The sequence below is a fragment of the Canis lupus genome, chromosome 17, assembly GCF_048164855.1.
Source record: "Canis lupus baileyi chromosome 17, mCanLup2.hap1, whole genome shotgun sequence".
NCBI classification, from domain to species: domain Eukaryota; kingdom Metazoa; phylum Chordata; class Mammalia; order Carnivora; family Canidae; genus Canis; species Canis lupus.
In genome coordinates this window covers 19,605,431-19,873,092 of record NC_132854.1, presented here as the reverse complement: position 1 = coordinate 19,873,092, position 267,662 = coordinate 19,605,431, and the positions used below count along the sequence as shown (strand labels likewise).

General features: G+C 34.5%; 1 long non-coding RNA gene across 3 annotated transcripts; it reads right to left on the bottom strand.

The window, feature by feature from the left end:
• Positions 1-84,555: 84,555 nt before the first annotated feature.
• LOC140607949 (uncharacterized) lies at positions 84,556-208,646 on the bottom strand. 3 transcript variants are annotated; one of them, XR_012009872.1, is made up of 5 exons: positions 208,529-208,646; positions 185,846-185,978; positions 178,736-178,814; positions 177,408-177,523; positions 84,556-85,270 (listed from the first exon to the last, which is right to left on the bottom strand). It is a non-coding gene; the product is annotated as an uncharacterized lncRNA (long non-coding RNA). The 3 variants fall into 3 exon arrangements; XR_012009873.1 differs by having other exon boundaries at positions 178,736-178,811; XR_012009871.1 differs by lacking the exons at positions 84,556-85,270; positions 177,408-177,523; positions 178,736-178,814 and adding an exon at positions 181,874-182,105.
• Positions 208,647-267,662: the final 59,016 nt, after the last annotated feature.

The window sequence follows — 267,662 nt, the reverse complement described above, 5'->3', positions numbered from 1 at the left end:
CGTCATGTGTCAACAAATGTTGGAACAGATACAGAGAAATGATTTCTCATCAACTGGTGGTGAAAATTTAAAAAGGTACAACCACTCTAGCAAATGGTGGGGTTTTTTTTAGGTTTCTTAGACAACAGCAACAATGATACCCTTCCCACATGACTCAGCAATCTCAATGGCAGCCATATATCCCAGAGGAAAGGAAACTTATGTTGATACAAAAACATACATGTGATATTTAATTTGTGATAGTCCCAAATTGAAAACAACCCAAATATCCTTCAAAAAGTTAGTGGTTAAACAAATGGTGATGTATTCATTTCATAGAACACTGCTCAAAAATGGACAGTAATGAACTATAAATGCAACAATTTGAATTAATCTCAATGGAATTACACTGAAAGAAAAAAGCCCATCTCAAAAGAAAACATACTGCATTATGGTGTTTACCTACATTCTTCAAATGACAGAACTACAGGGATGGTGTTGGGAGGAGGTGTGGGGAAAAGGTGTAACTATATATAGGGGTAGCAAGAAGGATCTTATGGTGATGGAATAGGTATCTATTTCTTGGAAGTGGTTGTATGGCTCTAGATGTGATTAAATTGCATAAAACCACACACACACACACACACACACACGAGTGCCAATAAAAAGTCTGGTAAAATCTGAATAAGGCCTGTGAATTACACCAATGTCATTATACTGGCTTTGATATTAACTATGTCAAAGATACAGTCAGACACTAGTGAAAAAGGTAAGGACAGATTTTTTAATTATTATGTACTATTGCAATGGGGAAAAGAGTCCAGCATTAACTCAACTGAACTTCAGTTTTTTCAGAGGTGATTGGGTGTTTTAAAGGAAAAATGAAAGATTAGTGAATGAGATGAGCAGGGACTCAGTAAGTCAGAAAAGTAAAAAAAAAAAAAAAAAAAAATCACAAAAAGGATGGTCTATCAGAAATCCACCTGGGTTTGCAAAGCAGGCATTTATCAAACTTAGGCTCCTATCCCCATCCCCACTACCATAAGACCAGGAAACAAAGGCCTTATCTTCAAGTGTTGACTGGAATAGTAAATTCTTTTAGCAACCCTGAGCTTTCCCAGGAGGCACTTTAAAGAGGCTAGCTTCTTCCTAGGGATGAGGCCTTTACCTGTTAGAAACTATGCTACTGTTTGTTCAAGTATTTAAAGGCCAAGGTTGGGGCCTAGTACAGAAGAGGGCTCAAAGGAGTCCCAAAGGTTTTGGTTAAGGATAGGTGTGCCTGGATGGCTCAGTTAGTTAAGTGTCTGCCTTCAGCTCAGCTCATAATCTCAGAGACCTTGAAATGGAACCTCCTGTCAGGCTCCCTGCTCAGAGGTGGTCTGCTTCTCCCTCTCCTGCCCCTCTGCTTATGTGTTATCTCTCCCTCTCTCTGTCTCTCTCTCAAATAAATAAATAGAATCTTTAAAAAAAGATTTTGGTTTAGGATAATCTCTGTCAGCTATAGTTAGTTATATAAGGGAAAACTGAATTAATGGTACACAGATCTTGTCTGTACTATCTTTGCAAATTTCTGTGAATCTACAATTATTTCAAAATAAAAATGTAAAAATATGCAATGTTTTATGTTATCATAATTTAAGGTTGTTAATTTTTGAGTGTTTAGAATTTACCATAATCATTAGCAGTATATGGGATAGAGAATTTCTTAATCAACTAATATTCATTTTAGGATCCATAAAAAGTCTTTTTCTTATCAATATAGCCTCAGTATAGTGTGTCTTCACATTTTGGATGCTTAGCTAATTTTGTATAATAAATGAGTATATGGATGCTCAGCTTGTATGTATTTATGAGGACTGTCCAATTCTCTTTATTTTTTTTTAATTTTTTTATTTATTTATGATAGTCACAGAGAGAGAGAGAGAGAGGCAGAGACACAGGCAGAGGGAGAAGCAGGCTCCCTGCACGGGAGCCTGATGTGGGATTCGATCCCAGGTCTCCAGGATCGCGCCCTGGGCCAAAGGCAGGCGCCAAACCGCTGCGCCACCCAGGGATCCCTGTCCAATTCTCTTTAATCTGACTCTACATTCACCAAATTTATTACATTTATTTGGTAAGAAGCAGAAATGTTGTCTTATACCTTAAGAGAGGATATTTTTTTTAAAGCATAGTCTAAGAAAATAATGTTTCCTACCCTGGATTTGCTATTTTTCAAACATATATATTGATTCATTTATTTTTTTTCGTTATAAATCAATAAATTAGTACTTGGTGTCATTCAGTGGTCAGCTTTGAATTATAATATAGCAAATTTGCTTTCTAGATTGGGTTTCTACATTAATGGAATCAGCATTCCAGCAAGAAAGTTAAAAGTCTTATTTTATGCTAATGGTAATCCTTTGAAGACATGAAAGAAGCTCCTTATCTTATTTTTGAAAAATAAATGTACATAATTTTTATTAACATTTTTTACATTGAATAACCTTATTTTAAGAAATTAATAGGAGAACTGAAGCAATGTTGCCTAAAAAAGTGCTCAATAATCAATATCTTGACATCTGATGACAATAAGTTTTAAAAAATGTGGTTCTTCTCAAAAATGCCCTATTTTTAACTCCCTTTAAGCTCTAGAAATGCAATTCAGTAAATGAAAGGAACTTAAGAATGATCCCTGGGTGGCGCAGCGGTTTGGCACCTGCCTTTGGCTCAGGGCGCGATCCTGGAGACCCGGGATCGAATCCCACGTCGGGCTCCCGGTGCATGGAGCCTGCTTCTCTCTCTGCCTGTGTCTCTGCCTCTCTCTCTCTCTCTCTCTCTGTGTGTGACTATCGTAAATAAATAAATAAATAAATTTAAAAAAAAAAAAAAAAGAATGAACATGGATGCAAAAATTCTCAACAAGATACTAGTCAATAGGATACAACAATACATTAAGAAGATTATTCACCATGACCAAGTAGGATTTATCCCTGGGATACAGGCTGGTTCAACACTCGTAAAACAATCAATGTGATTCATCACATCAGCAAGAGAAAAAACAAGAACCATATGATCCTCTCAATAGATGCAGACAAAGCATTTGACAAAATACAGCATCCATTCCTGATCAAAGCTCTTCAGAGTGTAGGGATAGAGGGAACATTCCTCAACATCTTAAAAGCCATCTACGAAAAGCCCACAGCAAATATCTTTCTCAATGGGGAAGCCCTGGGAGCCTTTCCCCTAAGATCAGGAACAAGACAGGGATGTCCACTCTCACCACTGCTGTTCAACATAGTACTAGAAGTCCTAGCCTCAGCAATTAGACAACAAAAAGAAATAAAAGGCATTCAAATTGGCAAAGAAGAAGTCAAACTCTCCCTCTTTGCCAATGACATGATACTCTACATAGAAAACTCAAAACACTCCACCCCAAGATTGCTAGAACTCATACAGCAATTTGGCAGTGTGGCAGGATACAAAATCAATGCCCAGAAGTCAGTGGCATTTCTATACACTAACAATGAGACTGAAGGAAGAGAAATTAAGGAGTCCATCCCATTTACAATTGCACCCAAAAACATAAGATACCTAGGAATAAAGCTAACCAAAGACATAAAGGATCTATACCTTAAAAACTCCAGAACACTTCTGAAAGAAATTGAGGAAGACACAAAGAGATGGAAAAATATTCCATCCCCATGGATTGGAAGAATTAATATTGTGAAAATGTCAATGTTACCCAGGGCAATTTACATTTTTAATGCAATCCTTATCAAAATACCATGACTTTCTTCAGAGAGTTGGAACAAATTATTTTAAGATTTGTGTGGAATCAGAAAGGACCCCGAATAGCCAGAGGAATATTAAAAAAGAAAATCATAGCTGGGGCATCACAATGCCAGATTTCAGGTTGTACTACAAAGCTGTGGTCATCAAGACAGTGTGGTACTGGCACAAAAACAGACACATAGATCAAAGGAACAGGATAGAGAATCCAGACGTGGACCCTCAACTTTATGGTCAACTAATATTTGACAAAGGATGAAAGACTATCCATTGGAAAAAAAAGTCTCTTCAATAAATGGTGCTGGGAAAATTGGACATCCACATGCAAAAGAATGAAACTAGACCATTCTCTTGCACCATTCACAAAGATAAACTCAACATGGATGAAAGATCTAAACGTGAGACAAGATTCCATCAAAATCTTAGAGAACACAGGCAACACCCTTTTTGAACTCGGCCACAGTAACTTCTTGCAAGATACATCATGAAGGCAAGAGAAACAAAAGCAAAAATGAACTATTGGGACTTCATCAAGATAAGAAGCTTTTGCACAGCAAAAGATACAGTCAACAAAATTCAAAGACAACCTACAGAATGAGAGAAGATATTTGCAAATGACATATCAGATAAAGGGCTAGTTTCCAAGATCTATAAAGAACTTATTAAACTCAACAGCAAAGAAACAAACAATCCAATCATGAAATGGGCAAAAGACATGAACAGAAATTTCATAGAGGAAGACATAGACATGGCCAACAGGCACATGAGAAAATGTTCTGCATCACTGGCCCTCAGGGAAATACAAATCAAAACCACAATGAGATACCACCTCACACCAGTGAGAATGGGGAAAATTAACAAAGCAGGAAACCACAAATGTTGGAGAGGATGTTGGGAAAGGGGAACCCTCCTGCACTGTTGGTGGGAATGTGAACTGGTGCAGCCACTCTGGAAAACTGTGTGGAGGTTCCTCAAAGAGTTAAAAATAGACCTGCCCCACAACCCAGCAATTGCACTGCTGGGGATTTACCCCAAAGATACAGATGCAGTGAAACGCCGGGACACCCGCACCCCGAAGTTTCTAGCAGCAATGTCCACAATAGCCAAACTGTGGAAGGAGCCTCAGTGTCCATCGAAAGATGAATGGATAAAGAAATGTGGTCTATGTATACAATAGAATATTACTCAGCTATTAGAAATGACAAATACCCACCATTTACTTCAGCGAGGATGGAACTGGAGGGTATTATGCTGAGTGAAATAAGTCAATCGGAGGACAAACATTATATGGTCTCATTCATTTGGGGAATATAAATAATAGTGAAAGGGAATAAAGGGGAAAGGAGGAAAAATAAGTGGGAAATATCAGAAAGGGAGACAGAACATGAGAGACTCCTAACTCTGGGAAATGAACTAGGGGTGGTGGAAGGGGAGGTGGGCGGAGGGTCGGGGTGACTGGGTGATGGGCACTGAGGGGGGCACCTGATAGGATGAGCACTAGGTGTTATTCTATATGTTGGCAAATTGAACACTAATAAAAAATAAGTTTATAAAAAAAAAAAGACAGGAACTCAAGAAATGTTGAAACTTAAGAAAAATGTTAAAGGAATTTTTTCTATTTGAATCTTATGATTACTACTGGCCTAGTTTTTATCATATCCTAAGCTGTTTCATAAAAGTTTTTATATCTTTCTTCTTCTCAAACATTATCTTCTCAGACATTAAATAATAATCAATAGAAGCATTTAAGCAAAATATTTTGAAGCTGATAACCAGTGCACACACATCTTAATAATTAGTAAATACACATTTCCTTCCGAATGTCAGAGAATCACTTGATTTATTTCTTCTGAAGTAAAATAATGATTAGTGGAAATCAAACCTCTTTTCCATTGTCAAGTAACATGGCATTGGAGTATCAGAGATTGAACAAATATATAGAGGAGGAAAAGGTGACATTAGGTGGGCCTGGGTGGTTCAGTCAGTGTAAGCGCCTGACTTTGGCTCAGGTCATGATCCCCAGGGCCTGGAATATAGCCCTGCGTCTGGCTCCTTATTCAGTGGGAGTCAGCTTGTTACTCTGCCTCTGCCCCTCTCCTTGCTCATGCTTGCACACTCTGTCTCTCTCAAATAAATAAATAAATAAATAAATAAATAAATAAATAAATCTTTAAAGAAAAAAAGGCAACATTACTGCATTTAAGCTATTTAAATATGATAACACTTCCTTTCCTTCTATAGCAATGGTCTCAACCAAGATGGATTTTGTCTTCAGGGAGCATTTGACAATATCTGGGTACATTTTTGATCAATACATTTTGGTTTTCACTGCTACTGAAATTTGGTACAAGAGGCCAGGGATTCTGTTAAACATCCTATCATGTCCAGGACAGTCCCTAAAACAAAGAATTGTTTGACTCTAAATATCAATAGTATCAAGGTTGGAGAACCCTATTCCACAGCCAACTGCATGTATTTAATACTTTTAATCAAGATCGTCAAATATGTAAAGTTGACGTAGACAGAATAGATATGAAAAAGAAGGTCACTTGTCACAATTCATTTAATCCAAGTTCCATACTGGGAATTTAGATTATGTCTAGTTATGATAACTTGCCCAAGGTCATTAAGCCCATTCTGATTATCTGTAAACTAATCACTAGACAAAAACTCAGATCTGATCTGATTTTTAGGCTACCACACACTTTTTTAAAAATATTTCAGAATTCAGGTCATTGCACCCAGAGCTAATATCCCTCTATAAAAAGATAATAATCAAATTGTATTCTGAAATTCTTGATTTTGATGATGGTAGTCACTTCAGTAATTTTTTAAAAATCCCATTTTGAAATGGAATTCAATTTGTAGGGATGAACATATCACTTTAATAAGGTTAAACATTGTCAAAAGAAGTAGTTTTAAAAGTAGTTAAATGAAGCCACTTTGCATGATGCTTTTCAAAAGAGATATTTATTGTATGTTTTCATAGTGCAAATGCTAGCATATTTTAAAATAATTTGACATTAATTACAGCTAAGTATGTACAGTTAGTATGACTTCTATCCTTTAGTTTTTGCCAACCTAATCTTTATTGCCAATAAGGATCCCAGTAATCCTTAGTGTTAGGCTGGCAATTTTGTCCTTTTTAAAAATTTCATCTTTAAAGCTCATTACAATTTTGAATAGTGAAAATGTGTTTGTTATAGACCATACTGCATAAAATACTTTATAAATGACTTATTTTTTCCTTGTTTTTGGTCCATGTTACTCTCTAGGAACCTGTGATTACCACAGTAAAAAGTGAGATGTTTCTTAAGAGTTTTAAATCAATCTTTCTCTGGCTTAATAACTGCATTTAAGGTGAACTGTGGTGGGAAATCACATCCAGTCTGCATGCTGCTGAAGTGGGGCAGGCAGTCAAAGTAAGCCAACAGAGGAGGAGGAGAGGGAGATGAAGGAAAAACATATCACCAAGAATTGTACTGAAATCAGACTTGACCTCATGTCATTCAAATAGGAGACTAACATACAATCAAATCTCTAGTCTGCTACGAAAAATTCCTGAATAAAGGTTACAATATAACTGATTTTCTCTATCACATTTTTTTTTCTTTTGCAATGTACACACACACAATAGCATAGTGTCCCAGCCCCTCGCAGGCAGACCTATATGTATAGCCCAATATTTGTACCTTGGCTCAACTCCATGTCAGCACACTGTCAAAATAAGTAACGATGTAGAAATCTATACACTGTGCCAACAATGGCATATAAACTACCTGGATTTCATCCAGTTCTGCATAGAGGGCACCTTCATGGAGCAAGCCCAGAATATTCTTATGATGTCATGTTAGTGAAGGACACTATCAAGGATAGGGATTTGTGGATTTTTTTTTCAGTGATAGATGGCAAATTCTTCCAATTTTCTATATTCTGTATGTCTTTGGTGTTATAAAAATAAATATTTGGGGTATGTTCCATAGTTTATTCATATGACTGAATTGAATACAATTTAAACTCATAATGCATAGAGATACATTATGGAATATGTCAGAGATATTAAAAAACACTTGATATAGGTGAAAGCCAGGCTTATGTAAATGGAAATTGATGATCACAAATCGATGATCATAAAATTAAGAAAATAAAGAATGACTTGAGAGGGAACAAAAGATAGAATCAGTCAGACTCAGGTGCATCCTGGTTTTACTACACTCAGAATGTATCTACAATCTTGAGTTACTAGAAACTATCATTTCAGAAATTTCTACTCCTTACTTGAAAGTATTTCATTAAAAACATAAATTGATGTAACCATGAGAAGATGAGTTCTCTATCAAGGATTGGGTCTGGTAGCACCTGAGAATTGATAGCAACTCAAATATTGCAGAAAGCTGGATAGAGAAGTTAATGATACAGCTGATCAGAGTTGACCTCTGTAACTACAGTTGTGACATGAGGCTTTCCATACTGTAATAAAACCTGATAGCACTTCTGCATATGACAGATAGCTACTTGCCTCAGCAGTGGTCTCTGGAGGGCGGTGGGGGGGAGAGTGGAGGAGAAAGGTGAATGGAAGTGATAGAACCGCATATAATAAGGAGCAAAAGTGAAAGTTTATGCTCAAAAAGATAGAAAAAACTTTAATAGTGAGTTGCTACTGGTGGTAAGAAAATCAAGAGAGAGCTTCCTGTATGAAATGTCCCTTGTCTTTTCCTCATAATCACTTCCTTTGTAACTGAGTCTGAGACAAATTCAAAATACTAGAGCTGCTGATTCCTTAAAACCATTTTTAAAAAATGAACAACAATGTTGGGTTATTTTAACCCTATTCATAATGTCTAGAAGAATTTTCCTTTTTGATATTTTAAGAACAGAGCTTGAAGGAAGGCAGGTTTGCATATATTTTGAATATGAAAAGGGAGATGTTATATATCTAAAAATGCACACTTTATAACATATAGTAAAATGTCACACCTCATGATATATTCCATTTCCAATTATACAATCACTAATAGAAACAAATAGAACAATCATACCATTTCAGTCATTGCCATTAGAATGTAAATTGTTTAGATCCATTCTCTGTCTAATATAAAAAGTGTTCTACACTTTGCCCTAACTTAAGAAAACTCCATTCACTGCTTTACTGTATATATAGAACCATATCAGGTAAAGTGTCTTTTTTGGATTTAACTTTAAAAACTTCCTGTGTAGGAATCCCTGGGTGGCGCAGCGGTTTGGCGCTTGCCTTTGGCTCAGGGCGCGATCCTGGAGACCCGGGATCGAATCCCACATCGGGCTCCCGGTTCATGGAGCCTGCTTTTCTCTCTGCCTGTGTCTCTGCCTCTCTCTCTCTCTCTGTGTGTGTGACTATCATAAATAAATTAAAAAAAAAAAATTAAAAAAAAAAAAAAAACTTCCTGTGTAGATTTTTAAAGTTAAAATTCATTTTATAGCACTGTGATTCATGTCAGAAAGGGATGTTTACTCTATGCCCCTATTGTCTCACAGAAAAAGAGAGTTCTATAATAAAAACTGAGCTTATTTATTTATTTACTAGTAGGACCCTACTGTTACAGTATTAACTGCAATGAGATGATTTTATAGCTGATGGAATTTGATGCCAAGCTTTTAGCTTGATGCCTCTGGCTAGATTTATATACACCATACAATTTTATTCAGTAAGCGTAGTGATTCATTTCTAAAACTACCTTTCAAAAGTTCTCTTACTAAGGAAAATTAGGCATGTTCCTTTGCATCAGCTACTAACATGTCTCTATTACTGACAATAGTTTTATCTAATTTGCCATATCATAATAAAGACACACTAGCTTTCCTATGCTTAGTTTTACATAAGTCTGTTTCCATCAGTTAATTTTCAAACGGTCTGTGTCTTTATATTTATTTCACTGTTTCATCTTTTATATTTTTATCTTGAAACAATCTCAAACTTATAAGAAAATTGCAAGCACATTATAAAGAAATTGTTTTCATTAACCATGTTTTCAGGCCTGAACCAGTTCTTTTGTACTATTGCTATCAAATCACTCCTACAATGACCTTGCAGTATGATCACATAAGCAACTCGTTATCCAAGAGCTGAATGCCCTTCATTTCTTTCCTTCCTGGGTATGGTCCCTCTGCAGACCCTCCAAAAGGTAATTTCTGCATCATGTTTGGAGTTTACTAACTACAAGAGGGCCATTCCAGTAAAAACTAATGTGTTTTTTACTATAACCAGATAAATTTCATTTTAAAACCAGCAATCTTACAAGCAAAAGAATAATTCTAATATAGAAGTCAAGTTCTACACATTTATCACACTTAATGAGAAAGTTAGAAAAAAAATTTTTAAGATTTTATTTATTTATTAATGAGAGACACAGAGAGAGAGAGAGAGCATGACAGAGACACAGGCAGAGGGAGAAGCAGGCTCCATGCAGGGAGCCCGACATGGGACTCGATCCCGGGTCTCCAGGATAAGGTCTTGGGCTGAAAGCGGTGCTAAACCACTGAGCCACCCGGGGTTGCCCAGAAAGTTAGAAATTGATAGCTTAACTTTCGACATGAAAATAATTTGATTCAATGAGTATAATCATGAGAATTTTGGCAAAAATGACAATTTCAAATACTAGAGTTGATTACATATGTAAGAGTCAGTAAAAATAAGCAGAGAAGGAAAAAAGCCAGGTAGGGAGAAATGAGTATCACTACCTTTTAAATTTTCATTAAACAAAGTGGAAAAAAAGCAATGTCTTCCAAAAATATTTATCCCACAGTAGCACTTTTTATACATTATTTTCATTAATCCTCAAAAGAGCTAAGGCATCTTTAAAATAACTACTACCATTATAGATTTTATAGAAAAAATAATCTGAGTTTCAGAGAGTTGAAATGACTGATTTGAGATCTCAAACTTACTTATTCAGGAAAACAGGATTTGAATCCTTAATTTTCTAAATCCAGTGGCCACAAAGCCTTAACACTTAATTTGGTAAGACTTAAAAAATTAAGATAGACAAAAAAGATAAGTTCCCTTTTGATTGGAGCAGTGAAAGGTTTACTAATTTTCAATGGAAAATATGTTCCTATGTATCCTTCAAAAGGTATGAAATTATTTTCTTCCCCAATTTACTTTTCTTCATTTGTTTCCTTAAAACTTTCTTCCTAAAATGATGGTTAGCTAAAGGCATATAGCTATATTGAAACATGATTTCTGTAGTGTAAAATTACTAATATTCAGCATTTCTGAGTGAAGGTTGGTACCTTAAAACTAAAAATAAATTATTTTTCACATAATCAGATTCGTCACAGTCACTATAGAAATATTAGAAAACAGTGACAAAGAGAAATAAAATGAAAACATCCGTCATCACACCATGAAGAGGCAGTAATTGTTCACAATTTTTCTATAGCTTTCTTTCAACTAATGTCTTTAAATTTTTTTACCCTTTCAGAAACACACTTCTGTTAGGTACATTATGCTTTTATGTCAACAATAATTAAGGTCTATTATTTTTTGAAGTTGTTTATGATTGCATTTTTAATCTTTTAAGGCATATGATTCTAATGAATGAAATTATGTTAACAAAATGAATAATGCATGCTTTACTGTAATTTGAGAGTTTCTGCTTTATTTAAAAAGATTTATTTATTTATTTGAGCCAGTGAGCAAGCAAGTGAGCAAGAGAGACGAAGAAGGGGCAGAAGAAGAGAGGGATCCTGAAACAGACTCCCTGCTGAGCTTGGAGAAGCACACAGGGCTCAGTCCCAGGACACTGAAGTCATGACCTGAGCTGAAATCAAGAATCAGCCACTTAACCAACTGAGCCATCCAGGTGCTCTGGGAATTTCTGCTTTGCAAGCAGCTTTTTGGTGCCTCTTGGTGAAAAAGGTATAGAAACTAGAGTATAAAGAAGAGGTTTAATGGTGTTTTTTCCTTGTATTCATTTTATTTTTATTCTTTAAAAAATGTTTATTTCTTTGTTTTAGAGAGACAGAGCACATACACATGTGGGAAGGGCAGAGGGAGAAAAGAGAATCTCTATCAGACTCCACGCTGAGAGCCAAGCTTGATGCAGGTCTTGATCTTACTACACTGAGAACATGATCTGAGCCTAAATCAACTGTTGGATGTTTAGCCAACTGCACCACCAAGGTACCCCTATTTTATTTGAATTTTTTAGACAATCTTTTTTTTTATTATGCCTTGCTGTTTATTAGTTTATTAATTATTGATCCAAGATGATAATGAGGTACTGCAATTTGAGAGGTTAAGCAGATAATTTTCTTTTGGTTGGGTCTAGTTTTCATAAATTTGTTATAGATAGATATAATACTATGGAAATGGAGACAGATGTTTCTATCATCACCAAAGGTAAGTAAATATTCATTAATGTATTTCATTGTTTTTACTTTTCATAAATTTTGGTTTTGTACTCATTTATTTCAAATTATTCAAGTTGTACCTATTTCAAATTCTTTGCAATAACTGATATTTTTGACAAATTTACATGAATCACAAAACTAGAATGTGCTTGGGGGGCGAGGCAAGATGGCGGGGGAGTAGAGTCCCCAAGTCATCTGTCCCCACCAACTTACCTAGATAACTTTCAAATCATCCTGAAAACCTACAAAATCAGAGTTTTAAAGAGAGAACAGCTGGAACGTTACAGAGAGCTGAGTTTCTGCTTCTAACAAGGTAGGAAGGCAGGAAAAATAAAAAATAAAAAGAATCAAGTGGAGGAGGGGCCCCAAGAGGAGCTGGTCTAAGGCCGGGCAGCAAAAGCCTCCCAGGACAAGAAAGCCCAGCCCCGGAGAAACAGGAAATTTAAAAATCCACACCAGATTCTTCCTATATGGAAAGGCGCTTAGCAGGGAAATTGGGCAGAATCACAGGAGGGACAATGGAGCTTCCAGGCCGGAGTCACTAACAGAGGAGGTGCGCCCGGGCAAGAGCATGCCAGACTGGGCCAATCTTGGCAAAAGGCTGGAGCCCGCCCAACGGGGCCTCAGGGAGAAGCTGGTAGGTCAGGCGGGGGCTCCGGGCAGAGGGGGCTGCACCCAGCTGCCTTCGGGAGCCGCAGCCCTGGGAGCAAGATTCCAGCGGCACAGGCCCGGAGCCCAGGGCGCGGGGGACACAGCACAGGATCCTGCTCTCCCACTCGGTCAAGCCGAGGTGGGGAGGGCACAGGACAGCGAGGACTCTCCTGCCACAGGGCACCCTCAAGCTGCGCAGATCAATGCCCCCTGACCCCAGAGCATCTAGGCCAGTGCAGACAGGGAGCCTGCAGTAATTACTGCAGGAGCTGACTCCAGAGCTGGAGAGCTGGCCGCCGCCAGTATTGTTGTTCCTCCTGGTGTCACCCTGTGCCTGGGATGCAGTGGGCCACCAAGGAACAGGGGCCTCACAGGATATACATTTCCCACTGAGCCGTGCACCTGGCAGAGTATAGGGCAGTGCCACCAGGTGCACACACCTGAGAATCAAAACAGCAGGCCCCTCCCGCAGAAGACCAGCTGAAAGGACAGAGGAAGAGCAAGTTCTTGACCAAGCAGTGCTGGAAAACTCCAGGAGAAGTTCAGGAATTTACAGTATATAGAACCAGAAGATACCCCTCCTTTTTTTTTTCCCTTTTATTTTCATTTTTTCTTTTCCTTTTTCCAGTACATTTCATTTTTAGCCACTCTGCACTGAGCAAAATGACTAGAGAGAAGAACTCCCCACAAAAGAAAGAATCAGAAACAGTACTCTCTCCCACAGAGTTACAGAATTTGGATTACAATTCAATGTCAGAAAGCCAATTCAGAAGCACAATTATAAAGCTACTGGTGGCTCTGGAAAAAAGCATAAAGGATTCAAGAGACTTCATGACTGCAGAATTTAGATCTAATCAGGCCGAAATTAAAAATCAATTAAATGAGATGCCTTCCAAACTGGAAGTCCTAACGACAAGGGTTAATGAGGTAGAAGAAAGAGTCAGTGACATAGAAGACAAGTTGATGGCAAGTAAGGAAGCAGAGGAAAAAAAGAAAAAAACAAAAGACCATAAGGAAAGGTTAAGGGAAATAAATGACAGCCTCAGAAGGAAAAATCTACATTTAATTGGGGTTCCAGAGGGCACCGAGAGGGCCGGAGGGCCAGAAAGTATATTTGAACAAATCATAGCTGAGAACTTCCCTAATTTGGGGAGGGAAACAGGCATTCAGATCCAGGAGATAGAGAGTTCCCCCCTTGAAAATAATAAAAACTGTTCAACACCTAGACATTTAATAGTGAAACTTGCAAATTACAAAGAGAAAGAGAAAATCCTTAAAGCACGAGTCAAGAGATCCCTAATTTATAAGGGGAGAAATATTAGATTAACACAGAGACCTGGCAGGCCAGAAAGGGCTGGCAGGATATATTCAGGATCCTAAATGAGAAGAACATGCAGCCAAGAATACTCTGTCCAGCAAAGCTCTCATGCAGAATAGAAGGAGAGATAAAGAGCTTCCAAGATAGGCAGAAACTGAAAGAATATGTGACCACCAAACCAGCTGTGCAAGAAATTTTAAGGGGGACTCTGTAAAAGAAAGAGGAAGTCCAATGGAACAATCCACAAAAACAAGGACTGAATAGGTATTATGATGACACTAAATTCATATCTTTCAATAGTAACTCTGAATGTGAATGGGCTTAATGATGCCATCAAAAGACTCAGGTTTTCAGACTGGATTAAAAAGCAAGACTCATCTATTTGCTGTCTACAAGAGATTCATTTTAGATCTAAGGACACCTCCAGCCTGAAAATGAAAGGTTGGAGAACGATTTACCATTCAAATGGTCCTCAAAAGACAGCAAGGGGTAGCAATCCTCATATCAGATAAATTAATGTTTATCCAAAGACAGTAAGAGGTGAAGAGGGACACTATATCACACTTAAAGGATCTATCCAACAAGAGGACCCAACAATCATGAATATTTATGCCCCTAATGTGGAAGCTGCCAAGTATATCAATCAATGAATAATGAAAGTAAAGACATAATAGATAATAATACACTAATATTGGGAGACTTCAACACAGTGCTTTCTGCAAATGACAGATATTCTAAGCACAACATCTCCAAAGAAACAAGAGCTTTAAATGATACACTGTATCAGATGGATTTCACAGATATTTACAGAATTTTACATCCAAATGCAACTGAATACACATTCTTCTCAAGTGCACAGGGAACTTTCTCCAGAATACACCACATACTGGGTCACAAATCAGGTCTCAACCAATACTAAAAGATTGGGATTGTCCCCATCATGTTTGCAGATTATAATGTTGAAACTTGAACTCAATCACAAGAAGAAATTTGGAAGAAACTCAAACACATGGAGGTTAAAGAACATCCTGCTAAAAGATGAAAGGGTCAACCAGGATATTAGAGAAGAATTAAAAAGATTGATGGAACTAATGAAAATGAAGACACAATAGTTCAAAATCTTTGGGATACAGCAAAAGCACTCCTAAGAGGGAAATACATCACAGTACCAGCATCCCTCAAAAAATTGGGAAAAACTCAAATGCACAAGCTAACCTTGCACGTAAAGGAACTGGAGAAAGAACAACACATAAAACCTATACCAAGAGAAGAAGAGAGTTAATAAACATTCGAGCAGAACTCAATGAAATAGAGACCAGAACTGTAGAACAGATCAACAAAACCAGGAGTTGGTCTTTGAAATAATTAATAAGATAGATAAACCATTAGCCAGCCTTATTAAAAACAAAAGAGAAAAGACTCAAATTAATAAAATCACGAATGAAAAAGGAGAGATCACAACCAATACCAAGGAAATGCAAACAATTTTAAAAACATATTATGAGCAGATATATGCCAATAAATTAGGCAATTTAGAAGAAATGGACACATATCTGGAAAACCAAATAGTTTTGGTTTGGCAAACCAAACTACCAAAATTGGAACAGGAAGAAATAGAAAACCTGAACAGGCCAATAACCAGGAAGGAAATTGAAGCAATCAAAAACCTCCCAGGACACAAAATTCCAAGGTGAGATAGCTTCCCAGTGGAATTCTATCAAACATTTAAAGAAGAAACAATACCTATTCTACTAAAGCTGTTCCAAAAGATAGAAAGGCATGGAATACTTCCGAATTCATTTTATGAGGCCAGCATCATCTTAATTCCAAAATCAGACAAAGACCCCACCAAAAAGGAGAATTATAGACCAATATCCCTGAAGAACACAGATGCAAAAATTCTCAACAAGATACTAGCCAATAGGATCCAACAATACATTAAGAAGATTATTCACCATGACCAAGTGGGATTTATCCCCAGGATGCAAAGCTGGTTCAACACTCATAAAACAATCAATGTGATAAGTCATATCAACAGGAGAAAAAACAAGAAAACATTGAATAGCCTATTGATAAATTTTCAAAAAGCAAAACTTTAAAACTAGTATTATTTTCAGAGAACTAATCAGATATAGGATTTTCTAAAATATCCTTAAACGTTTTGCCCTAGGCCAAAATAAACTAAATCATTTTAATCTAGCACAGAACAGAATATAAAAACAAAGTCAGCTTATAAAATAGTTTCTCTAAGGAACAAACAGCCTGTTTTCATAAGATTCAATTGGGTGCCAAGTTCTGATGCAATTACCTATTCCTTCACACAAAGGCTTGCATTTCCACACAACCAATTGAAATTCTTGGCATATCAAATGTAAAACCATATGATCCTCTAAATAGATGCAGAGAAAGCATTTGACAAAATACAGCCCATTCCTGATCAAAACTCTTCAGAGTGTAGGGATACAGGGAACATTCTCCAGCATCTTAAAAGCCATCTACAAGAAGCCCAGAGCAAATATCATTCTCAATGGGGAAACACTGGGAGCCTTTCCCCTAAGATCAGGAACATGACAGGGATGTTCACTCTCACCACTGCTATTCAACATAGTACTAGAAGTCCTAGCCTTAGCAATCAGACAACAAAAAGAAATAAAAGGCATTCAAATTGGCAAAGATGTCAAACTCTCCCTCTTTGCAGATGACATGACACTGTACATAGGAACCTCATATAGCAATTTGGCAGTGTGGCAGGATACAAAAATCAATGCCCAGAAATCAGTGGCATTTCTATACACTAACAATGAGTCTGAGGAAAGAGAAATTAAAGAGTCCATCCCATTTACAATTGCACCCAAAAACATAAGATACCTAGGAATAAAGCTAACCAAAGACATAAAGGATCTATACCTTAAAAACTCCAGAACACTTCTGAAAGAAATTGAGGAAGACACAAAGAGATGGAAAAATATTCCATACTCATGGATTGGAAGAATTAATATTGTGAAAATATCAATGCTACCCAAGGCAATTTACACATTCAATGCAATCCCTATCAAAATACCATGGACTTTCTTCAGAGAGTTGGAACAAATCATCTTAAGATTTGTGTGGAATCAGAAAAGACCCCGAATAGCCAGGGGAATACTGAAAAAGAAAAACAGAGTCGGGGGCATCACAATGGCAGATTTCAAGTTGTGCTACAAAGCTGTGATCATCAAAACAGTATGGTACTGGCACAAAAACAGACATATAGATCAATGGAACAGAACAGAGAACCAGAAATGGGCCCTCAACTCTATGGTCAACTAATATTTGACAAAGCAGGAAAGATTATCTACTAGAAAAAGGACAGTCTCTTCCATAAATGGTGCTGGGGTAATTGGACAGCTACGTGCACAAGAATGAAACTAAACCATTCTGTTACACCATACACAAAGATAAACTCAAAATGGACAAAAGATCTAAATGTGAGACAAGAATCCATCAAAATCCTAGAGGAGAACACAGGCAACACCCTTTGTGAACTTGGCCACAGCAGCTTCTTGCAAGATACATCCATGAAGGCAAGGGAAACAAAAGCAAAAATAAACTATTGGGACTTCATCAAGTAAAAAGCTTCTGTACAGCAAAAGAAACAGTCAATAAAACTAAAAGACAACCTATAGAATGGGAGAAGATATTTGCAAATGACATATCAGAAAAAGGGCTAGTATCCAAGATTTATAAAGAACTTATTAAACTCAACAGCAAAGAAACAAACAATCCAATCACGAAATGGGCAAAAGACATGAACAGAAATTTCACAGAGGAAGATATAGACATAGCCAACAAGCACATGGGAAAATGCTCTGCATCACTTGCTGTCAGGGAAATACAAATTAAAACCACAATGAGATACCCCCTTATGCCAGTAAGAATGGCAAAAATTAACAAGACAGGAAACAACAAATGTTGGAGAGGATGTTGGGAAAGGGGAACCCTCTTGCACTGTTAGTGGGAATGTGAACTGGTGCAGCCACTCTGGAAAACTGTGTGGAGGTTCCTCAAAGAGTTAAAAATAGATCTGCCCCACAACCCAGCAATTGCACTGCTGGGGATTTACCCCAAAGATACAGATGCAGTGAAACAGCAGGATACCTGCACCCCAATGTCTATAGCAGCAATGTCCACAATAGTCAAACTGTGGAAGAAGCCTCAGTGTCCATCGAAAGATGAATGGATAAAGAAGATGTGGTCTATGTATACAATGGAATATTCCTCAGCCATTAGAAACAACAAATACCCACCATTTGCTTCAACGTGGATAGAACTGGAGGGTATTATGCTGAGTGAAGTAAGTCAACTAGAGAAGGACAAACATTGTATGGTCTCATTCATTTGGGAATATAAAAAATATTGAAAGGGAATAAAGGAGAAAGGAGAGGAAATTAGTGGGAAACATCAGTGAGGGTGACAGAACATGAGAGTCACCTAACTCTGGGAAACGAACAAGGGATAATAGAAAGGGAGATGGTCAGGGGGTGGGGTGATGGGCACTGAGGGGGGCCCTTGATGGGATGAGCACTGGGTGTTATGCTATATGCTGCCAAATCGAACTCCAATAAAAAATGCACACACAAAAAAACTAGAATGTGCTTAAAAGTATTGGAATACTTGCATATTATATAGGGATTTTTGATAACACATCTTCCAAATTTGAGATGTAACTAGAGTTACAGAAAAGTATATACAAGAATACTAATATGTACCACTTCTATAAAGTTTTGCAAAATGTTACTACTGTTGTTATATTTAAAAATGAGTATTGGGGTGCCTGGGTGAGTCAGTTGGTTAAGGGTTTTACTCTTGATTTTGTCTCAAGTCATAATCTCAGGGTCATGAAATCAAGCATTGAGTCAAGGCCCACATCAAACCCCATCTTGGGCTCTGTTCTCTGCACAGAGCCTGCTTGAGATGATCTCTCCCTCTGCCCCTCCCCCAGCTCCCACATACTAAATAAATAAATAAATAAATAAATAAATAAATACAATCTTTTTAAAAATTTAAAAATGCTTTTTATTGAGATGCCTGGGTGGCTCAGGGGTTCAGTGTCTCCCTTTAGCTCAGGGAGTGATCCTGTAGTCCCAGGATTGAGTCCCACATTGGACTCCTAGCAAGGAGCCTGCTTCTGCCTCTGCCTATGTCTCTGCTGCTCCCTCTGTGTCTCTCATGAATAAATAAATAAAATCTTTTAAAAAAATGCATATTATTAAAGGGCTCTGTATGCATATGAATAATTTAAAAACCATCTAGAAAATTAATAATGAGATTTAATTTATCAAAATCTTTTCATGTAATTTTAACAGATTACAACTACTATGTGAAGGAAAATATATAAAGCCATGACCATACTCCCTTTACTTAGCTATTTGCTTTATAGTTGTAGAAGTGTAAACCTCAGTAATAAATTAAGAAGTCTATGATTTTAGACTCATAGCATCTCAGTTGTCTAATGAAAGTAATTTAATCTCATCACTTTACAAGTGAAAAGAAAAATAAAGATTAAAAACAATTTCAATAGGATAAAGTAACTTGCTTATCCAGCAACTTAGTGAGGTCAAAGGCTATAGAAAGATATATGATTCATAGATTTTCTAAAATGTATTTATTTTTTATTCTTTATATGTGTAATATTGGGATAAAGTATTTAAACAACTTAAATTGTTAAATGGCAAAAACTTAACTTCATGAATTCAATTGCATCATCTAGAAAATATTCTTTTAATGAAACGTTTATAAGAAAGAAATAAAACTAAACCATGGTTCATTTTGATGTGTCCCTGGTAATTTTTTAGATAAGGAAATAAAGAACCATTTAGTGCCATTATATATTTTATCTATCCATTTTTGTTATTCTATTTTCTACATATTCATGAATTATAGTATATTTAAAGATTTAAAATAAATACTATAAGTATCACAGTGCATACTATTTATACAATTACAGTTTAAAATCTGATGACAATATTATTCTTTAAAGAACTGTCATGTTTAAAATTGTTATATTCTCTCAATTTGAAGACAAAAAGCTATAATATATACTTGTTCACATTGTCATGTGAAATTACTGAGGGTTTTTCAGCATATCCAGAAGTCTTACAAATATTTCTTATTAAACTTTTCCATAGCTAAAGCTTCTTGGTGTAAAGCACCAGTTTCACTTCAAAAAAGTTATTTTTCTATTCTTTCTAAAATTGAAAAGAATAATTTGCCTTATAAATTGAAAATTATTTTTCTCTGAGTTTAAATGAGGCTTCTTCCACAATCAAGATTTTGCATTCTGTGAAACATTTAGATGTGTTACATGAAAAGCATTTTTAACTTAAAAAGAGCTACTGAACTGTTTAGTTCATAAACAAGCAATTTGTACATTTACTTTAAATATTTAAAAACCAACTTATGTATTAATCATAAAATGAAGAGAGAGGTGCAATCTCATTACATGCTTGAAGAAATACTGATCATCTATCTCAAGAAAATTTATGTTTAAATTGTATTTTTATCTATGCAATTCAAATAAATGGTCTTCTTAAATTTCACAAAAGTATTTATATATATTCTTAAAATCTACATTAAGCAAACAAAATATTCTTCTTTTGATTCCATGGCTATTGAACTGTAAGGTACAAATAACAGACTCATTATTGCACTTCAATTTGTTTTTAAGAACTATTATAACGTAATGGAGTGAAGAGTCAGTAAAGGAATAACGTGTCACCACAAAATGTAGCATAGAATATTTAGGTTGTAAACAGAAGAATATAAATGATAGGTTACCACTGTTCTTTTTAGTTTATTCTTATCTCAAGAAAACTTTCATGTGTAATTTCAAACTCTATAAGTTCCCACAATTTATTACTTATGGATTCAGCCCAGAAAACGTTCCACATTCTGTTAAATAATTGGAATTTCCTTCTAACAACTATTAAGTACACAACACCATGCTTTACAGTTAAATGAACTAAATAAAGATTTATTGTTATGTTGACTTTGCCTGAGGCTAAAAACTGGGAATAGATGAAACAAAATTATTTTCCTAGTGTAAAATTTTATCCTTCTGATTAAAATTGTTTCTTTTCTTCATTACAGTAGCATAAAGTAAGAGAAGAGAGCATTTATTAAGCACCAATTCCTTTCCAGATCCTCTACTTGGCATTTTTATTTATGACTTTTCAATTTCTATTAATAAAAACAATCATTTATTATAATGTACGTTCATTTCTATTTCCTTTGCTCAATATAATATAGCTAATAGGCAGCATAGGTTTCACATTTTTACTTCAGAAAGGAGATTCTGTCCAATATAACAGAGTATGTTTTGGGACACAGTTACACAATCTAGAAAAATTTAAGCATTGCAGGAAGCTAATCTTCGTGTGGTAAATTAGTAGAGATTATAACTCTTTAAATGCACTTTTAATTTTTAACTAGAATTAAGGAATTTTAAATGTAATAGGAAATACACAATAAAGTCCCTAATCAAGCATCATTACCCATAAACTTTGTTATAAACTTCAAATGTCATTTTGCACCCATTAAGTACATCTTAATAGACAGAATTTTTTGACAGTTCTTTTAAAATAATAGGCACTAGCATTAGGTATAGTTTTACTTTTAATTTAAGTAGAAATATAAAAGCAAAAAATTCTCTTTTGTAGAAAATACTGTACTACTTTATCTAGTTGTACATTATCATTAGAAGGATAAGCCACAATTGGCCTTACAAAGTCTTCATGACAAAGAATCTCATCTACAACTATTCACTTCACGCCAGAGAATAGTAATCCCCACGAAATTTGAAGATATGCATCATATTTGATATAAATCAAAAACAGTTTTAAAAATGGGGACATAGGGGATCCCTGGGTAGCTCAGCGGTTTAGCGCCTGCCTTAGGCCCAGGGTGTGATCCTGGAGACCCAGGATCGGGTCCCACATCGGGCTCCCTGCATGGAGCCTGCTTCTCTCACTGCCCCCCACCCCTCTGTCTCTCATGAGTAAATAAAATATTTTTTTAAAAATGGGGACATAGTGTGTAGTTAGCAGCTCTTAACAAGTTTTGGGCAAATAACCACATCTATGACAACTCAGAGAAAAGCTGTATTTCATAAAACACATTAAAGAGTTACTAACAATAAATTAAAAGAATGTCAGAACCTGAGAGTTTACTGAGCAATACTCAGAAATGACTATAGCTATTTTCAAAATCTTAAATATTAGCTCCTAAAATATTGGGCCTTAGTAGAGTTGCAGTTTTCTTTTTCAGAAAGAAATAAAGAGATCTTAACACCTCTAAGGGACTCAATTTCTATACCAATCAGGACACTGGGCAGGCAGATCTTTCCTACAGACACAGTCTATTCGGATACTCTGTTCCCTTTCTCCCTCAATGGCTCTCCTTGGATAACTAGGATTTTTGTTTGAGGACTAACTCTAGAACACACGCAGTGTCAATCATTTAGCCTATCTTCTGTTCCTTCATGATCTCATGCCTAATTCTCCAGGGGAAAAAAAAAGACCACACATCAACAAAACAATTTTAAAAATAAGTAAGCATACACCACACAAACCTATAGAGAGATCTCTTTCACAATTTATATTGAAGAAACAATGAGCCTCTCCAATAAGTGTCTTCACAACAAATCACTAGATGGCATTTTGCAAAAGATCTGCAGTGCAATCAATCTAAAATCCCTTTTTAATAAATGGCAGAATAAGGGGTCTCAGAGATGTGACAAAAAAGGCTTATACTCTTCCAACAACAAGAGAAATGAAAAGTTTTATGGAAAAAAATTGCCTATGTAATGTATGGTCCCATTGTGAAGGAAACTAAAAGGTGACATGACTTTATGCAGTTAATAAAGTATTAGAGATTGATTCCAATCTGTCTTGTCTGTTGGATTTATGTTCTGAGAAAAAAGTAAGTTTTAGAGTAAGCTGATTTTGCATCCTCTACAGGTCCAATAATATCGTTGTTCTGGAGGTAATATTTGCATTACTATACTGTAATAGAAAGTGTTTATGACCTTTTGGTTTTTAGACTCAGTCAAAGAGCATGAAAAGTAGAGCTCTATAATGCAATGCAAATGTGATAAATATCAAACTTGTGCACAGAATGATGAGGCTGATGAGCAGAGAAGAAATGAGAAGGAGAAGTAGAGATAAGGCAGTATTAGTTTTATCATTTTGTATAGAGAAGTCAAAGTATACTGTCCAAATATGATGGATAAAAATTACATTTTAACATAGTCTTAAGATTTATAAGAGTGATTAAAAAGAAAAATGAAACCAAAAATAAATCTCACAATGATTGGGAGGAATGGGAAAGTGGAAGAAAAAAAAAAACAACAAATGTGTAAGTCAGCCATCTGTTTCAGCAGTTATAATACAGAATAAAAAGATAGGATTTATCCCAATAAATGGGAAATAATGTACAAACTACTGCTTACAATTATAGAAGTAACCACCAGAAGAAATAAGAACATAGATCATCAAATATCATTTACAAGAAATAGATTTAAGGAATAGAAGTCTTTCATCACTCTTTAAAAAAAATTAAATGCTTATATCAATTTTAGAATTTGCAAAAGATAGGGGGAAATGAATAAGTACTGAGTTAATAATGAACCCATAAGAAACTGAGATGAATAAATGTTAAATAAGTGCCTTTTTGAATTTATGTACTCTATCTCTTAAGTGATAGAGTATATAATTAGTGAATAGTCAGTTTTCAAAACTGTAACATTTGGCTTGTGTTGTTTATTTATACCTCTAATCATTAGCTATTGAAGTTGCTAAATAGGGTTAAATATGACATAGTATGCCTCTCTAGGCCAACATTATATTTGTAAAAACACAGAGCCCTGATGCACACAGTACATAGAAATGTGCATGAGATAGTGAGACAGCAATACCCAGATGGGTGCAGTCATCAGGCGTGTCAGATTCTGGGACAAAATAATTATGCATATATAGAATAAATGTTTTCTGCACTTTGGGAAACACTTACCAGGTATGACTCAGCCTAGATGTTTTTCTTTCCCCTAAAACTGGGTCAGTCTTTATATCTCCCCTGAGCCTTGCAGTACAAAGATGAAATTACTCCTTTGAGGTCAAAGGCACTTGTGATGGGCATAGTTTTACCAAAACCGGAAGGGAGAAATAGTCCCCTGTAAGTTTCCAGATGGGATAAATTTGTGTGGCATAGGAGGGGAAAAGGATGTAATCAGAGCTCTAGAAAATCACATGATGAAGAACCAATACTTAGCACTTTAATTTCTTGTAGTTAGAGCAATAAATTGAGAAAACTTGGTAAAAAAAATTTTTTTGTTATAAAAAGAAAATGATTCCAGATAAAGATCAAATTGAAATAAATAAATGTCTCAAAATTTAGAACCAGGAAACAAAAGAGAACAAGAAACATCAGATGCAGATAAAACCCATGAAGTTTCCCTTGATCATGACCCTCAAGAAGAAAAATGTCAATTGAAATAAAAATCACATTGTACTTCGATCTACAAATTAATTTTAGGCATGGATGGATGGATGTGAATAGATGTGTAATCTGTATGTCTTTATGTGTGTGTGTTTGTGTATTCTTATACTAAATTATATATTGTTCATTGCTTAGTGGTAATGCAGCCAATTTCCATTAATACTTCTGTGTGTTTTATTCTATAAAAATAAGAAGATTACATACTATTAGAGACATGGAAACTTAGAAAATATTCTAAATTGATGTTTTGTCAGATTCTTTTTTTTTTTTTTTAAGATTTTATTTATTCATGAGAGACACTGAGAAAGAGAAGCAGAGACACAGGTAGACGGAGAAGCAGGCTCCATGCAGGGACTCGATCCTGGGACTCCGGGATCATGCCCTGAGCCAAAGTCAGATGCTCAGCCACTGAGCTACCCAGGCATCTCTATTTTGTCATATTCTTTATGAAAAAAGTGTATAGCATTCTTAATATTGTCTGTGACTGGCAGAGGATGTCTACAATCTCATTCCCAGAACCTGAGAATACATTAATATACACAACAAAAAGAGACCTTGCAAAAGGAATCATGGTTACAGACCATAAAACACATAGAATATTGAGGATTATCCAGACAGGGCCAACGTAATCATGTAGGTCTTTACAAGTGGGAGAGAAAGACAAGAGTGGGGCAAGAGATGTCACAGAAGGGATAGAAGAGATTCAAAGTTGAGAGGGACTGAACTCTTGCTGTGGGCTTTGAAGGTGGAGAAAAAGACCATGGACCAGGAACTGTGGGCAACTTCTGGAAGCAGAGAGCAGCCTTCAGATGACAAAGAAATGGGGACCACTGTCCTATTATAATAGGGAATTGAATTCTGCCAATAACTCAAATAAGCAAGGAAACATATCCTCCCTGGAGCTCCTAGAAAAAACTTTCCCAATATCTATATTTTAGCCCAGAGAAACCTATGTTGGGCTTCTGACATACAGAACTATAAGATAATAAATTTGTATTGTTTTAAGATGCTCAAGTGTGATAATTGGCTTGACATCAAAAGAAAGCCAATCACTTCCAAACTGTTGCTCTGCTATAATTATGTGCCTGATTATATGCTTACTACAAATTAACTATGTGACCAGTGCTAGTAAAGGACATCACTTAAGTCTGATATTCACAAATTTCCATATTTTAGATATTATTATTTCCATTTAACAGATGAGAAAAACTAAAGTTTAAAAAAAAGGAACTTTCTAGAAGGTACATAGCTGGCAAACTCTGTAACTAGTAGTCAAAAACAGGGCTTCAAATCAGATTATGTTTTAAACCAAACTATGGCCTATATTTATATATTTATGTACATACATCTCCACACATACCTACTGCATCTCCATAAATGCATTTTAAAAACCTTTAAGTTTTATGAAGTATGGATCAACTATTTTATTACTTCTCTACTGGAACAGAAATTTATCTTATGATCTATATTTAAAAAAATGTAAATTAATTTGATTAATTCCTTTGAATACATTGCTCTATTAAAAAGTTAGTAAACACGTTTACTGAATTTAAGGCTAAACATTTATTTGTATAAATTGTAAAACTACCTTAGATTAAAAGCAATAGTAGCAAGTAAATACACATATGTGAATTTAAATATATGTAACATAAAATTAAACCCAAAATTAAATGAAGTCTGACAACTGGTTATATAAGCTATTAATAAAAATAATTCTGGGTCACAAAATCATAGAAATTACAGGGAGAATTAGACAACTTTCATATAATCATTTGAGGCCTAGTTTACATCTTAAAATGTTCCATCGTAATTTATTTTCTACTTTTTCCTAAAGTCTATCTTAGTATTACCATAGCAACACTTCCGTCATTGCTCCTTTCCCCTCAAAGGGGATTGGATGGTTCAATGAATGCTAGGGGGATAGTCTAAATATGGATTGCGGTCTTGAGAACCAGAATAGAAGCAAACACTGAATCCTTAAGGTGAGATACCAGTGTACAGGAGTGAACTGAGCCCTTCTCTAGGAATAGAGATAACATCAAGAAGCTAAGACATATAGACAAGAATAATTTTTTTTTTTTTGAAGGAGACAAAATAAATGTTGGCTAGCTAGAGAATAAAGAGATTATGATACAGGTAAAATAGTTAGGGAATGCACTGGCGTGATGAAGAAATAGTCATACCAAAAAGGTGGTAAGTCTCAAATGTAAAGAAAAAGGGAGCATAATAATCTTAATGCAAAAATGAAAAATGTGGCTGGAAATCGGTTAATGAGTTGGTTAGGGAGAATAATAAGGGATGATACTGGATATAATGTAAGCAGGGACCAGATCACGTAGAAATTTATAGAATATGATAGTTTGAATTTTATTGTTTAATAGTCTGTCACAGGAAATTTTTAAAAATTTCTTTATTTAAGGATCTAACTATATTTTAAGGTATATCTAATATATTTTCAGAAAATACTGCTGGTAGATTATAAAGAGTCAAAGGTTGGAGAGGTAGATTTTCCTGCTACTGCTGTTGTCATGAGAGATGATGCTGATTGGATTAGGAGTTGAAGATAGGGCCTGTTAATTGATTACATATTGGATGTAAGGACAAGAGAGGGATTGGGAATGACATTTTTGGTACTGACCAATAAGCTGGATAGTGCTATTTGCTTGTTTGAAAATAATTTGAATGGAGAATAGATAATACATATTGATAACATTGACTTTATAGCAGGATTACCACTAAAGGGAACGGTAATGCCTTGTAAGGCAGGATATGAACAATTGCTTCTATATCTACCTGTGGCAGGAAAAATTCCCATTTTCAATGTACACATTCTATATAATTCCCTCTCCTTCAGTGTAGGGGTAATAGCAATGAATACGATAGCTTATCACATTCATGATCAGGTTGCCAAGCATTTGACTTTGAGGGTGGCCCTGATCTAACTAGGTGAGATCTTTGAAAGAAAAGGAAATAGTACTGAAATGTTTTCCTGAGAGCCTGAAAGAAAATAAACAATGATTATGTTGTAAATTACCTATGAAGGAGGACACAAGGTTCAGACCTGAAAGAAGCCTCTAGAAGTCTCTAGGAGCCAAAAGCCAGCAAGGAAATAGGGATCTCAGTCTGCAAACACAAGGAATGGTATTCTATAACCATCTGAATGAGATTAGATGAGGACCCCGAGCTCTAGATGAGAAAAGTGCCCAGCTGGCACTTTGTTTTTAGTTTAAGAAGGTCCTAAAGAGGACAACCCAAGTATGACATTTTTTAACTTCTAATGCACAGAAACGGAGATAAATTTGTGTTATTCAAAGTTGATAAATTTGTGGTAATTTGTCATAGAATTAAAAGAAAATTAGTATAAATGGTACTTGGAAGTGGGCTGCTGCTGATATAAACACCTAAAATTTGGAAGCAACTTTGGAATCAGGCAATGGATGGCGGCTGGAATAATTTTGAAGAGCATAAGAAAGAAATTCTAGATTATCTTGAATAGACCATCAGTACAAATTGGGGTTTTTAGGGTCTTACCTGAGAGGGCTCAAAATGAAGTCAAGAACATGTTGAATTTGGAGGAAAGAGGATCCTTATGTAGTAGCAGAAAGCCTAGCAAAACTGCACTTATGTTGAAAGCATAATTTTGAAATAATGAACTTAGAATGGAAGTGTTAAAGATACCACCTTATTTCTTCTTGCTACTCACAGTAAAACCCCACAAGGAGAGAGGTATATTGACAAGAAGCTCTGTTAAACAAAGAAGAAAAAGGAATGAATGATTTTTGAAAATATTTAATCCCTTTGGACGGCACAGATCTAAAATTCAGAAATGGCTGCTGGAAACTTGGCATAGAGAAAAAGCTGATGTGTTACTATATAACTTTTTTCTAAAATCTCAGAGAGATCAGAACTCAAAGTATTCAATAACGCAAAGGCCATTTCAAGATATTAAGGGTGTGCTTTACTGATCCTCTCGATCAAACTAGACGGCCTCTCGGAAGCTTAAGAGCATTGTCCCTCAGCCATCACACTAAAGGCCAAAGATAGAGAAGGGATTCTCTGAAAATTCTTTTAAGTATGCCTTTAACTAATGGAGTAAACCCTAGTAAAATTCAAACAAGATCCAGAAAGTTCTTGAGAAAATTATTTCAGCACAAACAATGTGTGTTTAGACTGGAAGAAACAGAGTAAGCTGTTTTTCTGAATAATATTGCACTGCATGTATACTTACCATATCTTTATCTAGTCATCTGTTGACAGACACTTATGTTCTTTTCATATCTTGGCTATTGTGCAGATATTTTAGACAGTATTTTTCACTTCCTTTGGATAAGTACCCAGAAGTGGGGTTGCTAGTTCATATGATACTTCTATTTTCAATTTTTTGAGAGCCCTTTATACTTTCTTTCTATAGTGGTTGAACTAACTTATATTCCTATCAACAGTGTACAAGTTTCCCTTTCCTTCGTATTCTTGGCAATACTTGTTATCTTTTATCTTCTTGAAGACAGACATTCTGACAGGTGTGAGATGATACCTCACTGTGATTTTCATTTGTATTTCTCTATTAGTGATGTTGAGTATCTTCTCTTGTATCTATTGGCCATTAACTGTCTTCTTTAGAAAAATGTCAATTCAAGGGCACTTGGGTGGCTCAGTTGGTTATGTGTCCAACTCTTAATTTTGGATCAGGTCATGATTTCAGGGTTCTGAGATGGCGTGCTACATGGGGCTTCAAGCTCAACATGGAATCTACTTGAGATTCTCCCTCTCTCTCTCTCTCTTTCTCCCTTTGCCCCTCCCCCTGCTCAGTCTCACTCTCATTTATGCTCTCTATCAAAATGAATGAATGAATGAATGAATGAACATGTCTGTTTAATTCCCCTGCCCATTTTTAAATTGGAAGTTTATTTTGCTATTATTTAGTTATATTGCTTTAAGTCATAGATTTGAAACTAATAGATGAAAAATTTCTGGAGATCGAATGTACAGTATAGTGATCATAGTTAACAATGTTGTCTTATAAATTTCAAAGTTTCTAAGAGATTCACTTTAATTTTTCTAGCCACAAAAAATAAATGATAACTCTGTGATATGATAGAGTGTTTAGCTAATGCTATAGTAGTAATCATATTGCAATATATAAATGTATCAAATTAACCAATGTATGTCTTCAACAATGTCATACATCAATTATATATCAATAACAAAAAAGTTAGCTGTTGGGCTCCCAAAATTCTAATGGCAGGAGGAAGGCTAATAACACTGCTCAGCTACAAACATGTGCTGCCTTCCATGGAAGGAAGGAAAGGTAGAGCCAAGAACCCAGAGGGTTAAGACAAGAGCTACGGATAATTTGTGCCAGGACTTCGAAGCTAATCATCAAAGTGCTGGGGTCTACCTGGCCAAATTTCTAAACTGACTTGGACAAACGCTCTTTCTTATTTTCCTTTTCCCCCATTTTTGAACCAGAATGTGTTTAACTATTAAACTATGCCTATCCCACTATTGTGCATTGGAGCATTGAAGATTCATGGGGAGCACTGAGGACATGTTTAGTTTCACATGTCCACAAATGGAGAGGAATTGTGCCCAGAGGCTGTGCTTAATGAATTACACATAGGACTAGGCCATTGCTCGAACTTATCACAAGGCTGAGTGATTGCTAAAGGTCATATACCTCAATCAGGTTGGATATCTGGCATCTTTCATGTGGATTTCTTGCAACAGAATAAATGTCTCTCTTCCACATAGTGGCCATTTTTCCTGCTAGATGAAGAAAGGCTATCACAAAGAAAGAGTAAATGGAGTCAATAGCTAGAAAGAAGCATAAATAAATGACACAGAGAATATAAAGATGGATGGTGTCTATATTTCTGTTCTACTCCTCGTTGGCCTGTGATTTTCCCAGATCATAAGTTGCCAAGACCTGATTACCCCCCCTTTAACTTTACAAATTACTCTGATACACACACATCAAATTCATTTTTTATCAGTTTTTTTAGCCAATTGGGCCTTTGTTAATTAAAACCTAAAGTGTCCTGGTTAGCATAATTTAAGCTATCATAATTGTGTCTATTGATGGCCATGGCCAGTGGTCCAAATTTACTACTCTTTCAAATCTCTTTTATTCATTTTGGCAGGTGTTCACCATCTTCTTCAATGAGAATTAAATTTCTCATTCTCTCGTTTACCTCTGTTTTTCTTTTCTCCCTTGAAAACCTCCCTATAACATTAAGATACTTTTTTTACCTGTTTCTTTTTTTTTTTCTGCTTGTAAGAAAGTTGTCACTTTCTTCCATTTTCAGACTAATAACGTCTCCTTTATCCATCAAACTAAATGATTTCTATTGCCTCTGGGATCTTCAGCCTCATTCATTCCCTCCATCTCATCAGTGCTCAAGCTTTCTCATTCCATTAGCAGTTCTCTGCTGTCTCCAAACATCCTGCGATCTTCCCTATGCCTTACATCAATTCTTTTAATCCATGCCTGTCTCTCTTCTCTTTATTGCCAAATTCACTTCTATTAAACTATATTCAGTCTCTACTTATTTCCTCAATCCATGCTCCTCTCCCTATCAGCTAGAGTCCAATCAGACAACAGAATCCATCTGAATATTGGAACAGAGAAAATTTGATATAATTTTTACTTAGATATGAAGGTGCTAGCATTAAAAAGATAAACAGAACACTCCAGTGTAGCATGGAGGTAGTAGCTGTGGAAGGTAACTATCACCCCTAGGGCTGGGGAAACCAAGAAAAGACGTTGGAATTATGAAAACTTAAAAACTTAGAAGAGGATTCCAGAGATGAAAGTAAGAACCCAAAGAAGGGAGTAGCTGTCCAGCTGCTGATAGACCTGAGCTTGGAGGAGGGCCCTTTGGGAGAGACTGCTGCTTAGCTGTTGGTTCCTGAGACACAGTGATCTTGAAGGGGTGTCACGCATTTTGGGCTAACACTGACATGTGGATTCACATAGTAGCTGCTACTACTAAAAGGTCTGCTTGCATCAAGTGTGAACAGGTTATATTAGGGTGATATGCACAGAAATAGAAAGCTTAGGAAAGCCCCTAATATGAAGATAGAAAGTAGCAAATCTCTTCTTCCTCTTCTAGCTATGCAGCCACCATTTAACATCCTTTTTTGGCAGATCCTAATATGGGGTGTTCAGGATCCCAGCTCCAGCATCACAAAGCCAATAGGGAAGGCTGAGTTTGGTGCTGAAAGGCAATACCTTAAACCCATTAAACCTTGGCTTCAGTGATGACACTTCATAGCAATACTTTTTAATTATAATTGCACTATTTTTAGAATTCATGTATAAACTCATAAGACATGTATCCAAAGATGTTTCATCTGAATTTTCTCTGCTGTGATTACTCTTCCTCTTGGAAGAGCCCATAATTGTCATCTCTGATATTTGACTCATAATTTACCTAATATATATCTGGGTATTAACTTTCCAAATTCTTAATTGATTCATCATTATCTCATCACTTTTATATATAATATATATTTATTCTTTCAACTAATATTCACATTAACAAATATCACTTCAAAGCCTGTCATAGGCCAGCAACTGTGCTTTTTGCCAGATGGAAATGATCAACATTAGCATAGTAGGGTTGCTCTGTGAGTTTTATCTGGAAAAACAATTACACCAATAATTATTCAACTACAATTTTCTTTGTTATTTTTTAAAATATTTTATTTATTCATGAGAGACAGAGAGAGAGAGAGAGAGAGGCAGAGACACAGGCAAAGGGAGAAGCAGGCTCCATGCAGGGAGCTTGATGTGGGACCCCATCCTGGGTCTCCAAGATCACGCCCTGGGCTGAAGGTAGCACTAAACCGCTGAGCCACCTGGGCTGCCCTCAACTACAATTTTTTTTTTTTTTAATTTTTTTTTTTTTTTTTTTTTTTTTTTTTTTTTTTTTGTGATAGTCACAGAGAGAGAGAGAGAATGAGGCAGAGACACAGGCAGAGGGAGAAGCAGGCTCCATGCACGGGGAGCCCGACGTGGGATTCGATCCGGGGTCTCCAGGATCGCGCCCTGGGCCAAAGGCAGGCGCCAAACCGCTGCGCCACCCAGGGATCCCTCAACTACAATTTTTAACAAGGACTAAAACACTAAAGTACTTTGTAAGTGAGAGATGACAGATACATACACATATCTCTATATAAATATCTATATGTGTATATGTATGTTTATATACATGCACACATATACTATGTGTACATGTACATATATATGTATGTGTACTATCTTCTCTCTATGTATATGTGTGTATATTTACATATAGATGCTCATTTACATATATTCCAGGACAATATGCATGTATGCATATGTTGTAATAAAATCATCTCACTTATATTTGAGGATCAGGCAGGGCTTTCATGTAGTAACTTTTTTTTTAATTTTAAGAAGGGTTAACTCTGTAAAATAGTGTATGGAATTGAGAAGGGTTTCCAAGAAGGGGGTAAAACAACAAGAAGCAGGGTGCTTAATGTTTCATTTTCTTTTTTCATTTTTTAAAAGATTTTATTTATTTACTAGAGATAGCAAGCCAGAGAGAGAGAGAGCATGAGTTGGGGGGAGAGGAAGTGGTAGAGTGAAAAGGAGAAGTAGACACCCTGCTGAGCAGGGAGCCCGATGGGAGACGCAAACTCACAACCCTGGGATCATGATCTGAGCTGAAGACAGGTGTTCAACTGACTGAGCCACCCAGGCACCTGGGTTCTTAATGTTTCAAATGTCCTAAGTATTTAGACTATGATTCTACTTTTTTGGTCAGTTGCCTAAATCCACTGTAATTCTTCAAGAGTTTAGTTCTAGATTACTGTCTTTTCTTCTTTTTCTTTTTTTTTTTTTCCCTTCTTGTGCCCACCTTTAATGTTGTCCAACACTTTCTTTCTCTGAGAATCCTAGAGGACAAAAAAAACTTGTGCACAGCCAGTTAATTAAAGCTAGAACATTCATTTTGTTAATCTATGTGTTTATCCCTAATATTATGTCTATTCTAGCATTTTCAGGTTTATAATTTCCCCTAATTTTGAAATAAGCTTGTGTTTTTTCATATAATATAAAATAATTTAAAAAACATATTTCTCAGTGTGTAGTGAAGAATTGAATCTTGTCCGAAAAGAGTTCTGCCCTTTGCCTGTGGCTCCTGGGAAGTGATCTCTACACCCTTGGAATGTCCTGTGTGATAAAAGTATCTTTATTGGGGTGTTTAGGCTATGCCAGCTAATCTAACAGTGTGGTTTATAGTAGGTTTTTTGAGGGATAAGATATGAATACCTCCAGAGGACTGGGGACAGAAATCAGTCATGTGAACAGTCTACCATAGCTACCTGACAGAACCCAGTAAAGACTCTGGACTTGAGAGAGCTTCCATGATTGGCAGTCCTCCAAGCACACCATCATGCGTTTTTCTAGGAGGAATTAATGCTGTCTCCGACTTGACAGGAAGAATAAAAGTAGAAAGTACATCTTTGATCTTCCTGTACTTTGTCCCATGCATCTCTTCCCTTGAATGATTTTGATCTGTATATTTTCACTGTAGTAAACTAACCATAAATATAACAGCTTTCAGTGAGTTCTGAGTCCTTCTAGAAAATTATCGAAACTGAGGGTGCTATTCAGGAACCCCAAACTTGCTATTAATAACAAGTGAGAGTGATCTTGGGGACCATTCCCTAACTCATGCTCAGCTGATGAAAAAAAAATATTTGAAATAGTTTCAAAACACAGGAAAAAATATAACATCTAACTGTTATTGTTAATGTGGCAATATTTTAGGGTAGCAATATTTATTTTATTTTTTTAAAGATTTTATTTATGAGAGAGAGAAAGGCAGAGACACAGGCAGAAGGAGAAGCAGGCTCCATACAGGGAGCCTGATGCGGGTCTCATCCCAGGACTCCAGGATCACACCCTGGGCTGAAGGCAGGCGCTAAACCACTGAGCCACCCAGGGATCCCCAGGGTAGCAATATTTTAGCATTTATTATGATAAAGGAAATAGAGAAGAAAATATTATTTGTCTTTATTGATGTCAAATATTATTGATTTCAAATATTATCTTTATGAAAATATCTTTATTAACATATAACTCTAAAAGAAACATTGCTATTTTTAGACACCCAGAAGTTTTCCAAATGGTTCAGAATTGTGCTATTTTTAATATAAAGTAGGAAATAAAAAATAGAACAATGAGAATACTAGGAACTGCATAATAAAAAGCAAGACATAAGCTTTTTAGACCTACCTCTTCTCCAAATGAACTCATAAAAGCCTTCAGTATATCACTTAAATTTTTTTCCCTTTTCTATTATAATTTTTTTTTTGAGAAGTGAGTAATGTACAACTAAAGGCATGAGAAAACTATTTTCTTCAGGGACATTTTTTTCTTTTTTTTTTTTTTTAATTTTGTTTTTATTTATTTATGATAGACACAGAGAGAGAGAGAGAGGCAGAGACACAGGCAGAGGGAGAAGCAGGCTCCATGCACGGGGAGCCCGACGTGGGATTCGATCCCGGGTCTCCAGGATCGCGCCCTGGGCCAAAGGCAGGCGCTAAACCGCTGCGCCACCCAGGGATCCCTCTTCAGGGACATTTTTATTGTAACACTCTCATTTCTAGGAATTTGTCTTTTTAAAACAAATTAAATTATGTAGAAAAACATTAAGTAGAAATAACTGACTATCATAAAACTCTAGAATGAAAGTGGTAGTTGCCTATGTAATACATGAAATAAATCTAAAGCATCTGAGAATGGATTGTTATTCACATAGAAATATCTGCTTATATGATGAATATCTTTTCTGAGCCTGGAAATCATTTGCATTATCTTCAAACATTACAAAATTTCAATCAGATTTATATATCCTGTTTAGAGATAATAAACTACCACAGCACTCTTCTAGTGTTTTGGCCATTGCTAATTGGAAATATTTTTAATATGTTTTCCTTGTAATAGAACAGATCTCAATTCCATTCCAACATTATAAACTGTTCCTCACTAAGGCTTTAGAAGTCAAAAGACCCATCTTCATCAGTATTGTCAGATGGAGAGAAATTGGGTAATCCAATTTACAGTGATTAATCAATTTTAAAATTTTAATGCTATGAATGAGGACTGTTCTTAAAATTCTTGTTCAGTTCATTAGCTAAACCATATCCTGAGGCTAATTATAGATTTTTGTAGTTGGGCCCAATATTATCATTGTCAAAACTCTGAACCAGCATGAAGAAGTCCAATTCTAACACTGATTTCCCTGTTAATTTACTACATGCGTTATAATGACCAAATACTTTTGCCTAAGTTACACTGAACAAATCTCCTCCACATGCGCTGATCCACAGTGGTGTCCTGATTCTGCATTCTGATTCTAGTTACTTGTCCAGGTTACAAGTCTTTTCCCAGAATTGGTTTTCTCCAGTTCATTCTCTAGAAATTGAAGTTTATTCCTAAATACCAACTTGTACCTATCTGGAGAAAACAAAATAAATGGTAAATGATTGCATTTCTGCACTTATAATTATATATCTCCTTATGTTCAACCTTCCTCATAGGGCACCATTAACGTGTCTCAGATTCTTTGATGTTGAACATTTTTCATGTCAGTTTCTCCATTATATTGTTATAATGCTATACAATGCTATATTCCCCCAAAAATGTATAACTTACCCTTATCACCTGAAATCTAGATGACTTCCCTAACATTTTTCCTGCTCTTTTAGGCAGTATGTCTCAACAATGTTCTTATGACATCTTTAACATACTCCCACATATCACATATATAAATTAACTGCCACATATAATTGATACATCCTGTATTATGGCTATTCTTCATCAAAGGTGTAAGTTGGTCTATCCATTATAATAATAAAATAAAATTTAATGTAATACTCTTTAAGTACATCTTTAAGTATGCATATGTTATAACATAATAATTCTCTAGGAAATTTTTTACTATGATTTCACTCTCAGCAGCACTGATCAGTGTGAAATCTCAATTCTTCCAGAAATAACTAAAAATTCAATTTAAGACATGGAATTTAGCTAGATCAAACCCAACAGAGATTATAACACTTATACTGAATTTGGGGGAGATCAATCAAAAAAGATGTAATGCTTATATAGAGAGATACAAATCTCTAGGAACATCAAAGGAAAGTGAGATGATGAATTAGTTTGATTAAAGTAACAGGAAAAAATTTGAGTAGGAAGATACCAATGAAAATGATAGATAAGCTGCTATCATGATCACTGGCAGATATATTTCAAGAACATTGATACTGAATAAAGTGAAAACAAAAAATAAAATGCTCTTAATCACAAGCAGACTCTCCCTCATTTGCAATGAAAGTGCCCCTGAATATATATTTGAAAGCCAAATGTTAAAAGTATAAAAGTAATATTACATAGTAACTGAGGTCCTCTTCCAAGGAACAATAAATAATTCTTTAAAAATAGTGTAATATTTGCCTTTCCTGTTGTATGCAAATAGGGGATAAAATTTACGAGAATTCAGATATCATGCAGGCAGATTTGATGTAAGGAGGATGGCATTTTAAATCTGTGATCTTCTTCCCCAAAACTCATAACCATAGTCTTAGTATGAGAAAAGCATCAGACCAATCCCAGCTGAAGATATTCTATAAGACACTGGACTAGTATTCTTGAAAATTGTCAAGGTCATCAAAAACCAGGAAAATTTGAGACATTGTCAAAACAAAGAGGAACCAACCTAAGGAGATACTATTATAATGTGGTAATGTAGATGGAGATCTAGATCACATGAAGACATCAAGGGAAAAACTTAGGAAAAATGAATAAAGTATTGACTTTATGTAATAAGAATGTATCAATATCAGTTCACCAATTGTGACAAATGTACCAAAGTAATGTTAACAATGGAAGAAATGAGGTGTGGCATATAAAGAATTTTCTCCAGAATTCTTGTAACATTTTTGTAAATGTAAAACTGTTTTTAAAAATGAAGTTTAGGGCAGCCCTGGTGGCGCAGCGGTTTAGTGCTCTTGCAGCCTGGAGTGTGATCCTGGAGACCCAGGATCGAGTCCCACATCGGGCTCCTTGCATGGAACCTGCTTCTCCCTCTGCCTGTGTCTCTGCCTCTCTCTCTCTCTCTCTCTGTGTGTCTCTCATGAATAAATAAATAAAATATAAAAAAATGAAGTTTATTAAATAATGTTCAAATAATACATGAAATAAAATGCAAGATAAAATGGTTAAAATCAATGAAATAAATTTATTTTGTATTTAATTAAATAAGGTGAAAGAACCATATTCTGTCAAATGTCTGCAAGTGTTAATGATATAATACACATAATGTCAGAGAGATGCTATGAAGGAAGTAATCAAGGAATAAGAATGACAACTACACTAGATAAGCCTTTTGGTTTGTAAGCAACCAAACATCAACTCAGGATGCCTTAAGGAAAATGTCGAATTAATTGGATAGTATAGCCAAACCACAGCAAAAACAGGGATGGATATAGCCTTAGGATTTACTACTATGTGTTTCTAATACATTTGCACTCAACCTCTCACCTCTGTTGTTTTCAAGATATCGATCTTACTATTTTAGTTAATCACTCTCTATGACCCTTGGCATCTTCATGCACATCTACAGAGCTCCAGCAAAAGAACAAAGAGGACTCTTTCCTGCCAAGCTTAATTGAAGATCTTAGGCAAGATCACTGGTTGGCAAGTCTTGAGTCACATGTCTAGTAGAACCACTCATTTTATCCAGAGTGGTGGACATATGTCTATACATCAGCCTGTCACTGAAGCCAGGGAATAGAGTCATTTACAAGAAGGCAATTGCCATTCAGACAACAAGTCTACTGTAAAGGGAGAAGGTTTGAAGGGACAGTTTCACAAAGGGAGGAAGTGGGTATGCAGACAAGTGGCTATAGCAGAAGCCACGCTTTTGAACCGGATAGTCAACATAAATTACATTTATGCTATAATTTGTGTAATTTATTTATAATTTTCCCCAGATGCCAGGAGGTTCAGAGTGAAATTTGAAAATTAGTTTGCTTTTTTATATTCTTTTTATATGTTTTCCATTTAAAGTATTTTACTTGGTTTGTAATTGCATATTAGCCAGAGTCTCCTTGGTCCATATATTTTCAGATCTGTTTCTCACATTTTCTTTTTTTTAAACCTGATTTTGTATGTGTTTATGTTTTTTCCCCTTTTTTAATGAGCCATATCAACTGCTTCTTAGGATTGGGAAATCCATCAGTTTGAATTCACCATGAAGCAGATGCTAAGACAGGATTAGAAATGCAAGCAATTTATCGGAGGAAATGACTGTGAAGTAGAGAGCAGAGGAGGAAGCAGGGATCAGCAGAGAGAGCCTGCAGAGCACAATACAGGACTGGCCTATGATATGACAGGGCAGAGAAAGAGGATTTTGTAGTTATGGGGTCTCACTATAGTTTTACAGAAGTTTCCGTTTTACAGAAGTTTCTGTTGACAGTGGGGACTCCTCAGCCTATGTTATCTGTTAGAACTGTCCCTGAACCTTGGACTACAGGAACAGGCCAGTACTAGAACTGGCAATATGTCCAGGCATTGGCTGGCACTAATCTGGGAAAGGAGGACCTCAGGAAAATGCAGTGTTGGATCTCCAGTGTTGACAGATGTTACTGTCAATCAGCCACACCTCTTCCCTCATGGGATCTGAGTAGTACATTTTTATGGCCACCCTGTGGTAAGGGAAAATTATAGACAAAATATGGAGTCCTCCAAATTCATAAAGAGTCATGCAACTCTTTATCTTAGGATGGTGAATTCAAGCCCCATGTTGGGTATGGAGATTACTTGAAAAGAAAGGGAAAAAAGGATCTATTTTGCTTGGTTTGGAAGAGATTATCTCTCTTCTTCTTAGCAACTGGACAGCCTATCAGAAAGAGTCCCTGGGATGTTCACCAGACATCCTCTTTCTCTTCTCCACTATGATTCCTTAAAACTTTAAATCACAGGATTAAGACAAATAAAAGGCAATATGTTACTCCCACAACAGCAAATGTCAATCCAGAACTTGGTAGAAAGAAAACTTAGAGTTTCTGAGTATTGTCTAGGAATAAAACATAGATAATTTAACACAGAAGCACTCATATTATTAGCTTGATAAAGTCTTATGCTCTCCTGGAGAATAGACTATCCATTTTTAACATCTCATTATCAAGAAGCTGGTTATGTTATTTTAAAATGTGAGCTTCTTAATAACCTGATTGCATTAAGCAATCTCCAGAGAAACAGGACCAATAGACTATCTACACACACACGCACGTATTTACACATATATATGTCAGATAGATATATATCTTATATAGATAGATAGATAGATAGATTGATAGATAGATACAGATATATATCTTATATATATTATATATATATATATATATATATATGAGAGAGAGAGATTTATTATAGGAATTGGCTTAGGCAGTTACAGATCCCAAGAAGTCCCATGACCTGCCATGTACAAGTTGGAACTAAGAAGCATGATGGTATAAACCAGTCCAAGTTCAAAGGCTTAACAACTAGGGGTTCCTGGTTTAAATCCAGGAGTCTGAGGGTCAGAGAACTAGGAGCTCTGACATTCAAGGGCAGGAGAAGATAGAAGTCCCAGCTCACAAAGAAAGAAATTTCATCCTTCCTTTTCCTTTTCATTTTAATCATCCCCCAGCAGATTGGGTGATACCCACATTAGTGAGGGAAGATCTCTTTGTTTAGTCTACTGGTTCAAATGTTGATCTTTTCCAGAAACATTTAACTACCTGGGCAACCCATAACTCACTCATGTGACATAAAATTAATCAACACTAATTATGATATACCCATGGTTTTCAGTAGTGGAAGAGTCAGTAATGAATGATTAAAGGAATCATCTCAAAAGCCAATCATAGGTTCTTGGGCTCTACACAACAAAGAATAAGAGTAGCAGGCAGTGCATGCCTTGCAAGCACATTATTAACGTCATAATAAAAATAACATTCTAATCTTTTATCCCAGTTTTGCAAATCATCTTTTTATGGCCCTGTATTTTTCAAAGAGGAAGGTAAATTCAGGAGAGTAGTGATGGGGGCTGGTTTATTTCCTTCTGTATCTGAAGACACAATGATAATATCAGAGCCATTTCAGAATAAGCAAAAAATATATACAGTACAGACAGCAGGTGGTATCACATGTACCAAATTAACTTGGTCCAAATAAATCTTTTCTGTATAATCCCCAGCTGTGTAGAAAAGTAGAAACCTAGGAGAATCTCCACATGACAACATTTAAAAGGAAGATGCTATTGGTGCTGTCTTGAGTAAAGCAATAAGTTTTATCTTTGAGTGTTAGGGAACTTTTCCTTTTTTTCTCTCTTTTATTTTTGCCACAGCATCTGTTGTGATTTTTTCCCTTTTTATTATTAAAATTCAATGCTGGTAGTTACAGTATAATCAGGATCCATGATGGATAATTTCCTCCCTTCTCTGCCTTCCTTGTTAATGTTTTTTAGGGTGCAACAGGAACAGAAATACATTTAGAAAATCAAACATTAAGAATTGCTGAATTAGGAAGGGTATTAAAGTTTATATGTGCAAATAAGTTTGTATATAAGCTTTATGGATTGCCCAAAGTGACAATTACTGGAAGCCAGGGCTGGATCTAGTATCTTCCTATTTTCTGCTCAGCGGCTCCATTCCTCTATCAGATACACTTGTCTTCACCATTTATGTTATGTCTTCATTATTTTTTTTTTCAGTAACTCCCTTTTCCCCTGAATATTCTGACCTCTTGTAGAGGTCTGATTGACTTCTCCAGGTGGGCCTGGCTTTATAGACAGATATTAGGGAAAAATTTTTCCACTAAGGGTTAGCTAGTTTCTGACTAATCACCTTTGGATCCTGACATCTAAATAGAATGAGTTCAAGGACTTAGAAGTCATAATTTATATGGAAACTGTTATCTTAAGTGTCTAGAAAAAAATAGGAAATTAAGACATATGTTTGGGTTTGAGAAAGAAATATTTAGAAATACATGTATATAGTATATACAAGTGAATTAAATGGTTTTTTTTCCAAGACACCTCTTTGATCAGACAAAATAGGTGGTTGCTAATTTGACCCAAGCCTAAAGCCATCCACAATTAGGAAGTAAATATCTAAAATATGAATGAGGTTTCCAAAAGCTGGTAAATTCAATTTATTCCAAATTCAAATTTGTGTTTTTTTTTTTCTCTCTAGGTAAACATCATTAAAATGTGTCAAGGGAGCCAATTTTGTACAATTGAGAAGTTGAAGAAAATGAAAATAAATTCTAGGAAACACTATAAAATTGTAATCCAGTATAAGACATGTCTTATATTCCAAAAAAAATCAAATAATCCAATACATTGCATTTAAATAATTACTTACAGAATATTAAAGTGGCAATTAGGGCAGCCGGGTGGCTCAGCGGTTTAGCGCTGCCTTCGGCCCAGGGCGAGATCCTGGAGACCCGGGATCAAGTCCCATATCGGGCTCCCTGCATGGAGCTTGCTTCTCCCTCTGCCTGTGTCTCTGCCTCTCTCTCTGTCTGCGTCTCTCATGAATAAATAAATAAAATCTTACAAAAAAATAAAGTGGCAATTAGATATATTTTTTAGAGTTCATTATTTAGATAGGTGAAAACAAATGTCTCTTTGGATACAGGAAGCACTCAAGGTTTGTTAAACTGAATTACACTGAATGAATAAATATTGTGAGTTAAAGGTAGAGTATATTGCTGGTAATAACTAATACATTTTGGAGATAGTTTCAGTGACTAACACAATGATCTAGTCCTGTGTTAAATACTATTTTTCCCTAAGAAATGAAAAACAAGATGAAGGCAACTATCTGCACAAATGCAAACTTCTAGCCATTACAAGAATATCATGACAACTATTAAGGAATCCAAATAATTTTATGTCTCACATGGAATGAAAAAGAGGAATATAGTTCAGCATAGCTATGTCTGCTATGTTTTCAGCAGACAAAAATATATATATATATATATATATATATATATATATATATATATACATGCATATCTACACACAGATACAGGAGTTAGCAAAATTTGGCCTATTGCCTATTCTAGTTGTCCATTCTTTGTTCCTAAAACGTCTACAGGAACTTAATGAGATTGCTTAGGATCATAAACTTAGGGTAACTAAAATTTTTCTCCCTTCTATCATAAATCTCAGTGCTGTTGAAATAATTGTAATATTTTGAGTATACGTATTTTTTTTAAAGATTTATTTATTTATTTGAGGGGAGAGGGGCAGAGGGAGATGGAGAGAGAGAATTTCAAGCAGACTCCCCACTGAGCACAGAACCCTACATGACCTGAGCCAAAATTAAGAGTCAGACACTTGGGTGCCTTTGTGGCTCAGCTGGTTAAGTGTCTGCCTTCAGCTCAGGTCATGATCCCGGGGTCCTGGGATGGGACCCCGCCTCTGGCTCCCTGCTCAGCAGGGAACCTGCTTCTCCCTCTCCCCCTTCTTGTGCTATCTCAGTTGTTATCTCTGTCTCACTCTCTTAAATAAATAAATAAAATCTTCAAAAATAAAAGTCAGATGCTTGACTGACCGAGTTACCAAGGTGCTCCATGAGTATATGTATTTTTAATTATGTTCTGTGAGGAAAAAATTACCCAAATATCCTTATCAAGAAATTAAATGGAGATACAGTTATTTCCTTTTCCTACTCCTCAAGCCACAGATCTTCCTTTTGTTCCACTTACACAGATAAAGAGAAAATAATAGTCAATAAAATTTAATTAAAGGATCTAAATCACACAAGTTTACTGCACTATAGCAGATTTTGAAATTTTAATTGAGGATAATATGATTTATATCACATAAAGAATGATGTTGATTCATGATTTTTTGTTATGAGTATATATAAACAGAAATGTTTGTATAGGTCAATATATTTGCTTTTTAAAATTAAATGACAGAGATAAGTCATCCAATAACACAGCAGAAAGAGCAGACATTTTCACTCTGACACTTCAAATGGCATTTGCAAGTGTGACTGATCATAATGTGATAAAATGGCATCCTTCTGTCATCTCTATGTGAGAAGCACAACTGGAAATAGTGTGAAAAATTTCTCCCGTGTTATTTATGTTTCCATTAAAAATCAGAGAACAATGGAACACATTTTCTATGCATGGAAATGTGTTGAAGGAAAAAGAGAAATGCAGTCCTGAGAATTGATATTATTAGTTAACTAATATTCAGTAGAACATGGGGAAGAACTTTTCATTTACAGGCATATGACCTTATCCCACTACAGCCTGACCACTTTCCAGCTATTCCACCTCCAGCAAGTTACCTGGCTTTTTAAGGTTCAGTTTGACAATGTAGAAAAGTGAGATAATAATTACTTCTTAGAAATTTGCTATGGACATGAATGGCATAATAGGTTTAGCATGGGATTTGGCATATATTAATGAATTAATACTAGTTTTAACTTGCTTTTGAGAAATTAGATAACAGAACATTTGTGTTTTTATATAGCAATGATCAATTACTAGCTATGGCTATTATTCATATGAGCTTTTTAAAATGCTTATATGGATACTGTTAGGAATATCTATAATCAATAGTTCTTACCAAAAAAATGATAATTATCAATTCATTAATTCTACTTTTCCCTCAAGAGAGAGTCAGACACTGCTACTACTGGAAAATCTAATACAATTTTTACAAATAAAATTACAAAATATAAAATTTGAGCAGTAAAATCACTCCCTTACATTAACAATATTGTTTATATGTAAAACTATTTCCTCACTTTAAAGTCAAGTATCAGTGTGTCATGCTATGCAACTGATGTCTAAGAAATACTAAATTATGTTTAAAAAAGATAAAAGGGTCTCGAGAGGCTTAGAAAAATTTCCTACTTTCTAGGAGCTTACCTCTTAAACTATGGACATGCCAAAGCATACAAACAGGTGATTTATAAGAGATAGGGAAAGAAAAATAGCTCACCTAATAAAGTGAGTACTTCGGGTATCATTAAAATTTTATATTTTTAAGATTCTTTAATATAAGTTAAGATTACTTGAAATGAATTTAAAATATGTTGATCATTTTTTGTTTTTTTACACAATTATTGCCCCACAGAGATCTTACCAAGTCGAATACACTATTCTGACCTCAATACCATTATACAATTATCAGGACTTTGTAAATCTGTCATGATTTCTATTATATTAAGATAAAATTTCCTTATATTAGGATTAAAATAGTTCACAAAACCACCATTATGTGTCTGGTTTTACTAGATGCTTGCTGCATGAAGGCAGATTTCATATGTATTTAAACATTCATAGCACAGATGTTCTGTGGCTTATACATCACACTCCTGGAAAATCCAGTGCTGTTTGTTTTGTCTAGCTGTTCAGACATTTATAATCATTTTTATAATTTTCACAAAGGTCATAAGGAACTTTTAGCATTTGCAAATATATACTTATGGGTGCTCGGCAATATTAAAATGCCTTAGGCTACATATTAACAGGATGTTCAGATGACTGACTAGATTATATAAAGATTTTTGAAAGTATAAAGCATAACATGATTGAAACCTTGGTTATACTGATATTTAGTCAATTGCAAAACACCAGTAAAAAGTGTTTAGATTTCCCTAAATTCAAAGATAAAAATAAATGTAAGAAAAATGCTATATTTTATGCAGAAATATTTACTAATGAAATTGCTTTTGGACTACCTCAAATATCAAAGCCACATTTAGATTGTTAAAAGGAATCAATTTCTTCAAGCCTTAAAATAATAAAAGCAAAACTTTATTAAAGTAACCTCATGGACTCTGGAAGTATATAGTGGAAAGATGAGCGATTACATAGAGTAATGGGAGTAATGCAAGTAATCAGTAATTTTGAATCTTCCCTGAAATTTCTTTAGTATTTAGAATAATATATTCTCCAAATAATCCATTATACCTCCATGTTATTTTTCTTCCACATATTCTTTTTTTAAAAAGATTTATTTATTTATTTTGGAAAGAGAGAAAGAGCACAAGAACAAGCACAGGGGGGTGAGGCAGAAGGAGGGTGAGGCAGAGGCAAAGGCAGAGGCAGAGGCAGACCGACTCCTTACAAGCGTGGAGCCCAATATGGGGCTCTATCTCATGACTCTGGTGGATCATGACCTGAGCCAAAATCAAGAGGAACTGAGCCATCCAGATGCCCCTCTTCCACATTTTCTTAAAGTCAATGATATATTCCAAGCTTTTAGAAAATTTGAGCATTTCAAATATATATATATATAGATAGATAGATATAGATAGATATATAGGTATTTCCAGATATATGTGTGTATAAATATATATCTCCAGAGTGCAATGCATAAAAGATTGCTTTGCCATTTGCTGAATAGACCTGAAAAAAATATTTAGAGTATCAATACTCAGAAGAGAGTTGTCAGTTTAATCCTAGGTGAAATCCCATTGAAAATATTTAGTCCATTAAATAATATATATTTTTATTTATCTTGTTCATTTTTATACATGTGTCATATATATTCTTTTTTTTAAGGTTTTACTTATTTAGAGAGGGAGAGAGAATGTGTGAGAAGGGGAGGGGCAGAGGTAGAGGAGAGAAATTCCTCAAGCAGACTCCACACTGAACATGGAGACCTTAGCAGGGTCTCAATCTCAAGACCCTGAAATCATGACCTGACCCGAAATCATGACCTGACCCAAAATCAAAAGTCGAATGTCTAGCTCACTAAGCCACCCAGGCACCCTACATATATTCTTAATTATAGGGCTTTTTTTGTATTTATTCTTCTGTGTTTAATGCATCATGAAAAGAAAGAGAAATACTTTAAATATAAACTAAGACTTTGCAGTATTTGTTTTGGCTGGAATTGTTAGAAAATAATACTCTGTTACTTCTTATACAGACCAAGGTTTTGGTGCCACAGACACAAAAGGCAATGGTCACTTCTTATCTATAGCAGAAAATGGATTAACATCATCTTGAAAGGTTCTTCTTTGACATAAGAATAAACCCACAGTGGGTTCTGATGACTGCATAGAAGTCTTATCAACTTTGACTTGAACAGAGGGACTCATGCTAAAAAAAAGCTGCATGAGCACCTGAAAGCAATTAATTCTACCACAAAGGCAAGATTTTGACAGCCCTCCCTCATTTTGTGGCAAAATGATAAATTCAAAATCATAAATTCCAGAAAAACAGAATAAATCAAGATACTAAGGTGGAATCTAAAAAAACAAAATAAATGAACAACAGAAAACAGAAAAGACCTATAAATAATAGAACAAACTGGCAGTTGTCAAAGAGGTAGGGGTATGGGAATGCGTGAAACAAGTGAAGAGGATTAAGAGGTGTAAGTATAAACTTCTAGTTATAAAATAAGTAAGTCACTGGGTCGAAAAAGACGGCATAGGGAATATAGTCAATAATATTGTTGTAAGGTATGGTGATGTGACAGATGGTATAACTACACTTATTGTGGTGATCATTGAGTAATGTATAGAATTAGAAAATCACAGTATTGTACACCTGAAACCAATATAACACTGTATGTCAACTATACTTAAAGTGATATCCTAATGTGGTTCTATTTCCAGACAGTTTGCAATATAGAAACAAACAATAAGCTTCAGTATTACACCAACTGCTTTAAAATTTATTTAGTGCTCTCTTTATATAATTCAATGTTACTTCTTTAATTTATTTTTTCTTCACAGTTGAATTAATAGGTAACTAGTTAAGTCCCTAAACTGTCCTTTTGAGGCTAATAATTTTAGAAATGCCAAATGAATTTCAATTTAGCTCTACTGCTACAAAGATAAATAAACCATCCTTTAAAAACTGACTTTAGAATTTTATATTTCTTATTTTACACTCTTTTTAAAAAGTTTTATGAAAAGGATAAAATAAGTCATTCAAAATCACACATATACTGATATGCAAAGTTGGTGACTTTGACAAAAACTGATTTGTCACAGCCAGCAGGCAGCAGCATCATATAATAGTTCAAAATATCCTCTCACTAGCTGAGGTATGAAAATCAGAATCTGGCACACAAAAGGAGATAAGGGGCTCCAACGTGCAATGCATGAGAGTTGTGTGAATGTTGGAAGGATGGAAATAAAGAGTATCTTACTAGACAAGTTCATCCCATCTCTTAGAGAAAATTGTATTCACACTTATAAAGAAAGAAATGCTAATCTAAATTACTAGATGTTAAAGTACAATATGCCATGAAAGAAATAAGTACAAATAGTTTAGAATGTATTTTCTTCTCCATGTTTTCTTGCCCTCTATATTCATTGTATATGTATACTATTTAGAAACTTCTATAAATTACTATTTAACTCTGATATATATTATATCTTTCATCCCCCTTGCTATTATTTCTTCAAATATAATAGAAGTGGGTATAAGATACAATAAAAGTGAACTATAATTTACATATAGATATTTGACTCTAATTAAAAAATGAAATTCCCCTATTATTATCTTTCTATATATTTCTGATTTTTCTCAGTTCCTTATACTGTATGAAAATCACTTTCATTTAAGAGATATCCCAGTACTCTGAATACAATATTTTTCTGGAATAGGAGACAAACTTCAAATTTCAACTTTAAAGCCATTTTTGTGTTCTTAGAATTTTTTGCACCATTGGACCATTCCTTTAATTCTTTCCTGGCATTAAATTTGAAGCTAAAAGCTAGGAAATTATAATGTATGTTTGAGGGACAAACACCAGTCGGATGACCAGGAATGTAGAAATTTATATGAATAAAGAGTGACAGATAGTGTTAAAAGGGAAAGCTGAAGGGCATATTATGACAAACCATTTTAAAGATTCTCTTTTTTTTAAGATTATTTATTCAGAAGAGACAAGCAGAGAGAGGTAGAGATATAGGCAGAGGGAGAAGCAGTCTCCCTGCAGGGAGCCCGATATGGGACTCGACCCCAGGACTCTGGCATCATGCCCTGAGCCAAAGGCAGATGCTCAACCACTAAGCCACCCAGGCTTCCCAAATCTTAACTATAAAACAAAGGAGATTGATTTAGTTCAGTAAGCAATAATCACTGAAAGTTTATTGGGCAAGAGTTGATATGATTATGGAAGCTGAGTATGACACAAATGATTGAGAGTCAAGAATAAGCAAGTTAGAAGCATAATTATGAAAAAATGCAATGCATATGAATTAAGTTGATACAATTATGGATGTATAAGATGGAAAGAAAGAAAACAGTGCTTTTTGCACTAGATTGATGATGAGTCCAGTGACATTCATTTAAGGCTTAAATGTTACATTTTCTATGGATGTAAAGAAGGTTCTATATTTTCCTAAGTTCCCAGAAGATGATAATGATAATGACTCAAGAACCATACTTTGATTAACATAGCTTTAAACTAAACCAAACATATAAATGACTTGGGAAAGAAAGGCAAAAAAAAAAATTTTTCCTTCAACTTTAAGCCCATTGACAAGTCCCCATAATAGGCAGAGTGACTTTCCTCCAGGAACTCAGCTGCCTCAATGTTGATTTGCTAAGGGCAAAAGGCAATCTTAGCCTAACATTATCCCAACCTCTATGATCCTGTAAGTCTCCTTTAATATATGAAAATTCCTTTGGAAACTTCCTTTGTATCTACCTCCCAATATACATGTTAGCAATCATCCCCAAGCACCTGGCCCACCGATATCCATCTGAAGGGTCTCTTGACTAAGGTTTTATTAAACAGAAATAAATGATCTTTTCCTAACAATAACTAGCCCACTCAAGGTCCTAGAAACTCTGCTTCCAAATTCCTTAGAGACTTATGCTATCCCTAATCTCCTCTCAACTTGAAAGTTTATAATTAGTCACCGTCATGGCCCTGGTACAGCTTTCTGCCCATAGGCCCCGTCCCCTTGCTTTCATAGAATTACCTTTTTTCTATTAAAGATGTCTCAAAGATTCTTTCCTGAACTTCACTCCAAAACCTAACGTTTCCACATCATAATCATGTGTCTCACTAACTCAGAAAAATAAAATAAAATTCAAAGCATTTTAACCAGGTTTCTTGATTTGTTTGCACATTAAAGAGGAATATTTTCAGTAAACACACACACACACAAACAATTCTCTCTTAAGAAAGGAAATTTATCCTTGTCCTTAAAAACATGATAATTGTTTGTTTTAAAAATTGAGAATTCATTTATCTATCATCTATCATCTATCATATCTATCATCTATCTATCTATCTATCATCTATCATCTACCTATTATTTATCATCATTTGTCTGTCTGTCTATCCCTGTTTTCTATTTCATTTCAAATTTGGAGCTTTTTAAACTTTTTTCTTTACTGATAATTGAGTAGAGGTTTAAAAAAAAGGTAATAAAACAATCAGTAAGTTAATCATCTGTTCTAAACTGGATGGAATGTAATCATGGAAATTAAAAAATAAACATCTCACTGAGAAAGGCTGAAAATTGAGTATAAGCTGTGAAATAAGGCAAACAAAATTGCTCATGAGAACAAAGACAACATTCAAGGGTAGCAGAGAAAAAAGTAATCCCATAGGTATTTATTTGAATGAAAAGAGAAGGCAATTTGGTTCAGAAGAAAATTTCAATGTTAAAACTTTAGAATTTTAAAGAGTTTAAACTGCTTGAAGGTGATTACAAACATGGAAGTCATTAGACTGAGAAACTGGTTCTAATAATCTGATCTGACACTTTAAAAACCACATTGTTTACTTAGCAGAACATTTTTTATCTGCATTTCTTATAAAATCAAGGTAGTACCTAACATGATTTATCTTTTTAAGGAACTGATCAATCTAATTGGGGAAAGAAAAGTCACAAATATGAAATATAGGTTCATTAAGAGTAATACACACAGTATATTCCAGAGGGTTAAAATGAGTTTAGTCCTTCAAATTCCTCATATTTGAGGACCCTAAATCCTGTCTGTCGAAGAAAGATACTTCTTCTGTTTCAGATATGTGTTCTTAAAAACAAAATGATTGGAGGTTAAAAAACAGAATGAATTTGAACTATTATTTTACTATTATATTTACATTTTTATTATGAATACACATATATTATGAGCATCAAATTAAACCTATTATTTTTGTTGTCAAGTCTAATTAAATACTTTGAAGTCCAAGATCCTAACATGATTATTTCAAAAAAGAAGACATTTTTAAATGATGTATTCTAGAGTCCTTGAACTCTTTTGAAGATAAATTAGTATGTATAAAGGATATACCAAAATCAATATAATATTAGTTTCAGAATGTCTCCATATAAAATAAGAATTTTCTATTTCTTAAATTTTGGAACAACATACTATAAAATTTGGTGGTATTATAAATATCTTTTCTAATTCATATCTTTAATTGTTTTAAAGTTTGGTGTTTTAGAGCAGGTAGCCAATTTACCTTGAATTAAGTTTCAAAGTTTGCATTTTTCCTAGAAAATTGTCTATTTAACTTAGGATTTTAAATTTGTTGGTGAAAATATTCTCTTTTGATTTTCCATTTATGTCATTAGCTTACAGTTATTGAATACACATATTAGTGTATTTACATGAGATAAGTATTAAGCATTGAAATGATATAATATTTGCTTAAGTTTTCAGAATTAGATAATGCTATAAATCCAGTTTACACATGAAGAAATTAACAGAGTGACTAAGTTACATATCATACAGGTGTTAAAAGAATGAGTTGAAAGTAAAATCCAGATGAAAAGTAGCAAAACAAATCTTTCAGCTCTTTTCATCTGCTTTCATTCAACTAGCCTTGCTGTTTTTATTCCAAATATTGTTGAACTGCACGCTAAATTTTAAAAAATATTTTGAACACACTTTTTAGTGTTTTATTTCTACTTCAACAGTATTTTAATCAGTTTTTTTTTTTTAGTGTGTTTACCTTGCTTATTCTTTATTACTCATTATTTTTAGTTTGGTTATAATCTGATCTCAATTTCATTAATATTCTACCTTCTATTTTCCTTATTCATCTTATTTTGAGTTAAACATGTGGCTTAACTTCCTCTTTTGTTGTGACAAAATTTAAGTTCTATTTCACAAATTTTAATTATACAATATTATCAATTATATTTATTATATTATATTATATATATTATATTATAACTGAAATTTTGTACTGTTTTATATTCCTCTCTTTCCACAAAACACCAGCCCCTGGCAGCTACTTTTCTACTGTCTTTTCACTAGTTCAGTTTTTCTAAGATTTCACATATAAGTGATTCCATACCATATTTGTCTTTCTCTGTCATCTTATTTTACTTAGCATAATATCCTCCTGGTTTACTTACGTTGTGGATTTCTATTTTTTTTAAAGCTGAGTATTATTCAACAGAATACGTATTTGAGATTTTTCTTACCGATACATATATTGTTAATGCATATATCAGATTTTCTTTATCCATTAATCTGTTAAACACATAAGGTATTTTCAGACCTTGCTATTGTGAATAATGCTGCAATGAACATAGAAATACAGATAATTCTTTGAGATAGTGATCTCATTACTTTTAGATATATGCCCAGAATTGGGATTGCTGGATCAATTTTAATTCCTTGAGGAACCACATACTGTTTTCCATAATAGATGTACCAGTTTACATTCTCATCAACAATAGAAGGGTGCCCTTTTCTCCACATCCTCACCAACACTTGTTCTTAATTTCTTTTTCTGAAAGTCCATTGTTGCTATTTAGAAACATAACTGATTTATATATGTTGGTTTTGTATCCTGAAACTTTATTGAATTTATATATTAATTTTAACAGTTTTTGGATGGTATGTTTAGGATTTTTTTAATATTATGTTTCCTACAACAGACAATTTTATTTATTCTTCTCTAATTTAAATGTATTTTATTTTTTGCTTGCCCAGTTGCTCTAGTTACTTCAGTATTACGTTAATTAGACCTGGTGAGAGTGAGTACCCTTATTTTGTTTCTGATCTGAGAAAAAAAAAAAAAAAAAGCTTTGAGCTTTTTGCCATTGTGGATAATGTTAGCTTTGGACTTTCCATATATGGACTTTATTATGTTGACATATGTTCCTCTATACCCATTTATTTTAGAGTTTTTATCACGACAAGATGTTGAATTTTGTCAAAAGCTTTTGCTACATCTATTGAGATGATCATATGATTTTAAAACCTAAGGCATAAAGTAGGCTTTGGGACATAATTTTTCTTTTGGAGATTTATTTTATCACAACACAACCCCACCCCAAAATATAAGCATAGACTAATAAGAATATTTATTAATCATTATCTTGGATTTTTAAAAAAGACATAAATATTAATGTCCATCAGTTGAAGAATAATTAAGTTGACCATCATTCATTTGTAATATAAAAGTCTACACATCTACTTTTTTAAAAAAGATTTTATTTATTTATTCATGAGAGAAACACAGAAAGAGAGAGGCAGAGACATAGGAGAGGGAGAAGCAGGCTCCCTGTAGGGAGCACAATGTGGGACTCAATCCTGGGACCCCAGGATCACGCCTTGGGCCAAAGGCAGACGCTTAACCACTGAACCACCCAGGCGTCCCTACACATCTACTTTAAAATGAGTAAGCTCTATATCAATTAACTTGAAAGAATAACCATATATTTTATCAAATAAGAAAACAAGCTGTAAAGTTGGTATTGAATTTCAGGTCCAGAAAATTTATTTAATATAAGCTACTTTACCTCTAATAAACCAACATACTATTACACACTTAATCAAATTTTTCTACTTTTCCAGATATTAAAATCCAAAACCTGAAAAATAGATTATCTACCTCTATCAATATTGCACAAACTGGCCCTAATAGGTGTTGCTGTAGAAATTAAAGCATTTTCTTCCAAAGCTTAATAGAGGAATGTGATGATACTAAGCGGTAAGTCTACCAGGCAGGTATTAGTTCTCTGTCTGATCAGCATTTATATGAAATACAAGTTGTACAAAATTCAGCCATTAATTATTGCATTATTTATGTATTACCCAGGCCATGCCCCCCATAGAGAGTATAAACGCTTTTATGCTTCACATAAGCATAAAAGCACCATCTCATAGAAAACCTGTTATTAAAATGTTCTGCACAGAAAATGTCTAAAATATATCTAAGGAAGACATGTTTCTTTCCCATGTATGTCCCTGCCCCCTCCTGAAATGGATTTCTTATTAGTTCTTCCTATTAACATTCTGAATATACTTTTTGCCCATCTTGCCAGTCAGCAGCTCTTAAGCCTCCCTCAGTCATAATGGCACTGAGTTTCCTCTGCTCTCTCTCTGAAGACAGGAAGCTTTTCCTTATGCCTCTTTAACTCATTTTACACTAAATATTTGTTTATATGTCATATGCTTTTAGCTGATAGAGATACAGGCCTTGGCTTTGTGGATGGCCATATAATATTGTACAAAGAACATATGTCTTTGAGACAGGCACATGTGGATTTCAATTCCGTTTCCATATTTTCACTCCAACGGGAAATTTAAGTAAGTCAAGTACTTTCTCTGAGATTAATTTTTCTCAGATATGATTGAAATGATAACAAATATCTCATGTGTTTAACATTAAATGAGAACATGAGGTATAGTAATTTGGGGGTCATTGTGTTCCTGCACTGCCCTAGTAGACTTAGTTCATTCAAGTTAAGGACATGTTTTATTCTTATTCACATCTACTATACTGTTTATAATACAACTATTTATAAAACTTTTCAATAAATACTTAAGAATAAGTTCGAAAGTTTATTTCATCTGAACAATAATAAAACATTACTTTCTTGATCTACAAAATGATACCATGCAAGGCAACAATATTGATATTATCCAGAGAAAATGGATTGAAAAGAATATATAAGCATTCTAAAGGCATTCTATAATATTTTTGTAATAGCTATTTGTAATCTGTATGTCATAATGAACTCTATTTGATATTAATTTTTTCAATCATAGGTACTTTCTGTTCAATGATTTTACTCAGTTTGATACTTAAATGCTGTCTTAAATATTAAATGACAAGAATTACAATCAAAGTTTTACAAAGGCTTAAGTATAACCTCTACAACAGTTTGAATTCTAATGTACAACTAACCACAGCACGTAACATATATTTAAAGATCATTATTAAGCCTTGATATCTAAAATGATTAAGCTCACGTCTATGACTCCATTTTAGCTGTTTATATTTGATCTCTTACAAAAATTATTTAAATTGTCATCTTTAATGTCAAAGACTTTTGACTTTTCCTATTAAAGTTTTATCTATTCTACTTTATTAAAGTGTTGTAAGATAGTGATTTAGTGAATACCTCTTGCATCATTTAAAAAAATCAAATACAGATACAAACTATTTCAGTTACAAATTGGTGTATATATGTGTGTGTGTGTGTATGTGTGTGTGTATGTGTGTGTGATTTCAATGAGCAAATCAACAATTGCACAAAAATATCCTAAGGTTACTTTCACTGTTTAAAATGAGATGGAGGTTCAAAATAATTTCATGGTCAATTATTATTTTTTTTTGTAAGAGAACAACAACCAGAGCCAATGTTCACTTTTCTTAGTAGAGTAGTTCAGTTGAAAGTAGCTTGGTATATCTGGTTCATTCAGTTCATCATCACTCTGGAGTGGTCTCCTCTCTACCAACTAGCTTAATCACCTGTAGTCTGAATCCACAGTACTCAGTCTCATTCCACATCTCTCTCTCTCTTTATTTACTAACTTCTTCACCATGTAATCAGAGGATTTTCAGTTTTTCCTAAGGCTTGGTTTTCTTAAACCGTTCTCAACCTATACATAAATCCATGTTTTTAAAAAATGATCTCATATGAAGATATATTTTATTCTTATATGGATATCTGAAAGAACGTATTTCAGAGAGAAAATGGTAAACTATAGTAAGGGAGGGAGCAATATTTTTTTTGAATTAGGGGAGATATTTAAGAATCACTTTAAATGATGGAAGAAGAGAAGCTTTAATTGCCCCTCTCACATATCCAATGCCATTCTGCTCTACTCCCTATACAAAGCAGGGTGAAAGTGAACATATTTACTACTTACTCTAGCCTTTACACAAGAAAAGTCACATATCTAACAATTCACGTGGATATTTTACTGGTATTTGATGTTAAGATGGCATAGGTTGCTAACTCTATAATTTTGATTTTATCATCTTTTTGACCTGACTGAGCTCAGGGTGATAGAACTCATTATTCTGTCTCTATGTAGTGAGCAGCCTCATTGGGAGCTATTCTGCAAGCTATTCTGCAAAGATTTCTATAATCTTCTGATTTTAGCTCTCTGCAAGTGGGTAGATATGTGAAGTTGACACTAAGTTGTAAATCAAGATATCATCAATTCAAGGTGGGAGAATGAGGATTTACACACCAATACTATCCATTTATTAGATATTCATATTTGGAAAGCTAAAGGGATATTTCTTGCATATCTATTGAATCAATGCATTGACACTCATTTGGCAATTAGTTTACTACACAAAGAGCTAAGAAAGATATCAAATATTGCATCCTGAATATGATTATCAACTTTATGTTCATTATGTGAACAGTTTGACTTTGAGATAGTCTTTAGCAATGTCTTCTTTAGGGAAGACATGGAGCCTCAAATCCAAAAATGGCAACAATTTATATATAAATTTATATATTACAAATATATAAATCAAAAATATATTTTGATTCAAAATGAGCTCACTATTAATAAATACTTATAAAGTATTATCTTAAGTGTTATCATACAAAAATAACTTGTAGAATGAATAAAAATATTTTTGACCCACTCTTTTGTGTTCTAGTCATAGTATGCTTGAAATCCTGGGTTTATAAATACTGTTATTCATGCTGGCATTGAACAAGTCAATGAATTTCTATTGTGATCTTTTATCCAAGAGACATCAAGGAATAGACATGAACAAGAGAGAAAAACAGATACTTAACAAGAAAATAGGGAAAAAATAATTGAACATACTGATAATGATTAAAAAGCAACCAAGTGAAACAATTGTAGAATCTGACAGATACAAACCTAGAGGTTTGGGGGACAATATACTGAGAAGATGACAATCAGCCAAACAAGGCTGAGAATAAGCCAGCTTGGGAAAACAAGTAAGAGCATTTCAGTCTCTAAGTGAAAATTTAGAGTTAGGAAAAAACTTTGCAGATTTGAGAAATTAAACAGAGGGTAGGCATTGAGTCTAGAATGCAGTGAGAGAGCATAAGTGAGAATAAGAAGTAGAGGAGGGTCACCTGGGTGTTCAGTCCATAAAAATGGCCAAATCCAGATTTCAATTCAGGTCATGACCTAGGGTTGTGAGATCAAGCCCTCCACTGGGCTCTCCACTCAGTGGGGCATCTGCTTGAGGATTCTCTCTCTACCTCTCCCTCTGCCCCTGTGCCCTCACCCCTGGATATCTCTCTCTTTCTCTCAAATAAATAAATAAATAAATCTTAAAAAAAAAAGAAGCTGAGGACATAAAGTCATAAAGTCCAAGTCATGCTGTGCCTTTTTCCTTCTGACAAGAATAATATTGAATATTTCCTGAGCAATTACAATATGCCAGTTACTATTCTAAGTGCTGCTTATAAATCAATTTATTTACCCCTCACAATAATCTTTTGAGAAAGGAGTTCTTCCTTTCAATACAATAAGGGGATGAAACAAAGAGCTAAGCAAATTGTTCAAAACCATATCACCAGTAGGTCTTTGAGTCAGGATTTTTGAGTCAGGATTCTAAACTGAGCAGGCTTATAGAGAATCTTCTTTCTTAACTACTATGATACTCTTCTTGCAATCAGTTAATTGCATATGTTTTATTAAAGGAATAATGTGATATGCTTCAAAGGTCATAAACAGTGGATTAAATAGGACACAAGGATGATGCAGGTTGTGACTCTTTTATCTTTAATGTTTACCATAGCTAACATCCAAAAAAAAAAATGTTAGGAAGACAAGAATAAAAACATCAAAAAAAGTAGCTGTCATATTCATTCAGACCTAGAGATGATAGTGGCTTGAACTAGATGGAAGGTCCACAACCATGTAGACAAGAGGAAGAATAGCCTTGTCATATTTATTTTGAGAACAGAAATGGCTGGAATTCTCAATGTGAATAAGAGTGGCTAATCAAGAATACTACTGATGATTAGGGGTAGAGTGATTGTATGAATGATGTTTCCACTGACTAAGACAACAAACGCTAGAAACATTCCAGACTTGTGGGGGGCAACTGCTTTTGAGGCACTCAAGTTTTCAGTGGTTCATGACAATTATAGTCACATGAGAAGTATAGTCACAAGTGAAGGGCTAATAGTTGAAGGGAAAATGCATAGCTGAAATAAATTCAGGAGGCTTAAGTGGAAAAAAAAAAAAGGTTGAAGGAGACCTACAATAACGGTATGAAAGTGTTTCCTATAAAAGAATTATTCCTCCATATCAGCACCATTCAATATGGTAGCACTAGCTTCAGGTGGCTATTGTACACTTGAAAGTTGCCTAGTATGGGGACACCTGCATGGCTCAGTCGTTAAACATCTGACTCTTGATTTCAGCTCAGGTCATGATCAAGCCCTTGTTTAGGTTCCCTGAGCAATGAGGGGTCTGCTTAAGATTCTCCCTCTTTGCCCCTCCCTGTGCTCATGCCTGCACACCCCCCAAAATAAATAAATAAATTTTTTAAAAGTAGCGTAGTATAACAAAGGAACTGAGTTTTAAATTGCATTTCATTTTGATTAACTTATATAATTTAAATAGCAACAGGTGGCTAAGGGATATTGTATGAACAATAGAGACGTATTTGATCAAAAAGTATAAATTTAGACATTGTCAGAGCCTGAGATAGACATTTCTAGGGAAAAGGGTTGAAAACTGAAAAGATAAATAATCTTCCTAGATGAATGTTAAGATTTCTTTATCTGATGAAATTTGTGTACCATGAGACATTCTCTAACTCTTGAAGATGATATAGCCTCTTGTTTGAACTGCTTCCACTTTTATAATCTGTTCATTTATCTTCCCACAGTCTTTAACCCAATCACAGTACAATTCTTAAGCAGAAGAATTTAATGGTTCATTTTAATTGTTACTCAGTTATATATCACTGTTACAGGGCAAAGATTAAAATGATTGTGATAAAGAGAGGGGAGGTAGCTATGGTATCTACTGTCCTATTCTCTGATACCTGGGTCCACTTTATGCACTAGAAAAGAGCATTGAAAAGTCCATCCGAATACATGACTGCTTTATGGATACTTATTCCAAACACCCCAAGCAAATTACAAGTATACAACCTTAAATTCTTCATTTTACTTAGCCAGAGTTTAAAACTTAATCTTCAAAGAAGGTCCATACATGAATATTTTAAATGTTTATTTACATTTATTGTTTGTTTAATTCATTATTTATTGTCCTTTTATTATACACCATTTGTGTACATTTATTTAAATGTATTTTTACTTTTTTAATTAAAAGGTTGTATATAAATGTAATTGCATTTTAGCATATTTGAGAGTGAGTTATTTTTTCCATTCAAGCTGATTCTTAACACCACACTGAATCTGTAGTGCATAAAAGTATTACCCACATAAAAGAAAATTTTTACCACAGGCTCATCTTCTTAGATGTTATCAACCTCTTGGTGGAAGAATTGATAAATAGTCCAGAGACAACACAGATGGGAACAAAGACACATTGATTTGTCACCATGTATTGCCCTTGTAGACTACAGCTAAAGTAACTATCACATAAAAACCCCTGCACTAGGGTCATTTCTAATCATATATATCCTGAATAACATTATCAATCTATCCTGAAAACCATTATTTCTCTTCACACATCCCCTGGTGTTGATAACATCTTTCATTAACTAGAATATATTGATACCATATAAATGTCTGGCCATAGATCTACAACCTTTTAAGCTCCCTTATCATGATGTGTTCATACCTCTCAGAACCTCAAGTACTCACATGAATTTTAGGTAAATAATCTATCAGTTTGCTCATAACAACATCTAGTCTTAATAGTGTATTCAACTAGGTCTCTTAGAGACTAATTTATAATTCACTCACTGGCTATGAAAAAATATAGAAATGACTATCATATTATGACATCAAATAAATACATTCCATTCTTGGAAATAATGGAGTTATAATATTGAAAGAGTCAATTGAATGATTGGGCTTAAAAGATGAAATATAAAAGATAATTCCCATCAAAGAGAAGCTCTCTAAAAACATAGAAAACAACAAGAACCCAGGTAAGGCTACTAGGCTTTGTGCAAGTGCAATGACTCCAATAAGATAATTTAAGCTGAGTCAAACAACAAGGTTATTTTGAGTTCAATGTCAGACTTTATTCTGTAATTAATTTTGTCCGTTATATGTTCTTATTACCTGAGTATTACAGAGTGATCTTAACATATGACTAATCATTTCGTCATAAGAGAAGCCAGTAAGCCTTTACTTTATTTCAAAAGAGAAAAAAAGGCAAAAACACAGAATTTGGTGTATTTCTAGTTTTATGATGAAAATACCATCTTGCTCAAAAGACCAACAGCAAAAAATAAATGTGAGCATTCTCTTCAATTTTCACTTAATCAATTCTATAAACTTCTGTAGTGTACATTTTTGGATCTACTATTCTTTTTAAAATTGAAAGACAATGATAGATTTTAATATTAAATAATATATATTTATAACACTACTAGATTAATAATAAACTCATCAAAAATGGCACAAACAAGGGTAAATTTGTAAGCATTAGTCATTTATTTCAGAAATTCAATATATTTAGCTTTGGTAGGGCTTTCAGGGCTTATATTGTCCTCCTAGGAAATAAAAAATAAATTAAATTATTTGTTTCTAAATTATAATGCAAGAGAGAGCCCTGCTGGTAGACTTTTATAGATGCACCAAACGACTCATAATTGAAGCAAACTATCTTAGGAAAAAAAACAGTGAAATGTATAGTATGTTTGATTTTTTTTTTTTTTGCCTCCATTATGTCTTCTATATTTTAGAATTGAAACTCATTAGATTTTAACTCAAGGTGCACCTAACTTTTGAAGCAATATAGCATATTTCCTGCAGCTTGCCTCACTTTCTATGGGGATTTTATACAGTTAGGAAAATGGAATACATGCTCTATTTTCAAGTATGACAAAGCAATTCTACTGAAATATTTAATTTATTAATATTGATGTTACTCACCAAATGCAATTAAAACATCTTGACCTCTTAATTTGCTCTGTTTACTTCCCTTACTTAAAAGCTCCTTATAACTACCTCTAGAGAACATTTTAAAGAGAAAAAACATTGCACTAGACTAAGAGAAAAGTAGCTTATTTCCTATGCAAAATCACATTCATGTAGGCCTTGAGTAAAGGAGAGAAACAGGACACTAGATGAAGTGCAGTTAATCTAATATCTGCCTTCAGCTCAGGTTGTGATCCTGGAGTCCCAGGATGGAGTCCCACATTCGACTACCTGCATGGAGCCTGCTTCTCCCTCTGCCTTTGTCTCTGCTTCTCTCTCTGTGTCTTTCATGAATAAATAAATAAGATCTTTTAAAAAATCATTTTTTAAAACTGTAAATGGAAAAAATGTTACAGTCAGGGTTTTAATATTACCTACCACATTGCATTGCATGCTTAGCTGATCTTGATATTTGAATGAATATTTGAGGGTTAACTATATATATTTAGGAAAATGGTGGTAGCAATACTTCATACTGGAATATATAAAGCTGAATAATGTATTAAAGCTTGAAATTGTCTTGAGAAATGGAAAATTGAAAGCTAGCAAAGATATTTATACAAAGTGAAAAAAAGGGAATCAGTTTTTTATCATTGCTCAAAATTTTAGAGTTGCTGGTATGGTAACATAGTAAGCAAAAATCTCACCATAAGGGAACTGGTGAACTACTGTATCGATTTTTTCTGTTGTTTTAAGATGTTGTCCAATGGAAGTTTTGAAAAAAGTTACTTGGGGCAAAATAATTTTTGTAAAATGGAGGGATTAGGAGATCACATGTGAAAATGGAGATTTTTATTTATATTTAATATTTATTAAAATAATTTTATTATGCAACATAATGTTATATCACTATATAATAGAATATATAAGTAATAAGAACTTATATATTTATAGCTATAAATGATGCAATATAATAATTACACTTTTTCAAGGTCTTTGATCCTGTGTGTGCAATAAGGAGTCTATAATGTATGCATAAGAATGGTTTGATATGAGTGTGGAGGCCTTTCTTTTTCCAGAAATTGCTTTAATTTAGTGTTATGTGCATAGACATAGCCTGGATGGAGGCACTAGAGCTTCAAAGTCTCTGACGGCCTAGAGGAAGAGTTGGAGAGAATTTAGTAATTCAATAGCACAGCTGGCTCCTGGATACTCTTTAGAGGAGATTATGTCACTTTATAGGGAGACTGTCATTTCAGCCTTCCATTTAATACTTATTATCCAAAACCAGCTTTTAATCACTCAGATTTCAGTCCTTTGTCTCTTCCAATGACAAGGTGAGAGTAAGGAGGGGGAGGAGAAGGCAAAAGAGAATAGAAAAAGAAGAAAGAGGATAAGAAGTGGAGGATGAGGAGGAGAAGGAAGAGGAGAAGGAGAAAGTGCAGGGAGGAGGAGGAGGAGGGGAATGAGAAGGGAAAGGGGAAGGAAAGAGAAAAGAAATAGCAATCATGTGGCACAGTTGGTTAAGCATCGCATTCTAGGTTTAGGCTCAGATCCTGATCTTAGGGTGGTGAGATAGATCCCGAAGTGGGGCTCCATGCTCAGTGCAGAGTCTGCTTAAGATTATCTCTCCTCGGGACAACTCCCACACCCCCACTCTGTCTCTCATTCTCTCTCTCTTTCTCAAATAAATAAATAAATACTTAAAAAAAAGAAAAAGCAGTCAAACTGTTAAGGGTAGCTATGAATGGTCAGTTTGTGTTGCGCCAATTTACCTATTACATAGTTTTTGTCTCTGTTGTTTGTGTCTCTGTGTGTGTGTATGTAGGTACACATGTGCATTGGTGGTGAACTCTGTGTTAGAAAGAAGGAGGTATGTTTATGGGAAATGAGTCAGATCATCCCTCCACACCATCTGTAGCCACACCTGACCTTAAACCAGCATCACATCAGATGCAAATATTTCAGGAATAAGATAAATCATAACATATTTGCAACAAAATGCCTGGTGGGATGTTGACTTTATATTTATAAAATTCTGAAACAACTTTTCAAAGTTTCCAGAAATATGCTTCTTTCATACATATATATTATATACTTTTTTATAATACATGTAAACTTTAAGAATGAGTTTTTAGTTCAAGTGTAATACATAGCAATGACAATACCAAACACATCAGTGAAAGTTTGCAAGAGAATCTGTTTTTATATTATAATCAGAATCATCTATTGTTAAAAATATGATTGCCATATTGAAAATTAGGAAATTATGTTAAAATTTTCATGCATTAGACATTTGCATTAAATTATGTATTATTACAGTAGTATTCTTTTGATTACATGAAAATGTATTATGACTCTCCCCACATAGAATTTATGTGAACTATATTTTCTTCTAGACAACTATCTTTGTCCATTTAGGCTATTATAATAAAATACCACAGACTGAATAGCTCATACACAACAGAAATTTATTGCTCACTGATCTAGAGGATAGAAGTCCAAGATCAAGGTATCAAATGGTTCTGTCTGGTGAGGACCTTATTCCTGGTTCATAGCTAGTATCTTCTTGTGTCCTCACATGGTGGAAAGGACTAGGGATTTCTATGGGGTCTCTTTCATAAGAATATTAATCCCATTCAAAAGGACTTTACTCTCATGACTTAAGCACATCCCAAAATGCCCCATCTTCTAATTTTTGGGTGGATAGAATTTCATCATACGAATTTTGGAGGAAGAAAAATATTCAAACCATAGCAACAATCAAAGAGCATAATAGCAGCACTGGGATTCATTGTAAGTATTGAAGATTATACTTTAATTTTTACCTTCTCCCTTGCTTTAACTAGCATTGACTGAAAGGGAAGATCAACAACTTCTAATTACATTTCAGAAATGGAATTGAGACAACTCAAAATACAGCTTCCTTGAAAACGTTAGTAATCTTTCCTTATTCTTATAAATGGATTTCTTTTTCTTTTATAAAATAGCTAAGATATAAAATTATCAAATCAAAACTTCCCAAACTGACATGTATTTTATCTAGTTCATCCTGATTTTATTGGGAACATTAAATGTCAAATCACATAACAGGGACTTGGTTTTCAGCAAGAGATCTAGACATTATTAAAGATAAAAAGATTATTTAAATGAGTTTTTCTAAACATTTATCCTTTTTCTAAAGGACAACAACTCTACCGTCTATTTTCATACTCTGTCCTTCTTATCACACATTATTTTGAATGTTTGAATGAAATAAGTTTAATTTTTGAAAAGTAGAATGTCAGAATTAGCCATTACTAATTGAACTAATTAATTAGCCATTGTCAAATTAGAATCTGTCCCTGCAAGTATTTCAGAAATATTGATTTTGCTATTGTGAAAGAAACTATAACTATTATTACTTCATATTATTATGATAAAGTATGAAAATGGAAGTTCCACTAATACACTGAAGTACAATAGAAATCATATTCCAATGTAAAGTGGTAGACTATAATAAAAATTTTGAAATTATCAAGTTGGCAACTTGCTACTAATTGTTAAGATGACACACAGGTCAAAACTATAAAAGGCTTCTGACTCCAAGCTGAGAAATTAAAAGATGAAGAGTGAGTTGGTTAGCTGCTGAAAAAAAAAAAAAAAAAGTGCCTTGCCAAGCAGAGGAGGTGTCCTGTGAGCAGAGGTTGCATCCCGTGGCCATCCATAAGAGAGGGAATGGTGTGTTATCTTGGATACTGATCTTAAGAAATGAAGTGACCTAACTTGAGAGAACATCAAGACCTCATAGGACTCTTAGTAGTTGAAGATCTTGAAGTGATCAATCAGAAGAGAGTTGCATTTGGCTTGCATGCCAGGGCTTACAAGGGTGAGTGAGGGATTCTTAGAAACAGGAGCCAATTCAGAAGAAGCTATGACAGAACTCAAAAGAAAAAAAGAAAACTGCATTAGAACCCTGTCAGTCCCCAGTGACACAGCTATGCAGCCCTCCTCAACTAATCCTCCTCATCTTTGTCCATCTCAACTCAACTTGCCCCATTCTTCCACACTGGTTAACCAGGAAGGGAGGAGAGGTAAGAGCACATATACATGATCTCTTAGAGCAGACTTCTAGTCAGTAATAGGCCAGGGCTGGGACGACAGGGAATAGCTTGAGTTTGGGAAGTAAAGCTTGATTATTAGATGAGTTGAATGTTCTTAATACTCACCTGAAATATCATATATTGCCTGAGTGTGACCAAAAATGTCATCCCATGGCAGGAAGAACATCTCTTCTCTTGAATAAACTTAAAAGGACAGTGGAAGATAAAATAAAGTTGTTTTATGAATAGGTCCCATTAGTACTCCAGGGTGGCTCAGTGGTTGAGTGTCTGCCTCCGGCTCAGGGCATGATCTTGGAGTCCCGAGATCAAGTCCCACATCAGGCTCCCCGTGGTGAGCCTGCTCCTCCCTCTGCCTGTGTCTCTGCCTCTCTCTGTGTGTCTCTCATGAATAAATAAATAAAATATTTTTAAAAACTAAATAAATAAATAAATAAATAGGTCCCACTGGTAGTACTTCTTTCAATTAGCAAGATACAATATAAATGAATTTATAAAATATTATTTCTGTAATCAGTATTATTTAGAATATCAATATCCATTCATATTTCATATGTAGTATTTATACAAAGAGAAAATTATTTTTTTTCTAATTTTCTAAACTTCATTTTATATGGGTGATTTGAAAACTTTTCTCTTCAGACCATCCTCTTTTCTACCCATTTACCACATTGACAGCAAAATTAATGAAATTCAGATAATAAAACTTCTGAGGTAGATTTGTTTACTCAGTGCATTTGATGAAATATCCACTATGAACAGAAGGTCTATTTGTGCTAAGACTATAAGAATATCCAAGGCATATTCTTTGTTTTAAAGTAGTTAATTTATTAGGTTTGGTAATGACAGAGAATAAAATTGATGTCAAAGTTGTGTGACAAATGTTAATCATTTCTATCAGGTTTTAATGTAATGAGAAGCCCATTAAATACCCATTGTATGCAGGCTTCCCTTGAGATAAAAAACTAATAAGGTATGAATCCTTCACTGAGTAATTGTGATCTAAGAATTGGGAAAAAGACTTGTAACCAAATGTATAAAAAATGGGCCACATATACTTGATATTTTTTTTACCATAATTTTCCATTTTAAATACTCTGATCCCTTAGTTATCATAACTTTTCTGTATACTAATTTTCTTCATAGTTTTCCAATTTCTCCTCCTTGATGATCATTATGGACTCTTTCATTTCTATTTGCCCCTTACTGCATGGAAGGTCTCTCTCATCAGTCTGCCCATCTAAGGCTGTGTGATCCATCACCCCTCCATGGAGTAATTAAAATTGCTTAAAATTTAAGTCATAAATATTTACAAAAACATGAAGTAGTTAAGATGATTTTAACTCTTGGTTTAAGAATGACAGAACAACAAATAAAACAGTAAAACATAGACATTAACACCTTAAATTGCACACACAGAAATTACAAATTTCACATTTGTAACATGTACCTGATCTGTCAGAATAGAGGTCATCTAGTATTTCTCACCAAAGTGACATGGTTCTGTACCAGTCCTGCTTTAAATGACATATCACCAGATGACTACAGTCTATATATTCAATTAAAAACATATGGCAAAATCTCAGATGTTCATAGCTAACTTCTTACCAAGTAACTACAAAGTAACTATACTTAAAAGCCAATGGACAGTCAAACCCGACTTTTCCAAAAGAGAATTAGACCTCTTCTCTCACCCCAGACTGGAACTCCTCTTGTGTTCCCTTCAAATTGCAAATAGTGAAAGGGAATAAAGAGGAAAGGAGAAAAAATGAGTGGGAAATATCAGAAAGGGAGACAGAACATGAGAAACTCCTAACTCTGGGAAACGAACTAGGGATGGTGGAAGGGGAGGTGGGCGGGGGGTGGGGGTGACTGGGTGACGGGCACTGAGGGGGACACTTGATGGGATGAGCACAGGGTGTTATTCTATATGTTGGCAAATTGAACACCAATAAAAAATAAATTTATAAAAAAAATTTGCAAATTGTATCATAGAGTGAGGCACAGCCATTCAACTTGTCATTTAAGCCTGATGCCTGTGCTCATTCTATACTTCTCATATTTACTTCAGTTCATTCATGCACAGAATCCTGTGATCTTTTTACCACAACCATCACTGCATAATGCTTTAATCACTTCTTACTAATATTCGTTTGATAGCCATACTGCTTCTAAAGTGGCCTGATTCCACTTAATCTCTTAAAATATTACTAGATTGATATCCTTAAAAAGAAAGATCACCATTTTGCTTATCTATTTAAAGCAACTAGATCAAACACATTATCTTAATTACAGAGCCCTTCATTTATAATCTGCTCCTACTTTCTGTGCTAGTCCCATATCTGAGTCTCTTCCATTTATAACATATCACCAAGCCCCCACTCAAAAGTGGGATTTCACCATTCTTAATGCTCTTCATTTCCATCAAATACCATATTTTCTCTGCTTGGAATACCTACTTCCTTTCCTGGTAGCTAACCCCTTGTGTCTTTTGAAATCAAAAGGGGTTACTTGGACAATAAGCAGTTTTCAATTGACCAGTTTTGTTTTAGAACATATGTTTAATTATCTGAGATTCAGTTATCTGCCATGCAAAATGGGGGTAATTACAATATTCTCAAAGAATAGCGGTCATGAAATTTTTCTCATAAAGGAATATATAGTAAATATGTTAGGCTTTGTAAACTTATAATCTCTGTCACAGCTACTCACCTCAACTATTGTAACAAGAAAACAGTCATTAAAAATATGCAGTGGGGATCCCTGGGTGGCACAGCGGTTTGGCGCCTGCCTTTGGCCCAGGGCACGATCCTGGAGACCCGGGATCGAATCCCACATCGGGCTCCCGGTGCATGGAGCCTGCTTCTCCCTCTGCCTGTGTCTCTGCCTCTCTCTCTCTCTCTGTGACTATCATAAATAAATGAAAATTTAAAAAAAAATCTATTTAAAAAATCTATTTAAAAATATGCAGTGAATAGGTCTGTGTTCCAATAAATATTTACAAAACTGAGGGCCAAATTTGGTCTGAGAGCCTTTGTTTGCTGACTTCTCCCATTAAGTCATAGCACTTAGTGTCATTTTCATGATATTCCTGCTCATATTAATTAAATGAAAATCTATGAGCCAAACATTTTATGTGAGTTGTGCACCAAAATGAATTCAGAAAAATATACTACTATTAATTTTCCAAAACATAAAATATTTTCAAATATTATGGTTAAAAAGTTTTTCCTTCATATTTCAAGATGTAGAATAAATTTGGAACTTACATATCACTTAATGAAATAAACAAAAATGAAACATGTCTGCCCTTTTCTTTGAAGGAAATCTTTTGCCCTATGTCTATCTAAGAATACTTGAACAGGGATCAAATATTCTGAATGTATTTTTTTTAAAGTAATTTGCTATGGAAGTTGCACAAAAGTTAAAAATAGAACTACCCTATATCTCAGCAATTGTACTACTGGGAATTAACCCCAAGGATACAAAATACTGATTTGCAGGGACACATGCACCCTGATGTTAGTAGTAGCATTATCAACAATAGTCAAATAATGGAAAGAACCCAAATGTCCATTGACTGATGAATGGTCAAAGAAAAGGTGATATATTTATATAACGGACTATTAGCCATCAAAAAAGATGAAATCTTGCCTTTGCAAGGACATGAATGGAGCTAGAGTGTACTATGCTAAGCAAAACTAGTCAGAGAAAGACAACTACCATATGATTTTAGTCATATGTGGAATTTAAGAAACAAAGCAGATGAACATAGGAGAAGGGGGAAGAAAAGAAAGTCAGGAAAACTATAAAAGGTTCTTAACTATAGAGAACAAACTGCAGGTTGCTGGAAGGGAGGTGGGCGGGGGATGGGCTTAATGGGTGATGGACCTTAAGGAGGGCACTTGTGTTGAGTACTGGATGCTATATGGAAGTAATGAATCACTAAATTTTACCCCTGAAACCAATATTACATTATATATTAACTAGTATTTAAACAAAAACTTGAAAAAAAGATTAAAAAAATAAAATAATAAAAGTGAAAATACACATAAGAAGTGAAGTTATTTGCTGGACAGAATAAAGTAAACCTGGATCATATTTACATTTTATATTGATATATTGAAGTATTTACTTGAGTACTGAAAAACTGGCTTTGTATTGCATACAACTTATAAGTTGCCTCTATTTTTTCTTAATTTTTAAAAAGATTTTATTTATTTATTTATTTATCTATTTATTTATTTATTTATTTATTTATTTGGGAGAAAGAGGAAGTGAGCATGAGACAGAACATGAGCAGGAGGGAGGGGTAGAAGGAGAAGACTCCCTGCTGATCAGGGAGCCCTATGTGGGACTAGATCCTAGTACCCTGGGAACTTGACCTAAGCCAAAGGCAGATGCTTAACCAATAGAGCCACTCAGGTGCCCTGGCTGCCTCTATTTTTATATAGAAGAAGCTTTAAATCAATTGTTCTTTTATTATGGAAAAAAATACATGCAGTTGACTTGGAACTCATGTAGGAGCTGTTTCCTTTGTTAAGTTTGAGAGTTCAACCCATATGTTGCTTTTAATCTACTTAAAATATATTAGATTTAACCTATACTTCACAATTGCATACCCTTTGGTAATTAATCTTTGTAAATGTAGATTAATTATTTTATTAATCTGCAAAATCCAAGGGAGTAATGAGCATTGAAAATAGCTACTTTGTACATTTGATAAAGGCAAAAATTTATTATAAAATACTCAAAAGCCAAGAAGAGAAGAATAAAAACACAGAAACAAACCAGATGGCATCAAGTACTAAAGAACTTTTATTTTCTTATTTTTCCAGAATTGATATCAAGGACCACAACGAAAAACAAAAGACATATATCCCACATTTTAAGTTCAGTGACTCACCATATGTTGAAGACAACAGCACCTTCTACTTGCTGAGAGGTATCATTTTAACAAAACATGAATAACAAAACATCTCCACCTTACCACTGTGAGAAGAGCTAAATCTTTTCTGGAGGGGATGGTGTGTTTTTGAATAGATAAAGGCAGCCTATTCACTCATCTTTCCTAGTAATGGAGAAAAGATATAGCAGGCTCCCTTCCTTAACCCAGAGGAAAAAAAAAAAAAAAAACCTTAAGAAAACAACTCAAAACTGTCAGGAGGTGGTAAAGAGAGAGGTTTGCTTACCTGGCCATGAATAAAGAAAACACTGGGGAGGGGTGACAGCTTGGAGGAGTGGGCAGGCAGAGAGGGACAGGGACCATCCTCTTGTTTAATCATCTGTGTTGGGTGGAAAAGAGATCCTACCCATACCTCCAGAATTTAGAGTGGAAACATTGGAAACTGGGCTTTCCAGGGATGCAATATGAGTCAAAGAAGTTTATCAATCAGAAGTAAATCAACATGAGGTCACCAGCCTGAGGATCATTCAGAAGGTATTTCCAAAATTCCTCAAGGGCCACTAATGTCCAGAGAAGATGCTTGAGAGTATACCTTCAATAGTAAAGCTTGTTAAGGCAACCACTTATTCACATTAAGCCTATAGAAACTGGGATAAATGTTAATAGAATGAATTCTTTACTGCAGTTCTTTTCAGAACTATTAATATGATAATATATACTATGAGAACTTGAATAGAGAAAATCACATGCAGTATTCCCTAATTTGGCTTTGGTAAACATGATTTAGACTTCATTGATACTGATATGGCAAAAATCCAAGATTCAAATAAATAAATAAAATTTTATTTTTTTAATTTTTATTTATTTATTTTTTAAAGATTTTATTTATTTATTCATGAGAGACACACACACACACACACAGAGAAAGGGAGAGAGAGAGAGAGGCAGAGACACAGGGAGAAGCAGGCTCCATGCAGGGAGCCTGAAGGGTGACTCGATCCCGGGTCTCCAGGATCACACCTTGGGCTGAAGGCAGCGCTAAACCACTGAGCCACCTGGGCTACCCATAAATAAAATTTTAAAACAAAAAATGATGCAGAATAGTTGAAAATTAAATTAAAAATTAGAAAACTTGAATAACTCAATACTATGAATAGCTATTCAAATGTATCCAGATAACTTTACATCTCAGTATTTTTCTTTCCATAGCCCCAAATAAGAAAGTGAATGGTAAATTCTATGAAGATTCTTCTACTGAAATAATAATATACTTTAAATATATACAAGCCACATTTTTAAGATTATCCCTATTATAGTTAAGTTATAGAAAATATCAAGTCATATTTTGAACTTAGACACTATAATGTTTACTAAGTTATACAGAAACAAAAATCAGTATGAACAATTCAAGAAATCATCAAGCAAATTTAGTAGGAAAAAAACAATCAACCATTTACTCCTCTGAACTAGTAAGTTTCAAAGGTAGAAAGTCAATCTAGAATCCCTAAGAATACACAGCCAATCACTGGGGATTAAAGAAATAACTTATGAAAAAAAGGGAAATACACCTGAGAATTGTATGTGGAAATGAAGTAACGTGTTTGTGTGAAAAGTATGCCAAATTAGTAGAAAATGATGTCTCACATGGACACAACATATGAGCTTGGGCAAGGGATTTCATCTTTTTGGACTTCCTTGATCAAGCATAATAAGAGAAAATGTAAAATTCAGTGGCTTATGATTTTCTTTAACTTTTTAAACACTGGCACCCTCTGCAATCTAACTATTATAGGAAGCCCAAGTGTTAGGCCTTAAGTGAGGATGCCCCGTGTAGATGCATAGGATAAAAACTGGACTTAGAATTTGTTCATTTCCCTCTTAATTTTCTTAAGGATTACTCTTATGAACTATAAGTAAGATCCATACAAGGTCAATGTAGAGGTAAATATTTTGATCATAAAGTTCTGTGTAAAATCATTTAATTATTTTAAAAATAGAATTATATATAACATTAATTTAGTACTCTTATTTTCATGTTTACAGTCTCATTGTGTGCAAATTAAATTTCAAATAATCAAGTGAACTATTAATGACTATTAATGACTATTACAGATAGCATCAGCATCTTCAGTGTCATGCTAAGATGTATCTAAGTCTTCTGGGAAATGAATTAGTAGAAAGTATAGACTTTCACTGAAATTCTGTGAATTGTATACATCAGATATCTTTGTACTTACAGTTAGAAAAATTATCATAAACTTTTGTGTATGTTCAAGGTTGGGTTCATATAATATGTGCCTTTGATCATTATTCAAAATATTGGTATTTGTCAAATTCCCACTGCTATCCATGTACTGTTTTGACCAAAGCATAATGAATGCTTTAAAAAAAGCCATCTCATTTCTAATTCTGAAGTCTCATAATATGAATTACTTAATTTTCTTTTAGCTGCTTGGCATCACTTATCTTTTTGTAAATTTTGCATTTACAGCAATTATTCCAACAAGGTATCTGCATGAAGGCATTTTAAATTTATTTCCCAATTAGAACTACCCTAACTGGCAGAAGAACAAGGGAAATGGCAGATTGGAGTTTAACATGATTTCATATTCATCTTGGCTGCCAAGGCTAAACTTGTAATTAAGGGATAATCCCACAGCAAGACCAGACACATAAGCAAGTAAACACAACACAAGCCTATGTTTATGGGGGCACCTTTATTTAGTTCTTGATTCAGAGAAAGAAGGTTATGAAAATAATTACCATAATGACACACTCCACTTTAAGTTGCCCCTTTTATGCTGAATCTGAACATATTACCTCATTCATCCTAAGAGGAATCTTTAAAAAAGAAATGAGAATAGTTTCCAAATCACAACTACTGTTTAAAAAAAAAAAAAAGGAAACTAAAATCAACCTCACAAAAAGCTGGGCTATTGTGAGTTTTGGAAACAGGCAGACTAACTCTCTCATGTAACTTTCTTTTTAATGTTTCTTAAGCTGCTGTATGAAGGAGATGCAATATAAAGATTAAATAAAAGATAACATACTGAGCTTTGGTCGTGGCAACATGTTTTTGATCTAGCCTCCTAACATATATAGATAGCAGCAAAATATATATGAACTAATGTTTTAAGATTGAACACATCGGGGATTTGATGTTTTATATAATATAAACAAATAAGGCAAAATTCATATTCATTGTAATATTTTGAGGGTAGATTCCAAACCACAACAAAAAAAGATTGAGCCCAAACAAAAAACAAGGTTCCCACTGGATAGAGAAAATACAGATCAGAGAGTTGTCTTTGGAGGTGGTTGGAGGGGAACGCTCTACAGATAAGGAATTCCAGAAAGCTGGAGAGGCATTTCCTTGAAATTATGATAAAATGATAAGCCCCATATGCATGTGATAAGATTCTGTGAGCTGGGGTCAAAGAACAAGTGGGCCTCCAGATTTCATCAGAAATGACATAGACATCTCAGTGCTGGAGGATACTGTAATTCCAGAAACCACACTGGAGAAAACTTGATGAACATTTAGAAAAGACTTCCAGAGAAAGTAAGCCTCAATCTACCCACAGAATCACAGCTATATAAGATGTGAACAAACAAATCCTAAACTCAAACCTCAAGATAAAGCTCATTAGTCAATAAATAGTGATCTAGAACAACAAAGTTCAACATTATTTTAAAATTGATATCAGCAAATAGATTCGATAACATTGTATTCACAATACCCAATATTTCCAAACTTATCAGGTGTGCAAAAATTATGAAAATATGAAACATAAGCCTGAGAAAAGTCAGTCAATAGCAATAAACCCAATGATAAACCAGACGTTATAATTATCAAATAATGGCTTTCTAATAGTAGTTATAAATGTGTTCAAAATTTAAAGAAATGCAGTGAATGAAAAGATAGATTTCAATAGGAAAAAAGAGAAAAATATTGAATTAAAAGACTAGAAATTAGAAGTAGAATATTGGGAAAAAAAGTTCACAAGACATCTTTATTGGAAGATTGGACATTGAAGAACAAAGATCAAAGAACATGAAAACAAATCAAATAGAAACTAAACTGAAACACAGATAAAAGAAAGAAAAATGCATGGAGTCTTTAGTGACATGTTTGTCTATATTAATCAGTATAATAGGTATTTAACTTAAACTTCAAAAGGAGATAAGTTTGAGAATGGAACAAAGAATTAATAATAGCGACCACAATTTTGATGAAAATGTCAAGCAGCAAAACCAAGAGGCTAAAACAACAACAAAAACAAACAAAATACCCAAGCAGTAAACACACACACACACACACACACACACACATACACACGGCAACTATATCTGGGAATAGCATAATTAAGTCAGTAAAAAAAGAGGTAAATAAAATCATAAAAATAGTCAGAGAAAAAAGATATATACTGTTCACCTAAGAGAAGAACTGCAGACTTATGAATGCAAGCTAGAGAAACAAAAAGAAGAAAGGAAGAATTTTTTAGTGAGGTGAAATAAAAATGAAAATGAAATTTTGTAACCTAGAAGTATAGAGAGAGTAGAATCATTACTTAAAAAATGGGCAGCAAATAAAAATGTACCCTATATTTTAATCCTATAAAAAATGCTAATGGGATAAGCATTTTCCCATTTTTAATCCTATAAATATGCTAATGGGATAAGCATTTTCCTTCTTCAAATCAAAAGGAAATAATGCTAGATAAAAACAAGGACATGCATGAAATAATGAAGAATAACAAAAATGGTAAATATAAAGCAAAATTATAATGGAAAATACAAAGCATATCATTAAAATCCAAGTAAAGAAATAAAATAGATTAATGAAAAAACAATTATTTTTATTATGAAGGCAGGAAATGTGTAAAACAAAACAAAAACAATCACTGAAATAGAAAGCAAAAACTAGATGATCAACAAAACCCATATATAACAAATACTAAATTATTTAAATGTCCCAGTTAAAAGTCAAGGACTGTCAGACTAGAAAAGAAAACAAATAACAAATACATGGTGTAAAGTAGTCATGCTCTTTAAAGAAACAGATATATTACATGTTAATAGTATGTGGGGGTGGGGAATCTCAGTAAAAATAACTAAGCAGAAACAGCTACATCAGTATATATATACAGAACAGAAAGAAGAAAGAGAAGAAGGGGAGGGAGAGAGAAAGGAGAGAAAGAAACATATCATATTGATAAAAAAGAGTCTACTAAGAAGGCAATGCTAAATATTTAATGACAGCTTGAAAACACATGAAGTTTGACAGAATCAAAGGAAGAAATAGACTAAACGATATCATAATTGAATATATTAACTATCTGTAAGTGGTAAAATAAGTAGACAATACAGTAAGAATATATAAATATCTAAAACATACAACAGTTGATATTTACAGTATGCTAAATTATACAGTTGTGAATTGAATTACAAACAAAACAAAACAAAATCTACAAAATCTGAAAATATGTGGAAACAATAGTCCCACTTCTAAATAAATCATAAGTCAAAAACTTTCAATGAAAAACAAAAGATTTTAAACTGGCTAATAAAAATATGAATTTTTAGAATGCAGTTAAGTTGGTGCTTACAGAAAAAATTATAAGTTAATTAATGAATATGTATATATTCATATTAGATTATAAGAAATATTTAAAATCAATGACCTAAGGTATCCTTTAAGTACACAGAAAAATAGTAGCAAATTAAATTTAGAGAGAAGAAACAAAATAATAAAGGATAGAAATCAAGAAAATTAAAAGGGGACAAACAAATGAGAAAATAAAAGTAAAAAAATTGCTTTAAAATTTCTTTAAGTTGGGGCACCTGGGTAGCTCAGTCAGTTAAGCATCTAACTTCTTAGTTTCAGCTCGGATCATGATCTCAGGGTCCTGAGATTGAGCCTCACATTGGGTTCTGTTCAGAGCCTCCTTGAGATTCTTTCCCCCTTCTGGTCCCTACCTCTCTGCTTCTCCCCTGCTCCTGCTGTCTACCTCTGTCTCTCTCTCAAATGAATAAATATATAAAATCTTTTTAAAAGTGTAAATTTAGTAAATTCTAAACTATTTTGGTCAAAAGAGAAAGCATAGATTACATTTTTTTGTGAATGAAACATGAAATATCACTTTAGGTCTCATAGTTTTTAAAATAATCAAAGGATCAATTTTATAGAAATTTATTGCACAATTTAATGAAATGGCCAGTTCCTTGGAAGAATTACTAACATTTTGTAGGGCCACTGTAAGTCTGTTTCTGAATTAGATGGCGACATCAGAAGTAAAAATTATAGATGAATATTTTTCATAGATATAGATGCCAGACAGTGCTCAGAAAAATGCTGGAAAATTGAATTCGGTAGATCATAATCATAATTAAAATAACACATCTTGAATAAGTAGTCTTTCTAGGAAAAGCAAGGTTAATGTAATCTTTAAAAACAAGGTAATTCATCATATTAATTGAGTAAAGCATAAAAATAATCTAATCATTACAATTGATGCGAATGTCATCCATGAAAAAATAAATAAAAAATTTGGCAAATGGGAATAGAAAAAATATTTTCCATTTAAATAAAGGAAATTCTACTTCTGAGAATATATTTAAAGGAGACAAAACACTAACTCAAAAAGATATCTTCACCCCACATTCACAGGATCATTATTTGTAATAACCAAGACATGGAAACAGCTTAAGTGTCCATCAGTGGATGAATAGATAAAGAAGTTGTGGCATAGATATACAATGCCATATTATTTAGCCACAAAACCATGAGCATATCATACCATCTACAACAGCATGGATGAACCTTGAAGGCATTATGCTAAGTGAAATCAGAGCAAGACAAATACTGTAGGGTCTCACATGTGTAATCAAAAGACAACAACAATAACACACACATACACACACACACAAAACAAACTCACAGGACTTGTGGCTACCACAGATGAAGGATGCAAAGAGGGAGAATTAGAAGAAAGTGGCCAAAAGGCACAAAACTCCAGTTTGAAGATAAATAAGCACTAGAAATGCAATGTATGATATGATGACTGAAGCTAACACTGCTGTATGATATATAGGAAAGTTGTTAAGACAGTAAATCCTAAGAATTCTTATCACAAGGAAAAAACTTTTTCTTCTTTTTATCTTTCTTTTCTTTGTATTGTATCCACACAAGAAAATGATCATTAGCAAAATCTATTGTGGTAATCATTTCATAATATATGTAAATAAAATCATCATCATCAAACTGATATAGTGGTGTATATCAAAGATTTTTCAATAACACTGGAAAATTTTTAAAAAATAAAGACTTACTTTTAACTCTCCTCACCCCAAAAAAGAAAAGAATGTATGGAAAAATGAAGCTACATTTAATGGTAAGAGAATAAACACATTTCCTTTAATGTTAAACATAAAACAAGCATATCTTTTACCATTATTTTTAGTCAATAGTCTATGGGGGGCCAGAGCAAATGCAGTAAATCAAGAGAATTATATAAAAGTCACAGTGAAAAAAATATAAAACTTTATATTTACAAATAACTTGATTATATACATGAGAAATTCTAAAAAATCCACTCAGAAAAAGTAAACTATGGTTAGGGAGATTCAATGCAGTAAAGAGATCAGTTCTCCCTAATTTGATCTTTAAATTCAACAAAATTCCAGTCAAAATCCTAAATGATTTTTTTAAAGGAATATGGCAACAGATTCAAAAATTTATACAGAAAATCCAAGGACCTAAATAGCTAATGCAATCTTGAAAATAGGATAATTTTGGCGGACTTACAAAATCTATTTTCAAGTTTAATGTCAAGGTATAGAAAAGTATGATATTGGCATAGGGATAAAAATAGTTCAGTATTACCAAATAAAAAGTCAAAAATACAACTTCACTTACAAATCAATTGATTTTTAAAAGTCAAATATTCGAGGCATAATTTATCTACAGTAAAATTCATCATTTTCAAGTGTACACTATATATGAATGAGTTTGTGTAAACACTACCACATCCAAGTTATAGAATATGTCCATTACCCCAGAAAGTTTCTTCATGCCACTTCTTGGTTAATCTCTTCTCCCATTATCTGGCCCTGGCAACAGATTATGTGGTTTATACCTCTATGCCTTTATCTTTCTTACAATGTTTTACAAATAAAATCATACCGTCTGCAGCATAGGTAAATGGCCTATTTTACTAAACATAATTCTTTGGGGATTCATCCTTGTTTTTGTATCGGGAGTTCATCCTTTTATATTGCTTTTTATTCCATTGTGTGAATATGCTGCAGTTTGCTTACTCATTCACTGGTAGATGGACATTTGGATTCTTCTCAATTTTTGTCAGCTACAAGTAAAACTATAAATAGTTGAATACGGTCTTTGTGTGGACATATTCTCTCATTTCTCTGGAGCAAATATCTAACAGTGGGATTTTCTGGGTATGGTAAATGTAGGTCTACCTCTAAGAAACTGCCAAAGTGGCTGTTCCTAATTAATAATATTAGGCATCTATTCATGTGGTTATTTGAATCTATATCTTACTTGGTTACTGTTTAAATGTCTTGCCCAATATTATTTAGTTTTTTGTCTTATCATTGAATTATAAGAGCTCTGTATATGTTCTGGATACAGGCAACTTTGTCAAATTTGTTTATTGCAATTACTTTCTCCCAGAGTGCAGCTTATCTTTTCATTTTGTTAACACTTTCTATTAAAAAGCAGAATTTTCAATTTTGATGAAGCTCAATTTATCAATTTTGTTTTTAATGCCTGTGCTTTTTGAAACCTTGTCTAAACTAAGATCACAGAGATTTTTGTTGTTGTTGTTTATTCCTTGAATTTTATACCAAATTGACATGTTGGTCTATGATCAAATTCAAATAGATTTTTGCACATGGTGCAAGATAATGTCTGAAGTACACTTATAATGAAATGTTCAATTGTTCTATTAACATTTCCTTTGAAATAATCTTATTTCCTCATTTTAGCACTTTGGTTGCTGAAAGTCATGGTTGGTCATCTGTGAGATTCTACTTCTGGATTCTATTCTATTTAATTGATCCCTGCTTTTCTTCTACATGTAAAGACCATACTGGTTTGAAATTAGAAAAATTGTCTTTTCTCAATCATATATGCTGTGAAAACTGTATATACATATAGGGAAAAATTTTTGAAACCTACCTAATAACATAATTAATATAAATAATAGTGCTAACCATTAAAAAATTGGGCATAATCAAAATTAAGAATTTTTGTTTGTCAAAAGATGCTTAGAATAATCAATGGGCCAGCCATAGTGGCAGGGCATAATTATAATACATGTTTCTGACAAGATTTTTACACAGAATATATAATGAGCATTCCTGAGTCATAACAAGGAGTAAAACAACCCAATGAAAATGGACAAAAAAAAAAAAAAGAAAATAGACAAAGAATTTGAACAATTCAAAAAGAATACATAAGTATGCGTGATGAACCTGTGAAAAAATCTCAGCATCATTAGTTATTAGGTAAATGTAAAATCAAAACCCAATATTGCTCAATATAATGACTAAACTTAAAAATATTAAATATATCCAATATTCGTAAGGATGTGGGACATCAGGAACTCACATATTGTTGGCAGATTTGTACAGCAGCATGGCCACTGCTAAAAACTTTGTGTGATTTATTATAAACATACACCTATTCTACAACTAAACCATTCTTTCCATAGATATAAACCCAAGAGAAGTGGACATCCCAGGTGGCTCAGCGGTTTAGTGTCGCCTTCTGCCCAGGGCGTGATCCTGGAGACCCGGGATCGAGTCCTACGTCAGGCTCTCTGCATGGAGCCTGCTTCTCCCTCTCCCTGTGTTTCTGCCTTTCTCTGTCTCTGTATCTCTCATGAATAAATAAATAAAATCTTAAAAATAAATAAATAAATAAACCCAAGAGAAGTAAAAGATCTATCTACAAATGCTCATGAAAATATTCATAGCAGTTTCATTTACAGTAGTTAAAAAACTAGAGACAACCCGTAAAAGGAGAATTATTGTAAACAGGAGAATATAAAGACAATTTAGGATAAAGCCCCATAAACTACTGATAAATTGAATGGCATTGTTAAAACTCAAAGACATTATGTTGAGGGTAAAAAGCCAGACCCATAAAAGCACAAACTGCTGGATTTTGTTTACATGAATATCTGAAGCAAGCAACACTAATCCATGGTGCTAGAAATCTGCATAGAGGTTGCCTCTTCAGGAGTGTAGTGATTGAGAAGGGGCTTAAAGAAACTTTCTGAGTGATTAGAATTTTTTTTTTTTTTTTATCTTGGAAGAAGTATAGGTTACAAGGTGTTGCTTTTGTCAGAACTCAAGGAATTTCCACTTTAGATGTGTTTGTTTTGATGTATACAAGTAAGAATTTGATAAAAAAAAAAGAAAAAGAAAAATGAATTATAGTACATTAAAACACAGGATATGGCACATATGAAGTATTCAGTATAAGTTCTCTGTACATGTATGTGCCTGTATGAGTGAGTGTGTGTTGTGTATATGTGTGTGTTGGGCAGGGGCATGGCTTGAGAGCAAAAAAGAAATACATATGATAAGGCCCCTGGGTGGCTCAGTGGTTGAGCGTCTGCCTTTGGCTCAGGTCATGATCCCAGGATCCTGGGATGGAGTTCCACATCAGGCTCCCTGTGAGGAGCCCGCTTTTCCCTCTGCCTATGTCTCTGCCTCTCTCTGCATCTCTCATGAATAAATAAATAAAATCTTTAAAAAATATGTGTGTAAAAAATTTTAAAAAAATAAAAAATATGTGTGATAGAGTGCTTCTCTTTTGGTTTGCTAAATTAATATTAAAACAAAGTCATATCAAAGTGAACTCAGTATCAAAACAAAATATATATGTGGTAATACTTAAGATGTAATATATCCTCAAATCTCTATAGCTCCTCACTCAGTCCAATATGCTCCCTGCTGTGGTATGAGAGATATGTCCTGTCCTAGTTACAGATTAATGGATCTTCCCATGTAGATAAAGATAGCACAAAATTGGTTTATTAAAGCAACATCTAAATAGCTGTTACTATGTATAGTTTAGGTATCAAGCTGTGTTCTAAGCTCCCACACCTCTGCAGGGTTTTCTTCCTAGCTCACTGGTGAGCTACAGGTTTTTATATCATATTAGTAAGAACAGAATCGTAGCTGGGTCAGAGTTAAGGGAATGTAAGTTGTACATCACTACTGACTGTCTTAGTCTCTTTGCACTACTAAAGCAAAACACCACATACTGGGTGGATTATAAACAACAGAAATTTATTTCTCACAGTTCTAGGGACTGGAAGTCTAAAATCACGGCTTTGACATAGTGAGGCAAGGGCCCTCTTCTGGGTCGTGGGCTTCTCGTTGTATCCTTACATGGTAGAAGGCGGTAGAGAGCTTTGTGGGTTTTCTTTTATAAGGGCATTAATCCCATTCATTTGGGCTCCACCTTCATGATCTAATCTTCCCTCGAGGGCCCCACTACTAATACCATCACTTTTGAGGATTAGGATTTAAACACATGAATTTCAGGACATAAACACTCAGACCATAGCACTGAGGTTATAAGAAAGTATAACAAATGTGTGGGAAGAAGTTCTAAGAGAAGCAAGGAAGATTTTGTACACAGGTAAAAAGAGTAACCTTTGATTCATATGGTGAAACTGTAAAGACAAATAAATTTATAATTTTGTGGAGAAATGACCCGTGTCACAACATCCCATTCTTTCCGTTTTTTTGGACAGTAGGAGCCTATCTTCAGTGGATACCTTGCTCCAAGTTGTAAAACTGCCTCTGGTCATAAAGATAAAACAATTTACTTTTCTTTTGGGTAAAGCCAATTTGCAAATAGAGGCCTATGACTGGCCTATGGTGGACCATGACTCCATCACTACCTCCATCTCAGCTCATCTAGCACTCTGATTCAAGGAGTCCATTCTCTACTCTTTCCCCTATTGCAATAGCTCTGACTAGTCTAATTTGCCTGTTTAACTTGACCCAGTGTAATTCTGACTTTCACAATCGCCCATCTTCCTTGAATTCTCCTGGAGAATTATACTTCCCCTGACTTGCTTTCATGCACAGGGAGGTCTAGCCTGTTTCATCAGGCATAGGGAGACTTCCTAATCAGTGCTGCCTGAAACACAATGTTAACATTCTTATAGAGAGGGATGATATGTTGGTTCATGGCAACCAGCTAGAGAAGAGGCACATTATCCTTTGGGAGTAAAAATCTTCTTAGAGCAATTCTTAAGTAACAACCTCTGTTTTATCAGTACTGTATGACATCGTTTCTCTCCAGATGCTGACAGGTTCTGTTTGAAGAACTGTGTAAATAGGTGTGACTGATATTTAATGAGGCTGCTTCTTCAAGCCACCCATATATGCAGTGCTTATTTGTTTATGAGCATACCTTCATAGTCATAGCATCCTAGGAACCCATATTGAAAGATGCAACAGAACTCTTTCCTTCCTAAATAAATACTACATTATCTAGGCAGTTAGAGATTGACGGCTTCATTAGCAAGTCACTGTACTTCAAGCTTCTTATTGATGCTATGATGTTTCTATCAATGCATACTGTTCTCTAACCAGAGCTGAAATGTGCTGTTTAAATGTTTTAAAGTGGAATATTACCAATTAAGGCAATAGATATCCTTAGAAAGTGTGCAAATTTGCAAATGTATGCATCTTTATCCATCTTTTCCTTTTTCAAAAATTCTGCATTCACAAATCAAGCATACCAGAGAACAAAAGTTCTAAGTGGTTTAATTATTCTGCTTTGAAGAAATGGGAAGAGACAATACTTCAGATAATCAACATTTAAGTTATTTAGAGATATACAGGATGAATTCAACTTTTTGAATTGCTCTTGACACTTAATAATTTTTAGTTTGAAATAATTTTATTTTCTTTGATTTTCATGCTTTTAGGCTTTTTCAAAAGTATAATGTATTCAATTACATGAGATAATCTCTATTAGGATGGTTTACAGCTTTTCAGATTCTTTTAAACTTCTATGCTTTTGGGGCTCCTGGGTGGTTCAGTCAGATAAGTGCTAAGTGTCTACCTTTCTTAGGTCAGGATCTCAGGTCCTGAGATCACATCTGGCTCCTTGGGAGGGAGGGAGTGGGGAGCCTATTTCTCCCTATCCCCTGCTTGTGCTCTGTCACTCTCTCTCTCAAGTAAATTAATTTTTTTTTAAATGTGAACTTCTATGTTTTTTCTACTATATTTTTTCTTACTTTGAGAATCTTTTTCTATTTTCTATTTCTAACTACTAGTCAGATTATTATGTTCACACATAAGGCATTCAGATATAATTTTAAAAGTAAGTGAAAAATCAATATTTTGATTCAATTTTTTCAAATGTTTAATTTATTTATAAGATATTTTGTTATAATTTTTGGTTAACTAGGTAAATTAAAATATATTTACTAAAATCCTGTCTAGGCACCCTTGAAGTCCAAATGAATTCACAAGTCTTCATTCTTGACACTCAAGTAAAGGATACCTGTATATTTAAGCATTATGAACAAAACTAAACCTATGTTTAGGGAGGAGCTAAGATATTAACCCTCTATTTTCCCTTCTCGAATTCTAAAAGAAAACAATATGGAGATTCAGATTTTTATCTTTTTTTCTTGTGATAGATTGCTAGTAATTAATGTGATGTTAATAGCCCCTTTAGGAATTCAATTTTTCAGGTCCCACACAAGGGGATTCCTAGGTTCCTTAGATTGTACTCATAAGGGAGGTTGTGAGTTACTTAATTCTGTTTCAGAGCATCACCCGAACAGATGAGGAATTCTTCTGTCTGGAATTTAATCATTTTGTATTGCTTTCTTGAGTATCCATCTATGTTACAAGTTTGTTATGTCAAAAGTTGGAACTTATCTTTCATTGGCTTATTTCACACAAGACCTGATCATAGAAATGAAGGAAATCATCTAACTGTTGGCCTTCCTATTAAGGGAGGCAAGTTTGCCATGTCATATATAGAATGCATAAGACAATTAAGAAGACGTTTTATTCAGTCTCACTTCAATAGGGAGAATGTTCATTAATGAAGAATATCTGTAAGCAAAAAGGATCACTAGGACTTTAGAGAGGTAGGTAAACAAAGGAGTCATCAAGAAGTCTTAGGATAGGCATGTGGCAAAATGGAAATGGATGTTATCTCAGAATGTGCAGGGAATGAGGGGAGCTATATGGCCCTTTGTGGTTAGCCATTCCTTGAAATGCAAATGAATGTGGGTGTTTCTTAACCATCTCAATTTCTCTGGGCTAGAGATCAGATAAAGCTCAACATTGTAAATAGGTATCAAGGCAATTGCCTGCAAGATCATGCAAAGTTATCTCCTGCTCATCATGTATGTGAAGCCAGAAATTATTTACTATCTGGATTGTTAACATAAGATGAATGCTTTCCAAAGAATGAAAGTGTAATTATCCCCCTTTCATTTGGGTTAATGATACTTAGGCTCTGTGTACTTTCCAATAGAAATATGAAGAAACAAGCATTATTTATTTCTCAAAGACATACACACAATTTGTAGAAGAATAGCTCATGCTTTTGTCAGTTCTTCTATTACAAGCAATATAAATTATTTTGGAGGACTGGAATGACTCAGAATCTGTAGTAACATATTTTGGGAAAACTAATACCAGGTTTGTAGGCTCTTCCTTTTCCAGTTGACAGAAAAACTCTCATATGGAAACCATCCAATAACTTTGTTGTAAGAAGCAGGATTTTCCAAGGGTCTCTACATATGGTTGTCTCCTGTACTCATACATGGCTCTCTCTCTCTCTCCAATTTACAATGACAACTAGTATATTCTTAATGATTAATATTTATTGAATCTTACTTAAGTATAAAATTGATATAACCATAAATAAATGCTCCTAAAATTGTTCTTTTTTCTTCTGGCACTGATATTTTTTCTTCCTGAAATTATTAAAAAACATTTTTTCTTCTGAGATTTCCTTTCTTTTCTCTTCTTTTAGTCATTCTAAATGTAATTTATCTTTCTTGCTCCTATTGTTCTTTGAATATCTGATGATCCCAGGATGACTATTCATTTTTAGGAATGAAGAACCAAGTCAATTCATTAACATTGCTGGAATGGAATTCCTGTTTTTATCAGTTTTTCCCATGAATGAAAAAAATTGGATATATGTTGGTATTGCATTGGGATTAGTAACGCAATTGATATGCTTACTTTTACAAGAGGGATACGAAGCTGGACGACAGGCTGTTACTTGCCCTATAAAAAAAAAAAAGAAGAGACAATTTAATCCTGAAAGCCAATCACTACCTTCTCTTTGACAGGCCACCAATTTCAAGAATTTCTCTCTTACTCTGGGAGAAAACTCTATTGCCACTCTGCTGACGAAGAGGGTTAAATGGTGAAATCAGCAAACATTAATTAATCACATTCTCTCTTTCGAGATCCATTTGTTTTAGCAACTACTTTGATGACTAATGTTCCATTAACTTTGATGCTTCACTAATTCAACGTATATTTATCAACCATCACTGTCCCACTTTCGGAAAACATCTCTTTGAAGAAACTGTACATCAGCCCAGTCCTCCAAGTACTCAAATCTGGTGGGATTCAGAAAATTGAATAGATCATAGCAATAGAAGGTAGTATGTTCTTCTAGAGATGAAGTATGGAAGAAACAATAAGGGCTTCTAGTACCAATTTGGGGGACAATGTTACAGAAAGCTGAGGCATAGGATAATCAGAAGTCACAGAGTCAAAGAGGATGGGCTGGGAGAGGGAGAATTGTATTGCACAGAAAAGGAACCACATCCACTCTTGGGGAACTTATCACAGTCTAGTGGAGTTACTGAGGGTAAAATCAGGCTACTGGGAGCAAAAGCCAGACTGAGTGATTGAGAACTAAAGATGTAAAGACAGTGAGAGCAAGCTACTATTGGATAAGTTTAGCTGTGATGAGGAGCAGAAGTACCAGATGGTGCTGGATAATAGATCATAGAAAATGATTTTCCTAGCCCTAAGTCCCTTCATTCTGGCTATTGATTTACATACAAATAAAAAGTTAAACAATTGTCAAAATATGACCATGAATTTCATTGTATATGCCCTGATAAGAAAAAGGAAAACAGTTCAGGGAGCTATTATGTAATGAAGTGAATTAGATTTAGTAAAAGCCAATTTCTACTGTATAAGCACATATAGTGGGGGAGAACACTGAGACAAGTATCAGTGTTGGATGGCAGACCCTTTGCCAAAGTGTTTTTCTTTGCAGATGGAGAGGGATATGGGCTGGAGAGATAAAATAAAAGCCCATTGAAAATGTGGTTCAAATGTCAAGACTGATAACACCAAACATGCCCAATGTTTGTTTGTTTACCATTATCTAATAATGAAGCTTATTTATCTAATAAGGCTTTCTGGAGGAGCCAGAAAAGGCTTTCAAGTAGGTCTAAAAATGGTTTGAGAGAGCAAGAAGAGGTGACTGGAGTTGGGTTTCATTCTTGGGTAGGATCAGAGAGAGGATTTCCTCATATGGGACCATGGCTTACATGGTTTAAACTTTTTGCTTGCACTAAAAAGGTATCCAGGATTTCTCACCAGTTTTCCCAGCTGTGGGACCTAAGGGGCTGGCACAGTGATGGAATTGAAAACTGTCAGCAGGCAGCATAAAAAATAAATACAACTCTTTTTTTTTTTTTAAATATAGCTCTTTATGCACAGAGAAATCCTTCTCAAACTATGAATGTGACAAAATGCTTTTACTGATTCCATGATGCTATAAGATACTAAAATAAGATTTAAATAACAGAAAATTTAACCATGAGAATTCTTCAATTACTTTCTGAGGTAGGGGGAATTCTTTATTTAGAAACCACATTTCAAGTAATCACTCCGATCCAAACATAAACAACTATTAATTTGTTAGACGAGTTAATTTTAGCTGAAAGAGCTGAGACTGCTTAGATGACCAGCCTGAGCTCTTCCCAATATATAACCTTTGCCAAAGTTGTTTGAATCAGGTGATACAACTGATAGTGCATCTTTGACATTAAATCCTCAAGATCAAGAGGTCAAATGTGGGGCTATGGTACTGAGTCAATGGGAAATGAAATTGATCTAGCTATGGAAGATCAAGAAGTTTTGTCTACATTATTCCAAAGGGACAAGTGAGTCTTTGGAGAAGACATTATAAAAATGATATAATTATCATGATCTAACATCTGACATTTGACGAAGTAATCTTTCAAAGATTCTCAACTCAGCAAAAATTATAACCCTTAACACCATTCTTCCTTATTGAGATGCACAAACAATTATAAAATAACCAAATAAACTGCTGTCCATATGATCACAGGATCTTTTTCACAGGGATACAAAGGCCTTTAAATCACCAGAAGGAAGGAACACCCAGTTTTGATTAGTCTTCATCAGGCCATATTGCTTTAGCACTCATTGAAATTGCCTGCCTTATCCTGATTAAAAACATGGGCAGAGACAGCATCAACACCATTTTGGAAAATATTGTTGAGTATAATCATTCATCTCCGTGGGGCTTCTTCTGGGGCACCTGGGTGACTTTTTTGGTTGAGCAACTGATTTTGGCTCAGGTCACGATCTCAGGATCCTGGGATGAAGCCCCATGTCAGGTTCCACATTCAGTAGGGTTCAGTAGGGAGTCTGCTTGAGAATTCTCTCTCACTCTCTACCTCTGCTCCTCCTCCTGCTCTTTCTCTCTCTCTCTCTCTCTCTCACACACACACACACACACACACACACACACAAAGTAAATAAATATTTAAAAATAAATAAATAAAATATGCTTCTTTTTAGAATCTTAAATGACTCTTAGGTAGAATAAATTTATGATACCTGAACTATTCCATAAAGAGATATGGAAGAGTGTTAATTCTGACTCTCACTATTATTGGGTATGCAGTAATATGATAGTAATAAGTTAGTGTGGTCACAGATGGTTAGTGATTTTTCTTTTTTTAAGATTTTATTTATTTACACACAGAGAGAGAGAGAGGCACAGACACAGGCAGAGGGAGAAAGGCTCCATGCAGGGAATCCAACATGGAACTCCATCCCGGGTTCCCAGGATCACACCCTAGGCTGAAGGTGGTGCTAAACCACTGAGCCACCCGGGCTGCCCATGGTTAGTGATTTAAATGCTCCTACATTCCTATAGAAGAGTAGATATTTGGGAAGCCAGAACTCAGCCACTCAAGAGGCAGTGAGATTCAAGAGACCTATTTTGGTTAATAGCATTAAAAAAGTAAATTGCCACAAAGGACAGACATTATTTTGAAAGCAGAAACATATGAATATATTTTATTATAGACTTAATGAAAAACGACCTTGAAAATCAACCAAACCTCTTAAAATTAAAAGCCAAAATCCATAACTTTCTCCAAAAATAGGCAGAAAAAATAATTTTCTGTATTAGGATTGGCTAATTTATTGACAACACTTGCAGGAATTTATTTTGACTTTTTTTTCTTAAATTGCATTATGTTATCTTAAATGAGAAGTATTAACTCCAGTGAATTTATTATGAGTGTATGCCACGGATCCTGAGCCTGGGTTTAAAGTCTACTGCTGCCCTTTGCTATCTATATGAAATTGACAATATTCTGATGTAAACTCTTTGTGTATCAGTTTCTTCATCTATAAAATAGAAATTTTATTTACATGCTTTAATGCTAAACTGGTTCAGAAAGAGTTATGACTGCCAATTTTTCAAGTTGAAATTTAACATATTAATAAAAAAGATTCCTACATGTTCACATAATGTTTTACTTATCTGCTTCTACTTATGTATGTTAATCTTTACTGCACTGTTTTTAATGCAGAAACTGTGATATACATTTCATCATCCTTTTAATTTCTCATCCCTGGGTTTTTACATATGCATATTTGCTTTTGTGATTCATATGTTACTCATTTTTTAAATTATTCATCTCTGTCCACTATGTAGAATTCACTATTTTACTCCTCATTATGTATTCTTCCCAATTTTTATTTTGTAATATAGTCTGGAAATTGAGACCTATAATTATATTATTGTTTTATATTACACCTTTTAAATTTCCATGTTGAAATTTATGTTTTATAATTAAATTTAAATAGCCATTTGTGAATGTGTATATATATATATCTATACACACACACACACACATATATAGCTTACATTGCTCATTACTACACAAATTCACTGTGTGAATAACTAGCACATGAAAAATAACTAAATCATATAGAATTATTAGATGAAAATCTTTACTGCTTGAAATTTTCTAATCCTAGCACCACTGCCTTTTGTCGTTTGTTGATGCAAAGAGAACTTGATTTTTGCCCAGTTATAGGTTATTTGATGTTTCTCTAATTTTCTTTGTTTGGCAAAATGTTGTGCACTAAGGCAGCATTTTGTTTCTTGCTTTGTGTTTGACCCCAGTCCCATTCCAGGAAGAAAATGTGGTTCTGTCTGGTATACTCCCCAGCACTCTGATTTTCAATGTCACTGAAGAGTATCTAGTAAAGTCTAATGAATCTGTTTTCCTATTGGTTTGCTCATCTTTGTCCTTAAGGTCTCCCAAGCACAAGGTCAAGTGGCTATAAAAATTAATCTGCAAGGTCAAAAGCAGTTTCAAGTGGCCTATTTTCTGTTTGAGCTTTGTCTACCTGGATTATTTGCAATTGTAGATGAGATTTAGTTTTGTACCAAATGCCTTTTATGTCCTATGTCACAATCCTTCAAATCACTAAAATTTGAGCATAACTGTAATAAAGAGCTTTGAAACTCTACCCCACATCCCAACTCAAGTACTCTACACAGTGTCTCTCAGTTCTTCTGCCTCGAATTTTTCTCTAAAATTTAAGGAAGAATAATGCCAAGCCCTTCAAAATGCAGTTAATTTTCCTGGGGGCGGGGCAATTCTTAACAAATAAGGAAAGGGAGTTGATCTATTAACGCTCCAACATCGGATCCCTTGAGGTATGATTTTGACAGTCATTCTATAAGGTTTCATTTTGGGTTTTCTTCCTTCTGTGTCTGACTCATGTCACTCGTTACCTCCAATCTATGGGACTGACTCTCAAATAAATTACTAGCTTTGAGGTTTACACTTCAGGGACTGCTTTTGAAAGAACCCAAATTAAAATCAGGTCCTTCACAGTTTTTTTCTCTTAATTACTAAGCCATCCTATTTTATCACAGAAGTGAATTTTGGGCTTTTATCATTTTCCTTCAGCATAGTATTGAATACTCTGGTAGAAATTCCTTGACGTTTATGGCATGTAACAAATATGAAGCTGCATTATTTTTATCCTTGCCATTTCCAACTTATTTGGTCATATTCAATATCAAGAATATAAGAGGAGGTAGGGAATTCTGCTTCTACCCAAGATGGAGTAACAAGTATCATATTTACCATCTATCCTTAAAGAACCAAAAATTGAAAAAATAAATTAAATAGGTAGAGTAACAGTGATCCCTAAGAGATGGGAAACATGAAACCCCCCAGCTTAATCACTAAAGAAGGGTGTCAATAGGCAGAAGCAAGGGTAGCCCCGGGTTGAGGGATAGATGAGGCTAAAACGACAACTATAATCCACAGGGCAGAACACCAGAGATGAACGATTTGTATAGGAGGAGATCTCCAGAGATCTTCAAGGGGTACTTTTCAGCAAAGTGATTATTAGCATATGAATGAATCTAACTGAGCTGAAGCAACAATGCAAGAAACAGAAATAAACAATTTAAGATTGGAAGGAAAAAAATAAAACTGACTCTATTTGGAAACCACATTATTGTCTACATAAAGAATTTCTAAGTACCTACAGAAAAGCTAATAGAACTAGTAAGTGAGTTTAGAAAAGCTGTAGGATACAAGGTCAGTATCAATACAATATAAATGTAAAAATGCAATTGTATTTCTAAATGCTAATAATGGACAATAGAAATTCAACTTTAAAAATAAACACCAGGGGTGCCTGGATGGCTCATTTAGTTGAATGTCTGCCGTCAGCTCAGGTCGTGATCCCAGGTCCTGGAACTGACCCCTGCAACAGGCTCCCTGCTCAGCAGGGAGTCCACTTCTCCCTCTCCTTCTGCTTGTACCCCTGCTTGTGCTCTCTCTATATATCAAACAAATAAATAATCTTTTAAAAACTAAAGACTATCTGCAATAGCACCAAAAAACATGAAATATTAAGTATCCATCAATAAAATATATGTAAGAACTATATGCAGAAAACTATTACACACTGATGAAAGAAACCAAAGACCTGAAAAGATGGAAAGATGTATCATGTTTAAAGACTGGGAGGTACAATGTATAAAGACAAAAATTTTAAAAAAAAGATGCAAATCCTTTTATAAAAGGTATAAGGTCAAAGCAACTCAAATCAAAATTGTTGCAAAATTTTGGCAGAAGTGAATGTTGATTTAATAATTTATAAGAAAAAGTAAAAGAACTAGCTAAGCCAAATAATTTTGAAAATAGAATGAAGTTGAAAGACACACTACAAATCCATAATAATCAAGACAACATGATATTGGTAACAAAGATAGACACATAAATCAATGGAACAGAATAGGAAACCCAAAATACACCGATTTTTATAAGGGAAATTAATTTGTGACAGAAGTTCACAGGCAATTCAATGCAGGGAAAGTTTGTTTGTTTGTTTAATTCCAGTATAGTTAACGTACAGTGTTATGTTAGTTTCAGGTGCACAGTATAGTGATTCAAGAATTCTAGGTATTATTCGGCACTCATCATGACAAGTAACTCTTAATCCCCTTCACTTATTTCACCCATCTTCCCCCTACCCCAAACCTCCCTCTGATAACCATCAGTTTGATTTCATAGAAGAGTCTATTTTTGATTTGTCTCTTTTTTTTCTTTGTTCATTTGTTTCTTAAATTCCACATATGAGTAAAATCATATGATATTTGTGTTTCTCTGATTGATTTCACTTAGCATTACACTCTCTAGAGTGTTGATGTTGTTGTAAATGGCAAGATATCAGGCTTTTAATGGTTGAATAATATTCCATTATCTACACCACTTCTTCTTTATCCATTTATCTATCAGTGGACACCTGGACTGCTTCCATAATCTGGCTATTTTAAATAATGCTGCAATAAGCATAGGGGTGCAGATATCTATTTGATTTAGTGTTTTCATATTCTTTGGGTAAATACCTGGTAGTGGAATTATTGAATCATATGGTAGTTCTATTTTTAGTTTTTTAAGGAGCTTCCATACTGTTTTCTAGAGTGGTTCCCACAGTTTGCATTCCCATCAATAGTACACAAAAGTTCCTTTTCGTCCACATCCTTGCCAACACTTGTTTCTCATGTTTTCTATTTTATCCGTTGTGACAGGTGTGATGTAATAACTCATTGTATCTCATCAGGGATGATGAGTGATGTTGAGCATCTTTTCATGTGCCAGTTGGCCATTTCTATGATGTCTTCTTTGGAGAAATGTTTGTTCATGTCTTTTGCTCATTTTTAATTGAATCATTTGTTTTTTGGTGTTAGGTTTTATAAGTTCCTTATATATTTTGCATACTAACTCTTTATCAGATATGTCAGATATTTAATTTGCAGATATCTTCTCCCATTCAGTAGGTTTTCTTTTAATTTTGTTGGTTGTTTCCTTTGCTGTGCAGAAGCTTTTTATTTTATTTTATTTTTTTTTAATTTTTATTTATTTATGATAGTCACAGAGAGAGAGAGAGAGAGGCAGAGACACAGGCAGAGGGAGAAGCAGGCTCCATGCACCGGGAGCCTGATGTGGGATTCGATCCTGGGTCTCCAGGATCGCGCCCTGGGCCAAAGGCAGGCGCCAAACCGCTGCGCCACCCAGGGATCCCAGAAGCTTTTTATTTTGATGTAGTCTCAATAGTATATTTTTGCTCTTGTTTCCCTTGCCTCAGGGGACCTATCTAGAAAAATATTGCTATGGCCAATATCAGAAAAATTACTGTCTGTGCTCTCTCTTAGGATTTTTATGGTTAGGTCTTTAACCCATTTTGAACTAAGTCTCTTATAAGCAGCAGATATGTGTCTTGGTTTTTTTGTGGGGTTGTGTGTGTGTGTGTGTGTTTATCCATTTCATCAACTTGTGTCTTTTGACTAGAGCATCTAGTCCATTTGCATTCAAAGTAATTGTTGATAGATATGCACTTATTGCCATTTTGTTACTTGTTTTATGTCTGTTTTTGTAGTTCTTGTCTGTTCCCTTCTTCTCCTGCTCTCTTCTCTCACGGTTTGTTGGTTATTTTTGGTGATATATTTACCTTACTTTTTCTTTGTTTTGTATATCCATTATTGGTTTTTGATTTGTGGTTATCATTGGGTTTGTATATAACATCTTCTGTATACAGCAGTCTATATTTAGCCAATGATCACTTAAGTTTGAACCCATCCTTTACACTTAGTCCACAACCCCCTCTCCCACATTTTAGGTATATGATATCATACTTTATATCCTTTTATTTTATGAATCTCTTGACTGATTTTTATAGATATATTTATTTTTACTGTTTTTGTGCTTCCTACTTGTCTTACTTCTATTTATGGTCTTTCCTTTTCACCCAAAGTGTCCCCTTTATGATTTCTTGCAGGGATGGTTTAGTGGTCATGAATTCCTTTAACTGTGGTTTGTCAGAAAGTTCTTTATCTCTCTTCCTATCCTGAATGATAGCCTTGCTGGATAGAGCATACTTGGCTATAGGTTTTTTGCCTTTCAGCACTTTGAATATATCATGCCACTCCCTTTTGGCCTGCAAAGTTTCAGCTGAAAAAAATCTGCTGACAGCTTTATGGGGTTTCCTTTGCATGAAACTATTTGTTCTCTTTTGCTGCTTTTAAAATTCTATTTATCACTATTTTTTTTTTTTTTTGCCATTTTAAATATCTTGTGTGTTGGTGTGGGACTCATTGCATTGATTTTGTTTGAGGCTCTCTTCCCACCTGAATCTGAATTTCTGTTTCATTGTCTAGATTCAGGAAGTTTTCAGCTATTATTTCTTCAAGTAGATTTTTGGCCTCCTTTTGTCTCTCTTCTCTTTCTGCGATCCCGATAATGCAAGTGTTATCAGGCTTAATGGTATTGCTGAGTTCCCCAAGTCTATTTTAATTTTTTATTGTTTTTTTTTTTCTCTCTCCTGTTCAGCTAGATTACTTTTCATTACTCTGTTCTCCAGGTTGCTGACCTGTTCTCCTTCTTCTAGTTTACTGTTTATTCCATTTTTGTATTATTAACTTTAGAGGTTTTAAAAAAGATTTTATTTATTTATTCATGAGAGACACACAAAGACAGGAAAAGACATAGGCAGAGGGAGAAGCAGGTTCCATGGAGGGACCCCAATGTGGGACTCTATCCCAGGATTCCAGGATCATGCCCTGAGCCAAAGGCACACACTCAACTGCTGAGCTACCCAGGCATCCCTGTTAATTTTAGTTATAGAGTTCTTAATCTCTGATCGATTTTTTTAAATGCTTTCTATTTCTTTGTTAGGGGTCTCACTGAGGTCCTCCACTACTTTTAAGTCCAATGTGTATCTTAAGTCTGTTAGTCTATTACCTTAAATTCTTTATCAGACATATTACTTATTTCTGTTCCATTTAGGTCTCTTGCTGTGATTTTGTCCTGTTCTTGCATTTGGGATATACTCCTCTATCTCCTCATTTCATCTCACTCTTGGTATCTGTTTCTATGTGTTAGGAAAGTCAGCTACGTGTCCTGCTCTTGAAAGTAGCAGCCTCATGAAGAAGAGCTCCTATAGTACAATGTCTCTGCATTGCGAGTCACACCAAATGTTTTCCAGAGATGCAGTAGCCCTGAGCTTCAGGGTGCTTTCCCTGTTTTATCCCCTGAGAAACTTTTTTTGGTAGGCCAAGACTACAGCCAGACCAGATGTCAGCCCCCAGCCTACTGATGTGGTGTGTGTGTGGTTATCTTTCCCTCTCCCAGGGCATGAATCACTTTGGAGTGATGTTGGCCCCTGTCAGCTTGGCTGCTTACATACTGCCAGACTTGTGACACCTCTTTGGCTAGGTTCTCACCAAAAGTGTACTGGAGGGATCAGGATCATAGGAAAATGCAGGGGCAGCATGGGCAACATTAACAAGGTTTCTGTAAGTCTGCTATGGAAGGAGACCAGAAGAGGCTTGGATGGAGGCGGCATGTCTGCAGAGGAACATGTGGTGGGGTGTACTGTTGTTAGCAAGTTAGGTAGTGAATTTCAGGGCCACATTGGTTCCCGCAGTAGTCCATGTGTTTAGGATGGAGTGTGGGGGAGGGAAATGGTGCTCCTTAGTTCCTGGAGAAGTTGCCCAAGGATCCTTGCCCCTCCAGCATAAGCTCTAAATTAGTAAACAAACTTACCTCCTATATATCCCAGGTGTTTTTCAACTGCTTCTTCTATGTTGTATCTTCAAAGGGCTGTTTGTTGTGTTGTTTCTTTAAGGATGGGGACTTAGTTTCCTCTCCCCCTCCTGGCTTTCCTAGAGTGAAACCTGCTGATGTTTAAAGTTCCAGTTTTAAGTCCCACTGATTGTAAAAACTCAAGAAATGTGGCACCCCACTTTCCAAAGCCAAATATTATGTGGCTTCATCTACCCTGTGTGAGCTCCCTGGTGTGATAGTCTGTTTCTCTCCCTTCTTCATGCCTGCAGGGTCTCTTCTTATTGCAGACAGTTCCATGTGTCCCATTAGCTCCTGACTGCCCCTCTGCCCTTCCTATCCTCTTTGATGTGGCCTATCTTCTACATTTAGTTGTGAAGAATATGTTCCCTCAGTCTTTGGATAATTTTCTGAGTTATTTACATTGATTTGAGTATTTTCTAGTTGTATCCATAGATGAGGTATCCATATATTTTATCTTTCAACAAACTGTTTTGGTATAATTAGATTTCACAGTAAAATAACAACAGCAACAGCAACAACATGACAACTTTCATCCATATCTTCCATCATATTAAAAATTAATTCAGAAATTAATCATAGGCCTAAATATAACATACCATAAAGTTTGAAGAATATAGAACAATATCTTTGTAACTTTAGGTTAAGCTAAGATCTTAGGTAACACTAAAAATAAGGTACATAAAAGAAAAAAATGATAAATTGGACTTCATCAAAATTAAGTCAACTGATTAGCAACATTACGTCCATTTGTAGGATTTCTTCTGCCATGTAAGATCACATAATCACAGATTCCAGGAATGAGAATGTAGATCATTGGAGGATCAGTATATAGTTCACTACAAATCTCAAACGAAATATTAAATTTAAAAAGTGAGAGTCAAAGTCTACATACCGTATAATTCTGATTATATGACATTCTCTATGAGGTCAAATAGAAGTACTGAAAGTAAATAGGTAATTTCTAGGTTTAAGAGTAGGCAGAAGAAATTGACAACAAAGGGACACAGGGAGATTTTTGGTTCTGATGGAAATGTTCTATATCTTGATTATGGCAGTGGTTCTACTCAACAATAAATCTTGTTAAATCTTGCAGAGCCATATACTAAAAATTATGAACTTTGGTGTATATTAATTATAACTTAAACACAAAATAAAAGCAAATATGAAAATAAGGGAGCTCAGAGAATGAATTTCCTATGTAGGTTATTATCATTTGTAGAAGTAAATTTAATATATTTTAAAAATAAATGCATTGTAAGAAAGAAGATAGAAGAAAAATAAAAATGGCTTTAAAAAGTAGGAGTGTGGGCAGCCCGGGTGGCTCAGTGGTTTAGCGCCTCCTTCAGCCCAGGCTGTGATCCTAGAGACCCGGATCGAGTCCCACCTCAGGCTCCCTGCATGGAGCCTGCTTCTCCCCCTCTGCGTAGGTCTCTCTCTCTCTATTATGGATAAATAAATAAAATCTTAAAAAAAATAGGAGTGAGATGCATTCAGGATCTTCTAAATTTTAATATCTGCATGAGGTCTTCATCAAGATGTCATGAATTGGTTCTTTAGAATAATACAGTCCTTAATCCTAAGCTACTGCCTTGTAGCTCAACGTTTTAAGACACAAGAAGAAGCTTGTGCAATTTTTGCACTGACATTCTTTTTAAACTCTTACGCAAAGTTGTCAGTTAATTAGAAATTATAGGATATTCATGCCAGCAAACCCCATCTTGCTCCTTAAAAAATTGCCCTGGACAATATTCCTTTGTATGCCACTTTCCAATTTAATATGGTAGGCTTTCATAATTTTCTAAGCTGAGTTATAATAATAGATGTAGCTTCATCATTTCAATTATTTTTTATTTTCAATATTTTCTTAATACCAATAAGTTTATTATAATACAAGGATCAGCACAGTTATATATTACCAGTGGAGACAGACAGAGCGTACAGTGTCAATTTGATTAAAATAATAGCACTAGCATCCAAAATGCCCTTGTGGCTTTTGTCAGTACACTCTTCCCTTTTAATTTGTTCTTTCCTGGAATTTAGCAAGTATAATTTGTTCTCATTGTTTAAATTGTGAAGAAATAAATCTCATAATTATTACAATTTTTCCCCTTCCATTTACTATGCCTTATATGCTCCACAGGAAGTAGTACACACAGAGGTCATTGCCAGTAGAAAAAATCATTTTGAACTTCACTTGTTTTTATTAGATTCTCCTAATTTACTCTAAAAAAAGGGCAAGCAATTTTCGTTATCTTTTCAAAAAAGTACTATAATTCCATATATCATTCATTTAATTTTAATTTTAATTTTAATTTTATTTTACATGTGACCACTTAAATGCATACCTTTCCAAATGATACTTAGATCCTATGATTAAGTGTTTGAACCATGTTACCATGAGTGAGAGAGAGTGAGGCCAGATGTAGATCAGGATGGAGAAAATGAAGATTTTAGAGTTTTATTATATTCACAGTTTCCTGGGGAGAGCACAGTATGCCATGCAGGGCCACTTGGAAAAGCATGTGATCAATCAGTCATGATGCAGAGAGGATGAAGCTGTTGGCAAACACTTTTTTGTGGTCTCTACAGGAAGGACTGGCTATTAGAGCTTGTCGTTTGGGACTATCTAAAGGCTCCAGATGTTTTCAGTGAGCCAGGATTTACCCAGGAAGAGCTATTTTATAGAGGTTAAAGCTTCAATGTACAGAAATTAAAAGTAAGTTTAATATATTAAACCTAAACCCATGAGAAAATTTCTAAAAAAAGATCATATTTGAGTGATTATTTATACATTGGACTTTAGTAAATTCAATAATAATAAATGGATTTCTACATTTCTTGATAATCACTTTGATAATCACTAATTGTTATAATGTTGATGTTCTAGTCACAACAACATACATGAATGAAAACTATGCATTTTGTGTTTGTGCTTTAAATTAATATTTGCAATCAAATAAAAATCTCTAAGTGAATAGGCAATATTAGAATATACAGTGTTTAAGACTATCGTGTCTGAAAAAAATGAAAACTTCATAATGGAGCTCATCAAAATAAATGCATGCTGACTGATGTCTTAAAAATCATTAATCTAAATGTGTCAGATCTTAAACAAAGTAAAAAAAAAATGAAGCCATACCAATATGGATATTTGCCTTATAGACTTTTAAATTAAAAATCACCATTTCCAACTGAATATTTATGATTGAATAGTTGAATCCTATCTAACACAACAATAAAAATAAAAGGCAATAAACACATAATGTGGAATTTCTCACTATCGAGAAATAACTTATCATGTATTGTATATTATTCAAAAATTTTCTGAATAGTTTTTAAGACTGAATTAGGAACAAACAGAATTACAATACCTGTTGACTATACTTATCCATGAACTTTACTAACTTTATTTTTATAGTGTTTATTTTTTTAGTATGCAATAGATAGTCAAAATTTTCAGAAAGGTTGAATAAAATATAATTGAAGGAGAATGCTAAAGACAAAGCTAATGTCTGTCCTGTCCCCTCTCCATTTACATACATGCAAGCTCTGATTACTTTACCAATCACAGAAACCAGCCTATCTCCTTCCCTCTGCCCTTCCTCCCTTTCCATAATTTCCATACTACTCCTTCATTGCTTCCCACTCTTCTCTACATGTACAGCACCTTTTTTATGGATAATAAATTGTGAGACTGTCCCCCCAAATATCTCATCTGCAGGTTTGATGTCACTCAACTCCTTTAACTCAAATGAAGTGTATTACCTGGAAGAGGCAACCTCTCTAAGTTTAGTGCAATCATTATAAGATTGATAGGGAATGAACTCGTGAATGGCACAAAGGACAGGCTATCTTTGCAACTAGGAATGAAGATGGATAAAAGAAGATCTGGAAGAAAGAGATGGAAGAGACTGGAAAAAAGGGTGATGTCATCTCAGGGATAATTTAAGAGGTAAGAATCAATAGGGTGAAACTTGATATATAGAAAGGAGAGAGGAGCTTTCACATTTTTCAGAATATTGTATCTATAGTTTCTCTGATCAGACCAGAAATTTCTCTAAGTCTACACTGACATTACATGGTAGTCAGTAAACTCTTGATACTAGGAAGTAACTGCTCTCATTTGTACAATCATAGGATCCAGAAATAGACAGTGCTGCCCTAGCAACCAGAACCAGGAAAGGAAGCTAAAATGCAATCCAATCTAGACACAGACCACAAAATCCTAGCCCCTTTCCACTCAAGAGTTGGCCAATATTTGGTAAGAGAAGCCTATAGCCACCACTAGAATTGTATAACAATTTTACTAAAAAATTCTTCTGATGTACTACTCTGTAAAGGCTAAGGTGAACTCTTAGTAAACTACTTTCAAAATGACTTTAAAGGTGGAAAGAATGACCAAACAACTGAGATCTGAGTAAATAACATGGTGAGGGGAATGGAAGGCAACACTCTGGCATCAAATGAAATGACTAACGATATGCAGTGGGCGAGTGGGGGAAGGATGGGATCAAATAAAGAATGTTTCATCAAAACTGGAAGAAGATTGTAAGCAATATCTTGGCTATGGAGTGGTGGTGCAGTCTGCAGGCTTCAGGAGGGCCAGCTGGATATGAAACATGTAGCAACATGAGCATTAGGGAGGTTTGCTACAGAAGTGCTCACAGAAAAAAAGCATTTTCTATATGCTCAGGTATGCCTTATATATTAAAAAATGCAGAAAAAATACCTCGAAAGCTTGATATTATAGTGAAAGGGAATTGAATTTGCAAGTTTATTCTCATAGAAATGCTCATACATTCTCCCAAGTTAGGCTGCTGCCTTGACAGATTCCCACTTCTGCACATTCACTGATAACAAAGTCCTTAGAGAAGCTTTACTTCTGCTACAATTCCTTACAGGAATGCCAATGTTTTAGACAACCATGCCATATCTGGAGGTTTATAGAATTGAGCATTCAGAGCATCAGAACAAGATTTCATGGAAAGCAGAGAGTTCCTCCCCACAGCTATGGCATGTGTTGCCATCAGATCCTCCTAAGGAGATGCATTTTGCCCAGAATGACTAGAAGTGCCTCACAAATACAATTTCATGTCTCTTATCCCTCACACTCCAAGGGCAATAGTAACCAGTCCAGGAAACAAATACATGCCATTCCCCTTTCTTCTAAAACTGACACATCTAAACTGAAATTTTTTGATACTGTAAGTCAGACTTTCAGGAGTTATGGATTTATTAAGGATTTTTAGATACTAATAGTTGTGGCTGCACAGCATGGAAATAAAAAGACAAAATCTAAACATAAAAAATTCATGGTTCAAGTTCCTATTAAATTAATATACTTCAATTTTGTATAGTGTGACTTGGGGTTCCTGCCAGTATTTGGTAATTGGACTGCTGTTCTCCCTTATGAAGTGAGCTCCAAAACTATTTCTCTCCCTTTGGCCCCCCTATTGATTTTACTAATGAATTTGCACTTTCTCATTTGGAATCTCATCCCCTCACTCATCAAATTGTTTTTCTTTGCAGAATCTTCTGCTTTTCCTCCCTAACGTTTTTGACATTTCTGACCTTAAGAATGGGCCACTGATTTTCTGTGGTCTAGGTACCAGGTGAGATGCTAGAAATTGAAAAGATTGGGAATAACTCCTAATTAACTGATAAAAGAAATGGTTACTAAGTGCTTAGTATATATCAGATACTGTGCTGGAGGTGTGAATCCCACAGACATACATTGTTGAAGAGAAGCTAGCATTCTAACAGAGGCTGGGGCTGTTGGTCTCAGCATGTGCATGCAGCCCAATCACGTTATAAATAACCATGGAGATTAAGAGTGTTTGGCATACTTTACCTGGTCTTTGACTATTGCAATCTCTGTTTTCTGACTGACTTGAAACTGTGATTCTTGTTTCCATTTTGGTACTTTCTTAGGTTTCTTTGACTACTAATTTCCCCCACTATATATAGACCATTAGCACAACTACTCCTTCCATTCTAATTTTACTAGCCATCATAGTTTCCTGGTACTGGTATAGAGATATTAATTCCACGGTATAAATGGAATTTTCTAAACAGTGCTGCTCTTGTTATCTTCCTTTTAGAACTGAGCAAGAGAAAACAGATGGAAAATGTATCTTTGAATGGCAAATATTAATACAACACAAATATTAACAATCAGGATAATGGATCAGTGAGATGTGAATATGCAGGAAATTTGTATTTTTAATTACTAAATGTATCATCTCAAGAAAGGAAAAGAAGTTGAGCAAAAATAACCAGCTTCCTCATTACTTATAAAGTGGATTGAGGAGCAAATAAGTCAAAGAGATTATCTCCTCTATCAACAAGATTGATCCTGATGAAGCAATGAGGAGACATTTATTTATTTATTTATTTATTTATTTATTTATTTAAGTTGTATTGACTTATGTAAGTAATCTCTACACCCAACGTGGCTTGAGGCTTGAACTCACAACCCTGAGATGAAAAGTTGCATGCTCTAAACAAACAAAACCAAACAAAGCAAAACAAAACAAAACAGTTGCACACTCTTGGTCTTCTGACTGAGCCAGCCAGGCACCCTGAGAAGGAGACACCTCTGATAAGAAAGGCAAGCTCGAGGAATAATTTCCACGTGTTGATACTGTATCCATGCACATCTTGCTTATTTGGATAAAATGTGAAGTATAAATTTCATCCATGAAATATTAAATATGTGATCAGAATAATTCATATTATGGCCCAAGATGGTTCATCCTCTTATATTTTAGAAATCACAAACTCAGAAAACTTATATTGTGACTGTTTTCTTATAGGGGACCAGGCATAGAATGGTAATAATAGTAAAAACTAACTAAAACTAAAACAGACCATTTTTCTTTTTTGGGGGGTTGGGAGGATGATATTTACTGCTTTTTTAATCTTGGTGAAATTAGGAACACTGAATCTGGTTAAGAAATATAAAATCATAAAAAGTTATTTTGAACCTCTACAGTTTGAAGACATTTGTTATAAAGTAGCAGATAACTGAATAAAGACCAAAATAATTTTCAGTCATATATAATAAAACTTAAAATAATTTTTGTTAAATAATTTACCTTTAATAATGACCATAAAAATATGCTTCATTTCCTTTTGCTCTTAGGGACCATGATTATTTCTGATAATTGTGACTAAATAAAATCAGTAAATTAATATAACCTTACAGGATTGTGTGTGTAATGTGTGGACACAGGTGTGTGTGTCTGTGTCTTCTCTCCTTGCTGATTTATAGACTTTATTATGGAATTAATGTATGTTTTATTAATGTGTCCACATATGAGTGTTGGAGATTATTAGAATAAACCACAAGTGATGCTCTGGGGATAATATTTCTCCCCTAATCTCCCATATCCTTTTCCTAACTATCTCTGCTAGGGGAAAAAAATACTATTTTCTGCTCCTTCTTTCTAATCTTGGTTCTCTTAACTTGTCCCAACAGAGTTTAGATAATATCTTTTCTCTCCTTTATCTTTACAAAAGTAATACATATTAATTTCCATGTATTTAAACTTTATAAGCCATATTTAATTACTTTGACAATTGCTTTTCTGCTCACTATTATATTTTTGAGATTCATCTATAAATATTGATAGCTGTTTCTTCACTTTCAAAGTGATGAAAATAATATGTCTTATTTATCAGTTCTCTACTTGAAAGAATGAAAACTGTTTCCAAATTGTTCTGTTATAAATAATGCTGCAAATATCCATACTATCCATCTCTCCTAGTATTCATATGGGAAAGTTATCCTAGTATCTATACATAAAATTAGAATCACAGGATTTGATTTATGTACATCTTCAACTAATTGATAATGGCAAATAATTCTCTCAAGTATTTCTACCCATTTATGGTTGCAGCAGAAGCACGTGAGCGTTCCTGTTTCTGCATATGTTTACCAACCATGGGTATTACAGATTTTGTCTTTTTCCCCATCTCGTGTCTGGGAAATATATTTTGTTATATATACTTCCTTTCCTTGATATAAGCATATATAATTGTTTTATTTTATATGTATAATATACATATACACATGTGTGTGTTTGCATGTGTAGTGAGTACAGTAAAAATATCAAATGAATTGGACTACTAAGCATCACATTTGAGTGTTTACTTGTGATAGGCATGAAGGAGTGTGACTTGAGATAAGTTGCTTGGGGGAATATATATATTATGTATATATGCACATATACATATATATATATATGTGCAATATTTTTTTAAATTAAGTATGGGGGCACCTGAGTGGCTCAGTAGTTGAGCATCTGCCTTTGGTTCAGAACATGATCCCAGAGTCCTGGAATCGAGTCCTGCATCAGGCTTTCCAGAGGGTGCCTGCTTCTCCCTCTGCCTATGTCTCTGCCTTTCTCTGTGTGTCTCTCATGAATAAATACATAAACTCTTTAAAATTAAAAAAAAAAGAAAATAAAAATAAATAAAATGTATGTATCTAAGCATATACATTAGCATTACATTATTAATACAATGTATTACATTAATTTTATACTTTTTAATAGTCTGAGATATTTAAAACTTTAATTTTATAAAAGCAACACATGCATGATCATTGTACCAGACACCCTTGTCCGCTGTTGTCTAGGTCTTATCACAGAAATTCTCAAGTCATATTATTTCTTTTCCAGCTTCTCTTGCTGTCACAGAGGGTCACATAGCCATGATATGACAGTGTTGGCATAAGAATTTTACTGGGAGATTCTGGAAGATAGTTTCTTTGTTAATGAAAGGAATGAGCCATGGAGACAGGGGTTTTGTCATCCTGGTAGGATTTCCCTACTTTCTGGCTGTGTATATGCTTATGACACTTAGAAATATAATAGCCATCTTGCTGTCAAAGGACAAAAAAGTCAATATTGTGAAAATTCTAGAGATGAAGTAGAGTTTGTCGTTATATTTTAAAACTATTGAACAGCCATTGGATCATCAGTCTCTGATTTTTTGTTGTATACATTGTATATTTGTTGGTGAATAGTCAGTTATTTTTATGCTTCTGTTTATGGTTGAATGTTTTTTAATTTATAAAGATTTAAAAATTTTGAAATAGAATATTTTAAAGATAATAAGTGTTAAATATAATCTCGCACCTACATAGTTCTATATACTGCTTGCCAATTTAGGTCATTCCTCTTAAATTTACTTTAGCTGCTCTAACCTCTCTTCCACATTTTCTTTTCTTAGAAAGTCATCTTATGTGGACTCCTTACTCTTCATGGAATTTAAATCAATCATATCAGGAGCAGCAATATACATTATGATGCTTATGTGAAAACTGGCTCAGACTTGCCTAGGAAATCTAAGAGATTTACTGACAACCGTCTACATGTGGGCGCTCACAGTTCCATGTAAATGTCACAGCCCATTAAGTGATATCGATTATTACTAAGATAACTTGAGTTAGATTTCATTTCTGATAAATTTCTTTCCATATATATTTGCAGTTGCTCTGATATTAATAGATTTCCTTACTACTTGGCATGCTTCCTCTCCTCCTAAAGCAACCCCCTTTACTATTCCAGCCATTTACACTTATGCCTATTAATCCTCCAACAGTTCCTATTTGAGGTCTACCCATGTATTAGCCTCAATTTTTAATCAATTTGGAGAACATCCTGAAAAATTTCTGTACATGCCCTATTGGTCATCAACCATATAACACAAAACCTAACAGCTAAAAAGAAGTTTCGACATACTGTCATCGCGAGCATATTGCAACCTAGCCGTTAGTATATTTTTGTTTAGTCCGCTCTACTGACCTTCTAGTTACCAGTCACGATCTGAATGAACTATAATTCATGCAGCAGCACTTCCATGACACCTTACCATAGAGATATATGCTGATGAGCAGCATTCTGATGGAACACATAGTGTAGATTTCTCCCTGCTGTAGTCAAAGGCTTGACTATAAAACATACCTTCCTTCAAAGCAATGCAGTTATCAACCCAATGGAATTCCATTCCTGTTACTCTCCTTTGCATTAAATTACATTTATTCTATGTGTGCCCATTGAGATTTTTAAAAGTAATACTGCCAAATTTAGGTTATGCATTGCAGGATTACTTATCATTTGGAAGTTCACCTTTAGTGTCTCTAAACATATACATTGTTCCTGTCTAACTCAGAGAAACATTTTTATCAGAGATATTTGAATATGGGTTGGTGTCTGTCCTGAGAGGTGAGCTGTGGGTGTTCCATAAAATGCATTTTCTCCTTGAGCCTTATTATTTCAGGAAAATTTATTCTAGATTCAAATTCCTAAACTCATTTATTTCATTATTTTCTTCCCACTGTATATACTTTATGTTCCAGATTTCATTTTTTTTTCTTATTTTAAAAGATTTTATTTATTTATTCATGAGAGACACACAAAGAGAGGTAGAGACTAAAGTGGACTGAAGTGACTCCCTTGGTCACTCAATTACATATGTTATGATGTTTTTAGCCATTCACAGTTTATCATTCTTACATTTTCATTATTTGATTAGTAGAATTCAGTAAAATAAACAAACTACTCTAGTTATTTTAATAGAGGACTTAGGTACTGAAAGAATTATTTGAAGGACTCTAATCTGGGTCTTTTTGAGTGATCACTTCACAACTAATCCTCTAGGTGAACAACTTGCTTTCATGCTGTCACTGGATCTAAGTTGTAGTGCAAAGACCTCTAATATTCATAAGGCTAGAGTATGGACTTCCAAAGTCAGTGGCCAGAGATTAGATCGTCACATTGAAATGCTGGAATGATTGCAGCTCTCTCTTGATACAAGGAACTGGGGAATGGACATGACATCAGAATGCTGCCACAGGAAACTTGCATCTCTTTAAGAATGAATGGATGCAACACAGGAGATACAAATACCTCACTTCTGCCTTCTAAATATCTCAATTATCCAAGTATTTCTAATTAGTAGGATTTAATTCACATCTGAAACTCTGGTTAGAGAAGGAAATGTAGTGCTCAGTAATTAAAAACTGCAAGACAGTTGAATCACATTGAGATATTGATCAAAAGTATCTACTATAGACAATTATATTCTTTTTTTAAGGCTTTTTTTTTTAATTCATAAGAGACACACACACACACACACACACACACACAGATATAGGTAGAGGGAGAAGCAGGCTTCCTATAGGGAGCCTGATTTGGGACTCAATTCCCAGACCCTGAGATCACACCCTGAGCTGAAGGCAGATGCTCAATGGCTGAGCCACCCAAGCTTCCCTAGATAATTATGTTCTTAGTGTTTTTAATATAATAAATAATATATACAGCCTTAAAAGTATCATTTCTCATGAAGTCATGGCCAGGCATTTTTTCTAAAAAGATTTGTTTATTTATTTTGAGAGAGAGAGTAGGAGGAGGTACGGAGGGAGAGAATCTCAAGTAGACCCCCTGCTAAGTGTGGAGCCTGACAAGGGGCTCAATCCCACCACCCTGAGATCATTACCTGAGCCAAAATCAAAAGTTGGTCTCTGAATTGACTGAGCCACCCAGGTGCCCCATTGCCAGACATTTTTAATTCTCATTTACATCAGACTTCCTTGAGCTTATACTTTTGGTTTCAGGAAAGAGTGCACTGTCTGCCAGAACCTCTCTCTCATGAGCTCAAATTGGGATGAAATAAGTGTAACTAATAGCTGTGCATAGAGGGTATTGAAGGAATGTACTAGATAATATAAAATTAAAGTGAATGGTGAAATTTGAAGATATTAGCCTATTTTTTTTAACATTATTATCTCATTTTTTTTTCAAATTGTCAGTGCAGTTTGTTACCTCAGAAGATATTTATGCAATGATAGAAAGACATGCAAAAATTTTTCATAGATGAAAGTTTCTAAATAGATTTTGAATTTCATGGAAAAGACCATTGACCTGAAATGCAGGGTATTATTGATTTGCAATATAGTATTCATTTTATTGTACAGTTTTATGTCTTATTTCCAGAAATATTTAAGTAGTTCTCTGAAGAGATTGGTAGAATAATTTATATATGATGGCCTTAGTCAATTTCAGACTTAACCTACTATCAGTAAGTTTTAAAGTCATTGAGAAAAATGATTACCATTTTGATTATTGCAAAGTCATAGCTAAAAGCAAATGACAAGATAATAAAAGTACTGTCAAGCATGTTTTGATTCTTGGTCAAAGTATTTTATGCTGAGAATACTAGGCCTGTGTGTTATTTGTAAAATAAATAAATGATCTAATTTGGATTCAATTACATATTGGTTTCATAGGCATTGCCTTATTTTTTGTCTTGCTATGGGCAGTAAATTTATATAACATCTCTACAATTGCAACCGGTATAAAAAATTAGAAAATGAAAAAAAAAATCAGAAAATTAAAGGAAAAAATGCTAGTGACTACAGATTCATACGAGTGATTGAAAATTTAATGACTCATAATGACTTGGCAAATTCGTGAGCAGTAATTTAAGCAAAAAGTTATTGCTGACATAATTGCATGTTTAGTTAATTTCCATAATATGCATAAAATCTATTTGCTTTGGACATTCTTGATATGTTGTCTCAACCAACACATGATTCTGACTCAAATTTTTTATAATAAAAGAAAAAGTATCCTCACTAATGACTAATTTAAATTAAGTTCAAAGCATCGGGGTTGCTCAGTCAGTTAAGCATCTGACTCTTGACTTTGGCTCTGGTCATGATCTCAGCATCCTAGGATTGAGCCCCTCCTGGGCATGGAGCCTGCTTAAGATTCTCTCTCTCTCTCTTTCTCTCTTCCCAAATTAATAATAATAATAAAATAAGTTCAATTACTTTTATATAATATTCAACTACATCAGTGGCATTTCCAAAACTTGAGTATAATTATGTTTGTCTTTCAGATTTTACAGTGTATTCATTTTGGATATTGCTTACCATTTTCAAAAATTAGAGACTTTAAATATTTTTAACAAATTCCTCAGCTCCATTATATACATTGTTTCATACATTACATGTATACATGTAATGAACATGTATACATTATATACATTGTTCATTATATACATTGTTTAAATAAAGGTTAAATAAATTTGATCCTCTTTTGTATACTCAGTAGTAGACCTGTGCTATTTGCTACCTATTCATACATGGGTTTGAGGGTTTTGGAAGTAGAAAAGTGCAATTATCTTCCTATTCCTTACTAGTTTAAAGAGTTCATCACAAATAACCCTAGATTCCCATTATTATATTTAAGAACCAATTCAATTCAATTTCTCAACTAATAACTATATAACAATTCTCAGTAGGCCAAGTTTTGGGCCTGTGCAACTGCATGGATAATGATGTCATTATATGCAGTGGGGAAGGTCTGAGGTTGAGTAAAGGGAAATTTTGTGGACATAAGTTTGAGATGCTTATTAGACATTCATGTGGTAAGGTCAGATCAATAGCTCAATGGAAGGGTCAAATTTGAATATATAAATCAGAGAATCAATCAACATACAGATAGTATTTGATAGTATGAGCATCCATGAGGTCAATCTGGAAGATCTGTGTCTATAGAAAAAAAAAAAGGGCTTAAAACTAAACCTCAAGTCAATGCCACATTAAGCACTTATGCAGAGGAGGAACTACCAGAGTGGATTTCACACAAGTACACAACCAGGAGGAACCTGGAAAGATTTTCAAGAATGAGAAGAGGTCAGCCATGTCAAATCCTGCCATGGGGTTGAGTTGGTTTTGGACAAATGATTTTCCACTGGGTTTGACAAAATGTGAGGTACTAGTGATTTTTAAAGGATCCTTTTAATTCAGGGCCAGATATATAGTTTGTAAAGCCCAGTACAAAATGAAAATGTGGTTCCTTTAGTTCAAATAGCAGGAAGAAATTGCTGTTAAGAGAACTAAAATGTAAAGCTTTTTTAAAGTTTTTTGTTTTTTCTTCCATTGACTCTCTCTTAAACTGTCATGGTGAGTTTTGGCTATTGAATGTTGCATTATGCAGCATGGAAATGCTCACCAGTAGAGTATAGATCCTTGCAGGCATCAGGGGACCCATTGTCTGGCTGGCATATCCACACCTGTGTGTACAGCCACTGAACTGGACTGGCATGCCATGAACAGGAAGGATAAAGCCTGATATGTGTCCCTCTGTGAGTTTTCTGTTCCAACTCTTGCTATATGGGTGATCTTTTAAAAGTTTGTAGTGTCTGACAAGGGCATGCTTGGTACCTAGATTAGAAATGGGAGAAAGATTTGATCCTTCCAAATGTCCCACTTAATATATCATGGTGCTGGACAGCTGCTGTCAACCCTGAGACAACGGGGGACATACTTTCCTGACCCCACCCTCTCTACACCCAGACTTCTGCTAGCGATGACAGTGGGCAGCTATAACTGGGAGGGGGAAGCTGGGTAGGACCAAGTTGCCAGGGACAGGGGCAGCAAATGTGTAATACATCTCAGAAAGGCAAGAAGGTGCTAAGGGGGATACCACGTTAGCCATGCTCCAAGGTAAGCTTATGAAAAATTTCAAGATGGCAACACCAGAGCATTCATCTCTAAGAGCACATTCCCTCTGAGTATGTAGTCTTATATGATTACCCTGGTCTTAAACCCATGAAGCTGGCTCTGTTTTCTGTGGAAAGTTAGAAACGAATACTTTAATAAAGTGGCCTGGGGGATGCCTGGGTGGCTTAGTGGTTTAGTGTCCGCCTTTGGCTCATGGCATGATCCTGGAGTTCTGGAATCAAGTCCCACATCCAGCTCCCTGCAAGGGGCCTGATTCTCCCTCTGCCTATGTCTTTGCCTCTCTCTCTGTGTCTCTCATGAATAAATAAATAGAGTCTTAAAAAAAAAAAAAAAAAAAAAAAACGTAGACTGGGACATGCTTTCTCTCCTGGTGATGTGATCATTTAGTTTTCATCAATGGGTTTTTGAATTTTAGTTCCTTTAATTTAGTCCCTTTAAGTCAGACTCCAAACTCTGTGTTCCCACTGTGGGCAGCAGCTGAAATATATGTTGCTTTCCACTGATTTCCATGCAGTCTTACCTATGCTGGTATAATTTAATGTCATATAGAAAATTGAGTATTTCTAGAAAAACTTGGAAGTTCTCTCCATTGTAACGTATCTGCTCCCAGTTTCCAGGGGGTCTTGGTTAGCTTGAACTCCACAAATCTTGCCTCCACAGGACTTTCTTCTTCATTTCAAGCTATATCCTGATTTGAGTACTCTAGTACGTGTGCCGTGTTACCTTTCTTTCAAGGGCCAGATCCATTTGCAGTAAGAAATTTTATTTGATCCAAATTTTCAGAGTTGGACTTTATTTATGATATTCTAGATCTGTGGGAAGATTAGTCCAATGTAAAGTAATCTACCTTTGTCAACACTGAGACTTCATTTGATACTTTGGTCAAAAAAATTCAAGAAGAAATCTTCTACAAAGTTTCTTGAATGTCTATGTTTATTTTTATGAAAATGGACAGATAATACTAGGTACTGGCCTTTCTATTGTTCTTGTTGCCTAGATTTTAGGTAGTGTTACTGGAGCTGTACTAGTCATTTTGTGACCAGAGAGCTATAGACAGGAGTTCAAAAAGTTCAATGTACTAAGAATGGTTGAAAAGAATGACAAAAATAGGTTATGGTTTTTAGAGCTCTTTTGACACTCTAAATTAACACTGAAGTTTAATGCTAGACTTGTTGTTAGATGACAGAAGTGTACTGATATGTTTTAAGCATAGTTTTTTGCTTTTGTGTCACTTGTAGCTGAGCGATTTCTAATGGATCCAACTATTCTCTGACATTGTCCCAAAATGTCTAATACTCAGAAGGATTAGATAAAATAATATGTGGGTAATTATACTTGAAATGGTAATTTTCTCATATTTCTTGATAAATGTTCCTCTTTTTCTCTGCCTCCATTCCACTACCCCTATAATCATATATTCTGGGTGACTATGACATTGTCTAGGTTCTGAAGTCATAGTCTAATTGCTTGCTAATATCTGTATCTTTATCTATATTTATATCAATATTCATATCTATATATCCTATTATTTCATTTCTCTGGAGAACTTAGACTAATATACGAAGGTAGATGATAAGTAGGCTGGTAGGTAAACAGGTAGATGTATTTTAAGAAGTTGGCTCATGTAATCATGGACTGGCAAGTCTGGAATCTTCAGAGCAGAATGGCAGGCAGGCTGGAAATTCTTATAAGATTTAATATTGCAGGGATCCCTGGGTGGCGCAGCGGTTTGGCGCCTGCCTTTGGCCCAGGTCCCGATCCAGGAGACCCTGGATCGAATCCCACGTCGGGCTCCCGGTGCTTGGAGCCTGCTTCTCCCTCTGTCTGTGTCTCTGCCCCTCTCTCTCTCTCTCTGTGTGACTATCATAAATAAATAAAAATTAAAAAAATTAAAAAAAAGATTTAATATTGCAGTTCTGAGTCTAAAGTTAGTCTGAAGGAAGAATTCCTTCCTCTTCAAGGGATCTTATGCTTTTTTCTTAAGGCCTATAACTGATTGGATGAGGCGTACTCATACTACAGAGAATCGCCTGCTTTACTCAAAATCTATTAATTTAAATTCTTTTTTTTTTTTTTAATTTTTATTTATTTGTGATAGTCACAGAGAGAGAGAGAGAATGAGGCAGAGACACAGGCAGAGGGAGAAGCAGGCTCCATGCACCGGGAGCCCGACGTGGGATTCGATCCCGGGTCTCCAGGATCGCGCCCTGGGCCAAAGGCAGGCGCCAAACTGCTGCGCCACCCAGGGATCCCTATTAATTTAAATTCTAATCACATCTAAAACAATACCAACATCTAGACTGTTGTTTGACCGAAAAATTGGACACCATAATCTAGCTTAGCTGCTAAGTTGGCACATAAAACATACATATGTGTATGTGTGTGCAGGGGTATCTTGGTGAATCTGTGGTGTTTGCTGACTTGACAATACAATATCACAAGTTACTATAAGCCATGTGTATTTCGATATTTTGTTATTTACATACATAGATGGTAATTGGATATGGGATGCAATATGTTTGTGAGCGTTAGTTTTAAGTAGTGATTTGGATAAGCAATGTTACCCAGACGCAGTCAAATATTACTCTGGATGCTTCCATAGAATGTTTTTAGATGAGATTAACATTGTAAAGCAATGGACTTTGAGGAGGGCAGATTGCCCTCTTTAATGTGAGTGGGCTTCATCCAAAAATTGAAACCCTCAGAAGAGCATAGACTGACTTCCTTGGAGCAAGCAGCAATTCTGCCAGCAGATGGCATTTGGACGTGAACTGTAGCATGACTCTTCCCTGGTCTCCCGACTGCTGGCCCACTTTGCAGATTTTGGACATGCCAGCTTCTATAATTGCATGAGCCAATTTCTTAAAATAAGTTATATATTTATTTATATATGTCCTATTGGCTCTGTTTCTCTGGGGAACCCTAAATAATAGAGCATTTATTCCAATTGTGAAGTTATTGATGCATTAATATCTGGTATGTGATGTAGAAAAGTTAGAAAACACAAAACATAGTAGTTCATGTAAATCAAAAGTTGTTGATGTTTCCATTATGGTATTCATTAGCTTATATCATTACACATAATTCATTAAGTCAGAAAAAAACTTGTTTTTTTATGGTTAAAACCTGTTTTTCTGGGATGCCTGGGTGGCTCAGTGGTTGAGTGTCTGCCTTTGGCTCAGGGTGTGATCCTGAGTCTGAGATCAAGTCCCACATCGGACTCCCTGCATGGAGCCCGTTTCTCCCTCTGCCTGTGTCTCTGCCTCTCTCTGTGTATCTCATGAATAAATAAATTAAATATTAAAAAAAAACAAGCTCTTTTTCTTTTTAAAAACATGCTGTTTCTCTGATTTGCCCACTGTTTTTTTTTTTCTTAAAGTTAATTCAATTAATTTCTCTTTTTTTTTCATTTTGTCTTTGTCTATTGCTTTAATTTGACTTATTTTTACATTAGAAACATTACTCCCTCTTGTCAAATTCAGTATGGCATTTGAATCCGGGAAATAAGAGCCTCTTTCCTAGGTCCCAATGCTTAGAAGGTCTTACATTACACACACACTGTTCAGGCTCAGAATTCTTTTGTAACATCCCTTATAGATGGAGGCGATATCTTGAAAGCTTCTGCGATGTGTTGCTGTTGATATTAGAATAAACACTATCTAGAAAAACGGCATATGTTTGAGCAGTGGAAGAACTTAGGTAAACACATGAAAATTTATTAAAATGATGAATTTTACCTCCAGATTACAGGAACACCGTTGATTGTTTCATAACATGGAATCATTTCTTTGCTTTTCTAATCATTCTTTTTATTGCTTCCTTTTGTATTCTAATACATGGTGTTGGAAATGTTATTTATTTTTAAAATTTTTTGTAAAGATTTTATTTATTTACTCATGAGACACACACACACACACACACACACACACACACACACACAGAGGCAGAGACACAGGCAGAGGGAGAAGCAGGCTGGACGCAGGAAGCCTGACGTGGAACTCCATCCCGGGTCTCCAGGATCATGCCCTGAGCCGAAGGAAGGCGCTAAACCGCGGAGCCACCTGGGCTGCCCCGGAAATGTTATTAATAGTAACAGTTTTCACACCAGTTTCAAATCTTATGCAAAACAATTGATGAATCTAGTGAAGGGTATGTGGGTGACAACTGTACTATCTTTCATATTTCTGTAGTTTTGGAATTTTCCATAAGAAAAAAAGGAAGGTGCTGAATATTATATATGGTATGCTTTTTGTGTAAGACAGGTAAAATAATATATGTTTCTATTTTTTTTGTATTTGCATAAACATTAGAAGAGAATTAAAGACTACTAAGGTAGGAAACAGGTAAGAAAGGGTGAAGCAAGAAGGAGACTTCTTTTTGGAAATATATTAATAAATCATTTTGTTTTGAAAACACATGAATGTCTTTCTTATTAGATTATTCAATTAAAAATAATAAGATTGTTGGGGCACCTAAATGGCTCAGTCAGTTGAGTGTCTGACTATTGATTCCTATTTGGGTCATGATCTTAGGGTCATGGGATTCAGCTCCACATTCGCTCTACACTCACCATACAGTCTGCTTGAGAGTCTCTCTCCTCTACCTTCCCCTACTCTCTCTCTCTCTCTTTCTCTAAAATAAATAAATAAATAAATCTAAAAAAAATAAGATTATCAAATGGTCAATTGCCTGAAAGTAGCCTGACAAATCACTATGGCTATAGGGGAGTGAGGAAAAGGGAACTGTTTGCATGATTTGGGGGCTAGCTAGTCATTGGTGTCTTCTATAATATTGTAGGTTAAATGTAGTTGTTTTAGATTTATATGTCCCTAATTTCAAATAATAACTATATAGTTACCTAGATGGATGACCTTTGGTTAATTGTTCCACTTTTCTGAACTTCAATGTCTTCATTCATAATATAGAAAATTAACTAATATAGTAAGGTATCTGAGAACAAAAATGAGATGATAAAAGTAAAACATTTAGACTGGTGCCTATTATTTATTCAGTGTTGCATCCAAACAAGAGTTAACTATTATGATCATCACTATAATTTTACTAGATTTACAGGCAATATACTGCAAATTAGCAAATTTATTTGAGAGAAGAGCTATTTTAAAGATCAAATCCTCACTTGAGGACCCTATATCTCCATTGAAAATATGAAGCACATTTTAGTGCAAAGAAGGAAAGAAGCCATGGAAATTTTTAGGAAGCCATTGCTTCTGTCCAGGTGCAGGAAAGTGGGAAACAGACTGTCAAGACTGCATGTGAAAATCAAAAAGCAGATAAAGTAAAAGGATTTTAAAAAGATACATAATTGAGGCATCTGGATGGATCAGTTAGTTAAGCATCCGACTCTTGATTTTGGCTGGGGTCGGTCATGACCTCAAGGTGGTGAGATTAAGCCCCACACATATCATGCTCCATGCTCAACGGGAAGTCACCTTGTGATTTTCTCCCCATCTCTCTCCCACTGCCCTTCCCCCTCCCTCAGACCTGCATGCTCACGTACTCTTTCTCTCAAATAGATAAATAAGCAGATTTTTAAAAAGATACATCATTGGATATATGCATGGAATGGAGAAAGACAACCTTAAAAATTGAAATCAGGTGTAGGAAGATGCAATTAAAATAGTGAGAAGAGTAAGAGAAGGAGGAGGGCTTTATCATTCATTTTGTCAGCCTGTCCAGGTGTACTGTTATTTATATTTTGGATATTGTATTAGTTTTCATTGCTACTAGCTTAAAACAACAAAGATTTACCATTTTATATTTCTGACTATCAAAAATCCTAAATGGGTCTTACTGGGCTCAAGTCAAAGTATTGGCAACTCTCAATTTTTTCCAGAGGTCCTAGGGGAGAATCTATTTCTTAATTTTTTCAGTTTCTAAGGACTGTACACATTCCTTGGCTCATGACTTCTGCCATATTTAGAGATAAGAATTGCTACTTGTGTCTGTTTTATGTAACATCTCTGATACAGATGCTGCTGTCTCCCTCTGACCTGTAAGGACTCATGATTACACTGAGTCCACCCAGATAATCAAGAATAATTTCCTTGTTTTCATGGTGCCCATTAGCAACCTCAATTCCATTTCCAAATTTAATTTCCTTTTCCATGTAACACAATGGATTCACAGATTTCAGGATTAAGATGTGGATATATTTGGGGAGTCATTCTGCTACCTAAAAGGGGCATGCTATCTATAAAGCTCTTATATTAATTACACCATTAATTTGAAAGATTCTCATGGTGAAAATGACAACTAGAGTCAGGATGGGAGAAATAATATGAGCAGTGAGTGAGAGATGAAAATGATAAGAGCTACAGTATCCAGTATCCAGACTTCTCTAATAAGCCTCACTGTTTTAATATGAAGAAAGAAAAAAGAAAGGAAGGAAGGATCATGTGACTATCTCAGGGACAGATATATTCAATAATTTCCCTATAAGTAGAATGTGAAGCTTTATAGCAACTTAAAAAACAGTTATACATAAGAGCATTATGGTCCCATTTCTAAAAATATACCTAAGACATAGCAATGCCATCAATAAAAATAACCTTTAGTAAAAAATTAGGCATTTCAAACTTATTGGATCTGTAAAACCTTGAAAACATTTTGCAAAATGATTCTATAGAATAAGTTCAAATAATTCCACACTTTATAAGACAGGCACTTATTTTAGGATGCTTTGTGGAACTGTAGATATCAGAATGTTAAAAAGTTTCTGTCTATATTCATTAATCATTATTTATTTATTTTAATTTCTAGCTCTACAAAGAGCGTAATTTCAAATACCAAGTCTTAGAACTCTAGGGTGGGAAATGTATATGTTTACTTTTTTGTACTATGTGTTTTAATGGCATCATTTAAACTCTAATTATGCATGAAATTATATTGGATTTCTCACTAAATGCAAAGGATGAAATGTTTTCATGATTCATTCTTTCTTTGGTAAACATTTCTAAAACTGTATTGCTGATACAGCTCATCAACTAAACCTTATGAGAAATGAAATGTATGGGAGGAAAACACTAATTAGAGAGATTTTCTTTCCCAAATACACATGTGGAACTCCTATTAATGTCAATCAGAAGGAGATGTCTTTCTGCCGAATACCCCTAGGTAAGAACACATCTTCTCTTGTCTTTCCAATTATAAACACAACAGTCTTTTTTTAATTGTTAACAAGATGCATTACATTCTAAATCTAAAACTTTGGTTTCCACAAAATGAGTATATGATTTAAAGTGAAGAATATTCAGATGATATTTATATTATGAAATGTTTTCAAAAGTGATTTTGAATTAATTTGTTTTATATGTTTTTATGTTCACCAAACAGCATCATTTCTATAATTGACTTTCCATTGAATATTGGTTAAGATTTACCATTAGTTTCAGGGGAAAGTAGCTTACTTGATTCTTTATATGTTATTTTTAAATGATTATGTTTGAACTGAATAGTACAATGTAGACTACACAGGTGTTCTCCATAATCTACAAACACCACAGTGCACTAATTTAATATATAATTTACTAAATATTTAGGGATTTCACCATGCTGTGGTAATGTGTAAAATCGTTCTCAATACTACACAATATAAAAATGCATACTGTTACTCTTGCTTATGATGAAAAGAAAAGGGAGAACAAAAAAAGAAGCAGTGTGTTCTACTAAAATACACATAACTGCTTATCAGCTAATCCTTAAAATGTATGTAAAAAGAAAATTTAAAAAAATTATATCAATAAAGATTAATTTCTCCTCAGATAGTAAAAATTAGTTCCAATAATTCAGATTCCTTTGTGTATTGCATGGTATGTTAGTCAAGGCTCCCCAGAGAAACAGAACTAATATATTATATCCTATTTTATAGGCTGAGATTTGCAAGCTGGAGAAATAGGAACAATGGTACATAATTCAATCCTTGTCTGAAGTCCTGACTGAAGCTCCTATATTGATGGGAGAACATGGATGGATGTCACAGCGAAATAAGAGATAGAGAGAACTTGTTCTTTCACCTTCTTGTTTATTCAGGCCCGAAATGGATTGGATGGTGTTCACCCATAATGGTGAGAGTGTATCTTCTTTACTCAGTCTACTGATTCAAATACTAGTCTAGTCTGGAAACACCCTCACAGATCCACACCAAAATAATGTTTGCCAGCTCTCTGAGCACCTCTTAGCACAGTCAAGTTGACGTATAAAATGAGCTGTCACACATAGTGACTACAAAATATTGCAGGCTCAAAAATTCGAGAGTATATGCAGTAATCATGATATTATTTATCTTTTATGTTGGTTATAGAGATGATGGCTTACAATTTATTTGGAAGATGGATTGAATTCATCACTGAAGGAAATGAGATCTAGAGTCAAATTCTTTGAGTTAATATTTATTTCCAAATATGTTCTAAGTATAAGCAATATTTTACATCATTTTAGTAAACCACTGAGTTAAGTTATTCAACATAGTACATAAGAGCATTATGCAGATATTTTATTCTAATTCTTACTAACTCACCAACATGTGCTTAACTAATTGTGTATCTTTATAATAGACCTTTTTTAAAAAAAAGTTTGAGTAGTTTAAAAAGTGACTGGATGGACTTTTGGTTTTAGTTCCAAAGTGTAAAGATCTTGTAAGTTGATGTTCTCATCTTCACACCAAGAAAAATTCAGACAAACTGACCTATTAAATGACCGAATTGCAGGGCAAAAAAAGACATCAAAATCTGGAGACAGGAAAATCCAGAATCATAAACAAATTCTGGAGTGCAAGCCACTGCAGCAACATATTTGTAGGGACATATAAGTGAAAAATTTGACAAGTTGCTGAAGGTTTTGTGTAGACTACTAGCCTGAGAATTAGACATTTCAGAGGTTGCAATCTTAGGAAGTATCCTGTACTTTCATGGGTTTTATATCCAGGAACTCCATTAGTATCTCATGGTTGAGAGCCAAGAAAGATTGACTGGTTATTCTGGCAGTTAGAGGAGGAGTAATCTTTCTAAAATAGGACCAGAACCTACTCCACAACAAAAGCCTGCATTTCAGGAGGAAGGTTCACCAGAAACTTGTCCCAGAGCTGTGGGGGGAGGGCATTCCTCTCATTGGCTAAAAGTAAAGGAATGGAGAAGGAGCTAACATGAAAACACCATCTGGAGTAATTTCAGAAAAAGCTGACTTTAGAACAAGGAAAATTATCAAATTAAAAAGTATACCACACAATGATAAGGCTGTCAGTACCGCAAGAAGCTATACCAATGCTAAATCCATATGTACCTAACAACAGAGGTTCACAATACAGGCAAAAACTAATAAAACTACAGGAAGAATAAACAAACATACTATTATACTGTGAGACTTCAATACCTCCTGTAATTGATAGATGAAGCAAGCATAAAATCAGTAAGGATATACTTGACCTGAACAGCACTATCAACCAACTTGATCGAATTGAAATTTATACAACATCTTATCTAACATCAGCAGAATATAAATTATTTTCAAATACACAGAGATTATTCACTAAGATGGAACTTATTTTGGCCATAACACCTTAACAAATTTGAAGTAAGAATTGTGAAAAATGCATTATCAGACAAAAATAGAATTATCTCGAAGTCAACAGAAAGATAGCTGGAAAATTCCAAAGTATTTGGTAATTAAACAACATGCTGCAAAATAGCACAGGGCCAAAGAAAATGTCTGAAAAGAAATTTAAAAAATTTTGAACTAAACTAAAATGCAAGGTATAACACTGTATTATTATAGCAAAGCTGGGGAATTTATAATGTTCAATGTATATATTAGAAATGAGAAAGATCTAAAATCACTAACTTTAGCTTCCATGACAGGAAATCAGAGACAGAAGAGAAATTTAGACCAAAAATAAGTTAAAGAAAATAAATAAAAAACTTAGAGCAGAGATGAATAAAACTGAAAACAGGAAAACAATAGAGAAAATCAACAAAACCAAAAGCTGTTTAAAAAGATCAGTAAAATGATAATCTAGGAGATTATCCAACAAAGACACAACTGTCCATATCAGAAAAGAAAGAATAGTCATCACTATTGATACCATGAACAGAAAAGGATGATAATAAAGAAATGTAATGAGTAATTCTATGTTCACAAATAATTCAGATAAAATGGAGCAATTCCTTGAAGGACATAAACTACTAAAAACTCATACAAGAATGAATATATTACCTCAGTAGCCCCATATTTATTAAATATATTTATTCAATAATTAAAAAGAATAGCAACTAACCTTTCAAAAAAAACTAATCAACTGGTCCATACAATTTCACTGATGAGTTCATTGAAGAAAGAAATGATATCAGTGCTCCACAAATAGAAGCAGAGGGAACTATTCCTAATATAAGACATGAGGATAGCATTACCATAACACCAAAACCAGATAAAAACATTACAAAATTAGAACACTATAGAGCAATATCTCTCATGAACATAAACTCAAAGATCCTCAACAAAATATTAGCATATTGAATTAAAATGTATGAAGAGAAATATGCACAATGAATAAGGATTTTACTGCAAGTATACAAGGCTGATTTGACATTCAAAAATCAATCAATACAATCAACCACATGCACTGACTAAAGAGGAATCTACTGACTATATCAATGAACACAGAAAAAGTATGTGACAAAACCTAACATCCATTCATGATTGAAATTCTCTTCAAACTAGGAAGGAAAGAGAACTTCCTCAATTTGCTAAGGAACAGCTAAAAACAAAACAAGACTATACCTAACTTCATGGATAATTGTGAGAAATAGAAAATTTCCCTTTAGGTCAGAAACAATTCAAGTATGTCCAATCTCATTACTCCTACCAAATATCCTATTGGAATTCTTAACTGGTACAATAGGACAAAAAGAAAAAAAAAAAAAAAAACCAAAAGGAAATGAAGGTATACAGATTAGATAAGAAGAAATAAAGTTATCCCTATTTGCAGATGACATGATTGCCTACCCAGAACATCTAAAAGAATAAACAACAACAAATTCTCTGGAAATAATAAAGGGATTGCACAATAGAGAGTTAATATACAAGATCAACTGCTTTCATATTTACCAGTAGTAACTAATTAAAATTGGAAAAAATACATCATTTAAGGTAGCAACCTGAAAAATGGAACAGTTAGGTATTAACCTCATAAGATATGTGTGGACTCTATATACGAAAAGCTGTAAAACACGAAAAATTATCAAAGAAGAGCTAAATAAATCAAGAGATATTCTTGTTCATCAATTTGAAGACAATATTGTTAAGATGTCAATTCTTCCTAAATGGTTCTGAAATAAATAGACATCTGTATGGAAAAAATGTCTTGGCACAGACCTTATGTCTTTTTACAAATATTAACTCAAAATGGATCATAGACCTCGACAGACAATGCACAACTATGAAAATTATTTTTGAAAAAGGGGATCCCTGGGTGGCTCAGCGGTTTAGCACCTGCCTTTGCCCAGGGCGCGATCCTGGAGTCCTGGGATCGAGTCCCGCATTGGGCTCCCGGCATGGAGCCTGTTTCTCCCTCGCCTGTGTCTCTGCCTCTCTCTCTCTCTATGTCTATCATGAATAAATAAAAAATAAAATAAAAATATATTAAAAAATAGGAAAAAATCTACATTACCTTGAGTTGGTCATAGTTCCAACAGAATAATCCATGAAGGAAATATGATAGGCTGGATTTTATTAAAAATTTAAACTCCTACTCTGTAAAATACACCATTATCATAATGGAAAAACAAGCCACAAACTGAGAGAACCATATTATAAAATAGATGTTTAGGGATGCCTGGGTGGCTCAAAGGTTGAGCGTCTGTCTTTGGCTCAGGACGTGATCCTGGAGTTCTGGGATTGAGTCCCACATCGGGCTCCCTGCATGGAGCCTGTTTCTCCCTCTGCTTGTGTCTCTGCCTCTCTCTTTCTCTCTCTCTGTGTGTCTCTCACGAATAAGTAAATAGATAAATAAATCTTTAAAAAATAAAATAAAATAGATATTTAATAAAGGACATGTGTCCATAATATTCAAAAGACCCCAAACAATACTAACAAGCAACCTAATCACATTTACTGCCCTAACATAAGATGCTAACAATCAAGGATACTGGATATATAGTATATGAGGACGCTCTGTATGATCTACACATTGATTCTGTAAATCTATAAATTTTCCTAAAATTTTTAAAATTTATTACAAAATAAAGTAATTCAAGAGGCTGAAGGGCAATTAAGACCAACCCTCCTCTCCTTCTAACTTCTCACCCATTATCATGGCAGAATTATGGCCTACCACATAACATAGATGGAGAATGAGGATAGCATCACCCAAGCAGTCAAAGGAAGATGGAGCAAACAACTTTGTCATGATCAAACTATAGTTGTACTTCACTTACATGAGGCTATGCAGTGACATGTATCCATAAAATATCCATGTCCATAGACATACCAATTGGTAAAGATTCTGAGTCTCTGGAATGAAGATTCTGAAATTTAGGGTGGGGCAATCAAGACTAGATCGAATTCATCTTACTTCTGAATAAATGTGTTTTAAGAATGCCACCTATTAACGTAATATGTAAACACAACAATAAACCATGGATTAAGTAGAGAAAGAAAATTAGCCAGGAAGGGTACTTAATAAATATTGACTGAATGAATCAACGGATATCTTGACTTGTGAATCTTGCACTTGTGAGTTCTTGCACATGTACTAACATGGAAAACTATATGGATGCAAATTTTACAATGCTATCCACAAGTTATTGGGAAACACTAATGAAAAGAAATTTGAGTTGGAAAATTTTATGTTTTTAATTATTTTATTTAAGGTAGCACATGTATAACTGGATAAGGGAACAGTAAGCATAAGAAAAAAAGTCAGAGGCTTTTGCACTCAAGAGAAATGAAGGCATGAATAATGATATTAAAAGCAGGAGCAGTGAAGATGGGCAAGGAGAACATAATGGGCAGTGTTTTGTAACTTAGTAAATAGAGTATAGAGTGAGAGAAATGATGAAATTAAGGAACCGAATTTTTGTCCTAAACTGTTTTCTGACAGGCCATCCATGTAGAAAGCAATACTGGTGGATCATAACTCAAATATTTAAATTATGTTATGCTTTGGACTTAATGAGATTGGTCCTGGGGGAAATTCAGGAGATCTTTATGTTGTGACAAAGTGTTCATTAGCCATGGTAATGGCTGATTTTAGAGATCATTTGTTTTCTGTGAAAAGGAAAAAAATATATATACAACATGTTTAAGTGGTTTTGCTGATGTTCCATTTTGACAATAATTACTACACAATTGTGAAGGGAAATTGGTCATTTGCAACTTGTAATGACAAATCTTAATCCTCTAATAACTGCAAATGTACTCCATTACATGTATAATTGGCAGTAATCTGTAGCCAAGCACTAGTCCAGAAAGACAACAGTTGAGGACAAAATTCTCATTTCCCAGATGCATAGTGTTCCTTGACATAAATAGCCTAATAACTCTACTTATTGAACTATCCATTCTTTTATAACAATATTAATATGCATTTCTTTACAATGTCCACATTTGTATGAAACTATCTGAAAAGACTAGGCAGTTGGCTTAATGCAATTCTCATCATTTATATGGAGGTTAAGGATACAAACTGCTTTATATCTGAGTTTGGTTCTACATCATCTTTTATTTTCAATGTCGTGCCTTTAATCAGTGCCACGTAACAAAGGCTTCATGGATATTAAACTCCTTATCCACCAAAAAATGGTCTAGTAGCACACAAACTGTTACAGGTCAGTGTTGTGATCGACTTCATGAACACTAAAGAAAATTGGTGCTGCATGAGAAATACTCTCAGGAACAGGAAAATTAGTGAATATTTTTGGTGGCCACAATTTAGTCATGATTGCTTGGTTCCTTTACTCTCAAAGCTAGCAAATCTAATATGCCCCAGATAACCATAGCACCAAACATTTTGTTATATATAGTTTTTTGTCTTCCTTTAAGATGATAGATGCTTAAAGACATATTTTTATACTTTTTATCTGTTTTTGAACTACTTTTGCAATAATGAATTTGCATGTAGGCCTGTAAATATACATTAGACAAGATTAAAAATCCTTTGATTTACCACCCTTGATTTGACCCCTGCCTACTTACCCAGATATAATCACATGTATTATTTTGGTAAATATATTCTCAGGTTTCTTTCTAAAGTTTTGAACATACACAGATACACACACACACATACTTTCTAAAATTAAAACATGTGGCATGTATCTAAATTAAAATTTAGAAAGTATTTACAAAGGGTGTGTGTGTGTGTGTCATACTCTGGTAACACTTTTATAATATACATTCTGGGAATAGAAGTGTTTATGTACAAAAGACACCTGTATAATTTGTATCTGTATCTGTAAAGACACCTGTATCTCATTGCTGTATAATTTGCAGACATATTTACATTATGAAATCATATGTAGTAATTAATATTTGACAATTATTTAATGAAAATAGAGTTCTTGTACACGTACTAACATGGAGAACTATATGGATGCAAATTTTACTAAGGGGTACCTGTGCATGATTGGATAAAGACTTTGTATGGAGGCAATGGTTGTATAGTGGGGCTACATAGGAAGCTGTGGTCAAACAATGACATGCTTAGTACTTTTGTTAAGTACTTTTAAACTCTCCCTTTTTGTGATTGCATAACGATAAAGATAGGAATTAATCTATAATTACAAGGTGAACAGAAGTTTACAAATAAATTTCTTATAACTTGAATATCTCAGATATACTGTGAGTTTAGGATGAGTTGACAAGATATTAATATCTGTATCAATAGATGATTGATAAATAGATGATAGATAGATAGATAGACAGATCTACATTATCTTGAATTTAAAGCTTGATTTCTGGACCAAGACAGATTATTATCATTTCAGCAATAACCTCATCAGCTCCACATATGATGAAATATTCACAGTTCTACAAATACAACAGGAGATTTATTTAATACTTGAGGGCAGGATGTGTTCTCATAATAGTTCAAATGACAGAATGAGGGGTGCCTGGGTGGCTCAAGTCATGATCTTGAAATCCAGGGATGGAGCCCTGCTTCAAGCCCTGCTCAGTGGGGAGTCTGCTTCTCTCTTTACCTCTGATCACCCCTCCCTGCTTATGCAATAACTCTCTCCCTCTCTCACTCACTTTCTTTCAAATAAATAAATAAATAAAATCTTTAAAAAATGATAGAATGAAATACGATTAATTAGAAATTGTACTGGAAGTTTTAGGCCGAATAAATAAAGACTTCAGTTATCTAGTTTAGAGAGGAATGACAAAGTTTTATTTGCAGATGACATGATTTGGTTGTAAGAAAATTCCATAGGAACACACACACACATACCTACTCAAACTAATAAGTAAAGCAAGATTACAAAAGAAATTGCATTCATGGATTGGAAACCTCATTATTATCAAGATGACAATTTTCAAATTGATCTATAGATTCAACACATTCTCTATGAAAATCTAGCAGAGTTTTTGTAAAAATTGTCAAGCTTATCCTAAAATGTATATAGTAATTCCAATAACTTATCTTCCCTAAAAATATTTGGAAAAATATAATCAAAGTTGAGGTATCTATATTGCCTTGGGAATTTCAAAATTCCCAATGGCACTGCAGTAACAACAAAATACAGTGTTTTTACAAGGATAGGCATGTAGTCAATGGAACAGAATTGACAATTCAGAAGTAATTCCTTACATTTATTTTTGACAATGGTGCCAAGACAATCTGGTGGAGAAAGAATAGGTGTTTTTTTGTTTGTTGTTGCTGTTGTTGTTTTATAAATGAAGCTGAAACGATTCGATATCTATATGCAAAGAAATAAACTTAGATCTTTACCTTACATACAAAAAAGTAATTCAAAATGGATCATAGAATTAAATATAAGATACAAAACTATACAATTTCTAGAAGAAAACTTACCATAAAACCTTTGTGATCATGGATAACAAAGAGTTCTTAAATATAACACCAGAGTCCAATTCAGGAAAAAAAAAAAAAGATAAGTTGTACCACCTTAACATTAAAACCTTTGTACTTCAAAAGATACAATTAAGAAAATGAAGTGGCAAGCAACAAAATTGGGAGCAAATATTTGCAGATCATGTATTTGATAGAGAACCTGTATTAATATATACAGAATTCTTACAACTCTATAATAAAAAAAAATATCCTTATGAAACATTTGATAGGGATCCCTGGGTGGCTCAGCGGTTTAACACCTGCCTTTGGCCCAGGGCGTGATCCTGGAATCCTGGGATCAAGTCTCACATCGGGCTCCCTGCATGGAACCTGCTTCTCTCTCTGCCTGTGTCTCTGCCTCTTACTCTGTCTTTCATGAATAAATAAATAAAGTCTTTAATGAAAAAAAAAAGAAACATTTGATAAAAGATCTGTATGGATATATCACTAAGGAAAATATTCAAATGGCCAATATGCACATGAACATGCTCAATATCATTAGTCATCAGGAAAATGAAAATTAAAACCACAATGAGATTCCACTTCACACCTGCTAGAATGGCTACAATCAAAGTGACTGCCAGTAAATAGCAAGTGTGGGAAATAATGTGGAGAAATGGAAACACCAATACGTGGCTGCTGAGAATGTAAAACGGCACCAAACTTTGAAAGTAGTTTGTCAGCTTCTTAAACAGCTAATCATGAATTTAACATATGGTTCAGCAACCCCACTCTACTTTTTAAATTATTTAGAAAGCATTTTTAAAATATAATATAGGCAAATATTATAATTGTCCTCGATACAGAAGAGCTGCCCTCTTCACTTTCTTTCCTCCAATTATTATTCAGAGTGGATTTTTACTTCCTACTGCTGAGACAATTCTGAATAATCTATTGGTACATTTATTCATTGATTTTTCCAATTCTAGATAAGAGTTAAACCTTTTTTACTTATCTTCCCTAGATCTCCATATGCATTTGCCATCCATGATGCAATTTGTTACATTATTTTTGATCTTTCATTTCCTTTATCTGTTCTCTGAGGCAGTGCTATAGAAGTATTTATATTTCAATCTCTTCTTCTACCTCTCCTACTGTTTTATGCCTCCTGACTAGCAGTTACATCATTACTTTTATGTTATCAAGATGCATCATGTTGATATTATCACTGGTAATTCTAATTATGTTTTTATTTTTTGTCATGTGATTCTAAAAATTGTAAATTTTTAAGCAGAATTTGAGACTATAATTTATTTTATCTATTCTACCTATCTATTGTTGTAAAATCAAATGTTTTGTGATTACTTTCCTCCTCTGCTTTACCTGGATATTAAAATCAAGGTATCTGTACCTCTCAGTGAAGATTGCCCATACCATCAAAGTTCACATGGATTTATTTGATCCTTAGCTGCTGAAATTGTGTCCCAAAATAATTTGCTTCATATTTGAAATCTATAATTCTTGATATTTAAAATTTTTTCCATCATATTTTTTCTCTTTTCCCTTTATTAATAGAATAATAATTTTCACGTTACTTATAACTATGCAGGCTTCCATTAATCTCAATATCAATCAGTGCTTCTCCCAAGGAATATTTCTTCTAGAGTTCTTTGGACTTCCGCTCCAAAATAGAACACTTGTTTAGCAGACTTCTTTTAGCTCGGCCATTCTGAGATATTCCTGGATTTAGAGTCTGTGTTTTCTGAGCCCCAAGTCTCATTCTGAGACTTCTTCATTTATTGCAGGTTTTTCTCAAGCAACTTTCACAGCAAATTGCATTGGAGGAAAAAGATTTTAGTAATCAAATATTTGAAAATGTATTTATTTTCTTTCACTGATGAAAAGTACTTCTGAATATGCAATTCTAGGTTCTAAAAATGTCCCTTCAGATATTTGAAGCACTTGTCTGACATCTTTTAGATTTTCATGATGCTAATTAGAAGGTGCATGCCATCTGTTCATAGTTTCCTTGTAGGTAATCTCTTTTCTTTCTCCCTCCATGTCTTTATGTTTTCATCTTATTCTTAAGGCAAAGAAACCTTACAAGCATGTATCTAGAAGGTTTTTTTTTTTAATGTACCATGTTTATAGTTCCACAGACCTTCTCACTATGAAAATCTACACATTTCTTTCGCTCGAGTAGACTACCTTCTTAGATTTTTTTATTGTTTTCTTTACTTCATCCCACAAAATATTCACCCAATAATTCTAATCCTGTTTTTAGAAATTCTGTTAGACTAATACTGGATTTTCAGGAGTGATCTAGCATTTCTCATATTTCTTGCTATCTCTGTTAAACTCTAAATCTAACTCATTATACTATTCTCAGCTATTTATCTTGCTTGATATTTCATTGAATACAGTGAAGCAATCAAGAGAAAAAAATTCACAAATTGCAACCCTCAGTTCTACCCATTTACTAGCATATATCACTGGCTTCTCTCCTACTATAATGATGAAGTCTCTGTACTCCTATTCAAGGTCATGACCTTGTGTGTTATACCCCCATCTTCTCCTCAAACACTATATTGGATTTCATTGCTTCCTGCTTTGATCTACTTCCAAGGCTGAAACACTCTTTCCTTAGTTGCTGGAAATCTTGATGGCTGATTTGCCTCATTTATGTCCAGAGTTTACTCTCTGCTGAGGAAAGCTGTCTTACCCAAAGCTATGTCCTTTCCCAGGTCAGCCAGCTTCCAGAGACTACCCAATAAAGGGTACAAAAGTCTAGCTCCTTCACTTGAATTTTGCACTTATTCAGAGGTCCTTTTTGGAGTGATCTTGTCCAGGCCTGCATTATTTGGTCTTTTATAGACAAGGCTGGTTATCAGAAGACTTTATTTTTTCTTATTTCCAGGACCACATTAAAGCTATTTTTGCCTTTTTTTTTTTTTTTTTTTTGCACTTTTTTTAGGCTCCTTTCACTGTTCTTTCTAATGTTTCCTACTTCTAAATGTTTGAGTGGCTCAGGGCTTAATCTTGGTTTTCTTCTTTTATATTTCATCATTCCCCTTGTGGACATCCAATTCCATGACTGAAGTAACTTTCATAGTTGAAAAAAAGTCCCTAATTTAAATTTCCAGCAGGATGTCTCCTTTTAATTCTTGTTACTGTTATCCATTAATCATAAATCCTGCTGTTTTTCTGAATAACGTAGTCATAACATCTACAAATAATGATATTTGTCTTTTCATTTAATACTTATTGCCATTTTCTCCCCTCAGAGCATCAGCCAAAACCAAATAATATATATGTTAAATGGTTGTAATAGCTGATATCTTTCTCTTGTTTCTGATTTTGAAGATAATGCTTCCAAACTTTCTCCATTAAGTATAATGAATTACCTTCTGTTTAGTATAGAATAGTGATAACTTAAATAACAAAAAAGAAAGAAATTAAAATAGACTATTAGGAAAATATGTATCAGATATCATAAATAAAGTTAAAGTGTAAGAGACCATTGGTCACAATGGGTTGTCAAGAATTAGCTGTATACCTGATAGAACATATAACCAATAGAATTTGCTAATGAAACAATTGCATGTAGTAAGAGAAAGGGGGAAAGACAAAGATAACTTCAAAGTTCATTGTCTTAGCTATAAGGATGGAACAGTCATTTACTTATAGTCCATTATAAGGACTATAGGTTGACCATGTTTGCAATGGGGAATATTAGGGAATATATTAGACTTGGCATTTTGAGATGTTAAATATTCAGCCTAGTGGAAATAATGGGTAAGGAATGGCACACATCATTCTGGCATCTGTCCCATCTGTTTCTTAGACTGGCTTGAAACACTTGCAGAGTGAAGGGTTAGAAGTAGAATCTGATAGAAGTATTTTTTCAAGAGGGAATTCAACCTTTGAAAAGAGGAGAAAAGAAGGAAAAAAATTTTTTTTTGAAAAGAAGGAAAATTAACACTATTGGAAGGCAAAACAAAACCCTAGGGAAGAAATGTCTGGTATTGGCCTAAGAAAAGATAAATAACTCAATAGAACAAAATAGAGTGTTTAGAGACAGGGTAATAAGCATATGAAGAGACACAGAAACTCATGAGTGATTAATAGCATGAAAACTGTCACTGTACATCGTAAACTTAGTAATTAGAAATCTAGACAGTGTTAGGTGTTAGCATCAATGTAGCAGAGATACAAAACTTTTATACATGGATACTGAGCATGCAAACTGCTACAGGCATGCTACAGAGCAATTTGATACAATTCAGTTAAATGAAGTACATACTTATCTTTGACTTTTCCCAGGGAGAGTCTCACACATCTGTAAGAAGAGACCTGAACAAAGATGTGGGGAGTAGTGGACAAGTTGGGTGTCTATCAGTGGGGTGGGTGTAGAAGGGGACAATTAACATGTCTCACATAGGCAGTTTTCAGAAGCCCAACCACCAATTTGACCAAAGGCTTAGCAGAGGGTTCTTTGGTCTTCCCAGAACATACAGAGTTAGGCAACTGTGAGCAATTGCCCTAAGGGCTTTGTGTGGGCCAGAGAGGTACGTTATTTTGCAGAAGGCAGAATTTCTTTCTTTCTTTTTTTCTTAAAGATTCTATTTATTTATTCATGAGAAAGAGAGAGAGAGAGAGAAAGGCAGAGACACAGGCAGAGGAAGAAGCAGGCTCCATGCAGGAAGCCCAACATGGGACTGGATCCTGAGTCTCCAGGATCAGGCCCTGGGCTGAAGGACCGCTGAGCCACCCGGGCTGCCTGAAGGCAGTTTCTTATGCACCACTCTGATTCTAGTAATGCAAAGGATATGCCCCCTTGCTACTATCCCTTTGGTGCATCTGCAGACTATAAGATCACCTAACTATGGTCAAGAATTTGATCCTCCATGACCCAGTGACCCACTGTTTATCATCTGGCTCCTCGACTTCAGTGACACTTATGGGCCACAAGTAATTGATACCCTGCTGAACTTGCTTATGCTGTGTATTTGGGCTTATTGTGTCCTATCCTTGCTGGAAAAATCTATAGCACACTTGCATACCCTTCAAATGACTGTAATAGTCGCTTAGGGACTGTTTGATTTCTTGATAGGTGATGAACAGGTGAAAATGGTGTTAGCATATAAAAAAGTAATACAAAGCAGTTAGAAGCAATCTACTAGGTATACACAGAAAGCATGAATGAATTTTAAAATTCAGAGTCTCAGGTAAAAATAAGCAAAAACCAAAATGAAATAAAAGCAGAATAATATTTTCTTGAATGAATAATATTTTCTTGAATAATATTTTCTTGTATATATATATATATATATATATATATATATATATACATATATACACGCAAATGGGAGTAAAAAATAGGAATATGCAGTAGTAATTAAATAAAATAAGAGAGGAGCCCAGCATGGATTCTGATAATAGTGTGCATGGCTTTGGAATTTAATTAACTCTGTCCTCTGTATCTGAAATTTACAGAACCAAAACAAAGTACAAACAATGATAATAACAAAAATTGAACAATTGCTGTCTCTAAGATCAGGGCCTGGAGCATGAAATAAATACTGTTACTAGATAGAAAGTCTTTAGAGTGCTTCCTTTAGGGAAAATAAAATAAATTTCTAGTGTTATACTCAATAGGCAGGCATTTATCCACAACCCCAAGCATTAAAGTTGTTAGAAATGAGATATTTTAGTTTATAGATTGAGTTATCCTGGAGGTTAATAAGCAGGTTAGTTGACTACTGAGCTCTCCAGTGACCAATTATCCTTTAGAGAGAAGATTTCTTCTTTTTTTAAAACTTTGAAATACAATAAATATGCTATTTTCATCTTCCTTTACCACTGGGTTATTCACCTAAAAGCCTTATAAGAGACTACATGGAAGGATTCTAATGTGATTAACCCTTCTGAGAAAGCCATTCTTGGTTTAGTTCATCTGAATTTCTGTCTTGGACTATACTGTACATTAGTTGGAATTTAACTGCTACAGGAGCTGAAAAACCCAAATTTAATTTGTCTAAGCAGACCTTACTGGTAGCACAACCAGAAAATCAGAAAAGATTTAATTTATTCCTCTAGAGGAATATTGACCTAAAAAGATCTTAAGAAACTTAAGCAATGAAAGTACTGTATTTTGTGAAAGAAGTGAAAGATTTTCTTTTAAAGGCTGAGGTTTAAGTTCTGAGGCTAGCATTCAGAAGTTGTTTTGATTGGTTTGAATTGAGCAAGTAGATCTCAATTCTTAGAATTTTAGTTTCCTCAACTTTGAGAGAGGGATAGTATGTAGGAATCACATGTCTGTTCTAAACCATAAATGAGAAAAATTTATGTTAAAGATTTTTTTTGTAAACTGGAAAGAATTTACAGATGACATATATGTATATATAACATATGAAGATATCTTTCATGTGCATGTGTACACAATGAAATAAAAATAAGTGCTTTGAAGAACACTGCATTTTTCATAAAGCCGAATTCTAATATAGACTAAATACAGACAAATGTGTAGAGCCCTAAGCAAGTAGTATTTTGTCTTGTTGCAGAAAATATGTTGGCTAAATAATCAGGAAGTGATTTTCTATTTTGTGAAATTTTCTATAAGTCCAGGATTTAATTTTATATATCTTCCCTTATAAGATTTCAAAGGACAAAGGATGTATGGGATAAAGTGGTATGACTCCTTTAGCACAAATAAGCAAGGCTGTTTAAAAGAAAAAAAAAAGTGTCTAGTCATTGAATTGTCCTATGAAATACAAATGATATTTGAGGTGGTCTTCTGGATTAAAGACATGCAGTCACTGGAATTACCTCTAACGGAAATGAAGTTTTACCCGCCCCTTGTTCCATTGCAAAAAGTATAGATCTGTCCTAATAGTTTCTTTATTTCCATTCGACCTTTTTTTTCCCTCTTCATATATTCATAGAAAACAAAAGTAGAATCCTCCCTACCCGTCATTTATAGAGCTCATTGTAAGAGTCCAGTATATATACTATATAAAGCATTTAAAATGGAAAAAAAAGAGTTTTTGTAGGGTGTGTGTGTGTGTGTGTGTGTGTGTGTACTTAGGCTAAGTATTCAAAACACACCTTATCCTTTCATATTTCATAGTCTAAAGGACTTTTTAAAAGGTCATGCTTTTTTAGATATATTTTTTTAAAAAGATTCCAGGACCCTGGGATCATGACCTGAGCCAAAGGCAGACACCCAAACAACCAAGCCACCCAGGCACCCCACCCCACACTTGTTTAGATATTATCAATATTATTGATATATTATTGATATATGAGCTCTAATGTTTCAGAGCTCTTCAATTCAGGCCACTTCACTGTCCAAACAATAAGAGTAACCCCTCAGTCAGATTCCTCATCCCTAGCAGTTACCAACCTGTAGGATTAAACAGTCCCATATATGCATGGCGCTCTGAGTTAAGAGTTTTATGCTAAAAGGAGAGTCTTCCTGGCAAGAGCCAATATTGTCCACATGGTAGTAATAATGCAATGAGTATTTAAACCCCAATGTGTTTGCATGGAACAAACCAAGCAAGGTTGTTCTGGGTGATTTTAAAAGAATCCATCAAGATAAAACTCAAATTTTAAGACAGGATCAAAATCTCTCTTAAATATCTACTTAGCCTTTCAGTTCATCAGAGAACCACATTCTAGTTCCTTTTGGGAATGTCAGGAGTAGTTATTAGTTGTGATGGACTTAATCACTCCTCCTGCACGGGTCATAACTGTGACAAAAATGCTTGGCTATTAATCATAAAACAGCAGGCTTGCTTTTCAAATTGAAAAAAGATTAAAAAAATTACTATTTATAAGCAAATTGAGTCTTACTTTCCAGTTAATTAAATGCTTATTATCTGTTTTAGTTAATAACTTCTAGAAAGAGTTCTAGAGATGAAAATCTTGATATCAGTATCTTGATAACAAGAGAGTTGCACCACCTAATTTTTCAATAATCACAGAACTACCCTTTGATCTACAATATCACTTTGAAATTCATGAAAGCATAGTAAGAGATTATCTATCAGTGCAATAATAACAATAGTATATTAAGTTCATAAAGTTTAGTATATTAATTTCATAGTATTTCAAAATACAATACTGACGAAACCCATAAATCAAACAGAGCTCTCTCCATAAACCTACTTTATGGGTGGAAAGGAAATTAGTCTCAAAGAGGTTAAGTGATTGACCCAAGGTTATAAGTCTTATAATTAGGAGGGTTCTTTTGCAACACTTTTTACATAGATTCATGATGCCTCTTCAAATTAATCTGAACTCTTAGCTCATTTAGTTAATTATGCAAGAAAAATAATCATAAACTAGTTATGCATATAATAGTAAAGCCAAAGATAATGGATATAATGCAATTAGCAGTGTTTTGTTGCAGTTATTGAATAAATCATAACAATCAGGTCACCTGGTAGACACCCTAGTAAAATGAATGAGTTAACTATATAACATGTACTATAGAGGATAAAATAGATTAATGGATTAATTAAGCAATCTAAAAGTACTGATCTCAACTCTACCAATGAGAATAAAACCTTTAAATCAGCTACTTATTTGCATTAAATCTTTGACAAATTTTAACAATGTAATTTTTGCAACCATCTCTCCAGTTACTAATAACTTCTATGTTAAATTTCAATTTCATTAAGCAAGTCCAAGTCAAATTAACAATTGATTTGTATTTCAATAGTGAGTTCTTGCCTTACACAATTCCAATGTTGTTATTACAATTATATATCCATAAATTTAGAGAATTTACTTTTAATTTCCTAAGAAAATCAAAAGGTACACCAAACTCATAGAGAAAAGCATCATGTGGAGTGAAAATGTGGTATTAAAGCTCACTGTTGTGAAATGCCAGGGACAAGTAAAATACAAATTATATATTGTTCGATATATATATATATAGATATAGATATATATCCCTCCTGCCATAGGTAGGTGGGGCCACCCAAACCACCTGGGCTTATCTGCCACCTTGCAGAGTCCTTTCCATGCTTCCTGAGCACCTGAGCTGCCTTAGGTTCCATTTGTTCTTCTCCTTCCTGGGAAATTCCCTTTTAAATTTTATTTTAATCCCAAATATCTGAATATTTTGCAGTGTCTACAGGTTGGAGCCCCTTGTTTTTCATTCTACTTCTTTTTGCTCCCTGCTCTTCATGGAGTGATCATGTTGACAATAACATATAATGCACATTCTCTTCACTGGTTTATCTGAAGAAATTTCTCTGGGCTTTTCTTGGGGGGTGTATGATTCAACACTGAGTTAAAGGGGAGGATGTTACATTGAATAGAAGAGCAGTGTGGTTAAAAAAAAAGTTGGAGTGCTATTTTAAGATTAAGGCACAGCACCATATTTAAATTTTTTAAAAGATTTAATTTTATTCTTATGTTTTACATAGCATGATAGGCTTATAAAAGCCCTATGTGAATCCTTGATTTTATTTGGTGCTTTATCACATAACATGAAATCCCTTTGAATATTTTTTTAGAATTTGGTTATAATTTCATTGTCTTAAATATCTGATTATTTTTCCAATTATCTTTGAAAATGAACAACTTGGTAGAAAATACAATTACTAGATCACTAACATTTTCTTCAATACCAAGTGAGTGATATGACAATTATTTTCTTCTACTTATTTTAGAAGGCAGGGCCTGAAGAATTTTTTCCTTTATTTTTTAATTAAAAAAAAAAAAAAAAGTCCCCAGTCTCACCTAATTGGCTAATGATTCCTGGCATGTGTTTAAAAGTATATTCCATTTCTGTTTCAGGTACTTCATAAGCATTTCTTTGGTTATAGATTTTTCAAGTTTTTCTGTTGGATAGTAATCATCTTAATCTAATTTTAAAGCTCCTTTTCTTTTTCAGCATTCTAGAACAGCATTACTGATTACATTTTCTTCATTGTCATTTCTGCGCTTTATATAAAATGTATTTTTAAATTCCTATCAGATTTCTATTTTTTATACAATCTTGTCTCCCAGTTTCATTTTTGTCAGTAGCATTTTCATGGTATATTTACCTCTTGTTTCATGTTTTTTAATTTTTATTTTTATTTTTTTTTTAATTTTTAATTAATAAAAAGCAGATGCCTTGAAATAAGGTTTCTATGTTTATTCTTCCAAAATCTTGATGTACTCTTAACTTGGAATAAACTGGTGAACAATTTTACTGTAAGATCCATAATAATTCCTTTTTCTTTTTTTTCCTTAACTATTTTGAGCAGAGGACACTATATGCAGATCCAGTGTTGACCTGAAATTCTCTTGTCCCTCTTCTCTGATGACCCAATTTCCCCTTGAATCTTTCTTGTAGTCTTGAGATGGGAGACAAGTTAATACCAACAGCCCCAAATTAGCTTTCTGTGGTCTCCTGTGGTAGTTATATGATTCAGCAGGAAGGAAAAGGAATAGTTTTCTGATCCTGCTCTTCACATAGTGTATTAGGGCTTCTAATTTAAAGCACTATGTAGTTTACCCCTTCACCAAAGTACTACATAAATATTTGTAACTTGCAGACTATAAAATTTTCAATACTTTTTTCTCTGTCCCGTGTTATTACTAAATTCATATTCCAGGTTTTCAATATGCTATCACCTCCCTATAACTGACTGGGAATGTTTAGAATCACATGGAATTGAGATACTTACATCAGTATGGGCTAAGGGTAGAGTCAGGGGAATGAGGGCTATCAAACCCTGTCCCTTCAACACTATGCCCAATGCTTCATGAACAACTTAGACTTTAAATTTAAATCTAAGGGCTCAAGCTCACCAACAGTTCAATGGAATACCCAGTGTCATCATTTGAATGGAATAGAAATTAATATATAGGCTTCATTTTTTCTTATTTGGTGGATAAAAATAATAGCATCTTTAGTAAAATTCATTAAAATATCTTAAATTACTGATTTCCCTAGAAGGCAATACAGCACAGTCTTAGGGTTTGTTGTATTATCTATCAATGGAAAAAATCCAAAGTGATAGGACCCATAAACATTTCCTTGTTTGGAATGACTCAGAAAGGTGAACCAATACATCAAAAGTTTCTTACAAAACTTGTGCCATAGTGGAGACTCTATAAGCTCAAGAAGAATATGCCAACGTACAAAAGGGTGCATTTGGAAAGAAACATAGCAAAGTGTTAGATTCTACCCTTTAGCATCTATAAGGCTTGGGGCATTTAGTCTGATCTCTTTTTGAGGATCAAAGGCTAAGTACAAAGTACTGAAAGTAGTGCTTCTTAGGTAGTAGGGATTCACTAAAATATCTTCCCTTAAACAAAAGAATTGAAGCTCAGCAGGTTCTAACTTAAGAAAATGAAAGGATGTCATTTCATTGGCCAGGATGTAAAAGACTTCTTAGGTATCATCTCTGTTTAAGCTGTCCAAATACAACTTTATTAGGAAATAACACTGGGATGAAATATGTCTAAATATGTCAAATTTGTGATGAGTCAAACCTGTGAAAGGTATCTAAGCATGATATTCAACAAATTGTTTATAATATCCATTGAGTATTTTTTTGTTGTTTCTGAACTTGTGGGATGGAGCTACTACATAAAGTCATGATTTGTTTTGAGTCTATGTTCCTCCTCTATTGAAAAACTATAGCCTGCATAATTCATATATATGAGGTAGAAATAAACATTGTCAAATTACAGTCTCAATCTTATTTTATTGGTTGCATCTGCCACCTTAGAGAATTTTTTCTTCAAAGTACTCTTATCATTATCTTAACATAATGATATTCCAAAATATGCTAGCAAATCCAAACAGTTCATAAACTTCAAACCTCTTTAACTGTGCCCGAAAAAGCACTTGGGGTACCCTAAATGGTCTGAGCAAGTATTATTTTATATTTTTGAGGTATATAGATGATTATCATTTAAAACATGTATTTTGGGACACCTGGGTGGCTCAATGGTTGAGCATCTGCCTTTGGCTCAGGGCGTCATCCCAGAGTCCTGGGATTGAGTCCTACATGGAGCCTGCTTCTCTCTCTGCCTATGTCTCTCTGCCTCTCTCTTTGTGTCTCTCATGAATAAATAAAGTCTTAAAAAAAACCATGCAGTTATTTTCTTTTCTTTCTTTTCTCTTTTCTTTTCTTTTTCTTTTCTTTGCTTTGCTTTTCCTTTTCTTTTATAATGCCAAAGTCTGAGGATTTTATCCTGTCATCTCTCCAACCATTCCAGGCTGCTCTTAACATTAACAGTCTGTAGTTTTCAGGAAGTGCCATCTATAGAACTTTCTGGAATGAATATTGTAGCCACCAGCCTCATGTAGTTACTAAGTAATTGAAATATAGCTAGTGTAACTGAGGATCTGTATTTAAGTCTTATTATATAACTACATGGCTAGTAGATACTATATTGGTACTATATTAGTATTGGTACCATTTAGAATATTCTAAACTATTCTTCCCTCACTCAGGAGGGTCTTATCTACTCTGAAAGTTTAAATAGCCATAGTTTTATTTTCCAACCAGCCATCTGAAATCTTTTCTTGTTTGCCCATAGAGAGCTCCAGTTAAATCATTAGCAAATACTAATGCTAATGTCATTTTCCATATTTACTCGTTTTTTCCTTTGGCATCTCCTCCTATATAAGTATAAATCAGACTTATTTGTTAACTATTTTATTTTGATTCTACTTTTTAAATACCTCTAAATCTGTTAGTTTCCTTACTTTTCATTGACGCCCCCATAATTTACGGTCTCCTAGTCTCTTTCCTAGAAAAGTTTTTCCATAGAAAAATGTTTCATTACTGAATATCTTAGGTCTCTTGATAGGATCTTGAAATGCTATTATTTATGAAGATTCATCAGAATTCAACTGTTTTTTTTTTCTTTAAGGCATCAAACTGTGTTCTTCCTCTTCTGTGTTCCCATTGTACTTTTTCCAGATCTACATTATCATACATAATCTCTTATCTATACATCTCACAGTTACACTTTTTTACATTATCTTGTGATCTCCTTGAGAACTGGATCTAAGAAAATCATATATCAAAATGCTGCTGTCATATGACAGGTTTTTAATCAGTAGTTGAAGGAATAAATATGTCTCCATTTAAAAAAGATTATTTAAAGTATCAATACTTTAACTCAAACAAATATATCACAGTGGAGAAATGCCAAGCAATAAAGAAAATGTTTAGAAATCAGTGTCAGTGTGAGTCATACATTCAGAAAAAATTTATGCTTTAACAATCTAGGGAGATTATTCAGAATTAGAGAGTCCTAGAAGAAGGAAGAAAAGCATGGAAAGGAAAAATTGTAGCCCTAAGTGTATGAAGTATATTCTTTGATTTTATGTATTGGGTAATCAAAATATTGTACTTATTATTCATTTTTAGACATAAGAAAATGATTTTAATATAATGTTGCTTATTTTTACCATCCTTTGAGTAATCCGCACATACTTATGAAGACACTAAAAAGATCGCAGAAATGTAGATAAACTTTCTGTAAGAGATTAACTCTTTATGCTATAATCATAACACTCACAACTCTGTCAAGGAACAAACTCTAAGTAGGGCTGACTGGAAACTCAGCAATGTGGAGGTTCAGAAATGGAAGAAGAGCTACATTGTGCAAGACAGGGATAGCATGAGCTGGGGAGAGAGGCAGAAGAAGAGGGAAATACAAACTCCCAGCTGAGTGGAGCCCTTCATGCAGGGTTTAATGCCAGGACTCTGGGATCATGACCTAGCAGAAGGCAGCTGCTTAACTGACTGAGTGACCCAGGTGCCCCTGGGAATATTTGAGAAACATAAAAGAGCCATAAAGATATTCTAGGGGCACCTGGGTGGCTCAGTCATTTAATCATCAGACCCTTGATTTTGGCTCAGGTCATGATCTCAAGGTTGTAAGATCAAGCCCTGCATTGGGCTCTGCATTTAGTATTGATTGCTTGTCCCTCTGCTTGTCCCTCTCCCTATGCTCCCCCCCCCCCCGTCCCCTGCTTATACTCTCTCTTTCTCTCTCAAATAAATAAAATTTTAAAAAAGGATATTCCAATATACCTTAGGCCAAGTAATTTTACCTCCCATGTAATAATCCTAAATCCAAAAAAATAGTGTAGATAAAATCTGATGTAGATAAAAGCATTTGTTATTAAGTATTCACAGTAGGAAATGATTATAAATATCCAACATTTCTAACATAAGAGTAGGTAATTAATCTATAATAAATCTTATGTTTGTAAATATATCTTAGTCCTTCTAAAAATCTAATTTCTGATGATTAATTTTTCTGTCTCCTACTAGTCTACTCAAGTATAATAAACATTTAATAAATGCTTTTTGATGTCATAAAAATGTTTATATGATCAAGGCAAATAAAATGTCCTTACAAAATATAATCATATATTTAATACTATACTTATATAAAACAAGTTCACCACAAAAATATACTTCAAGGGGCACCTGGGGGGCTCTGTCGCTTAAGCATCTGCCTTGGGCTCAGGTCATGATCTCAAGGTCCTGGGCTCCCTGCTCAACGGGGAGCCCGCTCCTTCCTCTCCCTCTATCCCTCCTCCTGCTTATGCTCTCTCTCAATCACTCTCTCTCAAATAAATAAAATCTTTAAAATATATATATACACCAAAATAATTTGAAATAAATATACCAATGTGGTTTTTGTCATTGGGTAACTAGAATGCATTTGGGTTTTGATTCTTCTTATACTTTTTTTTATTATTTCTAAAATATTATATAATGATCAGAAGTCAATGTATATTGAAAGTATGAAGTACTGGGATGCCTGGGTGGCTCAGTGGTTCAGAATCTGCCTTTGGTTCAGGTCATGAGCCTGGGGTCCTGCGATGGAGTCCCGCATTGGGCTCCCCGCAGGGAGCCTGCTTCTCCCTCTGCCTATGTCTCTGCCTCTCTCTCTGTGTCTGTCATGAATAAATAAACAAAGTCTTAAAAAAATAAAGTATAAAGTACAGTCAAATTGTTATTATGTAGTAGGAAAAACCTAACCAGGACCACAATTTTGCCTCTAACCTAATCTTCAAGAGGCTTTGTAAACTTTCATCAAATACAAAGAGAAAATACATTTTTTACATGCCTTAAAACTTGAATTAAGATGTAAATTTTGTTAAAGTTTTTTTTCCCCCCAAATGTTTGACTCAGGGTACTCTATGTAGTATATGACTTCAAAATGATTTAAAATCACTTGCCAGGGCAGCCCAGTGGCTCAGCGGTCTAGTGCCGCCTTCAGCCCAGGGACTGATCCTGGATACCCAGGATCGAGTCCCACGTCAGGCCCCCTGCATGGAGCCTGCTTCTCCCTCTGCCTGTGTCTCTGCCTCTCTCTCTGTCTCTCATGAATAAATAAATAAAATCTCTTTAAAAAAATAAAATAAAATCACTTGCCAGAAATAGCACAGGGCCTTCCACAAAACTCTTAAAACTCATATATAGAAAAATAATTTGAAAGGGTGTTTTAAGTCTTTACAATGTTGCCTCTGGATCTCAGGCTCCATGTCCAAGTGCTCTCCCATTCTCAGTGACATGCAAGAATATAAAGGGAAGCTTAAAGGCTTAACAGAGGGCAAAGTTTTCAAAAAATTGCCATGTATTCTCATTCCTTCCATTCTGACTTGCTGGTCTGGTCGTTATTTCTTCTCCCTACAATATACACATTTTTTACTCAAAGCATTGTGGTATATACACACACTAAGGTGACCCCCAATAAATTACACCTTTGTGTAACTCCTTCTCTTTGAATAAAGGCAGAACCTATAAAGTGCTTCTCACCAATGTGTAATGACAAAAAAGAAGGAATTTGCAGGTGTCATTAAAGTTCCTAGTGAGTTGAATTTGGTTAATTAAGAGAGATTGGCCTGACCTAACCAGGTGATCCTTTCAAAAGAGGGCCCAGTTTTTACCTCTAGTTAGAGAATCAAAGTAAGAGAAGCATGCTTGCTCCATTTCTATCTTTAAAGAAGCCAGAATTCTATAGCTAAAGGAGATCAATTCCACCAAACACCTGAGAGGACTTAGAAGCAAGTCCTTCCCTAGACAACCCTCCAGATGATGCTGATCTAGCCAACACCTTGATTTCACCTTTGTGAGCTTTTGAGCAGAGAACTCAACTTAGCCCAGACTTCTGACCTACAGAATGTAGGAGATAAGAAATAAATATAGTAGTTTCAAGCTACTAAGTTCAGTGATTTGTTGCACAGCACAGAAAATTATCATAAGGATGAACTGGTTATATGCATATCTTTGAAGTAACATTTTAAAAGCTATACTCTTATTTTCATTCCACAAATATAAAAGCATTTCTAAACATATTCAATACATTTAACCCTTACAACAACCCTAGAAGAGTATTAGTATTTTTGTTGTTTGCTTTCTTATTTGAGAAAGCACATTTACTGAGTTCAGACACATAGCTCCAGAGATAGTGGCTGATACAGGATTAAGACCCAGGTCTGTCTTATTTTAAAGCTTATCTCTTGCTTATTGTCCTTCACTGATGTTCACTCAAGGATCGGTATAGGTGATATAATTTCAGTGTGTCAGTAGATAGAATTAATTACACAGTTAAGAATATCCTGCCATAGGGTGTTTGTTTTGCTTTGTCTTTTGTTTTTGCATTTTAATACCATCATACCTTTTAGAAAGAAATTTCTAGCTGTATTTATTTAGCTTAAGAGAAAATAAACTCATAATGGCAAAGTGTTTCTGATCTAAATGTTTTGGGGACAGAAGAAGACAAATAATGTTGTAGGTCTAGTTTATCAGGCAAGGATGTTTGCATTCAAGCTGTCAGTGTGCCTTTCAGAAACTGAATTGCTAAGAATAGTGCAGAACTGGGGCACTGCTTAGAATACAGTGCAGGAGAAATATTCCATTAGTTATCACAAGTGAAATCACTATTTCGAATGATAAGAAGAGATCAGTTGGGATGACCCAAATAAATTCTCTGAGAAAAGGTCTATGCCTTAACTGTGCTACTGTGATTAATGATTCTTGCTTTATTCCAGCGTAGCTCTCTTTAAAGAGATGAAAGAGAGGCACGTTAGGATTATGTAAGGTAAAAATTGAATGCAGTTTGTTTTTCATCAGTTTTTAGAGCTTGCAAATCACTATTCAAGTCGCATAACCCGTAGAAAAAAAATAAAACTGGAATATCGGGTGTGTTATGACAGAGTAATATATCCCGAACACATTGTGATTCATCCTGTGGAAATCATCACAGAAGAAAAGGAACTGAATTGAAGTAGAGGCATTGTTACTAACTGGACAATGAAATACATATTTTTGGTTTTGGTTCTCTTTAGTCAAAATGTGCCAGGATAAAGCAATGACAAAGCTGGAATTTTTAGCTGTTTTTCCTACCTTCTAAGAGGTTAGTATGTTTCAAGTAAGACTTCAAGTAAAAATATTTAAGTAATATACAACACTATATAAATGTAAGGAATTATTGTTATCAAATTAGACATTTGGCATACTGTTTTCTTCTCCCAGATAGATTAGAAATCATAAAAATCACTCATTTCCTTTTATAAGAATTGTAACCATAGATTTTGTTTTTGGTAGTTCTCTAGAGCATTTTATGGATAAAGTCCCCTCTGAAATCTCCAGTTTTATTAAAATCTTAAAATCCCTAGAAGTACCATTTACTTTATCACCCAACATTGCTCATGTGATAATTAGGTGTATAGTGGTTGCTATTTCCACCTAGAAATATAGAAAACTGAAGTGCTGAAAATGTTATGTTATGAAGACACAATAAAATAAAAAGTGACCAATGTTGTTAAGGTTGTGATTCGTGGGGAGCTAAATAAAGGAAACTAGTAATGTTCTACAACTAAATAAAGGAAACTAGTAATGCTCTACAAGTGGGCATGGCTATTATAAGATGAAAGGGAATTAGCAGTAGTAGGTAATGAAAAATTCCAAGGATAGAAGCTTATCTGCTTTCACATAATTCCCTTAATTGTGAGATTTACTCAAATTTGCTATTGTTTGTGTCCACATTACATTCTCAAAAAAAAAAATACAAATTACTGTGTCCCCATTATTAAAATAAACGGGCATAAAAATACAATCAATGCGATCTCCAGGCAGTAGCAAAAGTTTTCTTTTCTCCAACATAAATGACATTCTTTTCCCTTCCATTCTGTCAGTACATAGCATCTGATCATCCAACATCTTCATACTATATTTTAATTTACTGGAAAAGATTAATGAGCTTTTTGTTTTGTTTTGTTTTGTTTTTTTACCTGACCCATGCCAGGCTGTTCCTGACTAACTCCATCTGTCCCTTCATTCATCTTTTGTAACCTTTGTGGTTTTGTTCTGTTGATTTCATAGTTTACTTCACACAGAACAAATCTTTTACTTTTTTTCCAAGCACAACGCTCCATCTTTTTTGATCAAGATAGAGTACCTCAATTTCTACTTTACTGAGAGTAAGAACATCAAGTAAGAACTTCCAATTTACCATCTTCTCTACCTTTAATCTACCTCTTTAAACTCATCAGCTCCCACGGTATTCCAGTCATGTCCTTGTTACTTTTTAGACCTCATCTTTCCTCTCTTGATCTCACTCCTTCAATGATCCTCTTTCCAACATTTTCAGCTTCTCCTTCTCACTCAGCTTTTTTGCTGCTACATAAAGTTAGGTTTGCCTCACCTTGATCTAAGGAAAAAAAATCCAGATCTTCTATTTTTTTTTTAAATTTATTTATGATAGTCACAGAGACAGAGAGAGAGAGAGAGGCAGAGACACAGGCAGATTGGAGAAGCAGGCTCCATGCACCGGGAGCCCGACGTGGGATCCGATCCCGGGTCTCCAGGATCGCGCTCTGGGCCAAAGGCAGGCGCCAAACCGCTGTGCCACCCAGGGATCCCAGATCTTCTAACTTAAAGCAGCATCTGAATAAGTTCTCAACCCATTCTCTTTTACAGAAAACAGAAACCCCACAATTTGAAATTAAATGTGATAGTCAATCAATTTCTCAAATGTAGAAATATTTTCACTGATCATGTGATAGGTAAAGTTTCATCAAGCCTCAGCCTCAGCTTTGATGGCAGATGTATGCATCCTCCCTCAAAAGAGAAAAATTCTCCCGATTTGCAAGAAGATAGATGTTATATGCCTCTTCCATCTCCCTGCCTATACTTAGGAGGTCAAGAGAATATTTGCTGGATGTGTAAGGAAACCTTGTGGCAGTATATTTTTGATAGTTTAATGTATGTGACTGTGTATTTATATTTTCTGGATATTTGGTCAGAATGACAGAAAATGAAAAGTAATTCTAAAAGGAAAGATCCATCCCTACATATAGTGATTGTCTGATACATAATGGAATTGGGTCATGAACCTTTCTGACATTTGAAAATCTGATTTTCTACCAACACATAAGTGCACATCAAAAAGGACCAAGAAAAAGTACAAGCCATAATTAAATTCCCAACATAACCCATCTATCATGGCTTTTCCCCATTGTCAATTCCTTTAATTCAGTATTTAATATGCTTTGGCCATGGACCTCTTTGAGGACTGCCTGTAAGGCCTTTGGTAATGTCACTTGCCTAATCTTAGGTTTTCTTTCTCCCAACGTCCGTACTGTCCTCTATTTTACCTCTAACAATATGACAAGCCAACAATTTGTCAAACATCTTTAGCACAGTACGTTGCAAATAATGGTTTTTCAAAATTTGTAAGCTCTATCCATTTTTACTGGTTCTTGCTGATCTTAAGGTGTTTACCTATTAGATGATTTTTATGACTGATACTAACCTATCTTGAAGGCCAAGTACCTTCTGTAAGCCCATTTAAAACTTACTGCTTGTGAATAAGTGAGAATAACTGGCTCTATATCTCTAACATGTTTCATACTCTCTGTTCTCCATACTATAAGATATATTTTATGTTGATAGATGCAAGTAGTGGAAAAATCTGCCTCAGCATGATACCAATGAGGATAATAGTTGACTTTTTTAGTCAATAGTCCAAATATAAGGAGCCCTTAGGGTTGGAATATTCAATTGCTCAAAATATTTGCAATCTCCCAAGGTTTTTCTTCTTTTCCCTTTACTATAAGAGCTTTTACACTTTATAAGTTTTACTTTTAATATAAGACCTTTCTGTCCTTTCACTGAGTATTATTTTAATAAGATACCTACAACCATTCTAGGAGATAAGCACAGCAAAAGATATTGCCTATCTTTGTATTATTTTATTTATTAAGGGTGGGGGAAGCCACTAGCAGATCCTCTGCAGTCCCCTGGCATCTTACTGGTTACAGCTTTAATCACATAGTCATGATTAATTTTATGTATAGCAAAGGAAATAGGATCCCCTGATTTAAGATAACTATGACCTGTGCCTTAGGCTTTAGTATGGATGAGGGTGGGCACTGGAACAGGCTTGGGAACCTGCTAAAATAGAGACAGGAGAGAGGGAAATAGATGTTGCGCTGGCCACCAACACAGTCTCACTACTCTTTCTTCAGTCAATATTAAATCTCAAACAAATACACATGAGTTTTTAGAAACTTTTCTGTGATGGAGATCTCAAGTCTCCTCAAAACTCTGAAAAAGTAATAGTCTGTACTGTTCTTATGATATCTAAGATACAGCATGTTGTATTTTTAGTTGTAACTTCCTATGTGCATACTCTTTGTAAAAGTGATAGTAAGCTCTCTGAATACAAGACTATCTTATTTTTCTTACTACTACTCTTCTAACCTAATACTCCACACAGGAAAATGACACAATGAGCACAACCACTGACTGAATTTCATAAGTGTTATATCTACATTTATTTTGTGTCTTTAAAAAAATCCTTACTGGTACTGTATTGTGAAATTTTAGAAAGAGTTTAAACCAGAGGCAAAACAGATACCTGAGAAGAAACTATGTAAAATTCAGTTGTACTCTGAAGGGGCAATTTATTTCCCAGAAAATTTTAGATATGGGGAGACCAAAGAAGTATTCAAGAAGAAACATTTATCCACACAATAAATAGCTATGCAATACATTCACCAATCGGTTAATACAACTATGTGTTGTAAGAGTTATCAAATATTATTTAATAACTATAGAAACCACTTATTCAATAAACTTTAAAATACAATTAACAGCAAGGTTTTTCTGTGATGTTTTCAGGGCAGCAGCCAAAGTATAGAACCATTTCCATATGCAGCGATCTGTTTATGTCACCTTCCAAGGCCACATCTTGCAAAGGTGCCTAGATTTATTTCCTCTTCTTCACAACTTAGAATTAACAAGACTATTCTCACTCGTTTTTGTTAGGAAATACATCGCCAAGCTATTCAGGATAAATTAACTAAATCAAAGATAAATTCTTACATTATAAATGATAAATGTGGTCTCAGTTAATGTATATGATCAAGCCTAATTGTGTGACAAAGCTCATGCCTGTTTGACATAATTCTCTCTGAAACAGAGATAGAAGATGAGAGAGGGGAAAAGGGAGAAAGAGTGAAAGAGAGAGATAGAGAGAGAGAGAGAGAGAAAGGGAGAAAGAAAGAGATAAGCATATGTTTTGTTTTGTCTTTTTCTTTAAGATGCATGTGTTTTTAAATTGTAAAGTTAGAGGGGCACCTGGGTGGCTCAGTGGTTGAGCATCTGCCTTTAGCTCAGGTCCTAATCCCAGGATCCTGGAATCGAGTCCCACATCAGGCTCTCCACAAGGAGCCTACTACTTCTCCCTCTGCCTATGTCTGCTTCTCCCTCTGTCTTCATGAATAAACAACAACAACAACAAAAAAAAAACCTTTAAAATAAATAAATAAATTGCAAAATTAGAATATTTTATGAAATACAAGAAGATGGAAGGCCAAGATAAACATCATTAGTGTTAGCAAAGATCTGCAGTTAGCAGTGGGCAATAGAAAAACCAAACAGTTAATATACAGAGGAAGCACAATATGGAGTAGAAAAATAATACTGAAAACCAAAGGATGCCTCAGAGCAATGGTCACCAAATATATTTAGGTATTACCCCTTATAGCAAATGAAAACTGTACCAATACTCCAAAAACAACACAAGTTAAAAAGAAAGAGTAAAGATTGCTGTTAGGATATGATCCTAAAATTTGTATATTTATCAGCCCACTTCCTTCTCTCATTCATGGAAGTAGCTCCTGAAAAAATTCTGAGAATCTCCTGACCTTCCGGTAGCACAGTTTGAAAAATCTGCAAACTTCAGTAAAGTAGGAAGAATCCTGAGGTAAAATAAACTTAATTATAAAAAATAATAATAATAAAGGCAATTTGGGCAGAAACATAAATCACAAAAAAAACTACTAGATTTGAAAGAGCACAAAAATATTAGTAAAAATAAAATGCAAATTCAATTAATATTTCCTGATTACTGTTTAGTGTATTAATAAAATAGTCATATCAAGACCATTTTCTTTTATATAAATAGATTTAAAAAAAACATAACCTGGCAAAAGAACACAACCCAAGAGAATGAACCTTAATGTAATTTTACCTACATGTCAACCAAAACCCCTGAAAGTTTTTTCATTAACTCTAAAAAACTAAGGTTATTTAATCCTGCAGAGGAATTTAAAAGTCTGAGTTCCCCAAGTTAAAAAGAAGAAATGGCATTTATTCACACTTTGATGTTGTTTTTGTGGAAGACAAAATAATTAAATGGTTACATAAACGTTCTTTCTAGCTCTCTAACATATTTTCTATGCCAGTAAAAAGAAAATATTCATGTGCATCAATAATAAAGCTGCTATTGATAATGTATGGTTTAGATTTATGCTCAAGCTAGCATCATAGAAAATATGTGCAAGAATATACAAACCAGATTAGAAATAAATATTGGGCACAGCAATGTGCAAAAATTAGTATGATAAAAGGTTTACTTAGCTATTATTCTCTGGAGGTGAATGAGGAATTAAGAATGAAAAAAAAAAAACTGAAAAGTCAGGAGGAATAATAGTCAAGGGAGAAATCAGAACAGTATTCAAAAGTGGCCAGGAATTACCCATAAACCTAGGTTGAAAGGACAAATTGGAGTATTTATCCTTAAATAGCTAATTTTCTCAGAAAGAATAAAGCTTTTACTTGCTTGGGTTAAATTGGCTTCCTGGTCATGAGTCCTCATCTTGGAAATGAGTGCAACTGCCTTCAAAATAAAACTAAGCTCAGAATGGTAATTCTATAGAGCAAGGGAATTTAAAAATTCCGTGTGTGAGTTGAAAAGCTTATGAGTAAAGGTACATTTATCTGCCAAGATCTCAGTGTTGTGTTAAATCCCTAACATTCAACACTGGAGATCTCTGGGGACTGTTGTAGACTTTAATCAAAAGAACATTTTGCAGTTTAGCTTAAAAGGTCAAACTTGCTAACTTATCCTTATGCGATGGTAGTTTAGTAATGGTCTAGTAACTTGGCTTGTAGATTGTCATGACCCAGATCATTTTGTGGCAATAGGAAATTGATGTGAATACTTTCAGCCTTACTCAACCATTAAAAAGAGCATTAGCCAGGCTTTTGTGTCAAGCAGAGTACAGCTCCTCACAGAAAGAAAACCTAAGAAGTTGCAAATAGAACTGATCCAAGAATATTAAAGCTTTTTATTTTTTGCAAACATCAGTATGTAGCACAAAAATATAAACATCAGGCTGCTTCTCGAAGAATGAAAAAAATAAGGTTATGAACAAAAGGCATAAGGTCCTCAGAGTGCATTTGGCTACTCTGTCTGTATCCCTATTAGTCCTGAATATTTTCTCCAAGATGGGAAGAAAAGGGACACTTACCTCTCAGACCTGTATGGTATGCATTTCTAAAATGAGCGTATCATAGCTACTTAAAGGCAGGAATGGATTTTTCTGAATTGCCCAATTATACAAATAATTAATGGAAATTTTGGTACCACAAACCAAGGGAAAAGATCTACTCCCTTAAAGAAAAATGTTCTCAGAAATTGAGGTGAGAAGGGAGAAGTCATGGGTCAGACACTCTTGGATACACTGTATATATGAAGATAACAAACACAATCTCTGAATTATCTCTAGAACTCAGATTGACAAATCTTAATTATCTGATGGATAGTACAAATAAATAAGCCCGTAGGAAAACATTACATAAGCAGGACCTTGCTGGATTCAGTTTAATTTTTTGCAGTACTATATGTAAAAACAATGTATTTTAATTTTTTTAGCTTTAAGTTACAGCAGCTACATTGCTTTTATTTGCTTTAAATAAATATCTAGAATATATAGATGGATAAATTCTTTAGATAAACACACTGTGGTAATTTTAAAGTTATAACCACACATGTTTAGATACTTCTCCCCTCAAGAGGTAAAACCTAGGTTCCCCCACTTGAGAATAGACTGGTTTTTATGACTCATTTCTGAAGAATAAAATGTGAGAGAAATGATAGGTTGCCTCTTCTGAATTAGTATAAAAAGAGTGCAGCTTTGCATTTTGAATTTTCTTTTTCTCTCTCTCTCTCTCCTCCTTTACCCCCTTTCCAATTCTCTCTTGAACTACTTGCCCTGGGAGAAGCTTGTTGTTGTCTTGTGGAACCACTCTAGGAGTGGAGGGACAGGCATATATAGCAAAGAATGGAGGCTTGCCAGGATTCACTTGACATGGGAGAAGCAGGTCCTTCCCCTGTCAAGCCCTGAGAAGACTAGGTCTGGTCATGGTCACTAGCTTGACAGCAAGCCCATGGGAAACCATGAGATCTGAGGTAACTTGTTATGCAAGAAAAGGTAACATACACCAAAATGTATGTTAAAACTAATACTGGGGGATCCCTGGGTGGCTCAGCAGTTTAGTGCCTGCCTTCGGCCCAGGGTGTGGTCCTGGAGTCCCGGGATCAAGTCCCACATCCGGCTCCCTGTGTGGAGCCTGCTTCTCCCTCTGCCTGTGTCTCTGCCTCTCTCTCTCTCTCTCTCTCTCTGTCTCTCGTGAATAAAAAAAAAAAAAACTTAAAAAAAACCTAACTGAATATATATACATATTTATTGATTTCCACAGACCATACCTATGCAAATAAGCAGTAAATATATTCAAGGACAATGATCAAATATTTTTCATTTTCACATTAAGCCTGGAAAGTACTTTTTGCTGGATTTTAGTCCAGGCTATGGAGAGAAGTTTTTGGTTTTATTTTGTTGGACATTGATGGCAAACCTAGTCTGGCCTACTCAATAATCTGGCCAGGAAGACACAAGAATACTGATAGAAGCCTGAGAACATTTCTTCCTTTCTCCTTCCCGCTTCCCTCCCTCATTTTTCCCTCCTTCCTTCCTTCTCTTCCTCCATTCCTTCTTTCCTTTCTTTCTGCCTTCCTTGCTGGCTGCCAGCCTGCCTTCCTGCCTTCCTGCCTTCCCTCAATTCTTTCTTTCCATAAGGCAGTGGGCTTGTCCCATAATGAAAATGACTCCTATATCATCTTGGAGAGAATACTTCTATTTTACCTCTGTGACAAAAACAGGGCACTCACGATTGAATGGAAATAAGTCAAGTGTGCCATTGAAGCTCTACAAATGAAATGAGCATATTGTTAAGATAACAACCATCTACAACATCCATATATAACATTGAGTTTCAAAAGTATATTAAAATTAGATAATCCTTTTAACATCTTTATCTAACTTTATCCATCCCTCTCAATCTAGTAAATATTTGGATTTCTGTGTTTTATAATACATCAGTCACTTAATAGGCTTTTAGTGCCAGCTGTCTCATTTAATCATTACAAAAACCTCTATGAGATAGAAGTTACTAAATCCTTTTTTAAGAAGCAGCTAAGACTCAAAAAAGAGGCCAGTGGTGCACACAATCAGAGGGTCAGACTGTGATTGCATTTCTAGCCTGTCTGTCTAGAGTATATATTTGTTGCAAGACTCTAAACTGCCCAACACATGGAACAGGGGAAAAGCACAGAAAGTGGGATTTCAAAATATGTGTTATATTATTACTCATCTTTTAGGTAGAGTGACGTTTTCAAGAAAACCACTGAGTGGGTTTAGACCTCAACTACTTCCCTTACGTTTTTGTTGTATATGTTTTCATTTTGAGGAATACTAGGAAAATTAAACTCCTCAATTCTAACATTATCCAATCAGGTTTTATCAGCTAATGCATGTAAAAGGAGCCACAGGAAATCAATTGTTCACACCTCTCTGTATAAAGTCCTATGTGAGAAGTTCATTTCAGAATTTAGAGCCCCCCTAAAAAAATGTTTCTTGTAAGGTGCACATAGAAACACAGCTGTATATTCTAAAATAAAACCATAAAATGGTGTAAAGCTTGGGCTGTGATAGATGTTTTGAAACTAATGTGATATGATCACATATTCAACCCCTCTTACAACTCCAAAATGGCCTTTGTCTCTTTTTTGTCTTGATTCTTTGCTTTGTTTAATGTATTTTACAAAATTTGTTTTATATATTTTATATTTATGTGTAAATATATGCAGTGTATATATATGTACATATATAGTTATGATAATTGCTATCTCAGTTAATGTATGTTTATTACATAGTACCTAAAATCCTTTGCAAAATGATGTAGGAATATAAATAAATTGTTTCCTTCCTTTTCTTAAATTATATAAACAACACAACTCCAAAGACACTCACCTGAACGGTTTAACAGTATTACCAAACAATAATGAACTCAACTAATTGATAACACTAGGAGAATAATGAGAAGTCAATCAGATTGGTTGCATTTAAGTATAAAACTTAAGAATAGGTGTAATTTTTAAATTTGTAATCAAACTGTTTAGTCTCAGGATGTGATAACGCCCTTAGTCCTCTGTCTGGTTAAAACACACACACACACATCCCAGCACTCACAAAAATCATATTTTTTTCTGTTGACATGTCTTTTAAATTAAGTGGTGCACAAATCAGTGAAAGTAGCTACCTGGCATAGTACAGTCAAAGCAGCTGGCTAATTGATTGGATTTTTCCATCTGTAATTAACTATTATATAAGTATAGCTTCAAAATTAAAGTGCTAAAAGAATCTGAAGCAGATGCAAACTGTATGCTCTTCTTTGGAAGGTAATTTTAATTTCATGCTTTTTTGCTATATTGTTTTGGAAGTTCTTTGAAGAAAGCACACATTGTAAGAAAATGTTCATTTCCATTTGTAGCTTCAGCTATGTGGGGATTTCATGTAACAAAATTTATACAAGTATGCAAGTCATCACTATATTCTAATTTCTTAGAATATTGCTTCCTGGGATAATTTTCCTACCCTTCCATATCCTTGAATAAATAGTATAAAATAACCAAAAAAATAAATTTTGATTTTAAATTCCACCTTTTGATCTACAAACAGTTTAGACTTCTGAACTGAGTGTTCATCTTCTAAATTGTTTTAAATTAAAGCATTTTATTGATGTTAATCTAAGAAATGATTGTTTCTTCCCAAGCACCTGAATTTTCACAGATGGTCACTCTCTTCAAAATGTAATGACGACTTTGTTTTTCTGACAATCTCTGAAGTGATAGGTAAAGGTTTTATTTTCCTGAAGCACCTATCTCTGGATAAGTATTTCCTAAGTTCTGTAGAATGAGAAGTAAAATCTCAAGTAGTCACTGTACTAAATGTACCAGCATAAGGATCCTTTCTCCTCAAAGCCCTCCTGCAGGGGAGAGGAGCTTACTGTGACCTCCTAGAGGGAAATATTGTTGTGGCCCTAGGCACTTCTTTGATTTGAACATCAGTACTAGAGGTAAATAAATTCTCCATGTGCCTCTTGGGAAGTAATTGATGGTTATTCCACTCATGTTTGTTTTTGATATAAAGGACCAACTAACTCTGTTACAACAAGTCTATTTACTTAAAAAGAAAAAAAAAATGAACCATTAAGAGTGATGCAAAGCTACTTTCCTGGGGTAAATTCTAAGGTTATGGTTGACATTTGGGTTTGGCTATAACAATATTTCCCCCTAGGAGGTCACAGTAAGCTCCTCTCCCCTGCAGGAGGGATTTGAAGAGAAAGGAACCTTATGCTGGTACTTTTATACAGTGACTACTTGAGGTTTTGCTTCTGATTCTATAGAACTTCTTAGGAGACCCTTATCCAGTGGTAGATGGAACACCTGAGCCAGAGTTCGCCCAGTGGACTTTGTCAGTGTACTTCCTCTGTCAAACCTCTTTCCTCTTCTATGACATTCAAACTCTGATGGTCATTGTGAGATGAAACTCAAGTAAGTACACAAATCCTTTGGCATAATGTATATCTAACTAGTAAATATCCAAAGAATAATGAACTAAAAATTAAATTTTTGTGTAGCTCACTTTTATAAACAAAATCCACACATTGTCCACACATAATTAAGCAAACCCTTTCACATTCCTAGTTTCTTATGTTTTCTTAGTTTTATCCTCATGACAAGGAGTAATTTAAGTACTTATATTGTTATGCCAGTATTTTGATATATTTAGTATTATCTTTTGCCTTTTCTGAATTATAAAAGAAAAAGAAAAACAGCTAATACAGTGCTTATTATATCAGACCGTAACTGATGAGAGGACAGGTTTCCAGTAATCCAGCCCAACAGCTGAACATAAACCAGCCCAGAGCAATAACATCAACAAAAATGGTTAGAGAATAGGATTCACACTGTATAAAATTGTAAGCTAGCCTTGGATAACTTTCCCAGAGAACAAACAGTACTTTGATGATCTTGATCAAGGATTTTTCCTACTTAACTTATTTTGGATGATTTTGTTAAAATATGTATGATTTCCCTCGGTCAGGAGACAGAAATAAATCAATTTGGTGAAGCAATATTTACTTGAATTAAATTTAGCAAAGTATTTCAACGTTACAACGTGAAAATTTTTCAGATACAGATCCTTTCAGGGGAAAAATGTATTTTATACCTATTGCTTTCAAAGATGGTTAAATATTACTGTTAGAGGTACAACAATATTGATAAGACTAGACTGTGTATCACCAGATCTAAACGGTATCTCTGGAAGATCTCACATGTATAAGCCACATTTTCCACACTTTTCAAGTGAAAATAATGTCTTTTTTTCCCCTGCATTTAAATATTATAAGAAAATAGTGGTGATATTCTTTTTAAAAATATTAGCTCTGTAATTTAATATTATCAAGGTGGAATTATGAGAGCTCATGGAAAAGAGATTTATTGGGAGCCAAAATGAAGATAGACCTGTCATTATTGGTTTAATTCACAGTAGAAAATCCCTCTAACTGTTTATGGCAGTTCTATTTCTGATCAAAGAGTTAGAGATTTGAATCAAAATCACTCTTTTATATTTCTCTCGATTTTTCTTTGTCTTTCTCTCTCTTGCAAATTGCAAAATTCATCATGTATAAAGACCCCAATTTGAAATTTCAAAATCTTTATGTGATCATTAGATCATGTATATTTCCAGTCATGTATGTAATCAATATTCATAAGACTGTCACAAATTAATGCATTCTTAATTCTCTTCAAATGACTGAAATCATGTTCACTGTAGCCATTCATTATGTAGCATGTTGTATTTAATTTTGTTATTAATATGGGGGATGTTGGTGATTGATGAAAAGAAATGAACCCTACATGGGAAATTTAGAAGACTCATCCATACAGCTCCTGTGTTGTTGTTGTTTTTTTTTTTAATTTTTATTTATTTATCATAGTCACACAGAGCACACACAGAGAGAGAGAGGCAGAGACACAGGCAGAGGGAGAAGCAGGCTCCATGCACCGGGAGCCCGACGTGGGACTCAATCCCGGGTCTCCAGGATCGAACCCTGGGCCAAAGGGAAGCACCAAACCGCTGCGCCACCCAGGGTTCCCGGCTCCTATGTTTTTACCAGTAGAAAGTTCTTTCAATTGTGTAATGGAAAATAATGAATTACTGATATGCGAATGGTCTACAAAATTAAGTTTATGAAACAGGCAATCTCACAATTTTTTTTTTTTAAGATTTTATTTATTTATTCATGAGAGACAGAGAGAGAAAAACAGAGACACAGGCTGAGGGAGAAGCAGACTCCCCGCAGGGAGCCCGATAGGGGATTCGATTCCGGTCTCCAGGATCACGCCCTGGGCTGAAGGTGGTGCTACCGCTGAGCCACCCAGACTGCCCCAATCACACAATTTCTGAAATGATTCTATAATCATTTATCTCACAACAATTCTGCCCCAAGGGTAGAGTGTAACAGGGTTTGGGAAGTTTGGACAGTGCAGCAGTAGCTGCTGCTATGAGTAAGGTGACCAGGGCAATCAGCTCTGACCAGGTCACATTACAGACGTACACAGAGATATAAATAGTTTGAAGGCACATGCTCAGTTTTACTTAATGTTTGTTTATTCCAGTAGAGACAATTGTCTTCATCATTTATTGGATATTTTCCCACTTAGGAGTGTTGTTGAACTTAAAGATCAAGGAGATTTTCAAAAATCCTTCAGAGGAGTGCAAAATGTACTCTCTGTTTATCTCTAAGTTTCTCTCTCTCCACATACACGCACAAACATGACCAGTCACATATACACACACCAGCATTCTAATCTCCATACTGAAAATTTCTAAGCATTTTTTATTTCAGTGAATTGACTTATAGGTAATAAACCCTAGTTGCATAATGAAAAGCAACACAGTTTATGCATGGAAAATAAAGCTTAGAATATTACCATCTGTTTTTTTAAAAAATTAACTATTTGTACTAATAGAAATAATACAGGACAGTGCAATAGAGATAAAAAAAGATGCAGCCATCCTATAAGCAAGTGGGATTTAGGGTAAAGGTAATGTATTTTTGTTATTGTATTTTAAGTTATTTATAATTTTATTTTCTCTAAATCTGCATTCTCTGATTAGTCTATTTATTTCCAGATGGCATGATTAAGTTTCCAAATTTCTAAGATTCTGCTGTTATAGTTTAACTTGTTTATTTATATCAGACCAGCTGACTTCAACAGCTGGTTTCCCTGAAATAGTTTAAGTCAATAATTTTCCATTTCAATCAATTCAGATCATCTGAATTACTATAGTAGAATAATTCTTTGGAGCATTTTAAGAGATTTCCTTGCATTTGCAATGGAAATTTGATATTAAATTTACAGATTTATTTTATTTGCTAATATTTCTCCAGAAGTTTCTAATGAACTCAAAATAATACAGACATATCTGGTCACTGTAATTAACCTATTTGATAATATGGATTCAGTAATTGCTCTTATGATATGTAATTGTACATATCTTTGCCACACTAATAAATTCAGATGTCTCGTGCTTCCCAAAAGTCAATTATAAGTTATGTTGATGTATTTTTCCAGTTAAGCTATTTGTCATTTTATGACTGATTATGTAAGTATACTTTATTGCTATAAATACTAAATGATTTGATACACTCAAAATTCACAAACACATGAAGAAAGGAAGTGAAATAGGGAGTATCATGGGTAATTAGAAAAATTCAGACACTGAATTCAGATAGCCAATGTGTAATTTTCCACTCTACCACTATTTGCTCTGACCTCGGGCCTGTAACCTTTTTTTCTTCAGTTCCTTCCACTATAAATTATTCTGAAAGTAAATTAGAGATCAAATAATTATTAAATAAACACAAATCCTATGTTTGGAAACAAAAAGAAAAAAAATACTTCCAAATATATTTTAGGAGTGCCTGGGTAGCTCAGCTGGTTAAGCATCTGACTCTTTGTTTTGGCCCAGGTCATGATCTCAGGTTCATGGGATCCAGTCCTACTTTGGCTCTGAGCTCTATGTGGAGTCTGCTTGAAATTCCCTCTCCTTTCCTCTCTGCCCTTCCCCCACAACTGCTCATGCTCTCCCCCACTCTCAAATAAATAAAATACTTAAATATATTTTAAATAAAATGTACTTCTAAAGAATTCATAGAGGGGTACCTGGGTGGCTCAATGGTTGAGCATCTGTCTTTGGTTTGGGTGGTGATCCTGAGGACATGGGATCAAGTCCCACATCGGGCTCCCTACAGGGAGCCTCCTTTTCCCTCTGCCTATGTCTCTGCCCCCCCCCCCCGTCTCTCATAAATAAATAAATTAATTAATTAATTAATTAATTAAATCTTAAAAGGTAAGAATTCATAGATCCAAGCGGTAATAAAAGACAAAAACAGACAAAATTTACAAAAATGTAGAAATATCACATATCTACATTTGTCATTATAATGCACCTTAACGGTATTCAATGGCGATTGACTTCTATACCTATTTTTATTAAACAAACTGAACAAACTAAGTATTAACAAAAATAATGTGTAAGAAATGCGTGAAGATACTTTTACAGTTCATTGAAAGACATGAGGAAAACCTAATTATATCAATATTTATGTCTGTGGATAAATGAATGAATGAATGGATATCTCATGTTTGTCTACAGGAAGATATAATATGATAAAATCAATTATACTGTCATCAATCTATAAAGACAATACATTTCTAATCAAAATTCCCATCTTATTTTTAATCCCTTGAGCTGACAAAGCAAATTAATATTAAAATGTATATTAAAAACAAAAGGCCAAAAACAAAAATATCAACTTTGAAAAAGAAAAAAAATGGAAATTTCACATATTAAGTTCTATTAAATATTAGTGCTTCTTATATAATGACATACTGTGGTATTGGTGAAAATTGTCCAATGACAAAAAGAAAACTCCAGGCAAGATTGGAATCTTGATATCAAATAGAATGGAAAAATAAAAAATAGGAAAAGATGATACTTCTATAAATAGATCTGATAATTGGCAAACAAATGGGAAAACATAAATACAAATTCCCACGACTCACACACAAAATATTACATGTAGATTAAATAACTAATTTTTAATATAAATATTTGAAACTTGAAAGAGACTTTCCTTTATAAATTTGTACATGGGACAATTCCTTTAAATGTTGCAAAATCACAAAACATAAAAAGATTGGTTACCTAAATTATATTAATGTTTAAAAGAACAAAGTCATAGCAGAAACTGGAATGGAACGAGTTTTAATGTCATATAATTGTATATTGTCTGCATCCAAAAAGGCAAATAGCGATTAAAAATCTGAGAGAATGAGAACAAAAAAGATAAACAATGAACACAATGAAAAGTAAATCCTAATGAAGAATATAAAATTAAAAAATGAAAGAGTCAATATGACTAATAGAGAAACACCAACTGAAACCATTAAGAAAAGTAACTCATACCCCACAGATGAATAAAACATAACCAATGGTACCAAGTGTTGTCAAGAATATTCAATAACGTCAACAAGAACAACAAAAGAATATTCAACAACATAAAATATAGCATATATTCCATGTGCTTTCAGACTCTAAAGTTGCTCCAGTGAGCCCCATTCTCTGGTATTTCTCCTTTGTATAATCCCTTGTGTATTACCAAGACCTATAACTTCCTTCTAACCTGTTATATATGGAAAGGTCAAGAAGTATTTCAGATATAATTAAGGCTTGTTATTAGTTGTTTTTGAGTTAATGAAGAAAGAATATCCTGAATTAGACAGACTTAGTGAATTGACTGTCCCTGGTAGCTTGGCCTTCTCTGAGTGAAAGATTCCAATTACCCTGTGTAGCTTTACTGAAGTAAAGCAGTCATGTTGGAGAAGCCTTCATGATAAGAACTGTTGGCAGCTTCCAGAAAATGTGGGTGATCTCTAGAATAATAGAACTTCTGGCTAACAGCCAGATGAGGGAAAAACAGATCCCCTACCACACAGGTGTAAGAAAATGAATTCTGCCAGCAAGAAGCTTGGAATTAGATTTTTCTCAGTTGACCCACCAGAATGAAAACTCAGTTCAGCCAACACAGTGATGGAGGCCTTAGGAGACCCTAATCAGAAGATCCAATTAAGCCATGACCAAATTTCTGAATGCAGAACTTGTGAGATAAGAAATATATTAAGTTACTAACTTTGTAGTGATTTGTTACACAACGATAGAAAACTAATACGACCACTTTCATAAAAATTTGACAATGTTTAGTGAAATTGGGTATGGACACAATCTATAACTCACTATATACTTATGTTTCTTATTTATTCTCTGTCTGCCAACTAGAGCATAAGAATAATGAGAACTGAGCATTTTTACTTTTTTGCTCATGTTTTGTAACTAGGCCAAGGAAGCCCTTCTGTGAGTCCCATACTTTAGGGTTTGGGTGGGTGCCAGTGCTCCTTGCGCTGCTATAGACAGACATAGCGCCACCAGGAGTTTGAGAATCCTAAATTCAAATCTTGTTTACCTGAACTTTAAGAAGGTTTTGATGAGTCAGAAGACATAGCATATTAGGAATTTGTTACACTGATTTATAACACTTTAAAGAGGTAGAAATGTGGTACATAGGCCTCCATTTGTACCTGTGTGGTGGGCTACACATATCTCATCAATGGGCTTGTTCACATGTTTTGCACGTGGCAGATACTGACAGTGATCTGCCCAACACCCAATTCCCCTAGTCATTCTTAGAAAGATAATGCTGACAGAGGCATTTGTCCTTTAGATGGATATGCCTAAAACATATGGAAGGGCATGCATATCTAGGAATGATGACTCTACTCAAGGAGATAAGAAAACATGGAGGAGGATCCAGTTTAGGGGAGATGTTAAAGACAACTTTTTGAAATATTAAATATGAAGCATATTGTTTTTTTTACTGTTGCCATAACAAATTACCACAAACCTGAGTTAAAACCATACAATTTTATTATCTTAGGGTTGTTGTAGGTCAGAAGTCTGGTATAGGTCTCCCTAGAATAAAAAAAGTGACAGCACAGCTGTGTTCCTTCCTGCAAGCTGCAGGGAGAATCTGTTTCTCTACTCATTCTTCTGTTGGCAGAATTTAGTTTCTTGCAGTTGAAGGACAGAGGTCCCCATTTTCCTGCTGGCTATTAGCTAGAGGCCATTCTCAAGTCCTAGAAAACTCTCTCCAGTCTTTGGATGTAGCCCCCACATCTCACAGAACTAGAAGTAGAGACACACATTGTTCTTATGTTACATCTCTCTGAACTTCTTCCGGTCACATTTCTCTCTGATCACCAGGAAAGTTTCTCTGCTTTTAAGGACTCATGATTAGGTTGTGGTCACATAGATAATCCAGAATAATCTCCACACCATAACCTTAATCACATTTGCCATGCCCTCTTTTCCACACAAGGTACAAGATTTATAAATTCCAGTGATTTAGACATGATCTTTGGTGAGATATTTGTTCTGCCAACCCCATAAAGTGACACTCGGATAGCCAAGTTGATATGCAGGATGCATGTAGATCTTGTATAATATGTGATAGGAATTTTAGCTGGCCCTCTGATACTTTTTAAGACTAGGAATACACTTACTGGAAAATACCCTGCTGTGTCTATGAGTGGTTTCTTGATTTTGAGTCCAGAGTTGTTTCCTGTACTCACAACAGGGAGGAACAATATTAGAATGGTTGTAAGACTGAATTTTCTCCGTTTTTTTTTTTTTTTAAGAATACTTGAAAGCTTCAAACAAATAAATTTTTCTTAGACTTGAGAACTAAATAAAAAGCAGAAGCCATTCTGATCTCTATCTGCATAATCTTAGTCTCCTGGGCCAAGGATAAGCAATCTTATGACAGAGGTGTCTGTCCTCTGGATTGATAAATCTCTAATGGATGGGCGGATATTGACCTTCCTACAAAAAGAATTGCCTTCTTTTGGTCTGCACCACCATTCACTTTGTTTCTTTTTGTGAAAAACATCATAAGTGATCTAGATGGTCCTCTAAGAATTTTTGCAATTTATCCACCTTCTGCATCTCCTATATGTCAGAAACAAGCCTGACCCAACCCTCTAGGTAATCTAATCTGTTCCATCTGAAGCCAAGATATATTTCCATTGGCATATTTATACATAATTTGCATTTGGAAAAATGGTGAGAAAGAGCTACTCAATTATCAGATGCACATAAGGCAAAGGGAGACCTCTCAAGCAAAAAAATTACTGTTCATGAATAAACTGCTTTATTTGATACAAGGAAGAAATTTTAGCAAAAGCAGCAAATATTTCTGTTTAGATGGAATGAGTAGGACAATACCATATGTATCTATTATCCATTGTCTTCCTAGATATAGTCCCATCTGACCATAATTTACCTCCATGATTTGTGTTTCTTTTATCTCAAGCAGAAGATACAATAACATTAATTCACAATTCTCAATTCTTAAACTAATATTTATTTTTTTCCATTTTCTCATTTTCTAAGGCAATACTTCTCAAACTTGAATGTTCCCAAAAGTACCTGAAGTATATATTAAAACTCAAATTGCTGGGAACCACTTCCAGACTTTCTGAGTCAATATGTTTATGTGGGCCAGAGAATTTGCTTTTTAAAAAAAAATATTTTATTAATTTATTTAGAGAAAGAATGTACACACACGAGCAGGGGATGGGGCAGAGGGAGAGCGAGCATCCCAAGCAGACTCTACACTGAGTGTATAGCCTGACATGGGGCTCGATCTCACAACCCTGAGATTATGACCTGAGCCAAAATCAAGAGTTACTTGATTACTTACTGACTTAGCCACCCAGGTGCTCCAAGAATTTGCATTTCTAATAAGTTTTAAGTCAATACTACTCATTCCATTAGATAAAAGCAAAGAAAATGTTGAGAATATCCTATTCATATTGTGGTATAAAGAAGATAATTAGAATCCCTAATCTGGTCTCCAGAACTTTGAATGTAAAAATACACCAAATGTAGGCCATGAGAGCAAATTGATACTCATATTTGCTGAAGAGAAGTTTCTTTCCTTGCAATTTCTTGAATATGATGGTCCACTGTGAAGTGAAGTTTCTTTCCTTGCAATTTCTTGAATATAATGGTCCTTTACAGTGTTCACAGTTAAATGTCTTTCTAATCTAGGCTATATAGGGTCACCCGATATCTCTAGTTTCAGATAGAAGGGGCAAACTAAACTGGCGATAAACAGGATGAAGTTGTATGAATTCTGTGAAGAACCCAGAGAGGTAAAAGCAAAATGGGGAGTTCGAGAAATAAGGAGATTACAAGAACCTACTTAAGGAAGGTTGTGTGTAGACTGAAAAGAAACAGATGAAAAGAGGAAAGCCATGTTTTGTATCATATTCTGGATTCTGAGTGCTCAGTATCAACTATGAATAATAATGGGTTCTTTCTGCTAATGGTTGATCTGCACTTGTGTGCCCTGCCAAATGCCATAGGCATAATGGAAAGGTTATGTTTTTGTGCACTATCACCCAGAGTTGTTGAACTGTGGTGTAATATTCAGCAGCCTCACTTGAAAGCTTGCCATCAAATTGAGCCAAGCACACTACACCGTTGCATACAAATTGCTAATGGAGGAATGCCAGGGGATGAGACTAGATCCAGAAAATACTGTTATGATTCCCAGAGTATGCACTTAGTGAGAAAAGGATGCCATGTAGACCAGTGGCTGGCATAAAGATTCCAGACCAAGTGTCAGTGGGAAAACAAGAATCACACTTAACAGTGGTCCATTCTTTTGGAAGTTTCCCATGGGAAATTTTCTTCAGAAGTTATTAGAGAAATAGAAGTATCAACAGTTAGTTTGGATATGGTGAGATTAACTGCAGCTCTTCTTATCATCCTAAGTGTATGTTCAATTTAAGCAAAAATAGTCATTTTAAGGAACAGTTCCTTATCATGCCATTTTACCAATTGCTACTGCTTCATCCTTTTATAGAGATGCCACTAAGCAAGAATGAGAAAGAGTAACTAGTCAGTCCATATCCCTGTATCTTCTAATATTACTGTGCAAGAAGTAAGTCAGCAGACCTAGGTTGCTAAAACTCTTTGTATTCCAAATCTTCAACTAGCTTTCACTAACATCTATTTCCTTCCCTAATTGTAACCTGGATCTTTCCACTGTAATAAACCATAATCATAAGTGTTTCTAGAAAATCTTCTAGAAAGTCATCAAACCTGACTGTGGCCTTTGGGATCCCTGACACTCTACTTTCAAAATAAAGCCTAACTGCTCCTCTAGAGTGAAAGAAAAGTGAGTACTTTTGGCAAAACCAGTGGGAAGACTCAGTGTACCCTGGATATAACAAGATAATATACATATACACACATTCACACACCAGGACTCTTTCTTGGGACGAGAAAGATATAAAATTCATAAAGTTCAGTGAAAACTATATACCAAATATACTAAACTAAAGGTTATTTATTTATCCACTTATTTATTTTTGGTTATGGGTGAAGTTTATGGGTTTATCTAAATTTGGTTATATTAGAGACTCTCACACTTGACATTCTGCTGTATGAAGTAAAGACCAAATGTACCAAAGTAGAACCTGTCCTTTAAAGAGTAAAAACAGATATACCTACTGACCTAAGCACTAGATTACTAGGAGAAATAGTAAAATGTCTTTCTACTTTTCAAAATTAAACTAAAAGAGGAAGATACAGTGACTTCACAGAGGTAGTAGGTGTGAGTGAAAATGACATCAATACCTCATTTTTTTTTTTTTAATACCTCATTTAAACTAGTGATGCTGCTCTCAGGACCTAAGCTAGCCTGAATGTCACTTATGGGAACATTAGAATAATCATCACATTCTTTAGAGTTTACAGCCATTTGCCAAAAATTGTCATAATAAATATATAAATCTATGAGAGTGACATGAATGATGCCCTCTGAAGAGATCTGTGTACAAGCTACATGGCTAAGCATCAGCCCAGGCTGTTCTCCTCTGACAACATTGGTGGTGGCAATGGGGTTTTAACTAAAATGTATTTGACATACAATATTGTGTAAATGATTGGTTTTTAAAGTTCAGATCCATCAAACACATGACTAGTGGAAGTCTGATTCAAATTCAGGGAACATATTGCATTTGAGTCTTCATTTTACCATCACCCTTTTAATCTTTTTTTCAGAGATATTGGGTGTAGATGATCATAAAGATTATTTTAGAAACTGTCCAGATGTGACTAAATTCAAGCTCATAATCTAACTCTAGTTATTGTAAATTCTGACTTTGTAATATTGATTAGGGTCAGTAATCTTCTGATCTCTGCTTAGCATTTCTTGATGCAATGGCATGCATGAATTAACAGAAACATATAGCACCTATATATATTTCTGTAATTAATACTTGAGTTGATTCCATGCTAACTAACATAAGCATACTCTACAGGGCAATAAACAATCAATAACTTCACAAGTATACCTCCTATCTTACAAACACCTGGTTCAAAGATTTGCTTCCTTAATGATAAATGAAATATTTGTGATAAAATATTACAATTATTTCAGTTTTCATTTTAAATTTTACTTAATTTTTAGGAGCGCCTGGGTGGCTCAGCCGGGTAAGTCCCAACTCTTGATTTTGGGTCAGGTCATGATCTTAGGGTAGTAGGATTGAGCCCTGAGTCTGGCTCACTCTCAGCATGGACTCTGCTTGAGATTCTCTCCCTCCTCCTCCTCCTCTAGACCTCCCCCTGCTCATACTTTCTTTCTCTCAAATAAATAAATAAGTAAAATCTTTAATAATGATTATTTAATTAATTTTGGATCCTAAGTAAAGTACCATTTAATTTCACTTTTAATTGCACATTATTTACACATCTATTCATTTCCTCTTTTGCATATGCCCTTCTTATATTCCACTCTATCCTATGTGCTTAGTATGTAACCTTGAGCTTTTACAAATTCTTTTAAATATATACCATGGTATGTATTTTGAACATACATTTATATAAATGGCATTTTGATATAGATATTTTTCTATGTGATGCTTTTTACTCAACATTGTTTAAAGATGTAGCCACATTGCCTATCACAATAGAGTTTTTTGGCTTTTGAACACTTCAAAGTACTTCATAGTTTGTATCCTCCTATACTCTTCAAAGTACTTCATGGTTTGTATCCTCCTATACTCATCCATTTCTCAATAATGCACCACTAAAAAAAATAAAAAATAAAAAATAAAAAATAATGCACCACTAGATTGCCCCCTATTTCTTACTGTTGGGCAACATTGCATTAAAAATTTCACTTCTGCCTTGTTTGGGAAATTCATGGGAATTCTGTTTGGATTTTTGAATCATGAAATATAAAAATGTCTGATACTGCCAAGTTGTTTTCCAGTATGGAAAACCCCAATTGTCAAAAACTATCAGGTTGAATTTTAAAAAGCAAGACCCAACTATTTGCTACCTAAAATAAATATACATGGAATACAGACACAAATTAGTTAAAAATAAGTGAATAAAAAATTATATTATGGTTGCACCAAACAAAAGAAAGCTAAGTTGGCTACATGAGTATCAGACAAAATATGTCTGAGCAAAAAGTATATTATCATAGTAATAAAGTGGTTATTTGATCAACAGGACATAACAAATTTAAATATTACATATCTATTAACCAAACTCCAAAATACATGAAATTGCAACGTATAGAACTGCAATGAAAGCTATCCAATACCACAATTACAAGCTGAGATTTCAATAAAATTCTAATAATTGATGGAGGAAGAACACATACATCAGTAAGAATATATTGACCAACTTTACTACAATAATATGTAAAGAATCCTATACCTAAAAAAAGTGAAATTCACATATTTTTCCAGTGTATGTGGGATATTTATTGAAATAGATCTTAACCTGAGCCATAAACAAACATCAACTAATTTCCTAGTATTATCTTTAATCTTAATGTAATTAAGTTATAAATCAATAACAGATCTTTATAAAATCACAAAATATTAGGCCACTAAATAATACACTTCCAAATAACACATGGTCCAAAGAATAAATAAAAATAGAACTTATAAAGTATTTTAGCTGAGTGAAAATGTAAACAAAATATTTTAAAATATGTGGGATGTTGATGAAGCAATAGGGATACTTTGAGGATAATTAATTTATAGTGCTACATGCCTATACTAGAAAAACAGAAATGCCTTGTTAAGTCATTTACTTCAGCAACCACAACAAGAAACTAGAAAAGAAGTTAATATAAAATTCAAAGAAGAGGAAGGGAAAAAATAAAGATCTAAATAGAAATCCATAAACTAGAAAATAGGGGGAAAAAAATGAAACCAAGAGCTGATCTTTTGGGAAGATCAATGAAATTGATAAACATCTACCCAGATAGATGGGGGTGGGAGGAGGGAAGACAAAGAACAAGAGATTCAGGTATCAGGAATGAGAGATGATACTAGAAATTAAAATTCTTTTAAAACACCCCAAGGAATGCTCCTGATCTGGATGGCTTTACTAGTAGAGTAATATATTATTTAAGAAAGAAATAATACTAGTTCTTTAAAAAATTCTTCAAAAAATTGAGAGTGAATACTTCTTAATTCGTTCTATTAAGTTAGCAAGACCATAATATCAAAACAAGACAAAGACACTACAACAAAACAAAACAAAAAAAAGTACAAATATCCCTCATGAACCTAGGAGCCAAAGTTTTAAACAAAATTTTAGCAAGTTGACTCTATCTACTTATCAATCCATCTATCAATCTAAATACTCCATGACCTAGTGTGGTTTGTCCCATGGATGCAAGTTTAGTGTAGCATTTGAAAAGCAATCAATGCAATTCACCAAATTAACAAACTAAAAGACAGAGAAATAAAAGGCATCCAGAACATTAAGAAACATAATTGTCTTTATTTGCAGACAGCATGTCTGGCCATCTATATAGAAAACCCAATGAGATCTACATAAGGAGCTACTAGAACTATTAAGTGAATTCAGCAAGGTTGCAGAATAAAAGAGTAATGTACAAAAATAATTGTATTTTGTGTAATAGCAATGAACAATTGAAAATTGAGATAGAAATAATATTTACCATAGCATCAAAGTATAAAATAATTGGTAGTTAAGGATAAATTTGACAAAAGATGTGAAAAGCACAAAACACCAGTGACAAAAATTCAAGGAACTCTAAATAAATGGAAAACATCCAGTATATGTGACTCAGAAAAATTACAATTGTTAAAATGACAATACCACCCAAATTTATTTATAATTGGAACACAGTCCTTATCAGTATTCCACTATAATTTTTCAGAAGTTGATAAGCTGATTTTAAAATTCATACAAAAATGCAAAGGACCTAAAAGAGCCAAACTGATCTTTAAAAAGAACAAAGTTGAAGGGCTAACAGTACCTGATTTCAAGTTTCAGTTTAAGGATAGGAAAATAGACAATGGAACAGAATAAAGTATTGGGAAAACATACTGACTTACACAGACTATTGATTTTTGATAAAGGAGCAAAAGCAGTTTAAGGGAGAAAGTATAGCTCTTGCAGAAATTGTAAATTGTACTGGAAAAAACTGGATATTCATATATTTTTAAAAGAATGTTGTTCCTTACTTCACACCATATTAAAATAGTAACTCAAAATGAGTTATAGACACAAAGGCAAAACCTGAAACTATAGAATATCTAGAACAAAAGATAGGAGAAAATCTTTGTAACCTCAGACACAATAATTTATTAAATATAATACCAAAGCCACAGTCAAGCAAAAAAAAATGATAAATTTGCTTTACAAAATGTAAAACTTATACTCTTTGAAATATACTGCTAAAAGGAAAAATACAAGATATGGATTGTATAAAAAAGTATTTATAAATATCTGATAAAATACTTGTATCCAGAAAAGAACACATTTTCAAGATTCAACATGAAAACCAATTTTTTTAAAAACTGTTTGAACAGAGGCCTCATCAAATAAGGACCTGAAATAAGCATATAAAAGATACCCAACATTATTAATCATTAAAGGAAAGCAAATTAGAATCATAATATGATACTACTGCAGGCTTTTAGAATGGCTAAAAGCAAAAAGACTGACTACGAAGTGCTGACAAACATATGGAACAAATGGAACTCTTATACATTTTTTTGTGGGAATGTAAAATGGTGTAACCATTCTGGAACATGGTTGGGAAGCTTCTTAAAAAGGGAAGCATACATGGACTCCACGAGCCAGCAAATGCACTCTTAAGCATTTACCAAAGAGAAATGAAAGTATGTGTTTATATAAAGACTTGCACTGATACGTTCACAAGAGCTTTGTTACTACCTAAAACGAGATAACTCAAATATCCATCAACAAGTGAATAGATTCAGACAGTGAGGTATACGCATGGAAGGGAGAGCCCTCATCACTAGTCCCAGAACCGGTGAGGTTCATCCCTAGCTTGCTATTTCTTCTTTTTCTAAGTAGAACTGGATTCCCTCACCTGCTATGTATGTGCTACATGAGAAATCTCTACTATGATGCTTATATTGATTACAAATACGTGTGTAGCCTACTAATCCTCTAAATAGGAATGGGAAAACAACTTTCGTATTTGTATTCCCAACACGCAGCATAAGGCCTGGAGATTATAGGCGCTTGTATTAGTGAAGAATGAATTTGAAAAGGCCATTGTTCTCTCCTAAGCATGAGAACAAGTTGGATAAATTAGAAAATCAGATTTTATCTGAGAGCCGAGGATGCTAAGAGATCTAAATGATCTAAATTCAATAAAGAAAATGACAAGTCTTCCCTAGGAAGGAAATGGCCTGTGGCTGCCTCTTTCCCACTGAGTATCTTACTTCTGCATTCATTCCAAAATAACTCATGTATCTAGATGGTAACAGGGCTCTTTCTTTACACCTATTACCAAAAATTTTACTGAATACTCTTTTGTACCTATTCGCATTACTTCTGCATTATCAATCTATATGAAATAAAAAAAGAGAAGCATAAAATCAATAGCTAAATAAAAGCCTCCAAGTATAAACACTCTAAATCCTAACTCTTTGTAATAAAAATGCTAGATCTAGAGTTGACCTTGCAGATTAAACAGAATTTAAACATTGTTTTCCATGAAAGCATCAAATAGTTACCTTTATTGTAATAGAAAGCTTGCAAACCTCTTTGAAATGCAAATCTAAGGCTTAGATATTTCACAGAAGCTATAGTTTGGGATGTATATAACAAGGAGATACATGTTTCATAAATCCTGCAATAAAATGGTAATCGGTGAAGGAGCAACCTTAATGTCTTGCATATTTCAAAAGCTGAGCAAAACTTTTTGGTAAAGGAAATCAATAGAAAAGGATAGTAAAAAATTTAAGAAAGAGAAACCAAAGTCTGATTGGGGAACACATGTGAGTCATACCACAACTATGTTATTAGGCAACTTAACTACTTAGAAGCTTAGTAGGAAATTGGATAAAAGGATTATGCTATGTTTACAGGTACTATAATACATGCTATTACACTACGAAATCAGAGCTTTGCCAAATTACTTAGTGCACCGTAGCCATCGAATTCTTGAATTTATTTGTGCAATTATTAAATGTATGTGAGGTTTCTTTTAGTATGCCATCTGATAATAAAAGAGATATGGAACCTAAAAGAGTCTATTGACAAGCACTTTGCATACATATATTTATATAGTTATTTTCTAGGATCATAGTCTTCCTAGACTATAATTATAGTATAACCTATTTTATCTCACTTTACCTAGTTATTCCTGGAAGTAGAGGGCTTGATCAGCCAGATAAACACAGTTTGACTGGGAAGCAATGAAATATGAGCAAGTTTGCGTGCAAGAATTGGGACCAATGTTTGTTCGAAAGAACAAATTAATCTTAAAATCTTTTAAAAAGTGGGAATACTAGGAGTACTTATTTGATAGGGTTAGGTGAAGTTCAAATTTGGTATTATTTATAAAATACTTAGCTTAATGATAGCACATATTAGGCATTCGGTGTTTTTAATATTAATAAAATTAACAGACCAGTGATATTGAATCCTGAGTTGAAATTACAGTCTTAAAATGTACTCTAAAATAATATTAGAAATGATCACTGAAAGAAGGGCCTGTTGGATATTCTATAGTTTCTGATAATTTGGTTAATGATTAAACATTGAAATTGATTTTAACACGAACCAAATCTATTTTCTTCTAACATTGTGTTTGTTTTTGTTTATTTTGGTTTTTTTGTTTTTCTTCTAACATTGTTTTAATGAGGCTTTGATGGAAGGTCATTGGACAAATTGCATTCTTTCTGGCTTCACCACTGATTCAGGATCTTAAGGAAAAAAATTTAAATATTTATTTATTTATTTTAGAGAGACAGAGCATGTGAGCAAAGTGGAGTGGGGTGGAGGGGAGGGGCAAAGGGATTGGGGAGGTGCAGAGGAGAGGGAGAGAATCTTCAAGCAGACTCCTTGCTGAGCACAGAGCCCAAGGCAGGGCTCACTCTCATGACCCTGAGATCATGACCTGAGCTGAAATCAAGAGTTGGATGCTTAACTGACTGAGCCACCCAGGCAACCCCAAAAAGGAAAATCTTAAGTCCTTTCTATCTCTTAAATTCTATAGTTCTGAATTTCATGTGTAATAGACTACTTCATGAACAAGTTTAATTTTAAGTGACTAGAATATACTTCATAGGACATTTCTTGTAATTTCTAATATCAGCATCTTAATAATATTTTGCTAATGAAGGATTTTCCAATATCACTAGGAGTCATTTATGTAGGGTAAAATAATTTGGGGAAAGTTTGCCAATTATGATAATTAAATAATAATTGCTAACATTTACTGAGTACAGCTGATTTACCAAACACACTATTAAGGACTTTAATTACTTTCTTTAATACTTCTATAAATCCTGCCAGTAAGCATCCATAGTTTTTCTTCATTTGACCAGATTTTTAGAAGGTTAGATAATATAGTTCCATGGATTGGAAATGAACCATGCATGTTATTTTGTTTGTTTGTTTTTGTTTATTTGTTTGTTTTTAATTTTTATTTATGATAGTCACAGAGAGAGAGAGAGAGAGAGAGAGAGGCAGAGACATAGGCAGAGGGAGAAGCAGGCCCCATGCACCGGAGCCCGACGTGGGATTCAATCCCCGGTCTCCAGGATCGCGCCCTGGGCCAAAGGCAGGCGCCAAACCACTGTGCCACCCAGGGATCCCTGTTTGTTTTTTAAAGATTTTATTTATTTGTTCATGATAGAGAGAGAGGCAGAGACACAGGCAGAGGGAGAAGCAGGCTCCATGCCGGGAGCCCGACGCGGGACTCGATCCCAGGACTCCAGGATCGTGCCCTGGGCCAAAAGGCAGGCGCTAAACCACTGAACCACCTAGGGATCCCCTGGACCATCCATGTTTAAATAATAATGATAAATATGAGGATGATGAGTTGATGTTTAGAAAGAAAGACTGTTACCTTGAGGTTGAAAGCAAACTTGAGGTCAGGGAAAGAAAGAGCTTCCAGGGTATAGCGTTTAGTCTGTCCAGCCTATTTGCTGTCCAGCCTAAAGGGTGGCTGAAGTCAGAGGTTAGGGGTCTCCAGTGGGAGTTCTTGTCTTCCTTCAGTGGTATTAACAGAGCATGAGCAGATTAAACAGATGGTAAATGGTTAATGTGATTACACTGACCAGATGGAACTAGATGATAAATTTGAAACAGTTTGAGAAAGAAGGCAGTATGGATTTAAGTACATAGACCAACAAATCACCAGAGAACATAAAAGCAGCTGTAACAAAAGAAGGGAAAGATCTATGAAGAACAGCACTGATTTTACTTACTGAAGCATTAGATAACTAAAGACTTTACCAGAAAAAAAATGCATTAAAGATTTATAAAAATAATAAAATAATATAAAATGATAATATATGTATCTTGATAGTTGGTCTTTATTTGAAAGAATGACCTTATATCCCCTGTTAAATCTTTTAAAAAGCATTATTCCTTCTTAAAAATCTGAAACAAAACAAAACAAATCTAAAACATAATATCTCTGTAGTCATATATATCATTTATATTTTTACATAACTGAGAAATTTAACATTGGGTATACACTATTTTAATTATTGTAAACAAAACAATTTAAAAGCTATGAAAGATGTCAGCATGACTTGATAATTTTAAAAGGCTTTAAGATATAGTCTTAAACAATCAAAATAGTAAGAAATTTAAAATTTTATTAAAATAACAAAGTAATACAAAGAATTGTATTTTTCAACTATTATCATAAGTGACAAAAAAAAGTGATGACCACTATAAACTTTTTTTTTTTTTGGCATTCATGTTTGGAATTCCTGACTAAAACAAAAACAAAAACAAAAACAAAAACAAAAACAAAAACAAAACAAAACAAAACAAAAACATGTAAAGCATAAAAAAGAGGTAAAAAAATTGGAAAAGGTTAAATAAATTTTTCATGACTTGAGAATATGTGGTTACTTTAGACAAGATAATATAACAAGAAAACTCAAGATGACAAATTTAATATATTTTTAGAGAAATTTTCTTTTACCTAGAGGTAGAAGATTCTTTTTTTTAAAATTTTTTTAAATTTATTTTTGATAGGCACACACAGAGAGAGAGGCAGAGACACAGGCAGAGGGAGAGGCAGGCTCCATGCACCGGGAGCCCAACGTGGGATTCGATCCCGGGTCTCCAGGATCGCACCCTGGGCCAAAGGCAGGCGCCAAACCGCTGCACCACCCAGGGATCCCGAGGTAGAAGATTCTGATACTAGTGGGTTTTTTTCAAGGCTTGGTATCATTAAGCGTTACGAATTCAGAAATCTTAATTTTAATTCCATATGGATATTAAATATCTACCTCCCATTATTTCAAATGGGGTTAGTTCTGACATTTTAAAAAGGATTACTCCTTTTGTGTGGAATATCATGTGCAACTCAGAGTGTTTACCAGTTCTTCCAGGTCAATACTAAATGCCCACACCAACCTCAAGCACTGAACTTTCAAGAAAGCCTTGCATACTTCTAAACCACCTGTGCAGAGTGGGATGTGGAGAGAAAAGGGCAGAAGAGAAGATATCATGCTCTGTTGATAAACACCTATCTGAAAGAAGCATTTCTGTTCAATAATAGTCCTTTATTGAATATGCTATATATATCTTACATTCTCAAGACATTGTAAGTGGCTCTAATAAATGCTTTCAAGTACATGAATTCTAAGGTATTTTCTATGAAAGGAGAACATTATGTAAATGTGCCTTAATATAAGAGAGATGATCTTGGAGAATAACTAAGAAAAAGGCTTCTGGGGCACCTCAGTGGCTCAGGTCATGATCTCAGGGTCCTGGGATCCAGTCTTGTGTCAGGTTCCCAGATTAGCAGGGAGTCTGCTTGATCCTCTTTCCCCAACCCCCCCAGTTCATGTTCTCTCTCTCTCTCACTCTCTCCAATAAATAATCTTAAAAAAAAAAAGAAAAAGATTTCTATCCCAGTCTAAATTTATATGTCTATTTTAATATTAAGCCTGTTTCTATTAATAGAAATAGTTCCTAAAATATTTGTTATACATCATAATCAGAAAAAGATAAATACGCCAAGATATATAAATCATTTAATAAATTAAAGTTCATATTAGTAATGGAATAAAATTTAATCAGAAATATATAATGGGTAGTTATTATGATAAGAAATATAAAGAACTTTTGAAAATTATAACTACCAGGCACTGATATATTATATATAAATTATATATAAAATATATGTGCACATATATATGTGTATATATGTATATTATACATACATAATCACACGTTATATATAACACATATGTATATGTATTTTTTATCTTATTTAGTTATCATAACTTCCGTGAATTTAGATACCATCTGTTTCACAAGTGAAGAATTTGTAGCTATAAGAAATGTATAACATTTCAAAAATCACTCTTAATATTTAACAGGAATGACATTTTAAAATTTATTTATTTATTTGCGAGAGCATGCACAAGCAGGGGGAGATGCAGATCTCGAGGGAGAAGAGGAGGGAGAGAATATCAAGCAGCTTCCCTGCTGATCACAGAGCCAATATGGGGCTGGATCTCAGGACCCTAAGTTCTTGTCCTGAGCAGAAATCAAGTCAGACACTTAACCAACTGAGCCACTTAGGTGCCCCTAGAAATAACATTTTAATATAAATTGACCTAATACCAATACAGGCCAATACAATGAATCATACAGCCATTTTAGATAGCACCCCATATCAGTCTGAATATTTGAAACATAATATTGGGGGAAAAGAGTAATATAGAATTATGTTAAATGTATGTATAATGTTGTGATTGTGGGTACCCTTGCATATAATAGATTTATATAAACAAGAAAATATTTGAATATGAAAAAATGTTCACCATATTTTTTTAGGTGAGAATGGCCCTAAGTTTCTATGTTATTTTTGTGTTTGTTATATTTCCTGAAGTCAATTATACTCAATAATACTTACAAACTCTCTGAAAAATAGATGCTAATAAATTGATTTTGTTTGTTAATTTAATGGTTATTAAAGAGGAAGAATAGATTTTTCCAGAAAAAGACCATTCAGTATTTTAAAATATTTATTATGAATATGATAAATATGATGATTAATTAGATGATCAGATAGACTATTTAAACTTTAAAAATATTTTTGAATGCTCAAAAATAATTCAATCACAACTCAAAAAGATGGATAAAAATAAAAACTCTTTATCTCTGGGTAAAGTGACCAGAAGAATACTGGTTATCTTATCTGGTGTGGCGGAAAAATATTAATTTAACAACTGATACCAGAGTACTTTTAAGAAGTAGACCATATTTGTTTATGAAACTAATAAAATAAGACTTTGGGAAGATAGAACTTTCAATGTCAAGGTCATGGATAGAATATACTCAAGTCAACACTAAATGTCTTAGTAGAGTAATAAGAGCTCAAAAGGAATATAGAGAAACAGTAGTATTGAGAGAGAAGTGAAAAGGTGAACCAACTTGCTGAGTGGGCTGAAGCTTAAGGTACTAAGAGTGAAAGAAAGAAAAGGAGTATAAAATCATTTTTCATTTATATCATTATTATGTATCATTATTCATTTATTCATGTATTTATTCAAAAGTATATTTTTTGCCAAGGATTATGATAAGTGAGTGAAATTTACAAGGTACTCTAATGGGTCATACCTTGTGTCAGTGGTGGGAGAAAAGGGTTGGCAATAATGAAGTAGGCACATAGATTAAAATATGTATCTGGGATAAGACAAGTGATATGAAATAATGAATAAAAGCCATCTTATATTGAGTAGATGGAAAGCAGAGCCTTCAGTAGAGTAAACAGGAAAGATCTGAGTTGATAATATTTGGGAAAGCTAAAGTGATGAGAAGTGAAACTCTCTGGGAGAAGAAAATCCTAAGTCCTGTGTTTGTAAAGTCTTTTGTTTTTGTTTTGTTTTGTTTTGTTTGTTTGTTTTTGCTTTTTTTTTTTTTAATATTTTGGAGAACTTCAGCAACTATAAGGCTCTGTGGGGAGATTTTATAAAGATACAGCTAGAGAGATAGCTAGCAGCATTACCTCCAGTAGTAATGACTTTGAATTTTACTACACATGCAAATGGAAGAAAATGAGAGTTTTTGTCAAATAGAGTGGCTTTAACCCATCTCTACTGATCTCAATCTCAAAAAAAGGACTTAATAATATCTATGTTTTGTGAGTTGTTTCGTGGTGGGGTGGGTGGGAATTGCTGACCATCAAGAAGAGGCTGTGTAACCCATTTGGCTCTACTCAAAGACTAAAATAAAATTAGTTTTGTAAGATAGAAAAGGAAGGAGAAAGAACAATACAAGTTAGAAATTTTACTCAGAGCTATTTTGAACTTTTGTTTTCATATTTCTTAGATTTGTGGGGTTCAATTTGACAGATGACATATGCAATACAATGAATATCTTGGTTTTTCTTCTGTTTAAAGGTGCTAGAGATGAGGTGAAGACACAAATGCAAAGTACAAACAAAAAGCTGCTTTAAATTTCTTATGATTATGAATTTTAAGAAAGGAGCCAAAATGTGAAATTAACTAATTCCTTGTACTTAAGAGTTTTAGGACTTGACAGCAAGGAAGCTAACTGGCATCTTTTCATCATGTAAATAACATTGATGATGTTTCAAAGATAGAGGCAAGGATATTCACACTAAGTCTTGTCTTCCATTTGGAGGACAGTTTCAATTATGATACATTTGGGTGCAAGTAACAGAATACCAAATCACAGTGTCTTTAATATTAAGATACATATCCCAGAAAGCAAACAATCTGGAAATAGGTGGTACTGTGAGTGATTACATAAGTCAAAAATCACATAAAAAAACAAGCTCTACCATCTTTCCATCTGCATTTTCAACATGTTACTTCTTTCTTCTTACTCACAAGATAGCTGCCATAGCTCTAGTGAACATATTCTCATAGATCCATTCAGAAAGAAGATAGCCCAAGGAATTTTTCTCTATCTCTATTTTTATCAAGAAACAAAATGTTTTCAAGGCATCATGGGCTGCCCCTTACCTCTCTGCTTGAGTAGAACTGAGTGGCAGGATTTCTAGTGCTCCAACCAGAGGCAAAATGGTAACATTTTGCTATGACTTGCTCAGATACTTCCCTGGGGCATGTCATTTTAGCACCTAAGAAAAATTAGAAGTTGGTGAGGAAGGACAGGAAAGCAACTAACAGTGTCTGCCACAGTAAGTAAGAAAATAGCTATATATGAAACAAGAAATTATCTTTTTGCAGAAGGTAAAATCTGATTCCCCAAAGAAAGATTGGGAGACAATTTTCAATAAAGATGACTATCTAATTGAACATAACGTAAAGGGAGAAAACCACAATTATTGCTCTCTTCAGGGAAGAAAGCAATAAGGACATTAAGACCATTCATAGGATATAATCACTGGGAAATTTCTTGGGCAGATCACTGTAATATTTTGATATGTTCATGAAAATCAGGATTTTTGTCATATATTTTATGATTAGACAGGATTGATAAGACAGCTTTTTATGAAGAACAAACCAAAAGAACAGGAAAGTAATAGCAAGACATCAGAAAAACAATGTAATTCAAAAGAGACAACAATATTAGAATGGTTAAGACCCATAATGCTGACAATATCAAATGCTGGCTAAAAGGTAGAGCAGCAGGAACTCATTCACTGCTGGTGGGAATTCAAAATATGATAGCCACTTTGAAAGATAGCTTCATAATTTCTTATAAACAAACTATTATCATATCAGCAATTGTGCTCCTTGGTATTATCCAAATGAGTAAAAACTTGTGTCTATATGAAAACCTGCACATAGATACATAGCAGTTTATTCCTAATTGCCAAAGCTTAGAAGCCACTAGGACGTCCTTCAGTAGGTAAATAGAAAAAAAATGTGATACATCAGTACAGTGTAATATTATTCAATGTTAGAGAAATGAATTATTGAACCATGAAAAGTCATGGGGGAAATTTAAATGCATAGCACTAAGTGAAAGAAGGCAATCAGAAAAATCTACTTACTGGATCATTCCAACTACATGACATTCTAGAAAAGGCAAAACTATGGAGACAGTAAATACACTAGTGGTTATCAGCAGTTTGTGTGCAGAGAGAAATGAATAGGTAAAGAATAGGGTATTTTTAGGGGAGTAGAATTATTTTCTATGATACTATAATAGGGGTTTTCTTTGATACTATAATAGGGGATACATGTCATAATTGACTTGTCCAAAAAAAAAAAAAAAAAAAAACATAGAACATGCAACACCAAGAGTGAATTCTAAGGTAAACTTTGGACTTTGGGTGATGATGATATGTTAATACAGGTATATCAATCAACTATGACAAACGTACCACGCTGGTGAGTGTATGCAGGCAGAAGATATGTTGAACTCCCTGCTTTCCATTTGATTTTGCTGTTAACTTAAAACTGCTTAAAAAATAGAAAAGTTTCACATTTTAAATTTTATGGGAATACACTTTAAAGGCATTACTCTTCAAAACTATTTCAAAATATATGCTGGCTTAAGCTAAGAATTTGGAGCATTTATACATTTAATAGTATGAGGTAGAAACTAAATGTATATATTAGAAATATCACTATTTAACACAATTATTCAATGATGAAAATTAAAAAGCTTTGTAATCCACCAACTTTAGAAATTTATGCAATCTACTATTAAAGTTAAATTAGTATTATTAACCAAAATAATGTATTGAGAATCTGATAAAATCAATGAAATAAAATAAAATATCATAGCAAGTTATTTCTATAATAACCCAAAACTTAAATGGTTGTGTCATTATATGAGTGTATGTACATGAGCTTATGTGTCTATGTATATACATACATAAAGATTACGGAACAAATCAGGTTCTTAGAAACCAAGTCTGACTTTTGCTGTTATTTCAAAAATGGAATCAATGGAAAGTTATTATTCAGTTTATAAAATCAATGAGAAGAACATTAAGCCAAGTTTGGGAAATATATAAGAATGAGGGTCATATCTCAGAGGAATTAGGATATAAAGAAGTAACTATGCTTCAGAAGTGTGCCTTTTGCACTCTGGTACTTGACACTGCCACTAACATAAATTCCAAATAATCCAATTTTATGCGTGTGTGCCTGTGCCACTTGCTCTAGATTTAAAATGCTGAATAAGAATCCAAATGGAAATAATTGAAGAATGACATTTTAACCCCCAGATTAGTTGAAGAGAATTGTACCAAAAAAAAAAAAAAAAAAAAGATATATTAGAGGTGACACATCATAATAAATTAGAACAAGGGAGTATAGACCAAGAGTCTAATTTCATAGCGTGATTCTCATCAGTTTAAAGTCTTCTGACATATATTACAATGAGAGATTTCAATAAAACTTCCTTCTTTAAAAAAGAATGAGAAGTAGCTATGGTTCATAGTTTATTATATTGAATAATCAACAATACAGACAAGAATATTTCAAATTCAAAATATTATTTTAAAACTAGAAGTACAAACTTCTGCATGGCCTATTCTACCAGAGTCAATATGTTTGAGGACTTCTAGGGCAACTTGGAGTTGCCACAGGAGTCTCAAAGTCATTGGATTGAGGAGCAGAGGGAGCAGGATTCCAGACATCTGTTTTAATTAGAATAGTTCTTTTACATTTTTAGACATTGGAAGTCTCCAGAAAATGATTTTTACAAAAGGATTTTCAGGCCCCAAATTTTGAAAGTCAGTGATGTATAAAATGACACCTTCTAACTAAACTCTTTATCAAAAAATATTTTATTTATCTATTTGACAGAGGGAGAGAGAGAGAACACAAGCAGAGGGAGTAGCAACTAGAGGCAGAGGGAGAAGCAGGGCCCCCTATCAAGTGGGGAGCTCAATGTGGGACTCGATCCCAGGACCCCAGGATCACGACTCAAGCCAAAGGCAGATGCTTAACCAACTGAGCCACTCAGGCACCCCTCTAACTAAACTCTGAAGAAACAATTGTGTGTATAAATATATTTTCTTCTTGAAGGAAAATGATCCTTTTTTTTCTCATATGAGCTACTATTGAGCAAGTGCTTATTATGGAACAGATATTTTGCTAGCACTTTCCGTAAGCTATTTAATTGAAATAGAGTTTATTCCTTTTAAAGATAGAAATATATACACACACATACAGACAGAGGGAGAGAGGGACAGAGAGATTGTGAGTCACTTAAAAATTCAATTTAAAAAAAACAAAATTCAGTTTTGTGTTTAGAACCTCATGGGATGTTTTGTTTTTGCCAGTTAATTTTTCTCCAGCCAAACATTCTGGTCTATACTAATCCATAAAAGCCTTGCCACAGTTGGGTTGAAACAGCAGGAGCCTCAATAGACTAGTGGGACCAATATATATTCCCCTACTGTGTTTATACAGGTGAAGTCCCTCATCATAGGACTTGGTCAGCAAGTCTATGTTTTCTTAAAAAAAAGTGTACTTGAATGCTTCATAGTATCTAAGTAGATATTATAATACTAAAAACCCCACATTTACTCCAGCCAAGATAAAAAAAACAAATGTTCACAGTAATCCCCTTATTGGCAACAAATTGCTATCACTTCCCCTTAATAGTTGTGAATTACTCATATCTAGTCTCATTTTCTCACCAAAAGAAATTAAAATGTATATAGAGTGTAAAGAATGTCCTCTTATTTCATGTTTTCTTTCCATGAAAGCTCTATAACCCGCCACAATCTTGATGTTGGTTTCCCAAAGTCTACATTTCTTCTCACTTTAAACCCTGGCATCGATTCTTTTTGGTTTAATCGTTGCTTTCTTCTTTGCCTCATTCCTGATTCCAGATAATAACAAATGCCTGACCCACTCTTTTATCTTTTGTGTGATAGCCCTGTTCATAGTTATAATGAAAAGGTTTCTAACTTTCCCAATTGCTGTCTGTGATCTGACTCTTAATTCCAATCCCTTATGCTTAAATAAAATTTAAAATATTTATCATATATTTTTTCACATAAGAAAATCTGCTTTCTCTCTTGCTTTTAGCTTGTCAGAGTTGGCAGACCTATAGAATCATGAGCACCTTTTGATTATCACCTTTCATCTTTCCTCTGTCTTGTACTCTGGGACACGATCATAATAGCTAGAGATGCAGAAGCCATTTTACAAGAATGAGGATGAACACTGCACATGAAGATGGAATAGAAGGCTAAAGAAGGTAGGGTCACTGAGGACATAATGAAACTGCCATATCTTGTCTGAATAGTCTTCCCTTATGCTACTTACGTGAAGAAAGAAATTTCTATTTGATGAAGTCAAATTACTTGTTCACATAGCTTTAATGTAATTCTAGCTGATATGGCTACTATAGATATTTACTGAATTATACACAGAATTAAAAATTGAGATGAAGAAACAGATATGTGAAATGAAATAAGTTTACATTTATTCTTATTCCTACATTGACACAAATTGCTACAAACTTTCCAAACGAAAAAATGCATAGATATTCAGTATTAGATATATTAATAAAATTTTATTTAATGAATTTTTAAAACACATATCAAAATTGATTTTATATGAATTAGATGAACACATAAATGTGTTTTTCCAAGACAAAATTCATCAATATCATTCATTTAGTGAAGATAGGATATGAAAAATACTTCTCCATGTTCATTAAGTCTATATTCAACTTAAAGCAGCTCCCCTGGATTACTGGTAATGATCCAACTTGCTTATTCATCCCTTGTGGAGAAAAAAAAAGATTTTAACATTTTATATAATACATATTTATGTGGGCTTTTAACATAGCGTTAGTTCTGTAAGGATCACCTAACTGGAAATTTTGAAATTTTTCTATGAATACTGTGGAAAACACAGATCCTCTATGAGAGGAGGGAAATACAAAGCAGTGTTTTTTTCTGCTAAAGAAGTCAAACAGGATTTGTACAGTTCATTTATACAACTCGTCAGTTCTTAGGTTGCCGAAGATAAGAGGACAAATACAATAATGTCTTTTAAAACTGTTTAAATTGTCACACTGTTGTGAGTCCTCCAATTAAAAACTGCACATACAAGGCTTGCAGAGAAAGACTTTTGCTCCTGCTCTGTGGCTCTGCATCTTGGGAGCGCAGCAGCTGAAATGTGATCCTGGTGGCGCACAGAGGGCAAGCAGTCACTGCATTCAGAGACAGCCACTCCGGACTGGTTGGTGGCAGGTGCAACAAGCAAGAGAACTTGCTTAAGAGGCTTTTCTTAGGCTGCCGCAAGACCAGGGGATCTCCGTGGCTGCTGCCAGCATCTTAAAGGTTTATAAGGAGAGGCCTTAACTGATTCTACAGTAGATACGTGTCCAGAGGGCCTCACACGGTCCAGAGCAACACATGGTCTCTCAAGGCTGCATCCTTGAAACTGCTCCCACCTCTGGAATGGTTGTCTGAAAGCACATTCCAAGGGGAGGGCAAGAGGAGCCTCCAATTGCCCAGATGGGCTTACAGGTCAACTGGTGGTCACGTCCTCTCAGTGACCTCCTTCAACATGCTTACTGAATAAAAATCATTACAAGAAAAAAATTCGTAACCCTGAATATGTATAGTATAAATACTAAATGAGACCTTGGCCATACCTACTTTTTCCTCCCAAGGAGGTGTTTGTTTATTAGGCACAGTTTAGGAATATACATTTTATTTAACACCATTTTTTTAACCATTAAAAATGAAAAAGCCTGAATAATATTTGAAATTGTCAAAGTGCTTATGACTATAGTATTTTTTTCACTATCAGATTACTTATCAAATATAATCATAATTTATACTTCCATAATGAAGTTTAGTCACAGTTAAGCACACACAAATATAGTCACACTATGAATATCATCATTTTTCTTGTGAAGTGTGGATCCTAATTCGTCAGTGTGATGCTAAGATTTGGGGGACCAGAAATGGCATCTTATTCTTGTCAGTTGGTGATATTTAATATTACTCAATGAGTTTACAATTTAATCAAAAGTTTATTTTAGAATTAGACTAATTCTTTTGTACTGATTTTTTTATAATTGTTTTAACATGGTAAAATACATATAATCTAAAATTTACCATTTTAACCATTTTTATAGGTAGTATTTTTATTACATTGTCAGCTGATTCAAATACATTGTTGTAAACAAAAAAGTGAGAAAAGGACATAAAAGAAATAATTAGTAAATAAGCACGGAGAAGTATTTCACATCTTATTTGATAATGAATGTGATGTACATTTATAATTCAGTAGGCACAGAGGATAGATAATTAAAATAACCAATGCAGGTGATAATATATTGTTACTAGCACTTCATTTTCTCAAGGCAATAGAGACTAAAACAGTACTTTGTCATATAATTTATGAAAGGTACCTTAAGTTTATATTCCTTGATTCAATTATTGCATATATGTATATCTAAGGAAATGATCCTATTATGCACAGCAATTCACTGAAGCTTTATCAAACTAACAGAAAAAAAAGAAGTCTCACAAAAGGACCTACAAAATATTCATTAGTAGGATATTCAGCAGCTATTTCTAATGAAGTATGTTCATATAATGTTAATTTGAAACTTGGACAGAATTAAGTGTGGATAAAACTACCTAAGAAGCATGTACAACAGGGATGGCAAAAAAAAAAAAAAAAAAGTAGACAGCAGTGTCAGGGTAAGAACATCAAGGTCCTGTGCTTTTACTTTTAAATTTTTTTCTGCAATGTGTTTATCATGGGAAATGTACAATTTAGTGATATTAAATGCATTCATAGTGTTGTGCTACCATCACCACCATCTAACTCCAGAACTCTTTTCAACTTGTAAAATGGAAACACTGTACCTACTAAACAATAATTCTGCAGTCTCCCTTTTCCCCAGCCCCAGTAACTACCATTCTACTTTCTAGCTATATAATTTTGGCTACTCTAGGTATTGCATATAAGTACCTAGAATCATACAATCATACAATAGCTGTTTTTTGTGACTGCCTTTATTCACTTAGCATAATGTCCATAAGTTTTATCCATGTTGTAGCATTTGTCAGAATCTCTGACCTTCTTAAAGCTGAATAATATTCCATTATGTGTATGCAGATTTTATATGTACATATATTTTGCTTATCCATTCATCCATCAAGGGATACTTGATCTGCCTCCACATTCTAGCTCTTGTGAATAATGCTGTTACATATATGAGCATACGAATATCTCCTTGAGACCTTGCTTTCAATTACTTTAGGTATATATACCTAGAAGTGTAACTGCTAGATCACATGGTAATTCTATTTTTAATTTTTGAGAAAATTTCATATTGTTTTCCCAGCTGTACCATTTTATATTCCCATCAGCCGTGCACAAGTATTTCAGTTCCTCCCCACCTTCACCAACACTTGTTATTTTGATGATGGCCATCCTAATGAATGTGCACTGCTTTGTCCTTATTCTTAATTCAAACAATCACTATGTGAGTTAATATTTTTTAAAAAAATGAAAAATTTGCTTTATATAGAGAATTATATGTAACACTAAAAGGACTTTCATAAGTAACAAAAATAATTATATTGTTGTATTCATTCCTTTTCCTCTGTTGGCATAAATGACCACAAATTTTCCAAGGTATTCTCACAAACATTATTTTTTTTTTAAGATTTTATTTATTCATTCATGAGAGACACAGAGAGATAGAGAGGCAGAGACACAGGCTGAGGGAGAAGCAAGAAGCAGGCTCCATGCAAAGAGCCTGATGCAGGACTCGATCCCAGATCCCGGGATCATGCCCAGAGCCAAAGGCTCAATCGCTGAACCACCCAGGCATCCCTCTCACACACATTCAACATTAGATGTAATACAGAAATAATACTTTCAATTAGTTATTTTTCAGTCCATTAAAGCTCAATATATTAATTATATTGAAATGTCCCCAGGTAAAAAAAAAAAAAAAAAAAAAAGTACTTAGAAAAATAGCATGTTATGTATGAATTAAGCAAACTTCAAGAAGAAAATACTTAATTTAAACCTCTGTGAACTATGTGTTCTTTTGATTGAATAGGTGATGTGAAATGCTAAAGAAATGCTTATTAAGAAAAAGATCAAATCCTTGGCTTATGCTATCAATAAGCCCAGAAACAACGTAACAGAGGATGTAGTAAAAGATGAAAGCAGTGCTATTTTTACTAATATTCTATCATAGAAAGTTTAGGTCACTAGTAACAGTATATAATAAAAGAATAAAACGATGCTGAGTTTTCACTGATATATTTTCTGTCATAGGAAGTTTAGACTATTGTTTTTCCAACACCTCAAGTGGGAAAATAAATACCTTCTAGGCAAATAAAAAGTTTCTGTAGGCCAAGGTAATTTAGTATCTGCTCTGGCAGATGACATATGCAATTTTTCATCCTCTCTGAGACCACCTGAACAGCTGTCCTTGTGTGCTTAAATAGTTATTAAAATACCACTTTGGAAGTGTTTACCTGAAGGCTATAGAAAAAGTGAGATGTCTTCTCAATTCTGGAGAAATTCAATTTAATAAAGTTGATTTTAAGCTCTATTACACCTCGACTCTATTTTCTCCATGGTCGTTTCAGATGGAAGGAATGAATGTCTCTGTTGGAAAACAGATCTGTGGTGTCAAAAGATAGTATTTGGATTCCTGTCATCATAACTGTGAAAATAATTCATGGGTAATCTGCAAAACCATCCTAAAAAAAACCCCACAAATACAAAGACTCTTTAGAAAGGGGAGATAACATAAAAATACATCTAGATTCTTGATAATATTTCAACAAAAGTAATTTCTGTTCCTTGAATATATTAGATGTTCTCCTGCTTTTTCTCTGCCTGGAGCAGTTTTCATTTAGAAATTCAAGTGCAAATCAGATTTGTTCTAATCACAGTATATGAGGCCTCTCTTACCCTACTCCCAACGCCAACATCCTTAATCCTTCTTAAGTGGTTCCATTTTTTCTTTTACCTGTAACATTTCTTTCCTTTTAATGAAATGGATGATTTACTTGCATGTTTTATTGTCTGATCTTTTACTATACTATGTAAGTTCCATAATGGCAGGTGTTTAATAAAATCTGTGGAGTTAATGAGTGAATGAATGAATAATTAGTAAATCAGGAAGTGTTTAATTAGTATATAGTATGTGCAGGTCCTGTTCAGGGCCCTAGAGGTAGACATTTTCTCTGTTTTCATGCAGAAATCCTTCTGGTGGCAAATACAGCCATTAGATAAGTTATTTTGAATGTGATCAATAAACTTAAAGCACAATGAGGAGTTATTAAAGAATATAATATCATATCAGTTGAGGTTTCAGAGTTCAACTAAGGAATTGCACTAAAATTCTATTTTTATTGATTAATAACAATTCCCAAGTTTAAGCAAAGCCTTTTGTTTTTAAAAATTATCTGAGTCACCATGTATATTGACCTAATGTTGTTTTCATACTGTAATCCACATCTTTTTTTTTTTTTTTTCAATTCATGAGAGACACACAGAGAGAGAGAGAGAGGGAGGGAGGAAGGCAGAGACACAGGCAGAGGGAGAAGCAGGCTCCATGCAGGGAGCTTGATGTGGAAACTCCATCCTGGGACTCCAGGATCACAAACTGGGCTGAAGGCAGGCACTAAACCGCTGAGCCACCCAGGGATCCCCTCCACATCTATTTTTTTTTTTTATCAGTAACTTGGCTTCATTCTTTTTTTTATGCCTCTTCCATAGTTTTCAAAATAAAAGATGGAATCATTTTATTGGTCAGAAGAGGTAGTCAAGACACTCTTACGAACAAGTGACTATTAACACATGAAATTGAGATATGTCAAATATCTCCTTAATATGCAAGTGAAGGGAAGATGGGACAACATCTTGTACAATACATTTATTATCAACAATAGTTGATTAAACCATACCCAGCAAAACATAACATGTCCCTAACTTAGAAGAAAAGATCTGCTCCTTTTCTTATAATGCTAAAGTGCAAATGTTCCATGGAACAGCAATCAGAGAGAAGGGACACAGAAGAAATGCTGTTTGAGTATTTGGATTCTCATCAGAGAGATTGTTCTTCTTTACACTCCTTTCTTCCCTGGCAGAATGAAGCAAAGGCAAGAAAAGTGAAAATTGTCTGCATTGTAGAGACAAGTACATCAGGCTTCCCGGGTTGCTTTTTAATACGATCAACAAAGGGCAAACAGCCAACCTGTGGATTCCTAGAGCCAGTTCACAGTCACTTACCACCTCTCTGGCATTCCTCACACTCACAGGATAATGTGTTTTTGACAAATATCATAACAGCCTCTCTAGCAAAATCTAGAAGATAGGTCTATGTGTACAACTGCACAGCTAATGTTCTGGTGGGAACTGTTCTGTGTATGTTGTGGAAACAAAGAAGGAGGAGGAGAAGGAGATGAGGAGGGAGGAGGGGGAGAGGAGGAAAAGGAAAAGGAAGAAAAGTCTAATGTATATGTCATTATTTGATAAAATTAAAAGATGAGAGAAGAAAATGAGGAATTCTGCTATTTCTGAGGTTTGGGTCAACTCCAAGCCAAAGGAATATGCATTCTTTATTTTTTATTTGTCTGGCATTGATGTAGGAAGACAAATTAAGAGAGAGGATAGAGGATGCGTGATCCTCCAGAGAACATGCAGAGGGCTGGTGATCCCAGAAATTGGGCATGTGGAATGTCCTTCCCAGTCCTCCATTCAATGTTGTTTAGACTTTACAGGGAGAAGACTCTCAATTAATCACCAAATATTTGGTTGCTTTTTCTCAAGATTTATATGAGACATAATTTAATGTTAAAGCTACAATTAACCCTATTAAATTTATAATATTCAACTATCTTATTCTTTTAGATTTAGGCTTTTCACTTCTATATGATGGAAGACTTGCAGAAATCATTATACATATGTAATATATTTTTTAGCAGGTAGACATCTTCTTCACCATTGAAACTCAGGTAAGTTTACTGTATTTTATTAAGAACAATACATATTTGATCTAAGGTCTGCTAACAGTTACTGTTACTTCTTAGCTGGTTTATTTTTCAACCAGTTTATGTCTGACTATGGTCTTTGTGATTCCCACCAGCTGTACACTGAAACAGCTGTGTCTCCCTCTCTTTCACTCAGAGCAATTTCCAGGGACTCGTATTTAAAGGAGAGTGAAATGTTGTCTCTAATTATAACAGCAATCTGTTCCACAGCAGTTTTCACACTCTACTTACATTCCCTACTGTGTTTTTCCAGTAGTTTTACCCTTTCTTCCATTTCTCTAATTTTGGATTTAAAACCATCAAACTGCTGGTTAACTGAATTAATTTTAAAGTACATGACTCCTAGCATACTTTTTTGAAGTGTATATGATTGCTTACACTGCTATTTAAGATTAAGTTTGAGTTATTTCTCCAAATATCAAGGACAAGGTAAACTGTTGGGTATTAGTGAGGGACAGTTAGTCTTCAGTATTTATTTATCTTCTGCCATTGGTGCTACCTGCTTTATGATGACCAAGGAAGCATGGGTGGAAGAAAAGCAGTGATTTGTGTTAGCAAAGAGGCCTTTTCAAATATGTTCTTCCAATTCTTGTGCACAATTGCCATCTTATAGAAGAAGAAAACACAACATAAAATGTTAACAAGCATCTGCTTTATTTAAGAAATGTGGCAAATTAATTAAATCTCCACTAACTTTTCAACTAAATATGTGTTCAATTCTCAAAATAGAGCAAAATGATATAATTTTGGAATTGGCTTTGTAGTTATTTAAACCTGGTTCTTAATTTTGTGATGGGTTACCAGCTAAAGAAAAAGCATTTAAACAGTCCCTGAACATGACCTAGAGCCACTTTATGCCCTTCATGCTCTGATTTTGATATATTAGTAACATAAAGATTTGAAAATAACAACCTTTGTTGATAGTCACAGGTTTAATACCCCAAACATAAAAATGTCTTATAATCTAAACATGTTTTATTGCCAACCAGATTGTTGTTTAAAAAAGAAATATAAGAATAAAAGTCCATAAATTATTTAAAATTTATTTTATATATTATTGCTTCAATATATATTTTGTTACCTAAGAGTCTAGTTACTTTATCACTCTTACTTTTCAGATTTTCATGGCAAACTGATTCGTTTTACACAAGGAAGTTAGCATATTTTGCCATTAAAAAAAAACTACCTTCTGTGGTTTGTCATTGTTTGAATAAAGGAAGAACTGCTGTCTTTATAGTATTTTTTTTGCCATTGAAATAGAGTATTTTCTTACAAAATATTATTTACCTTATGATAGTTTGCATATTAAAAGTTCTTGATTTTTGATTACTAATTTAACCTGCACTCTTACTTAATTTGATTATTGACTCAAAAAATTTTATGTGATTCTTTTAGATTTTCTCCACACATAATCAGGTCAACTGAGAATAATAAATTTCACTCTGCCTTTTTTTCATATTTACATCTTTTACTTCTTTCTTGGCTCTAATAGGTTCTTCCCTTCCTTCCAAAACAATAATAAGGTGATTTTTGGCATTCTTCTCTGTCTCCTAATCTTAAACATATAGAGTAAGAACAGTTGTGGAATCAGAAAGGCAAGGCTGCTTGTCCACCTCTTACATACAACCAGGAGCAAGAATCAATGGAATGGAATGAAAGGATAGAATAAATAACCCTTAATATTCTGTGTGTGTCTGTGTGTGTAAGTGAGTAAAAGTAAATGAAGTATTTGCATTATCTACATATCCTGCTAAGTGTCCATGGAAAAATACTTAAAATTATATCTCATGAACACTAAGCCATGGAAATTCATTCATTCATAAATAAAAGTATTCTCTGTCTACCCCAACCCCAGGCATAGTTACTATGAATAAACTAACAATGGGTACTGTTTCTTTTTAGGTGTAATAATTAAATTCTTCAGTAACAATTGCTTTAGTCCTGATTCGTCTCTAGCCTATATTGTTAAAACAAACCCTAAGTCTTTATGATAGGCACTTAGGTTAAATATGGATTTACTTATTTCTCTCTAGATTAGTAAACAAGAGCCTATTTTTATGTGAAGCAGAAAGATATCATGTCAACCTCTCCTCTCAACAAAGTGTCTTTGGGTAGAAATAAATAAATCATTTTAAGGAGGGACATTTCTTGTCATGGCACTTGTCTTCTGACAGTTATTCGGTGATGCATAGCTGAAAAGGGCTCTGTGCTTATTTATGGTGAAAAATAATTACCAGGACTTGACAAGAAAGAATGTATTCATTCTAAGCCTACGGCAGAAGTCTGCTGAGATAAACAAAAGAAAGATAGTTAGTGAGCAAATTCATTGAGACCAATACCATATATTTATTCCCCTGGCCTGAAGGCTGATATTGCACACTTCCTATAAGGAACAAACTGTAAAGCCAGCTCTACAAAACAGAAGCACCTGTATGTCAATGGGAGTACATTTTTGCTCAACAAGAGATCCTGACAACTAACAACTAACAACTGCCTGAGACTCAGGTTGAGTTTTTGAGATACGTCAAGTCCCCCTTCCAGCCTCCAGCTTCATGTCCAATAATGCTTCCAGTGCCTGACATCTTGAGTCATGGAATTATAAACACTTAGAGGTCGTCTGGTGGACAATTATCTGAGGCACTATTCAGACTTTTCCAATAAGGATAATGAGCATAGGCTAATTACATAATGTTCAAGGTCTTACAGCTACTTTGGCAAAATGGTCAGAATAAAATCTGGGTTTAAAACCTTAGTCTAGTGTTCTTTTATTCTATGCAGTCTCCCTTAAGTAATTATTTTTTTAAAGTAAAACTAATGAAGTCAGAGAAAGCCTCTGAATTAACATGCCATTTTAAGGAATATACACTGATTTTTCCAAGTAAGCCTTCTTATCTTCATCCCTAAGCAATCAGCAGTAGTTTTAGTTTTATGATGAATCTTCCATGCTTTTTTGCCAGATCTCCCTGGTGAGTGAGTGGAGAAATCTTTGGGTTAGCAGTACAAGTTTAGGAAAACAATCTGTAGCACTGGAACAGAATGAAGCTAACTGGCACATATGGGGAGTGAAAACACGACCGTGGACTCATTAGCACCATGTGCTAAAAAACAGAGCTAAGCAGCCAAGTGTGAAGGTGAACCAGTCACAGAGAAGATCTGGGCACCCTAAAATGGACGTGTTTCGCATCACTGTGGAATTTTTCCTGGATGTAATTAAAGCTTGATCCTTTCCAGCTGTAGTGCCACAGATTGTTTTAAGATAAACTCAATCTATAATTAAAAATCTCATTAATCATTTCCCAAATTATTTGTTGTAATATAAAATGGAAGTTGAAATCATTCCTGCTGTGAAAAACGGTTATAATATTAATAACCGTGGCTGTCACAGATGTTAATGGCAAAGGGACCTCTGTGTTAGTGTTTATACTCTTCCATTTTCACAGCTCCCTCACTAAACAAGCAACTGAATGCTCAAGTAGTCTTTAATCCAATGTGTTTTACTTTGTGATACCTTCAGCATTTTTTAAATTTTTTACTGTTGAATGATAACAATATTACATGATTATAATTCCAGATTAAATTTATGTGACTCAATGTGCATCAATGTAACTAGATTAAAAATGAGATTATTTACTTTTTTTATAGTGATTGGCAATCCATCCAGATACTTACATTCAGTATTTGTAGCTATCAGACTGAGATTTTTCTGTCCTAGAACTTTAAGGTTCATATCAGCTTTCAGATTACAAAGATAATTATGAAACTCGATTAAAATTATCGAACAGACAACAGAACTCCAACCAAGTGACAATTTCAAATATGGTTCCATGATAAAGAAGTGTCAATATCATGGGTGACCAAATGTTGGTTTTCCTGGGATATGTCCAGTTTACACCTACTATTATTGAGACCCATCTGGTTTATCTACCATTTGTTCATGATTTTTTTTTGTTACTAAAAATTATTATCAATAGTTGCATTCATCTAGGATGGGTATGGCATATTGTCACTTTGTACTTTCATCTTCTGCCTTTGTTCCCATGGTGGTAGAGACTCATGGTAGTGAACTAAGTTCTAACATGCATTTAAATCTGAAAGACAACTAAAACCCTGGTTCTCATTTCCTAACATTTCCAAGACCCAAGGGAACTAACCTCTTTAAAGATAGTATTCTAACTAATAACATGAAGTATGTTCTCTCACTTGGCTGTCTTTGCTGAAGATTTGACAGATAGCTAGCTGTGCCATGCATGGCACCTGATAATGTTTATGAGATACCAAAAGCCACTAGGAGTAAGGAGAAATCATGTGTTAATTATATTGTAAATATATGCATTATGTAGAATTTGAGTAGCCATGCAGTAGAACATATTGATATGGATGTTTTTGTCATACTAATTATTTTGTCATTTATGGTTCAAACTTACAACTCTACATTTATTGTTTGGTCATGCTTTTATTTGGATGCTTTTGCGTCATTTTTTTAAAATCATTAGGTAGCAATAAACTAAAAAATATATACATTTAATGGAAAGTTGAGTTATATGCTTTATTGTCCAAGAAAGTTGTTATTGATAATGTAGCCACACAGAATGTTGATCAATATTTACTGCCCACCATGGTGACAAGATACAGTACAGGAAGTCAAGGGATCCCTGGGTGGCTCAGCGGTTCAGCGCCTGCCTTTGGCCCAGGGCATGATCCTGGAGTCTCAGGATCGAGCCCCATGTCGGGCTACCTGCATGGAGCCTGCTTCTCCGTCTGCCTGTGTCTCTGCCTCTCTCTCTCTCTCTCTCTCTCATGAATAAATAAATAAATAATCTAAAAAAAGGAAGTCTAAAGTATCAAATCTGCTGAGGAATACTTGATAAAACTAGTTGATATGTGAAGATGTATGTGTTCAAATAAAAAGTTTTAGCAATTAAATCATCATTCTTTACCATAGAACTAAATTTGAAATTGTCACCTGATTGAAGTTCTGTTGTCTATCCCTATTATTTTGGTCAAATTCTATTATTATCTTTATAAACTTAAAGCTGATATGAAAAAGTGGCTACAAAATTTACTCAAAGATTTTTTTAAATTACTTTTGTTCTGGGGATCCGTGGGTAGCTCAGCAGTTTGGCGCCTGCCTTTGGCCCAGGGCACGATCCTGGGGCCTGGGATCGAATCCCGTGTCGGGCTCCCGGCATGGAGCCTGCTTCTCCCTCCTCCTGTGTCTCTGCCTCTCTCTCTCTCTGTGTCTATCATAAATAAATAAATAAATAAATAAATAAATAAATAAATAAATAAATAATTTAAAAATTACTTTTGTTCTATTTTCATCTTCAATTTTTCTTTTTTTTTTTAAAGATTTTATTTATTTATTCATGAGACACAGAGAGAGAGAGAGAGAGGCAGAGACACAGGTAGAGAGAGGAGAAGCAGGCTCCATGCACGGAGCCTGATGCGGGACTCCATCCCAGGACTCCAGGATCACACCCTGGGCCAAAGGCAGACGCTCAACCACTGAGCCACTCAGGCGTCCCTAATTTTTCTTATACATCATGAAAAATAGTCAATATGTTAGTTGTGTCATCAGAAAATCCTTCATAGATAATGAAATTATTCCAGTTTTATAGCAATGCCATCAGATACTTTATATAAGAAGTTACCTAACATTTTATATAGCTTGCATATTTTCATCCAATTTATGAAATCAGAATGAAGCTATTAGAAGTTCATTTTGTCAAATATTAAACATCAAACATTAGTTAATGCTACTATAAAGTCAATATTAATGATAAATTTCAGTGGGACAGAGTATCATATTTTAAAAAATGATCCTTAATAAACTTAAAAACATATGGAGTACAAAGTATATTAGAAATAAGTTTCAAGGCATAGACATAATTTATTATTACATTCAAATAAATTCATATTTCAGCAATTGTAATAGAAGCTGTAGCTATCAAAATGTAACATATGCTACATATATATACACACATGCAGGTACACACAGTTTTTTTTTTTTTTTAAGGATTTTATTTATTTATTCATGAGAGACAGAGAGAGAGAGAAAGACATAGGCAGAGGGAGAAGCAGGCTCCATGCAGGGAGCCTGATGTGCGACTCGATCCTGGGACTCCAGGATCATGCCCTGGTCCAAAGGCAGATGCTTAACCGCTGAGCCACCCAGGCATCCCCACATAAGGATTTAATGTAACTGATTAATGTTTTTAGTTATGTAGCTCTTGAATTTCTGCATTATATTACATCTTTATCTTCTAGTGCCCATTATCAGTTGTATTTAAGAAATATCTGACCTTTGGAAAACCTTTTAGAAATCGCCTTTAAGAACCCAGGGTGGTTTTAATTATTTTTTAAAGCACCACTTTATATTTTAGTTAAAATTTATTTGAAATCAGGTAGAAATTTTAATAAAATATTCAGTGGATGGAGAACTAAAATCTAATCCTTTTAACCTTTTAGGATATTGCAGTTATTTAAAACAAAGCTTGAAACAAGAAAGAGCTAATAGAATGGCTTTTTTCTCATGTAAATATTTACCAAAGAAAAGATACTCTGGAATTCACAGGCAAAGGAGAGTAGTAGCTATTCTATATTTGGGCTGCAATATTTTCATATTTGAATAGTGAAAAACATTGATACTATTTTTTTTTAAGATTTTATTTACTTGAGAGAGAGTACATACAACAAGGGAAAGTGGCAGAGGAAGAGGGAGAAGCAGACTCCCCACTGAGCTGGGAGCCCAAAGCGGAGCTGGATTCCATGACCCTGGGATTATGACCTGAGCCTAAGGCAGCCACTTAACTGACTGAGCCACCCAGGTGCCCAAATACTATTCTTTTCTTACCAGCATTTTACCTGAGCTTTCTCACAATTAAAAATATTCTAATCTAAGATTAAGACTAAATTGAATGTGGCAAATGTTTTTAATTAATTAAGCATACAAATCAATTGTGATAGAGATCATGATCAAATTGATTTAAAAAATTTAAAATGTGGGCAGCCCGGGTGGCTCAGCGGTTGAGCACTGCCTTCAGTCCAGGGTGTGATACTCAAGTCCAGGGATCAAGTCCCAGGTCAGGCTCCCTGCATTGAGCCTGCTTCTCCCTCTGCCTGTGTCTCTGCCTCTCTCTCTCTCTCTCGCTCTCTCTGTGTCTCTCATGAATAAATAAAACTTAAAAAAATTTAATGTTAATACTTTGTTGAAAAGATACCATGATTCAAAAATGTATAAATCACTTGATATTAGAGACTCATAGGGCTAGTAAAGTGATTAAAGTATGTAAATATGTGACAAGAATAAGTTTTCTGATTTGCTTATTTTTGTTTAGATAATCAATATAAAATAGTTATTTTTAAAATTTTGCTGACATGTATGTATATATTGCTTTATACTTTTTATAAAGAATTTTATTTTTAAAAGCTAAAAGAAATCGAAAAGTTTTTACAAATACCTATCTAATAAACCAATTTGTTATCGTAAAATTAATATTTTACAGTATTCTTGCTTTACAATTTGTTATAAATTTGTATTTCAATCATTTTTAGCAAATTTTTTACTTTTTTTTAATATTGTAGCCTTTTTTTCTTTTTTTAAAGATTTTATTTTATTTACTCATGAGAGATACAGAGTGAGAGAGAGAGAGAGAGAGGCAGAGACACAGGCAGAGGGAGAAGCAGGCTCCATGCAGGGAGCCAGATGTGGGACTCGATCCCTGGTCTCCAGGATCACACCGTGGGCTGCAGGCGGCGCTAAACCGCTGTGCCACCGGGACTGCCCAATTTTTTACTTTTAAGTGTCCTAGCTTGGACAGAAAATTACATGTCTAATTTATTGGTAATACATATAGATCTCTTTCAATTTGATTTAAATGTCATATCAACATATTAAAATACCATTCCTTGATTTGAAAATAAGAAACAGAGAAATCAAGAAGAATAAAGTTTCCAAGAGACAAGCAAAGCTCTTAAAAATAACTCATGCCATTCATTGGTAATTACAAAAAGCTGTAAGTGTAAGGGAAAAAAATCGGTTATCTAACATTATAACAATTATTATAAATTAGACTTTCCATGTAGTGCAGTTGCACTAATCAGGATAATTTAACTTCTCTTACAAATAACCAATAATTCCTCATGGCTTATATCAGTAAAGTTTTGTGCCTATCTCATGACATATTACAATGCAGGTAAGGAGTAATTGCTGTTCTATGCAGTCAATCAAGGACACTGGCCCTTTCCATCTCAAAGCTCTGGCATGTTTAAATATTCAGAAATCTCCACTTAATTGTTTGCATTCAGATAAAGAAAGAAAGAATTTGAAAGATGTCAGGGAGACTTTAGAGCCCAAGTCTAGGAAAGGCTTCATCATTTTTTTTTTTTTTTGTATACCACTGGTGAGAACGCATCACACAGCCCTACCTAACTGCAAAGGATTTTGGAAATGTAAACTAGAAGTCTGTCAAAGAAGAGAAAATACAGATATTGGTGAACAACTGGTTGGTTTCTGCTTGTCTTCCAAGAGAGGTTACCTGTTTATTGAATATCAACTCATTAGTCCATCTATAGCTCCTTAACACAATGCTTCGTAGCTTATTACAAGAATACAGTATCAAATGCCACCACAGAACAGTTAACAAAGAAAATGAGTAGAGCAGCCAAGAAGGTAAGTAATAGGGAGACTGAGATAATAGTGAACAAAGCTCTTACCATAGGAGAAGCAGATACTGCCAACCTGCATGAAAGGTCACCTAGAGTTACTAGCCCGTGGAAATTTACAGAAAAATTAGTCGTACAGACTTCTTATGAGCATATGTCTGATGTATGTTCAAATTCTTTTTCAAATAAAAAACTTTTAAAAAGACTTTATAGTCAGATTCAACATTTACGAGACTCTTTTTAAAATGGGGGAAGGGAGAAGGGATTAAAAGCATTGAACTGCCCAAGTCTTAAATACAAAAAGAAAGGAAGAAGAGAAGGGACTTATAAAGAGGCAATATGTAATATAGTCACAAACATAAGAGCTTTATTTATCTAGAAATGTGGTTTGAGGCAGAACCATAGTACTACCACAGACAATACTATGACTCTAAGGAATGGCTACAGAGTGGGAGACAGGTAAAGGGACAGGCCGATAACCAGGAGGAGAAACTGAAATGGTCAAAGTGCCTCCAAACGAAACAGGGGCCAGTGTCTTGATAGAAGCCTAAAAAACGTGGTCAAATTGGTCAATGTCCTAAAGGAGAATGGCTTACTTCTGTTCATTCCATTTTCCTTTTTCTCCTTGCTATTTTATCTCATTTTTGTCATAACCACTTCCACTTATCCGTATACTTAAAGGTTGACTCTTTAGAAAATGTGTTTCATGCTAGAAAGATGCTTCTAATCAAAAAGAGCTGGTTCTAACAAATGCCTGTTTATTCTTCAGTCCTCCTCTTCATTATCCCATTTCCTAAACCTGCCCGAATTAGTTGAGTTAGACTTTCAATAATCTAGTATGGTACCTGACTTAAGCACCAAGGGATATTTAGCTATCATTAATATAAGTAGTGATATAGATTGAGACCTCTCTGTTATGCATTTGGGTGTTAGCCATACATTGAGAACTATATAATAAAGGATTTGTGAACTAAGTCTTCCAGTATTATTTCTGGTAAAATAATTATATTAAAAGCTCTGGAAGATATGAAGAGTTCACTGAATTCATTTCTTATAGTGCAGTCTATTATTACATTACAGCACATCTAATTAAGATCAAAGTAGTATATATATATATATATATATATATATATATAGTACATGATATATATATACTATGTATAATCATGCTCAATTTTATAATGAATTTTCAAATTATTATTTTTTTCTTTTTTTTCAAATCACCATTTTTCAAAATACTTACCTGTGTCGAATCTCGTAGCGTTTTGTAGCAGTATTATCCTGACCAATCATTTACATTTCATGGATCAGAAGAGTTATTTTATATATCAGTAGGAAACTGATACTGTTTTTATAAGTGGAACCAATTGAATAACTGAGACAATGATGGTAGATTTGTATTTTCTATTTAGAGACTATATTAAGTGTTACTTAATTGAATTTATTGTTTTTATTTTTCATTGTGAAAAAATGGCTGATAGGGCCTATAAATAGGTAGAAAACTTTTCTTTTTTTTTAAGATTTTATTTATTTATTCATGAGAGACACAGAGAGAGGCAGAGACATAGGCAGAGAGGGAAGCAGGCTCCCTATGGGGAGCTGGATCTGGGGACTCCATCTGGGACCAAGGGTCATGCCCTGAGCCCAAGGCAGACGTTCAACCATTGAGCCACCCAGGCGTCCTGGTAGAAAATTTTTCAAAAAAATGACTTGAAGAAGTAATATGTCCATTGTTGCTTTCAGGGTGCTATAAACTCAGCATTGGCACTACCTATCAGGTGGATGGGATTCCTAGTAAATGTTTCAAAGAACAGAGGGAAGGCAATGGGGGCAGAGGATAATATATACAAGGGAAGAAGTGGTGCTTGGTTGGAGACTGGGAGATATGGATCACTATAAGGTATAAGTCATTTGGAAGGGAAGAAAGAAAATTGTTTCAAATGACTGAATTTCTGGTCCACAGAATTGTCCTGTCAATTCAGTCAGAGCCAGACACTGCTTTGCATACCAGCAACCTCCTCTGTATGTTCCCATTCAGCTAGCATTACAAGATGGTATAGGGAGAAGTACAAAGGTGTCAAAGTCAATCTTTCCTCATTTGATCATTTTTGGCTAGCACTGACATTTTTAAAAAGTCATTTAATAATATAATAATGGCATTGTAAAAGTATTTCTGATAGAGTGGCTTGTCTACTACCTGAGCAAATGGAGTATAGAACTTTTATATATTTTAATATGAATTTATCTCTAGGTCATGCCCTTAAGATGACTACAATAATACCTTTTAGCACATCCTATTATTCATTATCAGTTTGCTCTAAATCTCTCTAAATGTTCCTTTTTCAAGTTTGAGGTTTTTCATTTGGAATCAATTCATCAATATTTTTATCTTTATGTAAATATCTCTAATGAATAATTCAATTCTGAATGATAAATTCAATTTTCTTCATTAATGCTTAGTTTTTAATAATAGATAAATAAGTATATAGGGAGATGATATTTGAGCTAGAGATCTTTCAGTAAATTATAAAAACTCGGGATTTATTCTACTAAATTATATAAAAATAATTTTAATAAATGCAAGAGAGCAAAGTAATATTGGAAATGAATTATAATCTCCAGTTATGTTTTCTTAAACATTAGACTTCAAATTCAACCTCCATATATTTAATTACTTTTCGAGTATATATTATTTTTATAATCTTTGCATTCTAAGTCCAAATTTGGAATACTAAATTCAATAAAGAGTCATTTTATAGAAAAGGGAATTTGTGTTTTAGAATGATTTTAAACATGAATAACCACTGAAAATACTCTCATAACAAAACAAGGCTAAGTTTAGTAATTTAGTATATTCTAAAATTTTCAGAAACAATGTCCATTCTGATCATATACATCATTTCTTTAGTCTGGAAAAGTAGAATAACCTAAGAGACTTACATTGTACAAAATGAAATATACACATATTAAAATGAAAAATTAAATTTCTCTCTATGTATGTATAGATATACATGTATATTGCTTTTATATCACCAAATAGTTATAGGAGATCTAACAGTTGAACATGCTGGAACAATGAGTCACTGAACTGCTTTCCCTTCCTGTTCTCTGATGAGATTATAGTTAGTATCATATAATTAAAGAGCAATAAATACCCATAAGAGATATATTGCACCAAGTGTTTACCTAAGATCAGAGAACTTTTCTTAGGCAAATATAGGACTAGGAAAATGCTCTCCTAACCTCTTGTGAAATGCTACTTTTTTTTTTTTTTTGAAACAGACGTTCCTAAAGCCATAATTTATCAGAAATGTTTTATTTATAGAGCTTTTCATGAATTTATATATATTTGTCTGCATATATCAAGAGCTGGATAGAGTAGGCTCAGTGCATGTTTAATTGGATTATTTTCTTAATGTAGCATTTGCATCATCAAACTTTTTATAAAGCTCTGGTTCTTATTATTACAGAAAGGATTATGTAAGAAAAAGATGAAAATGAAGACAAACCATTATGGTTCTTTGTACAACAAAATCTTTGGCCACCAAGCCACTAATTTCTCTATTTTTGTTGACTTCCTTGAGTCTTGCATATGCAAAAGACAATTCAGGCTCTTAGGGATTATAGCATTTTATAGCAGATGCATAAGAAATGTGTGTTTGCAAATGCCCCTTCCCCCTACTGCTAAGTCTTTGTTACTTTTGCCTGATTGGTTTAGCAATTTGAGGAGCTGTTTGTGCTTTGTATTTGGATAATGTTTTAGCAGCAATTTTAGGCTAAAGACTTCATTCAACTGGCTCTTTTGAAACTTATTAATCTTGTGGTGATGGTGGTGAAGGAAGGATAAATTAGGATGCCTTTATTATTGATCTGTCCAAAGCCTTCATGTTACTTGATCATACTCTATTGTTAATACAGCTGAAGGCAATTAATTTTAGAAACAAGACAAGTTGTTAACACAGAACTGTTTGCAAGTCTTCCCATTGAAGGCACTGAACTTTATTGTAAAGTGTTGGATCATTTCAATTAATTTTCTTTCACTTCTAAATTAGCAGAGTATTTAAAAGTGTACTTTCTCTGTTCTGTGAATCTATTTTTTGATAGTTCAAAATCAAGTGTCATTTGGAATTTAAAGTGGAGGGTCAAATGTAAAAGTAACAAGGATCTTAAATAGTTTTGGCAGGCTCCATAGCATTGTATTGCTCACTTTCTTTTCATACTTGTTCATTGGAATATTGAGTAGACTAAGTATGCTAATTAAAAACTATTGGTTTCTCTGAACTCTTAGATATTCTTTCCTTAAAGATTGATAATTTCTTCATTTACCTGGACTTTGGATTTCTACCAATATTATAGATTTATGGTTAATATTATAGAAAGGATTTTATCAAAATAACAAAATAAACTAAATAATATTGATTGTACCAGTAAGTTCTATATAGTTTCAACTAGGAAAAAAAAAAAGATCTATTTAACTTAAATAGGTTAATGTTTCTTTGACATTTAAAAGTGTGTAATTCTATGAAATTTTTAAAATGAACATGCTTGGGGCACCTGGGTGGTTTAATTGGTTAAGTCTCTGACTCTTAGTTTTGGCTCAGGTGGTGATCTCAGGGTGGTGAGATCAAACCCCGTGTTGGGCTCTGCACTCAACATAGAGTCTGCTTCAGTTTTTCTCTCCTTTTATTTTTCTTAAAACTATTATCTATATCTAGGGAATTTCGTTTAATTCTTGAATAATGGAATTTGATCATCTTACATGAATCCTAAAAATAGAGATACTATTTTAAAACAAATACATGTTCCTTAAACTATAACTAGATGATAAAAGTTATGAGAATATGTATAAAGTGTCAAGAGTAGTAACAAATACATCAAACCCTTACATAGGAACAGAAAATATGTCCAGATTTTAAAAGTAAATAGTTCAAATGTCCAAATTACTTTAAATAGACATGTGTGCTGAAATGTGCATATTTTTGACCCAATGACTTTAAAGGCATGAGGCTAATCACAATGTTTGAATAACATCTGGACTGACAATCTGTTATGGTCTCTAGTATAATTTATGTATCACCACCTGTGAAATATAATAGATAGTTTGATAGATTTTCTTCTGAGACATGGTCATATGTAGAATTCACCTCTTTGTTAAATTGTAGGTGATTGAATGCAAGTAACAATTTCAATATTTCCTCAGAAAATTGCCTTATATGAATATATTGTATTTTATTTTAGAATTAGGATATTTAGGTTTACAAAAAGCAAAAATTATTCATAATCCCACCACCAAAAAATAAACAAGATCAATAATTACAAATTATTTCAGACTTCTGAGTGAATAGATCAGATATTATATTTAATTTATAAAATTGGAATCCTATGATATATGCCATTTTGTAAACTATTATGTCATTTAAATCTTCTGTTGGAAATATATTTTCTAAGTAGTATATAATTTGATACTATAGAATCATTCATGGCCTCCAATTATGTATGCCATTGTACATTTACTTAGCATCACACCTACTCATGGATTTTAGATTGTTTTCAATTTTCACATTATATACAACTAAACACCTTCCAAAAATAGTATAATTCTTTTAAAACCAAAGCTAAATATTATTATTATTAAGAAATGTCCTTCAGGGAATTTGGTACCAATTTATTCTACCTTTAGAAATGTATGAATGTCTTATTTCTAAATACTCATATAATTAGCCTTAAAATATTTTCCAAATTTACATAAAAAAGAGTTACATAAAAAGGGTTGCATCTATAGCCTATCATCAAAATTAAACCTGCTTCAGTTAAGTGCTCTTTGGAGTGATAACATTATGGCTTTCAATAAATCACCATTTCTCCTTATGTTGCAAGATAGTTTATCATAATTCTTTTAAAACTTTAGGTCAGGGACACCTGGGTGGCTCAGTGGTTTAGCACCTGCCTTTGGCTCAGGGCATGATCCTGGAGTCCTGGGATCAAGTTCTACATCGGGCTCCCTGCATGGAGCCTGCTTCTCCCTCTGCCTATGTCTGCCTCTCTCTGTGTGTGTCTCTCATGAATAAATAAATAAAATCTTTGGGAAAAAAAAAAAAAAACAACTTTAGGTCAAGGAATTAGAGTCATTGTATAACTCTGATGATTATTTTGACTGATACTGTATTTTAATTCTGTCTCTACTTGTTTTTCACTGAAGTAAACAAGTTTTCAACCATGTAGCCAGATGTGCAATCACAAAAACAAAACCAAAAATTGATTTCAAGTAGCTATTGCGCACATGAGATTGACATATATTGAAGATTCTGAATTTTGCCAGAGCCTTGCCTATAAAATGGAAAGTGATCTTATACAGTGTTTCCGATTCTGATAGTCTTCACACCTTTCAAAATTGAAAAAAAAAATCTCAGATCTTTCTCAGCATTATTAGCTCATAGTATGTTTTCAGGACCATCTGGCCTGTTGGCCTATATAAGAGCAGTTTCAGAGTAAAATAAATGTTGGAGCCAGATGGATGAATATACAAAAAAGTGAGAAAGTAAAGTCGGTGAGCATAAAGCATTATTTCTAGAAACTTTACTTGTAAAGTTAGAAGGAGAGCTGTATCATTGTCTAGAATTTAACTCTCAATGGAGAGGTTGGTGGTTTGATGATTTTGTTAGTCTGTTTAGTTTTTGTGATGGAAGAGATTTTAGTATTATTATATATTTGCAATAAAGATTCAGGAGAAAAAAAGTTGGTACCACTAAAGAGAAAGAATGCTGATAGAGCTAGGCCCATTCAAAAACCATAGGACAGGATGAAGCCATGAGCAGAGATAAAACAATTATGTGCAGATTAGAAGAGATACATCAATTCCACTTAAACTGAAGGAAAAGAGGAAAGAGGAAATCTATTAGTGGAGAAAGTAGATAGTTAAGGGAATTGACGACATATAGTCTCAATTATTTCTCAATAGTAGGAGGCTAGGTCATCAAGTCAAAGAATGTTTGAAAGGAGGGGGAAAGTATAGTGCAAAGTTTAATTGCCTCTTATAATAATTAAAAATAAACACTGACTGGGGATATGTTTTCAAACTGTGTTCAAAACTTAATCTGAGGGGAGCCTGGGTGGCACAGTTGGTTAAGCATGCCACTCTTGGTTTCAGCATAAGTGATGGTCTCAGGGTGGTGAGATCAAGCCCCAACTTGGGCTCTGTGCTGAGTGTGGAGCCTGCTTAAAATTCTCTCTCTCTGCAGCATGTGGATGTTTCAGTCAGTTAAGTGGCTGCCTGCCACTCAGGTTATAATACTGGGATCCTGGGATAGAGCCCCACGTCGGGCTCCCTGCACACCAGAGAGTCTGCTTTTCCCTCTGCCCCTCCTACTCTGCTCCTGTGCTCTCATTCTCTTGCTTATACTCTCCCTCTCAAATAAATAAAATCTTTAAAAAAGGGGGGGAGGGCAGCCCGGGTGGCTCAGCGGTTTAGCACCGCCTTTGGCCCAGGGCCTGATCCTGGAGACCCAAGATCGAGTCCCACATCAGGCTCCCTGCATGGAGCCTGCTTCTCCCTCTGCCTGTGACTCTGTTTCTCTCTCTCTCTCTCTCTCTCTCTCATTAATGAATAAATAAAATCTTTAAAAAAACAAAAAAGATTCTCTCTTCTTCTCGCTCTACTCTTCCCCACTTGTGCTTAGCATGGAATTTGCTTGAGATTCTTTCTCCCTCCCCAACCCTTGCATTCTCTCTCTCTCAAATAAATAAATGTTAAAAAAATAAATAAAACTTAAAAAAATATGAAAGTAATAAGTGTTGTTTAAGAGCAAACAAGCCAAGCACAACCAAAATCCATCATAAAGGTGGTTGAGAAATATTTGAAAATCGTTAAAATATTTGAGAAATATTTAAGAAATACATGTTTAAAGATATACAAATAAGGGAGTTTTTTAATTTTTTTTTAAGATTTTAATTATTTATTCATGAGAGACACAGAGAGAGAGAGAGAGAGGGGGGCAGAGTCACAAGCAGAGGGAGAAGCAGGCTCCATGCCAGGAGCCCGATGCGGGAATCGATCCAGGGACCCCAGCATCACACCCTGGGCTGAAGGCAGACGCTTAACCACTGAGCCACCCAGGCATCCTAAAATAAGAGAATTTTTTTTAATGAAAAGGTCTTAATATAATAAAGTTCATGGGTTTTGAAGAAGATAGAGGAAATGGAAAAAGAGATAAGCACATTGAGTGTTCTGCTAGAAAAAATTATTGCAGCCATGAAGCAGGGGTATTAACCCATGCAGAGAAGAAAGTGGATATATTGGATAAATAGAAAGTAAGAAAAGGAGAGATTAAGATATGGTCAAACTTGCTTAAGGGAAAGATTTTTAAAAATCGATGGGAGAGGGCAGCCAGGGTGCCTCAGCAATTTAGCACCCCCTTCAGCCCAGGGCATGATCCTGGAGACCTGGGATCATGTCCCATGTTGGGGTCCCTGCATGGAGCCTGCTTCTCCTTCTGCCTGTGTCTCTGCCTCTCTCTCTCTGTATCTCTCATGAATAAATAAATAAAATCTTAAAAAAAAATGGATGGAGGAATTAGCTAATGAGGAATATTATTACAGTGTGGAAAACTATTTTGATGTATAGCATTATTGATGTGTTGCTGAAATTGATTAGGGTCAATCACTTCCCATATTGTTTTATTTATTAATATATGGGATTTAATGCATGTTTTAAAGGTTTTATTTATTTATTTTAGAGAGAGAAAGAGCCAAGAGGACCAGAGGGAGAGGAGAGAGAAACTCATGTGGGCTCCATGCTGACCTCGAAGCCTGACTTGGGGCTGGATCCCACAATCATTAGATTACTACTGAAATCAAAACCAAGAGTTGGACATCCAACCGGCTCTACCACCTAGGCACCCATAATGCATTTTTAATTTAAGTATAGTCAACACATAATGTTACATTGATTGCCGGTGTACCACATAGCGATTTGACAAGTTTAAACATTATGCTATGCTTACCACAAGAGTAGCTACCATCTGTCACCATACATTATTACAATATCATTGACTGTGTTCTCTATGCTGCGCCTTTCATCCCCATAATTTATGCATTCCATAACTGGAAACCTATACCTCCCACTTCCATTCACTCATTTTGCCCATCCCCTCACCCCTTCCCTCTTGCTGCACTGTTTTATTTTTTTTTAAATTTTTTTTTTTTTGCTGCACTGTTTTATTTTATTTATTTATTTATTTATTTATTTATTTATTTATTTATTTATTTTTTTGCTGCACTGTTTTATTTTTATTTTTATTTTTTTAAATCTTATTTTTTTTTTAATTTTTATTTATTTATGATAGTCACACACAGATAGAGAGAGAGAGAGGCAGAGACACAGGCAGAGGGAGAAGCAGGCTCCATGCACCGGGAGCCCGACGTGGGATTCGATCCTGGGTCTCCAGGATCGCGCCCTGGGCCAAAGGCAGGCGCCAAACCGCTGCGCCACCCAGGGATCCCTGCTGCACTGTTTTAAAGAGGAATCCAGGATTGAGGATGGGTTAGCTTTTGTCCATTCCGCAGACGTTAGGAATTCTGGAAAGAAGTTAGAGAAGAAAGAGAATATCTTATAGAAAGGCCTTAATAAATGAAAAGAAATAACCTAAACATTAATAGGCCACACTAATAAATCCAGGGAGGTATAATGTAATAAAATGAACTTCAAAGCAAAAGATATTTTTGCCTGAGGGTAGAGCCTAGCAAAGCCCTGGAGGATTAAAAGAAATGGGGGCAAAGAAATTTATGTGTTTCAAATCACTTTGAATTTTATCTAATTGAATGTTACTTAAAAGTGTGTATAATAACATTAATATTTATCATCATGAAAATAATAATCGGATTGAACACTTAACCTTTGTCAAACTTGTACTGTGTAACCAAATACATTTATACATTAGCTCAACTCCATTTTAAGATAGTGGTGTTATGATCACTTAGAGATTAAAAAAAAATCAGGATTTTGACATTTAAGTAAATTTTTGAAGTCCAAACAGCCAGAAAGAAATAAGGGCCTATATAAAAAACCAGGTCTGTGTGGGAGGTGGGGAAACAGGAAGTTGAAATCAAGAGAATTGAGGATTCAAAGGGTGATTAAAACAATTAAAGTTTCTTTGAAAATATTAGTGAGAAAATTAGTGATAAGGAGTAAGATAACATATATACATTTTAGCAGTGAGATAATATTATAGTGTAAGAAGAATCAGAATGGAATTTGGTTAGTTTCGTATGTTTTTATTTTTATATAATGAACAAACAACTTAGTACATTTGGGAAAAAGGACACCTTTTGTTGAGGAGGGATGGAAAATAAGCCATGGGGATGCCTGGGTGTCTCAGCAGTTGAGCGTCTGCCTTCAGCTCAGGACATGATCCTAGAGTACCGGAATCGAGGCCCGCATCAGGCTCCCTGTGTGGAGCCTGCTTCTCCTCCCTCTGCTTATGTCTCTGCCCCTCTCTGTGTCTCTCATGAATAAATAGATAAAATTAAAAAAAAAGAGGAAGATAAGTCATGATAAATTGGATGAGATAACTTTTCATAAAATGAAAGGAGAGACAAAGAGTATGTAGAGCAAAGTGTCAAAGAAGGAAAGGAAAGAACAGTAACATATGTTAATCTCTTGTCAGTTTTTAAATAAACACACACTTGGCTTTGAAAAGGTATTTTTTTTTATTTGAATAAGTATCACTATTAAAAATTCATTCCCTGCATAGCTCTTTCTATCAGAAGGGTTTCAATTAATTCAAAATATATTAAATCATTTTTCTGTCAAGAATGATCAAAGCAGGAATGAAAATTACACAGAAAGGAAAAAAGGATGAAAGAGAAAACAAATGGAATGAGAGAAAAAGGGAGAAAGTGTTGTTTATTAATTTATTATATATTTATATATTACTGATTGTTCAGGATCTTTTCAAATGTATTTATTCTTTGGTGAAATGCATTTTCAAATAACTTACCCACTTCTAACTGCATTTATTTTTTCTTATTGGTGAGTTTATTTAGTTCTTTATACACCTAGAAACAATACTTTTGGGATGTTTAAATTAAAAATATCTCCTCCCAGTCAGTGGTTTGTTTTTTCATTTTTATAACAGTGTTTTCCACAAAGTGACAGTGTTTACTTGTGATGAATTCCAATGTATTAATATCGCTTTTGTTTTAAAACATGGATTTGGTATCATATCAAAAAGTCTTCATCTAATCCAAGGTCAAGAAGATTCTCTCATGTTACCTTCTAAGAGTTTTATAGTCATATATTTTATATTGTAGGGGCCCAGAGCAGGCCACCTCAAGACGGGCAACTTTGGCACAAAGATTATTTTGAGTTAAAATTAATCAAAGTCCAGAAGCTGGAGGAAATGCTGTCTCCCCCTCAACTGCCTGAATTTACACTGGAAGAGCCTGTAATAGGAAGAGATCTATTAACAGAGACTGTCCTTTTCCTAAGGAACTTACCTGCATAAAAGGGCAAGCTGATTTTTCCAAACATCTTTCACCTTCTTGGGAATGAGCTTTCCCTCCTTTGTATCCTCAGGACCCTACCCTCTTCTTATCTCCCACAAGATTCCTGTGACCTAATTGTCTTTGGAATTTTGTGTCTGTGTGGATTCTCCATACATAAGCCTATGAAATCTAATTTTCACCTATCTGTCTCATGGCAACTTAATTCTAAGTCCAGTTAGAAAGACCATAGGGCAGAGGAAGGTCTTCCACCCAGCCAATAATTATTCTATTTATTTTTTCCATCGATCCATTTTGAGTTAATTTTAATATAACATTATAAGGTATAGGTCAGGATTCTTTTTTTCTTTTTTTCTTGATGTGGATATCTAATTATTCCGGCATTATTTCTAGGAAAGACTTTTTCTCCATTGCATATTATTTGCAACTTTTAGAAATCAATTGATCATAGTTTTGTGGGTTTATTTCTGCATTATGTTCCATTGATTTAAGTGTCTATCCTTTCACTGATATGACATTGTTTCATTAGTGCATCCTTACAATAAATCTCAGAACGTATTAGTCTGATTCTTTAAACTTTGTTTTCCTTCTTCTAAACTTTTTGCTGCTTTAATTTTTTTACTTTTCCGTGTAAATTTTAGAATCAGCTTGTCTGTATCTACAAAGATTATTGCTTGAATTTTGACTGGATTTGTGTTTAATTTGTAGATCATTTGGGGGAGAATTGGGACATCTGAGTCTTCCAATTGATGCACATTTTGATTTAACAGTGTTTTCAGCATATAGATCTTGCACACATTTCGTTAAATTTATACCTCACTATTTCACCTTTTTGAAGTTACAGTAAATGGTACTGTTTTGTGTGAGAAAATCATATTTGTTAAAAAAATGAAAATTTTATTTTATATTAGCAAATCAATGTAATTCAACATATTAAATGATTGGGAGAATGGCATTCCATAATTCAATTAATGTAGGAAAAGAATTTGATAAATATACTGATATATAATTCTTAAAAATTTATTAGCATAATAGAAAAGAACTTCTTTAATCTTATAAGTTGTATTTATGAAACATATAAAGCCAATATTATTAATGTGTAAAATTCAAAAGTAATTCCTCGAAATTCAAGTACAAGATAAACACTTGACTTTGAACTCCATCCAGTTGAGGCAGCTGAGTAAAGCAAAATAGGAAAATCAAAGATATGTAAATTAGAAAGAAACAAACAAAAAAATTTATATGTAGGTGATGCTTCTCAACATGAAAAATCCCAAGGGATCTAATTAATAGTTATAGCTAGTTGCTGATTTCTTTAAAAATCATGTATGAAACTCAATTCTCTGTCTATACAACATCTATCAACATTATATACATATTAAAATGCGCACAAAGTATATAATATTAAAATAGCATTTAAAAATCCATAGGCTTAAATGTAACAAAAGACTTCCATGAGTTTTGTGGAGAAAATTATAAGATATCATTGAACAATATCAAAGAAAACTAAAAAAACAGAGAGATCTTGATTAATAGTATCTGGTCCAAAAGCAGATTATTGCTGCTGGTAATATGGTCTTCAGTGTCAATGCCCCTGCTGTATATTAGTAATTTCAGGAAAGCAGTATATAATCTCTTTAAATCAATGTCTTCCTAAAATGATCAGAGAAGTTAAAACTGTTTTTCTTTTTTCTTATTTTCATAAAAACCATGTAACTTGGTTTATGGAATAGGCAGCTGCTGTATCTCCTGCAGACTTATTTTGTCACTGCTTAGTAACACAATTTTAGATATTGATAACTATCCTAAAGCAGCACCCTGTTTTCTGGAGAAAACTAACCATAAATTGGTAAACAAATATTTCAAAAAATCATCTCAATTTATAAGAAAAAAATGTGGGTTTTACTTATATAAAAAATTCAAGTTCGCTTATGTAAGACAGTGTCTAGGTACAGCCAGTTTTGTTGAACATATAATCCTAGACTCAAAAAATCAGGATCATTATTTCCATTCTATAATTTGATTCCAAATGACCTGAGAAAGTCAAAACACTTTGCTGTTCATGAGAAATAGGGCTTTGTGTTTGTCATTATACTGAACTGCAAATTATTAAATTGCTTATTAGCAAATATACTAACTTAGCATCTTTGTTATTTCAAGATCGCCTCACTCATGCTTTGCAGCTGATGCTGATCTGTGTGGCTAAAATAAATGACACCTTCAATAGTCCTTTCAATACTAAATAAAAAGAACTTATAAATGAATGCAAAGGATACAAGCAGAATCAAATATTTTGGTTGAGATAAAGACGTTACCAAATTTCTGCTTGTTAGGCATCAGGCCAAAAGAACTTCTATACACTACATTTCTAGCCAGATATTTAAGGTGCTATAGTCAATTACACTTCATCCTTTAGCAGAAGAGACAAGTGACTTCCTTTAAGATCTAAGTTGTGGGCAGCCTGGGTGGCTCAGCAGTTTAGTGCTGCTTTCAGCCCAGAGTGTGATCCTGGGGACCTGGGATCAAGTCCCACGTCAGGCTCCCTGCACTGAGCCTGCTTCTCCCTCTGCCTGTGTCTCTGCCTCTCTCTATCTCCCTGTGTCTCTCATGAATAAATAAATAAAATCTTAAAAAAAAAAAATCTAAGTTGTTTTCATTCCACTTCATTGACTACAGGCCATGACAAAAAGTTAATGATGTAGTAATCTAATAATTACACATATTTTTGTTGTTTGTCATGCATTGACTTTCCATTGACTCAATATTTTCCTAAAGTCATTATTTATATATGGGTGAAATAATTGAAATTGAAAGGAAATTCTATCAAAATCACTTGTGTCCCTTCTGTAAGATTTGCACAATTATTGGCAATAGAATTCTTTACTACTCCATCTTACTCACCTACTCTTCCATCCCTACGGCTAGTAAATCACTTGAACATTATACTTTAATTTTTAATCTTTTTTGGATAGAAATAAAGTAGAGCAAATAAACAGGTTTTCCTCTATTGGATGTAAAAGGATCCCTGTAGTTTTATTCCAGAGGTCTCTAAAGTAAGCTGTTATTTAGAGGTCACATTTTGTTCTCTCAAGATTGTTTCAGTTTTTAATGCAGAAGTTTTGTAGCTGTAGAAAGCTGCTCAATTATCGCAACTGAAAGATGTCTTTCCAAATTAGTTTCTAGAAGATAAGTAAGAAACAGGATGGAAAAGGATTCTTAGGCAATTATGAACAGGTAGCCATGAGTCTATAACAGCATATGCCAATCCACATTCCTTTCCACCTAAATCGTAATTCTTAAAGACATCAGTTCACACTGTATTTAGACAGTCTATACCTGGGTTATTCTTTTTTTTTTTTTTTATGATAGGCACACAGTGAGAGAGAGAGAGGCAGAGACACAGGCAGAGGGAGAAGCAGGCTCCATGCACCGGGAGCCCGACGTGGGATTCGATCCCGGGTCTCCAGGATCGTGCCCTGGGCCAAAGGCAGGCGCCAAACCTCTGCGCCACCCAGGGATCCCTACCTGGGTTATTTTTAATTAATTATTTTCTCTACTCCTCCCTTTATTTTAGAATCTAATTGTTAGTAATCTAATTAAGAAGCTTGGAACTCATCAGATTTTATTTGCTTTGTCATGCCAGTTTGAAAGGAAATGGGATAACTTTGCAAGAGGAGATTTGAAAACCAAATTTCTATCACAATCACATAAGTATTAAACACTGAGATGTCTAATTCTAAATTATTTTATTTTACAAAAGTGCCATTTCCCTAGTACATTGAAATATTGTTCTATGGTGCAAATATGAAAAGAAAGTACATTGGTGGGGCACCTGGGTGGCTCAGTCAATTAAGCCAAGGACTCTGGGTTTAGGTTCAGGTCCTTATCTCATGCATCTTGAGATTGAGCCCAGTGTGGGGCTCCAACCTCAGCAGGGAGTCTGCTTGAAGAGTCTCTCCCTTCACCCCTCCCCCCACTAGCACAAACGCACACTAAAATAAATAAATCTTATTTTTAAAAAGTACATTGCTTTGTTGTGTATTTCCCATTATGATATTAAATAGTAAAGCAGGCATACAAAAAGCTTGAAATAAAAATTGTATATCAGAGTACCCACAAGTACACCCCTCTTTTAAAAATTAGAATACTGTGTTTTTTAGAGCTAGATCGATAGAAGTTAATATATATGTATATATTTATATGATAATTTACACACATACAGGCACAAATGTAATTTACATCTTCTGTAATTTCTTTTATATGGGGTAATTAATTGAATATTGAAAAAGATACATCAATAAGAGTGATAAGTAACAAAAAAAAATCCATGGACACTACCTTCCACTGCATAATCTGTTCCCTAAAATTATCTTAAAATATTTAGTAAAATCTATAAGTTCTTAATAATGAGATATGACTAAACATTCTCCCAACTAAAAGTTCTAGAACTTGTTCAATTCAGCACACTCCACTGGCTGCATTCCTAGAATTTTCCTCTATAATGTCCTCAATGCCTCATCTCATTTACTATACACATTCATCTGCAAGAAGATATCAATGGGTAGATAAGATTATGTTTCTTTTCTTTTCATTCCTTTTCAAATTCCAAGGAACAAGCTGAAATGTCAGTGACACTATTTCTGGTGGCATTAGAGATGTGTAAAAATGTGATATATGTTCTCTATTTCCTCAAGCAAATGAGCAACTACTATGACATTTTGTTCCTGGTTAGTTAAGCCTGAGTTTAAGGGGAAATGATTTAATAACAACATAACGTTTCCTGTATTCTGACTAGAGGATTCTAAGGACAAGTTGTCCATATATTCTAATTCCAGTAACTTTTAAATAGCATTTATGTAAGCCAGTACTGCAGAAAAGAGTCTTAAATTTAAGTTTGACTTCTTATGCCATCTGGGACCAGATAAATTGGTTACAGATCAGTTTTAGAGCCATTTTTAATAAGACCAAATTGATTATTATGCAATGTTGTCAAAACCAGATATTGCTATTCATTGGGAAATATCAATTATCTATTTTTGCAGTTACAAATTCATATAGTTTTCCATTATTGAGATGAACTTCAGGTTACTAATTAGAATAGCACCCCACTAGTGAGTTTTGCTTTGTAATTTGGCAAAATTCATTTATCTTTGGAGAATATCCTCAATCTTTGGCCCAGAATATTCTATTTTTTTTTCTCCTCAATCTATCCTCACCTCAAAATCTGTCCATTATGCCTCTATCTACTTTTTTTTTTTTTTGCTCATCTCAACAGAGGTAATTAACTCCAATTGCTAGCCTAGAATGAGGAGGAAGTCAATGTTTTAGCTATACTCTCCTCAGCATTGTGTTTTACTCCTCCTTTCTCTTGTATTAAATTATTCTGTTCCCCTTGTAAAAACTCATTTGAATGGCATCCAAATGGGTCCATTTATGAGAGGGAATCAATATTCATATTGCTGAGATCTGCTCCATAATAAACCCGAAACACTTGCCCAATAATGGAGAGTAACTAAATTGATTTATAACACCTTTGTCATTGAATATCTCTTAGAATCTACTCCAAATGACTTCTAAACATCTTCCCCCCCATCATGTCAATAGTTCCTGGGAATTCTAATTTGAGATGTGGTGTAGGCATGCTGTCTGAAGTTAGAATCTGTTCTATTCTATGTATCCCTACAGGTCTCTTGGATCTGATCAAAATATAAAAGTGACACTTTCAAATCAAACAAAATTGTGCTCTTTAGTTATTCAGGAAATACTTCTCTGGTGATTACATAAAGCATTTATGAATAGGATTAGGCAAACAAGCCACAAGGGACAGTCATTTTATAAAGCGGTAGAGGCCATGTGTTTGCCTAGAATTATTTAAGCGTAGTGATAATACCTAATGCATTATCTGGGATGATTGTTCTTCAAAATCTTTTTTTCTTTGCTTCCATCTCCAACTCCTTTCAGGGCCCTGCCTGTTTGAAGAAGATTGCAAACTGCCAGAGTGACCTGAAGTGAAGTTATTAGAGAAAGACAGAAGAAAGACTCCCTTTTTCAGAACATTTTCTGTTCGCGGCATATTTTTAGTGCCTTCAGCCCTTTAAGATACCAGAGATGATTTCTTATCACAGTTCGCATTTTTTGCTTTGGGGAAATCACAATTTTAAGAGGTTACTTGGTCACCTGTTTTTTGGTTTACAGGCAGACTTGGGAGATATTACGGGTTTGGTTCCAGACCACCACAATAAAGCAAATATTGCAATAAAGAGAGTCAAAAAACTTTTTGGTTTCCCAGTGCATATAGAAGTTATTTTTACACTATACTGTAGTCTACTAAGTTTACAATAGCATTATGTCTAAGAAAACAATGTACATACCTTAATTTAAAAATACTTTATTGCTAAATAATGCTAACCATCATCTAAACTTTCAGTGAATTGTAATCACTGACCCCAGATCACCATAACAAAATATACAATAGTGGAAAAGTTTGAAATATTGCAAGAATTCCTAAAATGTGACAGAGACATAAAATGACCAAATGCTGTTGGAAAAATGGCACCAAGAGACTTACTGGAATCACAAACCTTCAATTTATAAAAATAAAAAAAATAAAAAAATAAAAAAGCAACATCTGTGAAGCATAACAAAGTGAAGCCCAGTAAGACAAGGTCTGCCTGTGCTATGTCTTTCTGACTTTTTCAGTTAGTAATGGAAAGCCTGAGTAAGAGCATCCATACCCAAATTCCCAAAATGCAACTGGCATGTTTGTAAGACACTTAGCTGTTGCACTTGCTCCTCTAGCACACTGCCTGTCAGGGTCTGTGCTGGAACTGCCAGCAGGCCCTTCTTCCAAACTGTGCATTACCTCCTCTAAAGAGTAAAAGCTAGTCATTCTCCTCCACTTGCCCAGCTAGTTTATGTAAGCAGAACACACACACACACACACACACACACACACACACACAACTAGAGAATGGTCACATTGTGTCAGGGTAAGTTCAGAAAAAGGTTTCAATTAAAGTTAGCACAGCGGGAAACTGTATCAAACTGGTCCACCTGTGTGTCCAAAGTGCTTTGGTCAGAGTTCCCTACACCAAAATCTGTAGCCACATGATATATACAGACATCTCTTTATAAGCCTTCTGATAGATATTCATGTTTTAGCTACTTTATAGCTCACTGGATCCCTCATGCCCATGTATATTTGGACATTTCGACACAGTCATCACAGAGCTATTTCCTTAAAGGACTCAAATGATCTCAGGGGCTGGGCTTTTAACACAACACCAGCCTCCATCATATATCAGACTCTGATACTTGCCATTTTGGCAGCATATAAGTATTGCTCCCACCATGAATAAGTAGCACTTCCTGGATATAGCCCTAGCTTTCCATAACACCATTTCTCAGTTATAAAAAGCATAGTTTCTCTAAGGGTCTGTCCTACTCCATGCTTAATCTTTGATCATTCAGAAGAAACTCTGTACCTGAAAAGGGACTTTATAAATAAAATGTATAATGATACCCTCTAGGAGTCAAACCAGCATTTTAAGGAAAGCTACTTTAAAGCATGTTTTACCTCAATCCTCTCACATTTGCTCTCCAAACAATTCTCGGGGAAACCTATGTGATAGCAACTACTAGTTTTCTATTCCAATATCCTTTCTTCACTATTTTATAAGAAAGCCGTAAATCTACTCCAGTTTGCCTAAGCAGAGTTGTGTTAAATTTCTTGTTTCAGGATTATTCTTAATAGCACCCAATTTCACTATCAATATATTCTAGTTGTACAATAAATTCTGTGGTCCTCCTATTTGTAAACCATAGTTGATCAGAATCAAAACTATAATTCTCAGCCTCCCTTTCAGAAAAGTAGGTGCATGTGACTAAGCTCTGGACAATAAGATACAAATGAAAGAAAGTATTGTGTGGGACTTCAGGAAGTCTCCTTGGGAAAAAAGGCAGTCTCCTTTGCCTTCCTGTTTCCGCTGCCAATATAGAACATAGAGACAATGACTAGCTTTTCAGCTGCCATCTTAGATCTTGAACAAACTTAAGGATAGAAGCCACATGTATTAGTTAAGGTGGATGCTAATAGGTATAATTACTAGGAATCGAATGGGGGTGGTGGGAAGTAGTGGTTTAGAGATATATTAAACTGATTTCTCTTTCACTCAACAATTCTCCAGTGAGTCAATCCAGGACAGTGAAATAATTTTATTCTGCGTGGACATATTGAGATCCAGCTTCCTTTTCCCCTTTTTCACTACTCTGTAGCTCCCTGCCCTCAGAATATGACCTGCAGGCCAGCCTTACTGATATCACTTAGGAGCTTGGTAGAAATCTACACTATCAGATATACAGACTTGCACTATAGCAAAATACCCAGTGATTTGTGTGTCCATTAAACATAAATAAAAATAAATAGCTTCTTTTTTTTTATTTTTTATTTTTTATTTTATTTTTTTTTTTAAATTTATGATAGGCACACAGTGAGAGAGAGAGGCAGAGACATAGGCAGAGGGAGAAGCAGGCTCCATGCACTGGGAGCCCGATGTGGGATTCGATCCCGGGTCTCCAGGATCACGCCCTGGGCCAAAGGCAGGCGCTAAACCGCTGCGCCACCCAGGGATCCCAAATAGCTTCTTTATAGTAATATTATCTTCTGCATGATCAAAAGTACAGAAAGAAAATATTTTAAGTTCATTGTTTAAAAAATGAAAAATTGAAGCTCTCTTTTCCCACAAACTAGTAACTCCTTAAGCTTATAAGGTAACTCTATCTTAAAGAAAATGTGAAGGTTGGCTGTTAATGGAAATTTTAAAGTTGTGTATTATTCTTGTAAATAGATGCCATAATGCAGGCTGGCAGCTCAGCCATAGATAGAATTGTCACTAGAAATGGATTCATATTACACAGCTAATACCAGGATATGAAGCTTATGCATAAAGAAGGTCTTTAAAGAAGTCTAAAAGGATTCTCTTCTTGGAAAACAAATTCAAGCTTTGTGAGAAAGTTTCCACAAAAGTAGAAACCATCTCAATATGAGGAATATAAGGCTGACAAGATAAAGGAATAAACTCATATATTTTCTCGAAAAGCAACTAATGTTGAATGTGCCTTCCATGATAAAAAAATCAGAAGAGGTAAAAAATGTAATGAACGGCATGGAATGTTTGCCACCAATGTAAATAACCCAGAGAAAAGCCAACCTTGTTTTACTTGACCTGAGGTTCTAGTTCATACATTGTAACATTCACATTAATCCAATTCCCAAAAGTTTTTGAAATATGTAGACATTATACCAAAAGAAAAAAAAAAGTCTTGAGGACACTGTGGAGACTTACACAATATAATGAGAGTTTTCATAATTTTTTTCTCACCTGGCAGCTGCCTCTAAAACTTCATACTTTTTATCTAAAACTTTTCCAATTTTTTTCCAATCTCTAGATACTTAAAATACCTGCCATCTCCTTTCTCCCTATTAATTTTTAAAATAAATTTTAATTTCAAATAGATTTTATAATTAATGTAATTATAAATTTTACACAAATATTTTAAAAGATAAATTTTAAAACAATTTAGTCTTCTCAAAGGTTTTTTTCTCTTACATTTTATCTGTTACTTCAGTAGCTCTAAGGAAACAATGATGAGGAAGTGAAGTGAGAGGTTTATGGTTAAAAAGGCTGTTAAAAATCCTGCTTTGGGATTTGGTCTGTGAAATAGTAACAGCAAAGCAATGTCAGGTAGCACACTAAAAGATTAAAAAACTCATCTCATTTTTTCCCTCCATTAAGGTTTTAAATCAGTGGCTTTCAGTTTCATTTGCTGAATACAGATATCATGTTCCCATATATCATATTAATTTTAAATTAAGTTTAATTAAAATTAAAATATGAGGCTGCTTAGCATAATGGTTGTAATTCTGCAACTGGAGGTCAAACTAACTTGTTTTTTGAATTATACCTCTTTCACATCTGCTTTCATTATGATCTTGAGCAAGTCTCTTCCCATCTCAGAGTTATAATGTCTTCATCTGTAAATGGAAAAAAATAATAGTGAATTATTAAATGTGGTTAATTTCTAGTGTGCAGCAGAGTTGTTTTGTTTTGTTTTAGATTTCATTTATTTATTTGAGAGAGAGAAATAGCACAAGCTATAGGGAGAGGGAGAGAGAGAATCTAAAGCAGACTCCATATTGAGCACAGAGCTGGATGCTGGGCTCCATCTCACCACCAGGAGATCATGACCAGAGCAGAAACCAAATGCCCCAGTAGCAGAGTTTTGATACAGTTTAAGCTCTTGATAAATGCCAGCAGTTGTTACATAACTAACTCTCTCTTTTCCTCCCCCCCCCCTCAGGAGAGAGAGAGAGAGTACATGAAGAGGGAGGAACAGAGAGGGAGAGGGAGAAGCAGACTCCCCAATGAGCAGAAAGCCTGATTCCAGGCTTGATCCCAGGACTCCAAGATCATGACCTGAGCTGAAGGCAGACCTTAACTGACTGAGCTACCAGGCATCCCAAATAACTCTCTTAATATAAATCTATTGAGCAGAGGTTGGCAAAAACTTTGGCCATTATTTTTTTCAAATATTTTTTTCCTTCTGACCCCCCTTTCTTTTAGGAACCTCAATAATATATACATTAAGCTACCTGAATTTGCTCCACAGATCCTTGTTTCTCTGATCATTTTGTTTCTATTATTTTTTTCTGCATTTAATTTTGGATGGTGTCTACTGTTATGCCTTCAAGTTTACTAATTGTTTCTTCTGTGCTGGCTAATATTTGGCTTATGTATTTTTTATTTTACAGTGAATTTTTATGTCTAGAGCTTTGATCTATAATTCATATAGATAGATAATTCAGATATATATGAATAATTGAGGTAATTGAGATAAAATAGATACTTCAGCATATATATGAATTATACATATGTAATTTTATTTATGTGTTATTATAAATATATACATTTATTTTATATGTATTATATACTTATTAAATGTAATATATATTTATTAAAATATATGTGTATAATTTTGCATGCCTGATAATTTCTGATGGATACTTGGTCTTATGATTTTAAATTTTTTTTTTTTTATTTATGATAGGAACACAGTGAGAGAGAGAGAGAGAGGCAGAGACATAGGCAGAGGGAAAAGCAGGCTCCATGCACCGGGAGCCCGACGTGAGATTCGATCCCGGGTCTCCAGGATCGCGCCCTGGGCCAAAGGCAGGCGCTAAACCGTTGCGCCACCCAGGGATCCCTTATGATTTTAAATTGATGGTAGTATATATATTTTTTATCCCTATAAACATTCTTGAGTATCATTCTGGGATACATCTAAATTACTTGGTAATAGTTTGATTCCTTCAAGCTTGCATTTAAGTTTTGTTAGGCAATATTAAAAACAGCCTTCAGGCCAGGTCCAATTTTGCCCCACTTCCCTTCCGAGTATACTAAACAAAGAATTAGGAGGTTTTTGTTTGGTTGGTTGGTTTCTGTTTTTGTTTTTTTCATGCTGTCTAGGTCAAACAAAAACTATTCCTGGTCACACATAAACTATGAGGCTTGCTACCTTAAATTCATTAAGTTTTTCATATCTGAGCCCTGGCTGGTTTCCTCACGTACATGCACAGATCAGTACTCAGCTAAAGACTCAAAGGGAATACCTGTAGATAATCAGAGTTCCTTCTCGGGGCAGACTTGTCTTCTATGGTTATCCGTTCTACAAACTCTTGTCACCTTGTTTTCTCCAGTCTCCCAGCATCATCTCTCAATTCAGAAAGAAGACAGATTCTTTCTCCTAAATCAGCAAGATGTTAGGCTGACTCTTCCTGAAGAACCATTGGCCATTTGCTGTTTCCCAGGTTTCACAGCCTTGTATTTTGATACCTGATGCATGAAAACCATTCTGTCTTTACTTTGTGTTTTAATTGTTTTAGTCAGGAAGATATGTCTGATCTATGATTCTTCCTTCACTAGTCTCAGAAATGCTACCACAATTATCTTTTGAATTTATTTTTAATACTACTTTTAAAATTTTAGAGGATTACCCTAAGACTAGTTCATTGCTTTAGAGCATAGCTAGGGGTTATTTCTCCTCTTCTTACTTATGCATTAGTAACATAGTTTGGCACAGATTGCTTATAAATACTGTTTTTGAAATTTTGCATCACTGATGACAGACTGTGGTGCTCTTTACTTACTAAAATAAATTTCTTTCCCTTTTCATTCTGCTTGGTTTTGCTATTAGTTTTAGTTCATTAGTAAATATCTTTCTAACTCAAAAGTTTTAAATCTTTGAAAATGTCCATTCCTTACTACCTGATTTAATAAATTCAAACATTGTTGACTGAGCTATATAGTTGTAAGCAATAGAAACCTATGCACACAAGAATTTTCACCCACTGCATCACTCACCTTGCTCCTTAAAGTTTAGGTTATTATGTTTCCATCATTAGGTTAATCATATTTGGATTATGATTTACAACCATAATTATCTTTTGTTTTTTGGTCTGTCTATTGATCCTGAAAACAGATAAACATTTTCTTTTTCTATTATGATTAAGTAACTATTATTCACTTTAATTCCATATATCATGATTAGTCCACAGAGAATTTAATAGAATTCCATATATATCACTAAAACTACCAAACTTTGTCAGCTTTTAAAACTCAGCTGCACAGTAGAATTATTTTAAAGTGTTTAAAAAATACAAATGGTCGGGTCGAGTTATTGTTTTTTTCTTCAAAACTCCCTATGCTATTCTAATGACCAGCCACATTTAAAAACAACTAGACTGTATGATGCTCTTTTCATTTTTTTCGAGTTCATTTCACTTTCTGTTTTTATATTCATATATTTTATTCTATATAAATATATATCATATAATATATAAATAATATATATGCATTTTGGAAAACTTTAGGATTTTTGCTCAGCTAAATTTTTTTTAAGATTTTATTTATTTATTCATGAGAGACAGAGAGAGAGAGGCAGAGACACAAGCAGAGACAGGAGAAGCAGACTTCATGCAGGGAGCCCGATGTGGGACTCCATCACGATATTCCAGGATCATGCCCTGAGCCAAAGGCAAATGCTCCACCGCTAAGCCACCCAGGCGTCCCAACTCAGCTAAAATTTTTATGGCTTTTGAATAGGTATGAACAGAATGCTAATCTTCTAATTTTACTTTTCAAAACTTTGATATTGTTCCATTTACTCTGGCATCCTGTGTTACTGCTCAAAGTCTTAAAAGCTTGTTATTTAGTGTCTTTCTAAAAATCTTGAATGAGATTTGAAACTGCTAATCCAATTCTGAGAATATAAAGAAATATTAAGTGGTTAATAAAGAAGTTTAAGCCTTTTTCTTTTCCTAAAATTTCCACACATATTATTCTCTTGGTGTTAGTTGAACAAAGACAATAAATTTGCTTTTAATGTTAATTTTCATTTGCTTTGAGAGAAACCACATTCTTGCAGTATAAAGTAAAAGCATCACTTTCATATTGCACAAAGGAAATATAATATGCCCCTGTGAAAAAGGGTTTGTCTTTGCTTTTCTTCACACACTATTAAACTCAGTCTCTAAGTTTAGATTAAAAACACACCTGAATGAGACCTGTAACATAAAAACTGATTTATGACACTAGGCAGTTTAACGTTCAGTCATTCATCGGTGATTACATGGCATCAATCTCTGGACTGCAGATTACTACAATTTAATAGTCAAATAGATTGCCTGGTAAAGCATTTCATCCTCAACTATGTATGACTTTTGGAATACAACTAAATATGTTCTCTGTAAATAAACAATTTAAAAATAATTATTGCAAGTAATGATTTGCCTCTTTATGTAGGTAACAGAGAAATTGATAACGTTCCATCAGAGAAGGATTCCTCTATATATCAGGAACTGTCGAAAGCAGCCCCTTTGCTCCCTCAATTCCCTTCTATGCATAAATAGAGTGTCTATTGGTATCGATGAACACTTTTCCTTTTCCACTTTTGTTTTTGGTGTCTCCATGCATTTATGAGGATCTAATTTTATTTCTCCAAAACCTTTCAATAGAGATGAATGTCACCTTACTGCCTGGGTCCTGTAAAAATGATTTCCTGACCCTTTGTACCACCATATCCAAACCTAAGTGTGATACCACTCTCTGAGTCCTTGCCTTCCTTACTGGACCTCCAATTCTCATTGACCCCTATGTACACTGTGCTATAGTTCATTAATTAGACTTACCAAGATATTTGGAGATACATAACATTGACTTCATGTTCAGTGTTAACTCGGACTACTGCTGCTTCAATGCAAACTTATGTATTGGAGTTTTTTTTGTTTTGTTTTTTTGTTTTTTTTTTTTAATAAATTTATTTTTTATTGGTGTTCAATTTACCAACATACAGAATAACACCCAGTGCTCATCCCATCAAGTGCCCCCTCAGTGCCCTTCCCCCCACTCCCCGCCCTCCTCCCCTTCCACCACCCCTAGTTTGTTTCCCAGAGTTAGGAGTCTTTATGTTCTGTCTCCCTTTCTGATATTTCCCACACATTTCTTCTCCCTTCCCTTATATTCCCTTTCACTATTGTTTATATTCCCCAAATGAATGAGAACATACACTGTTTGTCCTACTCCGATTGACTTACTTCACTCAGCATAATACCCTCCAGTTCCATCCACATTGAAGCAAATGGTGGGTATTTGTCGTTTCTAATGGCTGAGTAATATTCCATTGTATACATATACCACATCTTCTTTATCCACTCATCTTTCGATGGACACCGAGGCTCCTTCCACAGTTTGGCTATTGTGGCCGTTGCTGCTATAAACATCAGGGTGCAGGTGTCCCGGCGTTTCATTGCATCTGAATCTTTGGGGTAAATCCCCAACAGTGCAATTGCTGGGTCCTAGGGCAGGTCTATTTTTAACTCTTTGAGGAACCTCCACACAGTTTTCCAGAGTGGCTGCACCAGTTCACATTCCCACCAACAGTATAACAGGGTTCCCTTTTCTCTGCATCCTCTCCAACATTTGTGGTTTCCTGCCTTGTTAATTTTCCCATTCTCACTGGTGTGAGGTGGTATCTCATTGTGGTTTTGATTTGTATTTCCCTGATGGCAAGTGATGCAGAGCATTTTCTCATGTGCGTGTTGGCCATGTCTATGTCTTCCTCTGTGAGATTTCTCTTCATGTCTTTTGCCCATTTCATGATTGGATTGTTTGTTTCTTTGGTGTTGAGTTTAATAAGTTCTTTATAGATCTTGGAAACTAGCCCTTTATCTGATGTCATTTGCAAATATCTTCTCCCGTTCTGTAGGTTGTCTTTTAGTTTTGTTGACTGTATCCTTTGCTGTGCAAAAGCTTCTTATCTTGATGAAGTCCCAATAGTTCATTTTTGCTTTTGTTTCTTTTGCCTTCGTGGATGTATCTTGCAAGAAGTTACTGTGGCCGAGTTCAAAAAGGGGGTTGCCTGTGTTCTTCTCTAGCATTTTGATGGAATCTTGTCTCACATTTAGATCTTTCATCCATTTTGAGTTTATCTTTGTGTATGGTGCAAGAGAGTGGTCTAGTTTCATTCTTCTGCATGTGGATGTCCAATTTTCCCAGAACCATTTATTGAAGAGACTGTCTTTCTTCCAATGGATAGTCTTTCCTCCTTTATCGAATATTAGTTGGCCATAAAGTTCAGGGTCCATGTATTGAAGTTAATGACAGGAGACTTCTTTGTCTCAGCGTTCAAACCCATTCTCTCACTAAGCTCCAGCTACATCTACATCTGTTCATTTTTTTTCAATTGTGCCAAGTAGCGGTGAATCTAGAGATTGAAAAGGTATGCAATACGATGAGAAAATGGTCCAATTTACAAAAAATATATACCCATTTCCCAGAGCAGTGGTACTCATTCAAATTTCCAATAGCTGTATGTATGCAGAGTTCTCGTTGAATCACTCATCAGATCTTTGGTATTGTCTAATTTTTTAATGTAAATTGGTATCTCATTGTGGTCTGGGTTTACCTTTCTCTAATTAAGAATGAAGTTGAGGGGATCCCTGGGTGGCGCAGCGGTTTGGTGCCTGCCTTTGGCCCAGGGCGCGATCCTGGAGACCTGGGATCGAATCCCACGTCGGGCTCCCGGTGCATGGAGCCTGCTTCACCCTCTGCCTATGTCTCTGACTCTCTCTGTGACTATCATAAATAAATAAAAAATTTAAAAAAAAAAGAATGAAGTTGAACATCTTTTCATACCATAAATGACCCCAAATTGATCATTTTCTTTGATGAATCCTCAGATTATAATATCCTGGAATATTTGATAGAATTAGAATTCCAGATGGAGCTAAGATACACTTGGAAAGATGAGGCATATAAAAAGAGACCAAATCAAACCCATAATTACATTCCTCAAAGAAACCCAAGAGAGGCTCTAAAATCTTAAAACTCTCCAAGAAAATACTCTCCGAGAGTTTCAAAACACCAACAAAGGCCAGTACCCTCCACGACCACAACCGCCAAAAAAAATGAACACAGCATAACACTTAGCATAATGTGAAGAATTCTGTTACAATATTTTACTCAAAACATAGATAATATTGGAGCGTTTTTAGTGGAAAGGCAGGGTTTACAAAGCCAAAAAGTACTTTGTGAATTAAACTACATATAGAGAGGAGTGCCTGGGTGGCCCACTTTGTTAAACATCTGGCTTCAGCTCAGGTCATGATCCCAGGGTCCTGGGATGGAGCCCCTGCATCAGGCTCCTTGCACAGCAGGGAATCTTCTTCTCCCTTGCCCCTTATCCTTCCTTCCAGCTTGTGCTCTCACTCACTCTGTCTCTCCCAAATAAATAAAATCTTTTTAATTTGTGTTTTAAAAACTAAACTATGTAGAGAGGAAACTTTAATGTTCATAAATTAAAACAAGCTTCTGACCATGTAAAGAAAAAGATTTGTCATTAGGTTAGGCTCTTAGGGATCCCTGGTTGGCTCAGCTGTTTGGCGCCTGCCTTTGGCCCAGGGCATGATCCTGGAGTTCCAGGATCGGGTCCCACGTCGGGCTCCCTGCATGGAGCCTGCTTCTCTCTCCTCCTGTGTCTCTGCCTCTCTCTCTCTGTCTATCATAAATAAATAAATAAATCTTAAAAAAAAAAAAAAAAAAGGTTAGGCTCTTAAAGTCCTGGTTCTAAATGATTGGCTTTGAACAAGTAGCCTCCACTCTTCTTCAAAGAGTCATATATGAATTCTGCTATTTTTATAAAACATTTATTATAATGTGGGTAATTTCTTATCCAGTACCTTTTATATTTTCAAAAGTCAGTAAAATGTTATCATTGAATAAAATTGGGAAATTTAATGTTCTACTTTAAGGTTCACAATGATTGAGAGGCTTCAGTGGCTCAGTCAGTTAAATATCTGACTCTTGATTTTGGCTCAGGTCATGATCTCAAGGTCACGAGATAAGCCCCATATTGGGCTCCACCCTGGGAGTGGAGTCTGCTTAAGCTTCTCTCTCTCTCTCTCTCCCTGTGCCCCTCCCCCCACCTCTTGAGTAATCATTCATACACACACTCTCACATTCTAAAAAAAAAGGCAGAAAAAAGAAAAAAAAAGAAAGTTCATAATGCTTTTGATGATTTAAATGGAGTTATGTGAGGTTATTAAAAGCTTGAGCAACCATATATTTAAGTCCACAAAAGTTATTGAAATCCTAGACCAAAGCTAAATAAATTGCTTAATGTGAATGAATTATAAATTATTTTATTTCAAAAACATATTAAACTGGAATATGCTAGCATTGTTGAACTGTTGTGTATTAATTCATTTTTGTAAAATCTAGATAGTCATAAAAATATATGAATGAAGACAAAAGATTTGATTTGAATTTTCTAGATAGGATTAATATGGGCTATGTGATTTTCCTGATAATTATTGAATTATTACATATTATTATTGTTATTATAATATTTATTTTCATATGCTCTGCTCTTTTAAACAGTCTTGGGTTTGAAATATAGGATTGAAGAAATGGATTTATATTATTCAAACACCTCTTCAAAACTAGAGTACTACACTAAAGTCTGTATATACAAAATAAAAGTACTATAAATGGTTGTATAAAGTATGATTTTCATCCATGAGCTAAAAAGGATTTAATACGGAAACATAAAAGCCTGTTTTACATGTTTTTCTCAGATAATAATACAGGGTAGCAAAATACTACTTGATCCTTTTACTTACATAGGAAAATTAAGACTTAAATTGATACCGGATAAGCTAATACTATTAGGAAAATCAAGTGAGCTAATGCAAAATAAATCTTGAGATTACTATAACAATACAGCATGTTACACTGATAAGAGGATATAGTGTATTATATAAAAGAAGAAAACTAAAAAAAAAAAATTAAAAAACAAAAAAGGGAACCCTGGGTGGTGCAGTGGTTTAGCGCCCGCCTTTGGCCCAGGGCGCGATCCTGGGGACCCGGGATCGAATCCCACGTCCGGCTCCCGGTGCATGGAGCCTGCTTCTCTCTCTGCCTGTGTCTCTGCCTCTCTCTCTCTCTGTGTGACTATCATAAATAAATAAAAATTTTAAAAAAAATTTTAAAAAAAAGAATACTTTGAAGATCAGAAAAGAAAACAAGATAAATTAAAAAGCTTTAATTCAAAAGAGAATTTGATCAATTTAAAATTTTGTTGAAAATAGAATATAAATGTCACATAGTAGTAAATATTAAATAGTAATATGCAGAAAGTTTGTCTAATTATAGATATAACTTTATCAAGTTAGAACTTATATATAAGTATTTCTAACTCTAATAAGTCACAATGTAGATAAACAGTTGCAAAATGAAATTCTTCTTTTTAATGATTTTATTTATTTATTTATTTATTTATTTATTTGAGAAAGAGAGCGAGAGAGACAATCAAGTGGCAGGGGTGGTGAGGAGCTGACAAAGCGGGAGAAACAGACTCCTTGCTGAGTTGAGAGCCCGAGCTGTGGCTTGATCCTAACACCTAGAATCATGACTCGAGCTGAAGGCAGATGCTTAATGACTGAGCCACTCAGGTACCCCAAAATGAAATTCTTTTACAGAATTTTTGGGATTAACATGCTGGAATTTCCTTATCATCTTGAAGTATACTAGTAGGGGGAGTTCTTGTTTCTCTTCCAGTTGCTGAATATGATCACCAAGTAAAACCCAATGACCTCAAGTGGAAAGAAAATTAGAGAAGTTGACTAAACGGTCTATCAGATAAGCACTTATAGAGTCACAGAGAATGATGATTAATGAGACATTTAAAAAGCATAAATTGACTGTGCACACATATCCAGGTGCATCAACAAAACAAAACAGGAAATATAGATAGACCCTAGAGTTTATTCAGTACTGTCGTTACTCACATTAGTATCAAATTGTTATCCTCTATTTCCTTCTCACATAAACAAGGAAGTTCGTCATTTTCATTAGGAATGAAGTTACCAAGTGTAAGATAGAAACAGAAAAAATGAAAGAAAAAAATATAGAGGTGCTTTTACATATTTTCTTAAAATGATCTATCTCCTAAAAGGCCTCTCTAGATCTGTCATTGCAATGTATTCAGATCAAGTCAGCCTATACTTAGATCTTGTTTTCTAATACTAATTTTTAGTTGAAAGTAACCAGGGATTTCTGTAGAACTGGTTTATTCCATGTCTGGAGCAGGAATGTACAAACAGAATCAATTATTTTAATGTTTAACAAAACAACATTAATTATTTTAAAAATTCTGTTTAAAATTTTTTACATAATATTTTTTGAGTCAAAAGAAAAGAACATTTCCAAGTAGTAATAGACTCATGCCAAGGCACAAAGAAGCCAAGCAAAAAAAAATCATGAAAATTTGAGCATCAAAATGAAAATAATGGGGATGCCTGGGTGGCTCAGCAGTTGGGCTCCTGCCTTCGGCTCGGGTCATGATCCTGGAATCTGGGATCGAGTCCCGCTTGGGCTCCCTGCGAGGAGCCTGCTATCCCTCTGACTGTGTCTCTGCCACTCTCTCTCTCTCTGTGTCTCTCATGAATAAATAAATAAATCTTTAAAAAGGAAAATAATGGCTATATTTAATTAAAACACTTTGAATCTATATAAACTCCATAATAACCAAATATAGGGGAAGTTAACACAGAAAATTTAATAAGATTAGTAGAGGGAAAAATATTATTATTTTGAGCCCTCTTACTTATGTGATATTATTGGCAAACTTATCAATGGAGTATATAGAAATTAGTTAACATTATAAACAAAAGTTGGAAGATTTTCTCTGACTCAAGGAAGGATATCAGCTTAATAATCATATTTGTCAAATAAAAACCATGCAAAATAGTTGAAATTCAATTGAATATCATTTTAATTATCTTTAACTGTTCCATGAGACTAATAATACAAAAAAAAAAAAAAAAAGCAAGAACTTATCAGGGCTAAACGTCGTTAATTTAAATATACGTAGTTAGAGATTCTATTAATTTTAAAGTCTTCAGAGTTAAAAAGATATTTATGCAACTTAATTTGCTAATTAAATAGTGAAGCTGGAGTGGAGCTGCATATTTCTATAAATAGACAGATGATTAAGGAATAGGTGTAACTTAAGTCCAACATGTATGCTAAGTGATTGCATACTTCCTGGAGTAATGAATTTATCCATATGACCATAAAAACTATGGTTTACAGTGGCACATCCAGTTACTACATCTAGCCTAAACCTCCTGTAGTAAGTATTCTAAATTAATTGAGTTGGTAATAAGCTTCTCCCTTAATGGATAAGCATTTTTTAAGCCTGAGAAGATTTTGCACTAAGCAGAGAAATATTTATGAGTATCAAGTCCCTACTATTAATGCTATTGCATTAAGAAAGAAGTTTTGCAGGATGCCTGGGTGACTTAGTGGTTGAGCATCTGCCTTTGATTCAGGGTGTGATCCTGACTCCAGGGACTGAGTCCCACATCAGGTTCCTGCAGGGAGCCTGCTTTTCTCTCTGCCTATGTCTCTGCCTCTCTCTATCATGAATAAATAAATAAAATATTTAAATAAAAAGAAAAAAAAAGAGAGAAAGAAGAAAGAAAAAGAAAGAAAGAGAAAGAAAAAGAAAGAAGAAAGAAAGAAAGAAAGAAAGAAAGAAAGAAAGAAAGAAAGAAAGAAAGAAGTTTTGCATATTTGCAAATTTATATGCTTATAATGCATAAAAGATTTTGGCTTTTTACAAAGATAGTATTGTAACTTTAATTTGAAAAGTATATTTAGGTAACTAAACAAATTTTCTATGAAATGAATACAAAATCAGACTTACCAGCTGAATGTAAAAGTATTTACCTTATGGAGGCTTTAGCTCAGAGAGGAAAGTGATTATCCTATATAATAACTCACAACAAATTGAAGACCATGATGAAACCTTGAGAAACTTCTATGAATATGTGCATCAACCACTCTCAGGGTTTATGGTAGAGAACTGGAAAACTCGGGATCCCTGGGTGGCGCAGTGGTTTGGCGCCTGCCTTTGGCCCAGGGCACGATCCTGGAGACCCGGGATCGAATCCCACGTCAGGCTCCCGGTGCATGGAGCCTGCTTCTCCCTCTGCCTGTGTCTCTGCCTCTCTCTCTCTCTCTGTGACTATCATAAATAAATAAAAAAATTTAAAAAAAAAAAAAAAAAAAGAACTGGAAAACTCTAGGCTAATCACTGTAGTAGTAAATTCTTTCCAATGCCTTAACAATAGCTATTGTAGTTACAATGATTTCTGAAAAGCACTTTAATATGAGAATATATACATTTCTGGAAGGTATAGCCATAAAGGGAAGAAAGAAGAAATCAATGCTGTCATAATAAAACAGGAATATGTATTGATAGAAAGTTTCCATCTGCCCAAACATTGTGAGGGTTTCCAAAGATTTCATCAGTACTTTCAGATTACCTTGAGTTTCATCAGAAGGAGATAAAGATGGACTTAAGTTGTAGAAAGAAAATGGAATGTGATCTCAAGATGAGAATTCTCATCCTTCTTTCCTGTGATATACTTTAGCTGATGATAGAAGATTTTTTGAAAGTATTTTAAAACTAATTTTAAGTCTGGGCTTTTAATTTCTACCACAAGAGATTTGTTGATTATTTTACTTTTAATGTAAGAATAACAGGATTCCAATTAAATGTAATATTAGGAAGTGGCATATTAAAATTTTTTTAATTAATGAATTTATTTAGAAAGAAAGTGCAAGCAGAAGGAGGGGCAAAGGAAGAGGCAGAGAGAGAATCCCAAGCAGACTCTGTGCTGAGCATGGAGCCTGCCTTGGGGCTCCATCCTGTAACCCAAGCCGAAATCAAGAGTTGGATGCTCAACCAATTGAGTCACCCTGGTGCCCCATGCATATATTTTTTTAGTATAATAAATACTCTGTTGGAACATTGGGGAATAGAAAGAAAGGATCCTTGTAGATTTGGACAGACCGGTTATAGTGGCAACCAGGAAGAAGTTGTGATGGACTGAATGTTTGTGTACTCTCCAAATTCATATGTTGAAGCCTTAATTTGATCACATTTGGAGATGAGACCTCTGGGAAGTAGAGTTAATTTACTTAAGAGATTAAATGAATTCAACATCGATCCAGATAAATATTAAAATTTATTTGTATAAAGCTGAGAAAATGTATGATCAATCATATATAATCAAATCTCAACCTTTAAAGTGTAATTTAATTATTTGTTGAGTTTAATGAAACTGTATTCCTTACAAAGCATTTTACATGTGAGAGCTACTCATATGACAGAAGTAAGAAAAAAGTTACTAACCAGATTTATAAAGTGTTGGTTTGTTATGTTAATTAATGCCCAACTCAAGTCTCTAAGATAGTTTACCTTTTTTCTAAAGTGACCATAGACATGAATCACAATGTAATATGACTTTCTTCTGAAGAATCAACTTCTACATTTTGTCAACAATATTTTCTTCTATTTAAAAATATTATTTCTGGGAACCTGGGTGCTGGGTGGCTCAGTGGTTGAGCATCTGCCTTTGGCTCAGATTGTGAATCTGGGGTCCTGGGATTGAGTCCAGCATCCCCTATGGGGAGCCTGTTTCCCTCTCTGCCTGTCTCTGCCTCTCTGTGTGTGTCGCTCATGAATAAATAAATAAAATCTTTTAAAAAATTTTAAAAATAAAAATATTACTTCCTATTTTATGTTATAAATTTATTATTTCATACTCTTTCTATTTTATATCTGTCTGAGCCAGGAAGATTCACAAAATACTGTAAGGTTCATTCTGAAAGTTATTTTCAGTTGATCCCCCTTAGCAACTGGTCACCACTTGATAAGCTCCATAAGAGGAAAAACAGTAATTTCTCCCAGGCATCACCCAGAATGAATTTACACACATGTTTTTGAGGTTTTGAGCCAGGTCACATCATATGACACAAATCAGACTATAGCTTATCTTCCATTGGAGATGTCTACTCTCACTCCATCAGTTAAGGTCAAGGTGATTGGATTCCACATAAGTTTACAGAATTACCAAATGCATCTCTCTGGAAAGGAGTCATTCATGTGGAAATTTCATTAAAAGAGGCTGAGAAATAGGGGCACCGGGTGGCTCAGTTGGTAGAATATGCCACTCTTGATCTTGGGGTCATGAGTCCAAGCTCCACATGGGGTATAGTGATTACTTAAAAAAAAAAAAAAAAAAAAAAAGAGAGAGGCTGAGAAATGACAAACCTGCACAGAATCATAAGCCTTTTATAGAATATACATGTACTCTCTCACACACACATGACAATAATCCTGTACATGGAAAAGTATAATCTCCACAACTAGAGGAATAATGACTCCATTGTACGCTCCACTTGGCAGCCTATATTAGAGAATTCAGTTACCACTGAGTACCTGATCTGTGACAAGTGCTGCCACTGGGCCCAGTAGAGCAGTGTACAAGACAGGCAGGCTTCCTGCCAGCAGAAGCTTACATTCTAACTGTATTATGCAGGCAATAAAAAAATAAATAAATGATGAAGCCAATTTCACTTATTGAAAAGAACTCTAGAGAAGCAAAAATAATGTAATATGATGAAAAGCCCTTCTCGTACAACACCCGCAAAATCAATTTCTTCATGTTTTTCCTTTTATCCTGCCAAACATGTTAGCCAGATCCCATAATTCATTTAGTGAAGACAATATTTTCTCACTAAGCAAGATTTATTTTTTCTGCTAGGCCTGTTCTGAGAACGGACTCTAAGTCATTGATCTAGAGGCAATAAAGAGTAAATAATGAGTTGATAAAGTAAGATTCCTTGTGCTCATCTTCAGTAGTAATCGGGTAAGGAAAATTTTTAACCAAAATGAGATACTACCAGCTGGCAAAAATGAAAAGGGTGGACAGAATTAAGTGCCTATAAAGATGTAGAGCAAACAGAATTTGCCTTAACTGATGGCCAAAGTGTGAATGGCAAAAATACTTTGGAAAATAGGCATTACTTAGTAAATTTAAAAATATGCAAACATGATGACGCAGTATTTTTGCTCCTGGGTATATAGCCTAGAGGAAACCATGTACATATGTGCCAGAATACATGTACAAGAAAGTTCATAGCACTCACTATGGCCCCAAACTGGGAACAAAGCAAATGTCTCTGTATAATAAATAAATGAGTACATTATTTTAATGAAATGAAAATATAAAATATATAAGACGTACAAAAACAAAAAACAATAACTACCTTCCATTTCTATAAAGTTCACAAACAGACAAAACAACTCTTTTACTAAGAAAGGCAAGAATAGTAGGTAGTAATAGTAATAGGTAGTAAACTATTAAGAAAAGCAAGAAAATGATAACTATAAAAGTTCAAGAATCTTGGGTAGGAAAGGAGAGTTTTACTGGAAGAGAGACACAATGCAAGGAATATATTAGGATTTTGAGTGCCCCATTTGGAAAGGGCCAATTCTTTTCAATCAGATGGATTTTTTTTTTCTGTATTAACCAAAATCTCAAAACCTTATCAGAGGTTGTCCCCAGCAGTGCAGAGAGAAGTACGTCTTTTCCATATCATAAGTATATTTTATTATACTAATAAAATTCAAATATATCAATTATTGACATAATTACCACCAAGCCTCCTTTAAAACACTTAACAGGGATGCCCAGGGGGCTCAACAGTTGAGCATCTACCTTCAGCTCAGGGAGTGATCCTAGAGTTCCAGGATGAAGTCCCTCATGGGGCTCCCTATGGGGAGCCTGCTTCTCCCTCTGTTTGTGCTCTTCCTATCTCTATGTCTCTCGTGACTAAATAAATGAAATCTAAAAAAATAAAATAAAATACAAATAAATAAATAAAATACTTAATAGCCACAATTATTGCATCCATTGACCACTCATCACAGTTGGCTGAAAGTTCTGGTTCCATGAAACTCAACAGTCCTGAGCAAACTGAGGAAGATACTTCAGCATTGAAATTACATTGTTTATAGCTACCAAGACTAGTAGAGACTTACCAAAGTTCTCTCCAGGGAAAACATTCCAGATTTCCCTGCTGTGGAAATGGGTTGAGCCATAGGAGATGTTAAAAGTCGAGAGGCTACGGGATCCCTGGGTGGCGCAGCGGTTTGGCGCCTGCCTTTGGCCCAGGGCGCGATCCTGGAGACCCGGGATCGAATCCCACATCGGGCTCTCGGTGCATGGAGCCTGCTTCTCCCTCTGCCTATGTCTCTGCCTCTCTCTCTCTCTCCCTGTGTGACTATCATAAATAAATAAAAAAAAAATTAAAAAAAAAAGTCGAGAGGCTAAAAACTCCTCTCACATATTTAATTAGATGAATGAATGCTTCAAGGTTCTGTTTATTCCTTCTTCTCTAAGAATTTCTAAAAAAATCATTCTAATGGAAAGTTTCATATTACAATAATTATAACTATTTTTGTCCTTTTAGTTAACTATGAAAACCAGCTAATCATTTAAAAGTTTGGACATAGCAGTCAAGTAAGTAGAACCTGTCTCTATAAATAAAACAGCATCAATGACTGAAACCTTGAAAGCTCAGAGCCATCAGTGTTTTGATGGTAATTTTTGGTATAGATCCAATGTTACTACCTCTGGGTTATCCATTGTCTGATATGTTGACAAAAAAACCCAAGAAGCCGCAAAAAGAAATGCAGGGGTTAGTAGCACTATTAGAAGAAATACACTCAAATACACTTAACAAAGGTGAAAAAAGAGAGAGAGATGACAATGATAAGATTAACATATTTGAGAAATATGTATAGAGTTTCTGATTAATGCTGTCTGAATATACTAATTAACTTTCAAACATATAAAACAACACATACTTTAATTAAAACTGCTTAACATTTTATAATAATGTATAAAAGCCTAGAACATAGATTGAAAAAATTAAGTAATTTAACTTTGAATGTGAATGAAAATTCACCCAGTAAAACATCCATCTCTTTGCATTAATGGCTATACCTTTTCCTCTTCGATTCAGCTTTTCAATATTATGAAGAATCCTAACCAGAGAACAGTTCAAGCTAATATGTTTAAAAACATGTACTTTTATTGAATAATTAATCATTCCTGATCTGATCGTAATATTTTATTATTGATTTAGAATGTGAACCAATGGGGGATCCCTGGGTGGCTCAGTGGTTTAGCGCCTGCCTTTGGCCCAGGGCATGATCCTGGAGTCCTGGGATCAAGCCCCGAGTCCCGGCTCCTGGCATGGAGCCTGCTTCTCCCTCTGCCTGTGTCTCTGCCCCCCTCTCTCTCTTTCTATGTTTATCATGAATAAATAAATAAAATCTTTAAAAAAAAAAAAAAAGAATGTGAACCAATAAACAGGATAATTTTATGAGACCAAGTTCAAATATCATCCCAATCCTTAAATCTGTCCTCTGATTAGATCTGATTAGATCTTTGCCTTCTAGATCTACCAATGGTCTAATCTATTTTCTGCTCTAGTGGATTTTATTCATTCTGGCCTCCTGAAGGATTTTATACTTGAAATTATTACTTTTTTTTCTTTCTTCACTTGTATCAACAGCTTTTCTTTTCTTCATCTTCACAAGGTAATTCCCAATAGTACTTGAAAAATCTATAGGATCTCTTAGTCATAATAAGCATACAACTAAACAAATCATAAATAAATAACAAAATAAAATAAAAATAATGCCCTCAAATCCTCAAGAGATTGCAAATTGGGACATATTGATGTTGGAAAAATGAAATTATGCCTCAAATTAATTATGATATTTTCCTTTTAATACGATCAATTAAAATTGTTTTTGTTAAGTAGATTTGGTCAAGATTTCTGGGCCATTTTCTGTTGGCCTATGTTGAAGGGAAATTAATAACACCTATTACTCCACTGGATAATCCTTTTGTTTAGGAATCTTCTTCCCTAGCATCCCACTTAAAAAAAAAAAAAAAATGGTGAGAAAAATGTCTTTTATTTTCCCTAAACAGAAAGAAACTTGTAATGGGGTTTCAACTTAGGCCCAATTCTGCACTAGGAAATATCATTAGTTAGAACCGTCTCTCTCACACTTCCTGGCATGTTAGCCTCAGCAGACTACAGTAACAATTTCTCATTTGCCCTCAGTCATTAAATAACAACCATAGCTTTGTGGCACAGACATTGTTGGTGGTCATCTGAACAGAGTAGAGATGATGTTTGAATTCTACCTGTCAGCGCATCTGAAGGAAAATGAAGCGAACAAGAAAATTTTGGCTGGCTTTTTTCCAGATAGTGGTTGAAAATTTTATCTTATTTTGCTTATTAAAAATATTGTCTTGTCTGCTATTCTATTCCATTCCATCTTATTCTATTGAATTATATTCATCCTATTCAAATTAAATTATACTGACTTGAGTTAAATACATTTCCATACACAAAATGCAACATTGTTAATTATTGGGTGGGTAGAGTATAGTATAATGGCTGTAAAAGTGCTTTTTTGTTTAATGATTCTCCTAGATCTGAAGATAAAAAAGTCATGGTTCTTTGCATTTACCAAATAAAAAGAGTGAGTGATAAGGGACCTGATTGTAAATTTTATTAAAGAATTTTCTATGTATTCTTCAGTCAGCTATCATTTTAAAAAATTACCCAATGAATACAGCACAGAAAGAAAAAGAGGAAAATTTCTGCATTATAGCACTGAATCTGAATTCTTGTTGAAACATATCAGGAGATCATAAACAGTCCATCTTTAAATTGTTGGGTTTATGAATAAATGACCATAAAATCGGAACTTTGAAAACGCATTTTTTTTTCTATAATGGAAACTTAGAACTGTAGTTTACTCTTCAGAGCATTTGGATATTCATTTACATCTTGGATATGCCTATTAACGTGGTGCAATGTTGAACAATGTACTTAAATTTGGCATGAAAGAATCAAACTCATGGAGTGTTTGGATTAAATGACCAAAACATCTAGAAACTCCTTAGCCTTACACTTGGCTAATCTCATTACTAATAATTATACTCTTGATATTTGTAAGAAACTCAGAATATGAGAAAATCCATTGTGTAATGTAACAGTGAAAAACCTGTTTACACTTTTTTTTCCTTTGAAGCAAAGAAAGAACTAAAGTATTCAGCATTATCTGTTTGATTTTTGGTTCATTTTTTCAATTGAATAAAATCAACAGATAGTATGAAAATACAAAATAAAATAGCCTCCAGAAAGAAAAGTTCAGTTCCATATGTTGAGAATAATTATTTGTAAAACAATTTACTACTCTCATTTTTAAATTTTGACTCTTAGATGAAAATGTAAATATTTTGCAAAATTACATAATAATTAAAATATCATTCCATTCTACTTATCATAATGTGGAAGAAAATCAAGGTAAAACCATCATGCAGAGCTTAAAGTTTAAATCTTACTAATAAACCAGGCCAATGGGCTATTAAGATGTACTTATTAAGTGGCTCTATTAAGACAAACTATACTAATATGGTTCTTAAATTAGCTCAAAATTTACATAATAAGCAAATAATTATAAATACGAAGGATCCTATCTATCGTTTCATTACCAACACCTTCTTTGCTTATAGTAACCGAGGTTAAGAAGGGCAAATTCAAAATATAATAATCATACAAATTGTCTCCTTGGCAAGCTAATCTCTTCTAATAAAGTACAAAGGTACAGACACAAATCTGCTTTGAGAACAAATAATTACTTCCTTTATGCTTTTATTTTAATATTAAGCTTTTCTTCTAAAGAGTTTAGGAAATGCCTAAGGACAGAATCCAGCATCATAATTAAATTTATCTAACAAACTTCACACAAAGCCCATGTTTTCATCACAAAGTAGAACCCCAGGAAATCACTCTCTACTGTACAATTTAATTTTGTTAATAATTAAAGAAATCCAACTAATAAGTGGCTAATCAACTGGCATTGAATTGTAACAAGAAAGAATAGTTATTAAAAGGTGTGTAGGGTCTCTATGCATTCTTTACACTGAGTCCTATTTATAAAGGGGGAGGGAAGGAAGAGACAAGAGGAGAGAGAGAAAGAAAAAGAAAGTAAACGTTCCTCGCTCTTTTGTAATCAAGTCTAAAATAAGTCACACAGAGAAAAACAAATACCATATGATCTCAGTTGTATGTGGAATTATTAAAAACAACAATAATCAAACTTATAGATACAGAAGACAGATTGGTGGTTGCCAGATGCAGGGGAGGAAGTGGGTAAAATAGGAGAGGGGGGTCAAAAGGTAGAAACTTTTGGTTGTAAAATAAATAAGACCTGGTGAGTATAGCTAGCAATACTCTATTTATATTTGAAAATTGCTAAGAGAATAGATATTAAAAATTCTCATCAAAAGAAAAAAGTTATAACTACATGTAGTGATGAATGCTGACTAGACTCACTGTGGTGATACTTTTGCAATGTATCAAATAATTATGTTGTACACCTAAAAATAATATAATGCTTTATATCAATTATATCTCAATAAAGACATCTTTTTTAAAAAGTCAAGAATGGCAAAAATAAAAGAAAGGAAAAGAAATGCCTTGGTTATTTTTATGACATTTCCTAGGACTAAATTCAAAATGGTCTTGCAGTTTGTCTTAAAGTTAAGAAGGAGACAGTTATTTTACATCACAATAAGGTTCAAAAATTATACCAGATCTATGGGGGGGATATAATACTTGCTTGTAGATCTCATGATAGTTGCTTATTGGAAAATGATCTGCAATTACATGTGTCCGATTTTAATTTTTTTTTAAATATGGTAGGCTGTGGCAAAAGAAAACAAGAAGGAGAAGGGAATGAGGGAGCAAAGAGTAGGAAAAGATCAGAAGAAGGATAGATGGGCCACCCAAAAGAGTTACTGTTCTCCCTCCACATCTCTTTCCACAGAGTAAACAGGTGGAATTCTATAGTGGTTGGTAAGCAATTTTACTTAGTAGTGACCAAAACATTTAGAAAAATTATGTTCGCTGTTACACAGTTTAGACTGCCATCTAACAAGTTAAATCATGAGTTTAAATACTCTCAAAGTACATAATTCCTAACATATTACATTATCTTTGACATATAAAGACTAAATTTAGATTTTACATGTATATTATGTAGTATAATGACATGATATCTGATAATAATATCCATTCATTTAAAAAAATACATGAACAAGCACATCTTTAACAGGTGTTAATTTTTGATTAATTTTTTGATATCTCCTTTTTTGTTATCTCTGTGCTAACATTTGATTGCCATAACAGAATTTTATGCCAGCATCTCTCACTAATCCCCATATCATACATCCCTAAAATGAATAACCCTTCATCACACTCCATATTACACTTGAAATACAATTTTTATTTCTATGATTAGAAGCCCCCAAGTTTTAAAAGATATGTAAATTGAGTTTTCATTTCAATTACTACTAGTAGATTAATAAAGAACAACATAAAATGCTATACATTTTGTTAATGACTAATCATTGGAAATGTTTTTCTTAATGACAGGAAAAATCTAATACTTATTGCTAGAATGACACCCAAGTACAATTTTACAGCAATATATTTTTTAAATGCCAGTACTGAGAAAACATGTTAATGTAATTGAGAATGGAAGGTGTTTCATTATAATATTCCATTCAAGAATTTCAACAACTTTGGAGTTTTAGGCTAGATCACACAATGACTGATCATTGCACGTTAATTTTTATTAATTTATTTGCTGACAATTTCATTTGCCACTCCTTTCAGTTTTGTAGAGGCAAAGACATGTAAAAAGATTTCTTCCCCAATTATTAATCACATTTTTAGCTTCTTGGAAGTATACTATACCTGTTAGTTTTCCCCAAGAAAGAATATTTGTTCAAAATATTTAAATAATTTGGAAAATCAAATTATTTTTAATCCCAATACATAATTTCTAAGGTTTATTTTTCACAATTTCTAAGTTTATATTTTTTAATTAAAAGGTATATATTTTATCACATGCTTTAAATATATTTTCTGGAAAACTTTGGAGCTGCAGATTTAGCTCAATTAATATCAAATATATCCACCATATAGGCTAATTGGCAAACCCAGTCTTTATGGTCTCACCAAGAAGCCAAGTTAGAATTGTTTTCTACCATGAAAAGACTGAATACATTTTTCAATTTAAATATTTGTATTAATATTTGTATTAATATACCAGTGGTTCTCTTTTAGTTTCCAATCAAGGAGAGAGAAAATTTACTCTCTCTCAAAAGATGGGAAATAGGTCTTACTGAAATGAAAAAGACTTGGAATTATCCCTTTATTAAATGCCTTGGGGAATTTTACACACATAAACAAGAAGCATATGAAGACTCAGGGTGGCCAAGAGGTCTATATGTCTTTTGTAAAGTGAGAGAGAGCAACTGCAAGAGTAAGATGAGAGAGAAAACCAGTGGGAAGGACTTCATATGGAAACTAGGTATCTCAGGTGTCCAAGTTCATGCACCCTTTGGGAAATCTTGTATACCTCCCAGATGTAGGTATATCCAAGGTCAAAGCCAGTGGGAAAAGGAAAAAGCTTAGCTTATTTCCCACAATGTAATTGTGAAGACTGTCAAGATCCAAGAGGTGCTGGAAATGGAAGAGAAGTAGAGATTTCAGGTACAGCAGGGAAGTTAAAAGAACCAGAGAACCAAATGCAGTAACTGTGAAGTGAGAAAGGAAGTTTCTTGAGGGGATATCACTGCCTGAGGGCACAACTTGTGTTGATGTCCCCACATTCTGAACAGGAAAGCTCCATATCCACATATATTCCACTGGCATGAGTTAACTTATTCTCATCTTTCGGTGATGTTTTCCAGAAACAACCCTTGCTGATAGTGAAGGCACGCTGGGGTTCTTTATACATTCATGATTTCTATTTTCATTGACTCACTTACACTGAAAATGGTCAATGAATCTTTGCACTTGCTGAAATAATATGAAGAATGCCATCACAGAAATTTTACCAATAAATTGATGATTTTTTGCTTAAACAAGGTTATTTTAGAAAGAATGAGACTGTTATCATTGTGTAAAATTTAGATATATATTCAAACCAAAGGGATGTAATGTTCTTTAAGCACTAGCCTTTGACTCCGAGTTAAAATGCATTGAATGACTTTTGCCCTGCAGATGTTCATGTGAGTCCTGAAGGGGTTTCCTGATTTTAGGGTATAAATTAATATCTAGGTTGAATGGTAATCAGAGAGCTGTGAATATATAATTGAAAACTTTGAAAATTAATTTGATTAAAAGGATAAAAAGATAAAAATTTGCAATACCTCAAATTCATTGCTAATCAGTGGGTTTTTGTAAGTTTGGAGTTGTTCTGCAGTAGTAATTTATGACTTTATATAAATTCTTTGAAAACGTGGTATTCATTTTATGTGACTAAATAGGCCAGGAATGTAATTTGTCCTCATGAAATTGAATAATATTATCTCCCCACATCGGAAAGGAATCCAGGTCTTGGCTTATTATCTACGATCTATGGGACCACAAGTAAAGGGACTGGAGTTACTTTTTCACAAACAATATCTTCATTATTTTCAGTCATTTTACAAAAGGATGTTAACATCCAAAAGAAATTTGGTTAGCATTCATAGTATTTCACATAAAATAATTAGGTCATATTAGTTGTTTTAAAGGGGGGCATTCTGGATACAAGAACAGTACTAAAGCAATTTTAGTAGTAAATTACCACATATCTTTCATTTCAAAAAAAGTTATCTAAGGATTTCGATTTTATATGTTATGACATGATTTTCAACGTCCACATTTTTAATGTTTTCTTAAGATGTTGGCATGGATTTTGATAAGGAATATGAAAAACTTAAATACTTTTTTAAAAAAGATTTTTTTAATTCATAAGAAACACAGAGAGAGAGGCAGAGGGAGAAGCAGGCTTCTCTCAAGGAGCCCGATGCAGGACTCGATCCCTGAAATCGGGATCATGCCCTGAGCTGAAGGCAGACACTCAATTGCTGATTCACCCAGGTGTCCCTAAATATTTTTCTATAAACAAGTAGTCAGTGAGTGATAATTCTGCACATATTTAGTTGTTATTAAGTATGATTTTAGAATTAAAATTTTCTATAGCATCAATTCTTAATATGTCCTTTAGAGTTCTAGAAAGAAAGCAAGACTTTTTTTTTTTATGAAATAAGACTTTGTGGTAATAATAATCTCATATGAAACCATCCAAATTTTAATCAATACATGAAGAATAATAGCAAGGTGAAGTTATAGTAATTCTTTTTTTCTGGACTTCTAGCATACAGTACTGAAATTCTATATTCATTTTCATTAATTAGGCATAACCTATAAAACAATCTAAGAAAAATGATAACCTATAAAACAATCTAAGAAAAATGATTAATCAGAAACTCAAGTTGTGTGTTAATTATGATCCATTGAAACATTTTATATCACAGCATAAGCTTTTTATATTATCTTCAGCTTGCAAAGCTAATGTTAATTACTGTATGGATTAATAGCTGTCAAGTGTGTCCTACTTTCAGTATAAATGAATATAAATTAGCTTCATATTTTGGCAATAAATAGAGTACATCACTTTTGGAATTCTTTTAACTCTTATAATGCATATATCCTCATAGAATTTAGAGTAGTGGTTATGTATTTCTCTGAAAATAAAACTGTTCTCAATTCTGAAGCAAGAAGAAATAACCTTGATTCTGTTTCTTCCTTTAATTGAGATTGCTGATTGAGCAGACAGCAGGGTATCAGGCCACTGAGGAGCAAGCACTGTGGAGAATGAACCAGGCCTAAGGCAATGACCCTGAGCTGCCACCATTAAAAACCCTTTATGTAATTTTCCCCTAACACACTGTTTTGCTCATTAAAAATGAATAGGTATTAAGACATTTTATTTTTCCCATTAGTTATTCAAGATTTAAAAACCCAGTTCATTTCATTTAAGATAAAACCAAATAAACCTAAAAATTTTATTTTATTTTATTTTATTTTTTTTTAAACCTAAAAATTTTAAAACAGCTTATCAATCCTATCATGAGTAAATGTTAAGCATCTCTCTCTCTTTTTTCATTACATCAAAAATAGTTCATGGATCCTCCAGTACTAAATTTGTGTTCTCTATAAATTAGATAGCCTATAGCTTCTTTCCTATAGATTATGGTTCTCATTTTATGCCACTGGGGCCTTGTAAAAACAATCTAAGTGTTTGTTTCCTCAATTCCATTGTCTCTAAACTCTCATTTATTCTGTAGTTCACTGCCAGAACAGTTTTTATTTTGTTAAGTATCATTTCATGCAGTATCCTTTTATTTCCTTACCTTTTCAGTATTATTAGTAAACAAATAAAATCTAGAAAACTGAAGAGATACTGCAAACCTCAAACAGTGAAAAGTTACCTTTGATCATGGTTATTTTCCATCAGACCAACAAGATGGAAACCTAGAAAGATATTGCCTCTTGGGTCTGAGCTCTAGGTTCCACTACCCAGCTTTCTTCTCTGAAGGCTTAGACTGCTCCAGTACTTGAGACAAGCCATTTAAGGCCAACTTCAGAAATAAAAAAGCCCCCAGTTAGACTTATAGACGATGTCCCTAGCCAATGACCTCTTGATGATGATATCAGATTGCAATGTCATAGATCTAATTTTTGAAGACAAGAGCCCAAAGTACTGTAGCAATAGAGTTGTTTTGCTCATGAATAATATTTTGACCCTGTTTTAGATTCCCACAATAATCTTCCAAAACAAATGACCACAATAGCTGGCTTTAAACAGAAATGTGTTTGTTTGTTTGTTTGTTTGTTTGTTTTTAAAGCAGGCTGTACAGCCAGCATGAAGCCCAATGTGGGGCTTGAACTCACAACCCTGAGATCAAGACCTGAGCTGAGATTAAGAGTCATATGCCTCGCCAACGAAACCACCCAGGTGCCCCTTAAAACAAAAATTTAATCTCTTCTAGTTGTGAAATTTAGATCTCTCAATTCAAGGTGGTATCATGGCCCCACTTTCTCCAAAGCCCCTAGGAGAGTATCTTTCCTTGTTTCTTCCAGCTTCTATTAACCCTAGGTGTTTCTTGGCTGTCGGATGCTTCTCACTCTAGTCTCTGCCTCTGTTTTCACATGATTGTCTCCCTGTGCATCTGTATCCAAAATTTCCTCTTATTATAAAAATGCCAGTTATATTGAATTAGCTCCCCTACTAATGACTTCATATTAATTCAAGTATATCTGCAAAGGCCCTATTTCCAAATAAGGTCAAATTCACAGGTACTGGGGTTCAGACTTCATTTATTTTTCAGGGATATGATTCTGTTCATAACAGACCCTATTCTTGGAAAAGCAGCTTCAAAGAAACATCCACTGTAGCTTTAGGAGAGATATAATTCTGGATGATGAGCTACAAAATAGAACCACTGGAATAGTTATTCTGCGTTGAATAAAAGCTATTTATTTATTTGTTTGTTTGTTTGTTTGTTTGTTTTTATTACTTAAGCCCTACCTATCCTTTTCACTTATAACATAATCATACATGTTCTTTTTTTTTTTAAGATTTTATTTATTTATTCATGAGAGACACAGAGAGAGAGGCAGAGACATAGGCAGAGGGAGAAGCAGGCTCCATGCGGGGAACCCGACGTGGGACTCAATCCTGTCACTCCAGGATCACACCCTGAGCTGAAGGCAGATGCTTAACCGCTGAGCCATCCAGGCATCCTCATATATGTTCTTAATATACTTTCAGAAGAGTTTTCAGAAATTTATCCCTTTTACTATAGGAGGTGCTACTGTAAAATATATATATATATATAATCATAAATTTTAATATAACTGAAAAAGAAGTTAAATAATGAGGGCTCTTGAAAGCATTATAACTGGAGAAAAATCTAAGAAATCAAAGAGTTAAAAAAGAAGTCATTTGGTAACTGTCTTTGAATAGATCTTGCATGGGGGTAATTTGAGAGGGGATTAGAGTAACTTTGTTTATCTTTAGGAGGCATAAATAGCACAGAAGGGTCAAGGGCATGAAGAGACAAATTTCAGTACAGTGTAAAGAATGATGCATTTTATGATATCCAGGCTCAAAATCAAATATGTGTTACAGTAATCTTATTAGAAGAAATCTTCAGATGTGGATAATCCTTTCCATTAGATTCAAAATAACATTTAATAAGCACAGGCTACGTGACAAGTTCTGGGGATATGGCCAACCTGAAACCTGAGGATGTAAGTTTTGCTTGGATAAGTGGGTGGACTGGGCTGGACCTGGTCCCCTAAAGAGTCTTCTCATCTCTAGGATTATGGCTTTGATATACTACTAAACCTTTAAGGATAGGCCTGTAATGTCACTGAATTTGTAATACAAATGAAATAAACACAAAATGATTTTGATTATAAAATACAGTACAGTACAGAGAAACTGTCGTAGTGTATGAAACCATTTTCTGACCAGTTATATCTCCTTTCTGCTGAGGACCCAAAGACATGGTGATTTTTTTCCCCACCATAGCCTCAGCTTCATCGGGAATCCTGTAAAGTATTATAAGCTGTAAAGTACTGTCTTCCCAGCCTAAAGGGGAGATACATACTAACACATAGGGTAATAGGAGATGAACTAATTATTTCTAACTTAATTATCAGAAATTCTTGTACAGTTTATGCTGGTATCAATTTAGCTCTGAAAAGCAAATATGTAAATACAACGCAAATCACAGTAATCAGTAAGCTAAATTATTTGTAATAAATGTAGATATTTTACATTTTCTCTTGGCTCATCAGAAATGATTGGAGAATATAAACTCTCATTGGAATTAAAGCAGGCTCTCCACTGCCATTAGTATTACTTCACTCTTTTAGGAACTGAAATCATCAGGCATTAAAATGGAAAAACAGTGCTCTTTTAAGATGTAATTATCCACTATAGCACATTAACACTTTCAAGCTTCGGATTTATAATTAAAGACCAAGAGAACCACCTAAGGCTTCCATAACCACCTGCCAATCTGGCCTTATTGTTGAAGGATATGAATAAATCGAGACTTTATTTCATTTTGAATTTGGTGAAAACAGCTCAGTATAACAGATTAACTTCCAGCTATAGTGACAAAGAAAAAAAGTGAGAAAACACAGATAACAAGTTTCTGAAATGAAAGTGATATCATCACTGAAGACTGACATTAAAAGACGATAACAGAACGTTAAAAAATAGTTTATACCCATAAAATTGACAACTTAGATGAATTGACAAATACTTTGAAATGTACAAACTATTAAATATTCCTCAAGAAGAGATAACTTGAATAATCCGGTACCTATTAATGAAATCCTATTCATAGTTAAAAACTTTCAATCAAAGAAAACTCCAGATCCAGAGAGCTTTACTTAAAACTTATACAAAAAACTTAAGGAAGAGGGAAAACTGATTCTATACACACTGTTCAAGAATACAGAAAAGCAGAGAATTCTTCCCAATTCACCTCATGAGGCCAGTATCATCCAGATACCAAAAGTAGACCAAATACAAGAAAACCACACTATCCTTCATGAATAAAGATGCCAAACTCTTCACAATATTAATAGACAGGATCCAACAGTATGTGAAAATGATAATACATCAAGACCAAGTGGGGTTTATCTAAAAAATATAAGCCTGGCTTGATGCTTAAAAACCTTGCAATATAATTCAGCACATCAACTAAGTATGGATGGAGGGGGATATTTGACATTAGCATTATTTGCAAAAAAACACATTTAACAAAACTGAACATTCCACTCATGCTGCAGACTCTCAGTGGATAAGAATGGATGGGAACTTCCTTGAATGGGTTAGCAGCATGTACAGAAAAATCAGAGCTAATACAGTATTCCAGTTAACAGTAAAAGAATGATTGCTTTCCTCATAAGATTATGACCTAGGCAAAGATGTTCACTGTTACAGTACTTATTGAATATCTGACTGAAATACCTGGCTAATATAATAATGCAAACTAAATAAATAAAACATGTAACAGGCAAAATATCAGAAACAAAAAATAAATTGCTCCTATTTTCAAATGACACGATTGCTTATACAGAAAATCCCAAGCACTATTGAAAACACTGTTAACAAATTTAAGACAATGATCTCAAAGAACATGGAAAAACATGATCATGTATGATTCAGTAAGACAGCTTTAAAATAGATAATTGTCAGAATTATAAGAATAATTTTACAAATCTTAAATCAGATCTGGAGAAACTTACCACATGCCTCTACTGATAATTATTAGGCTGGGGCAGCCTAAAAAAGAGTAATGATTTAGAAATGTTGAATAATAGCTTTAAGAAGTATTATCTTACCTAAGAGATAAACAAAAAGTTTACACTTACCCATTCGAAATATATATTCTTAAAACATACCTTAAGTATTTTTCAATATCAACCATCTGATAAGGCACAAAGTAAATTTTAACAAATGTGAAAAAATTGGTTTCATACACTCCACAAGCCTTTAAGTACAATGCAAATCAGAGATTCTAAAAAATAATTCATATATAACTACATAAATGGATTTAAACATATTTTAATATTCTATTAGTTACAGAGGAAATCAAATGTGAAATGAAGAATTCTTTAGAACTGAACAGTAGTAGAAGTATTCTTTTAAAAAAATGTGGGATAAAAAAAACTGTGGGATATATATATATTCATATATATTTGGATATATATGCAGAGCTTAGAAATTTCTAGTCTTAAATCATGACATTTATAAATAGAAGAAAGGACAAAATTCATAAGCTAATATTTCAACGTAAGAAGTTAGGGAGACAAAAGTAGAATAAGGACACTATAGGCAGAAGGATGGAAATAATAAAATCATAGGTTAATGAACTGGAAATTACAGGTGACTTAGAAAAGAGCCAAAAAAAAAAAATCTAGTGATTTGTTATGATTAATAATAATCCTCTGGTAATATTGATTCAGAAAATAAAAAGAATGAATTTTACTTCAATTTGACACATTAAGTGCATATTTTAATCTCTAATCCCTTAAAACTCCAAAAATATCACAAAGAAGGAGTAAACACACAAAAACAAAGAGAAAGAACAAGCAAAGAAACAGACAAGTGATGTCATAATTTTGAGCACAGCTGGGGCACCTGGGTGGCTCAGTGGTTGAGTATCTGCCATTGGTTCAGATGGTGATTCCGGGGTCCTGAGATGGAATCCCGCATTGGGATCCCCATGAGGTGCCTGCTTCTCCCTCTGCCTATGTCTCTGCCTCTCTCTCTGTGTCTCTTATGAATAAATAAATAAAGTCTTAAAAAAGGTTTTTTTTAATACAGCTAACAGATAAGCAAAGAGTAACGGCAACAGAAGTGAAAAGGAAAGATGGAATTTCAGCTAAGGATAAACCATCTTGAATTGGCTAATTTACATTCCAGAATTCTAGGAAGGCTCCAGAACTGAGGACATCAGATTCATCTCTGTTCAGGATGAGGTGGAAAATGGGTTAGCCCTTCCCCAGAACCAGACATAGCAGCCTTCACTTTCATCCAAGTCTGAGTTGCATTAGAGCTCTGGACTCTGAAAAGCAGGCAAAATTAATACAAGATGGCAAATTCACGGTCTGTATGTATATATATATATATATATATATATATATATATATATATATATTCCTACATAAATATATATACACACTAATGATGTACTATATGTTGGCTAATTGAATTTAAATTAAAATATATATATATATACAAATATACACCATTTTCTAGATAGGAAATTCAATAGTCAATTAACTTAGTTATTTATTTTTTTTAAATGGGAGGGATTTACAAAAGCAAATATTTCAAAGATTCTTTTATGGCAAGGAATGTGCTTGCTATTCACTATCTCTAGCTAATATTTCACTCCTAATTCTTGTCAGTACAGGTTTCTGCTGACTCATCGCACAGGAGGTGTTTCTTTATGTGGACTTTATCTTTCATTGAAAGCTCATTTTCAGTGTCCTATCAATCATCATCCAACCGTATGTTTGGCGTACTGGATAAATCAAGAAAAAAAAATGATGTTTGTTCCTGCTGGGCTCTTCAATGGTATTATCAAACCAGTGTCAGTTTTTATATTAATTTCTGGGCTTGTCATTCACCTTAACATGTGACTAATTTAAATTTGTTGTTCATATCTATGCAAGGGGAGGCTTGAGATTTGTATTTTTCATGAAAGTCTTTTTTCCTATTTTCCAACCAAAGTCAGAAATATTTTCTGTATAAGCAAGAGACAAGCTTCATTGTTTTCTTTGGGTTAATAAGTAGAATATTTTGCTTTCTTTAAGAAGACAATGAGCTTTCCAAAGTGACAACTCCAACCTTAGGTTCTTGTAGTGAACACTCCAGTTCCCCTCCAGATACCTTTTACCCCACCAGGATATTAATCCCCCAGCTGCTGTGCATATGGAATAATGAAGACTTAATGTTGTCCTCTTTTCTTAACAAATTACCTTTGATTGAGGGGAGCCATCTGATCCTAGGGTACCTGACTGCCATGCCCCAGGCCACAGCTAATGCCCCAGTGAAATCAGGCTACAAAAGCAAAAACCCTAGCCCCAATGGGTGGATTATTCTGTGATATGCTTTATATTCCAGAATCTTCCCTGTGGGTTCTATAAAAGCTTTTCCTGCCTTGCTTTCATTGTTCTTTACAGGTTTTTCATAAGAGCATTCTTGAATAAATCATCTACACCTGAACCCCTGTCTTCAGCTCTGTCTAGAGACCTAGACCATAGGCCCATTTCCAAGAAAAATTCCTACTCTTCTCTCTCTCTACTCAAAGCTGCTATGGTAGCAGCTCAGGAGTTTCTGCAAAATAGAATCACTTTTTTCCTTCAAGATCAAGTTTGAATTTAACTTTGTTTTGTTGTTACATTTTTATCTAGGGGTCCCAGCTGTTTGTACTAGGCCAGGTAGTTTTTATGAACTCATCCTGCTATGCTGTTGTTTTCAAACTACAAAAAAGATGCTTCTATATCTAATCTTATTCTTAGGTCCTCTGGACATAGTTATACTTGTACTATATACTTCCATTCATCTGTAAATTAGAATTAAAAATACTTTCTGTATAAGCATTCTGACACTGTAATCTGAATCTCAGAGTTTGGGGAGGGGTTAGTTGACCCCTGTAAAGCACTTCTGACTGAGACAGGGGGACAGAGAAAGAAGCATAATTACCTTTATGTTGGTAGTGGAAATTAGAACAGTGTTTTTGGAAAGCAATTTGGCAGTGTGTACCATGGATATTAAAGCTATTCACACAATTTGACACAATTGTACTTCTTTCCTAAGGAAAACTTTTAAGGAAAAAAAAAATTAAAATAGAAGGAGGAACATGCATAAAATGGCAATGATATTTAGTGTTACTATGGAGAGTAATTGAAAACAAGTAAATGTTGCCCAACAAATGAGTGTAAAATAAACATAAAAATGAATCACTGAAAATGAACCCAATAGGGTTCTTTAAGGACTTTTACAGATTTCAACAAGTCTCTGAGCTAGGCAGTCTCTGCTCTATATTCAGATACAAAAACAGCTAAGCTTTTCTGTAATCAATCTGATAAAAACAAATTGAACAAGTAATATTATGGTTGAAGAGGCCAAAGCCACTTGAGCAATGGCCTTTGATTGATCAGTCCTATAAAAGCATCCTCAGAATTGAAAATTTGGGTTTGATAAATGCACGAATAAAAAAAAAAGTCATCATAACAAGTCATCACCATTTATCTTACAGGATTAAATAATAAATGTGTTCTAGGAGATAAAATATAGCTGGAGATGAATCCGAAGATCTGTTTTCACTCTTTGAGTAGGCCATAGTTGTTATTAGCTAACATGAAGAGAAGTCCTGTTACTTATCTGAAACTTGATACCTTTCTTGCTATTTTTCTCCTCTCTGGAATTTTTTTCTTCTATTCTTTATATTCAAAATTTTATTTACTGTTTAGGGACTAACTAAATGGTAGCTTGTCTTATTAATAATTTCCTGGTAAAAAAACCTTTCTGATGTAGTTTTGAAATATAGGTGAGGATTGGTGGGGTGAGGTCTGGAGCTGATGACCAAGAAAGAGTTCTTGAGATGTCTTTGGTGCAAAATGGTAGTTTCATTAAAGGTAGAGGACAGGACCCAAGGGCAGAAAGAGCTGCTGGCCTGGAGTTGAGAGCGTAGCTGACCTTATACTTGGGAGTTGGGAGAGGTAAGGAAAAGGGAGTTTTCAAAAGGATTTTCATATGCTAAAGAGGACCTACAAGATATTGGAGGCCTTGACATTTTCAAGTTAAGGTTGTTTTTCCCTCTAGTAAAGCATTAACATTAAGGTAGTTGGGAGCTTCCTGGAAGACTGTCACACATATCTCACCTAGGACTAGGGGAGTGGTTTGCATGATGTGAGCTTGTGCTTTGTCCTCAGCTGGCCTTCTGCTCCTTCGTCATTTTCATACCATTGTTGTTGTTGTGTCCAAGATTGCGAATCGGAGAAACCACCAAGGAGCCGACACCGATGCAAGCGCACGAGGGTTTGTTAGCAAGCTCGAGCTTGGGTCCAAGTATACCCAACACAGAGGAGCTGGGACTTGGACCCCGAAGTGGGTTACAGCTGGGTTTTTTATAGGCTGGTCTAGGGGACCTCCAGAAGGGGTGGAGGAATTTCTCAAGTTCTGTTTACATTCTGATATGGGGCTTTCAAGGGCATTGACTTCTGTTCTCATACTAATATAGGACTTTCTACCATGGGAGTGGGCTCTGTTGTCTTTCTGATATGGGATTTTCTGCCGAGGATGTTCTGCAGTTTTTCCTGTAAAGTTCAGCTCTTATTCACAGGGGCCTAAGATGGCTGTACTTGTGCTAACGCTAAACCTGAGGTGGAGTGCCCTTGATTTTTCTTGGCCTCCACAGTTATGGCATGTATGACAATATAGTGTATATGTTGTGAATAAATACACCTCCCTACAGCAGGATTCAAGAGAAGGTGATATACTTCATCTTTATAAATGTCTAGTAAATAGCAGTAGATAGATAAGAGCTGAGTTAATGTAAATTGAATTAAATGTAACATAATTGAATTTTATCCACTCAAATATTATCACCTGAATTTCAGTCATCATAATATATTCTGATGTGATCTGGTGGGGTTTAGAGCCAATAGCCAAGAAGAATTCTTGAGATGTCTTCGGTGCAAAAAGGTGGTTTTATTAAAGTACAGGGACAAGACCCATGGACAGAAAGAGCTGCTGATCTGGGACTGAGAGGAGCAACTGATTATATACTATGGAGTTGGGTGAGGTAAAGACTAGAAGTTTGCAAAAGGATTTTCATAGCTAAAGAAGACTGATGGGATCTTGGAGCACTTACTATCATCAAGCCAAGGTTGTTTTTCCCTCTAGCAAGGCATTAACATTAAAACCATTGGGAGCTTCCTGGAGGAATGTTTTACCCTGCCTTCCTGGAGTACTTGTCAATGAGCTGCAGGGTTCTTTTTTTTGTTTTTTGTTTTTTTTTTAAAGATTTTATTTATTTATTCATGAGATACAGAGAGAGAGGCAGAGACAGAGGCAAAGGGAGAAGCAGGTCACAGGGAGCCCTATGCAGGACTCGATTCCGACAACTCAGGATCATGCCTTGAGCCAAAGACAGATGTTCAACCGCTCAGCCACCCAGGCGTCCCTGAACTACATGTTTTAAGGACATTTAATTTTTATCTACGTTTCCTTCTGCATTTGTTCTCCACATGATGTTCCTTCCTTGAAAAAAAAAGTATGATTGACAGATTATGAGAGAACCACATTGTTTTTGGGAAACACTTTCAACATTCCTTAAAAATCTCAAGAATTGACATAATCCAGGACTTTCTTCTTTTGGGCTTTGCTTGTCCCCTATCTTCAAATTAATGGAGAGATGGACTGTACTTCTATGTATATTGAGAGCTGAAATAAGTTGGTACTAAAGAGTATCCTAGCTATGCAAGACTCATTAACATTATTAAATTTTTTACAAGGTAGATGACTTACATGTCTTTTAAGAATTTTTCTTTCAGGGATGCCTGGGTGGCTCAGTGGTTAAGCATCTGCCTTCTGCTTAGGGCGTGACCCCGGAGTTCTGGGATCAGAGTTCCGGGATCGAGTCCCACATCAGGCTCCCTGTATGGAACCTGCTTCTGTCTCTGCTTCTCTCTCTCTCTCTCTCTCCCCCATGAATAAATAAATAAAATCTTAAAAAATATTTTTTCTCTCCAATCATTTACATTAACATACTGCAACTTGTTTCCTCCCATTACCAGTCTATGAAAATTGCTATGTTATCAATAATTACAATATCAAGATTTAGTACTTACTACATTCCTGCATTTTTTTCCCTAGAACATATATATGGAATGATTAACACTCCCAAAACTGAATAGGTAATTGTCTTTTGCATATTATAAAATTTATTTATCTCCTATTTTGATACATTCTAAAAAAGCCACATAGATGAATTTTACAGAAAATTTTATTATTGAGAAATATAGCTCATTTATAAATAAAGCTATCAATGAGAAAGAGTGCTTCAATTGTTTAAATTGCTTCTAGTTCTATAGAATAGTGAAACTGATTATACTGTTAATCAGATATATATACAATATTTCCCAACTGATGAAATAAAGTGAATTTTTGGTAAATTTTATTTATTTATTTGGTAATTTTGTCTATATTTTTTCAGTGTGGCACTTAGTTTAAAATACTATTTTAAAATGTAATATTTTATGTAGGTTCTCTATGCCAGCAATACGTTGCATTATAAAATATGCTACATGTCCATATATGAATAAATGCTATTAAATAACTTTAGGGGCACCTGGGTGGCTCAGTGTTTGAGCATCTGCCATAGGCCCAGGTCATGAACCCAGGGTTCTGGGATCCAGTCCTGCATCCGTCTACTTACAGGGAGCCTGCTTCTCCCTCTGCCTAGGTCTGCCTGTCTCTCTCTGTGTCTCCCATGAATAGGTAAATAGAATCTTAAAAAAAAAAAAAAAAAAAAAAAAAAAAAAAAAAAACTTTAGATATATAATCAGTGTTTTTGTATGAATTATTTGTATATACACTACAGGCACAAGCACAAATTGGCAAAGACTTTTAAAAGTTTTAAATAAAAAAGAAAATTTCACTGTGTATATCGTGGGACCCAAGGAATTTAACAAAAATCCCCTACCCCTGGACAAGCAGAGCAGGACTAACTCCATTTTGTGCTGCACCCGCCACCTCCTGTATCACCCCCACATGACCTGCTTATTGCTTAAGGCCTGCCCCGCCCTAGTCAAGCCGCTGAGCACACCCTTACCAGAAATCGGCTCATAAAAATGTAACCCGGCCTTGTGCCCGCCAAACCTGCGTGCCAATTCTGACCAGAGTGATAGGCCAGTTCAAATGGTCACTATAGGGTGAATCCTGATTCAATTGGCCACCTGCCTGTGGACCTACCTGACTGTGCAACTTTCTGTGTGTGTTACAATCCCATTGGCCACTGGCCCCTATAAAGCTGCTCCGCCTCTTAGCCTCGGGGTCCAAGTCCCTGCTCCGTTGTGTCGGGTATACTTGGACCCAAGCAGGAGCTTGTAAATAAACCCTTGTGTGCTTGCATCCGGTCGGCATCTTGGTGGTTTCTCAGATTCACAATCTTGGGCACAACATATATAATGTATATTTCCAAATCCACTGATAAGAAATTGGGATTGTTGGGTGTGGTAAGAAGTGGTTGATTTTGGAATATCCAGTACATAAGACTAACAAGACTGTTAATGAATATGAGGTATATGTGGAAAGAATGAATAATTCTTAGCGCTTTTAAATAACTTGGGGGTTTACTGATTTTACTGATATACAACAGATGTATATTTATAGGATTCAGGTTATAGAATTGCCATGTGTGCAGATAGAGTGCTAACCAAATATTATGTGAGCTACCCTGTAGATGGCAGGGTCTCCATCAACTGGGGTCCTAGAATGACTTTTGGAAACAGGGAGAACCCTTTCTCGTTCACATGTACCATGAATAAAAAAAATACACCTTTTTTGTATTTTTTTTTTGTAGTATTATCCCAAGGACATTATATTTAGTGTAAAGTTTTACTGTATTGGAGTAATTGTTCTTGCCTCACGGAGTCGGAGAATGAATCTCGGGGACACAGAAGAGTGAGTAAAGGGACAGAAGTTTATTAAGTAAAGATACATAGAAAGCTCTCAAAAGTGTGAGGGGTCCAGACAAGGTTGCCACTGAGGACTTCTAGGGTTGGTCTTTTATTGAGAGCCTAATCAGGGAAGCTAAATCCTTTTAACATATCTATTGATATCACCATCGAGTAAGGACTAGAGATAATATCTTTAATGGCTTACTTCCTCTTTGGGGTCTGGTTATTCTTTGTTGGTCACAGATGATTGTCATAAAAAGATACCCTCCCCACCCACACCTAGGGCAGGGTGGTCTAGCTCATTCTTTTATCTCTGGTTTCCTTACACCTCAGCATTCTTGGGATTTTTGTGAGTCTGCTTCTGTGGCCCCTTACCGGTACTCTTTGTCCCTAACTCAATATGACTATAAGAAATTAAACAAAAGCTCTTGGAAAAGAGACAAAAAATATTAGAACTTCTTGGTATCCTGAACACCATATTGAACTTAAAATACTTTCATTTTGCTAAAACTTTTGGAGAAGGAGAGCAGAACCTGTGGTTTGCAAATATATTACCAATAGTGGGTGTGAACAGACATATCCAGAACTAAGTGAAATGGAGTGAATTAAGGCATTTGGGAGGTCTAGGAAGCCTGGTATGGTGGACTTGACATTTCATAGAGGGCATTTTCTTTGAAGCCAGACATAGGCTTCTATAGTAGCACAGTTGTTTGTAATTCTGAAGCCTGAGTATAGTAGAGGGAAACAGGACTCCTCACCCCCAAAAGCTATCACATCCTAATCCCCAGAACCCGAGTGTATGTTCTATCACATGGCAAGAGGAATTAAGTTTGCAAATGGAATTAGGTGGCTGATCAGCAGACTTTTAGACTGAGAGAGTAGCCTGGATTACTTGGCTGGGCCCATTGTAACTAATCAGAAGCATCCCCATAAATTGAAAAGGGGAGAGGCAGACATCAGAGTGGGGGTGGTTGTGGGTTTCGAGAAAGAAGCTCTGCCCACCGAGGACTGTAGGAAGCCTCTGGAAGCCAGGCGAGGTAAAGAGAGGGGGTTTTCCCCTTGAGCCTCAGAAAAGGCAAAGTCTGGGTTTTAGCCCAGGGAGACTACTTCAGACTCCTGACCTCCAGAACTATGAGCAGATAGGTTTCCTTTGTTATAAGCTGCTAACTTAATTTGTAGAAAACTAATTCACAAAGTCTTGAAGTCGGCTTTGTGCAATAGTCTAACTTTGTAGGTGGCTAAAACTAATGGGGCTTGGGTTTTGCCAGCGGAGGTGTTCTTATAACCTGCCCCAGGGCCTGCTTGTGATCTCTGAAGCAAAAGGCTACGGGAGAACCAGGGCTGGGAGAGCATTCCAAGGCCTCCGTAAGCATTGGCAGCTCATTCACAGGTTTGGAGTGGGGGATGAAGACCTTAAAAATAGCTATGTTACTAGCAAAACATGGAGGTTTTTTAGGGGTAGCAGAGAATTTCAACTCGGGCCTTGTCAGTCCCAGCAAAACCAGAGGCAAGTCTGAAGGGCCCTAAGCAAGCTCAGCTCTTACTAGGTTCTAAGAGGGAATTGGGGAGGGTGGTTTTAAACAGACATTCACTGGAGAACGATGAGAGTTTGAAGTGGTGGTGGCTTCTCACTGGCTGCAAGCTTTCACTAGTACATTGTTGTTGGGATTAGGAGAGAGCTTCCCCCTAGCCCCAAAAGTAAGATCCACTTCTGCGTGAGAAGTGTCCTCCTTTGTCAGGGTAAGAATTCTCTTCCTTTTCTGAGCTCATTATGCAGGCTGCCACCAGTAGTATGTGCATGAGTTTCCTTTTCAGAGCTTCTGGACTCCATTTAAAATGAGGCTTTATTTACTGGTTTTTATAGCAGGGGCACAGAGTGTGGAAGACAAGATTTAAAAACCGTGCTCCCCATTTCCAGAGCTTCTGACCTAAGTGGTTGCAATGGGACAGGCAGGGATGGATTTAAAAGCTCCAGGTGACACTAATGTGCTAAATAGAGAACTACTGGTTTAGAGAACAGAAAATTCTGTAGGCGTTTTAGGAAAGATAAATAGAAAACTAGTTATTGCTAGACCATTAAGATGATGTCAGATAGACAATGCTAGAGAGTGTTTTTGAGGTGTAAACTGCTGGTTTGAGACCTAAAGATAAACATCTAGCTCAGTTGACACTCAACTTTGAGTCCAAGGAAAGTGGCTCATAATATACCTTGGATATACTTGGCTGGAGAGAGAGTCAAAGAGTAGAAAAATATAATACCACAGTTTCAGTGTGATGCAGATTTTACAAGAGGGTGTATAGGCATTTCCTGTTTGGGCAAATATTCCTGAAAAATGTGTGGAATTTAAAAAATGGAGGAATGAGTCCCTCGAGCAAAAGGGTGTATTCCTGCTAGTCTGAAGAACAGACTTTAGTACTAGCAACTTTTTTTGCGAATCCAGTCAGTATTTTCCAGGTGGAGTCAATGTCCAAAGTAATGAACACCACTAAGGGACAGATTTTAAAAGACTAAACCTGTGGCTTTCAGACCTGTGTGCATATTTGAATCACCTGGGGGAAATCTCCTGTCTAGGCACCAAACTAATCCAACTACAAGAAGCTGGAGTTAGTCGTCAAGTGTTGCAAGTGACTTTCAGGTGATCACAATGCACAGCTTGAATGGAAAAGCCCTGGCCTGGCCTGCCCATAGCAAGATGTGACAGGAGGCGCTGTACCCAGAACTAGTAGTGTTGAATCCCAATATCTCATGAAGGCTGATTTACTAGACAAACGACTTCCTGAGGTCTTGAAGCCAAACCTGTAAGCAACAACAAAAGATCCTTTATTTAGGTCTAATGGGCTGAAAAAGCAATAGTACCTCATGGTCCTGGAGACAGAGGTTTCCTCTACCACTTTATAAACATTCCAAGAATGAAACCTTACTTCAGTGCCACTCACCCCAGACTCCTTACCCATGGGATTTAATGAGTAACGCCAGAGCACCTCGGTGCAGAGATCCTTCTATGTGAGTCTTTGCAGGCATAGACTGATTGGCGCTCTAATGAGGTTCAAAACAAGTCTTTTTTCCTACTCTGTGCTTGGATGAGGTGGTATGCTGGACATTATGGAAACCTACTTTAGCTTGAATGTGCCATTAGGAGCTTGGTATTTACTTCTCTAAATTAGATGAATACGGAGCCTGTGTAGTAATTCCTGTTAACAATTTGGACTCTAAATTGAGGCTCCGTGGTATTCTGGTTTCCTGATATTAGAGTTCTACTGCAAAAGACTATCTTACACTATGGGTTAAAATAGTTTCAATCTGCCCTAAACGACACGAACATCTCCAGCTAAAACTTCTAGAGAATGGATGGGGGACTTTTTTCTTTTTTTTTCTTTCTTTCTTTTTTTTTTTTTTTTAAATCTTAAGTACAAGGATAGAAGTTGACATATTCTAATGTTTAAGAATTACTTTCAAGAGCACTTAATATTTGAATTTTCTTGGAATATGACAATGCGAAGTTATTTAAGACCTGTTTTATCTTGGAGGGTCTTCATACATTAAGGCATTATTTTGGAGTATCTTAATGTCCCTTAACCTCTACAAAACCTCTGATTTTTTTTATTATATTGAACAACGTAGCCTAATTTGTGGTGGAAAATAAAAAAGTTAGAAGGCACTACATAACCGAAAAGTTCTAAACAGGAAATAATGCTGCTATTGTTGAGGATAATAGACTCATCCAGAAAAATCGTGGTGTATGAAGCGGTCTATATATGGTGACTTGTAAATCACTCCTTCTCTAACAGTTGAGGAAAGAATGCTGAACTTTTAGGGCATAGCTCAAACTCAACCTCTCCCATGTTTGGAAGGAATAATACAAGAATATATGTAGAGGCCAAAAGATACTGTCAGTATTAATGTTAGAATAAAGGATATAGTTCTATCAGTGCAAGAATGACTATACCTCAGAGCTAGACTCCACTATCTAGTTCCAAGGTGGTTGTAAAATGGGACCTACCTCTTCACATCAGGAAATACCACATATTACTCTCAAGATAACTGGTAAAAGGCTTAAGCGTTCCTCCTCAAAACTGCTATGGGTGAGTAGAATATATCAACTCCATCTACCCAAAGGCACTACATAACCAACTTTCATAAAGTGAGATATTGAAATAAGACCGGAAGTTGTGATCTTGTACAATATTTTCCAGGTATCAGAACAGTGCTATCCAGCTATTACAAAAATATCTGTAAGAACAATCAATGCTCCAGATGTTATAAGAGGCATAAAAAGTTACTTTCCTTTTGATTTGCTAAAACTTAGTACACTTCTGATCAGATGTTGTACTACCGCAGTGTAAAGTCAGTCGCTGTTTACCCTTATTTGAAGGTTGTTTTGAGCTTGATTTTTGGAGGATCTAGATGAATCCTGTAAGTATTTTACATATTCTCAAATCTTTTAGAACAGCTATATATGATGTCTTAAGGGTCAACGAATTCCATAAAGATGATGCGGAAGCATTAGCCTTCAAAATACTTCAAAGGTAACAGATTTTCTAAAAGAACTCTTAAATATCAAGGTGCGAGTTTTTTTTTTTTTTTTAAATCCTATATTTGCAAGTAGTTCACAAAGGAAATGCATTTAGAATTCTCCTTGTAGATTACCAGCTGTCCCTTAAAGCTGTAAGGTTTGAGTGATTTATTTCTGTCAGAATTACATTTAACTACTTTTGTGCTTTTGACTTAATATTTTGAAGTTTAATAGAAGTTCTCTATGGTCAAGTATGTAGTCACAACTCAATTATACTTGCATTTTTCTATCTGGAAAAATTTCATTCTAACAAGTTCTATCTAACAGAAATAATACTATTGTTGAGGCTAATAGAATAATCCTGAAAAATCATGGTACACAAAGGTCAATATCAGACTTTATGAAAATTGGCACATCATGTAACACTTGTTCTTGTCTGTAACCATTCTCAAACACTGGGAAAGAACTCTTAAAAACACCTTGTATTTTACAAGTGACAGTATCTACTGAAAGAGACCAAGATATCTTAGCGATATTTTTAGAGATGGGGGGAGGCACCTTGGATGGCTTGGTCAGTTAAGCTTTTGCCTTTGGCTCAAGTCATGATCATGGGGTCTTGAGATTGAGCTCTATACTAGGTTCCCTGCTGACTGGGGAGTCTCCCTCTCTCCCTCTCCCTGTTCGTGCTCTGTGCATGCTTTCAAATACATAAAAATCTTACATGAGGAATAGATCTTAGATTACTAGTGGCTAAAATAGTAAAGGAACATTTTTTCATAATATTGAAATGTAGATTGAAATTTAGAACTAATTCTGGGTCTTTGTGCCTCTGAAATTCTAAAGTGCTTCAATAAAAATAGGTAGAAATATTTGGAAACCTTGAGTCCTTGTTTTCTCTGAATATCCTAGAGACGACCTTAGTCCAAAAAGATGTGAGCTAGAGTGCTCTTAAAAAAAAAAAAAAAAAAAAAAAAACAAACCTCTGATTTATCAGTACTTTTTGGGTAATGTTTTACTTCAGCAATAAAGTGGATCTGAAATTAAGAAGTAATAAGGGGGATGCCTGGGTGGCTCAGGGGTTGAGAGGCTGCCTTTGGCTCAGGGCATGATCCCGGAGTTCAGGGATTGAGTACCGCATTGGGCTCCCTGCAAGGAGTCTGTTTCTCCCTCTGCCTATGTCTCTGCCTAATCTCTGTGTCTCTCATGAACAAATAAGTAAAATCTTAGAGATAATAGGAAACTTCTGGACTTAAATGAGAAACTATTGTAAAATTCTTGTCATTCTAAGGTATTTTCCCGTGAAAATCCATGGAAAGTAGTAAAGAAATAAAATTAACCTTTATGCTGAGTCATGCAGGATGTTCAACAGATTCATGCTGGTGCCAAGACAGAGCCTGATTGGAGTAAGACCTTAGTAGCTTTAGAATAGAGTTCTGTATAAGAGAAAGCTGGCTTCTATATGTCAAGTTTCCATGAGGAAATGAGCTCACTAAAACTCATTACCTGTACCAACTTTCTTTTTCAACTTCATTTTTCTTAAAATGTGGAAGTATAAGTGTCTGATGGATATGCATTAGAAATACCCATTCTCTGACTTAGAACTTAACACCATATGTATAAAGGAAATACAAAAACACTTAAATTAGGATTTACATGGAACATTTTAATATCTAAATGCTAAAACTAGTAAATTAGAGTTCACATAAATACTATTAAACATTTTTCTAAACTTCATAATAAAATTCTTGTGGTATATTAAAGAGATTCCTGTTGGAAAGTGTTACAACTATGTATACTTCATATATGATCTGGTCATAGAGGCTTCCTTTTGTAAGCTTTTATGTTTATAAGGAGATTCTGGGGCATCTCCTAGTACTTCTATGCCTCATGGTAATGATGAATGCAATTGTAGGAAGCATGAGCTAATAAGATCAAGGGTCAAGACCATCCCAACTCCATTACCTAAACAAGCAGAAATCCTCTAGTATGGCTAAGAAATCTAAAATGGGTAGAAGAATCAATACAAATCAATAGCCTTCAGTCAGCTGCAGAAGTATTGACTACAGCTTACAATTTGGCTTGGATTTTTGACTCTTTGAAGTTAGCCTTAATATCAAAGACTCAGTGATTTAAAAAGGGAACACAAGTGGATCTGCATAGAAAAATGGACTATAGCAAACCCCCATTGGCACCCACATGTCTATCGCCTCAACCTCATTTGATGTCAGCAGATCTTAAACCACTTCTTTCAAGCTCTGACCCTCCCCCACCCTCCCACACACACACCACACACACACACACACACTAACCATCTTTCTGCTGGCTTTTGACTTTTGCCACGGCATGAAGGGCTCCTGAATCTATACACAGATGCAGCCTAAATATGCTGGGGACTTAATATTCCCAGAGTTGAGAGATGAGACCTGATAGGCACTCTAGTTGGCTGTTCTACACACAGATTTCTGGGAGCCACTGTGTATACCTTTCAGTGGGCCTAGAGCAGAATTGGTCCCAATTTCCCACAGCAGTAGCTTTGAAACACTTCTTTGGCTTTCTTCCCTATTTTTCCCTACTCCTGGATCTCTTGCCAAATATATTGCATAAACCCACTTTTTAGGCTTATTTCTTGGTGAACTCAAATTAAGCCACTAACACTAATTTTAGGTGATTACTGTGATCTTAATTCTAATACTAGATGAGAATGGTATAAAGTAAAGTCATAGTCATAACTATGTCTAGGTAGGAAAACAAAATGAAATCCTAATTTTCAGAGTATGTTAAAAGAGTGGTCTCAGGAATATATACTTTTAAAAATGAGACCTCAGCATTTTTTAACTGATCCTCATCCCTGCACAGAAAGTCAAATAGATTGAACACAAATATTTTCAAACAAGCTAGATCAAGAAGATTGCTAGATTAAGTCCTCATAGTCTTCATATACAAGTAGTATTAGAAAATATAACTTAAAATACCACACATTTATGTAGTAGCTAAATTAACCAAGAAAAACACCATGTTTATTGAACACTTAAAACTTACAATAAACTTAAAAGAATGTCATTAATTCACTGTATTAAGATATGAATTTTGTCTGTTAATCTATAAATTCTGTCAAATACTGTGCTAGACTTTAGCAAGTATTTTTTTAAAAGCCTTTTCAAATGGAACATAAAATTCAAAAATGCAAATAACCAGAAAGAGTAGAGGGGACTTTTCCTGTCAGATATGACATGAGGAACAGTTAAGCAATAAAGTGTTGTATAAACACAGGAAGGAACAGAGCAGGTGGAAGCTGCCTAAAACAGGAATGAATGTGTGGGAATTAGTATGATAGGGCTGGTATTGATCAGGATGGGGCAAAATGGACAAGTGGAGGGAGAAAATTGGCTCTGTGTATGGGGAGGAAGTCTCCTTTCTAACAGACAAATGAAAAAACTGAATTCATGACCTGAAGAACTAGAAACCCAGGTTGCCTAGGTGGCTTAATTAGACACCCTACTTTTGGTTTTTGGCTCAGGTTGTGATCTCAGGGTTGTGGGCTCAAGCCCCGGGTGGGGCTCTGCTCAGCTCAGAGTCCTCTTATCCCTCTCTACTCCTCCTTCTCTTGGAGTGTGTACATGAGCTTGCTCTAGAATAAAAACTTTAAGAAATTAGTTTTTCTACTGATTTAGGGTTTCTAGTGACAATATATAACTGGAAAGATGAGAGGTACCTTTTATAATAATTAATGCAAAGTACATATAATGAAAGTACTATATTTGATTAAAGTTTTTTTTTTTTAACTGAGCATGCTGCAAAATCTATAATGAGAAAACATTTTTAACACTTGAAAGGACTTGATACTTAAAACCTCTCAGGATGTCCTCCTGTAACCAATAGGATGTAGGAAACCATAGAAAAACTTAAGTGATACAAAGTTGATTCATGCTAATAGAAACTTAAATAGCTAAGAAGAAAAGATGCTCAACTTTACAAGTAATTAGAAAAATGGAAACTAAAATCAACTTCACATATTTCCATTTTTCAATACTTACAAAGGTTATGTAATGTTGCCAAGGATATAGACAAACAACCTTCATGTGCTATTAAAGTACAAAATACCATATTCACTCTAACCTTTAGAATAGTTGATTACTATGCGATACGATAGAAAAGACTAATAGCTACTGAGCCAGATACTAATGTAAGCATTTTGCATATTTTCTCAATCAGTCTAACAATCCTTCAAAACCTATACTGTTTTATAAGTAAGGCTTAGAGAAGGAAGGGCTTCAAATTACAGACCTAATAAGTTGTAGTACCAGGACTCAAACCCACGTGGAATTGCCACTATATGCTGTGAAGTTCTAGGCTGATGCTTGTCCTTCTAGTTTATTTATTTATTTATCTATTTATTTATTTATTTATTTAGCCACTGGGCTTAGAATTTTGAGTTCTGAATCAACTTTGAGATCCAGAACTCTTTTAAGGATTTCCTGTTAAAATAAATGACTACATAGTAAGTTGCATAATAGCAAATGTAGCTAATTTACCCATACCTAGGTTTTTTCCCAAGTGTTTAGCACCATGCAGCAAATATACTGAATACTATTGAGTGGAAACTTATATATAAGTAAGATTTGCTAAAATAACATACCTACCAGAATTGCTTCTATTGCTCCTGTCACCACCACTATCCACTGCTACCACCTACATCTATACATCTAGTCAGAAAAAGGACTGGATGGGGCTCTTGGATAGCCAGTCAGTCAAGCATCTGCCTTCAGCTCAGGTCATGATCCTGGGGTCCTAGGACTGAGTACTCCATCGGTCTCCCTGCTCAGTGGGGAGTCTCCTTCTCCTTCTACCCCTCCCTCCTGCTTGTGATCTCGTGCTCTCATGTTCTGTTTCTCAAACACGTAAAATCCTCATTTAAAAGAAAACTAGAAAAAAAAGAAAACTAGATAAAATATCCCCAAATATAGTATCATCATGATTATTTTTCTTTAGTGTCCTACATTATATAGCTCTTATTTCATAGAGTGGGTTTGGATTCTGTGCACATATGAAAAAGTCTTTCTGAATTCTCTTAAAGCTTTCTATATTGACTGTATAAACACAGGTGATATTCTCATACACATGGTGCATGTGTATGAGCTGGTTTAGCCTTGGCAAAAATACTTCATATATTTAGGAAGGATGGTGATATGTGGTTATCAACATTCACAAGTAGGATATGTAACCTGTTAGCTTGGCTTTATCCCTATTGTCAGTCTATAATATCTGTTTAATCAGTAACAAGATACTGAGCCAGCTGATTAAAATCAAAGAATAAATCTGGATTGAAAAGTTGTTCAAAATAATGAAATTCAGCCCTCTCCAACTGGGCCTTAATTTATTGTTGGTATGGGAACTAAGTCTAAGTAGATGAAACTGGGTTCTTCCTATCTTCTGGGTAGCTTTTTAGTGATCTGTCCATATCTCAGCTTTCATGGGGAAATATTTTTATACTGAGAAAACCTATTCTTACTGCCATTTTTTTTTTTTTTTGGCCATATAAAAGTTAACTGTTATTTTAGTTACCTCATCTCTTTGCATTAAAAGGCAGAACTCCACTTGATAAGCCGTAACTAACCTACTAAGGTGGTTAGAGATCGGCTCTAATGAGGCCAGGGTCAAGGAGTAAAGTCGCATACATGCCAATTAACTTCATGCGTAGAAATATATTATCGTATGACTACCTACTGGGTTGCTATAAGGCCAGAACTTATAAGATGGAGTTAATTAGGATACAATGAGTCAGCAGAAACCTCCCACCATTAGCTGAAGCAGGGAGGAAGGAGATATTTCAAGTTCATGTCATCTTGTATATTAGCCAATTTTCTTAAGTAAAAGAAACCTTTGAAGAGGACAGGTGGTTTGCTTTTGTACCGGCTAGGTGTAAATTGGAAAATGAAGAGCTAAAATGCTTTGGAAAAAATACAGTGCAATTATTTTTCTCCCAATCCTAGAATCTCAGCACCACTTCAATAAATGTGTTTATGTAATATGTTTATGGTGCAAATCTCAAGTTTCCAAAGGGTATATGTGAAAATTATTTCCCTCTTTCTCATTGCCCACACGGTTCCCTTGATGTGTAGGTTTAACAGCTGGATCGGGTTCTTGATCATTCTTCTAGAGAAATTTTCAGCATATAAAAGGTGGTTTTTTCCATAGCAAATTACTTTATTCTTTGAAATAGTTATATGATGGTGTTGGGAAACTACCTTCCCCAAATCCTTATCAAATAATCTTTGTAAAGCTTATCACATGTAATAAAGTGCTGAATCAAAGTCTGTGTTACTGAGGAATCCTTCACTAATTCTTCAATCCTCAAGTACTAATTTAACATCTACATCAAGTCCTGGGAGTACTGAACATATATTTGCTTTGCATTTCCCAGTAATCTGTGTGCTGTGTGTATTGATTAGTTTAAGGGCTTTGCCTAATGATCAAACCTTATGTCAAAGTCCTATATTACATAGCCACTTGAGTATTTTATAAAATCTAACACTTTCAATTACTTCAATTATTGATATATTTGAACACCTTATCCATTGATCTACTTTCAGTATGTCAGGAAAACTTGACACTTGAAAATATGAACAGTATTATTCCAAATACTTGGTTAGTGGAAAATGAAGCTAGTTTATCATCTCCCTTGTACCTAGATGCTTTTGCTATAGTTATCTTGTTCTCTTGTTATCCTCATGAAAATACATTAATTCCTCAAAGTCTTGATGCATAGTATTAATCTAAGGGGACATGCTAGGCCATTGAATACAGTTGTAGAGGTTGTACATTAAACAAAAATGTCCAGCCAAGCATATTTAGAACTCAAGCTTATCTCTCCTCTACTTTTCATTCTTGTACCTTGCTATACAGCTGGATACATTTGGAGGAAGAAGCATCTTTTCCTGAAATGAACAATAGTCCCCTATGCTGTGTCACCCGAGAGGAGCGTGGTTGTAAACCTAAAAGTGGGGCAACGTACTTTGGCAGTTTCCTTCAAAAGGTGAAGTCTGTTTCTCTAACCTTGAATCTTAACTGTCCTTGTGTGTTGCTCTGACCAATTTAGAATGTGGCAGAAGGGACATTTTGTGAATTATAAACTCAGGCTTTAAGAAGCTTTGCAGCTTTTCACCTTGGCCTTTTGAATCACTACCTTAAAATCACCATGTAAAGAAATCAGTCTGGGCTCTGGGAGAATGAGAGACTTACATGAATATATGAAGCAACATGCCCTAAGTAACATCCAACACTTATTAGTAGACGGATGTGCATGACCAGCTGATCTGCCAGTTAGGTGTAGTCTCAAAGGAAGGATAGGTAAACTAGATAAGGGATTCCCTCATCAACCCACAGAATTTGGGAGGGGGTGGATTGGTGATTGCTTTAAGCCATAAGCTTTTGCGTAGCTCAACAGCAATAAGTAATAGAGACAAGTGTCTTAATTCTTTCATCAGGTCCAATATCTAAAGACAGAGACCCAAGGCTTTTTCTCATTCTCAGAAAGGCACCATATGTGCTGGCACTGATATTATAATTCAAAACCATATCCAAGGTGTTAAAAACTATTCAGATATGAAGTCCAGCTAAAAGCATCAGAGGGAATAGTTCATGAGTGGCTGATTACTGCAGATATCTTAGAGGGATAGTGGTCTTAACTCTGATTCAGTTGACCTAAATTTATCTGCTTGTCGAATAAAATAAGTTGTAAAATTAGTCATGAGGAATAGTTTCGGGGAATATACATCAATGGCAATAACAGAAATGCTGCTAAAACTTATATCCAACATCTACTCTCAGACCCAGACTTTGGTCTTAGTTTGGCTTCTGCCCAAATTTGTCTTGATTTGGGAAATGGAGTATTCTATTCTGCTTATTTCTATAAAGCAATGCTCCTACAAT